Consider the following 251,650-nt stretch of genomic DNA (forward strand, 5'->3'; position numbering starts at 1 on the left):
ATATATTACTTACGTGAAAAGAAAAATTGGCACCAGTGTCGAGATATTTATGAAACAAGCAAACAAATATACAAAGACTTTCTTCTTCTATATATATATATATATATATATATATATATAAAAGGCAATGTTCATATCTATGTCCACTATTCACTAAAAAACTACTGGATAAAATTACGCACAGGAAAAAAAAGGATAAATTGAAAGGTTAAATTTTGTGAATTCCGTAATGCTCAGTTTTTTGTTTTATCAAACTTTTAATTGCGTTCATTTAATCTATATATACAATCAAATCTAGCAATAGTGAAGCATTCCCAGGTCTGCAAGTATACATATAAAAATAAATGTTTGTTTGTCCCATATTTGTTCTTATATTATTCATCTGATTGCGATTAAACTTTGCGATCAAACAGACTTTCTTATTCTATATATATAAAAGGCAATGTTTGTATGTGTAGAGGGTATAATGGAAAAAGGGAAAAGGAAAAAAGGGATAAAGGTAAAATGGGGAAAAATAAAAAAACAGAAACAGGAAAGGGTGAATGGGGATGGGGGAAATGGGAAAAGGATAAATTTTGTGAAGTTCCATAATTTTCGGTTTTTTAATATTTTATCAAATTTTCAATTGTGTTCATTTAATCTACATATATATATATATTACATATATATTACTCAAATCTAGTAATAGCGAAGCATTGCTGGAACTGCTAGTATTAAATAAAAATTAAAGTTCAACAATTAAACAGGAGTAACAAAAAGTGAATATGAGTATTTAAAAATTAAATGAGTAATTTAAATAACCCTAAGTCTTAACAGTGTAAAATTTATTAAAAAAATTTTTTCTCTCAAATTTTTCTTTAAAATGAAAATTTAATTATCAAAGGAAATAGGAGAAAAAATGGATATTTCTGCGATTTTTTTACATTTTGTGCAAAAAAATCAATGTGCAAATAAATCCTTTCAGTAAATATTTTTGTAAGGTAATGTGACAGGAGCCAACCTGTAAATAAAACCACCAGTAAATTCAAATGAAAAGAACAGGATGTGAATACACCAAGTATGAGAGCGTACCAGTTATGGTAACATAATGAATTACTGTAACAAAAAATTATTAATGTTCTCGAAAACCATCACAAACAAACTTGACAGTTATCTGAAAATTATCATAACCAAATTATGCAATTAACTCATTCACTATTGATTAAGTTCTAGAATACTATCTTGAATTCATTCTATGCATTTCCACAAGATATAGTATAATAAATTTTCTGGAAATGCACGTACAAGAAGTGCTATAACATTTGTACAACGGTTTATGCCCGTACAAACACAATTATATGTTCAGGAATTATATTCTGTGTGCCGAGTGTAATTTCTACTGCAAAGGTTGTTTGTCGATACTGTGTTGTGTGCAGCACACAACTTCGGTTCTGCAAATCAGTCAGGCTCATGACCTTGAGTTACAGTGCAAATACGCATATGCCTCAGCATTCTATGAAGTTACTGCAAGAAATTTTGGTTTTGGAGATTAAATCCCTTCTAAGAACTTGCGGTCACCTCATTCTCTGGACTTAAGCCCACCAGATTTTTACTTCTGGGTTTATACAAAAAGTAATGTTTATCAAGGAAACCCTCAGACTCCCAGGAATTTTAAACTGTTATTCATGACTTCACCAAGAACATACCGCATGAACTTTTGACAACAAGAAAACACACATACCAATATTTCTGGATGATCGTGGGAACAATTTTCAACAACTACTGTAAGGTATTGTTGTACTACAGCAGAGCAGATGTACAGTTACTTTTTAAATGCACTGATAAAGAATATACATATAAAAGGATGTTCTATGAAGAAACGGAGAAACTTTCTGGACATGTTCTACTTGTGAAAATTATGAAAAATGTTCATATAAAGTGGCAGACTGGTATTGAAATGCTTTGTTATTGAGTTATGGCTAGCAAAAGATTTTATCTGAATTTCAACTCTTCTAATAAAAAGAAGCCCTACTGTAATTTTTGGGAACAAAATGAAGGAGTAAAGTTGGTGATTTCTAATATAATTTGAGCAGGGAAATAAGATAAAACAGGTTTTAGAACTGTAATTCCAGTAGTTAAAGATATTCAATGTAAAGCACAAAATTGGTGTCAAAAAACAAGTTTTTTTTCTTTTAGGATTGTAGTACAATAGCTTTGTTTAAATGACTAACAAATGTTAAAGATAAATGAATTTGAAACATAGAAATAAATAATAAAAACAAATTGTTATTCATAATGGATATAGTGACTTATTAATTGATAATATACATAAAAAACAAATTTCAAAAATTAATAGTACAACAGTTCTAAAACCAATAAATAATACGCAGAAAATTTATAACGTGTTTAAAATATTCATATACTGATAGCATTTAGAAAGTATAACTAAAGCTTATGATAATGATAAATATAAATCTGCATATAAAACAAATAACCATATAATAAAATATTTAAAAAAACAATCATAAGATTCATATAATTTATACAATTTATGTGAAATTTATAAAATAAAATGTAATGATTGTGATCACATATATATAGGTAAAATTAATAGATCTTTTAAAGCCAGATTTCTTGAGAATTTTAGACACTATAAAAATAAAAAGTTGGGTTTCTCTAATGCTGCTGACCACTAACTTATGAAAGTTAGTGGTCTAACTTAGTTAAACTAAGTTATGATGGTTTAGGGATGTTAAGGAAATGAAAAAAGAAAGATTACCTTAAAAAAATAGTTACAATTTGAGGATTACAGAAAACTACGTTTGACCAAGAGTCAAACGGATAGAAACAGAAATGTAAAAACTAGACAGATGTGATATTGGGAGCATGATTGATGAAAGATTCATCAAACAGTGAAGTTTATGGACAGAGGACATCGGGGATAGTCACTGAAAGAGAAAAACAGAAAATAATACAAAAATTTCACAGAAACATTAAAAAAAAATTAAAAACAAATTTATATTGATAAAAGTGAATACTTTCATTGAGTTTATCACAAGACAATGAATGTTTTATCAATATGGAAAATTAATGTCGCTAACATTTTTAGAGATTAAAATATTTTTCCCACTTTATAAAAATATCTCTGCAGGATTGAAGGGATCACACTATAAAGTTCAAATAAAATCAAATAGCTAGATAAATGAAAATACCTACTCAAAAAACAAAGGTCGAGCAACATTATCTCCTTTAATATGAGCTTGCCAAAATAATGAATATAAATATGGAAGAAGTTGATAACGAATTGTTAATGCTTTACGAGCTGAATCAATTACTACATCTTTTCCTAATGGTGCTGGATCCTGTGCCTGATAAAGTACAGAAAAAACAATACACACATAAAAATGGAAACAAACAAATTTATACATTAAAATATTAATATGCAGGATGTTCAACTTAAAAGAGCCCCTTCAACTCGACAGTTTATATTATGTATATTTTTCTTAAAATGAATATGTTGGCGAGATAGGTAAAATAATGTGGAAGATGTTGGTATGAGTGGAATTGGAGTGGGAAGGGCTGTTTATTGCCTGTACAGCTGAGTACTCCAAGTCTGTATCAAGCATTGGCTTTTGAAAAAAGTTGTTTCAAACAACAACATGTGTTGTTGTTTGTTAAAATGTGGTTAATTGTTGAAGAACATGTATTCATGATGGAAACTTACTTAGAAATGAAATCTCATGTTGTGCCTCAGTGAAAGTTTAGGGAGAAATTTGAAGGAAGCGCCTGTGAAAAGTATTGTTAAAAAATTTTGTGAAACAGTTTCAGTGTTAGACCGGAAACACGCCTGACATAGGTTAGTTTGAATGACGCAGGTCGTTCAGTACATTAAAGTGACAGTACATTAAGCGGTTACAATATCTCTTCGTAAATCTTTGTAGATATTAATCCAGGAAAAGAACATTTCATTAGATTCAGCCCACACTGAAGTGAGGAGAATGCTGAAATGTTATCCGCATTGAATGAAGGTTTTCCATGAGCTAACTAATGCTGATTATGTTAAAAGGGTTCACTACTGTCAACGATTCAAGAATTCATTAGATGTAAAATTGGTATTTTAGATCGAGTGTTTTTCACAGATAAAGTGTGATTTCACCTTGGTAGATATGTTAATTATCAGAACTACTAGATCTAGGGTACTGAAAAACCCTACATTTCTTTGAATCTCCCCATATAAAATAGAATACAGTGTGCAGTTTCAAGACAACAAATAATATTATTATTTTTTTTTAAAAAGCTGCGGATGCTGCTGTCTACCTAGAAATTATCCAACAGTTCATAGCCTTATGCAAGAGGATAAGTGTAACTGCTGGTTGCAACAGGATAGCACACTTGCTGTCATACAACTCACTCTACTATGATACTACAGAATTTTTTTGGTGGAAGAATCATTTCTAAAGGATTGTAGCAACATAGATCCCCTGATCTAACAAGTCCAGACCTTTTTCTGTGGAGTTTCTTAATAGAAATTGTTTATAGGAGCAATCCACACACCCTGCAGGAATTGAAGACAAACATTACCGATGCCATCCAGAAAATAGACAGGGTACTGCTAAAACGAATAGCTGGGAACATGTCAAGCATGTTGACGAGTGCATAAAAGTGGATGGTCATCATTTTTAACACCTTCTGTAAATTATTAAGTGTTTGTCAATAAAATATTATTTATAAACTAACTACGTGATGGGGTCTCTTTTGAACACTCTGTATATTGAAATATATAAATTTATATATTCATGTTTGTGCATGTATGCGATACAGATATATAAGCATTAACACAACAAAGAAGACAAAATACAAAGTCTCAGATAATATACAAAGAAAGTAGAACGACTATTGAAATGGATATATGTTATACATAAAATAAAAAAATAAGTAAAAATAGTACAAAGATGTGTAGTAATAGGATCATAAAAGCACGAACAATATAAAGATATTAACTCTACTGAAATCAACAAATTATGAGCAGATAAAAGTAATTAACTTGAAATAATTTTACCAGGTTAGGTAAAAGAACTAAATATAAATAGTTTTTTAGAACTAAATATAAAGTTATTTTTAATTCTATAATACCAATTACAAAGTATTTAATTAATTAAACACTCAATATATCAACTAAGGTACACTTACAACACAATCATCAGAATTATGAGTACATGAGAAGGGATAAAATGCACCAAGTTGATACCATCTCTGACAAAGTGCAACTGTAGCATTTTTTGAAAACCACAAATATCTGCTCCAATTAATGGTATACCAAACATATTCATGTTCAGAACATCTGAAAATAAAAATAAAACTCCTTTTAATCAAATCAATTTTATTTAAATAATTTGTAAATAGTGTTTTACAAAATGAAAACAATAAACTTTTAAATATGTATATTATAACATAATTTCATTTTCACACAGTTCTAAACTGTATCGTTTCATTTTTAACGACAAAGTTTAGAACAAGTTATTATGTGTGAGCTTCACAATTAAATTAAATGTGCATACAATACAAATTTTAATCATAATTAACAGGTAAAAAATAAGACTGTATACACTATGACTTTTTTGAGGTGAAAAATGTGCTTTTGCATTTTAATTGCTCAGAACAAAGATATCATAAAATGACATTAAAATCAAAAACACTTGAAAATAGTATCACAACTAACATCTCAAAAACTTACTTAAAACTAATATCACAGAAGGAATCTAACATATATATATGCATACATGAGGTCTGTAAATAAAGTAATGAGACTAGTTTTTTTAGCAGCGAAAGTGGCAGCACTGTAAAGTTACTAGTAAGCATATGGTTATATGAACAACTATATGGTTATATTAGTATGGTTATATTAGGTAGTAATATTTTTAATACTTTTAAAAATTGAAAAGGATATGTGGAGATGACGTTCTGTCATAAGCCCAAGTTTTTAGGTTGTTAAAAGCATTTTCAGATGGTTGGGAATCAGTTGCAGACAATCCACGCTCTGAAAGACTGTTAACGTCAAAAAGTGATAACAATGTTGAGCAAATCAGAGACTTGATACGGTGCACCAGTGATTAACTGTCAGAATGATTGCAGAACAATTGAATTTGAACCATACTACAGTCCATTAAATTTTGACAAACAAATTGGGCATGAAAAGAGTGTGCAAAATTGCTCTAAAATACCTCACTGTTGAACAGAAAAACAGGGTGGAAGTGTGCCGCAAACTTTTAGGGCGAATTGAAACTGATCCTAATTTTCTAAATGTTATTACCGGTGATGAATCTTGGATATTTGAGTATGACCCAGAAACAAAATGCCAAAGCAAGAAGTGGCACACTTCAAACTCACAAAGTCCAAAAAAAACAAAAATGAACAAATCAAAACCACGCTAATTTGTTTCTTCTACAGTAATGGCATTGTCCATGAGGAGATTTTGCCTACAGGACAGAGTGTAAATCAATATGTTTACCGAGAAATTCTTTAAAGACTGTGAAAGAGTTAACCATGTGAGACCAGCCATCAAAGACTGATGCTGCAGCATCATGACAATGCACCTTGTCACACTGCACTCTTAATTAATGAGTTTTTCGCAAAGAAAAACTGTCCTGTAGTTTCTCAACTACCTTATTCACCTGACTTGAGTCCCTGCGACTTTTTCCTGTTCCCGACTTTAAAAAGATACCTCAAAGGAGACCATTTTGGAACAGTAGAAAACATAGAAAAAATTTAACCGACCATCTGAAGGATATTCTGGTTTCTGAGTTCTTCATAGCATTTGACTGCTATGAAGAGTGGGAAAAACTATTTGAAGCATTTCGCGGCTTTCCAAGGGAACTATTTCAAAGGTGATTTCAAGGGAACTATTTCAAAGAGTTCATGTATAATTGGATTGTAAATAAAAAGTTTTTCTGAACCAGTCTCATTACTTTACAGACCTCTTATATATATATATATATATATATATATAAATGTTGAGGATTTAGAATTTAAAACTTCAACCAAGACTGAGAAGAGTGTAAAGGGCCCCTTCACGGATAACTACAAAACAGGTATATAGACTAATAAAACAGTACACAAATAAAAGGAAAAAAATAGAAATAGTTAAAGGATAAAAATAGAAATAACAAAATGAAATAAAAATAAAAGCATCACAACTGATGATATTCAAATGCAATGAATGAAATCACTTTCACTTTATCAATTGTGCTAGCACCGTCACCCAGAAAACACTGTATTATGGTAAGGACTACAATACAAGCAACTATAATACAAAGATGGAAAGTAACTGTATAAACAGTATAAAAAATATCAACATTTTATCTTGTTAAACTAATCAAAGATGAAATCAAAAGAATGGCATATAAAATAAGTCTATATTAGTCAAAATCTTCTTCATCTGGGGTGGCCTTAATTAATAAGTAATAACATGTTTAAAAATAAGTATATTAGACTTGATTTCAAAAATTTAAATAAGAAAAAAATTGTTTATGTTAAATAAGGTAGAGAATTACTTAAAAATAATTTGTCAATTTTAAAATTGATAATTACAATCCTGGATCAATAATTGCAAGAAACATAATGGTTCTTTCAGTAGAGGAACACATTTTTGTCACTGAACATGTCTTTCATAATTGGCAAATACTGATCTAGTGAAGCACAAGTTTTCTGAAAACTTTCCAAATATTCCTGTTCCTCACTGCAATGCAATTCGACCTCTTATCAAAAAATTTAGGGCAACAGGCTCTGTTGAAGATGCTGATTTAAGTGGAAGACCACTTAAACTAAAAAAACAAAAGCTGCTTGATATTTTGGATGTTATGGTAGAAAGTCCATCAAAGTCAATGTGTAAGTTAGCACAGCAGCAAAACATTGGACTTGGTACTGCATGTAAAGCTGTAAGAAAAGAACTGAAATTTTTCCCCTACAAAGTAATGTGTGATCAAGAACTGAAACCTACAGATCATGCCAAAAGACTAAATTATTGTCAACGGTTTAAACATTTTATTGATTAAAATTCTGTTCTCAACATTACGTTTTTTACAAATGAAGCGTGATTTCATCTGGGGAGGGTATATTAATTCACAAAATACATAACTGTGGTCGACAATTAACCCCCATGAATTGCACAACAATCTTTACATGAAGCAAAACCTGGAGTCTGGGTCAATGTAAGTAGAGCATGCATTGTGAGTCCAATCTTTTTTGAAAATTCCGTTAATAGTGATCGTTAATGTACTGTTTTAACAAACTTCAAACTTCATTGTCAATTAAAGTGGAAATCAATCATGGCCGATTCCTAGAAGATGGCCCCACAGTACACACAGCTAATATTGGTGAACGAATCATTTTGAGGGGGTTTGTGGCCTGCATGATCTGACTCCCCCAGATTACTTTCTATGACAGACAGTAAAACAAGCAGTGTATCACAACAGACCATGTACGATTGAGGAACTAAAAACCACAGTAATGGCATACATACAAGCCATTTCAGTACATCAGCTGGTTAAAGTGTTTGAAATAAAGTGAAATATGTGCAGTATTGAATGCAGTATTGAAGGAGGTCATTTTCAAAACTTTTTATAAACTATTTCAGTTATTGTAAAAATTAAACAAAAATAGTAATAATAAAAAAGTAATAATTAAGAAAGATTCATCATTCCACTTCCATAATTCCAGTACACTTTCCCAATGCACTGTATTTTCAAAAAGAGTCTGTTATTTCAGAGTTTCTATTATTGTTTCTACAATACTGAAAATTTTCTTTTTAACACCTGAATAAGCAAACAGAATTTTTTAGGATAAGGCTAAAAAAAATCAAAAATATAAACTAATAATTTTAAAAAAATTATGTGTAACCAATCTTCTTATACAATTAAATAGAATAAAATATTAAATTAAAAAGAGATTGTTTAATCTCAATAAAAAAAAAATTATTCAATTTTATTTTACCAAAATACTCTTAACTATCCTAACTTTTAATAATTTTCAAACTAAATCAAAATGTATATGAAAATAATACCCCATATATTTTTCATTATAAATCAGTTGGTAATATAAAATATATTAAATTTTACACTGTAAAACAAAATATAATAGTTGTTAATATAAAATACAAAACATGCAAAAATCTATAACTTAATCATGCATTTCATGCAATAAATAATGTTAATATACATAAAATAGCTAATTTTACAGCAACTTAGATGTGATTTTTTTCTAATAAATAAGAATGCTGAATAAATAATACATAGTAACATGAAGATTACAACTGATGATCTAAGATATTTTCAAAATGGCCGTACTTAAAATAAACTTCATTTTAAAATAATATTATACACATAAGTAAATTGTACATAAATTACATTTGTAACCTCTTGATAATACTAAATTTATTAACTTAAATAAAAACTCTGCTGCTATCAATTAATTTACTTTTGCCAAAACAAATACAGGTTATTGCACTTATAAAAAAATATTTGTATGTTAGTCTATTGACTCTTGAAGAAGATTGCCATATATTACAATAAATAAAATTAATAAAACTCATTTTAAATAAATCTTAATTCATCATCATCAATGTTCTACTAATTAGCAGGTCCTTACATAGCACTGGATTTCCATTCTTTTCTACTTTCTGTTAAATTTTTTATATGAACTTAATTTCTTTCTACCTTAATATCATCAAGCAGCTTCTGTCTTTCTCTAACTCTTTCTTTCTTATTAGTCATTGTACCCTCTAAGACAACAAACAGTTCTTCTTCCTTAACACATGTCCCAAACCAATTCCTTTTTTATCTCTCAATGTCTGCATTAGTGATCTACCCTCTCTAACACCTCATCATTACTAATTCTGTCTTTTCACTTTATCTTTTCCATCCTCCTCCAAACTCACATTCCAAAAGCTTCTAATCTTTTCTCATCTTCCTTGCAAGTTCATGTCTAGCCCCACGTAGTGTTACACTCCATATAAAACATTTAACAAGTCTTTTTCTCAGATGTTTATCAAACGACACAACAACTTTCTCTTTCTATTGAAAGCTTCTTTTGACATAGAAGTACTACTTTCTCATGATTATACTGTTTATATAATCTACCTTAATTACTTAATTTTATTCTTCAAAGTTTTCCTAACTACAAATGCAACTCCCAGATTTTCACTCTTCTCCTCTCCAGAATAACACTGATATTCTCCACTTTCAAACTCCTTCACTACCCCATCTTACATAAATATACTAAGAAAGTTCTAACTATTTTTCTTTATCTCTTGCTTTACACTTTCCAATTTCCCTGCCAGTATAAGAGTGTGAACATTCCAAGTTCCAATTCGCATTTAGCTTTCCTTCTCAATGGTTCCATTATCTTTCCCTCTGTTCATTACAACCATGCTTGAATGAATTCCTCTCCCACAGGTCTGATTGAGATATTTTACCTCTGGAATATTTATTCATCAAGCGCCACTGACATGCCTCTTCTAGAAAATCCCAAGGGATCTTTAATGTGGTGCTATCCCACTGCCTTCCATATTCTCAAGCCATGAACCATCTTCGATGGTTCATCTGCCTTTAGGAATGATTTCTCATCCCAAGGACAAGAAACTGCCCTCACTTTCTATCCACTCTTACGCCCTATTGGAGGCCATTGGCAATTGAGAGAGGAAGTCTCCTTAACCCAGGAGTCACTCAGCAGACTGTTTACACTGGGTGATAAGGTTACCTCATCCCTACACCTGAGAATCTTAATAAGTAAAACAATACACATATAAAAGGGAAATTAGAGTCATATTCAGTGATTAATTACCAAAAGTAAAACCATATGCTCAATAAACAAGTTAAATTTATATTGTATTAATAATTTCCATTAACAATTAGATCTAGTCCATTAGTTGCTCTGAATCAAAGGAGTGAAAAAAATGTATATAAAATTACATCAAAGTTAATCAGGTATTTAAAATATAAACCTTTTAATGGATAACTGAACCAAATTTTATAATAGAACATTTTTAATTCAAAACATTATCGGTCTCCAGAGTCAAATGTCTTTAGTCTCTAAAGATGATTACAAAGAAGACTACAACTGTTTTGATAGAAATTATTAAAAACTAATATAAAATTTGATTTGATTTGGTTTGTTTTTAGAAAAGTTTAAATTCTTAAATAACTCTTTTATCATTAACTACCTATGACAAAAAATGCAAGAAAAATTAATTTTTAACAATTTCAATAATGTTGTACTAATAATTTTAATAAATGTTTTTAGCCTAGCAATTTAAAAAAATATATATATTTTTTATTCAACTGTATAATTAATATTTAATATTGTACAACATTTAATATTTGAACAAATATAATAATTTATTTATATGTAAGTTTACAACAAATATAATCTTTTTCTATAATTCAAACAAAGTTTGTGGTTTGTTTAATTCATTATTAGCACTAATAACTGTAAGTAATAAAACAGAACTCTGTGACTAAGAGATATCTTCTAGTTCTTAGGCCATCTTTTTGAATTTTTAATTTTAATTTATGTTTAAAAATTATAAAAAAAAAATTAAAATCATTCTTTCTAAAATAATCCTTATGAAAAAACAAATTATTCTGTCAAATCTTGAGAAGGAATTCATTTTACTTTTGTAAAATTTTATTTTTACCATTTTTATTTCTTATGATGCATAACTAAAAACAATTATAAAAACAAAAACTGAACTCTATACAATTTATCAAAAAATTTTATTTATCAAAATTTTTATCCAAAATATTTCCTGGAATTTTGATTATTGGCTTTATCCCTTTTCTTAGCAAAAGATGATTTTTTTTTTATATATCAATAAGTATTCTAATTTAATTAACAAGAAATTGTAAGAGAAAGTGAATTATAAAAAATAAATCACTAACAAAAATTAAACCTAACATTTTATACATATCAAAATTAATCCTTTAACTTATTTTATTTAGAGTACAATAAAAAAACAGTTTTTCTATTAAAAAAAGTAATCATATGTTGAACACTTACATACTGACGTGAAAATAAGAGAACAACTATAAGTTCATCTCTACTACTATTTATACAGTAGTTATCTGTCCCTTTCCAGGAGTATACTCTAAATTTACTTGTGTAATTTACATTCCTCTCATAATTTATGTGTTATAGTTTTTGACAGATTTTAGAAAAAAATATGTAATTGATTTTATATAATTTGTAAATGTATGGTCCTATAACTTGCTCTATTTTCCATTAAAAAAACAAAATAATAAAATAAATATTTTCTTTATAGACTTCAAAACAATTGAAAGTGAGTTACAGGAGAAATAAAATAACTTTTTGTTACAAAGAAGAATAACTCTCTACCAAAGGCTGCTGAGTGATACATAGATAAGTTGATCTTGTTTTTGACAATACAAAACCAAAATTTCACAAAATAAATCTTGACGCTCTCTCTAAACTCACAAATATCTTGAAGCTTACAAATTAGTAATGCTGCTGGAACACATGTTTTTTCATATGTTATAAAATGTAATAGGGGTACAAAAAAAATTCAAGAGAGAAAAAAATATATTGAAAATGTTCTGTTCTATTAGGTGAAAACAATCTTGACACTGCTGGCTCAGATTGGGAATCAATGATAACAATCTTATTTGTTAAGGATACATCATTACAACTTCTCACTTGCACTGTTCTTGATTACATACATATTATTATTTGAAAAATAATAGTTCTTAATAAAAATCAGAAATAATTTTTTTTTCATTTATTTTAGCCATATCAGAACATAAGTTGAAATTTTTTTTTATATCCAGAAAAAATGTTTGGAACTGAAACTTTTGATTCTCATAATATAAATTATTTAACATAAATCTGTATAATTTAAACATAATCTGTATAAAGCCAGTAGATAAAAATTCTTGCAAAAATTTTCATTATTTCTTAATAGATTGATCATCCAGAATTGTATAAAATTATTACACATAACCTTGTGCACAGGAAATATGAACATTTTGTAGCATGAGAAAAAATACCATGCCTGACCAGGAATTAAATCAAAAACCTTCAGAATGAAAGCCCAAGTTGTAACCTTTCTGATGCAAAGGTCAAGAGAAATTTTTCAATTTGGAAGACAGTTTTTTAAACAGTTTTAATTCAATGTAATTATAAAAGGAACTGAAACAATATTCAATGTAATTATGAAAGGGAAAGGGACTGAAACTGTTGCTACTATTAAACAACAAAGAAAACATAAAAGTCATAACCCAATAAACATACATGTGCGTGCGCTTTCCCCCCCCCCCCCTACACACACACCAATATTAATCATATGTTCAATTTTAAAGAACATCTAAATATTTTGCTAATAAACATTTTACTGTAAAATTTATTATCACATTTAAGATATGGTATTTACACTAAATTTTACATAAAAAATAAATAGGAATTTTAAATGCAATATAATACTATTTAATCAAATAAATTAAAAGCAAGTGTCACAATAAAGCAAGCTTAATTTAGTCAAGGCTATCAATCAGTATCATCATTAAAAAAAAAACACACTCACACTATATTACATGTATATGTACATTAGACATGAAATATATTTATAATATAACAAATGATTAGGAGTATACCTCATCAAGAGATGTATATCTTATTTCTATTAAAACATTATATCATTAAAACATATATACACATGTAATCATATAATCTTTATTCCCAAAATTAGATTTTTTTTCTTTTTAGAATACTAGCATACTATTTTTTTAGAATAATGGCATCCATACCTACTGGTAAACTGGTAACTGTTTCAAATTTTTACAACAAAAATGTATTAAAAATTTTTTTAAGAACATCCAGTAGTTAGTTAATACTCATAAATATATATAAAATCCGCTATAAATGACTACAACAAAATTCAATAAAAATCAGATGGTTTACATTGTTTGTTTTATTTTCACATTTAAAAACCATTTAACTAAACTTATAGTGGTAAATAAAAATCTAAAATTTGGATTTTTTTCAGTAAAGTATTAACAACCTCTTATATGGTAGTAAGACATGGCTATATGGTGGGTGATCAAACACTTCCCAACAAAAACGCTGCAGGAGCTTCTTTTTTACAGCTGCAGTGTGTGGCCAAGTATTGTCATGAAGAAAGACAATGCCTGATGACAACATTCCTCTTCGCTTATTCTGAATTGCCCTTCGTTGATGTTGAAGAGTCACGTAGTATGGGGCTGCAGTGATGGTCATGCCATGTTCCGCGAATTCCACCAAGAGAACTCCATTCCGGTCCCAGAACACAGTAGCCATACACTTTCTGTTGGAGAAGGTTCGCTTGAACTTCTTTGGTTTATTGGGAGAATGAGAATGCATCCACTGTTTGGATTGTTCTTTTGTTTCTTCAGTTTCAAAATGGACCATGTCTCGTCTCCTGTGACAATTTTATCAAAAAATCTTCTCCTTCATTGTGGTAGCGCTGGAGAAACGTTAGGGAGGCGTCCATTCTCATTGTTTTGTGATGGTCGGACAGCATCTTGGGAACCCATCTCGCACACAGTTTGCAGTACTGAAGTCTCTCACTCACAATGGTGTAGAGAGCTGACCTTGAAATTTCAGGAAACGAATCGCTCAGTACAGAAATTGTGAATGTAATATAAAACAGAATTTATTTTCCTATTTATTACATATTTATGTAAGTAAATGAAATATATTTTTTCTCAGGAATAATGGCTTGTTTATAATGCCACAAGTTTTGTCAAAAATATTTACTCAAAAATAAATAACCCACAAATAATTTTTATCTCTAATTTTGATAATTTCCTTTATAATTACCGATAAAGGTTAAACAGGTTTCAGGTTCCCCTAATCAACATCTGCATCTTTTTAATATTTTTAGTTACGAACTTTAAATTTAAAATAGAATGGGAATCCAATTTTCCAATTTTTTCATATTTTAACCACTCCAAAAAAGGGATAACGTATATTTTGCAGTCCTGTATATTATGGAAAGTACTATTTGGCTCTGAAAGTATTAATATCAGGAAAAAAGCTTAAGTCACCTCTATTTGCTCCTAATTTTGTGTACCAAAGGACTTAGATTTACTTATTCCCATGGATATTTCTAATATTAGAAACTTGCACATATTAACTGTGAAGCTTTATGAAAAATTTATATGTTTCTTTTTAAATCAAACTTAGGATAAGGGTTAATTGTAAAAAAAGGTTTTTTTTTAAAGTTTGTGTTAAGTAAACATTTCATTTTGCACTTTTGCAAGGGTTCTAATACATATCTGTTTATAGGATAAGTAAAATGTGTATGAATAATGGCTAGTACATATAATGTCATGTTTTTGTGCCTTAATTTTGCTTTCTATTCCTTACATGCAAAGTTCCCTTTAATTTTTTTAATAGCTGCACACACAAAAATCAATTGCCAAAAAAAATTATTCAAAAATCAATTTGTCCAAATTTTTTTATTATTATTTATATAATACAATGTATTCATATTGAAATATAAGCAATTAAGTAACTTGTTTTATTTTAGATTAACATTTTTTAAACTTTTTCTCGTCTGTCTTTCATAGAAATCCATTGTTTGTAAACTTCATTTGTATTTACTTCTTGACCATTGGCTAAATGTAATATAATTTTCATAAGGTCACCCAAGTGTTCATTTTCAAGTATGTTTTGGTATTTTGTTTTTATGGAGAAAATCCACATTTGCAGTCTGCGCTAGATATTTGAAAAGTTCCTGTGTTAAATAGAAAGTTAAGGTTAGATAATTCAGGGTTAGTTTGGACAAAGGTTAATGTATCACTAAAAGTCTTGAACAATCATAGTTAAGTTTTCTCAAGATTTGTAAATCTTAATTCTGAATATTAATACTTTATCAACATTTTTATTTCATTCCACGCTCCGACTCGTAGAATGTTATTTTTTAATTTTCTGGTGACCCCTTCCTTAGTAGTCCCCACCCGGAGATCCGAACGGGGGACTATTTTACCTCAGGAATATTTTACCAAGGAAGGCGCCTCCATTATTGCTATGTGAAAATGCAGAGAGCCACATTTTCTTGGAAAAAAAGCAGCTGTAGTTTTCCATTGCTTTCAGCTGCGCAGTACTCAGAGGACTGAGTGATGTTGATACGGCCGTTTAAGTCGTCCTGACTCACGCCCCTAACAACTACTGAAAGAGCTGCTGCCCTCTTTCAGGAATCATTCCTTAGTCTGGCTCTCAACAGATACCTCTCCGATATGGTTGCACCTTCGGTCCAGCTACTCTGTATCTCTGAAGACTCAAGCCCCCTCACCAACGGCAAGGTCTCATGATTCATAGAGGAGGGCAGAATTTATTTCTCATAAATTCTGAATATTTTTTTTGAAAGCTGTATTATATTTTGCTTCATGAAATCAAAATTGTTTACTGAATTTATAATAATTTCATTATCAAATTCTTGCCAATCTTTGAACCATTGGACCACCATTAGGGAGAATGACAATTTTGTAGCACGTGAAAATAGCATGTCTGACCAGGATTCGAACCGGGTACCTCCGGATGAAAGGTTGAGATCCTATGAAAGGCTGATTACTATCATAACTACATTTAATAGTTTAAATGATATAACATCATGTTATAACGCTAGAGTTAATTATTCAAAAATTTCTCTTTTTGATGCCAGATCGGTGAAACATTGTGTACACACTTCTAATAAAATTATACATATATCCTGTATACAGATACATTTTTCCACGTGTCACCTAATACTAAATCATCTCTATGAAACTATACATTGTTGTTAAGTTAAACGTGATATTTCTCTTTTAAGAACTGCTGCTAGACCGCTTTTCTTCCCGAGTATAACACTGGCTTCATCACTGAGAAGCATTACAACTTTTGTGTGATGAATTGCCGATAACTGAATACTGTTTTTATTGCGAATAGTTATCAACGCCCGTAAGAAAGTTGCGGTGTATACTACGACGTATTCTCAACGAAACGTGTTATTGAGTATACCTTAAATATTTACTATAGCTGATTGTAGATGCGCGGAAAATAAATTTCTCTGTGAATATTAATAGCAGTGTCTAAAAATATTGCGCGGTCGCGCACCCGCGCAACCTAGAGGAAACTATGCTTATACCTAAGTACATGAAGTACGTAGAGTATGTCAACGGTTATCCGATATGTTTCTTTTCTAATCAACATAAGCAATGTCGACTATCTATAAAAACGAATGATATAAATTAAGTTTGGCTGTGCTACATTTTTAGTTTTATTTATGGAGCAATTTATTTTTAGAAAATTAAAAATATATTAAAAAATACGTTCATTGAAACGAACAAAATTCATATGGTCATAGATATTTTATATCATTTCTTCAGACGTAATTATAGATTAACAATGTTATTTTTGGCATTATAATAAATTAGTTTACTAATAACTTCCCAAAGTAAATATTCTTTTTTTACAATGATTTGTAAGAATAAAATACCTTAACTACTTTTGTTATATATTTTTAAGAAGTAGTAATTTATAACTTTATCTTTTTTTCCATAGCGGCGGCATAGTATTTGTCATTGCTTTATGTGGGTGGATAACCTGCTTTCCGTTCACCAGAGTTGAGTTTCTCGAGCTGTGAGGTTATATTGAAATCGTTACATCGTTTATTGTATAAATAATTTCAGAATGGTAAGCTTAAGTTGAATCATTTTATATTCATCCTTTTTAAATAAAATTATACGCATCTTTTAATCATTATAATTACTTATTTAATGCACTTACGACGAACATTATAAACCGGATGGTTCACATGCTTGTAACTGTAAACTAAACTTAGAAATTTGTAATAGTACACGTGTTTTGTTTTAAAACATTAGTTTGTTTTTCCTTTGTGAATGTATAGTCGGTTCAGTTGTAAAAATCAAAGGTAGTTAATTATTGAGTGAGTAGTTGGTTTTTTATAAATATTTTTCATGATTTCGTACTAAATGGTTCATTTCTTCATTCGGTTTTATTTTGAAGTTAATGTACCTGGACGTTTTTTTTATGATTCGGGGTGGTTCAAAAATTTGAGATTTTGTTAAAGTAAAGAGAATATTAATTGGCTAATCCGTTGTCATTGTTGTGACACTCATTTATAATCAGTTTTAAGAAATGATATAAATACGTGTGAAATATAATGACGCTATTTTCATTTTATATATTTTTTTTTTTTTTTGTCTTCAGTCATTTTACTGGCTTGATGCAGCTCTCCAAGATTCCCTATCTAGTGCTAGTCGTTTCATTTCAGTATACCCTCTACATCCCCAACAATTTGTTTTACATACTCCAAACGTGGCCTGCCTACACAATTTTTCCCTTCTACCTGTCCTCCCAATATTAAAGCGACTATTCCAGGATGCCTTAGTATGTGGCCTATAAGTCTGTCTCTTCTTTTAACTATATTTATCCAAATGTTACTTTCTTCATCTATTTGCCGCAATACCTCTCCATTTGTCACTTTATCCATCCATCTGATTTTTAACATTCTCCTATAGCACCGCATTTCAAAAGCTTCTAATCTTTTCTTCTCAGATACTCCGATTGTCCAAGTTTCACTTCCATATAAAGCGACACTCCAAACATACACTTTCAAAAATCTTTTCCTGACATTTAAATTAATTTTTGATGTAAACAAATTATATTTCTTACTGAAGGCTAGTTTAGCTTGTGCTATTCGGCATTTTATATCGCTCCTGCTTCGTCCATCTTTAGTAATTTTACTTCCCAAATAACAAATTTCTTCTACCTCCATAATCTTTTCTCCTCCTATTTTCACATTCAGTGGTCCATCTTTGTTATTTCTACTACATTTCATTACTTTTGTTTTGTTCTTGTTTATTTTCATGCGATAGTTTTTGCGTAGGACTTCATCTATGCCGTTCATTGTTTCTTCTAAATCCTTTTTACTCTCGGCTAGAATTACTATATCATCAGCAAATCGTAGCATCTTTATCTTTTCACCTTGTACTGTTACTCTGAATCTAAATTGTTCTTTAACATCATTAACTGCTAGTTCCATGTAAAGATTAAAAAGTAACGGCGATAGGGAACATCCTTGTCGGACTCCCTTTCTTATTAGGGCTTCTTTCTTATGTTCTTCAATTGTTATTGTTGCTGTTTGGTTCCTGTACATGTTAGCAATTGTTCTTCTATCTCTGTATTTGAACCCTAATTTTTTTAAAATTCTGAACATTTTATTCCAGTCTACGTTATCGAAAGACTTTTCTAGGTCTATAAACGCCAAGTATGTTGGTTTGTTTTTCTTTAATCTTCCTTCTACTATTAATCTGAGGCCTAAAATTGCTTCCCTTGTCCCTATACTTTTCCTGAAACCAAATTGGTCTTCTCCTAACACTTCTTCCACTCTCCTCTCAATTCTTCTGTATAAAATTCTAGTTAAGATTTTTGATGCATGACTAGTTAAACTAATTGTTCTGTATTCTTCACATTTATCTGCCCCTGCTTTCTTTGGTATCATAACTATAACACTTTTTTTGAAGTCTGATGGAAATTCCCCATTTTCATAAATATTACACACCAGTTTGTATAATCTATCAATCGCTTCCTCACCTGCACTGCGCAGTAATTCTACAGGTATTCCGTCTATTCCAGGAGCCTTTCTGCCATGTAAATCTTTTAATGCTCTCTTAAATTCAGATCTCAGTATTGTTTCTCCCCGCCTTGCCGGTGTACTCGCAACAGTTGGGTATCAGATAAATCGCTGCGTTGCATTTGTCTTATATCTTATTCAATTCATTTTCATAGAATAACTCTTCCAACAAGCTAACCCAGTAAGGAAATGAATAAAAAAATTTTTTTATTACTTATGGTAAAATTTTTATAATTTTTTTTCTTAATTTAATAACGAATCATTATATTATCATTTTACTATTTTTTATAAAAAAATAAATATAAAAAAAATAAATAACGTATAAATTATTGCTTGTTTTAAGTACTCGAGTTACCAGAGATTTTCTTATAACAAAAAACAGAAATTAATTCTGAATCAAATTAAAAAATATAATCTGAGATTAATGTTCATTAAAACGTCGATTATTCGGACCTCCATATCTAAAACATTTTTCGACTTAAAAGCGGTGACAAATCTAAGAGATAAATAAAAATAAATATTAAAATATTGTTTGTTGAACCAAGACTCGGATTTAAGCAACAGTGTATTTGTAACGAAGTTATTAGTTACGTAATTTCACATCCGATGGTAAATAATGACGTAATGCGCTAGCATTTCACTTAATCAATTTTACCTTCTCAATTCATAGATTTAAAGCGTATGAAAAATACCAAATCTTGCCGGGATTAAACCCAGAACTCTCCACTGATTCTACGGCTCTTTCCGTCGTGTGTGTTTCCTCAGTTCATTCAGTAAATGTTATTCTGTTTTATATTTGCGCTAGATATAGGCCGACATTTTTTCATTATATTTTATTCATTTACTAATTATTAACTCGTAACAAAAAATAAAGCTAATTAGCCAACCCGTTAATTTAAATAGTTATCGATTCTTCGACTGTTTTGTTCACAAAAACGTTTTTCTGCAATTACACTCTCAAACTGTTCCTTCATAAAAATAAAGATTATATGAAAGTAATTTGGAAATCGTAAAAGTTTTATAGTCATTTTACTAAAAATTAATTAAACTTACAAAATTAATGATCTTCTCCACCAATAGTATTTTATGGGGACTGGTGCATATAATTTTTTAGCGTCTTAAAAAAATATTATTTATTATTTTCATTTCATTAAAATTAAAAAATAATAAACTGTACTTAAATTGTAATATTTTTTTATTGTTATAATTATCCGAGATATGATTATGCATAAATGTGCCGCAGGGTTGAACATAGAGCAACGCCCGTGCGAAGTTACGTTGGGTAACTAATTGTAGTACTAGACTGCATCTTAAGCGAAAAATAATATTACTGTCTTTTTACCTCATACCGGGCGTGGGAACACATGCACAGGTAAGGAGTATTTCAGACCTTTTTTACTTCCTTGTACGAAGTAAAGGAAGTATTGTGATCGCGAAAAATTTCGCTTTTCAGATTTCAACCAAAATATTCATTTTGACCATCCCTGAATCCATTTAACAGTTTCGGCGTGACCTCTGTACTTATGTATGTATCTCGCATTACTTAAAAACTATTAACCGTAGTATGTTGAAATTTTGGATTTAGGACTGTTGTAACATCTAGTTGTGCACTCCTCCTTTTTATTGCAATCGACTGAACCAAAAGTGTCCAAAAAAAGCCCACTATTTCTTAACTGCAGTAATAAGCCCTGATTGAGAGCTTTTCAACGATATATCATACTTATTTTCATCGGTTCCAGAGTTATAGCCAAGTAAAAGTTTAATGAAATATTTGGATTTTACAAGGAGAAGGCACATCGGTTTGAATCAGACTTCATCTCCTTTTTTTAACTTCTTTTATTTAAATATGTTGATTTATTAATTTATTAAACTCTCATTGTAAAAAAAACTTTTACTATGAATAATAATTCAGTAATAACCAAAAAGAAAAAAATATCATTAATTTTTATGAAATAAAATTACATACTTTTTCATTTTAAAAAAAACGTGTAAATATAATTTAATTTATTAACCTGTGATTGTAAAAAAATTACAATAAATAATAATTCAATAATATGAAGAAAAAAAATCAAAAAATTCTTTATTAAAGAATTAGAGGATCGTATTTCACTTTCAAATGAAATAAGTTTATACCAAATGAAGCAAAAAATGTGTATATGTAATTTAATAGGCATACAAGGAAGTCATGTGGTGTCCCACATCAATTTTTTTTTTTTTAATTATGACAGTGAGGTAGATAAATATTTTCGTACGTAAAAAATTAACGGGATTCGGATCCAGAACCTTTTGGATATAAATCAATTTTGTGATACATTTAATCTGATAAAGTAAAATGAAGTGTACATTGTTTTGTCAACCAGAACGGTAGTAATAAAAAAAACAAAAAAAAACAAGAAAATTGTATCCTGTTACCATTTTAATACGTATTATGTGTTGACTGTTAATTGATTTAATTTCTAATGCAGTAATTTTTTTGTAAAAAAATACTCTTCCCGTACATTTTTTGGGTCAATGAAATCAAAAGAATGAATTTGTGATGTACAAAAAATTTCAAGTTTTAAGTCTGTTGCGTAATTAAAGAATAATGGAGGGCGCGCGCGCTCACACACACACACACACAATGTTTTATTAACTTACTCGTATGTATTGTTAAACCAGTCAGAGTGACGTTGCATCTGAATTAACGTTCTTTTTGTATAGTAAAGAATTCTGGGTTCGATTTCCGGTTACGTTATCTTACATTATTATCAAAATTCATAACATGAAAAATTAAAAATCATAACCTAAATAAAATTGGGTGAATAGTGACTGACGTTTGTCGGCCTCCGTGGCGCGAGTGATAGTGTCTTAGCCTTTTGTCCGGAGGTCCCGGGTTCGAATCCCGGTTAGGCATGGCATTTTTACACGCTACAAAATTATCATTTCATCTCATCTTGTGAAGCAAATACATAACGGATGGCCCGAGGAAAGGAACAAATATATATATATATTTTGTATGTTGTCAATACGATTAAAATAAATTAAAAAAAAAAAAGAAATGGTTATAAATATTCGTTTTTTTTATCGAGAGATAATTTTACAAATTATACTGCGCTATCGTAGACAAAACTGCTCGCCGACGCGCTACTACTCCAGTTGCTATGAGACGTACAACTGTTTCAAGGTTAAACTACACAACTGCCGTCTCGAACGCGCGGCTGCATAAAGCACGTTTAACAATAATAATAATAATAATAACAATTTACAAATGTTTAATACTGTCTAAAGTAAAGCCATTCGGTTTATTTCTTTTTCACACCCTCCGAGATTTTTATTCTACTTTTTATTTTTTTATCATTTTTATTTATTTATTTTATATAGCATATCTCTCGATTTTTTTTTAAATATTGTTTTTTAACATTAATGCATAGTATTTTTAATAAAACTGTTCTGAAGGAAGATCAAGTCTATTCTTTAACGTTACTTAATATTTATTTTTACATTTAGTATGTGATTTTGTGCTGAAACCTAGAATCGAAATCGCGACTTTCAACTTGTCAGTCTTTTTTTAATAGGTAATATCAAAATAAGTATTTTTAAAACCAAGAATCGAACCCGCTTACTTCCAATTACACCAATCTTTTTTCTTTCCTTTTTTAGGTTTTTTAATTAACTTAATTATAGACAAAACCTACATTAGAAAAATTGAACTCTGTGAGAATCAAATTGAGTCTAAATTTACGTACTTATTTTTTTTTATAAGGATTATGCGTGCAATTTATAATAGAATCTTCAATTTATGGTTATTTTTTTAATGCGTAAAACTGATACAGATATTACACATATGGAGTGTTGTCCAAGCTGTAACCGAAGCCTAAAGATTAAATATAAAATTAATACAAAAAATTTAATCTTCTTTAAAAATAATTCCTAAATTCTTTTTTGAACAGAGGAAGGTTAAGAAGTGTAACGATAATAACTGAAAAATATATAACACTTCAACTCGACGAGTACAAAACTTGGCTTACTCGCAGAAATGAATTTACTATTTTAATTCAATAATTTATTATATTAGGTTGGAGGTTGTGTGTGGAAGTATGGTATTGACATTTTGAAGTGAATTAAAATTTCAAGCCTGACCGGTATACGAAACCGGGATCTTTCGGATGAAAGGGAAGATATTACTACTCCACCTCGGCGATTGGCGAGGTGATTAGTTGATACGTGCTGAAGTATTAATTAATTAATTAACTTATAAACTTAAAAGAATTGTAATAAAAAGAACAAAGATAGAAGATAAAAAGTATAAACTTCTATAGGATGTGATTTTTAGTGAAGATCTAACAAAATAATTAAATAATTTTTTTTTTTTTAAGTAACAGTAACAGTACAAGTAAGTAAGTAACGGAGTAACAGTAAAAGGTGAAAAGATAAAGATGCTACGATTTGCTGACGATATAGTAATTCTAGCCGAGAGTAAAAAGGATTTAGAAGAAACAATGAACGGCATAGATGAAGAACTATCGCAAGAAAATAAACAAGAACAAAACGAAAGTAATGAAATGTAGTAGAAATAACAAAGATGGACCGCTGAATGTGAAAATAGGAGGAGAAAAGATTATGGAGGTATAAGAATTTTGTTATTTGGGAAGTAGAATTACTAAAGATGGACGAAGCAGGCGCGATATAAAATGCCGAATAGCACAAGCTAAACGAGCCTTCAGTAAGAAATATAATTTGTTTACATCAAAAATTAATTTAAATGTCAGGAAAAGATTTTTGAAAGTATATGCTTGGAGCGTCGCTTTATATGGAAGTGAAACTTGGACGATCAGAGTATTTGAGAGGAAAAGATTAGAAGCTTTTGAAATGCGGTGCTATAGGAGAATGCTAAAAATCAGACGGGTGGATAAAGTGACATATGAAGAGGTATTGCGGCAAATAGATGAAGAAAGAAGCGTTTGGAAAAATATAGTTCAAAGAAGAGACAAATTTATAGGCCACATACTAAGGCATCTTGGAATAGTCGCTTTAATATTGGAAGGACAGGTAGAAGGAAAAAATTGTGTAGGCAGGCCACGTTTGGAATATGTAAAACAAATTGTTAGGGATGTAGGATGTAGAGGGTATACCGAAATGAAACGACTAGCACTAGATAGGGAATCTTGGGAGAACTGCATCAAAGCAGTCAAATGATGAAGACAAAAAAAAATTCAAAAGAAAATATAGATTTCTCTTTTAATACAGTTTCTAAAATACATTTCCTGTTTCAGTAATAATAATTATTAAAGTATTCAATACATAAAACAGTAAAATTAAGATAGTTCCTGTGAGATGTTCATTGTACTAAGAAATTTGTACTTATTTTCAGTAGGCCACTAATGGTAGCGAAGCGCAACAAAGAACAAATACATATAAATTATATTTACTATTTATACAAATAATGTATCTAGATTTAATATAAAAATTAGGCATTCCTATAAAATTATTTAAAACATTAAAGTCATTTTATAAATTTTACCTTTATAAAATTATTTTAGTTCATTTATAAAACTGATGAATTAATTTTATAAAAATTTCGCGATATTGATGTATCAACATCAAAGAAAAAAAAATTAAAACACCCTTCTTATTTTGAATAAAAAAAATTTGTAAACTGGAAGATTATATAACTAGAATAGATTTTAAATTTAAAAATATCAATAAAACACGAGATTTCATCTAAAAAAAAGTGCATCATATAAATTGTAGCAAGGTACTTTTAAAAATCATGTTGAAATTTTAATTTAGTTTTCATTAAACTATAAATGAAAAAAAAAGAAATGTTTAATTTTAAACCGATATATTAAAAAAAAAAGTTGTATACAATAAATTAAATCAAATGTTCATAAATTTAAAATAATGTCCTAAACCGTGTGGATTTCCTTTCTAGAAAATTCTTCAGTTACCATACAAACGATATGCATAATAGTAACCGATTTTGATGAGACTGAGAAATGTCTCTTAATTGGCACGACATTAGAAGTTTTACAAACAACTTTATTACTTTTCTTTGTTTTTGACTGGTCGACGATATTAAGAGTTTACTCGCTATATTTTATGTTCTCTAAGACGGAAAAGATATTATTATTTCATCAATTAATATAATGAAAATTGGTAAATATAAAATTAATTTGGTTATAAATTATTTTCTTTTTTTTTAATTTAAATTAAATACCTTAGAATAAATAATTCATAAAATCATTTTATTAAAACATTTGCAGTGAAGAAATTCGAAAAATTCAAATTAGCTTAGTATGGTTTTAGCAGTCAACTACTGATTTCTGTTGAAAGAGGAAGTTAAATCCGTGCGTAAATATTTACTTGATTTACTGATAATCTATTTTTATTGTAATCGTACAGTTTTTAGGTGAGATAATATTTAAGTTTATTATTTTATTTATTAATATTATTTAACTACATATGTTTCGTAAAAATCATGTTTGTAACTTTCACGTAGGTTAACAATAAATTTTAATCTATTGTAAGTTTAATATTGGACAAATTTATATTCTCTGAGAAAATAAAAATATAAATTACAACTGTAAGTAAAAGAAATACTAAAGTTTATAAATATTTTTTAAGGTGGATTATCTACGTATTACAGTTTAATTATCATATAATTAAAACACTCAGGCAATTTAATAACCTAATAAAACGATTACGAAAGTTCTTGTTATAACAGTCACCTTTTTCTTTTAAGATAATTAAATCATTACGTTAGTTAGAAGTTTGTGTGTGGGTATATGGGAAGGAAATTTGTAGTTTGTAAAATAAATACTATGCCTAAATGATTTTCGATCCTGGATCTTCTAGGTGAAAGGCTGAGTTTTTACTACTCTACCATAAATATCAGCGAAGCGATAATCCTACTTAAAAAAAAAATTAGAAGTGTAGATTATGTTTGTTTAAAATAATTATCAGTTAAAAATACGTAAAAGTAAACAATTTAATTAAACGCTTACCGTATTGTAAATGCGATGAGTTTTACCAAACGTTAGTATGATTATTTAAAAATAATATTATTTCTGAATTGCTCTTGATTAAACTGAACTAAAATAGAAACACAATTATGTTATTTTTAAATACAACTATTTAGTAGAAAATAATATTTTCCCTTACAATAAAACCACAATTGTTATTTGTGCTTGAAATATAAAAAATAATTTATATGTATACGTGTACTAGGGGTAAACTAACTTTTAAAATAATATAAAACAAGTGTTGATTTATTTCTTCATCGCAAAGCTGAACAATTGCTACTGTAAAACAGTTAAAAAGATTAAACGTGTGTCCAGTTTAGTCACGTCTTTCTATATCCCGCTTATTCTTTTCTCATTTTACTCCCTCGCTCCTTTCAGTATGTTTTTTTTTTATTATAAGCTATAGTGTGTGTATCTTATTTCATGTAGCACGTACTCATTTTTGTCCTTGAAAATTGACTAAACAGCATTTTTTATTTTAAATATTACCATCAAAACAACACAGAGTTTAACTTTATTCTTGACCATATCATTAGACATGTTTTTTATGTACTTATAAAAATAGAATTAACAACTATACTACATCAGCCTTTCTTTTTTTGTTTTTATCCCTCTCACACACACATATATATATATATATATACAGAGAGAGAGAGAGAGAGAGAGAGAGAGCGCGCGCGCGCGATAGCGCAACAGATCAAAAGACTTTGCTTTAAAGGAGACACAGAAGCGACTAATGGTTATAAATAACTGGTAATCTATTCGATAGTTTACAATAGAAAATGAATATAATTTTATGCTACCGTTTTTTTTTTTTGTCTTCAGTCATTTGACTGGTTTGATGCAGCTCTCCAAGATTCCCTATCTTGTGCTAGTCGTTTCATTTCGGTATACCTCCTACATCCTACATCCCTAACAATTTGTTTTACATATTCCAAACGTGGCCTTCAATCGACAAAACCATTTCTCGATCAACGCTCTCGCCTTTTAATTATGAGCAATGAAATTTTGAAAAACGGAAAAATCGCGATAGAAATAAAACGAGTTAAAATTCCCCCGTAGTAACTTTTTTACCTTCAGAATTACACCCAATGACAAACATTATTCGCTAACTAATTAATTAGATTCGCCTAATTAAGGTCATATTTTATTTAGGCACATTTGTTAACGATTAAAAAATAACATTTGAATAACATTAAAATCTGCAGTTAAGCTTCCCTCATCACCCCTAACATATGGAAAAACCATCAATCGGTAGGTAAGGATTTTCAAATAAAAATACAAATTGACTGTAGTAATTCGTTTAACTATCAGAAGAATAAACATGCGCGGAAGAATAAACAAACATGCGCGGGCGCACGCAAACTCACACAAAAATACAAACAAAAATCAACAATAATTTGATGTTTATAAAGGATTAGGACACACACAGAGAGAAAGAAAGAAAGAATGAAAAAGAGAGAGTGTGAGAGAGAGTGACCGAGCGAGAGAGGGGTTTTAAACAAATTATTCAATACTACTTTTTAAAATATAATACAAAAACGTAATACTTTACATTCTATATTAACTATATAATTAAAAAACGAAACATAGGTGACCACTTAAAAATTAAATATATACGTATTTTAATTAAAATCCTTGTTTTAATAATTATGTATTAGATAGAACAAATAAAATATGTAAAAAAAAATACATACCAAGATGTTAAAATAAAGACGTTAATTTTGTCTATACAAAGCAACACACATTGATGATACGTAAATTTAAACCTCAGACTGGATCGGGTGAGTTAGACTGTATACTGTATGTTCGTTCATCTCCGCGTACATTCGGTGATCTTCGGTTATACACGTCTTAACTTGAACAATACAGATTAATGTTACTGTTCTTGTACAGTTTTATATGAATTACGTAACACACGTGCGCGCACCCTCACATATACACTCGAGATCTATTTAAAACAAAATAAATGATTAAAATAAATCTTACAATAAACTGTTAAACATAATTTAAAATTCATTTTATGCGTAAATATTTTTATTTATTAATAACAGTTAAATAGCTAAATAAAGGTTTATTAAAAACAAAAAAAATAGATTAATATAAAAAATTAAATTAAAAAACCATTTAGAAATCGAACCCAGGTTTTAGAAAATATACTGATATAAATTAAGCATACCACTCTTCTGATCACCGTAGCGGAGTGGTAGCCTCTCGGCATTTCATCTGGAGGTCCAAGATTCGAATTGTAATCAAAATATATTTGATTACATATAAAAAATTATTTAAAAAAAAAAACTTAACTAATATTTATATTAACATTAATAAAAAAAAGGAGACATATTATAAAAACCCTGCAAAAAGTAAAAAGTAAGAATTAAAACAAATTGAAAATTTTAAACAAAAAAATATAAAATATTAACAAATATAAAAAATAAAAGAATACCTTGTGATCTGGGGGTGTCCAAGTTAAAAATCGATCCCGAGACCAGTACATTAGTACATTAGTCATTTGCTGTACTATTTCTACTAAGTGTGTTACGATAACAGTATATTATCAAAATGAAAATGAGACACAGTTAAATATTTTGTTCAATGTTAACAGCTAATTACTATATAAGAACGAAGTAAGACAAAATCTGAACAAACATAGATTAAATTTCAAACATTACTTTTTGTTAGATTAATAAAAAATAAATCTCTCTTTGTGTGTGTGTGTGTGTGTGCGCGCGCGCGTAAAGTAGTAATCGGCTACGATAGATAAATTTAGAAATAATGAAATCATATCATTACATCCTTATGTACCACTCGTTAATCTATAATAATTTGTAGTTCAGTTGTTTTTCTTTAAAATAATCAGCTATTGAAGAAGTTACAATCTAATTGTGGAAAATTCTTCACATACTAATCTGGAACCGAACCCAGGACCTTTGGTATGTTATGTAGCAAGGAAGTACGCTTTCTGTGACACGGTCGCGGCGACATTACATTTTTATTGTTAATTATAATATTCTATTTTTTAAATTTCTGCTTTAAATTAAAATAAAACAATGTTTAGTAAAAAAGAAAAATTATAAAAGCACGCACGCGAATGTACTTTTATATATGTGTGCAATAATCACGTTTACGTGCGTGGTTATAATTAATAGAATATTAGGTAAAATTAAATAATTGAAAGCCTCCCACATCATTACTCGTTTATGTACCGTTAGCCATGTTCTTTAGCTAACAGATACAAGTGAATTTAAAAAATTGCTTTCATTTATTCATTAGTCTAGTCTTTTTTTAATAAAAAAAATGAAAAAAAAATGAAAAAGAAATTAGAACAAACATTTTGGCTAAATTTTTGTCGAAAAAAAATTAATAATAAATCTGACCATGTAACATAAAAACCGACCGTTTTGATCTACAGAACATATCAATGTAAATTTCAAGAAAAGTGAGAAAATATTTGTAAAGTATTTCATATGAATAACAAAGGCAATTTATCTTTCTAAAATAGATAACTAATTTATTAATTACCAAATGTAGACACAGGCAAACGGTTTTGTTGTTAAACAGAAATCTAAATTTTTAAAACAAAAAACAGAACTTCAATAGAATATTGAAACCCGAAATAATTAATAAGTAAAGCACATTTAAATAGAAATAATACGTAAATAAAACGTTTAGTCTACAAAAGATTCAGCAAAACCCCTCTTATAGTGTATCGGTACTTACTTGAAAGCAAATTATTTTAGTTACATATTTTTATAAAGTAATCTGTACTTAATTTTAATTAAAATAACAAGAATAAAAATATATTTGGCTAACCTAAAAATAATCATTTTTGCCAAAATAAAATGTTTAGTTCATTAAACTCCCAAATTCCTCCAATATGTTAACCAATATAATCACATTATTTAATTGTGTACTAATTTCTTATTACAAAATATTATAATTTGAAAGAACTTACCTCATTTACACGTAGAATTATTTTCTATACGGTTGTCAGATTCACGTAAAATATATTTAAATATACTGAATTCTCTAAATACAAATAATCAAATAAACAAAATTTGATAACGCTTTTAAAAACAACTACAAATCGTGAAGAAACAAACTTTATTTACTGTATGACAACGTTAATCTTTAATAACACTTTTAATATATTAATCACTTTTAATAGATTAATATCAGAAAGAAAATGTTAGATAATATTATTATGTAAGATTTTTTGATTTTTTTACATCGCTGAATATAATGGAAACAGCTAATAATATTATAATCAATTATAATTTTTCATCAACGTAACACACATTTTGATCTACGTAGTTGTTTTGATGAATTTCGACGCGAACCAAGGAGAGAACGTGAGAGTCAAATGCATTCACATTCTCTCTCCCCCCTCTCTCAGTCAACATACGTACAAACTAACCGCAGTAGTAATATTTTTCCTTCCTTCTATTGTTCAGAAGCCATCTTTTTTTTTATATTGTTAGGTTATTTTTACTTTGAATAAATTGAATCTCGTGTATTAAAAGTGATTAAATACGATGACTGAAGTTTCGAATTTTTTTTTTAAATATTTTTTGCCCAGATAAATTTTTTTTGTGTGTTGTGACAGAGCTTGGGTTATTAATCCTAGGATATCATATTCGAATCCTAATCAGACTCATTAAAATTGTACGAACCACTGTTTTACAATGTTAAATTTATTATGATGTTTGGTCATCATTACTTTCAACGACAGTGTAATATATGTCTATAATGTCAGTTTAAACTTCAAAATCATGAGTTAAAAGTTCTGATCACTTTTAAATTGATAACGATGTTTTGAAAAAAAAATCGGGCAACATTACTTTCAGCGAAATCGGTATGATAGGTGATAAAGGTTGTAAATTGATTTTTTGTTATGATAGCTAATGACGTTATCTTATATATATTATACATAAGAAAGGGTATATCTTATATTAAATAATGATTTCTAAAAAAAGGGCGTATCTCAAAAATGGTCCACACAGACGATTTTTAACGAAATTTTGAAAGGCTTACTCGAAAGTGTGTTTTCCAACTTCCTGGAACGATAGCCGGCAGTTTCATGTGTCTAGGTCCAACCGTTCTCGACATACTAGCGCGAGCGAAATTCGCATATGTCAGTTCACCTATGTAAATGAATGAAAGGTGGTTTTCATGCGATTTTTTAAATTTATAATTTTTTTACGACCATAACGACGCCCGACGTTATGGATCGGGCGTCGTTATTGATTATAATTTTTCATTAATATATATATATTTTTTTAATTGTGGAGAATTATAATTTTTCAGTAGGAAAGAAGCGGAGCTACAATAGAATTTAAGGAAGTTTATAAAAAAAATAAAAAATAAAAAAAAATAGTAAATTTTATCAATTTTTATTTTTGTAATTACAAAGGTTTAGCTAAAACAGATTTTAAGAGAGAAAAAAAAATATATTTATATAGAATAGTATATTTTAGTATTTATATATAATTAAAATTGTGCGCGCGCGTGTGAGTATACAAATAAATAAATAATTTAATATATTATTTAAAGGAGTAAGGAGTATTTCAGACTTTTTTATTGAAGAGAAATGAATTTGTGTAAGTCTCGACATTTTTTTATCTTACACGGTTTTGGAAGCAGGTCGTGTTAAATGTAATTAAAATGTTTAATATTTCCTTTTTTACATATGAATGTAGACAACGGGATGGAGATTCAGGCAATTCCGATTCTCATTTAGTATTTTTGTTTTATTTCACCAATACGTAGCGTTAAATTTTTTTTTTTTGTTAATCGATGCGTTCCCGTAAGCTGCGAGGTATCATTTTTGAAAAAAAGAATGCAACATAGTAAAATTTCTTATGCGAATTTGTTTACTTCCAATAACAAAGGAAGGTTTAATATTAAACTGTCTGTGTTGGTCGGTCGATCGTTATTATGAGAAATGAAACTACAGTGTAGGACATTTTAGATGGTGTGGTTACTTTCATAATTATTTATGAAATTAGTTGTGGAGCGACGGTATTTGCAGTGGTGGGGAGCGACAAAGATATTACATACGTGCAGTATGGAATCCAGCGGCCATCACGGGTTGATTACGCAGTTCATTGACTGCGGTAAGTAATTTTATATTATTTTAATATAGCATAAAATAAGTATCATTATTTTTGTAACTATAGTTTACCTATTGTACCCATACTTATCACGTAATAAATTTTATAATACAATTTGCACTCTTATTTATACAAAATAAATTAACTAATTCGTATAGCCAAACATTTCTAACATTGTTTTCTAATTCTAATACCGGCAAAATAATACCCCAAAAATAAACAAACAGAAATGAAATGACTTATAAATTTTTGGCCTAAGGTTTGATGCCAATTACAATAAGAGTACATTACCCTCCAACAAGTTTTCATTTTTAACCTGTTTTGAACTTTTAACCTTTTTGTATGTGAAACTATACAAAGGTTAGGACTATTGTATGTGGAAATAAAATATAAATCACTTCAGTGATCTATAGTGATCTATAAATATAGATCACTTCATATAGAGTGACTCAGTTATGTATAATGTAATAGTATGTGTGGTTTTATTTGAAAATTTCCGACTATACTTGCATCGATTGCATTTTGTGATGAAGAATATTGAATGTCATGCAGAATATTGAAGGTTATTATTCCCAAGCCTGTTCGGTCAGTCGGCCAAATGTTATGTTGAATACCATGTCCAGTCAGTACCAAATGATTTTTAACCTTGTGTTAGTATTGGTTCCAGTCATGAGGGGATTATAAATTTGAATGACATACTGCATAAAATTTTTTGTGAGTAGTGAATTTGATTACCAACACTTAAAAAGGCTTCTTCAGAATTTTAGAAACTATTCTTTGGGTTGAATGAAGTATTTTGAGTGGCATTATTGTTTGAAGACTGGCAGGTTATCAGTTAAAGACAGTGATCACTCAGGGTAGCAAACTACCAGTAAAATAGTGGAAAATATGGACAAGATTTTGGAACTCATCTATGAATACCTATTAATTTTGTAATCTGGTTTGGGGTTTACCAGAAAAAGATCTTAACCATAGACTTGAGCATCCATCATTCACATGACTGTGAAGTTAATCCCTCAGATACTGCCACCCAAAAGTAGCAATGCGTTGCTGTGCCTATTTAGGAAAAAATTTGCCTGTTTATTTAGTATCATTGGCCCGTTAAACAATTTTTTTTTCCATTTTTAGGAAGTATTTATGAATTAGTCTTTGAGTTATTTTCTGAAACTAGGTATGTTAGATTAAGTCAAACTAAAGTTAAAAATGTTACTAAAACCTAAATTAGATTATAAACCATTTAAAATAAAATATTGTAATTAGAACTTAGCAGTTTTGTATATTTAGTTACTTCATTTTAGTGTTACTGGTTATTTGGTGCTCTGAGTTACCAGTTAAATTAAGTGTTCATGAATACATAGGTTTATAAATGCCCGGTTTATGAACTGAGCATATATAACTTTGTCAGATTTTAAACAACATATGAAGTATTATTTGATTTTAAAGCATTTCTAAGCTATTGCACCTGGAGTATACCTGAAAATATTTGTATAGTGTGGCAATATTTGAATTTTTTTGTTACCTTGTCTGACCAACGTATTTTTAGAAGAAACCTGTAAGACGAACATCTCAAAGGTTTCAAGCTTTTTAATAGATGCCTCATTGAGTGTCCAAGATTCTACCCGATACAAGAGAACAGAGAACATATAACATCTGAGCATTCTTGTACGCAAGCCAATGAAAGGTCTGGTGACGCAAGCACGTTCTTAAGTCAGAAGAAGGCTGATTTAGTCCTTCACAAGTCTGCACTTAATTTCCAGCTTGTGATCCCACCTTCATCAATACTACTTCTAAAATACACATTTTTCATCCTTTATATTAATACGATCAACCCAAGTACAGAATTAATAAAATAAAAAAATAGGATAACACACCTACCGTATTCCATAATCCAAGCAAGAGCACTTTCACGAGTACCTTGCATCATCAGTTGCTGTATAATTGTTCAAATCTTTCGTTGCAAATTGCACATTAAAATTAAAAGTGAGATTTAAAATTGTTCCCTAAGATCCTTTTCCAATTAAATCAAAACAGAAATAAAACTAAAATTTTTTTATATTCAAAATTTTAAATCGTATATACAAAATATGAAATCATTAATAAAAAAATCAAATTAAAAGTAAAAATTAATAACAAAAATAAAATAAAATAAATAGAAATCCATGTAGACTAGTTAGCCAAAGTTATATAACTGTACACAGCTGAAATATTATGAATTACCAATATCTATAGAAGTGCTGCTATCTACAACAGCTTTTCTATGATTGTGTAATCCTCATATTCTATATGTAAGTTGATCAAATTAAATTAATTTTTTTATTTATAAATGTAAAATCTTTTTTAAAATGTCAAAAACCTTATTTATATTAATATTGTATTTTTTAATTTCCAGTGTTTCTAAAATTTGTATGTATATCCGACATTGAATGTGTATTATTAATGATGATCAGAAATGTTAGAAAACCCAATTTTCTACTTTTATAATATCTAAAGTGTTCATCAAATCTAGTTTTAAAGGATCTAGTGTTTACCTATATAAATATGGTCATAATCATTGCATTTTATTTTATAAATACCACACAAATTATGTAAATCGTATGAAGCAATATGTGTATTATTTTTTAGATGTTTTATTAAATGGTTATTTGTCTGGTATGCAGGTTTAACCAGATTTTTATCGTAAACCCTTGTTATGTTTTCAACAATAATATCAGTTTTTTTTTTGTCTTCAGTCATTTGACTGGTTTGATGCAGCTCTCCAAGATTCCCTTTCTAGTGCTAGTCATTTCATTTCAGTATACCCTCTACATCCTACATCCCTAACAATTTGTTTTACATATTCCAAACGTGGCCTGCCTACACAATTTTTTCCTTCTACCTGTCCTTCCAATATTAAAGCGACTATTCCAGGATGCCTTAGTATGTGACCTATAAGTCTGTCTCTTCTTTTAACTATATTTTTCCAAATGCTTCTTTCTTCATCTATTTGCCGCAACACCTCTTCATTTGTCACTTTACCAACCCGTCTGATTTTTAACATTCTCCTATAGCACCGCATTTCAAAAGCTTCTAATCTTTTCTTCTCAGATACTCCGATCGTCCAAGTTTCACTTCCATATAAAGCGACGCTCCAAACATATACTTTCAAAAATCTTTTCCTGACATTTAAATTAATTTTTGATGTAAACAAATTATATTTCTTACTGAAGGCTCGTTTCGCTTGTGCTATTCGGCATTTTATATCGCTCCTGCTTTGTCCATCTTTAGTAATTCTACTTCCCAAATAACAAAATTCTTCTACCTCCGTAATCTTTTCTCCTCCTATTTTCACATTCAGTGGTCCATCTTTGTTATTTCTACTACATTTCATTACTTCTGTTTTGTTCATGTTTATTTTCGTGCGATAGTTCTTGCGTAGGACTTCATGTAAGCCGTTGATTGTTTCTTCTAAATCCTTTTTACTCTCTGCTAGAATTACTATATCATCAGCAAATCGTAGCATCTTTATCTTTTCACCTTGTACTGTTACTCCGAATCTAAATTGTTCTTTAACATCATTAACTGCTAGTTCCATGTAAAGATTAAAAAGTAACGGAGATAGGGAACATCCTTGTCGGACTCCCTATCAGTATATATATATATATATATATATATATATATTTTAAATATACATTGTCATTTTCTGTGTGTTATTTATCGGTATTAAATATGTATAATAGTTCATTTTTGACATTTGTTTTTTGTATATATTATGTACTAAACATTCATTATAACCATTATATTTGGTAATTTGTTTTATAATACCTATTTATTTATTTTATTTATTATATCCATTATACTTTGTGTAATTGATTGTATAATTGATGTTTGTATAAGTATTAATTTTGTGTGACCACAGATGATTTGAATATTTATGTTTGGTGGTTTGGTACTTACGTATTAACGCCACCGCAGCTATAGCTTTATTTAAAAACAAAGTAGTCAATCAGATTTCAGTGGAAAATTGGCCGAAACAGATTCAAAACAGAATATAAATGGTTATTTATTTTATAAATATAATAACCAAACTTAACCTACGCTCGCTTCGCCCGCTAACCTTGACTAATTAACACCGTAATTTTTTGAGTATTTATTTAATAAATTCAGTAATTATTGCAATTTGATTATTTAAATAAATAATCAATTATAAATAATAATAATAATCAATTTATTTAAATAAATTGTAATTACTGAATGTATTAAATAAATACTCAAAAAATTACGGTGTTAATTAGGTCAATTTTGGTTATATTTTATTTATAAAATAAATATTTATTAATTTATGTTAAACTTTATATCGGCCCATTTTCCACCGAAATCCGATAGACTACTTTGTTTTTAAATAAAGCTGTAGCTGCGGTGGTGTTAATACGTAAGTACCAGTGGTTTTGTTGGTTGTGAGTTTCCTATGTACTGAAGTTATGAATTGATTATTTTTATTCCTATTATCTATTTCGATACAGTCATCTACGTGATTTATTCTCTATCAATTTCAAAAGTAAATTTCAATTCATTATGGTAAGAATTTAACTTGTTCAAAATTATTAAATGTTCATTTTATATAATGGTCTTTAGACCACAAAAATATCATCAACTTACCTAGTTCAAAGTGAAATATCATGAACATGATGCTATAAACTAAATGCTATAAACAATTTTACTTTTTGTAAAACAAATCTCAGATATGATGGCTGACAATGGAGAGCCCATTAGTAAGGTATTTTGTTGAGTATAAAATTTATCATCAAACTTAAAATAATTCTGTTGGCAAATATTTCTAATAACGATAATATTATCAATAAATAAAGGGTCTTCATAAAATTCATTTTTTTTTTAAATTTTAAAATAAGTAAAGAATATCTTTAATCAGTAAGATTTTGAAAGTTGTCTGTTGTCTTAAAAATATACATAAAAATGTAATATTCCATTTAACCAACTATAAATGGCCAACCAACTAATATTTTATAAAAAATATTATTGAATGTTTTTAAAAAATAAAATTTTTAAATGTAATATTTTTGAGATAATTTTCAATATCCTTTTTGTAATCTGTGAAAATTATTTACAGGTGCTAAGCAGATGTCCTGAAACTTTTATATCTCATAATACTGACGGCACATATTTTCCAAAAATACTTTCTTATTCGGTTTAGTCTCATTTCATTATTCTAGATAAAATCCCTCCTGTACTGTGAAAAGACAGGATTCTGTATATTTCATTCTAAAAATTAAATGTGAATGCTAGTTTACATGTACTGTAGAGAACCATTTCTCCACTGATTTTAAATGGTGTACAAAATTGATTGTTTTACAACAAAACATACTGTATTAATCTGTTATATCATTTTTGTTTTGTTTTATCAGGCTATCTGTTTCAGCTCTCTATTCTGGCTCTGTTGAACTGTTAAGCACCAGATTTATCAGAGGTAACATACAGAGTTGCTTTCTTTGAAAATAGTGGAGTTCACTACTTCACTACACTGTCAGTTCCTGTAATTATGGATTTGGAAGAAAAGGTTTAACCGATAATGAGGGAAAACTATGAAAGTTCTATTAGAAAAAAAATAATAAGCATAAGGTAAGAAGCATTATCAAATTCGGTACTCTTGTTGGTAAACGGTTTTTATACTTTTCATATTAAGATTCATATTATTTTTCTGTAGTGTTAAATTTTATTTTAAATTCTAATAACATAAAACGCATCTAGTACAGAATATTGAGGTAAGACATACCTTAATCTTATCATGAAAGTAACTTTTTAGGATTCTCTATCCTCAGTCAGTTGAATTCATTTAATTAAACTGCATATTAAATAAAGATATTAAAAATTAGAAGTACTAAAATAAACCATATAATAACAAAGAAATGTTAAGTAACAAAATAAACATAAAACATATAGCGATTGAAAATGAATATGTTACTACTTTAATTAATAACATTATATTATTATAACTACCTTATAAACAATACATAACAAGACACAAAAAAGTGAAATCATATACATAAAGTGTTTATATATTAATTATATCATTGAAAACATTACTAAAACTTACAGTAAAGAAGTATTTAAACCAGCACGCAAACCTAATAACCATATAATTAGATATTTAAAAAACCCAAAATAATAATAATAAAATCAACAACTTGTGTGGAATTAATAAAATTAAATGTAAATGATTGTGATATTCATAAAGGAAAAACAAAAGATCCTTTAAAACTAATAAATTAGTTTTTTCTAATATGGCAAACCATGTGATAACAATAAACATAATATTTCCGATGTAAATACAAATTTTGAAATATTAGAAATTAATAAAAATGACATAAAATTAATTATATACCAACCCTCTGTTCATAGCCATGATGGGCTTTACTGGAGATTGTCTTTTAGACCCTCTTAGCTTGATAACACAACACAGTCATCAATTCAGTCTCTGCCAGTATGCCATCGCTGGAAATACCTCAGCAGATATTTTCAACAGCTACAAGATTAGGAGAATAATTAATAGATTCGCAGAAGCACATTCCCCGCACCTTCTTCTAACACTGAAGGTTTTTGTCTACAGTTTGCCGGAGTTGAAAAAATGATAGCTGGGGGTCAGCTTGGAGTTTAACATCAAAGGGGGCATTAAAAAGCTGTTTTGGTTTGCTAGCAGATGATAAAAATCCCTCTAGTGATTGGTCACAAACATATTGAAACATTATGACTTCATTGAAACTATTTTGGAGGATGAAGAGCATCCTGGCAATCATATTTTACAGTGGTCTCCATTATCTATATTTTTGTCTCTCTCTCTCTCTCTCTCTCGTACACACACACACACACACACACACACACACACACATACATATATATATATATTACACACACACATATATTATAAAATCTTTTTAATGATATTTGGTGTGATATCAGGTTCTGATTTTTACCTGTTTGTAACAGAACGCAAGCTTAGTGAGAGTTTATTATTTCACTACTAATTGCAGAACCTGGACAAGTATCCCTTGCTGGTGTGTCATTCTTTTATCGGGTGGTCATTATTTATTTAGTGTGCGGTTATAGATTTTATGTATTTTATTTATGGACGGATTTTGTATTTGCGTTCTGGTTCTTTAAACCGATGAGAAATAATTGACTGGGGCTGATTGTGGGAGACTAGGTGTATATGAGCTTCGTACTCCCTGCATAATTACCTTTAATTCTGTCCTCTGGAGTCCTTTCGGTGCTAGCGCCTTTCAGCCTAACAGGAATTTGCCTTCTGGAGACCCTAGTGTTTGGAGGAAGCAATGTGTGCTCCCCTTTATTACCAGTTTGTATATAAAGTCCTAAAACTAAATACAAGTAAGATCTCATTTACAGAAATACTTTGGTCTGATTCTGCAGTTTATTAATGGTTAAACAGTTTTAGAAAATATAAAATACACAATCTTTTCGGTGTATCCCTTTGTCGGATCGAAACAAAATTTAACCCTGTGTACAAGTAAAACATATTGGGGGAATAGTATATGTTAAAACTTATTTTTTTTAAATATAAGACTAACAGTTACAACTTGTCATGAGTTTACAACATATGAGTAATGTTTAGCATAATATTTTAACCCCGATAGTTATTTACAACCCCTGACGTAGGAGTGAAATGGTAAAAATGTGATTTGCTTGAGAATTCATAACGTCATTGGTATTGAACCTATAACAGCAAAACTAGTGTCATTAAAAGGCCTAACTTAGTTTTATGAATTCTAAGAATAGATTAAAATTATACAGTTTACAGGGAACTATTTAATGTTTTTTTTTGTTTATAATGAAGAGTCAAGTTCATTGTTATAATTAATTTTTTAAAAAATACCTTATACCAAAAACATTATTTGGTTCTATCATATCGTAAATGAATAAATTTTCAACATTTGGAAAAAATTATTATGTTTGTACATAGTGTAGAACAACAGATATAATTGATCTAGTTCATGAAAGCATGGAAAAAATAAATATGTGGAAAACAACAAAATAAAATTAACTGAACAGCATTTAAACAATAAAGTTCTCTCTGGATCAGAACTGCCCTACTCCATTTGTTACATCTTCCTGCTCTCGTTATGATGTTTCACATCAAAACTTTTTTTTTTTAATGTGTTCCACTTTATGTTTCAGAGGTATATATACTTACACCAGAAAACATAAAATGTGTTTACATAAAACCATAATTATGTATAACAGCCGTACATAACAAATGCGTACGAATAAATAAAAAAATAAGATGCTAACAGTATTACTATTTTCCAGTGATTCCTGTAATTCTGTGCTGTGAGTCTAACTTCTGCTCAGCACCATTACTGGTAATGGCTGTCCAGGGACAGCAGCAGGTCGGTTGAGGGTCAGCCATTGTAGGGATCCTAAGTAATATCCTGATTGCAGTAGCTTAGCTTTCTATCTTGTCAACAGGACATCTGGGGATTTTGATCCAGGTTAGGAGGTTGGATGGCTGTGTGAATTGCCAGCCCACACTGCTTTAATGGTATTGGCTCCTAGAATTATGGAATTAAAAATTAATTAATTATATTTAATTATTTAATTAAAAATCGTAGGCAGTTCTGATTTTTTAATATAATACACATATTACTATTTTTATTCACTTAATTTATTGTATAATATTTAGAAAATTGTTTTTAATTCTCATTTTGCAAGGTTTACATTAATACAAAACATGAGAATTTTTATTAACGAATTTCAATAAATATTAGTTGCACATACAAGTTGGAAATTGAAGATGATAGGCCTACTGTATCATTAGTTCAAAGTTACATTTTTAGGAATGTTCTTTATATTTCTTATTTACTGGTGCTACAGCGAAAAAGATAATGTAGTTAAATTTTCATAATCGGTTATCTGGTGAGTGTCTAGATAACTTACTGTTTCCTTCCAGCCTATCAAAGCAAATACATTGAAAGTGATACAATATAGTACATTTGTTTAAAATTCTTTTTTTATATATTAGGTATTACAATAGCCCGATGCAATACCCAAACATCTGGGCTGCAGCCAACATTTAAGTCTATGGCCAAAAATACAACAGAAATCACCTATTACTTTACAAAAAAAATCCAAAAAAAAACATATTTTTAGTATTTTATTTGTGTTTTACATAATTTATCTGTATTGAAAATAATTTACCCTCCCACCACTCATAGGCGATTATATAAAAGCCAAATGGCACAGCGACTGATTATGCAGGGCTCTGGGGACCATCACCACAGATTCCCTGACTACCTCCCGCCAGGCAGAGCCGACTTCATCGAAGACCTGCTTACAGACCTGACAGCCCTTTTAAGGGCTACCCCACCAAACATACACTAACGGTCCTTTTTAGGGCCACCACTCCAAAAATCTGAAGAGCTCTTTTCAGGGCGACCATGACATTCTAAGGTGCCATGTGCCTTCAAAATCATTCGGCGATAATATGAAAGGTATTTTGGATGAATATAGCAAGATTCTTAAATTTAAACCACAACCAGTCCTACTTAAGTGTTAATTGACATAACTAGCTTTACAGTAACTCTATACTAAATGTAGGAAATTTATTAGAAACCATAATATCAGTGGAATTTAAGTAAAAGCTCTGAAAACATTTATAAATGATATATACTGGCTTCAAAAAGATTGGTTTGTCATTGTCATCAGGGTTTACCATAGTAATGTTAACCATTAACATAATGTTAACCATAAGGTAAGGTAACCTTACCTTATGTGAAGTGGTAAAAGAATGTTGAAGTAAATAAAGGTGGGTGATGACCTATTATAAACAATGCATTTTGTTAAGTATGAGGACAAAGTAAATTATAATCTTAAGAAAGTTATGATCAGCACAAAAAAGATTGGAATATTTCGTCATCAACGGAACAGGGATTTGTTGATTAAGGAGGATGGATCTTAGGTTAAATTTATTAAAATGAAGAAGAGGAATATTTTAGTACAGTAATTTCAAACAATACATTTTGAGTAAAAGGATATCAGGACTGGCAATATAACATAAGCAAGTTTAAAGAGTCAGTACAGATTAGAAAATGTATAAGAGCCTACTTACTTACACTGAAATTTTAGGATGCTGGCTGTAATACAGAGTGGAAAAAAGATTAACAGGGTTTTAAAGCTACTTAATATATCTAATCTTAACTTACAATAATAAATCACAGGTAAAATGAAAGGTAACTCTTTAAGTTTTTTGTAAGTATTCAATGCGAGCACGTTTTATCATGCAGCCCACATATTACTACTGATAGGAGAGTTTGTTCCATACTTTAATCAGCGTGTCTGAAGTGATAAGGATCTTGTATATGTGCCTCTGCTACCTAATAAACCCATCCGACTTGGAATTCAGGTTGAAGCAGATGTCGTTTCTATTACTCCAGACATGCTGATTAAAGTATGGAACAAACTCTTCTATCGGTATTATGTGGGCCATGTGATAAAAAGTGCTCGCATTGAATATTTCAAAAAAACTAAATTGGATGGGTTTATTAGGTAGCAGAGGCACATATACAACATCCTTATTAAAACCCCAAAGAAAAAAATTAAATGGGTGGAGGTCTGCACGTCTTGGAGACCACTGAAAACAAGCTCTTTTATTGGGTCCATGCTGACCAATCCAGCAGTTGGGGAAAATATCATTCGACTGATCCCAGACAGGGATACATCTGATCCCAGATAACTAAAGAATATATGGAACTTGCAAGTGTGCTTCAAGTTATATAAGCAACATAACTGAAAAAAATTTTTAATAATATTGCTACATATTTTTATTGATATTGTCTTAGAAAAATTTTGTGAGATTTTTATAAACCTTAAAATATTTTTAAAGCAAAAGCTCTAGAAATGATAAAGTACCAGTGGCTATAGTTGTATTTATTTAGTAACTTTGTGTAGTGAAACACTGGATGTAGTTTTCATGTCACAATAAAACTGTTAGTTTTATGGAAAAGTAAAATAATTACTAAACACAGCTGAGTAATGATTTAATTGGTGTAATCATTTTTATTTATTAACTTCATTCACTAATTTTTTTTGTTTATGTTTTTATCAAAGTTATCAGAGATAACTTGCTGTTCAAAGAGTGTAGTTCTACTATTTCTTTTAAAGTAGTAATAGTATTAATTTTATCATTATATTTTTTTTTACCATTAACTGATATGTTATGTAATAGTCTTTGATTTCATTTTATGAAATTTTTGATTTGAGAATGGCAGTAACTCTTACCAAAATGTAGGACTTTTTTTTCCACCGCATACTCGACAAAGTTCTCAAGTATGTGTCGGAAAAAACTCTTATTCTGAAAACAGAAATGAAAATGGATTTGTAAATTCACGTGGATGTGTAAGTCTCTCGTAACATTTGTATTAAAAAGATTAATAATACCCTAATTCACATATGTAAAAACTGTTATTTCACGTTAAGCAGCATTTTGAAAGATATATAGATACATAATTTTTCGGACAGGATTTTAATTGTAATCTTTTATGTAATATTTTATAATTAAATTAGATTTTCTGTCGTACCTTTAAGCGAATGAATATAGTTTTTCTAAATTTTTATTACGATCGATATAAATATTTGACGGTGGGTTTTTATAATTTCATTTAATTTTTTTTCTTTTAATTTCATTCTGGCTTTTCAGAAATTATTTTTAGAAAATGGATAGGAAAAGATGCGGTGTGTTTAAAAAAAGAGATAATAGTAATTACTGTAATTTTATTAATTTCCCTTCATAACAATTTTGATTAAATTAACAACAAAATAAATAGTTATTTTTTGTGATATTTTTTTTTTTTTAATTCTTCATTTCAAGATCGGCTTCAAAAAATTTAAAAAAATCAACATTTCCCTTAACGTTCAAAACCTTTTTTACATGTCTTACGGTACTACTGGATGGTAGTACTGTCCAGTATTCTGGAAGTACTACTGTCAAAATCGGTTGATCTAGAAATTTCTCTATTTTGACGATATATTGTGGCATAAATATACATTGTGCCAGTCATACTTGTCGACAGAAAACTATCATAATATGCTGTAAATTATAACAAAAGTTGATAAGTAAATTTTAATGTAAAATATAAATACATATAAGCATAATGATTTTTAAAAAATTGATATCATCATATTATATATATATATACATATTACCTGGAAATAACATAGGACTAGAATGTTTCAATGGTTGCGGTAACAACCAGATTTTTACTTTCTGATGTGTTTTATAATGATTTGTATGTGATATGTATTTTATATACTGGTCATTTTAAACATTCTCCATATTAACATATTAAAAATATAAGCATAATAAATATAATCAACCAAACTTAACCTACGCTCGCTTGACTCGCTAAACTCGACTAATTAACAATAATGTTTTGTTTATTTGAATAATAAATAATTGCAATAATTACTAAATTTATTATTTAAATATTTCAATAATATATATTATTGAATAAGATGTAAGTATATTCAATAAACTTGCGTAAAAGTTTATTTTTTTTGATTATATTGTCGTAGGAGAATCCTTTTTTCAGTAGATCGATCTGAAAAAAAATATTTATAACCAGTAAAAATAATATGAAACGTGAAAATGTATGTATTTTAATCGACAAAGAGTTACAGTAACGATAATTGCGACCGCTATAATTTTTCGATTACATAAACAAGGAACTAAAATACAAAAAAACGGTGTCTATATCTTGATCATCAAATTACAAAACGTGAACCACAAAGACTGTAGGTTATTACACCATTTTCCAGCTAGCGTCTTTCTCCACAAAATTGGCGTTTACGTATGCGATAACTCCTCATCAGATGAAAATCTCGTTCTTCCAAGCGAAACTGTAAGGTTAGGAACAGATCTAGTGAATACGGGTAGTAGTCGACCGATTCAAAATGCAATTTGTGAATCTTAGCCACGGCGAATGTCGAAGTGTGAGCTGATGAAAAATCACTTATTTCTTCAAATGCGGTCTTTTTTTAGCAATTTCTGCCTTCAGCTTGTCAATATGCGTAATACTGTCCCGTTATTGGTTTACCTTTCTGAAGATAATCGATAAACAAAATTCCGTTACTATCCCAAAAAAACAGTCGCCATCACCTTCCCGGCCGATGGAACGGTCTTCGCCTTTTTCGGAGCAAATTCACCCTTTGGAGTCCACCGTTTTTACTGTCGTTTCGTCTCAGGAGTGTAGCGGTGGAACCACGTTTCATCTACAGTTCTGAGTTGAAGGAAAAAATCCGACAAAGTTTTGCCGAAACCGTTCCGGCAGAGCCTTAGAAATGTTCATTCGTTTGCGTTTTTGGCCCAAAGCGAGCAAACGCGCACGTAGTTTCGCATATTCAATTCTTCAGTTAATATATGACAAAATTCGTCCTTTAGATATGCCCATACCCTCTGCTACCTCTCTAACCCCGGTCGTCCAGTACGATTTGGTGAACGTTTTAGATTGTATCGATGGTGGCTGCAGTTTTTGGGCAGAGGAAGTCATCTCCATACGCCCTTTTCAATTTTGGAAACGTTTCAGTAGCGACACCAAACTTGATTGCACAACGTTGTTCGTAACTAGTATCGCTCATTTTTTGTAACGCACAATAAAAACTCGTTTCACGAAAAGTTTGTTTTCCTCTCGCGTGGCAACAATAGACTAAAATTATTAATATATAATATAAATCGAGCGATAAAACTTTAAACATTTCATAGAAATGTACTGGATTCTATATTTACTTATTTAATCTAGTTTTACGCGTAATTTAATAATTCGAATATAAATCTAAATTAACGCTGTGATTGTAGAAAGATTTTATTATAAAAGTACAGAATGACATTACATACTTGCGTTTAAATTCACTAAAGAACAAACTTTATAACATATTCTATTTAGGGCCTTGATCCGTAAATTTAACATGAATAGATTAGTTTTTCGTTTCTGAAAGCGGAAGCGAACAAAAGATTTTATGAAACGATTCCATTTCAGTAAAAATCATATCGTAAATTATACAGTTTAGATTCAAAATTGAATGTCAATACATCAGAGGCTCGTTTGAAATATAACAAAATAAAAAAATGCGATTGAGAGCACCACATCTTCCTTGTACGCCTATTAAATTACATAATACATATTTTTTTTTAAAATGAAAAGTATATAAAATTTTATTTAATTAATAATTAATTATATTTTTTCATATTTTTTTAATTATTATTTATCGTACAGGTTTTTTACAATCACAGGTTAATAATTATTAATATATCAATATATTTAATAATTTAAAACAAAGTCGGATTCGAACCGATTACCTCCCTTGTAAGAGTAAATATTTCATTAATTAAAATTTTATTTGCCTATAACTCTGGAACCGATGAAAGTAAGTACCACTTATGATATATCGTTGAAAAACTCTCAATGAGGGCTTATTACTGAAATTAAGAAATCCAAAATTCACATAATTTTTTTTATTTTGGGAATTTTTTGTTACGTTTGAGATGTTACACCAGTCCTAAATTCAAAATTTCAAGATCCTACGGCTAATCGTTTTTGAGTTATGCTAGATACGTAGTTCGTACGTAGAGACGTCACGCCAAAATTAGTCAAAATAGATTCAGGGTCGTCATAATGGATATTTCCGTTGAAATCTGAAAACCTAAATTTTTCGCGATCACAATATATCTTTTAATTTATACAAGGAAGTAAAAATCCTTTAAAAAGTATCAGAATGGAAATTCTTGAGGCCAAATATCAGTAGAAAATTTGCTTATATATTTTTTGACAAGATTTTTAAAAAAATATAGAAAAAATCTTATGATTTAGCCCGTCCAGTTATATATTTATTTCAAATTAATTCCTGCAACGCACTTGAAAAATTATGCTAATGCTCAGTTTCTCGGCAACGCCTGGCAGTCATACAACCGCGTACACAGTTTTTATTACGTTATATTATTATGTATTATCTAAATATACATTAATCTATATATAAAACTATTCAAGATTGTTTATTGTTCTGCATGTTATACGTATATATTGTAATAGATTTGAGCGTTGTATTCTGCGCGTCCTAGCATTATCATTCTAACACTGGTAGTCGACACGATTCCGAGTATCTCCATTCTCAAAACTACTATGATAATCGGAGAAGAAATATAAAAAATCTGATGTGGGCACAACATGACTTCTTTGTACGCCTATTAAATTACATATACACATTTTTTGCTGCACTTCATTTAAACTTATTTAATTTGAAAGTGAGATACGATCCTCCAATTCTGAAATAAAAGTGGACAGTTAAACGATTGCTGAAATTATTAATTTAACAATTTTAAATGAAAGTTTAGTTAGAGTAAAAATCCCTTGGTTTCTCTTTAAATAAATTTTTTTTTTTCCAAATAATCCGTTAATAAAAATTGGTTATTCTACACCATAAGGTCAAAAATTAATATTTGTAACCGTATAGAGTATAAGAGTTCACTAAACAGAATAGTTCAATTATTATTTTTTTTTTGTCTTCAGTCATTTGACTGGTTTGATGCAGCTCTCCAAGATTCCCTATCTAGTGCTAGTCGTTTCTTTTCAGTATACCCTCTACATCCTACATCCCTAACAATTTGTTTTACATATTCCAAAGGTGGCCTGCCTACACAAATTTTTCCTTCTACCTGTCTTTCCAATATTAAAGCGACTATTCCAGAATGCCTTAGTATGTGGCCTATAAGGCTGTCTCTTCTTTGAACTATATTTTTCCAAACGCTTCTTTCTTCATCTATTTGCCGCAATACCTCTTCATTTGTCGCTTTATCCACCCGTCTGATTTTTAACATTCTCCTATAGCACCGCATCTCAAAAGCTTCTAATCTTTTCTTCTCTGATACTTCGATCGTCCAAGTTTCACTTCCATATAAAGCGACGCTCCAAACATACGCTTTCAAAAATCTTCTCCTGACGTTTAAATTAATTTATGATGTAAACAAATTATATTTCTTACTGAAGGCTCGTTTCGCTTGTGCTATTCGGCATTTTATATCGCGCCTGCTTCGTCCATCTTTAGTAATTCTACTTCCCAAATAACAAAATTCTTCTACCTCCGTAATCTTTTCTCCTCCTATTTTCACATTCAGCGGTCCATCTTTGTTATTTCTACTACATTTCATTACTTTTGTTTTCTTCTTGTTTATTTTCACGCTATAGTTCTTGCGTAGGACTTCATCTATGCCGTTCATTGTTTCTTCTGAATCCTTTTAGTATCAGCTAGAATTATTATATCGTCAGCAAATCGTAGCATCCTTATCTTTTCACCTTGTACTGTTACTCCGAATCTAAATTGTTCTTTAACATCATTAACCGCTAATTCCATTTAAAGATTAAAAAGTAACGGAGATAGGGAACATCCTTGTCGGACTCCCTTTCTTATTACGGCTTAGTCAATTATTATTAACTTTTATTTATACGGAAATCTTGGAAAAAGACCGGAAATCTCGTGCATATTAAAAATGTTCAACAATAACTTTAAATTGAATAAAATTCAAAAATTTTATAAGAATTTGCTAAGAAAAAAAATACAAAAACAATACAATTCTTAATTATAATTTTCATTTAATATAAAATAATCAGATGTTTCACCAAATTGATTACATATACACGCATGCAATGCCTATTAAATATTTTTTTAGTAAATCAATATTTAAAAAATAAAAACAACAAACCCTTTAAGATCCAAATATTTCATTGATTAAATTTTAATTTTAATTTCGATTGCAATCTAAAAGGGAGGTGCGCAACTAGATGTTACAAAAGTGTTATAAATCCATAATTTTAACATCCTACTGCTAACCGTTTTTGAGTTCAAAATGGATATCTCCGTTGAAATCTGAAGACCAAAATTTTTCGCGATTACATTACTTACCTGTACGAAGTAAAAATCGTGACAATATGTCTCGCTTATATATATATATATTGTATGTAAGAAATTGGCTTTAATAAAGTTTTTTTAAAATGCATCAAAGATGATCGAAATTCGTTTTTTGCAAAATCCCCCATCCACTTCCAAATTTAAAAAAAAAAAAATTATAGGATGAATGACCCATATATAGAAATATTTGAGCCAAATTTGAAGAAAATCTGTTTTATCAATGCTGAGATATAAGGTCAAAAGCAGTGCGACACACATAGGTACGTACATATTTTGTTGAACTAGATGAACTATGAGAGGTTATCTGACCGATTCATTGTAAAAAAATTAATTCTGAAAACTTTATAAATATTTTTTATTTATCTTAGCGATTTACAGCATATAAATAGCTGAATATTTTTTTAAAAATATATATTTATTTAAAATATTTTAACTGAAATATATTAATAGATTTTTCTTTTAATTATCTTCTAAACGTATTTATTTTTTAATTTAATAAAAATAATTTCGATAAATTTTGTTAAAAAAAAAATATATATATATATATATATATCTACCTTATAAGCAGCGTCTATATCGGGACTAATGAATTCAATATAAGTGAGGGGTTTTTCTGGTGCATAAGCAGGCATTATTTGACCTTCACCGTATTTAAAGTCCTCGTAAATTTTGTTAAAACCACTGATACTGAATGTTAAAGTTATTTCATTTACTCTTGCACAATTTAACAGATATTTAATGAATTTATTTTCACAAAAGTAAAACAAATGACAATAATTTTTTGTAGTTTTAAAATAATCTCTTTTCTTGCCTCACGAGTTTACGTAAACAATATAGAATATCGAAAAATAATTAAATGTATAATTACGCGAAAATTTTCTTAAATATAATATTATTATTTTTTTCAAAAATCCGCTATCGCAATTTGTAGGAGTATATATGTATCGTAAGCTTATTTTTGCTAGAAACAGCAAAATTCGTTACTGTAGTAACGAATCGGCACTTTTCAGAAGTTTTGACGTCATAGTCGATTTAATATGCAAAATTTGTTTTCTTGGTAACTTAAGTTGCATTTTTTTAAATTAACCTGCTACTCTCGCATAGCAGATTAATTAATTCAATGACGCAACATCCAGTACATACATCGAGTGGTTACAATTTTATTTTCTCGGCGAATAAAGATATATTAAAGAGGAAGCACGGTGGATCATGTAATGAGTATCAGATATTTTTTTAAATCTTTACGTTTTAGGTCAAACTAGTTCATTTAGACAAAAAAAAAAATACTTTTACGCAATTTTTTTCGGTCTTATTTTTCGATATTCACCGAACTGATTTTCTTCAAATTTGACTAACATATTTCTATCTTTGGGACATTCATCCGATTACTGTTTTTTACTTACTTGTACGAAGTAAAGGAAATAATGTGATCGTCAAAAACTTCGGTTTTCAGATTTCAACGGAAATATCCATTTTTGATAATCTCTGAATCCATTTTGACTAGCTTCGGCGTGAGGTCTGTACGTACGAATATATCTCGCGTAAATCAAAAACTATTAGCAGTAGGATGTTGAAATTCTGGATTTAGGGCTGTTGTAAAATCTAGTTGTGCACCTCCCCTTTTGATTGCGATCGACTTGGCCAAAAATGTTCAAAAAAGCCCAAATCCAAAAAATTGGATTTTTGACTTTTTCTTAACTGCAGTAATAAGCCCTCATCGAGAGCTTTTCAACAATATATCATAAGTGGTGCTTATTTTCATCGGTTCCAGTTACGACCGAATAAAATTTTAATTAATCAAATATTTTAATCTTACAAGGGGAAGGCACATCGGTTCAAATCCGACTTCATCTTCTTTTTTTTAAACTTTTTTTTTAATTTAAATATATCGATTTATTTACAATTGTCAACTTGTAAATTGTCAATTGGTAAAAAAAGGTTTACGAGAAATAATAATTCAATAAAATGATACAAAAATATATTTGATTACATATAAAAAATTAGTTTTTAAAAAAAGCTTTTATCGAACTAAAAAAAGGAAACAAATTAGAAAAACCCTCTAAAAAGTAAAAAATTAGAATAAAATCAAACTGGGAATTTTAAACAAAAAAAAAATATAAGCAATCCGCATCTAAATCTAAACCACACAATTCTAAAGATTGACCTTGAGCTTTATCGATTGCGATTGCAAATGCTAATTTCTTTTAAATTAAAATGGTGTATCGGTCGGGATTATTATATATATATTATATAATATATACTCCGATCGTCCCAAGTTTCACTTCCATATAGAGCGACGGTCCAAACATACACTTTCAAAAATCTTTTCCTGACATTTAAATTAATTTTTGATGTAAACAAATTATATTTCTTACTGAAGGCTCGTTTAGCTTGTGCTATTCGGCATTTTATATCGCTCCTGCTTCGTCCATCTTTAGTAATTTTACTTCCCAAATAACAAAATTCTTCTACCTCCATAATCTTTTCTCCTCCTATTTTCACATTCAGCGGTCCATCTTTGTTATTTCTACTACATTTCATTACTTTTGTTTTGTTCTTGTTTATTTTCACGCGATAGTTCTTGCGTAGGACTTCATCTATGCCGTTCGTTGTTTCTTCTAAATCCTTTTTACTCTCGGCTAAAATTACTATTTCTTCAGCAAATCGTAGCATCTTTATCTTTTCACCTTGTACTGTTACTCCGAATCTAAATTGTTCTTTAACATCATTAACCGCTAATTCCATTTAAAGATTAAAAAGTAACGGAGATAGGGAACATCCTTGTCGGATTCCCTTTCTTATTACGGCTTTTTTCTTATGTTCTTCAATTGTTACTGTTGCCGTTTGGTTCCTGTACATGTTAGCAATTGTTCTTCTATCTCTGTATTTGAACCCTAATTTTTCTAAAATGCTGAACATTTTATTCCAGTCTACGTTATCGAATGCCTTTTCTAGGTCTATAAACGCCAAGTATGTCGGTTTGTTTTTCTTTAATCTTCCTTCTACTATTAATCTGAGGCCTAAAATTGCTTCCCTTGTCCCTATACTTTTCCTGAAACCAAATCGGTCTTCTCCTAACACTTCCTCCACTCTCCTCTCAATTCTTCACACAGTATATACAAACTATAATTCAGCGGGTTAGTGTAGTGGTGAACACGTCTTCCTAAATCAGCTGATTTGGAAGTCGAGAGTTCCAGCGTTCAAGTCCTAGTAGTCGGTTATTTTTACACGGATTTGAATATTAGATCGTGGATACCGGTGTTCTTTGGTGGTTGGGCTTCAATTAACCACACACCTCAGGAGTAGTCGAACTGTACAAGGCTACACTTCATTTACACTCGTACATATCATCCTCTGAAGCATTATCTGAAAGATAATTACCAGAGGCTAAACAGGAAAAAGAAATAAGTATACAAACTGTAATTAAACAATTCCCGGTGATAAAAGGTATAGGATAAGGCCAAGTACACTTTTGAATATAATATTCACACACCATTATCATAGTTACCATAATACTGAAAAATAAACATACAATAAAGACTAACAATATAAGATAAAGAATTATTTTACACGTTTGTTAATTAAAATCTTCATAATTGAAATTATTTGTACATGTTAAACGATTTCAGAATATTCTTAATTTATATAATTCAGAAATTTAACACTATAAAAAGAATGTTGTTTAATTCTATTTTAATAGTCAGTAACAGTAAAAGTGGCATGGAAGCATCATAATTAGGGTGTTTCGCTGGTACAAACTCATATGGAATGCTAATAAATCCGTCCATAAAATATAATAAAACATTAAAACTTGACCCGTCATTAAAAATAAACTCTTAAACACGCCCGATTACAGAATCATACAGCAGCAAGGGACACTATCCAGGCTCTGCGATTCGAAGGGAGAATTTGTGAAACTCCCGCTACCTTTACGTTCCATTCCATAGGGTCTTAAGTATTTATTATAACTTACGTAAAACTTAATTCTGCTTTCTGGTATGATAGAAGATTTGTCGTAGATTATTACAAAGAAATTGTCTGATATGATCTCTTTTCACTGTAATGACCATTGTTAAACATTAATTTCCTACTGTTAAAATACGATCTAAACTTGTTATTAGCTGTAATATCTATTTTCACAATTTTTTTTTTGGAGAATGTCACGGAAATTTATTGTTTCGAAGCAGCGATCAAAATTAAATAATAAAATTGGATCGTTAAAAGATTTCTTTTCTAGTCATTTATGTATTAATGTTGTATACAGCAGGCTTCTAGTGACGTAAAATATCTCCATACATAGATACATAAACATCTTTTTAATACATTAATTTTAATTATTATAACTTATAAAATAATTCTTCCATTTGGGTTTCGTTTTAATGCAATCATTATCCTCATTCAATTTTTTTAATATTATGGATTAAAACACATTAAGAGCTTTTAAAGGTTTAACTACTATATGAACCTGTTTACTCCTTCCTATGTAGTAAACAATAATTATTGATAATAGCAATAATTTATTGATTGTTTTTGGCAGAATATTAAAAGTGCTCCTTAAATAGAAGATTCTTATCGAGGATAACACCTAGATAGAGATCGGCTGTTCGTTAGTAGGTATTTAATTTTAGTTTCAAATATCAGGAAAACATAATTTTTACCTATTTTTAATCAGCCATCGCCTTCCTAGACCGCTTGAACGCCCCCCAATTTCGAATTGCATAAACTGTATCGACACAGTATACAAACTGTAACCCACCGGGTTGGTCTAGTGGTGAATACGTCTTCCCAAATAAGCTGATTTGGAAGTCGAGAGTTCCAGCGTTCAAGTCCTAGTAAAAACAGTTACTTTTATACGGATTTGAATACTAGATCGTGGATGCCTGTATTCTTTGGAGGTTGGGTTTCAATTAACCGCACATCTCAGGAACGGTCGAAATGAGATTGTACAAGACTTCACTTCATTTACATGCATACATATCATCTTTATCCTCTGAAGTAAAACCTGAACGGTAATTTCCGGAGGCTAAACAGAAAAAAGAAAGAAAGAAAGAAAAGTAATAAAAGCGCGTACGCATTTTATTTCGTAACTGGGTTTGCGCTATCAACGTCAGCACAAGAAGTCAGACGCAAATTACCGTGTAATTATGTTTATATTGTGTATTTTATAACATGTATTATCTTTATATAAAATTGAAAATACGCCCCCTAAAATTCGTGCAACCGGAGAAGCACTTTTAAATAATTATGACCACGACTGTATCGTCTCTGCAGCTGACTGAATTTTGTCCTTGGTGAATACGCATGCGTACTCCTAGTTTTGGAGGGGGTAATTTTACGATTTACACAGCAACTTGTACTTTGATTTACAATTCTATTTCTGTAGCAGGACATATCAATATGCAGAACTTGAAAGATTTCTTGGAACGTTAAACGTTTTTATTTACCAGACTTTTATCCCCGTATTTGTATTGTTCATGCGATTTTATTTCAATTATGCGATTTTTATTGTTTGTTATTTATACTAGAAAAAAGGGAGCCTGTAGCCTGCCGTGAAAATATTACACGGTTTGTTTCATTACGCAAGATTTTGTTAAGTGTTTTTGCCAACTGTAACTACGAGTAAGTAACGTTCATGAATTCAGCCTACTAACAACAAACAGCTTGAAAATCCTAAATATTTTTAGCTGTTTCTTGAATTCACTTTTTAATACGGCTCTTACCCCAATGTTTTCCTTTTTCATCCTCGAACACAAATATAATTTTAGATAAACTGTTCGAACGAATAAATCGTTCGTGAAGTATGAATCGTTCGTTTTATCCAGTAACATCTAAATTTCTAACGAACTTTGAACTATAGTTATATCCACGTATGAAATTTAGATAAAATTTTCATATTTTAAAATTGTTTTCATTCGGCAAAATCAAATCGTTTATTCTTCAGTACAGAGTAGTTCTTAATAGTGTAAAAAACAAATATACAATTCCCAGTCTAATAGAGCATAGGGAAAAATTTCAGGTTCTCCCAGTCGTTAAAATATTCAAATTGCAATTGAAAATTCATTTACTTTGTGATATCGTACAGCGAGATGCTCTGTTTTAATTTTTTTATAATAAAAGCTGAGAAAATTTAACTGGAAGATCATATTTCATTTTATTTCAGATAGAGTATGTAGTAAATTCCTGATGTAAACTTACTGGGAGAGTACAGTAAATTCCTGATGTAAACTTGCTGGGAGAGTACAGTAAATTCCTGATGTAAACTTACTGGGAGAGTATAGTAAATTCCTGATGTAAACTTGCTGGGAGAGTACAGTAAATTCCTGATGTAAACTTGCTGGGAGAGTACAGTAAATTCCTGATGTAAACTTGCTGGGAAAGAAATAGGTTTTTTATTCAGTTAAATTTGAGGTAATAAAGAAACTAAAAATAATTATGGTAACAAAAAAGTTGTTTCTGTTTCATTTTAAGATGTATTTACAAAATTTCTTATACAACAGATCATATCTATTTCTTTTTAAGCTACACTAAAAATTGTATTTTTTTTCAAGTTAATATGTTCTCAGTATGTGTTTTTAATTGCGGTTAGTGAATGATACTAACTAACATTGGCGTAGCCAGAATGTTCTCCAAGCGCCGAGGGGGGGGGGGGAGGATAAAAGTAAGAAACGAAACAATTAATTGCAATACTGTTCAAACCTGTCTAAATCTTATTTCAGCAATAGCCTTTCAGGTTTCTGGCTATATCTTGACAAAATTTCTTTCTCAAATTTATTTTTTGGTTTTTTTACGGACATATCATTCAAATATGGAAAAGCCGATATTCCGTTATCGATTGTAACCAAGTTTTTACCCCGCGTAAGGTGCTGACGGATCTTTCGATATTGCACGTTATGTAGGACTATGCAAGAGAGATAAGTAGAGAACGTTATATGATCGGGTAGAACAATCGGGTTTATTTAACTAGCGAGCTAGTTCTATCTCCTTCAGTTCGGTATTTGGTACATATTTTCCTTTCTATTGGTTGTACTAAACATATCAAGCGTTACCGATGAGAATGCGGGCAAGTTCATCTCAGAAAAACGCTGTTCGAGAGATTTTATTAATGTATGTATGCATGTACGGAATAGTTAGAAATTTTCTGCAAAACTCGCTAGCAGTCTGGGTTGGGAGATTCGCACGATGTTTCTGCTGATTTTTTACCCGCCGCATATTGAAATCTGTTCAAAGATGCTTGGCGATCGTTGCAGTCTTTGCTTTAACACATCCACTTTCAACATCTAAGGTGTTTTCTCATGATGTCTGTGATTTTTTTATGTGATTTGCACATCGAAATAAGTTCACACTTTTTAACCGAAGAGTGTTTGCCACCGGTTTAAGAGCGTCGAATATTCTGCTATGAGACAAACACTTGCAATGAATTCTGATTTCTTAGCAGCATAATACATTCGAAAAGCAGCTTTTCTCGTAGCATTGTTACCGTCTGTTGATAGTTTTTCAAGCGCTATAACGATTAGCACATAATTTTTATCGAATATGGCGAAATTTTTATTTTTTTGATACTAACGGGTTTCACAGAGCATATTCGATGTTGTGTGTTTTCGAAGAAGAGCCGATTCTCGGAAGAATCTTTTTATTTCTTTTATTGTGGAAACCGTATTTCGTATCGCTGCTATCTATTTCATTTAAGCCGTTTACAACTAAGTCCAGTTGTTACTAGCACAGTTAAAGTATAACGCTCTCGTATACTTTTCTCGAATAATTATCTGGACACCACCATCCTTTCCTGCCATACTGGAACACCCATCGTATCCTTGTCCGACGCACGTTTTGTCCTACCTTTTTCTACAAAGTTGATAATTACAGATGCTGCCGATTTTGCATCTATGTCGGTCGACTCTACAAAACCTAGAAATTCCTCACGATCGTCTTTTCTTCGTCAAAAAATCTAATCCCGATGGAAAGTTGTTCTTTCCCTGATATTTCACTGTTCTCGTCCGTCAGGATACTGTAAGCACATGCTTTCTTTACGTCAGTAGTGATTTCCTCTCTAACGAGGTCGCCACACAGGCAGATTATTTCATTTTGAATCCGTGTTGACAAGGGGGCTTTTTCTATGTGCTATTTATATATTGCGGCCACCAGCGTCAATTTTGAATTTGATTAAGTCTTCAAAAACACCTTCATGATTTTCTTTGCCCCATAAAGGTAGGTCACGTGTACAAAAAAACGTCACAGTCGAAATTATTGATGCGACAATTTTCTTGTTTGCTTCTATTTCATGTCGGTGGACAGAAATCAGGTGTACATCAACGGCTATATTTTCAATAAAACAATTTTGTGCTGTGGCCGCCGATTTCTATCACTGAGATGTATGAAATTCCACGAATTCGTGCATGTCTTTATAGCGAATAATGGGCCTCGCTATGAAATGACTCGAAACATCAATCGCATTAGTCGGTGGAAACAACACACAGTAAATGCAAAAGATGCCCTTTAATTTTTTGGAGTTCGCCAGCTGAGGAGCATAATCCTCCGACCAGCTGTATTTGAATTTTATTTTTAATCGCCCAGCATCCGTAGCAAAGTTATAACTTTGATAACATGGATATCAAAATACGTTTGATTCTGTACAACATAACCAGATGGTAGCGAAGTTCCACATGATTTTTCACCAAAATTCTGTTTCGATTTTTCTTCTCCGCCGCTATCGTTGTTTCCTCTTCTGTCTCCGTAAAAGGAAATTACTACTACTACTATACTTCCCCAAAAAATTAAAGCGATTAAGAATTTAAGATTCTGAACGGAATCTCTACTAGAAACTTCAACCTTAAAAATGTTGTTTTTTATCGTCTCCATATAATAACTTTTCACAAAATTACAGCGTTTTGAAAATCAGTAAAAATTCGTTTTTTGTTCGTGAAAAATATTCTTAACCTAAATACGGGTTTATTGGGTTTCAAAACCATCTAACATGCCATTTTTTTTTTCAATTTGTACAAAAGTGTACAAGTAAATATGTAGAAAAAACACAAACAAAATGGTAGAATGGTCAAATCTAGCAGAATGTTAGCCGTGCACAGAATGAAATTAATCTGAACCGATTTGGTTTTGATTTAAAGTTAAAAATTTCTATATCAAGATTGCGTTTTGAAAACCTTAGTTTTTGTAGTAATTGAAGTTGATAACAACAAAAATGTGGATTATTATGAATTTTGAACCGTTCATTATTAGTTATCGAACTTTAATGTTTTTTATTATTTTGGATTTTTTTTCTTCAATAACAGTTATAATTAAAATCAGCTCTCCTCCGGAGACATAAGTAAGTCTCCTGACAAAAGCATGTGAAAGAGGGTCATTAAAGGAACCCCCAAAATAAGAAATACACAATAAATTGTTGCAAGTAAACTTAGTCCGATATGAAATTTCAAACTCGGTCGTAAATCACAAAACAATAATTTCAGCATCACATCGTCCACAAAAACAAACATTAATAACAAAGAGTAAAAAGAAAAAAAAGAACAAAAGAAACTGCAAAAACAAAGAAATTAAATACCGTACTACTAAACCTGTCAGACTCCAGACTGTTACGCAGATCCTAATTCGAGTGCATGGACACATCCCAACCGTTGGACGTCCTTGCTGTTATCGAGTAGATTAATTGCAAAGTGGTTTGCATGATTTTTAAGTCTCTGCAGGTATTTGGCACTGCGTTGCCGCAGGGCTGTTACTGAACGACGGTATTTTTTTAATAAAACTAAACGGTACGGTAACTGTAAAATGGTATTTCATTATTTGCATTTAGCAGATGTAGCTATTTGTAAAATCAAACGTTTCAAAATTCGAAATCATCTAATTAGGAGAACTGAAAAAATAGCTGATTACAATTTTCAATCGTTACTAAAAATTATTAGAGCGGGTATATTGTTATTATTTCCTTATTTAGTATCGTATGATTTTTCTTAAAATTTCAATAATAAAGACGACATATGTAAATCACTATTATTACAAACCAAAAAACAGACTTGGCGTTTCCTGAACATTTTAGGTTGCTACAAATTTCCCGCTAAATCCATCCTCGAACATTCTCTATATCTTCAAGACCTTGAACCGCCAATTCCCCACTCGTTCACTAGAGACCGCTCCCGCCACGATTTAAACGTGCTTTCTTACCGCGTTAATACTATTATAACTTATCGATATTAATGTATAATTTTTTGTCAGGGGGTAGAAGAGCACCCTACCTTGCCCCACCGTGGTTATTCCTGTGGTAACCACCACGGTTGTTTCTCCAAAATTAAATAATAAAATACTTATGTAATCCGATATGGTTTTTTTGCTAGTAAAGTTTTACAGACTACTCTGAGTAATAGTAATTTAAATAGCACAACGTGAACTCTTTAAAATTTACTTTTGGTTTAATCCGGTCAAGTTACGTAATTTAAATTTAATCAAAGTAAATAAAGTAATCGATTTTTTAATTTATCGAATTTAATTTTAATCGAGTATAATTTAAAATTTTAAAACAAAGTTTGAACCTAATTGTTAATTTTTCTCTGAAGATCAACATATATTTGTTTTTCAAATATCATGACTTCATAATTATTTTCCCTTTATACATTTATATATACTCGTTCATATTTCACTGCCATGTATTATCCCTCTAATCTCTGTATCAATAGATGTGCTCTTCCTTTCTCTCTTTCTCACTCTAACGAAAAATTTAGTCCAAGACATGATAATAAACTACCTTGAGGGGTAGATTACCCGTTTTTATTAAATATTCCTTTTCTTTAACGTTAAACACTTCTACCTCGTAATCAGTTCTATTAATACAGATCTGATCTTACTCGATTATCCATCATGAATATGCTAACGCCTGAAGACCCAGTATATTATTTGTATTGTTGCAAACCACCTGAAATTATATTTTTGACTGTTTCTTGCTGATAATTGAACAACTAGCTTAATATTTATGGTGTACGTTGAGCGAGTCTGAACATAATAAACCCTTTATTTTTGACTATTAATAAAAGTATATGAAACATTCATACCGCTCTTCAATGACATACATATACTATAAATCAGTGATTATCAAACTTATTTCCTTTACCGCCCCCTTTGAAAATCAATTATTTGTCAGCGCCCCCCCCCCATTTTTTAAACACCCCTAAAACTTAAAAACCACAATTTCATTACTTTAATTAATTTAGTTATATTAGTCGGTTCTGATGTTTAAACTTACATTCTAAACTAAAAATTTTTACCAGTGAGAGCAAATAAAACCCAATATTTTAATCAGATTAAAAGAAACAATATAAATATGTAATCGGTTTTCGTTTTTATACTTATCTAATGAGACGGATGAATTTGATGATATTTAATAAGTTTGTTGATATCAGGTTCGATTTTACTCAAAAACAGTCGTAAGTCGCCGCGTTTGGTAACCTGCAAATGATTTCTCTTTTTAGTAAGCGGCGTTGTCACAGCGCTAAATCCACGTTTACACAAATATGACGATGGGAATGCTATCAAAAATCCTTCAACGATAGACCACAATCCGGGGTACAACTGCGGAATTGACTTTTGTAGCCAAAATTGTCGGTAGCCATTTTTGTATTTGATTTTTATTTCCTCGTTCGCTGTCGGTTCTATAAGTTCTTCTTCCAACCGGGATGATATTGCTATGTTGACATTTGAAAAAGGATCTAACACCCGGTCTGATATTTCCGATTTCAAAATGTCCTGGAATCTTTCGATGAAATCGCTGTGAAAATTTCCAAATGTTGGCAGTAGACGAGGAAGTCGTCGTTGTTGCAGGATACTGATAAATTGGGAAAATTATGGAACTCACGTCTGCCGATATTCTTCTTGTGTAAGAGCAGCTCGGCTACGAAAGCAGCGACGACATTTTTTGTTTTTATTAAGTTCAAGTCATCGCCTTGAAGTCGGAGATTCATATCATTAAGCGATGTATAAAGGTCTGTCAGGATGCGATATCATTCTTTGATGCGATGAGGTTTTCGCGCGATTCTGTGTCTTTGTTTTCCAAGAACTCTATGACAGAGTCAAACAGATTGTAAAAACGAGTCGGACAATTTCCTTTCGATAGCCGACGCACTTCTGTGTGAAAGATCAATCTGTTGAAATCTTCATTATTATCGACACAAAGCTGATTAAATAATCTGTCATTTAAAGAGTTGTTTCGGCTTTTATTGACCGCTCTGATGACATGTTGCAATGATTGAAATAGTCGTTCGCTTAAATTTCTAGCGACTAAATGCTGTCGATGTATAACGCAATGTACAGCAATCGCATCAGGAATTTTGTTTTTTAAGTACGATATAAAGCCTTTTTGACACCCCGTCATAGCTACGAAATCTATGTATCTAAGTATTTTAAGTTTTTATAACATCATACAGGGTAGAAATATAAACTAATTATTCGTTATTGTGTAGCAGGTGGGTTTTAATTTTAGTGAAATTTAAAATACTACAAATTATACATCGCCCCCCTAACCCACATCAACGCCCCCCATTTTTTCTGGGCCCCTTAACGCCCCCCTCTAGGTTTCAAACGCCCCCAATGGGGCGTTATCGCCCACTTTGAGAAAGACTGTTATAAATAAATAAAGTAAATGCAGTGTATTCAGTGTTTACGTGAAGCAAATGTATTCAAAAACTGTAAGCATAATTTCGTACATTTTTTATGGAAATTATTAATTTTTTTTATTATTATGTTAATTAAACAGGATAACCGGGTTAGGATAAATTGTTAATATAACAATGAAGTATCGAGGAGCTGCACATTAAAGTATAAGTAGGTTGTCTATCTGGAAAAATTTAACCTCTTTCACGGGAAAACTAGGATTTTTATCGGTCAACACTTTTTTGTTTTAAAAACAAAACTAAATAGTTTAAAAAGTAATTTATTAAAAGCGGTCTTCTAAAGAAGAATACTGAAAAATATTTTGTATTTATAAATAGGTATACATTTTATGCTGATTGTCACAAAATGATGTATAAATATGCTAAGTTTTATAATAGTGTAAAAATTTAATATCTCACCCAAAACATTCGTCTTTCTAAACAATTTTACATTCGATTTTATTATTGAATTTTCTTTTCGTAAAACACTTAACGGTATAGGATGCCTTCTTACTACTCGATGGATGAATCTTAACGCTTGATAAAAAAAACAATTTGTTACGATTCATTTATAATAAATTCTAAAATTATTATCCCAAATTTATTGGTACTGCTTTATCTAGAATTTAGATTACATCGAGAACTACAATCATAACTCTTTTAATATTGTTTGATTTCTAATTTAATGCGTGTGAAATATAAAAAAAATATTTTTATATTTTTTTTATATTTCAAATGGAAAGATTCTGTTTTGAAATCAACGCCGAGAACACGTTGAAGATCAACCTCGCTTAGGGAGATCTTCGACTTCAAAATCTGACGAAAACGTCGAGCGTGTGAGGGTTCTTGTGAGATCAGACCGTCGTTTAACAATAAGATGATGAGTGAACGGTTAAATTTAAACGCTTTCACCGTAAATTAAATTTTGACAGACGATTTGGACCTGCGAAAGGTTTGTACGAAATCGGTGCCGATAAACCTCACAACGGAACAGAAGGACGATAGAAGAAACGTGTGCGTTGAGGAGTGACAACGACCAAGAATTCTTCAATCGTGTGATCACAGGTGATGAATCCTGGATATTTGAGTACGATCCTGAAACAGAACGGCAAAGCGCCATCTCCTCGACCGAAAAAATGTCGAATGAGCAAATCAAAGATGAAAAACCATGCCGATTTGCTTTTTTGACAGTAGGGGTATCGTGCATAAAGAATTTATTCCTCCATGACAAACTGTTGTCGACCAAGTGTTTTACAAAGGTGTGATTGAAAGGCTCAGGAAAGGAGTGATTGGCGTGAGACCAGACGTTGCAGACAAGCGGATGCTTTATCATGACAATGCCCCGTGTCACACGTCCATTTCCATCAGGGAGTTTTTGACTTCAAAACGCATTTCTTCGGTTCCTCAATCCCTTATTCACCTGATTTGAGTCCTTGTGACTTTATAAAAAAAAAACATCCGAATAGGTTCATTGTAATAGCAAAACTTTCGGAAATACAATAAAGAAAGAAACGAAAAACATTCGAATCAGTCTGACAGAGAACTTTTTATTTTTCTAAGAAATATATATATATATATATATATATATATATATATATATATATATATATATTCTTATATGTTTTAGGTCTATCTTTTTTTTTAGACTACACTCTTGTATTTTCTTAAAGTGAAACCTTTTGAAAATGATGAAATCAATTTTTCTTAAATTCGTTTGTTCAAAAAATTCTTAATTTTTCTACAAAACATCGAAAAAAAAAAATATATATAAGGGTGGGTATTAAATAGATTTTTTTAAGGATATGTGAAATAAACACTTATCCTATTATCAGCATGTATTAAAATGAATATTTCATTCATTTTCTCGTTTAATGGAAGATAACAGTGTTTTGTCATATTTCTGTAAAATTTTTTAAACCTTAACATTTTGAAAATGGAGTAGTGTTTGAATTACCCGTTACAAAATTTATATTAATAAAATGAGTATCCAATTTTGATTTTTAGTTTGTAGAGAAATGATTAGTAATTAAAAAATAAATCGATGAAATACATATCAAATCTAACCGGGATTCAAAACAGAATCTTTCCATTTGAAAAGGAAAAATTTACCACTGTGCCATAAAAGTAGCATTTTTTTCTTCTGTAATTTCGTGTAAAAAAATATAATGAATTAACTAACCTCTTGTTGAACACTCTCATCTAGATGTGATAGCAATACGTTGATGAAGGCTGTAGTCTGAAACACAAGAATAAAATAAAAATTTTCTTTTAAAAAAATAAATGACATAAAAAAAAAGTCAATCTGGATTAAAGATGTACGGTGGCTTTTTCTTTTCAGTTTCTATTATGGCAACAATAAAAATTTAATAAAAAGATTTTCATCTTTAAGTTATAAAAAATTTCAAATTTACTCGATACGACAACGGTTACATGTAAAAAAAAGTTTCAAATTCCTCAGCCTAGAAATTGTAAGAAGCCTCAGCTTCTTACAATTCCAGAAACATTTTGGTTATCCCTTGCCGTAAAGGTTGGTCATATCAAAAATTGTTTCAAACAGAAGTTTTAGGTAATGACCACTTTAAACCGATTCTATACTGTACCTATTAGGGGTGGTATGATTTTTTTGTCTTCAGAACCCCTGGGCCGATGATTGGTGATATCAAAAAAAATTATTTATATAAACTTTCGGCCCTTATCCAAAGAATAGTAGGAATTTTAAACGAATTCGATATTTTACTTTAGGAAAGTTATAGCTTTTTTTTTTCGAAAAAGCCCTCCTATTTCCGTCCCCATCGTCCATTTTTGCCCATTAACGAACTCGACCTAGATTTTGGGTTGTTATGTTTTATGTATAAATTTGAAACCGATTGGCAGAATATAACAACAGTTAGCGCGTCCACAGGAAGGTGAAATATATATACATATACAGAGTGTCCCATATAAAACGCAACCCGTCCGTGAAATTTCAAAAGTCAAGCTTACTCCCCTTACTCGTTACTGAAATGGACTCGTCCAACATCTGAACATCGCGGCGTCGCAGAAGAACACTACCGATAGTAACAATAATGCAATCATAACGTTCAGCGTATCGCTAGAGACAAGATGGTGTTTTCGTTAGATGAACGTGTTTTCATTGTCGAGTCGTACTTCAGTACGAAATCGGCGGTTGCAGTGCAAGATTTGTTTCGCCATAAGTACCCGGATAAACCGGCTCCTAACAAAACATCGGTATTAAGGTCGGTCGCAAAATTTAGAGAGACCGGTTCTGTTAATAACAAGGAACACAAAAGATTTGCGCCGGTGTTGAATACAGATAGTCGCTGAAATCAAAGACCGATTACTCGCCTCGCCAAATAAATCGATCAGACGTTTGTCTGCTGAAATTAATTTGTCTAAATCGACTGTTCATCGGGCGACCGAACGATTACAATTACGACCTTATCGCGTTCAAACGGTTCATCGACTTCTTGAGCCCGACAAAGAAAAACGGCTACAATATTGTCAACGGTTCCGTCGATTTCTGCGCGAGGGAATTAACGTTACGGATCCGTTACTTTTCACAGATGAAGCACGGTTTCATTCGGATGGCTACGTAAACGGTCAAAACAGTAGAATTTGGAGCGCTGAAAATCCCCCGCGTTTATCACGAAAAACAATTACACCCGCAGAAGTCGGGCGTGTGGTGCGCGATATCGCGGAAGAAAATAATCGGTCCTATTTTTTTCGAGTACATCATTAATGCAGAACGATATCAGGATATTTTATTTCAGTTCTTTGCACTCTCGGAAGAGGAAGACAGACACTGCCGGCTACAACATGACGGTGCGACATCGCGCTACGCAGGTTCACCTTCTGATTTCGTCGAGGAATTCTTCGGTAATCGTGTTATCGGTCGAGGCTTGTGGCCACCAAGATATCCAGATTTGACTGCGGCGGATTTTTTTCTACGGGGTTACCTCAAAGAAAAAGCCTACAGCGACAAACCACGAACACTTGAACGATTGAAAGTCGATATTGAACAAGCTGTATTAAATATCCAGCCGCAAACTTTGAAAAAAGTTGCAAGAAACGCTGTAAAAAGAATCGAAGCTTGTATTCAAGAAGATGGCGGCCACTTCCAACAATTACTCTAAATGTAAGGTAATGGATGGTAATAATAAAAATTACATTTACATTTACTCATGCCTTTTTATTATTTCAATACCTACCGATATAAGGTTGGGTTGCGTTTTATAAAGGACACTCTGTATATAAACTTTTGAACTGACTTTGGTTCTGGGGGATGTGAACCGCGAAGATGTCGAAATTTTGCGGAATTCGAATCACGGTACCCACTACAATCGGTAGCTTTCTTATGAAATCTGCCTAAAAATTACGTACCCTTAAATGAGACAGTAGTTTGTTATTTAGGTGGCCAGAAAACGAGTATGTAGACGAATTTTGATCGTACTAACTTTTTTCCATCTGACTAGTACGAATTGAAATAAATACAGTTAACACCATATTTTATATTCGAACCGTATTTTCTTTTATTATGTTATTTGGCATCGTTTTACATCGATTCTAAAGTTAGTTTCTGAAGCAATTTTAAGAAATTGTCTTATATCTGGTTATCATCTGTACGAATTGCCTATTAGGAATTTCCGAGAGACCTTTTTATCCTTTATGTTTGCCTGTGACCTTTGTGATTATGTCCGCCCACCCACCGGGTTGTTCTAGTGGTGGACGCATCTTCCCAAATCAGCTGATTTGGAAGTCGAGAGTTCCAGTTCAAGTTCTAATAACGGAAGTTTCTTTTATACGGATTTGAATACCAGATTGTGGATACCGATGTTCTTTGGTGGTCGGGTTTCAATTAATCCCACAGCTCAGGAACGGTCGAACTGAGACTGTACGAGACTGAACTTCATTTACATTCATACATATCATCCCCTGAAGTAATACCGGAACGGTAATTCCCGGAGGATATACAGGAAAAAAGAGAGGACTGTTTGTCCATTGCGATCAGGAATGGTATCCAGAAACAGCTAATTTGTTGGGCGGTGGAAAAAAGCACAAATCTCACTGTTCATAATAATTGGCCAGTACTACGTTTTTGGGGAGAAAAAAAAACATTTCTGTTTTTACTGTGGAATGATCGCCACATGTTTTCATAGGGTTTTTAGTCACCGATCGGCACAAAGGTACTACAAGAAATTGTTCCGATCGGTGATTGTTTTTATCTTGAATTGGAATTCTGTTTTACAGCAGTCTAAACATCGGTAGATGAATAAAATAACTTTGTTTAATCAAACGTGGCATTCTCAGACCGCGTTACGTTTTTTCATCCGTTTCCTTTATACATGCTTTTTTATTCCAGCGTCCCTTTTTAGGTTATGAAGTAACGACTGATACCAAAGAAAAAAAGATCACTAATTTCTGTAATTTTTTATATTTCGGAATATATTTTACAAATTTTTTGAATAATCGAATTTTAAATAATCCGCAAATTTTCAAATCCCAGAAATTATTGAATGTAAAATTATCTCGATCCACAGCTTTTCGATTAGTAATCTCCTTTACTGTGTCTTTGGATTTCGAAAGTTTCTCGCCTATAGAATTTTTACAAATTTTTTTCTCAAGGACAGACATTTCTTGTAGATACACCTTTATAACACAAGTAACGATAAAATATAATTTTCTTTCAATACAGACGTTGAATTATGTCTTCGTTACAAACGTTTAGAAGTCGTTGGTTTTTCGTCCGATTTATATTCCTTTCTAAATAGACTATGTATTTTTTACTTAATATTTTTAAGTATTCCTATAAATATTGGTCCCTTATCTTTTTTACCTTAAAAAATACAATAATTTAAATACCTTTTATTAGCTTTTTTCGAATCGTTTATTTCTGAACCGCGTGAAAAATTAAATTTTATTTTCGAGGCTTTAATATTTTTCACTCGTTCAGTCATCATTTCCCTTAGTATTTTCTGTGTTGTTTTGCGATTCTCCTATTTTATTTTCTCTTCCGTTTTGAGCCATTTTTTTAAATCCGCGTACATATTCTTGATAATTTCCCCGTTTAATATGTCTTCTTCTCTTATCCCGATCTCTAAAAGTCTTTACTTTTAAAATTATCGAAGAAGTTGAAAATATTTCTTATCGATCTTTCTTCGTTCCTATTTTCTTTTTAATTGTGTCGATTATGTTTTCAAATTTTCTACAAATTTCCTCGTTAATTCATAAACTATTTTTAATATTTTTTTCATCGTAATCTTTCATTATTTTATAAAAATATTCTCTAGACTTCTGCGGTTATATTATATTTTTGCCGCGGAAAGAATTCGCCGTTTTATATCCGTGTTGCGTTGTCTAAATTCTAAGAAATTGATTGTTCCTATGACTTCTGTTAGTTTTAAAATTATTTCCATTTTATTTGCCCGATTTTTTAAAGACATTAAATTTAGTTCTTTTTTCTGTCTTCGCTTAGATATTTAAATTATTCCACCGCTTTAATTTTTACAAATTTGTTTCTGTTTCTCTGGGGTATTCATTTATATTTTCCGTTTTTTTTCAAACGAAATCTTACGTTAAGTTATTCCAGCGATTTTCTTCAAAACTTAGTTTTGTTTTCGGGCTGTGTTTACATTACCGGCGAAGATCGCTAAATCATCTGCCAAAGAAATACGTCCGTCGACATTGATTTGTATTTTTTTACGATTCCTGCGATTAGAAGTTTTAGGTTTTCGATTCCTTTTCGCCATTTACAAATTACTTTATCTAAAAATACAACTAGATAGAAACATCGAGAGCTTGTCCCGTTTCGATTTTGATAGATTTTGAAATACCTCCCGTGAATTTTTCTTTTCAAATTTTTTTTGTTACGGCCTTTTAATTTGATTTAAAATCTTAGAATTTAGTGTTATATCTTTTAAAGTTACGGAGTTTCTGTCTATCGAGACTTAAAAGTTAAGACATCGTACTATCGACATTAAAATAAAGATTTGTTCCGAGCGACAAAAATCTGCTCTTTTCAAACCCCCTTCATATTCACAGAGTTGTTAGTCCGCAAAAGTTTTAATTCTCCTTTGAATAATTTTTCAATGATTCTTGTAATTTACTGGAAGTTGTGAAATGCTATTGTAATTATTTACGATATTTGTCACATAACTATAAAATTTTTATTTTTTTGTAATACGTGACATTTTTTTCACTTAATTTTATTTTCTTTCTCCTCGCAGTTTGGATTTTATATTATATGGATTGTTATTGAACGACAATATTTTATTGTTACAGGTTAAAAAAAAAATGAAAAAAAATTTAAAGGAACATTTTCCCCGATCAACTTAGAAGTGGCATTATCATTAATGAATATTCACAGTACTATCTGATATTCCAAATTCAACAATTTTATTGAATTATAGTTTCTGTATTTCCTTTTTTCTTAATATATATGACGGACTAAATTACAGTTTTACATTTATTTATAATAATTTTTTTTGAGAAAATTTATGAATCGCGAAAAAAACAGCAAAAATGAAAAACAAAAGAAATAATATATCTTATGTATTGTCGCCGAATGGCTTCGATGGCACCTCGCACTTACTAACCTTACGGTAGCCTTTAAAGGGTCGTTTTTTGCGTTAGCTCTGAGAAGAGCTGTCGGGTCCGGAAGCTGGTCTCCGGCAAAGTCGGAGAGTAGCGGCTCGCCCGTTGAAGTCAGACCGGGCTTTCTCTCGGCGGCAGTCGGGTCCCCGATACAGCGTGACAGTGATGGCTGCCAGAGCCCCGCAATGTCGGGTCGGCGTCGGTTGTCCTTCGCCGGCGCGCTACTCCCCGTGCGATCCCACGCTAGACCGGTTACTGTCGCCGAGTCAGCCGGCCAGGGCGATTGAAACCCGGCGAGCTAGAGCCGGAAGGTAGCGTCCGCGCCCAGCGGCTACCTCGGCGGGCCGGCCAGGCATGCTGCTCCGGCGGGGATTTTGGCATCCCCGGGAGGTGCCACGTTGTGCGGCCAGGGAACTTCTTCTGTCTTCCTTCACCTTCTTCTACTTCTTCTTCTTGGTCTTCGACGATGAATTGAAAATTCACCGTCGCGCACGCTCTTTTATCGGAGCCTGAGAGTGGTGGGGCCGCAGCGTCGCTGTTGTGGGAGAACTACGCGGTCATCTGCGCGGCGGTAGTGATGCTTGTACCAGCGCGTACATATACCGTGCTCAAGTTAACATCACAGTTGCTACCGTTGTCGTCTGCAGATATTAAATTAGGCATATATGTGGTAACAAATAAATAAAATAATATATATAATAACCGTTATAAAAGTGAACATTTAACAATAAAAGTACACACACGCGCGCGCGCGCACCAGCATATCAGCGCATCAGTGCGTCCGTATACTGTGCGCCAGTTCACATCTGTGTTGCTATACCGTTTCGTCCGCCGATATTAAATTAGGCATAAATGTGGTAACGGTATATAAAACCCGTTATATCTTATTTTTATTTATAATGACATCAACAATTAAAGTCGTTAACGACTTATCAATGTAAGATAACCGTACCGGTAAATGTGTAATTTTGAAGAAACCCAGACCGACCGTTCCTGAGACGTGTGGTTAATTAAAACCCGACTACCAAAGAACACCGACATCCTAATAAAGGTACCTTTATTAGAATTTGAACTCGAGAACTCTCGTCTTCGAAATCACCTGATTTTTTTTTTACCTCCGGGATCACCGTTAGGTATATCGCTTCAGAGGATGAGATGAATGACTTGTAGCGCGTGTGAAAACGCTATACCTGACCGGGATTCGAACCGGGACCTCCGGATGAAAGGCCGAGACGCTACCACTCGCGCAACGGAGGCAGACATTCCACGATCTAGTTTTTAAATCTGTATAAAAATAACTATCTTTATTAAGATTTGAACCTGAGAACTCACGTCTTCGAAATCAGCTGATATACGAGTTTACCTTTAGACCGGTCCGGTGAGTTAAAGAGATTTAATACGTACTAGAAAATAAAAAAAACAACAAATACCGCTACACAAACATCGATTGTAATTAAACATTTTATAAGTTACTTACATTTTTGCTGACTTTTGTAGCGTAATTATGCGATGAAATTAAATAACATGTCGGGATAAAACAGCGAAAACAGAAACCCAACGTAGAAACTAGGTCGGATAATTCCATCCAGAAATAGAATATCCAAGAAAATAAAACGAAGTAAATTGTACTCAAATAAAAGCATTCGGTTCTAAACGTATCGTTAAGATCGTTAGTAATAACTGCTAGTTTATCTTGTATATATCGATATTTATCGAAATTCAATGCGATCAATACAACATTACATTTAGCGGTTATCAGTTCTTGGAATCTTTTAGATAAGGAGTTTTTTAATAAATCCATTCGAATATTTATTTCGTTGTACAGCAGCAAATGGAATACGCCTTGAAAGTATATTAAACCGACTGATATATCATAACCAAATATAATAGTAAGCATCTCTAAAACCGTTAAATCCGAATTGAATGTATCACCTACGGTCATTATAATAAGATTAATAATGGAGAATAAACCAAAGATGATCCATAAGTGTCGGTAATATTTGAATTTGTTCAACGTACACTTAGGTTTTAATGTTTTACAGTGGTTATCGAAATCGTTCATACGATTTATGAAATCAAGTATTTTAGAACTTCCATTAATACTTTGGACAATTTTATCGGTTATGAACAATAATACCAAGACTTTTTCGAGCAAAGAAAACATTTTCGGTAAGGAGTTGTTATATAGACTGCATATTATATGTATGATACTTTTCAACATCAGAGAGAAGAATGTACGAAAAATCAAAACGTATTTTTTTACCGTTTGAACATCTCTTTTCTTAATGTCAGATATCGGATAAATTCCAAATAATTTACATAAAGCTATACTTGGATGAATGTCTTCTATAAAAAAAACCGAGCCGATCTTCGTTATAATTGCGCTGGAAATTTTCTATAATTTTCCTTATAATCATTTTGTAATTCTAAATCTTTTCAATCGCTCGTAATTTTAGAGTATTTACTTATCTAAAATTTAAAAAAACAAAATTTTCGTTTAACTTATTCTACGAGTCTTAATCTGACAGACGTTATTCATACGAATATTACATACGTATCCTGTTGTATTACAAGTTCCTATAAAATATATATATATATTGATTTTAATGTTGGAATGGAATAGTTAATAATTCATTTGTATTATTATAGTATATGAATTAATTTTTACGTCAATTTACTCGACGTTTCTTTCACGACATAAGAAACATTTTATTATTATTATTTCCAGTCGATTATTTTTTTAATTAACGTAAGCCTTTTCGTAGTACCATGCTGGTAAAAAATTGTACAAATAAAAATACTAAATAAATCAACAATTCTGGGAAAACTACTAAAAAAATTATTATGAAATTTTAATTATAATTAATAATAATAGTTTCTTATGATCCCTGAAATTTTTACCGCGGTTCAAACCTCACCGGTCTCGTAAATAAGTAAATAATTAATTTCAAACTTATTTTACTAACTTTATTTTTTTTTTTCTATATCGAGATTCATGACTGCATCTATCAAAAATATCTGAAAAAAGTCCACCCAAACTCTGTATTTTTTATATAAATAAATAAACATACATTGTCATCGATCGGCTTCGACGGCTCGTAATTTATAACCTTGTGGTAGCCCTGAAAAGGGTTGTTTTTTGGATTAGCTCTGAGAAGAGCTGTCGGGTCTGGAAGCCGGTCTCCGGCCAAGTCCGGGAGTTGCGGTTCGGCCATTGAATTCCGACCGGGCTTTCCCTCGGCGGCAGTCGGGTCCCCGCTACAGCGTAGCAGTGGTGGCCCCAGGAGCCCCGCAGTGTCGGTCGTCTTTTGCCGGCGCGGTTCTACTCGAGCGATTGAAGCTCGGCGAGTCGAGCGGGATGGTAGCGTTCGCGTCCAGCGGCTCCCTCGGCGGGCCGGCCAGGCCTGCTGCTCCGGCAGGGATGTTGTCATCCGCCGGGAGGTCCTACGTTGAGACGGCCAGGGAACTTCTTCTTTCTTCTTGGTCTTCTCCAGGAGGTGGTCGACGTGAATTAAAAATTCACTCTCGTGCACGCTCTTTCATTGGAACCTGAGAGTGGTGGGATCGCTGCGTCGTTTTGGTGGGAGAACTGCGCGGCGGTAGTGATGCTTGTACGAGCGCGTACATATACCGTGCTCAAGTTAACATCAGAGTTGCTACCGTTGTCGTCTACAGATATTAAATTAGGCATATATGTGGTAACAAATAAATAAAATAATGTATATAATAACCGTTATAAATGTGAAAATTTAACAATAAAAGTACACACACACACACACACGCATGTATATACATGGGTTTTTATCAACAATTTTAATGTTTTTATAAACATTATTCAATTAAAGAACAGGTAAATTAATCAATAAAAATTTTATGTACTTAATACGAATTTGTAGACATTATTGAAATTAATAGATATACAAATTTAGTAGTGCTAATAAAAAAAAGGAATGTTTAATAAATAATATTTCTAATAAATTAATAAGTAAAAAAAACTTTTCTTTTCCATTTACCGAGATGTTATGCAAGATGACCATAAAAAAGAAATTTATATTAAAATGAATATGTGTGCACGTGCGTGCGTATTTGCGCGTGAGTGTGCGCGCGTAATGCCAATACGAAGTACAAACTACCGTTTTTTTTTTTAATTAATAGAAAATAATATTTAATGAACTATTTAAAACTTAATATCCAAAATATTTATAAAATACGTTTAAAATATTTATACTATTTAAGTTTTAATAAAATCTACGGAATTAACTAATTATCAAAAATATTATTAAGATTTCAAAAAGATCGCGATGTTACGTTTATAAATTTTATAAAATAATAGACTCCATTATTTTAGTCTTTAAAATTATCGAAAAGAAAAAATTCTGCTTTTTAATCAGAAACAGCACGTTATTAATTTTTTCTTAAATTATCGGGCGTCGATTATCAAGGTCATTAGGCGTTGTCGATTCTTAAAATAAAACTATAACTAAAAGATAATAAATTTACTGATAAAGGTGTAAAGAGCCCCTATCGGCTTGAAAGGACAACACAAGAAGAAAATATAAAATCGCAAAGATCGCACGCATAGAAACCGATACTTAGTCCTTGATAAAAGCTCCTCGACCGCACGGGGTGTTAAAAGTCCCGTTCGGTTCAAAACAGACGTAAAAACAAAATAACTAAATAAATTTTCTCTCCGGATACAGAAACTTATATCCGGAAGAAATGCCGTCTAAAATTAAATTTAAGTACTGTAAAACAGATCCGTTTCATAAAGAAAACACAGCAGGGCTTAATAGCGCATTCTTCGTTTCTCAAAATTTTCTTTATTTCTCCTTACATTTTTTTTAAATTGACGGCGCAGATCTTCATACACCATCTTCCAGACCGTCAACGGTTCTTGACACTCCTCACAAACCGGTCGATTGTCTTCAGTTAATATATAACTCGAAGTTAGGTTCGTGTGTCTTATCGGTAGCCTTGTTATAACAAATTGTTCTCTCCTCTTGATCGTAAAGGGACTCGTTTACTATCGAGGAGAGTCCTTCACGGCGTTGAATTTCGTTGTTAACTCTCTCCAAACTTTGTGCCATTCACGTCTGACACAAGCAGACACGTGTTATCACAGCCGATATCACATGCAGATGAAGGAGTTAAAAGACAGGAAAATATGTTATTGTATTTTTTAAGACGTAAAAATAATTTGCTACCGCCATTGTGGAATAATGTTTTTCATTATTGCTGTAAGGCTCCGAGTTTGAATTTCGGTCAATTTTAACGGTTGTCATAAGCTATCAACATATTAAATATGCATCTATGCAAGTTAATCGATAGTTTTTTTTTTTTTTAATAAAATCGTAATCGTTGATCGTGATTTCGTTTTGTTTTTTGTTACCGATCATTTAATCGCTCTTCGGTTTGATATAATTCTTCTGATCTTAATTTGTGTACTCGTTCTCTAGTTTTCAAATTTTCTCTCTTTATATTCATCATCCTCTCTTAATCTTTTTATTTTTTCTTTGGTTTTAACATTTTCTTCCCGTTCATACTCGTCTTCTTGTCGTTTTTTGAGATATATATCTTTATGTTATCTTTCTTTTTCCTGTATGATTGTTTCTTTTTAATTTTTGATTATTCACCAAATAATCCGATAATAAAAGCTGAATATTTTACCCCGTTAGGTCGAAATTAACATTTTTAACCGGCGTACAAGAGTTCACTAAACGGAATAGTTTAATTATTATTAACTTTTATTTATACGACACACTAGAAATCTAAAATTCTCTAGATGCTTTGCTGTTTTGCTTCAGAATTAAAATAAAAATTTTAAAAAAAGAAACGGTTAAAGGATAGCTAATAAAGCACTTTCTGTTACTTTTGTTTTTATTGTAACAATCAAATTTTAATTCGCTATATATACACTATATACACTTTTAATTAATTTTTTAAAATATTTTTTATAGGATGCTGGATTTAATTTTGTAACAGCTGTAGCATGCTTCTACTATAAACAGAATTACTCATCAGCAGCATTTTCAATGCTTCCCCCGTTAGTCACTTCTGTTTTTAAAAAAAACTGATGTATAAAGTATTCTTCTAAATTTCTTTCCTAAAACACATTTAAAATGAAGTAATATACAATTTAATGAATTATATTGTTCACAATTAAGAGTTATATTTCTAGGAGAATTTTATGGGAAAATAGGTAAAATAGTCATTTGTGAAGGAACAATTCAGTAATTAACTTTTTTGATACTGACAGAACCGATACTTATAAGAAGCATCAAATACAAGTAGCAGAAAATTGAGTATTTTGCAAAATTTTCATAATTGATAATGGTAAGGTAACAATTAGTGCACCTTATGTGAAGTAGTATCATTTGCATTGCCTTTAATGTTATAGCTTTTTAGGAATTTTCAATCGGGTGGTTTTTTTCTGATCGCTTGGAGTTGAAAATTTCCTTGGAGAATATTTATTTCTGTTTAGCCTCTGGAACCACTATAAAGTATTATTTCAGAGAATTGATGGAGATAATATGATTGAATGTAAATGAAGTATATTCTTGTATAGTCTCAGGTCGACCAGTAATAATAATAATAATAATAATTTTTTTTTTTTTGAGGAGTGAAGTGGAAATGCATTTACGCACTGAGTGTCGGGCTCCCGCTGATGGTATTATCCAATCACTATCAGCAGACTACCGACTAAAACCACCCCCTTTCTACCAGGACTCGACCCGGAACCGTTTAACACATTACTTCTGGTCGAGTCCTCCTACACTAGCCTGATTAGGTGCTACCTAATTTTCAGGACTATCCAGGTCGACCTTTTTGGCCCTGAGAATGTTGCCGACGAATCGGGCTACACTTTCCCAGCTACTCAGGTCACGGAGCATCATCGCAACCGCGTTGTGGGGACTCAGTGCTCCGGTATCCGCCTCTAGTGTCCCTCGATCTGCCGCCCACCGAGCGCATTTGAAAAAGGTGTGCTCAGCGTCGTCCCGTACACCGGGGCAATACAGGCAGTCGGGGACGGCGCTTTCCCTATGACATGGAGGTAAGCGCGGAAATACCCGTGACCCGTTAAAAATCGGGTCGTATAGTACTCCACTTCTCCATGCCGTCGCTCCGTCCACGGTCTGACCAGAGGGATAAGCTTTGCGGTCCATCGTCCTCCGGTTTCGTGGTCCCAGGTCTCTTGCCGTGCGAGGAACGTGCGAGTCCGTTCCTCGTTGGCAACGGTCACCCGGTCTTCGCCTGCCCGTCGCCTCCTGTAGATCACCTGGCGCTCCCTTGCTAAAGTAGCAATGGTATGACGCCGGCGACCACAAGTACTGCAGGCTCGGAGACCGTCAGATAGGCGGAAGCGACTCGCAAGGCTGCGGTGCGTTGCACCTGCGCGAGCCGCTTCCGGTTTCTCGCAACTCTTAATGCCTTGGCTCACACTTCCCACCCGTATAACAGGATGGAATGCACCGTGGATATCAGCAATCGCCGTCTGCTGGCCTTCGGTCCGCCGACATTCGCCATAAGCCGGCTGAGAGCAGTTACGACTCTCGCAGCTTTGTCGGCGGCTGTACGAAGCTGCTCAGCAAAGCTGAGTTTCTAGTCGAACATCATATCGAGGTACTTTGTGGCCGGCTTAGTTTTGACAACCTCTACCCCGACCCGCAGAGAGAGAAGGCTGTCGATACGCTTCTTTGTGAGAACCACGATCTCCGTTTTGCTGAGGGCTAGAGACAATCCATGATCGTCCAACCAGGCACCCACTCTTGTGCATGGCTCGACTGAGCCTCAGTTGAGCGCGCTCCACGTCCCGGTCTGCGACAAGTAGCGCAACGTCGTCAGCGTACCCGACCAAGGCAGATTCTTTAGGCATCTCTAGCCTCAGCAAGCCATCGGAGACGGCGTTCCAAAGGTCGGGGCCGAGAATCGACCCCTGCGCCGCCCCTGACGTGATCGTAGTCCTACGCCAGCCTGCTGCGGTCTCGTAAATGAGACCGCGGTTCCTCAGGTATGCGTCTACCATTCTGAGAAGGTATTGAGGCACATGAATTGAATGCTCCAGGGCCCGAATCATTACGCTCCACCGTGCGGAGTTGAATGCGTTTTTTACGTCCAACGTAACGTTACGTCCAACACGTCGCAAAAAATGATTGTGGTCCTCTGCTCGCCGCACTGCCTCAACAACCATCTGAATTGCGTCTAGGGTCGACCGACCCTGCCGGAAACCGTACTGGTTAGGTGACAGGCCACCTGCCTGATTCATCGCCGAAACCGGTCTTTTAACAGCTTCTCCAATACCTTCCCAACTGTGTCAAGCATACACAATGGGCGGTAGGAGGAGGTAGGAGGACGGCGACTCTGGGTTTTGCTTTCCCTTGGGAATTAGCACAAGACGCGCGGTCTTCTACCTGGCGCTAAAAGACTCAGCCTTCAGACATGCATTATAGATATCTAGTAGAAGACGGTGGCTGCAGCGCCCCACTAGTTTGAGTACCTCGGCCGGTATACCGTCGGGACCAGAGGCTTTTTTGCTTTTCAGCGATCGTAGGACTCCTTCCAGTTCCTCCATCGAGAAGAGCGGGAAGTCGCCCATGTCGCTGAAGTCCCGCTCGGCACGGACCGAGTGGGCCGGGAACAACATCTTAAAACGACGTGTTCCGCTTTAGCCTCGTCTAGTGGAGCTGGTGACCGCGAAATCCCCAATTGCCGAGTTACTATCTTGTAACCTAGCCCCCAAGGGTCTGCATCCACGGTCTCCGTCAGTTCGCTCCAGCATCGTGCCTTGCTCACGTTGATGGCTCGACGGAGCCGAACCTTTGGCGTCTTATACTCGGCTGACCTGGGGTTCGCGTCTATGCGATTCCTCGCACGTTGCGCAACTCGTCTTAGTCGAAGACACTCTCGGCGGAACCCCGTAATCTCCGGTGTCCACCAGTACACGGGTCGCTTCTGGTGCTTCGGCCCCCCCGTCACCCCCGTTGGTGAAGTTTTCAGGGGCTACCACCCCTGAGGAGATCTTTCTGTTGAATTTATTCTCGTCGATTTTGTTGACGTTATTATTTTTCACCAGCCGTGGGGGCCCCGGGCGCTCTCGTGTACCATCTAGGGCTCTAAATGAGATATATTGGTGGTTGCTACCGCTATAATCCTCGAGAACTCTCCAGTCCTGAACGAGCGTAACCAGCTCTTCGGAGGCGAGGGAAATATCAGGAATGGTTTCCAAATATCCTGGGCAGCGAAACGTCGTCGTGTTCCCTGTACTGAGAATCACGAGTCCAGTACGTGCCACCATGTCCAGAATGTATTTCCCTCTGGAGTTGGTATGCGCCATACCCCAGTCTACCGCCCTGGAGTTGAATTTCTCAGCTACCACCAACTCACCAGCGGCAGCGAGGATAACATCCCTTTTTTTGGCAGAGTAATAATAATAATAATAATAATAACTCCTGAGTTAGGTAATCCCCACGTCCGGAACACAACATCTACGTTCCACGTCCAGGGCGGCAACAGCTGTACTTATGTACAATACGCATAGCTGGCTAACTGGGTTCCGAGTAAATTCCTCGGTTTTGCTTTTTTACTTTTGACCTGTTTCTAACTTCAGGTCACCAGACGGACTGGATTTTTCGGCCACCTGTAGGACATGGACAAATAAACGATTTGGAAATGGACTCACACCATATTTAGAGCTGGTGATGTGGCGGCCAGGGTCAATGTTATTGCAGGTTTAACGGAGACCCTTCTGTTGTCCACATGCCCCCTGCGATGGCAAGCATGTAGCAATGGTGGCCATGTATGTCGGTGCATGGGAGCTCTGAAAGCTTCGTTGAATAGGAGCCTGGAGTCAGTGCAGAGATTGCGTATTCGCTTTCTGCCAGGACATATGCCGGTTCCACCGGAGTACCGGATCGGACCTCCAAGGTTAGTAGCCCTGGAGTGGGTGTGTACCCCAGCGGCTAGCCTTGCTACAGAAGGGATAATTTCAAATGAATACACTTGAACACAAATCGTGGCAGAGGGTGCACGTAAATACCCTCGTTTAGAAATCTTCGATTCGCCACAAGCAAAGAGGAAAAAGAGTAAGGAGTCAGATAAAATCAAGAAAGATGCTGACAGAATCAGTAGAGAATTGAGAAACTTGTTGTTTGGAAACAATGTTCCCAAACCAAGATTTTTAATTAAAGGAGAATGGAAACTTCCAAAAGGTCAGTCCATTCTTAATCGCTAGAGAGATTGCTAATTGTGCTGATGGTCCCGTTAAAGAAATCCGGAAGACTTTTAATGGATTGCACGTCGAAACTATTAACGACAGTCAACGCCAGAAAGTCCAGGCATTGAAGAAGATCGGTGAATTTGCTGTATCTATGTAACCGCATAGCACCCTTAACACATGCAGAGGAGTTGTTGTTTGCCGCGATCTTCTAAACTGTACAGAAGAAGAAATAGTACAGGAAATGTCGAGTCAAGGAGTGATTCAGTGTCACTAATGACCAAAGTAGTCGATGCCCCTAAAAACCTTAAAAAAAAAAAATAATAATGTAATTAATAACTCTTAAATCGATTACACCTTGAGGAGTTAAATGTAATCGTATTGTATTTCTGTTTATCGCTGCCACTCTCTATGAATGCTGAATCAGTTTCCATGAAATATTTATTAAATTATTCTTACTGTGTTTATGTCACCAATGGGGATCATAATTTGAAACAAAACAAAGTAGCAGTCATTTGGTTGCAAGTTTTCCCTGTTACACGCATCAAAAACTTTATTTTGACATTTGTAGCTTACTTCTATCTTTACTACTTATTTGAACCTATGTTCCTAATTTTTATGTCAAGATCAGTGACTAGTATGATTTACAGGCAGTTAGAAATCTAAAGGCACGTATCTGTGCTTCAACAACTCTTATAAAGAATGTTTGAAATGGCTCATCTTTTGTATTCTTGCCCCTTAAACCTTCTATTTTCTGTAATGACTGTATCCAAATATATGCATTCCTTTTACATTGCACCAATTTGTATACACTATTAGCTTGAATATCTTTGTACTAATTTCTATATTCCAGATGTCCAGTACCCCTTGATTTTCACAGTGTCCATATTATGAAGCCAGTAGCAAGTAATGTTCAAGATGGTATTTCTTCCTTATCTTTTTGCTTCAATCTTTTTCTTATATCATCCATAGCTGTTAAAATAGCAACAAAGTTTACTATTTATAAGGTGTGGAATATTACTCTCCTGGACTAAAGTTTGTGAAATCCAAAACTATTCAGTTTGAAATAAATATTTTCCTGTCTTTATTTTTATATCCATTTAATTATAATTTTTTCCTAATTTTCTTTTTTTGGTCTTTTAAGAATAACATTTACTTGGGCTACAATTATAAACAGCTCCCTCACAAAAGTTAAATTATATTTTTCACAAAACTACAGATGAAATAAAAATTTTTAAATGTTGTAAATTTTGAAAATTTCATCATTTAAGTAACTGAAAATTTTGTCTGATATTGGCAGTCAGAAATTTAAATCTGCAAGTACAATGTCAGTATACAAAAGGAAAAAGGTTAGCTAAAGAACTGTTATACAGGTGTTATTTAAAGGGGCTACTACAGGACAAATTCCTTGCCCTAAGTGGATGTTATAGAACTTATTTACTTTCATTCATTTTAATGTAGCATTTTAAAACCGTAATTGTAATATATCTAAAAATACTTTGTGCAAAATAAAAGCCATTAAATTATTTGTCTGTTGTTAAAACTGTTGCTTAATCTAAAAGTGCCCAATTGTTTATTTTTTAATAAATTCCGTTAGAAATACGATTTATTTGTACTGATTCATCATTGTAAACACAACTGTTATATTTACGTTTGTATGCATAGAAGTGCACAGTGAATTTGATAAACGTTGCATTGGCACTATTTCTTTTTCAGCTTTTCAAATGAAAGGAACGTTACAACATAAAAGAGCATAGCGTTCATTATTCTATTGCTGAATAATTATATGTAAAGTTATATTATAATAATAAAAGACATACATTATTTTCTTTTATTTTAATTAATTCAATGAATCAATGAAGAAAGTATTGTAATGTTCCTTAGACAGATCAGATATACATGTGAGTTAATATGATGAAGAGTAGTTAATTGAATGTAGCCCACCAGGCTGGTCTAGTAACCCACCGGGTTGGTCTATTGGTGAACGCGTCTTCCCAAATCAGCTGATTTGGAAGCCGAGAGTTCCAGCATTCAAGTCCTAGTAAAGCCAGTTATTTTTACACGGATTTGAATACTAGATCGTGGATACCGGTGTTCTTTGGTGGTTGGGTTTCAATTAACCGCACATCTCAGGAATGGTCGAACTGAGAAGGTACAAGACTACACTTCATTTACACTCATACATATCATCCTCATTCATCCTCTGAAGTATTATCTAAACGGTAGTTACCGGAGGCTAAACGGGAAAAGAGAGAGAGGCTGGTCTAGTGGTTAACTTGTCACAAATCAGCTGATTTCAAAGTTAAGAGTGTTAAATTTAAATCCTAGTAAACTCGATTACTTTTGTATAGATTTGAATACTAGATTGTGGATACAAGTGTTCTTTGGTGGTTGGGTTTTAATTAACCACATCTCAGGAAGGGTCGACCTAAGACTGCAAACTACACTTCATTTACATTCATATATATCATCCTGATATAAATGAATCAGGATGATATATCCTGACTCAGGATATATATAGGTGGTTCCACTGTAATAAGGTGGAACCACCTTGCAATGGTTCCAGAGGCTAAACAGAAGAGAAAGAGAGAGTTAATTGAATCTGTGATATAGGTTGTAATCATCTACCTGTAAGGTATAAATCTAGTATGTAAAAAACACAAATGATTCTTTGATTTGAAAAATGACTTGAACTTTTCACCAAGTTAAATGATTATGTCAAGGATGTTGGAAGTTTGTCAATTATGACAAATGAACAAAATATAGCAGAATAAAGTGAATTCTTAAACATAAAAGGGATTAATTTAGTGGTTGTTTTAACCTGTTCTTCAACAGGATGCTAAGTCTGAAAGCTAAACAGATTATTATTTTCACAACTCATCATGATTTTCATACTTGTCTGATATATGGCCCTTGCACCATGCATGATTCTTATTGCTTTATATTTTCAACAAAAAATTTTGGTTCTTTGTAGATCCAACTTCTTTTAATTTTTATCATTCTTGATCTTTTAGGCCTCTCTTCTTTTCACCTTCTGCTGATCCTTCTAGCAATGTTTTAGTCAATCCTTCTCCCCACGATATCTCTTGGACAATTAGGTTTAATAAACAGCTCCCTCACAAAAGTTAAATTATATTTTTCACAAAACTACAGATGAAATAAAAATTTTTAAATGTTGTAAATTTTGAAAATTTCATCATTTAAGTAACTGAAAATTTTGTCTGATATTAGAAGTCAGAAATTTAAATCTGCAAGTACAATGTCAGTATACAAAAGGAAAAAGGTTAGCTAAAGAACTGTTATACAGGTGTTATTTAAAGGGGCTACTGCAGGACAAATTCCTTGCCCTAAGTGGATGTTATAGAACTTATTTACTTTCATTCATTTTATATATGAAGTGGTCAATAATGACCACTATCAACTGTATCTTCAAAAACAATTGAACTCGCAATGCGCATTCTGTTCACATCACACCAGTCTGCAATCTTTGCGTCATATAAAGATTGTTCATGCAATTCATAAGAGGTTAGTAGTCAACCACAGTTGTATATTTTGTAATTTAATATATCCTCCCAGTTGAAACCACTCTTTCTGTAAAAAACCTAACCTTCAGTATACCTATGCAATTTTGGTCAATAAAACGTTTAAACTATTTACAATAATTTAGTCTTTTGGCTACATCTGTTGGTTTCAGTTCTTGAATACACATTACTTTGTAGGAAAAGAGTTTCACATCTTTTCTTACACCTTTATGTGTGTTAGCATGTCTGATATCTTGCTGCTTCGCTAACTTACGCATTAGCTTTGATGGACTTTCTGCCATAGCATCTGAAATATCTGTTTGTTAATTTAGGTGGTCTTCCACTTTGATCAGCATCTTCAGCAGAGCCTGTTGTTCGAAATTTTTCGATAAGAGTTTGAAATGCATTGCATTTAGGAACAGCAAGTATCTGAAAACTTTTCAGAAAAATTGCGCTTCACTAATTCAGTATACTTGTCACCTTCTTGAAAGGCATGTTCAGTGTCTTTCGTGAAAAGCGTATTCCTCTATTAAAAGAATCATTTCTTTTCTCACAACTGTTGATTCTGATAAACGAAACAACACAAAATGAAAAAAAGAATATTCAATAAATCACATCTAATGTCTTAGTTTATCACTGAGCAATACCCAATGAACCACGGGCAACCAACCTAACATAATAAGACCAGAATGCACCACATGATTCTAAAATATAGAGTGACTTTTTGAACGCACTGTTATGATCACTATCAATAAAAGCACCTGGCAATCTACATATCTGATTCATTGCATTTCTCAATTTCTCTTCTGAAAATAAATAGTCAGTTTTTTATCTGTTTTCATCTCCAGCAGATTTCTAAAAAACTACCAAAGAAGTTGGAGATTTTGAAATCTCCAGCCTTCTTTTGTAGGTTTTTTACTAGCCTTATATTATTACCATTATTATTAGTATATTTTGTAGTATTTATTATCCTTCCTCCACTTTCATTACATGTTCTCAGTTGTTTCCTTTCGCTTGTTCATCCCTCCAAAGTACGTTTGGGTGCCTTACAGCACCAGTTTCCATATTATTATTCTATAACAATATTTATATTACTCTTCCATAATTTTCTCTTTCTCTTAATACAGTACTTCAATTGTAACATCTTCATATTGATTAGTTGCCTTATAAACTTTTATTGAAAGCAGGTTCCTGGGTTTATTCTCATTCTGACGGCACTTTTCCTATCATTAGTAAAAACTATCCTAGTAAACTAAATTTCTTTTTTTTAGAATTATTCCTACATCACTTCTACTTTTTTACTTCCTGAATTGTAACATCATCTTCTAATAACTTCATCCTTTCTCATTTCACTTTATTTACTCCAGTTCCATTACTTCTATGTTTACGTTCAACGCTCTTTTAAAATTTTCTAACTTCTTTGTTTGCAAAAATGTTTCTACATTTAATGTACCTGTACGTATTTCCTTTCCATCTTTTTCTGACTTCCAATTGCTGATTACGTAAACCAGGTTGATAAAACATAATATTTATAGTTATTAATTTTAGTTCATTAAAATTCATTATCGCATTTAAAAGTTACACAAAAAAACATCAGGAATAAACATATCATTATTTATAATTTGTTAAAAATTCCTTTTTGCGCTCTATAGTATATGTGATTTCTAATATTCTGGCTCTCACAAAGTGTTATTTTCTTGAAAACGCTGCATAAACCACTCTAAATTATGTTTCACATGTATTAGTGAGTATAAAAATCTTCAATAATTTAAAAAGGGAATTTAATCTTTAACTTTCAGGCAAGTAACACAAAAAGTACATCGTAATATTAAATGCTATCATTGAATATTTATACTTTATACTTCCTTCCTCTTCATCCACCAGTTGACCTTCATTAAATAGTTAATTCCTTTTTGCACGACCACTTTCAGTTCTCTTCAGTATCCTCTTTAAAACCTCCCTTATTTTATACCCTAGCATCCGTTATGACTTATCAGCACTGTCCTTGCCACTTAACTGCAGTTTTAATTTATTGATCAGGCAAACACTTTTCTATTCACTGATAAACAATCACTGACAAAAAACATACTAAACGATCCGTTATCAATACTTTCTTTTGGAGCTATAATTTCTTAATCTCTTCCTACATGTTCTACAAGAAAGACCTTCTTGCAATCTATCTGGATAAAAGTCATTATGGGTTATTTAATTGTTATTTGAATAATTCAAACCACCATCTGAATTGCATATGAGAGATATACTAAATCTGTTACTTTAGCAGCTCCCAAACCATGGACATGGATATCAAGAGCCTCTTAAATTTTTTGACAGGAATTGTGCACAATAGATGTATAAGTAGCATCGTTCATGTTATAGTAAACCTTTTAAATATTAAGTTGCTTACGTGTACTTTTATTTTCGAATTCATTAATGCGATCTTCTTTGAATTGAATTCATTAATGCACTACGCTATTCTGTTATTATCCTGTTCCAGCATATTTACTAATACAACTGGTTTTGTTATTTTTTGTTTCCCATAACAGTTCTGAAGGACTGCGGGAGTTGTTTCTTTTCCCAGAATTTATTTATAATTCATACCGCATAGATAAATCGGTACCTATGTTGTGAGTAAATTGCAATTTACTCACAACATATATTTTATTACAATTCTTAATAGTCACAAATAAAATCAATAATTTTATTGTAATACCACATAAATGGAGGAATGAAAAAGTACTAAACTTTACCGACCAAATTCTAATTGATACGCTACTATATCTACATCAATGTTTATCGAGTGACGATTAAAGAAAATTTGAAAATGTATCGACTGGTTTTTTGAAACAATAGGACACTGTGGTTCAATGTAACTACAAAACGTGATTTAAAGATCACCACAATTACGGCCTGTGAATAGCATTGTAAACTGTCGAACATATGAAAGGTTTGAAGGGAAAAAAGTTGAATTAGCATAAGAAGTACTTATTATTTCATTATTATTTAAGGACTTATACAGTCGGCACAAGTCAACACAACAAGCAGCACCTGAATTAAACATTCCTCGTTCAATTACTCATAATGTGTTAAGGAACCTTTTAAAATTTGTTCTTGTTAAATAGTGCCACCAATCGTTCAACAAGATAGGATTAATTGTAAGAATTCTATTTGATTGTTTGATGATGACAATTATCTTAATTGAAATAACTCGATCTTATGAGGCTACTTTTCATTTACTTTTAAAGGTAAATAAAACATCAGATTCTGGGGTTCAGAAAACCCCCATTGCAATGCTGAGTACATCAGGACAGTTTGAAAATTAATGTGTGACAAGTGACATTGGTGAGATTACTTCATTTTTCTTTTATGAACATTTACCTCGATATATCGGAAAGTTTTTCTTTTCCTCATCTACAACATTTACAACTTATATTCCAGCAATTTGGACCCTGCTACTGCCACGAGTATAACCGTTCAGTAATTAATAAGTGGTCTGGTCAATTTGAAATATTATTTATTTGAATATAGCTTCAAATTTAATAATCTTAAAAATTAATAATGGTTTTTTCCAAAGTAAATAATTTTTATAAAATAAAATAAAAAATTAAAACAGCTGCAGGCTTTAGCTAAAATATTACAGCAGCTTTTTAACTTTATTCAACAAATAAATTTTTGAACTGAACAAATATACATCAGGATAGACAAATGTTAAAGTTATGGAGAAAATAAAAAGGTTTTGTGTTTTTTTTTTTGAATTTTGACCATTTTCATATATAGGTGACTATATAAATAAAATAGTTTAATAAACGGTAAACTCTTTACACACAATATATTTAAATACTTTTACACAAAATATACACTGTAAATCATTACAAGCAAAACTTTTTTTGTAATGCTATTAACCATAAAGAGAAGGCTAATTAGATATTTCAGAACTTACATATGTGTGAATATTTTGATGTTGCAAACAGTACCTAAGACCAATACATTCAGGGTTTGAAGATGTAGGTTCTTTAAACTGATAACCACTGACGGTGAAGTTTAATATTTTGTATTGTAAAATATTTTTGTTTAAAAATACCTACAACCGAATAGTTTTATATATTAGAAATAAATAATTAAAGGATATTTACATAAACATAAATTAAGTTATTAAATAAGGCACCTAAAAAAAATAATGGTCATGGGAATTAATAAAATAAATAAATACATATATTTAAACAATCGGTGCATTTGATGTAATAATTTATGACTGCATACAACAAAGTTGTATATATATATATATATATATATATGTAAGTAATGTGTGTTTAATTAAGGACCCTACAGTCCTAGTTTGAGATACTACAACTACAAAGTATGTTAAAGAGTCACGGGTAGATCCATAGTCAAAGATGTACTGATCAAATCCCAAAAACCAGGATACATCAACTCAAGCTGATCCTCATAGTCTCCTTGGTTTGGATCTAACAGGCATCTGGCTGAACACTAGATTGAGAAGTTCTCACGTTGACCACAATACAAACTCATTCAAAAGTCTTATGCATTATTTATTTAATATTTTGACCGCCTCAAATATATGCTTTTTTTCTAGATACTAAGGAATCGGCTGAGGACTGGTTTGGGCTTCATGAAGAATTTTAGAACTACATAAACTGAATATAAACTACTTAACCAAACGCTAAATGTAGCAGTATGTTTATTAAATACAATTGCGAGATAAAGTTATCAAAGAAAATAGAGAGAGAAAATGAAATCAAACTAGAATTAGTACTATTAAACATTAGTCGGTACTTTGATATTTGAAATTAAAACAGAATAAAATTTGTTCTTAATAAATAAGGGTTTAAAATATTACTTTAATATTACCATAAAATTAGATTTATGTAGTAACTTGTTATATTATTTTCTATCTCATTTAATACACGAATCTTTTCAAGACATCCTCATTCACTGTTTACAAAACATCTGATACTATTACTTTATTTATAAAAAATAAACCTCTGGGAACAGGATGGCAAGTGCAGTTGAATAATAACATAAGCGGTGGCCAGGATTTTCTCCAGGGGGGAAAATATGAAAATGTTTTTTGCTTAAAAATGGTTTTATTTGAACATTTTAAAACACCAAAAGTAATAATTGGAATGCTATTCGAAACTATCTAAATCATAACTCAGCACTACCCTATGAGAGTTCTGTGTTAATCCTGACAAAATTTCTTTCTCAAATTTATTTTTAGCTTCCAGAACACTCTTTTTATGCACACTTATCATGCAAAGACCGACAAGCCGATTTTCTGTCATTGCTGACTGTAACCAAGTTTTTGTCCTGCATAAGGTGCTGAAGGATCATTCGATAGTAAACGTTGTGCAAGTGAGATAAGTAGGGTCCATTGTACGGATGGGTAGAACAATCGGGTTTCTTTAACTACTGCAACTAATACTACCTCCTTCAGTTCGGCATTTGGCACATTTTTTCCTTTCTATTGGTTGTACTAAAGTACAACTTCACCGAGGAAATCATTAGTAACAAAATAAGATCGGTCAGAATACTGACTTTTCCGTGTCAAGTAAATTAACGAATTTCATTCCAAAACTGTCTTCCTTACTAAACTACGTATCATAGATAAAAAAAAAATATATTTCATATGTTGTTCCCGAGTGACCCACTGTCATAATAAAATCACGGTAAACAAATTGAACAGTCGCCGAGCATTACTGATACATTCAACAAAGTGTTATTTTCTATTCAAATATAATGTGATGTTAACATCACATTAATATAGTTATATAAAATGCGTGATTATACTGAAATGATGTGGAGTTTGTTTTTAATAAAATGATATCACTTTTCTTTTCCTGTTTAGCCTCCGGTAACTACCGTTTAGATAATTCTTCAGAGGATGATATGTGTGAGTGTAAATGAAGTGTAGTCTTGTACATTCTCAGTTCGACAATTCCTGAGATGTGTGGTTAATTGAAACCCGACCACCAAAGAACACCGGTATCCACGATCTAGTATTCAAATCCGTTTAAAAATAACTGGCTTTACTAGGACTTGAATGCTGGAACTCTCGGCTTCCAAATCAGCTGATTTGGGAAGACGCGTTAACCACTAGACCAACCCGGTGGGTAAAAAAAAAAAAGCATTGGAGAAGGCAAGGAAGGAAATATAGTGGGTGAATACGGGCTAGGCAAAAGGAATGAAAGAGGGGACCGACTTATAGAGTTTTGCACGAAGTATAATTTAGTAATTGCCAACACCCAATTTAAAAATCATAATAGAAGAATATACACTTGGAAAAAGCCAGGCGATACTGCAAGGTATCAGATAGATTATATCATGGTTAAGCAAAGATTTAGAAATCAACTCGTTGACTGCAAAACTTACCCTGGAGCAGACATTGATAGCGACCATAATTTGGTGATAATGAAATGTAGATTGGGGTTTAAAAACCTGAAGAAAAGGTGTCAGATGAATCGGTGGAATTTAGAGAAGCTTGAGGAAGAGGAGGTAAAGAAGATTTTTGAGGAGGACATCGCAAGAGGTCTGAGTAAAAAAGATAAGGTAGAAAATGTAGAAGAAGAATGGGAGAATGTTAAAAAGGAAATTCTTAAATCAGCAGAAGCAAACTTAGGCGGAATAAAGAGAACCGGTAGAAAACCTTGGGTTTCAGACGATATATTGCAGCTGATGGATGAACGTAGAAAATATAAGAATGCTAGTGATGAAGAAAGTAAAAGGAACTATCGGCAATTAAGAAATGCTATAAACAGGAAGTGCAAACTGGTGAAAGAAGAGTGGATTAAAGAAAAGTGTTCAGAAGTGGAAAGAGAAATGAACATTGGTAAAATAGACGGAGCATACAGGAAAGTTAAGGAAAATTTTGGGGTACATAAATTAAAATGTAATAATGTGTTAAACAAAGATGGTACACCAATATATAATACGAAAGGTAAAGTCGATAGATGGGTGGAATATATTGAAGAGTTATACGGAGGAAATGAATTAGAAAATGGTTTTATAGAGGAAGAAGAGGAAGTTGAGGAGGATGAAATGGGAGAAACAATACTGAGATCTGAATTTAAGAGAGCATTAAAAGTTTTAAATGGCAGAAAGGCTCCTGGAATAGACGGAATACCTGTAGAATTACTGCGCAGTGCAGGTGAGGAAGCGATTGATAGATTATACAACCTGGTGTGTAATATTTATGAAAATGGGGAATTTCCATCAGACTTCAAAAAAAGTGTTATAGTTATGATACCAAAGAAAGCAGGGGCAGATAAATGTGAAGAATACAGAACAATTAGTTTAACTAGTCATGCATCAAAAATCTTAACTAGAATTTTATACAGAAGAATTGAGAGGAGAGTGGAAGAAGTGTTAGGAGAAGACCAATTTGGTTTCAGGAAAAGTATAGGGACAAAGGAAGCAATTTTAGGCCTCAGATTAATAGTAGAAGGAAGATTAAAGAAAAACAAACCAACATACTTGGCGTTTATAGACCTAGAAAAGGCTTTCGATAACGTAGACTGGAATAAAATGTTCAGCATTTTAAAAAAATTAGGGTTCAAATACAGAGATAGAAGAACAATTGCTAACATGTACAGGAACCAAACAGCAACAATAACAATTGAAGAACATAAGAAAGAAGCCCTAATAAGAAAGGGAGTCCAACAAGGATGTTCCCTATCGCCGTTACTTTTTAATCTTTACATGGAACTAGCAGTTAATGATGTTAAAGAACAATTTAGATTCAGAGTAACAGTACAAGGTGAAAAGATAAAGATGCTATGATTTGCTGATGATATAGTAATTCTAGCCGAGAGTAAAAAGGATTTAGAAGAAACAATGAACGACATAGATGAAGTCCTACGCAAAAACTATCGCATGAAAATAAACAAGAACAAAACAAAAGTAATGAAATGTAGTAGAAATAACAAAGATGGACCACTGAATGTGAAAATAGGAGGAGAAAAGATTATGGAGGTAGAAGAATTTTGTTATTTGGGAAGTAAAATTACTAAAGATGGACGAAGCAGGAGCGATATAAAATGCCAAATAGCACAAGCTAAACGAGCCTTCAGTAAGAAATATAATTTGTTTACATCAAAAATGAATTTAAATGTCAGGAAAAGATTTTTGAAAGTGTATGTTTGGAGTGTCGCTTTATATGGAAGTGAAACTTGGACGATCGGAGTATCTGAGAAGAAAAGATTAAAAGCTTTTGAAATGTGGTGCTATAGGAGAATGTTAAAAATCAGATGGATGGATAAAGTGACAAATGAAGATCTATTGCGGCAAATAGATGAAGAAAGTAACATTTGGAAAAATATAGTTAAAAGAAGAGACAGACTTATAGGCCACATACTAAGGCATCCTGGAATAGTCGCTTTAATATTGGAAGGACAGGTAGAAGGGAAAAATTGTGTAGGCAGGCCACGTTTGGAGTATGTAAAACAAATTGTTGGGGATGTAGGATGTAGAGGGTATACTGAAATGAAATGACTAGCACTAGATAGGGAATCTTGGAGAGCTGCATCAAACCAGTCAAATGACTGAAGACAAAAAAAAAAAAATTAATACAAGGGTAAATTATTAATATGAGGGTATATTAAGGAATTTTTGTTCCAAAGTGTCTATGGCTGGTAGGATTGGGCCCGCACTTCTAGTATGCATGGGTGGGATCATTAGGAGTGGGGAGAGCCAGTCATTCCTCACTCCCAACCAATTGGTCAGTAAACCAATTGGTCGGACCAACAGGTGCACCCCTTCACTGTGTAATGCATAATTATAAGATTTCTTGCTCGTGAAGGAGTTAAAGCGATGGAAATTTTCCTGAGATTGACTGCACAGTTTGGGGACCAAACATTGTCCAGGACTAATGTGTTTGACTGGTATAAAGAGTTCAAGGAAAGACGAGAACGAGTGGAAAATCAGGTACGCAATCACCATTCTCAGACCAGCGTTACAGATGAAAAAATTTGTGCAATTCAAAATATTCTTGAAGACAGTCGATGTGTGAGAGTATTCAAAATTGCAGAACAGATTGGAATAAGTTATGAGTGCTGTCAAGCGATCATCACAAACGACCTACAGTTCCGTAAAGTGTGTGCCGGATGGATCCCTTTTTTGACCGCAGATCAGAAGTTGAGATGTTTGGAGTTATGTCAGAGGCTTACACCAAGGTTTGTGAAAGAAGGTTATGCATTTTTTAGTCAGATCATCACCTGCAACGAAACGTGGGTCCACCACTACACTCTCCAGTTGAAACAAGCCAGTGCGGTGTGGTGTTGGAAAGGGCAGGTAGTCCCAGTGAAAGCCAAGACTCGACTGTTAGCTGACAAGGTTCTTTGAACCATTTTTTTCGACCGGCGAAGCATTTTGCTCATTGATTTTTTACATAAGCAATGCACAGTCAATGCTGTTTACTACTGCAATCTGTTGAACGAGATGAGGGCTGCAATAGGCTGATTCGAGAGGCCATCCTCCTCTACGACAATGCCAGGCCCCATACTGCAGCTCTAAAAGAAATTCACTGAACTCAACTTGATCACTCTCCCTACAACCCAGACCTGTCACCCATCACTCTACAATGCTGTGATAAAAAATCTACCTTCTTGCTGGGAAAAATGTATTTCTAAAGCAGGACACAAAGTAGAAAAATAAATTACATTTGCCTTTTATTTTTCTGTAAATAAATTTTTTTAAATATCCTGTTTATATTTGACTTACTCTCATAATTTTCATTACTATTATTATTTTCATTATTTAATTTTTCATTGTTATTGCCTAATTTGTAAATTTTGGATTACATTAACTCATATATATGTATAAAATTAATAATACAATCTAAAATTTAGAAAACAAACCCTAATAACAACAAAACTAACAACAAATGGAATGATTATCATTCCAGTTGGCATTGAGTTATATTGTTCAAGATTTGTCATTATTAGGGTTTATGTTTTCTAAATTTCAGTTTTTATTTATTTAATTTTCTTTTTTTTTGTTTTTGTTTGATGTAATTTTGGAATTTTCTACTGACTGATGATGCGGATCTGACAAAATCTGACGGATCTGACGGATCTGACTTTTGTTATTAGTTTTTTTTTAGATTTCTGCTACTGTGTTTGGTGGTTATTTTTTTATTATTTGTGATATATATATATATATTTTCCACATTGAAGGTCTTTGGTTCAAATCCTAGTAAACGTTAGTTGCTTTTGTATGGATTTAAAATAAAGAGTAGATACTGTGTGCTTTGGTTGTTGGGGTTCAGTCAGCCCCACGTATCGGGAGTGGTCGGCCTGAATCTGTACAAGACAGACTAACCTTTGTTTACATTAATTGAGCCATCGTGAACTGATATGGTGATGACTAAAGGATGTAAATATACATCTGTGTATATTTTTCTCATAATAGAAAAACATATCAAACAACATAAAAAAATTTCTTCAGATTACATTTCATGTGTTTCTGCTAAATTAATAAATCTTATTACTGCAAAATTTATATATAGCAAACTGAAAAAAAAACTTCTTAAAAAAATATGAGTGGATAATGACAAATAATGTATATGAATTACTATTCTAAACGTGTTTTTGTCATCCTGTGCAAATGATAAGCAATTAGTTAATTTTCTATTCCAATCTTAATAATGTTTTGTTTTTTATATAAAATCCTGCAATGGAGCTAATCAAAACTAAGGAAGGCAAACTTATTAAGGTTAAATTTATAATTATAATTATAGTCATAATATTAATACTGAAATTATTTAGCATTTTATTATATTATTTAAGTTGTTACAAAATGTGTAAAATTTACTAATTTACACAATTTACAATTACAATAAATTTGTACAATTACTAATTTGTACTATATACTAAGCATAAAAGTGTGTATAATGTAAAAATTATTACATCTTCATATTTTTTAATCTTCTTCACATTACTAAATCTACAATTTTGAATTTTAATGCAAGAGTATGGGTTTAAAAAATTTTTTAAATGTTCTAGCTAATTAAATGCAAATTGCTATTTTGTATTTTGTAAGGTATAATTACACCGTATTTTGTTTATTAATGTTTTAAAATGTTTGTTTTCATTAATTTTTTTTTTAGAGCCATTTATAAGAAAGCTGATATTTATCTTTTGGATGATCCACTGTCTGCAGTTGATTCTCATGTTGGTAAACATCTGTTTGAAGATTGTATTGTAGGTAAGCATCAAGAAAATTAAAGTTTCTTTGTACCATATCTCAAGTATAAGATAAATACTGAGTGATCAATCTAAAAATTTTTTATATTTAAAATTAAAGAATTCCAATTTCTTTAATATTTGATATTTTTAAATTATGTTGGCTTAAATTGCATTGCTGATGAGATGTGTAGGCCTGTTCAGTATATGACAACATTCAGTAAAGTATGTGTATAAAAAAATGATGCAGTTTACATTGTTAATCTAATGTTTATTTCCTTTTCAATTAAAATAAATTTCACCGACAGTTTTAACTATTATACAGATTTAATGAGTATGTGAAATAAATTAATTAATTGTTATGTGAATTAATGTTAATGAGTTGTTTATGTGATTGAGTAAAAATCTATCATAAATATTTAAAAAGTAATGAATAGATTACCTATTACAAAAAAAAAAAAAAAAAAAAAAATAGGTATCTGCTTACCTATTTGATTTGAGTGCTATTTTTTGCCCTTCCTAGCATTGTCACTAACTTGGCAGTTGACATATTTCAGGTACCTCAATTCTCAAAACTACTGATAGTGCACTATGCTAAAAGTAGTTTTAGCATAGATTGGAGAATGGAGTTTACTCTGAAATGCCTGAACTACGAATTTAGAGTGATAATGCTATGGAGGGCAGAAAATAACACTCAAGTCAGTTATGAGAATCCTAGTGGAAATATGATATTCTGAAAAAATTCTGCTTACTTATATTTTTTGAAATCTCTTTTTTACTTTACGAAAATAGTGCGGTATTGTTTTATAAATTACATTTTACCCCAATGACTATTCAGATGTTCATTGGAATAAAGTAATGAAAGAAATGGTTTAGGTTGAGTTCCTTCATTTTATTTTTGTTATTACGCACACATCTTAAAAATACCAAAAAATCAGAATAAGATGAAACAATTTTATTAATATTTATTTTTGTTGTGTATGTTCGTGTGTCATTAAAGTTATAAAATTATAAAAACATTATGATTTTGCCCTCTGATTGTTCATGCAATTAACCATTAACCTGAATTAGATTTAAACTTAAGAGAAAATTGGAGGTCTGACATTACTTTACCTTTACTTCTGTCTTTATATTTCTAGAAGTTTTAATAATCAAATATGCTATAATAAAGGTGTTGAATAATTTCTGCCTTGCTGAATTACCTCGGTTAGGTTTAATTATTCAGAATATGTTTAATTATTCCCTGGTTCAATTGCATAAAGGAAAAGCCTTGAGTCAATTATCAATATAATTATATTTATTGTAATTCACATTAATGATGAATTATAACAAACACAGTATCAGTCTTTGAATGATGGACAGAGACTTCCTGATTCTAATGCGGTGCCGGCTTATATAACTTATAGGTGATTTAACTTATAACTTCTTGGTCGTGAATTTATTAGTGTTGTTTGTGCATTTTTCTCTGTGTTCATGGACCTATTACCGACAGGTATGACAATTTTTATTCACGTGCATTGCTGGTATCTTTTATCTGGAATAAAACTGTATTTTACACTAAATTTTATGATTATTTATCACTTAACTATTTGTTGTAATTTAACGTCTGCAGGAATGAAATTAATTTTAGAATAGATTGTGATTAAGTAAAAGATTATATATTATTATTTTTTTTTAATATTATTTCTATACTAGTTTTACTTCCCATTACCTACCAAGGAACTTCACTTTCTACTGCTAAAGTAATATAATCGGTCATTAAGAATGAATGTTTAAGAGTTATTTGTATCGGTTAAATTTTAATCTAGTTTCCTGTTAGATAGCATTACAGTTATTTTAATTGTTTTATATTTTACTGAATCCAAAATCTACATCAGAATGTAAAAATGATAAATCACAATGTACGGGATAGAGGTGCTTAAAACATTATTAAGTAAAAGAAAATAACTTTTGACAGGAATGTTAAGAAATTTCTTTTTATACAATTCTTAAGAGGTAGGAAATAAAGAGTCAGTACTGTTGTATCGGTAGAGTTGCCAATTCTCAATACTGAGTCCCAGTTAAGAAGAGGCTGCTAATATGACAATACTGGAGGTTAGGGGGATAGCTGATACAATTCCCATGGAAGATAGAGGAGGAGATGATTGTTAAAACACAGGAACTGCTTCTGTTTTGGTATTTTACGTTTTCCCCTTTAATTAATACGCCTGGGTACTTTATTTTAAGCCTTACATCAGAAGCTTAAAAAAAATTTAAAATAATTTAATTAGAAGTAAGCATATTATATTTTTAAGAATACAATATTGCAGAATGAATTCAAAAGGTATAGTGTTTTTAAAAAAGTAGAATTGCATAATCATCCAGTAAATTTAATTTATTTTGTTTAATTGTGTTAACAAATTTACTTTAATTGTTCGTTGTAGGTTAAGAGAAATAAAATAAGTATAAATGATGTATTTTATTGTTATTATTTTGATATCTTTAAAATTATATTAACTTAATATAAATGATACATTGTAAATATCTGAAAATAAAGGTACTTTCCCATTAATGACTTACCAATTTTAAGTTGTTTTTATACCCACAAATTTTTTTGTTGTAAAATACATACTTAATACTTGGAAAATTTAAGTATTGCATTGTGCTTTTCACCAAAATTATTTAGTAATTTCTTAATTTTTTTGTTGTTTTAAAATGTTCTCTTGTTTTTTTTGTTCACATTCATCAGTTGGCTCAAACTAAATTTTTTACAAATTTTATTGAATATTTATTTATAAGTTTATCAACAATTTGTTCAAGTTTATTTATCAAGATATCAAAAAAGATTGTTTTTTGACAGTTGATGAGATTTATAAATAAAAAATTTATAGTTAATAATACTATATATTATAGATAAAAATAAGGATAATTAGAAATTAAGAGTATTTTTGGTACCAGAAATAAAATCAGAAAAATGAAAAACTCGATCATGTAAACTGCTGTCTTCTTAATATAATTTCATTATTCAAATTTCTGTCCTTACAAAATCAATTGAGTTTTCAATCAACAATTTGAGGTGATTGAGATGATTTGGATTTGAAGATACTTTGTTTTTGACAATTTCCCAAATAAAGAAATGCCTTGTTTGGGAATAACTTTGCAAGTCACTTCATGTGACTTGCAAAGCATCAAGTCATATGAAGTTTGGTGGCCATTGGATGGCTACTTAGCTTCCTATCACACAGGAAAAATTTGATTTATAAAGTCTCTAAATTGAAGAGTACAGTGACGAGGTGCACATTTTTTTTCCAAAAATAGACATCCAATGTAAAACACATTATTATTTAATAGTTCAAAAATAACCAACTTGTTTAATATATTAAAATGCGAGTACTTTCGTTGAAAACATCTAACATCCTTTTTCTGATATATAGAATGTGAACTCCAGGTTCATTAAATCACTTCTCACAATTACACAAGGATTTTTATAGTTCAACCCTTGTGATTATGTTGGAAATGGTTACTACCTTTATTTATTTGTTTATTTTGCTATTGAAAATACTCATATACAGTATATAAAAAGATTATACGAAATATAACATTGTTAACCAGTTAAAAAAATGTTCATTATAATTAACACTCGTAATAGTATATTAAGAATAAACAAAAATCAAATCAATATACTTTAAAAAAAAAAAACAATTTCAAGAAAGAAACTCCACCTAAAAAATAACATCAAGTGATGTCCAATGAAAAAGCGATACTCCTATCACTTAAAATAATTGTTGCAAAAATGACTCAATAAACATGATGTTTACATGTGGTGTAATTTGTCATTAAAAATTATTTGTACTACAAATTTATTATTCTTTGAATGTATTCTGGTAGTGCTGCAGTGCTTTTAAAACTGATGTTTGTATTATGAGTTAGGTGTTGTGAAAAGATTATTTCAGGTAGGGTGCTGATAGACCCAAAATTTATTCTAGTGGTACTATCATATGAGGGTTATTTTTTTCAAGGTCCGATCGGTCACGAAATTAAAACCACAGCGAAAATAAAAAACTTTTTATTTGTAACAAGTACTTACATAGTTATGCTATTTCTCTACATAGTTGCCACTCCGATTTAGACATTTGTCGTAGCGTGGTACCAAATTTCCAATACCCTCATCATAGAACAGAGCCGCCTGTGTTTTCAGCTATGTTTCTACACCGGTCTGCAGCTTGATGTCTGTGCTAAAATGTTGCCCTCCTAGTCAGCGTTTCATGTGTCCCCTGTGACAATTTTGTTCAAAAAATCTTCTCCTTCATTGTGGTAGGGCTGGAGAAACGTTAGGGAGGCATCCATTCTCATTGTTTTGTGATGGTGGGACACAGTTCTGTGATGGGTTCTTGGGAACCCATCTCACACACAGTTTGCGGTTCTGAACCACAATGGTGTAAAGAGCTGTCCTTGAAATTTCAGGAAACGAATCACTCAATACAGAAATTGTGAACCGACGATTTTCTCGAATTGCCTCCATCCACTCGCTCAATGAGATCATCGGTTGACAATCGCTTCCTTCCCTGACCGCCTGCATCATGAACATCTGTACGTCCTGCTTTAAAGTTCCTGCACCATTGTCGCACTTTGGTGTCACTCATTGAAGTTTCACCTTATATTACTTATTTGTCGATGAATGCATTACACCCCTCACCCTGAAGAAATCGAATTACCGCACGCACTTCACACTTGGCAGGAGATGCTATTATTGTAGACATGTTTATGTGCTAGCTGCGTGTTCAGAACTAAACGAAGTGATGCGGCATGATTGAAGGCCATACTAGAGACACTGCACAACACATATGCGCAAAGGTTCATCCGATTTTTGCGCGGGTATCTATTTTGCAACCGATCAGACCTTGAAAAAAAATAACCCTTGTACATAAAAAAGATTGTAAGCCCATATTATTTTTCGACTATGAATTTTGTTAAAAATAATAGTGAATAGTGAATCTCTGTAGCATCAAAATAAATCATTGTAAAATTGAAAGATTGATGTAAATTAAGCAGTACTAATGTGGCAAGAAAATAAGATACCAACAACATGCACTGTTCTCAGGCTACCACACAATACCACATACTAACTGTGTCTGATGTCATGGTCGAGAGATGGTGAATGGAACATGATATGGCCTTGGTAACACCTAGAATGTTTTTATTTGTTGTATAATGTACTTCCTTTTTTAATTTTAATTAAGATTTAACTGCAAGATTAAATCTTTGGCATGATCTACCTGATAAACAATTCCTCTGATCTAAATTCAAATTACAAAAACCCTGGTCAGCTCAGAGCCATGATTTTTCTACTAAATCTATTATGTAAAAAGTGACTTACACTTAAATTTCTCTCTCTCTCTCCCTCTTTCTATGTATATTATATAAGAGAAAAATTTTATTCTGCTTGATGTATTTTCACATCCAATAATCTTCAGTTATTTTTTTTTTATCTACACTTGTGTAGGACAATAAAAGTTGAGGACATTAATTACTATGCTGTACATTGGTATACATAAATAAAGACATGCGAGATCAACTTCCTTCCATAATTATCTATTATTATTTTCCTAAATTAATTACACAAAGCAACAGCAGCTAAAAATATATGTATTTTACTGTGTTAATTCTCAGTAGCTTTTACTGCAACCATATGAGTTCACTTAAGAAAACATATATGCCATCTTATCTTTGTTGTCACTGGTAAATCTAGTAGGCATCTGCTAGATTTACCAGATCCAAATCTGCTAGTTTTGCAGTAACAGGCAACTGTTACTGCACTGTGGAAAGATAAGTGTCCTTATTAATGAAAAATACACCTTCAGGTCACTTTCGTTGATGAATATTTATTCCAATTTTATTCCTCTTAATGACAGGTTGCATACTAGGCCCCTTTTAAAAAATTTGGAGTCATTTTAACACCAAATTTTGGAGATTTCTTCACCCTACCTAAATTAATAATTTGTAAGTTACTCAAGATGAAAACTCCAACTCAAACAATAAGAAGTTTTTATAAGAATAATAAGTATTTTTAACTAATAAAAATTTCATTTTGTCACTTTGAAGAAGATTGGTTAACCTCATTTTGAATGATTTGGATTCTATATCCCCAGGTAAGTTTTTACTTGTGTATTATTTTCATTTTGATATTACTCATATTTTTTAAACATTCACATCTAATCTATTTTAATGGATAAAATGTAATATATTTCTGACTTGAGTTTTTTCGAGTTTTCACCTTGAGTTAGCTTAATACAAATATAACAATACTAGACAACTTACTGTTTAAAAAAGGAAAATTGTTAGTTATTATGTTAAAACTGTCAAATTTGTTTTTTTTTTTGTTTTTTTTTTAATATAAAAATATAAATGTGATAAAAACATGTGATTATTTATTTAAAAAACACAATAAAAATTTATTACAAAAATTAATTTATATTCATCAACATAATCTCTTTGAATATAAAATACTATACTAAAAATTAAAAACAGTAAAAAGCTTTTCAGTCATCTTTGTCAGAGTAATCATCATTTACACATCTTCATTCAGTTTATAAAAACTTTGATGTTCTTTAATCTTACCTGACTGGCATAAACCATCAAATCATTTATTTTATCATTTTGAATCTTCAGTGGTTTATGATATTTACTCGTAGATTGCAGCTGAAACACTGACGAGAAGAGTGACATTTTCTTAGGATTCAAATTTTCTTAAATTTTTCTTTTTTACACTTGAAGTATATGAGATTTTCTTTCAAATTGTGAAGTGTACTATCTGAAACCAATGAATCTGATTACCATCAGTGTCAGTTTTTTTTGTTCTTTAGTCTTTCTTTCTTCATCGACTTAATGTTGATGGATAATAAATATCTACATTCTTTGAACACTTTTCTACACTAGCATGAATCGAGTCATATTCCATTTGTGAATGACCCTATTCAAAAAAACACAGATTAATAGAAGTAATGTTTAAGACAGCATTTTAGGACAGCATGAAGAAGCAGAATGCAGATAATGATATTGTTATTCTGTCCCCAGCAATTATCAGTGAATAGAAATTGGACGTCCATCAGTTTTTTTATATCTTTCCCAAATTTTGTACACAGACAGGTTAGGATAAATCTTATAGATATATACAATATGTTATATATATATAATTTTTTAAAAGAATAAAATGTAGTTAAAAATTTGCACGAAAATGGATCCTTAATAAGTTACTCATACATATCTTGTATGGAGACTTCTCAGACATACTGTAAGCAAGAATAGGCAAAATATAAATTAATCAGGATAATGAATATATATGGCAGTTCAGAAAAATAAGTGAATGTATTAAGGTGTTTCTGATGAATTTCTCCTTGTCAGTTACATCTTAGGTTGGTTACATGGCTGCAAGTATAAAAATTTATTTATATTGCAGTGCATATTTATTTATTTATTTTGTAAAAATAGTGTATCAAGGTTTGAGGTTATAGTTATGTATTATTTTTTATGAGTAACATTATATGATACAGAAAATAGTATCAGATAAATTCTTGATTTTGCATAAATAAATTTAAATTCACCAAAAACAAATTTTTTTATAAAATGGACTATCATAAGATAAAATTGTTTGAATCATATATATAACCTTTCACAAGCCGCCGGTAACTCTCCTGCCTATTAAATCGTCATCCGAAGAATTAATGGAACTAAACTACTCAAAATATATTCTATGAACTTGTTTTATATGACGAATATTTCAATCATTTTTAACAGTATAAAATAAATATTATTCAAATTAAGTGTTATTCAATTAAACTTTTATTCGTGTATTTAATGTCGTCAGTTGATAGTTTGGCTCAAATATGTTTGAACGTGTAAAAACAAGCAAGTTTTTCTTTTAACTTTTTTTGTACACAAATATTACTCCTCGTCGCAACGTTTTATGTCTCTATTTAATTAAAGACACGCGTATTCTAATTATAGAAAAAGATCTATTAATTAAAACATAAATAACAAAGAGAAAAGTGAAAATTGAATAGAATACTAAAAACAGATTTTATTGACTGGCTCCAAAAGTTACATCGATAATCTACGTACATCGATAAATCGAATTATGGGATACAACAAAAACTAAAAAAACGTAGTAATTATTATAACCTATTGAATATATTAGAAAAACAGAAGGTAAGAAAAGTTTAGTTATTTTTTGTGAAATAATGGGTCCGAGTGATAACCGACCTGTTGGAAAATAGGAAATTAGTCATGAACAACAGACAGATATTCAGAATGATATTGAAGTCGAGAGGAACTCATTGGTTTCTCACACGTTTGTTCAGTAGAAGCTTTGAGAATCCATGGTGGTTACTGACTCTGCAACTTATTTCATTATTTTTACATATATTGTGGACTGTGATGTATGATTACAAACACCCCAATAGCACAGTAGTATAAATGATATGCATTCCTTCCATGTGCTGTCACTGTTGATACCCTCGGTTATATATTACGGTTATATATTATATCTATTCTGTGATTGTTTTGGTAGTCATTAAAATTATTTTTACAGAGTGAAAGATGTGTGTATTATTTACGTGTTGTAAGTATATTAATATAACTAAATATAATGATATAGTAATCTGTATAATAACAGATTTAACAGTTAATCATATTTGCATAGCTAGAAGGTAAGAAATCGTTTTTTTACTTTTTGTGAAATTACGGAAGCTCACCTTGGACGGAGTCAGACTCGCAAACAGGAAATTAGTCGTGAACACCAAGAGACAGATATTCAGAATTATTCTGTAGGCGAAATACTTTGAAGTATTCTCAAACAAGTATAATACAAATGTAATCAAAAATATAATTTATATGTAGGATATGATTTCAACTGAAAAAACACAAGCACATCGAAATCCATAAATATGTTATTAAACATATTTATGGAAATAGGCAGATTTTGATGTGCTTGTGTTTTCTCAGTTGAACATATCCTACATATAAATTAAATTTTTGATTAAATTTAATGTACTGATTGTGATTGTTCAATTCTCTATAAGATAGTTGTAGAAGGTTTTCTTAAACATTCTATAAGAAGAGATAATCTTATATTTTTCTGTTAAATTTTTAACTTTTCCACGATGTCTTCTGTGTACCACAGAAAATTAATACAGTCTGGCCTTACCAGAAACACTGTAAGCATTGTTTTTGTAAACATCTGTTTAGCATTGACCATGTCTTACGTGGCAAGTCAAAAGCTTTTGATTAATACATGGGATTTTGTTATTCTGCTTTGTGGCCCATCTTCAATGCCAGGCATCAGTTAGGTTAAATCCTTACTCTGTGGCAGCAATTGCTGTTTGGATAGCCTGGCTTTCTAGATCGAAGGTGACCATGATTGTCATCCTCAATATCCTCATGTATTTGTAGGTTTCGATTGTCCATAATCTTCTTGTTCTCTTTTACAAGAGAGTTCATACGGCGCAGGTTCGGGGGTGGTGGTATGTGCCTCAATACCGGGAGCCATTCCACAGGAGTAGACCTGATAACCCCGCCAATCATTATTATATTGTTATTAAGTTGAGCATCAATTCTACGAACATAAGGGCTGTTATGCCACACTGGCGCACAATATTCAGCAGCCGAGAAGACGATGTTCAAAGCCGATGTGCGCAAAGTGGAAGCCGATGCTCCCCACGTTGTTCCACAGAGCTTATGTATAATGTTGTTTTTGCTTTTAATTTCTGTGTAGTTTTCATTAGGTTCTCCTTAAATGAAAGCGTTCTATGAAGTGTCACGCCTAAGTATTTTGGTATCTTACTGTGAAAAAGCCATGTATTCTCGAATAGAATTTTAAGCTCCCTATTAGCAAACTTGTTACTCAGATGGAAGCAACTTTTAGTAGCATTTGGTTGGAGGCGCCATCTCCGAAAGTACTTTCTCAGTTTCTCCAGGTCAGCCGTCAGGACCTTCTCTGACTCGTCAAATGATCTACATTTTGTTGTTACCACCAGTCATCGGTGTAGCCATGCTTTTTAGATTTTGTCTCTGGCATGTCTGCAACACAGAGCCGTTCTTGAGTTTCCTAGGTGAGCTTATATCGGATCCAATGATAACTTGGACATTCTGTAGTTCACCATGTTACTGAGGAGGCGATCTGTTAGTTTGCATGGGTTTACATGGAGGATCCTACAAATCATGCCTTCTCACCCACATTTAAATGTGTTATTATACACACCGATTTCTGAAGATGGCTATTTCAAACAGTGAATATTGTTGTTCATATTCATAAAACTTTATTTATATTGCAGCGTATATTTATTTATTTATTTTGTGTATCAAGGTTTGAGGTTATATTTATGTATTATTTTTTATGAGTAAAATTATATAACACAGAAAATAGTATCAAATAAATTCTTGATTTTGCATAAATAATTTTAAATTCACCGAAAACAAAATTTTTGATAAAAAAGCTTTTGATAGCTTTGATGAACAGGTTGCATATAAAACCGACACAGTTTAGTGCATTAAAACGCGCTTTTATACAAACATGTCTTAAATTATCTTTAACAATATAGGTAGTTCCAAGCTCTTGACTTCATCAGATGTTACGTTTCAGTAATATTTCATTTAACACGCTTATTTTTAGTCACACTTTTGTAGTAGGATATTAATATATCTTTATATTTTTTTTGCAGAGAATGAATGCATAAACTAACGATTCAGTTTTGGAAGAAAATCCATTATATTTGCCCATTAAAAAAGAAGACATGCATGAAACAGGGCAACAAGAATATGTTTGTACATCTTGCCAAGACTGATGGACTGATGATGAACTGACAATTTTTAAACAAGTAAGCTATTTTCTTCTTTAGTTTTTGTTTAAAAACATAAAAGCTAGTTATGTAAGAATTTTCAATTTTTCTGTTCGTGAAGATATTTTTATTTACTGTTTATAGCCCACATATCATTGAAACATGTCTGACATAAGATATTTTGATTTATAGTGTAAAAAACATTTATTAGTGGTGAATAGGGGGGTTAATACGAGGGTTATTTATTTTTCAAGGTCTGATTCATCATGAAATTAAAGCCATAGTGAAAATAACAAAGTTTTTATTTGTAACACGTACTTACATAGTTACGCTATTTCTCTAAATAATCGCCACTCGGATTTAGACATTTATCGTAGTGTGGTACCAACTTTCCAATACCCTCGTCATAGAATGGAGCCGCTTCTGTTTTCAGCCATGTTTCTATGCTGGTCTGCAGTTTGGTGTCTGTGCCAAAATGTTGTCCTCCTAGCCAGAGTTTCATGTGAGCAAAGAGATGAAAATCGGATGGAGCCAAGTCCGGGCTGTATGGTGGGTGATCAAACACTTCCCAATGAGAACGCTGCAGGAGCTTCCTTGTTACAGCTACAGTGTGCGGCCGAGCATTGTCATGGAGAAAGACAATGCCTGATGACAACATTCCTCTCCGCTTATTCTGTATTGCCCTTTATAGATGTTGAAGAGTCACGCAGTATGAGGCTGCAATGATAGTCGTGCCACGTTCCATGAATTCCACCAAAAGAACTCCATTCCGGTCCCAGAACACAGTAGCCATATACTTTGTGTTGGAGAAGGTTCGCTTGAACTTATTTGGTTTACTGGGAGAATGAGAATGCATACACTGTTTGGATTGTTCTTTGGTTTCAGTTTCGAAGTGGACCCATGTCTCGTCCCCTGTGACAATTTTGTTCAAAAAATCTTTCCTTCACTGTGGTAGCGCTGGAGAAACGTTAGGGAGGCGTCCATTCTCATTGTTTTGTGATGGTCGGATAGCATCTTGGGAACTCATCTCACACACAGTTTGTGGTACTGAAGTTTCTCATTCACAATGGTGTACAGAGCTGACCTTGAAATTTCAGGAAACTAATTATTCAATACAGAAATTGTGAACCGATGATTTTCTCGAATATCCTCATCCACTCGCTCAACAAGATCATCGGTTGACACTCGCTTCCTTCCCTGACCACCTGCGTCATGAACATCTGCACGTCTTGCTTTAAAGTTCCTGCACCATTGTTGCGCTTTGCTGTCACTCATTGAAGTTTCACCATACACATTACTTATTCGTCGATAAATTTCAGCTGCATTACACCCCTCAACCTGAAGAAATCGAATTACCACATGCACTCACTTGGTGGGAGATGCTATTGTTTTAGACATGTTTATGGTCTAGCTGCGTGTTCAGAACTAAACGAAGTGACGCGGCGTGATTGAAGGCCATGCTAGAGATGGTGCGCAACACATATGCGCAAAGGTTCAGCTGATTTTTGTGCGGGTTTTTATTTCGCGACTGATCAGACCTTGAAAAGATAACCCTCGTAGTTTTGTTTAACAGATTGCATCTAACATTTTATGGTAGATAAAAATTTTGTACAATATGTAACAAATAAAATACAGTGAGCAGATGCCTCATGCCTTAAACAGAGATGACTAACATATTCATTTTATGCTCACATTTAACATGGTTTATATAAATGTTTGACTGGGATTCGAAACTAGAACCTTCCCAATGAATATCAGACACGTTACCACTCCGCAACGGAAATCGACTTTGTTGTAATAATAATAACAGTACTAGTAATAATGATAATATAAATATAATTATGAACATTTCATTTAGCTCGCAAATTCCCTCCCGATCCACGGCCCAATCTTACATATTAATCATCTTGTCCATTCACCTTTACGCGAAACCGTCCACCTTATGTGGTACTTCTCTAATAGCTCACAATAAACTTCTTCTTTACTCATATCTTCATTTATCTTCACCCGTAAATCAGCCAACTGCTGCAGCGGAAACACCCTGGCGACCACAAATAAAGCCTCTGTGAACACTGAGGTTTAGGCACACGCAATTCTCAGAGCTATCCTCCTTTGTACTCCCTCCACCTGTCTGGTATGATCATACCTCAGAGCTCTGTACCGTACCGATACACCATACAGCAAAATGGAATTTACTACGTGTGAATACAAGCTCCTTTTAGAGTTCTGCGGTCTAGTCGTAGTTCTGTTCGGGCTTTGAACAACTTGTTCGGCTTTTACCCGAATTTCCAGGACATGAAACGCGATGGACCTTCTATGGTCCAACCACAACCCGAAGTATTTTGCAGTCTTAACTGCCTGGATCGGTCACAATCGGTGTAGGTACTATAATATTTTACCTGTGATAGAGATAGCCACTATTTTCTCATGTGATAATCGAAGGCCTCTGGCTTTCATCTATTTACTTACCGTGTCTAAAGCTTCGTTTGCTGCCCTCACAACATTTCCTTTTTTTTGCTGCAACCAAAGCGAGGTCGTTGGCAAACGCTACTGCGTTCATCCCTTCTGGGTACTCTAGGCGTAAGATCCCATCAAAAGTACTATTCCGTAGTATAGGGTCCAAGACTGAACTCTGGGGTACCCCGCTAGAAACTTTAAACTCGAGCTCATTGTTGCCGATATGATACACCAAGATTCTTTCCTGCAGATATCTTTGAATCAGCTTTCTCAGGTATGCAAGCACATTGACTTCTTTCAACACCTTGAATACAGCTTCCCGACCGGGAGAATTGAATACATTGTGGACATCTACCGATATGACCACTGGGATTTGACGCGTACGCCAAGTACCTTTCGCCGCATTATCGACAATTGTCATTACCTCTTTTACCGCATCAGTGGCTGATCTCGACCGGAAACTAAATTGCCATTGACTAAGGCCACCTCTCTCTTCAATGTAATTCCTCACCCGGGCCACTAAAATTCGCTCTAATAACTTCAAGAGATGATCTGTCTATATGGTACTGTGCTCTCCGGCGCCCCAGGTTTCTGTGTTAAGACCAGTCGTGATGTCTTCCAAGAAGTAGGGATAAAATCATCCTTTGTCATTTTATTCATTAAGTCTAGAATAGTAACTGGAGCTTCCTCTACCAGGATTCGGACAACTTCAACCGGAATTCCATCCGGACCAAGACTCTTATGCAGCTTCATTTTTTTACCTGCAGTCTTAAGCTCCAGTATATGTATTCACATACCTTATCCTTCGTGATCACCAGTAACCGTCATCCTAATCTTTCTGATACCGACTGGTAGCCTCTTCCCCGCAGATCCCTGTCACTGGCCTCGCATAGTTCCTTCCAACATTTAGTCTTGGCTTTTGTAATAGAAGACGCATACACGGATCTGGTTTCAGCATATTCCTTTTTGGCATTGTCCTTACGAGACTGACAGTCACGTCTATTTGCTCGTTGTAACACTCTTTTGGATTCCCAGGCTCTTTTACGTAGTAGCTGTAGTTCAGGTCCCCGCCTGGCTTGGACCGGTTAAATTTAAACCGCACGTATAATTTCTTTCCCCGATCAAATGTAACAAGTAACCTAATATAATACACAGCTAAGGGTAGCAAAGGAGGTCGTGTATGGTGTTAATCGCGTCTCCATCGTGTAACTTTTCAAACGAGGTCCTTTACCTTACTCGTTTTCGTACTTCCGCAGAAGACGGAGACTTTATAATTCAAGAAATAATTTAAACCGTCTTTTTACAGTATATATAAACTTAGCAACTCGCCAACTTTATGTGCATTTAGGTGCACACTTATAAAAGTTTAACCAAGGTAATATGTACACATGCGCGCGCGCACACACACAAATTCTTACACGAAACTGAAGTAACATATTAAGAAAGCGTAATAGTAGCGAGTTGTTATTACGATCAACAAATTTTAAGGAGTATCGAACTGACAGAATAATAGCGACCACAGTGACTCAGTAAACTGTTAAATCGCTAACTCTACTTAATTAAAACTCTACTCTAAAAATAGCTGAAATATTATTTTGACGGTTATAAAAATAGTACCATATCTACTGTTCTTAACAAAAACTCGATATTGATTATTCGTTAAAAACAAAATTTTTAAACAAGATTATTTTAATTTTGATTATCTCTCGTATTATTTATATAATAAGAGATTTCTTTTTATTAATAAGCCGGAAAATGTTTAAGGTAGTGAGGAATTACATTTTTTTTACAAACGTGACTCGTTATCTAAAAGGTGACATTGAAGCGAGATTTGTTTTGAAATTTAATAAAAAGTAATAATATAATGAAATAATTAGACTATACCTTTCACGTATTATCGTGTAACATTATCTTACGGAAAAAATAACGCTTAATTTCTGTGTCCAATTATACACTCGGATTACCAGCCGATGTGCAATTTAGTCCAGTTTTTTAAATTAATTTATTACGGACCGTATTCGATATTAAACCGCACATTTTAATCGGTAATAAAATTTAGAAATAATCGTCCGATTTCTGATAATAAGATTCGCTAATATATATTTTAAAAGTTAAATTCTCAATCCCGTATGTATTTTTTAATAAACTTTCAAGCCTTCTCTTCATTAAAGAGACCGGTTTCGATTATTTTTTATTTTATAAAGGAAATTTCCCATTATAGTTTTACCCTTTCAGCGGAAAAATGTCTTATCGGTAAATTACAGTTTTTAGATAGACGATGTGGAGATATTATTTTTTTTTTTTTTATTACCGTATTTTCTTACGATTATCATCGTATTGTTTCACGGTAACGATAAAAACCCCGGTAGTCATTCTGATATAAATGGCGCGAAAACTCGAGAAACTTTATCGGAGACGTTAGGGTAAACGCGTTCCACAAAATTGCAGCTGACGCTTGTTAGAATTTTATTATTGATTTCTTTGTATTTGTTATTTCTATTAAGACGCCGGTTTAGGTAAGAGTAGGTGTTGCGATATATACGCGAGAGGTAGAGTAGAACGTGAAAAAATTTACTTTGGTAAAATGTTTGTATTATTAATGTACAAAATACCGTAAAAATTAAAAACTGTAATTAATTAAAAGCGGAGTTTGAATTTGTTCTTTGCCGCGATGCGGAAAATTTAACGCGAAAAAGATCTACTTATGCCGCATAACACGGAGTTTGTCATAATACAAGATATTACATTTAATAACCACCGGTACTCTCCTGCAGTCTTTTTTTTCACGGACGTAGTACATATTTTTTTGCGTTATTATAATCATTATTTTCATCGCGTTAATGTAATCGTAAAAAATCGCACAACGATACGTTATTTAGAAATTCACGAACATTAAACCAGTCGATGCAAGCGAATAGTAAACTTTTGTTGCGATCGATGAAAATATAATATTAGTGAAGTTTACAGCGTACACAACTCGACTAGGACTTGGAAAACAGGAAGGCTGCAAAATGTTCTGTTTTATATGTATAAATTAAAAAAAAAAAAATTTATATTTATTTCAAGTATATAAAATAATTATATATCATAATTAGTAAATGCTATTAGGAATAAAAAAAATATATTTAGGAAATAGTACAAAAACCCAAAAACGTAACGCGAAGGAAAAACGATTAAAATAATAATTACAATGTAAATCTAAAATCGCAGCTTCTAAGGGTAATTTGGTTTTCGGACGATTCGAGTCGAAAGCGAAATAGCTAAAAACAGTCTAAAGCGGTCAAACTTCCGAATGAGATTGCCCGACCGATGGACTTAGTGACTCGGGCGATGAATGATTCTACTGGAAAGCGGGTCGAATCCCCGCGTAGGCTCACGATGAGGGCAACTCGCCCCACCGATGCTCGTTCGTTGGTCTACATCCGTTCAGACGGATGTTTGATCGGTGTAGACGGTTTTTAAGCTAATTTTCCATTCGATTGGATCGATCGAAACAATGCTTAACGCATTTTAGTCGCAAATTATTGCGGATAATGATTTAATCCGTCGCGCCGTTACTGTAATGACCTCCTGCGATCGTTTTAACTATTCGGATTTCGAATAGAGAATAGTACTTATGAATACGATAAAAAGTTCTCTAGAAAACTCTTTTATAAAAATTCAATATCTGATACCTAAGAATAACTTTATTAAATGAATTTGAATTATGAGAATTATCTTTCTCCCGAATAGTCTTCTTTAAGTTTCGCGATTAAAATACGCGCGATCTTTTTTTTAAAATAATATCGACTTTGACGATAAAAAAAATTAGTTTTTCCGTTATTACATAAAATGCGATCCTTTTCCGCAATTTTAACATCGATATTTCTTGAATAGACTTCAAATTTTACGTGTTACCTACAACCCCTGCGTAACTTTGTTTTGAAAATATTTCGAACCCCTTTAAACTGCAGAATATATAATACGAAAATATAATTGAAATTTTTTAAATAAAATTAAAAAAAACAAAACGCCTTTTTATTTCCTGATTTACTCTAAAATCTTTAAATATAGAAATTACTATGACCGAAGGATTATGCGTTTAAGATATTTATTAAGATTGTATTTATGAAATCGTCATTAAGTGTGTACTAGGCAAGCAGAATTTTTTCAAAATATTTTCTTGAATTGAAAAAAAAGTTCTTAATATTTCAGTCTGAAAAAAAGTAAATATATATGACTTGAAGTGTAGATTTTTTTCGGTAATATAAAATCGTTGTGTAAGTAAACAGAACGTTTTTTACTGACCCGACCGATTCCAAAACATCTCGAATTTGATACCCGCTTATATACCGCTCGAAGTAAGATGTTTTCTGTTTGCGGTTAATCGCCGAGAATATTAATAAACGTCGACTGTTTTCTACGTTTGAATAATTTTGTTACAGATTTTTGTTGTTTTTTACTGTTTATTTGAAAATTAACAGTAGAAAAGCAACAACTAAAAGAATAAAAAAGTATTAAAAAAACCATTTACTAACTGTAAAATATACATTACTAAATTCTAAATTTAAAGCGCTTAAATAATAGTTTTGCTTTTTACTTACACTTAATACGTTTAATAGTTTTACGATAATCTAGTATATATTTAGTTTTGTTTTACGGGTTAACGGAATTCTTTTTAAAGAATACTTTTAAATAAACTATATTTTAAATACGGCTTTCATCGTAACGGCACATTCGAATATAATGTTAATTACGGTTAAAAGCGGTGCCGTTTCTGACGGTTTAGTGAGGCCGCAATAAATAATTCAACGATCCTTAAATGTTATCGATGATACGATGCAGTTTATAGATAGCACAGCATCGAGGCCAATTTTATTGTTATCGTTCTAGGTCTACGCTTTGTAATATAAAATTGCAGTAGATAATGTTATAATTTTAAGAACGAGTAACAAGAAGTAAACTCGAAACCGTTGTATACTTAGTCGTGTATTTTACTTTCTTCTCTTGTAATTAAGATTGAACTCGATTCAGATCCAAAAATTCAAATTTTTATTTTCTTTTTCTTTATCGAGTCTTGAACCGTCTTGCTGCTTGTTAAAAACATATTTGGAGACGTAAGTCCGTACTGACTTTCTTACGACTGCACGTCTTGTGACATGCATATAACTTCATCGACTTGTTTTTATAGTCTTGGCAGAAAAGAGAGTTTAATTGTCACGTTACACGCGTCATGTTACGCGGTGTGTAAGAGGAACTTACAGCGGGATCCTTTTCGCCATCCTTGAAGAGCAATTTCAACACATCACGTTTCCAGCATGCTGGGAAGCGCCCGGCGAACAACAACCTATTGAAAACCCTAGTCGACGGACCGAGAATCAAGGTGCGAACAAGGAGCTCTACCGTGATACCATCGTATCCGGGGGGCTTTATTCCTAGCAAGGCTACAAATTACTCTACGGACTTCCGCCTCAGTAATTTCTGAAGACAATATCTCAGAGCGATCCCGCTGTGCCAAAGAAGCGATTTGGCGTTCGCATCAACTCCTATAAGAATAGGACGACCCGCTACCGGGTCGTCGATTTTATCCCGTCTTTCCAAGTGTTGTTCAGCGGGATCTCTGTACGGAAAGTACGAACTAACTGCGACCAGGTCCAAACCGTTCACGGCGATCTTAACGACGACGTGATGCGTATCAGAGGCCTGCCGTATGAAGACGCTATCTATCGACTTCCTGCACAGTACGGCGGATCTTTCTTCGGCCAGAAGGTCCGACGGCGGCATACCGGCCATCACCGGCGAGGCATCCGATGATACCGTCCGGTAGAGCCGCGCAACTCTTATCGCCAGCCCTCCTATACATGCCGTTCAACCTCCGGGCATTTCTCACCGCTCCGAAGCCCTCCCGCCATACCGGTTCCGCGTACATAATCATCGATACCGCGGTAGACGCCAGCGTTCTGCGCTTGATTGTCTTAGGACCCCCGGAATCGGTCATAAGCCTCAGCAATGCCGAGGACATTTTTTCCGCCTTCACGGGCGCTTGCCGCACGTGAAGCTATATATGTATGTATAGAGGGTTTTTCTTAGCGTATTTAAACTTAGTTGAGAGTACTCTGATTAGTGCGAGTGGTGTTTGAGCGGTGATGAATGTGTACTTATCGATGTTTACTTCCATTTAATCTCGGTTGTCGCTTTGTATTCGTTTCGATTTCCGATTCAACGCGTACGTTATACAAAACGTTAATTTTTGCAGAACAGGTGGCGTTAGTGAACGGAAGGAACGCTAAAGAAAAATACAGAATTCTGTCGAATAAATAACGCGTATCTAAATAATCTATTTGCAACGAGTTACTTTTATAGCTTAGAATTTTGTACTGGTACCAGTACATCACCGATTCGAATCTTACTTTTCGTACGGCGTTCGATAGAGTCGTTTATCTTGGCTCCCGTCCGATTTTCCAATTTTTTAAATTATCTTTACTCGTACCTATTATCGTAATTCCTTCTTATAAAAAAAGGGAAAGAAGTTATATTTCTCTTACTTCCTACAGGCTTTACGGGTTTCTCTTTTACGGTAAAATATATTTTTGTGGAATTCTATTTCGTAATAAAAACAAATTTTTACGTCTAGCAACATCGGGTTCGATCGTAAATAAATGTTCATTTACCCCTTTTACGTATTAACGGGAGTCGATTAAAAAGGGCATCTGACCGTAAAAATGCCTTTTCTTTTCGTAGAGAAACTTGAGAAAGAAGCTTAAAATAACACGAGCGCGCGCGCTCGTACAGATATAAACTATTTAAATATAATCAATATCGTTTCTTGTGAAACTAGCCTGACAAACATCGGAGGTAAGACATAAAAACTGTGGTGACGCTCGGGGACTAGTAAACGCTCGCTGCCTGAAGTATATGTACACTTAAGCGTTACACCGTATACAGATTCTTTCTAATTCGAAAAATCTATTTACGCTGTTCGATACATTTTAGACCGTTAAAGAGAATTAAGAAAAATCAAATTTAGAATGTCCGAGAAACTGTCGCCCCTATCCCAAAATTTGTCCGTAATTGTAGAAGAAAATTTGTAAAAGACGCTATCGTTTTGAGAAAACGGTCGGTAAACCGTAATAAGTACCTTTTGCGGCTTCAGCCACCGTACAAACCTTTTCCGATATTTATGCGAATAGGAAGGAGTGTGCGTAAACGTAAACGATAGTAAAAACGTATAAAGGTTTTTAAACGCTTCGGTTTAAATATTCTATCTTTATTTTTTCTCAGTTTCGGGGTGAAGCGCTTCAAAATTTGATGCCCGATCTGTTGTCGATTCACTTCTTTTCCAAAAAAAACTGTCTAAGGTGTCGCCTGATCTTAATTGTTTTTTCACTAATAAAATAGAGTCGTTCATTTACGTATTAATATAAATATTTTTGGAATTTTTAGAAATTTCTTGTTTAGTTTCATTATAACTATCGTGTAGATTAGGGTATTATATTATAACTATCTTGATTTGGTATTAGTTCGGCTAACGAAGTAGCGTGGTTTTAAGCCGTTGTAATTTTGTTACAAATAGTCATAAAATGCGGTTTTTTAATATTTAGAGCAGTGGTTCTCAACCTTTTTTCTGCTGCGGCACATTTTAAACGATTTCGAAATTTGGCGGCACATAAAGAAAAAAATAAAAACTTTTGTCTTATTACAACACACTGAATAAATATAGTTTATGACAAATTGTTAAATATGCAAATTAAACTAAAAATAATTAAACTTTATTACGTGATTAAATTAAAATATTTTTAATGCGAAATTTGACCTTGATGTTTTTTGATAATTTCATTTATATTTGGTCGTAAAAATGACAATGCTACTCTCATATCGTCTTCTACATTTAACAATCTTGATCTTTTTTTAGTTTTAATGTCGGCTAATGCTGAAAATCCGAATTCACACAAATAAGATGTGGAAAATTGTAATAAAATGTATAAAGCTTTTTTCCTGTAATTTCCTGTAATTTTTCCTGAGAATTTCCTGTAATATCGGTTGTTTCGTCTATTTGTATAGCAAAATTCGAATTTGCAAGAGTTTTTGCAGTATTCTGCTCAATATTTTCAGACAAGTCTTTTATCCTGCGATGTATTGTATCATTTGAAAGGGGTATTTTGGAAATTTCAATATCAGCAGATCCACCGATCATTGTTTTAACAATTTTACGACACGCAGGTAATATAATTTCTTCTGCCAAATTATGAGGCTTTAATTTTACCGCAATCGATTCAGCGATTTCATAAGAAGCGACTTGAGCCTTTTCAGACACGCATAATTGTTTTTTAAAATTTTTTCCTCGCTTAAGTTTTGATGATAAATAACTTTCAAAGTAGCTTTTCTCTTTTGTTGAAAGCGAAGGATGGTTAGTCACCGAGTGACGTTGAAGTTTGCTAGGAACCGTAGCACTGTTTGATAATTTAAAACCGCATATTACACACTCGGGAACAACTATGTCGTTTTCCATTGACGAGGTAAATCCAAATTTTAAAAAATCATCATTATATTTCCGAGGGACAACGTACTTTTTTGAGAAAGGTGTATATTTACTTGTTTCGGGGGTTGGTTCGTTAACTTGGTCGTGAACGTCATCGTTATCTCTATTTTCATCGTTACGCTTTTTTCTTTTTATCCATTTGTCCATTTTTAGAAGGGTCTGAAAAAATTAAAAAAAATATTGTCGAAAAATTAAAAAAAAACGGTTCAAATATAACGTTTGAATTTATAATTATCAAAATTATGCTATAACTTGTAATTTATGAATACGGAAAATTTAACCTTTCTGAAATCGTATAACTTTCACTCGAATACAATTTTCCGTAAATAAAAATTAAATTTTACGTGAATAAATGCGGACACTGTATGCGTGCAGCAATTCAGCACATAAGCTCGGGATTTTTTGAGAGATGTGTACACAGAGAACGTATTCGATCGCAGTAGTATTTCGTAGAGTGCGATAAAAAGAAAAAGGAAACGTTGTAAATCAATGGATATGTGTACTGCAAAGTTAATAAGTTTACAAATTTATAATTTGAAACTGTATGCAAATTAATTAATAATAAACCGAATAATAACGTTTGCTAATTTTAACGAAATAAAAGGTGCAGTAACTACTATGCAACACCTTGTAAATTCCAACTATCACTAAAACAACACGTGTTTATACGCAGAAATGACAAGCGTGCGCCAACTGAAGACAATTCCTATTGCTATGCGTGCCACTTCATCACAATTCGGCACTAAGAAAAAACGCCTTGCAAAGTAAATAATAAAATAATTTTTTTTTGTGGATTTAAATATATATTCGTGTTAAATATATTTTTATTTTTTTTAAATAATTTTATAATATTAACATTATTATATATTTACAAAATTTGGCGGCACACTTTTAAAATTTGGCGGCAAACAAAAGTGCCGCGGCACAGGGGTTGAGAATCACTGATTTAGAGGAATTAAAGTTACTTCTATTTTATTTCGGTTAAAAGAAAAAGCAGCGACTTTTTAGTTTTAAAAAGCGATGAGAAAAAGGGGACAAGTAGTTATGTTACACATTAATTCGTAAAAATAATAAATATGCGAATTTATATCGATACGGCTGTGTGAATGTTACATTAATCGGTATCGGTACAGAATAAACGAAAACTTTGAAGGCGTTTATCGATAAATATTTGGATTCGTATTTAACGTCGATTTGTTAAACGAACAGTTGAGCGGCAGAAAATTCAGGTTTCTCTATTGTAAACTCAAAAGACTCCTACTGTTTCTGTAAAAGTAAATGTTTCGATTTAATTTTTTAAAATATAAGATCTTCTTAGATCGTTTTTTTGTAGTTTACTAAGACGAAAGTGAAGTATAACAAGATCCTTCCTTGTCGGTCGAAATATTTGACAGATTAAGAAATTAATACTACCGCTGCGGTTAATCTGTGTTTTACTTAAGGTTATTGAATGAATATAAATTATTTCTGTATAAATTAATACAATTTGTAAGTAGAAGTTGCTTTTTAAGCAAATCAAACTTTAAATTCGGCTTATTATCGTTATCGCTTACTGTGAAAAACAATTGAAATTTTGTTTTTTTAATTTGTAGTTTGAAAATAGTATCTAACACTCTATCGTCATTATTTAAAAGTAAAAATGCGATTTCATTTTGCTTCAGATTGACGATTTTCCCGATAGATATTGAAAAATTTACGTTAGTATATACAGGTCCTTCATAACCTTCGGTTATTCGATAATTGCCTCTTTTTAATTCTCGTATTTGACTTACGTCGTCGAATACCTTCGCGGGGTGAAGGTTAAGGAAAGAAAAATCTTACGTAAGAAAATAAAATCCCTAGGGATGAAATTGAAATTATTGTCGCTAAAAATAATTGCCGGTTGTCGTCGGTAACAACGCTTTTTTTGTTCGTTATTCGGTTTTCGACCGATCGATTAAATCAGTATCGATAGTTATGAAAGTACTACGTAAGGTCACCGCGTTCTCGTAATTTTAATTTTCGTAAACGAATACAGAATTAATCGCGTGAAAAATAATGAAGTTATTAAACTTAATAAAATAAATAATAGAATTATTAAAATTAAAATAAACTTCAAATAAGTTTCGTTTTCTTCCCGCACCCGTTCTCCAGTCAGGAAGTAGACTTCGTTTGATAGCCGACCTTTAAAATTTAATTGTAAGTGTACAAAATTTTATTCTGACAGAGTTACAAAAGTATTGATTTGAAGTCCTTTGTTCTAACCGACGGCTCCCAGAAAGGATGTTTTTCGGTTCTTAAACGTTGTTATCGGCAACATTGCGGAGATAAATATGCGTGTATGTTTTTCAGCGCAAGATTTCTAAGGTAAATGTCTTAAAATTGTACTTGATATGCGATTGTTATTACGTGGATTATAAATCTGTGTATATATATATATCGTGCCGGTGGACATTTTCCGTCTTATTGTCTATGAACACACTTTTTGAGAGAGTTTACCCTAGATCTCCGGTTACAATTCGGTTTTAATGTTTACATGATTTACGGAGTTAAAAGCGATTAACCGCTTGTAAATTTACCTGGATTTATTGAATAGGACAAAAGCTTTCCAAGATTTAGGCGAAATATCCGCGCCAAACGCTTAAACGCTTAAAGTGCGCGATCTAAAAACACTTCTCTTTCTGGCAAATGTTTACCGTACGGCGACTCCGAGATAACGAGGTTACAGATCGTTTCCTGAGGTTTTAAATACTAATAACCCGGTTTCTATAAGATTAATATTTCTGTACGTCGATCAGAATTGAGTTTATTTATATAAAAATGTGATACTACTGGTATTAATCTATTTAATATAAATAGGACGTATTTTTAGGATTTGTTTGACAAGAACGGTCGCACTATCTAACCGAGTATGGTCACTCTTACACGAACTTTTGCACTGCGCTTCGTTTAGATTTTATAACAAGAATTCCGCACCGTTTACCCGAGTTACATCATCAGAATTGTTGTAGGCCTTGAACGATAGAATTTTTCATGTAAGTAATAATAAAGTAATAACAGTTTATTTACAAAATGTAGGCAGGGATGTAGACGTAAAATTATTTCATAATTAGATAATATTGTTGAAATATACATTTTTTTAATGCTATTACGAATGTAATAATATAAATGGGACGTTAAAAATATAAAATTTAAGTAGTATAAAACGGCCGGCCTCCGTGGCGCGAGTGGTATCGTCTCGGCCTTTCACTCGGAGGTCCCGGATTCGAATCCCGGTCGGAGATAGTTAAAGTAGTACAGAGTGAAAGTATGTAACTTAAGAGAACAAATACGACTTTAAGAAAACAGACATTCTCATTTTCACAGGACGTTGCATTTGAATGTCGGATAATCGTATCGTAAAAAAAACCTGTTAATCGGTTTTGGTTTAAAGAGACGTGTCATAATGTAATGGAATATAGAGATACGTATAATGGAATTACAAACATGTAGAGAAATGTAAGCGTTCAGATGAGCGTTCGTTTATCAACCGGGGTCACAGGCAAAAAGAAAAGAAAAAAAGTTTATGAAATAGGTTTATCGGAAGTTTTTCTTTCGCTTTGGCGTTGAGGAACTAGATTACGGCTGCAATATCCGACGATCAAATGGAAGTCATCCGATGTTTTTTAAAACAAATTGAATTTAACGCCGGTAAAAATAATCTAATAGAATCTTTAATTAAAAAAGGAAAGATTTATTAATATTACAATCGATAAACGACGCGCTTAACAATCGCGAATGAGCAATCGAAATGAAGAGTAAATTATCTGTGACGCCCGACGATAACCCGTAAACACTTCCATAGCGAATATCAGGCGGTGTCAAAAATAATGTTGGAAAGGGCGCTGGAAATATCGACTGGGATCGATACGAGTCTGCTGTACAGGTTGAATGTTCCAAATGCGATTAACATCTTACCGAAATCCGAAGAGATGTTTAAACACGAAAACATAAAGTACACGTCGTGGGGCGATAACAAATTAAAAACGGAACTGTCGTATTTGAAGTAGACTGCACAAAGATTACTGTGCGGCGACCGTGTATTTTCCAGAGCGGTTAGGTCGATCGTAGATTTAGCGTAACATACACATTTTATTGTAGATAATTAATTATCACAAACGGTAATTAAATAAGTCGAGTTCATAAAATCTCCTTAAAATTATTAAACAGACAAACGGGTAATTTTGTCTGTTTAATCATTTTGAGTTATTTTCGTAATTTTGTTGTAATTAACTCCCGGATACAATCTTTACCGGTCCCGTGTCCGCATTTTAGCTTAAAAAGTTTTAATATCGCAACGTGTAAACGATTTATTATTTTTTATCGCTTTCGTAATAGTAATTTGCCTGCCGTCCAGAATCGCTATTTTCTTGTTTAATTCAAAAACTGTTAATACTAATTAAAAAACCGGTACCGCGGTTCTAATTCGTCAGTGACTACCGACAAATTGAACTCGCGCACAAGGAAAGGACGGGACTTCCATATTTACTCCAATGATCTGTGGGAAAGCTTCTTGCAACCTTCGTATAAAATTACAAAACAATTTTTTTACGACTGTCAGTGGATTTAACCTTTTTATAAGGAATTTTTTTTTTTTTGTATATAATAAAAAACGATCTTTCCTGTTTGATTTACAAACGTATAGTCTTACGTAGTTAAACTAATTGAAAAAGTCGAGTTTTTAGACGGTTTTAGTGTTAGTGTTATTATTAATATTCGGGTCGCTATTTTATTCATTCATCGAGAAGTTACAATCGTTTGAGTGAACTTTTCGCCGTTATTTACGTGTAATGTTAATGGAGGATTTACGATTAAGTTGAAGTAGAAAATGAAGAACGGTGACCTATATAATAGTCCCTAGGGAATACAGTTGCATGCAGCCGTGTTACGACTGTCATCGCATCGATTGTCGCAGCGTTTCAAAAAACGTACGATACTATTAGCCCGTTGTCAGATAGGTTCACTGTAGCGAGTGTCTGGAATATTAGTTTCGTTCTTGCGTCTTGCAAAATCGATGCGATTACTTAACGTCGATCGACGTACTAGTTTACGTACTAAGTATCGACGTACTTATGTTTACATATACTATGTAAATTGACGTGAACATTATCTGGAACAAAATAATGAAGAATTTGTTTTTATTGGAATCTGATTTTTCGTTGTAAGCTGGACTTTAGTTATGTATTTTGTTTTCTTTTTCGGGTATAAAAAATGTTTTTATTACATTCTTATTTATGTTGCGGTTGTCACGAAAAACAGTCAGCAGTGCAAGAAATAAAAAGTTATTTTAAATTTGGCTATAAATAATTTAATCGTTTTTTCCCGCTAAATTATTTTTATATCCTCTACAAAAAAAAAAATATTTCGAAGCCGGAGCTTTATGTAAGCTTTTACCGACTTACTCTTACCGGACTTTTATAATGTTGTCGGTATGGAACGCCCATCGTCACATCGATGTTCATTAATTCTGGTATCAAACTTTATCCGTTCAGAAAAATTACCGCTTTTCGATCGTTTTTATTTCTTACGGGTTAGTCAATCTCATTAAAGAAATTTTAGTCCAAGCCTCATGATATCGCATGTTTTGCTCAAAAGGCACTACCTAAAGTAGTGTTTTAGTCGCATAAGATGTCGTAAATAAGACGATTAACTATAAGAATAAATAATAAAGCCCGTTTGGTTGACGGTACCGTTAAAGGAAACTGTTGCTTTAAACATTTTTAATTTGAGATTAATCTTTAAAGTGTTTATAATAATTAGCAGAAAAATTAAAGGTTGCACTTCTCGAAGCAAGTTACGTTTCATTATATTTTATATATATTAATGAACAATGTTTTAAATTTATATATAATAATTTACCGGTAAAGTAGTTAATAGTCGATATAAGAAAATTAAATTGACTGTATATCGGACAATTTCGTGACTAATCGTGTAGGTTTTACCCCGAAGAAAAATATTTCTCTCGCATTTGCGTGATACGGCGATCGATTAGCGTCATTTGTAACACTTTTATATCTCGAATTCGGATGGTACTTAGCAGATTATTTTGTTTTTCTATATCGTTAATCGGTTTAGCGTTTCTTATGTACAGAAATTTACTTTTTCCGTAAGTTTCTTGACTCGATCGCATAAAATTCTTTCTGATTTTATGCACACAAACATTTTTTCTGAACACGATAGCACGAATCTGTTCTGTTACGTTTAGTGATTTTCCTGATAGCATTTCAGTATTCTTGTATCGCTTATCGGCAGATATTGCGTTAACTGTTTTTTTCGGTTTGCTGTGTATTTGCCTGAGGGGTAATAACAAAATAGTTACAGAACTCTCGTCAGCCATAGTTATATCTGTATCGGACGGGTTTATATGGAATCTATATACACACCCACACACAATATTGTAGTTGTGTGGTTAGATGCTTACCGAGTATATGTATAGACTCCGTAAGCATCTAACGTAGTCATAAACCATATCGACGGTGTCACTTACAGTTACTAGTTATAGCGTCCGAAGCCATATTGACGATACATCAATCACTATTTTATTAGGTTGTACCTCGCTTGACAAATTTGCGCAACAAGCAGTGTGCCGTGGTGTTTCCGGATAGAGCGCCGAAGGTTTCAAAACTGATTTTCAAATCCATAGTCCCGATTTCAGCGACTTGTTTTGGCGGCAGCAGTCGTCCACATACAGAGGATCTTTTCTCAAAACTCTGCGTACGTATAAGCCGGTTACCTGTCTTCGTAATACGACTTCTGGAAGTCCATGAAATTCCTGTACAGTTACTGGTGTCGCCTCTTCAAGTCATCATACGGTTAGTAAACCAAAATCAGATACACCGTCAGATTCTTCAGACGAGGTCATCGGTTTTTTAAGACGGTTTTTTTGCAAACGTGGGTTTTTGTTTGCGATATGGTCTTCACGGTCCATATGTTACTGTGGCTCTGCATCGTCGATGTCCACTCGTGCGTGCCCCGTTTGTGGAAACCGATCGGTAGTTTTTTCGATTCGAGCATCTTATCAAACACCCTCTGAGCGATCGGCTGAAGGTAGGAATTTCCGAAGTAAATCTGGTTACCGTTAATTGAGACCGGTGTTCGAACGGTAGCCGTGATAGCTTTGGTGTCGTTATCGGCTCTGATCGGAACCGATTTCCGTTTCGCCTTGAATATGACCTTGAAATATTCCGCGAAATCCACGAACATATCTTGCGATACATATTAATCGAACCTACCGTCTTCATTCAGATATATGTCGCATCGTTTCTGAATATCTAACTGGCATTTGCTGCGGCATCACTGCGGTCGTCTCGCAACGGTAATGTATTTTTTACTGAGCTCTTAATAAATTATTATACGTTCAGTTCGTTACTGATATCACCGAATAGAAAAGCTGCCACTTTGTTTTGTTAATATGGCGTTAGTTGCTTTCTTGTCGGTGTTGTTTACCGACGAGCCGTTGATGTTCAGAAATTTCACGCGTTCAGTTGACTCTTAGAGGTCCTAATTTAGTTTCTGTTATGTTAAGCGACCGAAGAAAGCGGCGATTTGCTGTGGTTTTGCTTTTAGATTATGGAATCGTTTCTGGTCTCAGCGTAACGTTTTTACATCCCGTCTGTCGAGTAAGGAATTCCGTCAACGGAATTCCGTATTTTATGTATTGTGTATTTTACGTTTGCGGTTGTTTTCATAGTTTATTCTATAAAAATTCTCTTCGCGTTTCCAATACTTCTATATCCGTATCGGGTTTCCTGATCTTCACGGTTCTGGCCCGTTTTATAAATCGTAAAAATATTTGTTATTTTTCTCCTGTAATTTCTATTTGTAGACAAATTACTTCTTATCTCCCTCAATTTAAATTTTAATTCTTACCACCTTATACCGTTAAGATCGCTTCTTGTACTTATAACTCAAACCGGCAGCTTCAAAAGTTTTTCTACCGCGACTTTTGAATCGTTTAACTTTCCGCAAGGTCGAGTCGCATGTTGTAGCGTTTTTATTTTAGATGTCGGATGGTCAGAATAAAAAATTTTATCGTTTGACAAATTGACATTGTGTGTATGTAATTATACGGTCGTTTATATAAATACAAGTCGATTACTTTAAACGTCGGTTAGGATTCATTTGTAATGGAAATAGAATTTGTCGTTCTGTTTTAATGCGTATTTTTGCATTTTTTAAGCGATTTTCATTCTTTCTCCTCGATAGGATTTTTCTCTTACAAAAGCCTTTCTCGTCTGAAAAATATTTCTTGTACCGAGACCTTATCGTCCCGATATGCCTTAATATATGTTCACATGTGAACATTATTTAAAGCGAATTTTATAAATACATTTATTTTATGAAACCTTTCGGTGCATTATCAAGAATGTGTGCTACGTAAATACCGGTATGTAATGTGTATTCTACATCATTACACGCGTAGGTTTATCTAAATGTTTTAACTTTGTTACATTTAAAGTTATTCACTAACTACCGCAGTGTATATTACCAGCAACGGCAAATATTATTTAAAAAAAAATATATATATAAAAACAAATCTATTCAAAATACAATTTTAAATAACTTACAGAATTAATCGCATGTAAAAAGGGTTTCGTCCCCCGACTAAATTAAAAAAGTAGTCTCCTAAAGATTACGTTTCACATTTTCTCCTTTAATATTTCTTAATCTGAACTAGTAAAATTAGTTCTGAGCAAGAAATGAAATATTCTTTCTTCGCTAAAAACGGAAGGAGATGAGGGTCAGAGCCTATCTCAAATGTTGCAACTATCTCGTTGTGTATTTAATAAAAAAGATTTCACGTATTTTATTTATTTTCTTATATAATCCCGAGTAAACAAAAAATTGGGAACGCCCTCGATAAATACTTTGCGTCTAAGGATTAAAAATTTTATCTCGTAAGATAGAATCGAAGTTGGGATTACTTCACCCTTTAAGTTTCATTAAAATCATTTCCTCTGTTCGAGCGATAGGAAACGTTATGTCCATTTTCATTAACGGTACAATTTTTTATTAATCGATACGTAATACAGGCGCTTGTTTAAAAATGTTTCCGTTTAATTGCCGACTAATGAGAAAACCGTGTATTTTGGCCGCTACTTAATAGAAAAGTATAATTTGTTTAAATAGATTTCGATAAATAATAACATTATTAGTTATTAATTTTGTCGTTGTTTTATATTAGTAATTAATTATCGTTTATTATAATTTTACATTTTGTAACAGTCGAGTGTCGCCGTACATATTTTCCAATGTTTTTAAAGCTTAAAAACTCGCTCCATAATGATGATAAAATAACAAGGTTGTTATGTTTTATTTTCTGGTTGTTTTTCTGCTTACCTATGCGGTTTCATTACATTATTGAATCGCGTAAAAATTAAAGGAAAACTAAACAAAGAAAAATAATTACGCTTTTAGCGTTCTTTTTAACCCGATTCGACTTTACGCCTTCGTAAAACTTGGACAGATTTTAAAATGTTAATAGTATAATTAAAATTTTCTCATCACCCGATTTTCATGTTTTGGGTCGTTGACCTTTTACCTACCGACGATTATTAGAGCGATAGCTGTTTCTGTCGGTTATGTTTACTTTTAATACGAAAAAAAAACATCTTTATAAGTCGAATAAGAAAATCTTTTTCTAATTACGATCGCAACAGCAACCGGAACTCTTAAGTCATTAGTTGGTAACTGAGATTCTACCTTTCCTAAACAGTAAGTATAGCTATTATTTTAAAAGAATTTAAAAAATAGTTTCATTCTTTCCGTAATAACAGATATTACGAAAAGAATGGAACTATATATATAAAAAAAATACAGTAGGTAACTAATATTTATTTACCGAAGTGATTTTCTCATTCTGTTTATCTAAAAGAACGTATTTTTTAAATTTAAAAATAATTCTGATCGAAAGTTATCGCTCGATAAATGGCCGGATTTTGATCGCCGTTCCTCTGAACAAACAAAAATAAAATTAGTTGTTAGACGGTTAATAAAACATATTTTAGAACTCTTTTGCGCGTTTCAGACGTACGTAAAGTTCAACACCGATCGATAAACATTCTAAGAGTTATATTGTTTCGTTTTCACTGCGCGAGTTAATTTTTTCTGGAGGTTACTACGGAGTAATACGTCGTCGGAGAACAGCAGACTCTGTCTCTACATAACATTATGTCATTGTTAAAAAAACCGCCAAAATTACTACGAGTAATTACGTAGTTTTGTTCCGAGGTGAGGTGAGCGTTTTATAATTACGATAATAACGCTTTGGAAATCAGTCGGAGGTTGAATGTCACGCCGCTTCCTCATCTATTCGTCCGATTCTGCTTATTCCCCTTTTTAGTTTATTGTAATCATTGATATATACCGTTTATATATGGATTGCTGGCCGAGAATTTTAAATCTAGTCCTGTACATAGTTTCCCCCGTTCTCTTACGTCGAATCAGACAGCGACCGATCAGGTTTTATTAGAATCCCATTATTTACGAGTATTAATTTTCGTATGGTTTCTAAACTTCCGTTTGTGTAATATATTAATTAAGAGTGATATTTACTATGAAAGTAATGATGTTTATTAATTAGATAACCGTTTGGCGATCATTATAAACATTTTGAAACGGTATATCAGTATATAAAATATATATTCGTGTTTTGGTGAAGACAGGAAACTATTTAATTTCTCATTCTATATTCCCTATTAAGCCTGAAAAAAAGTTTTATTTATTGAAATATTTTTTGTTATTGTTCGTATAAGAGTTATGTATATCTATAAAGGAATTGATGAACAACCATAAAACTTTAACATATATTAATGTATATGTTAAAACTCTTTTTATAATTACACTGCCGCTTGTGCTAAAAAAAAAGAATTCAGTTAGAAGTAGTTAAAACAAAAAGACAGACGCTATTATATGTAATGCTTTCAAGGACAAGTAATACTATAGAAAAAAACTATACCGCTGTTCATGTCGATTAGAGGGTGAGGCCTGTAAAATATTAGTCATCGTAAAAGTTTTTTTTTCATCAGCCCGTAATGCTCTAAAGAGAGAGAACGAATTAAGTTGTATATAGTTAGGAATCGCTAAAGATAAATCATTAATTTTAAAATTACTTTTTCTTTTTTTTTTGTAACAGCCTTTAATCGATTAAATTAAAGTTTATGTATTTAAAATAAAGTAAAAAAAGAATTTGAATTATGCTGCTTTTGGATTGCAAGTTTTTTTTGAATATTTTTAATTTTCATTAGCGTATTTCCTTCATTAATGCGATATACTGCGGTGAAACAAAGTTTTGTGATGAAATGCTTTAATAAGTAACAAATAAAATTTTATAAATGGATATCAGGCAAAACACGACTTTAATAATGTAAGTAGAATATACGAAATATTTTGATTTTATTTATTTAGAAAATATTTATTACGTAAATGTATGTATTAATTTATTGATTCGTACGATTTCCTCGTACCGACGACACTCAGTCGTGTCACACAGCATCGAGATATCCTTTTGATTTATTAAATCGGAAAACAAATGCGAACCACTATTTTGGAAATTGTGAACACTGTTTCCAGTTTATTCCATAATAATTTTTGATGGATTTGTATTTTACTTAAGTAATAGTAACGTTAAATTTCAAATTATTATATCGACCGAACTTGGATCGGTGATGACATCGAGTTTAATTTCAGATTAGGTTATAACGTATTGATTCGGAATAACAAATTCAGCAACAGTGACGGTATGTTTTTTTTTGACTGGTTTGATGCAGCTCTCCAAGATTCCCTATCTGGTGCTAGTCGTTTCATTTCAGTATACCCACTACAGCCTACGTCCGTAACAATTTGTTTTACATATTCCAAACGTTGTCTGCCTGCACAGTTTTTTCCTTCTACCTGTTCCTCCAATATTAAAGCGATTATTCCAGGATGCCTTAATATGTGGCCTAGAAGTCCGTCTCTTCTTTTAACTATATTTTTCTTTAAATATATTTTTTTTAAAGCTACGTTCCAAACGTATACTTTCAAAAATCTTTTTCTGACGTTTAAATTCATTTTTGATGTAAGCAAATTATATTTCTGACTGAAAGCTCGTTTCGCCTGCGCTATTCGGCATTTTATATCGCTCCTGCTTCGTCCATCTTTAGTAATTCTACTTCCCAAATAACAAAATTCTTCTACCTCGATAATCTTTTCTCTTCGTATTTTCACATTCAGCGGTCTATCTTCATTATTTCTACTACATTTCATTACTTTCGTTTTGTTTTGTTTATTTTCATGCCGTAGTACTTGCGTAGCACTTTATCTGTGCCGTGATATTATTTGTAGATAAGAATGTTTATTATTATATTATAATTAATTTTTATAAATTTTATTTATATTATTATAATTTTTTATTTTATATTTGTAGATAAAAATATTAACACGAGATAACGAAAGAGTTACACAAAGTGCGAATTCAGTTGATATTAATTTTAGAATCGATAACAAGAACAACCTTAAACCGATTGCCGTTAATCGATCGCCTTCCCAGAACATACATTTTTTCCCTGATCGGCTTACATTCTTATTTATAAAATATAAAGACGGATGATTACGTAGTTTTAATACGAATTTGAATATTCACGATGGTAATAATAACTTGATAAACGAATTTCTTGCTATTATGCGACTATATGAATTTTAAATTATACGTAAACATATCTACACGTTTACAAAACAGTCCCGATGACGTAATTCCGTCTACCGTCTGCACCGACCATACTTTCAAGAAGAATTTAAAGTACCTACTTTGAGAGAAATAAATATATGTCAAGAAAGTAATACTACACGTAAACAAAAATCTTTTCCTGACATTTAAATTAATTTTTGATGTAAACAAATTATATTTCTTACTGAAGGCTCGTTTAGCTTGTGCTATTCGGCATTTTATATCGCTCCTGCTTCGTCCGTCTTTAGTAATTCTACTTCCGAAATAACAAAATTCTTCTACCTCCATAATCTTTTCTCCTCCTATTTTCACATTCAGTGGTCCATCTTTGTTATTTCTACTACATTTCATTACTTTTGTTTTCTTCTTGTTTATTTTCATGCGATAGTTCTTGCGTAGGACTTCATCTATGCCGTTCATTGTTTCTTCTAAATCCTTTTTACTCTCGGCTAGAATTACTATATCATCGGCAAATCGTAGCACCTTTATCTTTCACCTTGCATTGTTACTCCGGATCTAAATTTTAATTTTAACTGCTAGTTCTATGTAAAGATTAAAAAGTAACGGAGATAGGGAACATCCTTGTCGGACTCCCTTTCTTATTACGGCTTCTTTCTTATGTTGTTCAATTGTTATTGTTGCTGTTTGGTTCCTGTACATGTTAGCAATTGTTCTTCTATCTCTGTATTTGAACCCTAATTTTTTTTAAATTATATTTTATATTTAACAAACTGTAATTATACGCGCTATACTTTTTAAATTTCAGTTTTATCACGTTCTCGATTGTTACACGACTGCACAAAAAAGAATGTAATGTATTTAGGGTGTATGTTTGTGCGTATGTGTGTTCCATCTTTGCAGCTCAACGGCCGAACCGATTTAGATGTACGGCTCCACGTTGGAATCCTTTCTTTACCGGGAGCGTCGTAGGCCAATGATTCCCATACTGTGCGCCGCGGCCTCTTCACAGCGGCGCCGCGAAATATTTTTAAAGTTTCATAATTAATTGAACGAAGACATTTATTAGTTAATGAAAAAACAAAAAAATTAAATAATGAAGATACACGAGTTTTTTTTATTTTTCTCTTACATACGAGTAGTCATACTTAGGGTAAAGCGCCATGGAAAAACGTTTAATTCATAAAGGACGCCGCGGCTCGGAAAATTTTGGGAACCACTGTCATAGTCTCTCTCTCTCTCTCTCTCTCTATCTATATATATATATATATATATATATATATATATATATATAAGTAATCTGTGGGTTAAAGTACTCAGTATTTCGTATAGTTTATTATTTAATCACTATTTGGAATTATTTTGTATTAAGTTTGTTACTTCTTATTTTTATCTAAGCGTGATACGTAATGTTTTATAAAATTTTCTGATTATGTGCATTAAAATTTTGGCGGGATATGATGTATTTACCAACAATATGGAGCAGTGTTGGCTGCGTGTGTATGTGTAAGTGTATATATATATATATTTTTTTTTATATATAATGAAGGATTTTTCTCTAATATTCTCCGTTTAGTAGGTGACACGTTAGATTAGCATCAGAAAGTTTTTTGTGTAAAACTTTTCTGCCGCAGGTAATTTTTACACTTGTACGTCGAATGAAATTTAATAAAAAAGGATCGGTATTTCAAACGCTAAATTCCAAATCCTCATTGTTACGGATTTTCTTACAGTTATTTGATTTACTTGATTTAACCCGTACTTACCGTTATTTCGCTTCCCAAGCGATGGCGAATTAAAAAATATATATATTCTGGCCTACTTTGACCGGGCAATGGAGTTTATTATTAAATAACTTTAGATCCGACTAATTTTTAAACTCGGTCGACCGATTTCAGTTATTACTTTTATGTGGAAAAAATTACGTCGCCTTTTTCGTGTAATTCGTAGATTATTCTGTTAACCGAGAAACTTGACTGTACAATAAAGGTATTTATACTATCTTTTAACGAATTCGCCGATCGTTGATTACGGCTATCTGAATTTTCACACGGCGCTCTGTTTCTTTCGCGTCTGTAATGTACGCATCTACTTCGTCGAATCAAAATCGTAATGCATTTTAAATCAGAGATGTTTCCAAATAGGCTGCCGCTAGGTGTAGAGAAATAAGTCAAGTTACGTACTGTACTGGAATTTCTTTTCTATTTTATTATTTTCTTATAATGAAGCGTACCAAATTTATCAAACGTTATTTTTACTGAATTACTAATAGATTTTATTTTAATAATTCAAAGGTAATTAGCCAATCCTGTTTTATTACAACGAAATTCAGTTGAATCATATACCTCGCATATTTTACTTCTTCTTTAGTAATTCTGTATGCGATTGTTTTACGGTTTATTTTATTTCAAAAACGTACCGAAAATTATCTATTAGAGAGCGAAATTACTTTCATATGAACAGGATGACAGATTTAAAACAGAAGCGACCCGGTTCGAACTACAATTATTAGCCTGTCACTTTTAATACCTACCAACTCCAATATTAATTGTTTATTTTATTACCCTCGTCTCTAGGGATGGGCTAAATCGATTGATTTTTATAATAGAGATATTAGTTATGGAACGATATAAATAATCGAATGATTCGTTTGAAATATGAACGTTACTTATTTTGTCCACGAGTACAAACATCGAATAAGATATAATACATCGGTTGAGTAATTTTCATTTAACAAGTTTTGACTGTCTACGGGTTACTGGCGCCGAGATTAATCGCTCCCTAAAAAGTAATTTCTACAGATGCTGTGGTTTTATTTGAATTATTATCGCATTGTCAATCGGTCGCTAATATTTTGGTAACTTAGTTTTTTTTTTTTTGTTTATATATATCGCGTCAATTCTTACGGTGTTATTTGTCACAGTTTCAGTTAGCGTTAAATAGTAGCGTTTTTCAATTTTGTTACTTTAGTTTTTATTAATTCGGTTTACAGAATTTTTCATTTATTTTACTATCGTTGGAATTATTACTTATTAGAATCTACTCGTTTAGAGATTATTCCGTTAAACTTTGGTTTCATAGTTTGATTACTTTTCGTTTATAATTTAGCCGTTAAGAAAGTTTATTTTTTAACTTTTATTTACGAAGGGAAATCATCGATCGTTTAAACACAGTTTGCTATAAATGAAGACAACAAAAGTGTTTGTAGTAAAATTTTATACGTCAAGTAGTAGGAAAGTTTTGTCGTGTACAATGCTACCGTAAATTTATTCTCGAACGTCGGAAAAAGTTAAAAATATCTAAATTCAATAAAACGTGTTTCAGTAACAACCGATATTATATACCGGCGACTCGCGAAATGTCAGTCGCTCAAACGGGAGTGGCGATCGGCTATATCTTAAAAACGATTTTCGAAGAACGGAATATCACCGATAAAATAGTGACGGTAGTTGCAGACAACGGATGTAAAATAAAGAATGCGATTAATGAACGTCGCCAGTATCCCGGCAGAATAGCGTACACGGTTCGGTTAAAAAAAATAACGTATAAGGGAATCGGTTACAAATGCAAAACGAAACGATCGAGCGATTACATCTTCCGTTTAACTGATTTATAGATATATTTAACGTACGTGAGAAGTCTGTTGAAAATAAAAACAAGCGAATGACGGGTTTATTTTTTATATAAGCAAAATAAGAACCTTTTACATAGACGGCTGTAAATTGTTTAGAATTTCTCTTCGAAAACCTTTGAGTTAGCGTCTAATATGTCAAAATATTATTTTGGTTAGTACGGATTGATTTTTATATCGTGTAATTTATAAACATTACAGATCGATTTATGTCGGTTTTGTTTTCCTTTTATTATCAAACAGTCTTGCTGACAAGTAAACAATTATCTTCCCACACATTTTCTTACCGAAATTTTTAGCGTATGAAAAATGCCATACCTGACCGGGATTCAAACCCGGGACCTTCTGAAGATTGATCTGTGCATTTTTAAAATTACAATCGGCCTTGAAATTGGAAAGTAATAAAAGTACGGTATATCTATATTGCGATTCTTTGTTTAGCGTAAGTACTCAAAAAATAATTATGTAAATTAATTTTTAGAAATTTTTCCTTTAACTTACTTAACCTTAAAAATTTTAATTCGATAAATTTTTGTAACTAAAGTTTTAATTTATCGACCGAATATTTATACGAACAGAAATGAATTTGTTGTTTAAATAGTCCAAATTAATGATGCTATCAAAACTACGTTTTATAGAATTTTACGATGCCGTTCATCGGAATAAAATGGAGTTATAATATTTTATCGTAAAACCAAAAATATAATTTAAAAAAAATTGTTTGTTACATAACATTCTAGTTAATAATATAATTAAATCGATTCAATTATTTAATAAAATTAAGGTTCTGCTCGCGATTTAAATTTAGCTTTTTATTTCGATCGGTTAAAAAATAATATTAAAATATGTGTTTGTGTCGATATATTATTTCTACGTATGAGTAGCTGTGACTAGAGTTATCGACAAAAATTATGAATATTTATGCATATATATATATATATATATATATGGTAATCTATTACCGGAAAGGTGAAATGACATCTCCGCGACGAACATCAGAACGTCTCCGCATCTTGAATTGAAGAACAAAAAGAGACGAAGAGAATCTCGGTCGGACAAAAGCCGGTGCCAACGAACGTGGAGCGATTAGGAAGAGGGAATCCGTATCTTAAACCGTCGTCAGGATGTCTATTAAGAACACAGAATTAATGTTAACGTCCCGTTCTGAATTCATCGATAGAAAATCTTATCTGGTCGGTTGTCGTATTTCAGTTAACGGAATTCGCGATCTTAGGAAAAAAACTTGGTTGCGATACGATAGAAAGACACTTTCGGGAAACTAAATTTAAATAGTTTTTTCGATGAAGCCGCCTTTACATTTAACATATTACTTGATTTGCGCGCTAAAAATAAACATATTTTATAACTTTACAATTATACTACCTTAATCGCTCGGCTTTCCTTATCGTTAGTGTGAAAAGACCACCACTCCGATCCATATTTAAAAAATAAGTCGTTTCAAGTTTTCATATCTTATTTAATTTTTTTTTATTCGATTAAAGAGAGAAGGAAATCTCGTTTGAAATAAAAAATGAAACTAGTTTCTTTAAGTTTTTAAACGACATTCTGAGCGGGTAAACCGTAAAATAAAATCCCTTTTGAATGGAGTCAAAATTTCGACGTTTGTCGAAATTGTTGATCAGAAATATCGTAAACCGTTCGTTACCGTATCTGTAATTATATTCTGTGTACGTTTTGATGCTAGATATCTTTTAGTAAAATCCACCGTGCGCTTGTAATCCCCGGCCCGACGGGGATAAAATCGCCCGTAAAAATTATTAAAATGTTAACTACAAAAATTTTATCGAGTTTAAATTTGCCGTATTAACTTTACTGAAAATAAGTCGTGAACAAGAACATACTGAAAACATAGGAGCGCGCAAATTATGTGTAACTAACCTTTGCGTACGACTTACATATCGATCACGATTTTGCAGAAAACCATCCTATCCATTATTTTTTTTCGGCCCGTTACTTTTTATTTCTAATCGAACCAGATGTACAGATAAACTCGTAAATTCGTTTACGGTACGGATGTAACCTGTACGGATTTGCATACCGGTATTAAATAAATAAAAAATCAAATTTTTATCTCACAAAGTGTGATACAGCTCTAAGATTTCGTTTAGCGACGTAATTGTAACACCGATAATATAGGTTATTATGTTTGGAGCGTCGCTTTATATGGAAGTGAAACTTGGACGATCGGAGTATCTGAGAAGAAAAGATTAGAAGCTTTTGAAATGCGGTGCTATAGGAGAATGTTAAAAATCAGACGGGTGGATAAAGTGACAAACGAAGAGGTATTGCGGCAAATAGATGAAGAAAGAAGCATTTGGAAAAATATAGTTAAAAGAAGAGACAGACTTATAGGCCACATACTAAGGCATCCTGGAATAGTCGCTTTAATATTGGAAGGACAGGTAGAAGGGAAAAATTGTGTAGGCAGGCCACGTTTGGAGTATGTAAAACAAATTGTTGGGGATGTAGGATGTAGAGGGTATACTGAAATGAAACTACTAGCACTAGATAGGAAATCTTGGAGAGCTGCATCAAACCAGTCAAATGACTGAAGACAAAAAAAAAACATATCATTTCTATTTCTTCTAATTATTGTGATTTATGTAAAATATCTTCCATACTAATATTAATAATTAAGAGTAATATTTTCTATGAAAATAATGAATTATGTTTATTAATAAGATAAATCATTTGGCGGACAAAATAAACATTTTGAATCGGTATATCAATATATAAAATATATATTAGTGTTTTGTGAAGATTTTTTTTTTGTTATATTTGTTCGTGCAAGAGTTATGAATATGTATAAAAATATTGACGAAAATACTTATAAAACTGTAAAATTCTTTTTATAATTACACTGCCACTTGTGTTAAAAAAAAAAAAAAAAAAAAACCGTTGTATTAAAAAGACAGTTGTCAAAACAAACGCTATTATATGTATAGATTCAAGGACAAGTGAAAGTATATAATAAAACTGTATAACAAAACGTCTTGTACGTGTTGAATGTTGATGTAGGTAGCGTGGCGAGGGAAGTAGAGGGGTGAGGGATGTAACATTAGTCATCGTGTGTCTTTTTATTTCTCTCTCTAGAGACAAATTAATACTAGAATTAACTTGGTATATAGTTTGCAGTCGTTAAAGGTAAATCATTTATTTTTAAATTAATATTTATTTTGTTTTTTTTAAAAATATATTTAATTGATTAAATCAAAATTTATATATTTAAAATAAAATAACAAAAGTATTTGAATTATTTCTTTTAGTTTGTGTGTGCGTGTTTTTTTTTTTAATACGGTATAGTTTTCATCATTGTATTTCCTTCATTGGTGTGATACCTATTGCAGTGAAACAAATTTTTGTGATGAGAAACTTTCGCGAGCGTGCGCACAACTCACTAAAGTTTCATCGCTATCGGATGAACGGTTTAGGAAGGCATAAGAGACATACAGACAGACAAACATTCATTTTTATTTATATAGATAATGTTAAAGGATTAACATTACTGATTGTTCAAATTAATTTATAAATTATAAATTAATTTTGTTTTGCTTTTATTATCCCACTGTTACTGTCAAGTGATAAAATGTTTTTCACACAGATTTTGTTATTTCTTCATATTTAGAAGTGACTTGAAAAAAGTTATAAAGTTTCTATTTAAAGATGTACTCGTGTGTGTGTGTGTGTGTATATATATATAAAACAGTTAAACTTATGATTTTTTTTTTTGTGAGATTACGGGCATCAACCACTATCGTCAATTAACCCTCATGGAAATTTGTAGCGTATGATAAATGCTATATCTGACCGGGATTCAAATCCGGGACCTCTTGAAGATTGATCTATACTTTTTTTAAGATTAAAATCGGGTTTGAAATTGGGAAGATATTAAAAGTAAGTTATATCTATATTACATTTCTTTGTTTAGCGTAATACTATTGAAAATATAATTAGTTTAATTAATTTAAAAAAAATTTTCTTTAACTTATTGTTAAAGATATTGTTGTTCGTTGGTATAAAATGGAGTTCGTGTAATTTTTTTTATTTTTTTACGGATTTAAAATTTGTAAAACGTTATTTACTTATATAAATTGTTCAATAGCTTTCTTTAATTAGTAAAATAATTACGGTTGTAAAGATAGATAAAAATAACTTTCATATTCGTTCATAATGAAGAGATTAAAAAATTGTTAACCTAACATTAAATATTATTTTGTAATACTAAGGTACTCTAATTATTTTTTTATTTTTTTATTTTAATCGCCTACAGAATTATTTTCAACATATAATGAAATAAATATATCGTCTGTAGTTATTTTTTTGTGTAAATAACACTTACGTGTAAGTGATTTACGAAAATGCAAACATTAACCTACCGGGTTGGTCTATTAGTTAAACTCGTTATCCTTGTTGACACGATGGTTATTATTAATGCTGAACTGACCGTACTGCAAATAAATTGCAAGATCATCAACAAAATTATAAGTTGTTTTCATTTTATTTATTTTTTGTCTTCATTCAATTGACTGGTTTGATGCAGCTCTCCAAGATTCCCAATCTAGTACCGGTCATTTCATTTCGGTATACCCCCGTATATTCTACATCCCTAACAATTTTTTTTTTTTATGTATTCTAAACTTTGCCTGCTTACACAATTTTTCCCTTCAATCTGTCCCTCCAATATTAAAGCGACTATTCCAGGATGCCTTAATATGTAGCCTATAAGTCTGTTTATAGTTAAAATTAAACTATATTTTTCCAAATGCTTCTTTTTTCATCAATTTGCGTCAACATCTCTTCATTTGTCTTTTTATTCACCCATCTGATTTTTAACATTCTTCTATAGCATTTCAAAAGCTTCTAATAATCTTTTCTTCTCGGGTACTCTGATCGTCCAAGTTTCACTTCCATATAAAGCGACACTCCAAACATACACTTTCAAAAATCTTTTCCTGACATTTAAATTAATTTTTGATGTAAACAAATTATATTTCTTACTTAAGGCTCGTTTAGCTTGTGCTATTCGGCATTTTATATCGCTCCTGCTTCGTCCATCTTTAGTAATTCTACTTTCCAAATAACAAAATTCTTCTACGTAATAATCTTTTCTCTTCCTATTTTTATATTCAGCGGTCCATCTACATTATTTCTATTACATTTCATTACTTGTGTTTTGTTCTTGTTTATTTTCACGTGTTAGTTCTTGTGAAGGACTTCATCCGTGCCATTCATTGTTTCTTCTAAATCCTTTTTACTCTCGGCTAGAATTACTATATCATCAGTAAATCGTAGCATCTTCATCTTTTCACCTTGTACTGTTACTCCAGATCTAAACTGTTCTTTAACATCATTAATTAGTAGTTTTATGTAAAGATTTTTTTTTTTTAACTAACAAAAAAATATACAGAATGCAAAAGCTGTGTAATTAGTATTGTATGACATGACCGCGTACTCGGGAAAGCCATGCAATATATTTTATTTTGTCGGCTTTTTTTATAATATAAATGTACAAAAAAATTAATTCTAATTAATAGAATTTCATTTATTTGTTTATTTAATAAATAGGCTGTATTTTATTAATTTTAACGTATGTATATTAAAAAAAAATAAATTCATAATCTGTCAACTATTAACTTTTGAGTTGATCTAATTTTTTTTTTTTGTTTTATTAAAAAAGAAAAATTTCTAAATTTAGTAGTAATAGTCCATGAATTTATTAAGAAATTTACGAATTAATTAAAAACAAATAAAACATTAAATATAATGTTTGTAGTTCTCGATACATTTTTATTTCTCCATTGACGTTGTCTATTAATAATTCACATATTAGTTTTACTAACATTATTATTATTATTATTAATTATTTTATTGATAACTGAAAATGGTAATCAAAACATGAAATTCTAATAACTTGGAAAATACGTTTTACAAAAGTATTGTTTATCATACGATCCAAGATGTCGATAATTTATAAAATAAAATTCGAGAATCGACACAAAATATCCGTAGGGAATCATTGAATAATGCAGTATCATCCCACACATCCTGTCAAACAACAGAAGGAGGTCGTTCCCAATATTTATTAAAATGAAATGTAAGTAAATAAGAAAACTTTATATTTAATACGTAAATCCTTTTAAATAAATTTTTTTCGATATTGTCAACTTTATTAAATTTTTATAATATTATTTATTTGCGACAGTTTTTCCTTAAATTATGAATATAATATTTTTAAAAAACCAAATTTTATCCTGCCGCTATTTTGGCTACATCGTACCAAATTTTTATTAATATTATTTCCCTTATCTTAAAGAAACCTTTAAAATCTTACAAAGAGTGATACAATTTAAAAAAATTGAGTTACAACCTCTGAGACACCCTCCTGAAGCCTTCCGGTCATACGAATTCGGATAGTAGAGTGCCTGGGTGATCGTGCAGGGACTAAACATACAATACGGCTTAGATCCGGCCCCTGCATGATAAGAGGGGAGGTTTTTTTACAGGGTGAGAGCCCCGCACTGCCGTCAGTGCGGGCCTGACGTCGGCTGCCGGAGCTTTTTCTTCCCCCTACGGAAAGAAAAACAAAAAACAACCTAAAACGCGTTTTCGACAAATTTTTTTAATTTCTATCCCAGGTTAATCAAAACTAAAAATTCATGGACTTATTTCTTTTATGCGCGCGCGCGTTCACTCGAATTATAATTACAAAGGAGCGTTTAAAAACTGAATAAAATATTTATAAAATTAAACAATGTATTACATACATCATTTTTAATCTCATAGCAACATACGTTATATCTTATTAAAATCATTCTGCTTAAGACAACTGTAACAGTAAGATTAAAGAAGAAAGGTGATATAAGAAAAGTAATAATAAAATACGATAAAACATATTAATCGACTAAATTATGTTGAACTATCTTATATATTTACTTCTCATTTTATTATACAAGTTCGCTTCCTTCGCTGTTGCTGTCTCAGTTTACATAGTATTCAGCGCCCCACTACTAAAATACGTAGTGGGTGCGTTGATCTTGAAGAATTTAATTATAATTTTATCAAAAATTAAAAATTAAATTATTATAAACATCAAAATTCATCGTTATCAAAATTACTAAATTTGAAGAGTAAATTTTACAAGAAGCGACATCAAAATTCAACGTATATCGAATACATAAAACAAAATTTCTGTATGACAAAATTTTAATGCGACAAAATTTCTATATGTGAGTGAATATAAATTGTGTACAAAATTATTATTTTATTAATGTATAATTATTTTATTTTAATAAAAATTATTTGTAAAAAAAATTGTTTTGAAATTTTATTTATAAAAAAAAATACAAATATTATGCGCGCGCGCGTGTGTATGTGAGTATATAATTTTTTTTCAGACTGAGAGATATTTAATTTAAAAATATTAAAAAAATCTGATATAAAATAGGCGTACATAACTTCCTTGTACGCCTATTAAATTACATATACACATTTTTTTTGAAAAGAAAAGTGAAAAGTTACATAAAATTTTATTTCATTAATAATTTCTGATATTTTTTAATTTTTTTTTTAATTACTAAATTAATATTTATCGTAATTTTTTTTTTACAATCTGAGGTTAATAATAATTATAAATAAATCAATATATTTAAATAAAAGACAAATTCTCGCCGATGTTTCTTCCCCTTATAAGAGCAAAATAATTCGTTAATTAAAATTTTATTTTGTTCTAACTCTGGAACCGATGAAAAAAGTACCACTTATCGTTGAAAAGCATTCAATGAGGGCTTATTACTGTAGTAATAAATTTAAAAGTTTTGGATTTTGAGTTTTTTTTGGACATTTTTGGTTCAGTCGAATGCAATAAAAACGGGAGGTGTTTAACTAGATGTTACAACTGTCCTAAATCCAAAATTTCAACATCCTACTGCTAATCGTTTTTGAGTTATGCGAGTTACGTACGAACAGATGTCACGCTGAAAGTAGTCAAACTGGATTCAGGGATGGTCAAAATAGATATTTCCATTGAAATCTGAAAACCGCGATTAAAATATATGTAAAAATCATCTACGATATTTAATCGATTAATAAATTTTAATTGTTTTTTGTTTACAATATTGAACATTTTGTTTCGTTTAATATCTTTTTCTTTTTGCGTAATTACCTTTATGATAATACTTCAGAGGATGATGTACGAGTGTAAATGAAGTGTAGTCTTGTACCGTCTCAGTTTGACCGTTCCTGAGATGTGTGGTTAATTGAAATCCAACAATCAAAAACACCGATATCCATGATCTAGTATTCAAATAAGTGTTAAAAATAACTGACTTTACTAGGACTTGAACGCTGGAACTCTTCCTAATCAGCTGATTTGGGAAGACGCGTTCACCACTAGACCAAACCGGTGGGTTTCCTTTATTATCTAGTTAAAATACATTTGAATATGATTTGTTTTCTGTAAACTTAATTCGTACCGTTTTACTTTATGTATTTTTATGTATTTATTAGCAAAGAGTTATTTTACCAAAAATTAAATCGTATTTCTAACACCAATCTTTTGTCTTTTACTCTTAGCTTTAACTACTAAAAATAATATTTTTTTTTTCAATCTTTATTCAGGTCAGATTTCACATAACTAAATTTACCCTTTACATTGTGTCCTCAGAATTACGATCTGCTTTAATTTAACCGAAGGTGCAGAAATTGGGACGAAATCTTTCGACAACCAACAGGCGCTAACGATGCATTTCCAAACCTATGTGCATCGAATTTTTATTTTTACCATTAAAACATGATTTTTTTTCTTTTTTCTGTTTAGTCTACTGGAATAAACATTCAGATATTACTTCAAAGGATGACATGTACGATTGTAAATGAAGTGTACTCTTGTACAGTCTCAGGTCGACCGTTCCTATAATGTATGGTTAATTGAAAACCCGACCACCAAAGAACACCCGTATCCACGATTTAGTATCCACGATTGTCTTTACTAATACTTGAATACTGGAACTTTCAACTTCCAAATCAGATGATTTGGGAAGACGCGTTCACCACTAGACCAACCCGGTGGGTTATTAAAACATGACCTGAAAATTTCTTACGTTCTTTGTAAATCATTCTGTTATTAAATAGCTATTATTTGAGCGAGTAACGTCTCATATGTGGAAAAAAAATTTGGTTGTTAATATCACTTGAATTTTGTAAAAAAAAATTGTTACAAGCATATAATACTTGTATACTTGTAATATTTTTTTCGCGTCTTTTCTACGGGCAAACGTTTAAGTAAGATTGAGCAATAGATAAAAGTTAAAATTAACAAAACGACCGCAAAAAAAAATTGTTTTAACGTAGGATAATTAGTAAATTAGAATAATTAATGAGCCTGCGGCTGACAATTTTGTATACAGTACAACTTTTTTCGAACTTTTTGTATCTATTTAAACATACATATATATATATATATATACATAAACTATGGCATTCCCGATAACGTAAGGATTCCAACGCGGCGTCATATATCTAAATCGGTTCAGTCGTTGAGCGGCTACGGTGAAAAAACTTACTTACATGTAAACATCCTAAATACATACACTTCTTTTTAGGCATTCTTTATAAAAAAAAATAAACAAAGGAAGTTATATATTTTGTTTAGAGCTTTTTTTTATTACTTTTATGAACAATAATTTTAATAACAAAATAAAAATGTCATAGATTAAAAGAGATGTGTCCGTGGTATAAAATAAGGCCCTTTATAATTTTATAAAAGGAATTTTAAAGTTTCAAACTAATCGGAAAATAAATAAATCGATTAGTATAGATAATATGAAGGAAACTATAACGGTTTCATATAATAATAATAATTTGTTTTTTTTTTTTTTTTTTTGTTAACGTAATTAACTGAAACATCAAAAGTATAAGATTCAGTTAAACTTTTACATTTAAAAAAATTTTATAGTTGATGAAAAGCGATACAACTCAAAAAAGATAATAAATAAATGGAAAAAAAGAGTTATCAATTAAAGGTCTACTGAAAAGTTCCCGAACATTCTTATTCTTATTTTTTATTATTATTATTGCTGTTTATAATACAGAATATTTCTTAATTAGTTATACAAAAGTAGCGTTTAATACTTTCAAACTTGTTAGATACATCGCTCAAAACTTCCACAAGTTTCATCCCCGCGTAACACCATTAGTTCCCGAAGTTCCCACTAGGTGGCACACGCGATATATACAAGAATGGGGGGAGAGGCGGAGCTATCCGATGATGGCACGCGGGGAGAACAAGGGATGTGCGCAACGAACATCTGGAGCTAGTTAGCGTAGGAACGGGGGGCGCAGCTCCCCAGCAGAGGGGAACTTGGCTGTCCAGAAGGGAGGTCAACGTCCCTGAGTGAAACTAGGAGGACCTCGATGGTACGCCCGTAGGACTAGGAAAGACAGGGGGCAGTCGACTGACACGAACCCACCGGGTTGGTCTATCGGTGAACGCGTCTTCCTAAATCAGCTGATTTGGAAGTCGAGAGTTCCAGCGTTCAAGTCCTAGTAAAGTCAGTTATTTTTAACACTTATTTGAATACTAGATCGTGGATACCGGTGTTCTTTGGTGGTGGATTTCAATTAACCGCACATCTCAGGAACGGTCGAACTGAGATTGTACAAGATTACACTTCATTTACACTCACGAATATCACCCTCTGAAGTTTTATCTGAAAAGTAATTACCGGAGGCTAAACAGGAAAAAGAAAAAAGAAAAAGTCGACTGACACGACACTCTGACAGCGCTGTGCGTATCTTAATGGTGGAGTAAAAAGGAAAAAAAAGGTGGCATGCGCGAATGGGTAAATCAAGTCTCATGCAGTTGTATAACGGCGCAGAGCGTGCTCAGTATTGTTGTAATAGAATAACTATAGATAACTGATTAGAATATTTTTATTTTGAATAGTATTTATAAATTCCCGTAAGAAAGTCACGGTGTTCTATTCCGTATTCTGAACAAAATGTGTCGCTGAGTATACCTTACAGATTTAGAATAGTTGATTGTGTACATGAGCGGGAAATAAATTTCTTTGTGCAATTTATTTCAATACCTCTAAAATCACTTCGGGGCCTCACAGCTTATATGGAACTATGCCCCTAACCCGCTTGTTGTTCTTTTTCTTTTTCTACCACAGGTAAAACGCGTGCTTAAATCCTATTTCCAGTCCCTTCAGATGTTCTATTGATCGGATCGGGCTGATTTTTTGGTTTTATTGTGCTGGAAATCCCCCAGCAGATATCTTCATAAAATATCCATACGCTTTCAAAATGATTTTTCTATGAGTAATAACCTTGATAATTTCTTCAATTAAGGAATAAATTACGACTTTTCAGAAAGGACTCAATTTTGGGGTGTGCTGATGCTTGATGACATATCTGTCGATTATTTCGAGCAGAATAAAAAAATTCAGCCCGATATATAGTTAGTCCGAGTATTCACCGGACTATATATAAGATTGGTTTAATATTATTTATTTTTTGTAGTTACGATTCATATATATTATACATTAATTTTTTACAACCGTTTATCGTTTTCAACAATATTTTCCATTGTGACGTCCTCATTACATCTACGTTATTACTTCATTGTACGAAATAAAGGAATTAATTACGTAGAAGATGTAATGAGAACGTCAGCATGGAAAAAAATTGTAGAAAACGATAAACGGATGTAAAAAATCGATATATAATATAATTATAATTATTATAATATATAATATAATTTTTCGCGATCACATTACTTCGTTCACTTCGTAGAAGGAAGTATTGCGATCGGGAAAAACTTCGATATCAGATTTCAACGGAAATATCCATTTTGAGCATCCCTGAATCCATTTTGACTAGTTTCGCCATTACGTCTGTACGTATGAATCTCGCATAACTAAAAAACGTAGGATAATGAAATTTTTGATTTAGAACTGTTATAACACCAAGTTGTGTCCACCTTCAAATTTGATTGCAATCGACTGAACCAAAAGTATTCAAACACGTTTTTCTTAACTGCAGTAATAAGCCCACGTTGAGAGCTTTTCAACGATATCTGTAAGCGGTAGTAATTTTCATCGGTTCCAGAGTTATGGCCAAATTGAATTGTAATTAATGAAATATTTGACCTTACAAGGGAAGCCACATCGGTTCGAATGAGACTTTATCTCTTTTTTTATAACTTTTTTTTAATGTAAATGTATTGATTTATTAATAATTATTAATCTCAGCTTGTAAAAAAAAATTAATAATTCAATAATAATAAAAAAAAAATGTATGAAAAAATATCAAAAGTTGTTAATAAAAATTAGATTTTATAATTTTCATTTAAAAAAAATGTGTCTATGTAATTTAACAGGCGTACAAGGAGGTCATGTGGTGTCCACATCGGATTTTTTTACGTACAATGTAACGCATGCGTACATTACAATAAATGAAGGTATTTTATATTCTTTTATTTATTGTTTATCTATATAAATAAAAATGTAAAGATTCAAAATGTTAAATCTCCGAAAGTTCTTCACCGATCGCTTTGAAATTTTGACAGAACGTTGGATTCGATAGGCGCGCGTTTTTATATATCTAAGATGTCACAGCTGTGACATGTAAAATCATGCTTTTTTTAGAAAAACAGCGCTATCTGTTGGACGTAAACGCAACACACGCTATACTAAATATTTTTCGATTCCATTTCAGTGTTTCCAATATGTGTATCCGCTGTAGACTAAAAAACCTCTGGACCGATTAACGCACGGGGAAAAAGGGAAAATCGATAAAACTAAAAGGGAAAAATGTAAAAAGGGAAAATTGAAATGGAAATGGAAAGGTGAAAGGAGAAAAAATAAAACTGAAAAGAGGGTAAAGGAAATGGAAACGGGGGAAGGAAATGAGGAAAAAGGGGGAAATGGGTGAAAGGAAAAGGGAGGGAATAAGGTAAATGTGAAAATGATAAAAGGGTAAATGGGGGGAAAGGAACAGGGGAAAAGGGAGAAAGAGTAAAAGAGAAAGTTTAAATTTTGTGAAGTTCCGTATGTTAATTTTGTTACCTTTTATCAAACTTTTAATTGCGCGTGCACATTAATGTCATGTAATTATGTCAGTAATGATGCACGTGTCAATTTTTTTTTTTTGGCTTCAGTCATTTGACTGGTTTGATGCAGCTCTCCAAGATTCCCTATCTAGTGCTAGTCGTTTCATTTCAGTATACCCTCTACATCCTACATCCCCAACAATTTGTTTTACATACTCCAAACGTGGCCTGCCTACACAATTTTTCCCTTCTACATGTCCTTCCAATATTAAAGCGACTATTCCAGGATGCCTTAGTATGTGGCCTATAAGTCTGTCTCTTCTTTTAACTATATTTTTCCAAATGCTTCTATCTTCATCTATTTGCCGCAATACCTCTTCATTTGTCACTTTATCCACCCATCTGATTTTTAACATTCTCCTATAGCACCACATTTCAAAAGCTTCTAATCTTTTCTTCTCAGATACTCCGATCGTCCAAGTTTCACTTCCATATAAAGCGACACTCCAAACATATACTTTCAAAAATCTTTTCCTGTCATTTAAATTAATTTTTGATGTAAACAAATTATATTTCTTACTGAAGGCTCGTTTAGCTTGTGCTATTCAGCATTTTATATCGCTCCTGCTTCGTCCATCTTTAGTAATTCTACTTCCCAAATAACAAAATTCTTCTACGTCCATAATCTTTTCTCCTCCTATTTTCACATTCAGTGGTCCATCTTTGTTATTTCCACTACATTTCATTACTTTAGTTTTGTTCTTGGTTATTTTCATGCGATGCATGAACATCGGCATGAACGGCATAGACTTCATCTATGCCGTTCATTGTTTCTTCTAAATCCTTTTTACTCTCGGCTAGAATTACTATATCATCAGCAAATCGTAGCATCTTTATCTTTTCACCTTGTACTGTTACTCCGAATCTAAATTGTTCTTTAACATTATTAACTGCTAGTTCCATGTAAAGATTAAAAAGTAACGAAGACAGGGAACACCCTTGTCGGACTCCCTTTCTTATTACGGCTTGTTTCTTATGTTCTTCAATTGTTACTGTTGCTGTTTGGTTCCTGTACATGTTAGCAATTGTTCTTCTATCTCTGTATTTGAACCCTAATTTTTTTAAAATGCTGAACATTTTATTTCCAGTCTACGTTATCGAATGCCTTTTCTAGGTCTATAAACGCCAAGTATGTTGGTTTGTTTTTCTTTAATCTTCCTTCTACTATTAATCTGAGGTCTAAAATTGCTTCCCTTGTCCCTATACTTTTCCTGAAACCAAATTGGTCTTCTCCTAACACTTCCTCCACTCTCCTCTCAATTCTTCTGTATAGAATTCTAGTTAAGATTTTTGATGCATGACTAGTTAAACTAATTGTTCTGTATTCTTCACATTTATCTGCCCCTGCTTTCTTTGGTATCATTACTATAACACTTTTTTTGAAGTCTGACGGAAATTCCCCTTTTTCATAAATATTACACACCAGTTTGTATAATCATGCTGAAACTTGAGAAGAACATAGAAAGCTTTGCACCAATAAGAGAAGTGTGGGATTGTTTTGTTGCAGCCTGTCGAAGTTCTTATAAACCTTAGTCATTTGTAACAATCGATGAACAGTTACTTGCATTTTGAGGTCATTGTAGCTTCAGAATGTATATCCCTAATAAGTGTCTGAAAAATACGGGATTAAGATTGTCATGATGTGTGAGAGTTCAACTAAATTCATGGTAGGTGCAATTCCTTATACTGTGAAAACAATGCAAACTGGAAATTTGCCACATGCTGAAATTTTTTGTCAAAAAATTGTCAGAAACTATTCATGGTTCCAATCAGAATATCACAATTGATAATTGGTTTAATTCAGTGCCTCTAGCCACCTTGTTACTTGATCATCCTTACAAACTAACTATTGTTGGGACTTTGTGTAAGGACAAACACGAGATACCCCCTAAAATGGTCAATCTAAAGGGCAGAAAAATTGGATTGAGTATGTTTTGCTTTGATGAATTCAAAACTGTGGTATCCTATAAGGTAAAAAATAATAAAGTAGTCTTGCTACTACCAACATGTGATGAAAAGTCAACAATCGACCCGAACTCCAAGTAGCTACACATCATTGAAATATACAAGGTTACTAAAAGTGGAGTAGATTCAATGGATCAACTGTGTAATCAAATGTCTTCTAGTTGTAAGTCAAAAAGGTGGCCCCATTGTGTGTTTTATGGCATGATAAACATAGCTTTGGTAATTTCATATGTCATATACATATCCAACATAAAATTGGGCCTAAACCAGTAGCAAGTATAAAGACGAGAATTTGCTCACAAAATTCAATGTGATCAGGTTAAACCGTGGCTTAGCTTGGAAGCCATGGCTTCCAAGCGTCACAAGAGTGTTGTAACGGTTACAACACTATCCGACTGGTGCGCACAGCAGTTGAGAGATCGGTTTGTCTGCCCTCTGTTCTTTTACATGATTGTGTGGTTTGTTCGACAAATTAATGTACAAAGTAATAAACGCAAGTTAATTAAAACTAAGACACGACAGCGTTTGAAGTTCATATATTTTTATTAACGCGTTACGAAAATAAGGAATTTATTTATTTATTATATTTTATATTTTTGTGTAATATTTATCGAACAATTAGTATTGAATCGAATCAAATTATTTTGATCGGGTAAGAAGTTTTAAATAAATACATTTTTCCTTACTTTATTTACTATCTGTTATTATTTATTCCTTGCGTGACGACCAATCATGTCCGATCGGTTGTACCTAACGTGTATTTCCCTGTCGATTTGTCTTTTATACACTACATCTTTCTTGCTCACACAAATTCCCCCGTACGCTGTTATATACAAGGCTTTTTGTTTCCATCCCTCCTTTTTTAATAGTAATTTCTGTCATTGCCATTGATTTCTGTTTATTTATATATCGATTGTAGCAGTTTACATTCCATTCGTGTCGCTTTTATAAAATCGAAGTACTTTACTCAGCATATCGATCGTCGTCATGTTAATCTATTCGACGGATATAAATTTAAAGAAATAAGACGATTATCTCGACTTATGTATTTAGTGAACCGTGCAAAAACCGCTGATTTTTTAAAGGAATAGTTTATTGAAATTCTGATTTCTATTTAAATTATATTTACCTATTCTAGATCGCATGCGATTCAACCGTTGATGGTCCCGGTGGGCGTGGTTTCTTTTATTACTTCTCGATTGTTTTCAAATAACTAACTGTTATACGAAACAAGTATTTTGTTCCGATCGTACCGTTGTTTTATTTATACAAAAAAAAACCCTGAAAGGATCAAGGGAAAACGTAATGAAATCTAGATCAGAGCGGCATTATCGATTACTAGCCGGTCAGGGCTCGCTTCGATCGCCCGACCGTCTAGCCAGGGGGCGAAGCCTTCTGGACCCTTGACGCGTTCATATTCTCGTGTTTGTGAGAATATTAAATATTTTGCAGTTATTCGTTAAATAAAAAAAGATTAGTGATTTCACTTAATTATATTTCTGTTACAACGGTGACAAAATAAAAATGTGAGCGCATACAGCAAACAAACTATTCTTTTTTATTGGAGATATATAAAGTTATAAATAAAAGGAAAGATGACTACACTCCGCTTTAATAACATCATAAATGACAATAAATTCAAGTAGAGGGCATTGTGATATGTTGACGAACGATCCTCCTCGCTTATCTTATCGAACTAAATTTTAAATGTTATTCTAACTTCTTGATTTGTTAAGCGTCGATGAATTTCTGAATATTACTAGTATTTTATTTAGTAACTCTTAAATATTCTTCTAGCGGAAGTTAAATTGAAAACTATACTTTCTCATTTTTTCACCTTAAAAAACATTTTTTTCCGGTCGTTGTAATTTCGAAAATATAATTTAAATTTGGTACTGCAGGTATGAAGCTGAAAATGACGGCTTAGATATTTAACAACTTCAATCGAGATTTTAATATTTACTTAAGAAGTTAGCTTGTTTAGCTTAATAATAATAACTGGTTTCTTTAAATTTAACTACGGTAATTTAAAATTATTATTTTATTTCAAAGAAGGAATTAGTTAATTGCATCTTAAAATAAAAGTTTTGTCTTAAAAAATTAAACAAAGCATTTTAAATAAAATGAAAGTTTAAAAATCCTACTTTCGACTTGAAATACCGAGTCTACGGTTCAAGATTACATAAAAACTTAAATTAACATCTGTCGAGTCGACTATATAACCTTGATATGTAACCAGTCCACGACCCGTCTTGAGAATACATCGGTGCAAGTCATATTTTCTTTCTCTTGTTCTTTTTTGCCGACCGGACCGACAAGAATTTTTGGTAATTTTATTCCAGGTGAAGAACGGCAGAGAAATGTAAAAAAAACTTCGTTTTGGAAAAAAAGTAATGTAAAGCGAAATAAAATGTATGGCGTTAATTTTCTTCTTTTAGGTGTTATTACACGAAGTGAATTTTATACGGAGCGGTAATTGCTTCGCTAACCGGCTCTTTTTTATGGGTACTAACATCTCAGGAATGGTCGACCTGAGACTGCGCAAGACTACACTTCATTTACATTCATAGATCATATTCATTCATTCTCTGAAGTAATACCTTACGGTGGTTCCGGAGGCGAAACAGAAAAATAGGGGTATTAAAAGTGCGTGTGCGCGCGCATGTGTTTTTAGTGCGCTCCAACGGGAGCGTAGATACGCGAGTTATAGAATTTTAAAATATAGTTTCATTGAATTCGTGTAGTATATTCGTACAGTTGTAAATTACATTACATTTTTCACTTTGTTTTTAATATTTTTGTTGTTTGCTTGCAACACTTAATTGAAGTATCGTGTGTCTATATCTATATTTTTTCCACCATTTTTTTCGAATTTCCTGTATTTTTACTTATTATTATTAGTATTATTTTTTTTATAATTAAATACATAAATGTGTGTTTAATGAATTTTAAAATTATTTTATAAAAATCTCACATCTGCTGAAAAATGTTTTCTCAGCAGATATGAGGTATTAAAATATTAATATTTATAACATTATATTATATAATAAAATATTAAAATAATAGAAAATTGTACAACTCTTTTTCATTATTATAATTTTTTTCAAGTAAATCTAAACCGCTAATCAGAGACAGCCAAAACCTTTCAGATTGGGTTCTCCCCCCACCTTTTATATATCTATATATATTCATTACTTGCTTATTTAGTTTGGACAGTATTTTTATTATAACTTTTTTTGCACATGTGGATTGGTATATTACAATGACTAATCGTATTTATTACATACCGACCCCTATGGTGTAATGGTATCGTCTATGCCTTTCATCTGAAAGGAAGGTTCAGGGTTTGAAAACCAGTCGGGCTAGTCGGTTATTCATATCGTACAAAACTCATAAACTAGTTGTAATCGAGTGTAGGACTGTTTGTCATCAGAAACAGATTTATTAATTAATTTGTATATTTTTAAGTTTTTTGATTATTTAATAACTATTTAAAATATCTATTTTATCGAATGAGAATGATTATTTTTTCAACTATAGAGTTTTTTGATAATTTCCCTGAAGAAAAAATAACATGCCACAGAAATGTGATGAAAATGAAATGCTCTTTCAGCAACACCGAAACTGTATACATTTTTGTTTTACTCAATCGTGTTACAAAAATTTATATTCTTAAAGGATAATTTTACTCCTTCAAAATAAATTTAATTTTTGTAAAAACAAACAGATTATTAGATACACAAATTTATTGCCCTTTACTTTATCAAACGTGTTAACTACTGTCTCATAATCCAAGTAAATTATGCTGAATAAACAAAAAAGCATTTTTATTTCTAATTCTGTTACAGTTTTGATGAAATTGCCTTAGTTACAAACTTTTCTTTCTTTTAATTAGACATTTCCTCTCTATACATTCACCAATATGTTTAAAATTACCATTAATGTTCCTGACACCGATCACTAATTATTCAGTACATCCCATTTTGTTTTCAAAAGAGCTTCATGTTCATAGATGCATAGCTATTTTATGAGAGAAATTGTCTGGTTTGGTTATTCTAATTTCTCTTTGTCTAGAGTAATTCTACATCATTTTTTTAGAGAATTAACTGTTATATCAAAGTGAAGGGGTTTAAGTTTTATTAAAACTTAACATTTGTTTCTAACAATTGAAAAGTCATCGTAATATATACAACTCAAGGTAATCTGATTTTTTTTTTATCTTATTGTAAGGAAAAATTGCATTCATGGTCTATACACCTTACTCATTTAAAGAATGGTAAAACATGTAAAAAGATTTTATTTTTGTTACTTATTAAAACAGTAGAAGAATAATGTATTCAGATAATTGACTGCAACCCACCGGGTTGATCTAGTGGTTAACGCGTCTTCCCAAATCAGCTGATTTTGAAGTCGAGAGTTACAGCGTTCAAGTCCTAGTAAAGCCAGTTATTTTTACACAGATTTGAATACTAGATCATGGATACCGGTGTTCTTTGGTGGTTAGGTTTCAATTAACCACACAACTCAGGAATGGTCGAACTGAGAATGTACAAGACTACACTTCATTTACACTCATGCATATCATCCTCATTCATCTTCTGAAGAATTATCTAAACGGTAGTTACTGGAGGCTAAACAGGAAAAAGAAAGAAAGATAATTGACTGCAAAAAGTTACCTGGATGAACTAGTTTTTGATAAATAACCCTATTTTAGAGTAGGGTCTGTAAGAACTTCTTCTGAAATCGATCTTGAAATTTTCAAGGTCATTAAATTTCATTGTATTTAAAAACAAACAGTTTTGTAGATATTTTCATACCTATTGATATCGAAATGATTTGAAATCACACATGGTAATTCCAAAATTCACAAAAAAATACCTTGTCTCCTATAAAAAAACTTGTGAGTGAAATAGTTGAAGTATGGATTTCAAAATTTCCTTAAATAATTTAAAACCTGTTAAATAGAAGCTAGCAATTTGGCGTGGATGCTATTTCATAATTATCCCTCTTGTAAAACAAATTTAAGGGATGAATTATTTATAGGAGTTACAGAAACTTAACTCTCATATATTGGAAAACACTTAAAACTGGATGGCTTGTTTTCATTAAACATGTTATAAAGACAGAATTTTTTTTCCTACCTTGAGGATGAAAGATGATTTCTAAAGAACTATTTACATATATTTTTTTACACTCATCGAGACACACTGCTCAAATTTTATGGTAATACAAAGTTTACTCCAACGTATTGAATTTTTTTTAAATATAGAAAACAAAAAATATTGTTGATATATTGAAAAAAATAATTGATTTCTTTTTCCTGTTACAGCAAGACTGTCCGAACGGGCGGTTGACACCGGCCAAGTTTGTAGACATGTACAAGATGTTTTTTCCAAGTGGCAATGCAGAAGAGTTTTGTGACCATGTATTTCGAACATTTGATATGGACAAGAATGGCTATATCGATTTCAAAGTAAGTGTTGTAAATCTTATGTAATGTCTGATTTATAACTTATAACGCTATTATTGAATTTTATATTTAAATATTTTTGATTATCTTCTAAACTAATCGCCTAGTCTAAAGAAACAAAATTTACATTTTAATTAAAACATTTTACATATTTGAAAACGATTTTCATCTACTATACAGGTAGCTTTTCATCACTGATTATTGCTGTTGTAATTGTTTTAGTCGATTCCAACTGAAATTACTCTAAATGAGCTGAGGGTTTGTCTCTGTCTTTGTCAACCAAACTATAGCTAGCTTAAAAGGCAAGAAAAGAAGGGTAGGCAGAAAGAAGGATTTGTTGTACTATCAAACCAGATGACATCATCTGATCGCACTAGATACACTAGCACACAGACATAGCAGTTGGTGAGGGGCAGACTTTCAGCTTGCGTATTGTATTGCTGGAGGTTTTTTTTTTTTGAGAATTTATATGTACAGATATGGTCGCAAACTGTGTTATCCATTTGGTAAGTCCATTTTTAAAAATATGAATTTTTAACTGATCTGTTATTTGACTGGTTTCTTTAGATACCACTAACTAAGACACAGTTAGTGGTACCATCTCAAAATAGTTCTGAGACTGGTTTGGTCTCAGTAATCGGTCTAAACCATTCATTGAGCTTTAAAGGCTTTTGTAAAGCAGTTAAAAATTTATATTCAACAAATTAATTACCTAATAATTCATTTTCTTATATGTATAATTCAATTAGTTTTTAACTGAACTGGAACTTGTTTCTATATGTTTTCTTTCTTTTAAATTTGTTTTATTTAGAAATAGATCTACTTATAATTTTCAGGATTCATCAAGAGATCCCTAAAATAATATCAATTTCTTTTAGGAGATTTTAAAGTTACACATATGTATATTGTACTCTTGGGTTGATTATATTGTTCTATTTGTTATATTTTTCTTTACGAGTTTTTCTCTTAATTTCTGTTATAATCGATTCGGACATATATTTTTAAGGGTAGTGTGCTGTATATGGATACATTTACATGTGTTAATATTAAATATAAAACAACGGTTGTAGTCTACGTTATAAATGTAGTCTACAGCAATCACTTAATCTTAAAAAAAATATACAATATCCAGCCCTTTTCTAATCAGACAGCTGAATTATTTTTTTGTAACTCAGCGTAATACCGGGTCGGCCGTATAAAACCGGTTTCAGCCATCTGACACATCCTGCGTCAGAAGATGGTGTTTGTTGCGTATGCGTATTAGTTGTTACAAAGAAATGGCTCTGTTGCTAATGTGAAGAGAGTGAAACAACCAACTGTTCAAACTCCGAAAGTTGTTGCTGATATACTATATATCACATTGGAAGGAGCCGTCACAAGTCAGCGTGGTGATTAGCCCAATAAACTGGAGTTTCTTGAACATCTTGTTTGCATATACTTCATGTTTTACAAATGAAAGCCTATCATGTGAGTATAGTGCATAAATTAAAACAACATAATAAAGACAAACGAGTGAATTACTACCGGTGGCTCTTATAGAATATAAGCGAATGATTCCTTAATCCTTTTCTCTTCATTTCAACATGTGAAGCGTGGTAATTAGCCTACGTTAATTCTCAGAATATGCAGCAGTGGGCTTCACAAAATCCAAATGAGACCAATCAGAAACCAGTATATGATTTAAAAATTGGTGTTTTGTCTGCAATTTCTAGAAGCCGGATAATTGGACTTGTATTCTTTGAGGAGACTGTTTGTTAATATCAGTGTCTATTTATATGACTTTACATAGAATTTACGCATAACTAGACTCCAGATGAACTTTTTTACGGGTACATCCAACAGATGGAACAGCTTAGTACATCTCTGACTGGTCCTCTCACTCGAATCCACCAAGATTTCACTAAGGATAGAACAATCTGTAAGGATTTGTGGCCACCTGATCTCCAGACTTATCGTCTTGTGATTTTTACCTCTTGGCCTATCCGAAAGGAATAGTCTACAAGAACGACTCGCAGATGCTGGACAAGTTAAAAGAAAATGTATGACAAGAGATTGCCAGGATTCCAGTTTGAGAATTGCAGGAAATTTTTCTGAACATGATTCACTACGCCGAACTTATATAGTGGCTGGTGATGAGTTTTTGAAACAGAGACTTTAAAATTATGTTGCAACACTTTTAAACATTAAAATCAATAAATTTAGGTAATTTAATATTACTTATTGCTTTTCATTTTTAAATTTTTATTTCCTGGGGTCAGTTTTATTTGGTCCATTCTGTACTTTGGCCAACAAGAAAGGATCTTATTATACTTGCATTTTTTAATAAATTACCGATCCCATTTAAATTCATTTATTTAAAATACAATTAAAAGATTTTCTTTTACAAAAACATTATTACTTTTTCAGTGAATTTTTAAACAACTAATAAAAAAAAAATCTGAATAGTTTGCATCCTCATTCAACCTGTAATAAATATAGAATAGTTATCCAATTTTTAAAAATTAAGACAATACTAATATATTATACTCATATGTAATCTAGACTCCATTAATTCTAAGTTCTTGGTGGTCTGATCTAGCACATCCATGAAAATTGTAAATTTTAATGATTTGTATCAACATTTATACAGAATTTTTTTTTTTAATTCCATTTGATGAAACATATTTTAATCCAAAAAATTACACCGATTGAACAAAAGAAAACATATTTAAAAAATGATTGTAGAGTATTACTTTAATGTAATCTATGTTGTAAAATAGTATGTTTTAGCAACTTCATTAGACGACATTAAACTAATTTGCTTTACTGTACACATATTTGAAAAGATATATAATGGATACTATAGAAAAATGTTATAAAAAAATAATAATAATAGTAAACTTGGATTTCTAAGATTCTGCTGTACTTATAAACAATTATTAAGTTATAAATCTTGAATAATAAAAACTATTTTCCCTTTAACATTATAATAATGGATTTCTCATCTAAATATATCTTAAAAATATTTACTCCTATATCGGATTCATATAAACTTAAGAATCAATTAATTGAATTGCAGTTAATCAGTCGTACGTTACAATATCATTTTTTTTTTAAATCTTGATTAAAAACATTTTTATTGTATTTAATTACAAAACAATAACCATTAGTCATTTTAAAATAAATTTCAAATGAAAAACTATGCGAACTTCAACAAATAATTAAACGATATCAAAAGTAGATTCTGTAAGATAAAAGCTGCCAAGAATATGTACTAAACAGATTCTTCTAACTTTTGATGGTTTATTTTAAACCATCAATAAAAGAGTTTATAAACATATTATTTAAATATAATATGTAACAAATTTTTTAAGCTATTTTGAGATTAATTATTTCTGAAGCTGTGTAAGTATTAAGGATTTTTGTATTAAAAATGTCAAATCTCTGCGTAAGTTTCAAATCTTATTATTGTAGAAAAATTGTCGCTTAGAATACCCACAGTTCTGCTAAGGTACCACTCTTCAAGTTTTTCTTTATTTTTTCAACATTATTTATTTTTATTATTCTGCTTAATGTTCTTTCATTTACTAATTGAAAGACTTAAATTATTACTTTTATTATTTTATACTTTTATACTGTTCCTTTTTACACAAACTGCACAAAAAAGATTGTAATGTATTTAGAGTACATGTATATATGTTTTTTCCACCTCAACAGCTGAACCAATTTAGATGTATCACCGCGCGTTGGAATCCTTACGTTACTGGGAGTGTCATAGGCTGTATAAATGTATAAACAGTGGTACCTTGAGATACGAATGTCTTAACATACGAATGTTTTGAGATACAACATGAAATATTCTAAAATTTAAACCTCGACATACAACGAAAAATTTGAGATACGAATTTGCGATGTGCGATAATTGCATAGGTGATCCCTAGATAGCAGAGCGTTCGCTCAGCTTTCCTCCCGCCACTTCTGCCCGCTATGTCGCTCTGTTTGGTTGTTGAGACCAGAGTCCTCTGTATGGCCGCCACGACGTGTTATTCGCTTTGTTTGTGCCTGTTTTTCGTGTCATTTTGGATAGTATATATACTGTACTCTGCATATTTTGTTATTTTAACCGTGGATCCCAAAGTTAAAGACAAAACTGGTGAAAAGAAAAAGCCTAAGAAAATGATCTCAATGAAAGCGAAACATGAAATTATTGCAAAGCATGAGCGTGGCGCTCGTATCATCATATCAGGAAGAGTCTGATTTTGTGGAAAAAAGAGCGAGTGCCTTATCTACAGGGAGAGCGAGTGCCTTATTTGATGATAGGTGTCTCACATTCTTCCGTAAAATTTTAAAAAGAAGGCAGAAACAGACCTCGATCGTTGCCTTGTGAAGGTCTCACGCAGTGAAAGTCAGGAAAGTGAGGCCAAAAAGGCCCGACGTTAAAGTGATGATAAATAACCATTGTGTGTTATTAATATATTAATAAATAAATTAATAAACATTACGTGTGTTATTACTTGTTTATTTGTATACAAATTGTGTATATTATATGTAATTTAACTGTGTTTTGGGTTAGTTTCATATCGATAGAACGTATTAATATATATTACATTATTTTAAATGGGAAAAATTTGAGATACAATTTTTTTGCCATACGATGATGATCACAGAACGAATTAAATTCGTATCTCAAGGTACCACTGTATTTACTTATATATGTTTAAAAAAATGTTTAAATTGAAAGAATCTTATCAAATGACTTGAGTCGTTTTTAAATAGTTCCCATCTTGCATATGAGATATGAGGTTTCCAAGTCATTCAGAATGAAGTGTTGAGATGTGAGTTATACAAAAACGACTCATTCATCTGATTAATTTTTCAAATCTACATTTGATAGATCAAATGATCACTTTTATTCATGTAACTAGTGTTTTTATACGACTCCCCAAAAAGGATTGTAATTGGTATTAATGTAGTAAGCGATCTACCTCTGTAGTTAGTTCTTAGATGGTGCTGCTGAAACGATATATTGAACTAAGAAAATAGATACAAAAAGAATGAATAAATGGACTAATTTAATAATAAATGGAATTATTTTTATTTAATTAATACTGAAATTATAAATATCTAACCAAACTTAACCTATGCTCGTTTCGCTCACTAACCTTCGCGCGCTAGTCAAGGTTATTGAGTAAAGCGGGCATAGATTAAGTTTGCTTTGATTATATTTATTTCTTTGCAAATTTAGTTATGATTGATAAAATTACTAACTGAAATTAAAAAAAGAGAATATTGTATTGTATATTAATCTATACTACTGTGAGAATTATACATTACTTAATATCCTACGTAATGTAATTTACAAATTTAATGTATAATAACATTGATTCAATCAGTATTTAAGTAAGTATAGTGTTATAAATTTAAGTTTGTATCTGTGTATGTAGTTATTTCTAAAATAATTTATATGTTACACCATAACAAAAAAATAAAAAATAATATCATCTGTGGTTTACCACGGTCTAATAATATTTAACAAAAAAGATTCTACAAGGTAAACTATTTATTAGTTTCAATGGTCGGTTAAATCCTGATTATTTACAAACAATAATTTTTATTTATGATAAAAGAAAATATCATATATTCTGTAACAAGAATTGAATATGCAAGTTGTTATTATTAATTAAACTCAAGGAAATTAAATATATAGCCATTAATTAGATAGCCAAGAAAGCAAATATGAATAAACATTTTAGAGGAAAACTAACCGGTGCTTCGGTAATGCTAAGAGGGATAAGTATACTGAATGGGATGTTTAGTTGAAACTACAGAGTAGCACACACTACAGTAGCTGATAACTACTATTCACAATAAAACCATTCTATTCAGTATCGGCAGTTCATCACACCAGTGCCTAAGTTATCGATATAATTTCAACAACATATTTGTAACATTATAACTACAATATAATAACAAAGTATAAAAATACAGATTAAGATTTATATGTAAATGAAAAGATTTCTGTATGAATCTGAACATTATAAGTCGTTAATCACAATTGACTGTCAAAGTCTATCGACTGATTTATAAATACATATGTATTAAAAAGAATGATGCAATACTTGTTAATGTTAAAAATAAATTCACATGGAAATGTTAAACAATATGCGATGAAATGTAAACAAATCATTTTCTCTTCCCACAGCCGACCATAGATCGCAATCTTTTTTAAAAAGAATAATACTTCAAGTCATCTTGATTTCAACAACAGTCTCAACTAAACATGTCATTTAGTATAAAAGATGTCACAATCAAAGAAGCAATTAAATGAAACTCAGCAAGGGTGTTAATTTGTTACATATTTGGCTATGTGTAAAACCATATTAATTACCACCATTAAATGCTTTTGTTAAATGTTGAAATGAATTATCATTTATGAAATATTGTTAATCGCATAATTTATAGTAAATCATATGAAAAATTTATTAACTTTTTTATAAAGCTATTTGAATCTTTTAAAAAAGATTATTCTTGTTAAAAATTATTATTTTATTTACTTACACGCTATTCTTTCTTTTAGAAAATACATTTTTAATCATTCTCTTTATATAATTTTTAAGTTTTAAACAAAAAGTATTTGAATGCCTTTTATTATATAAACCTGCATTTAAAAAACAAAATCCTTAAAAACTAAGTTTTGTAGATAATTTGTGCAAACTCATATAGTTTATTATTCTATATTTCAATGAAGAAATAGAATTACCACCATAATTATTTAAAGTAAATTTATTAAACATAATGTATGCTATTAGTATTAAGAAACTAGTATTTTATTTTTAATGATTTCAAACATGTTATAACTTTTAATCGTCCATTTAACTAAATAAAAATAATATGTTATTATGTCATGCTAACATATTTTAAAGACAAAACATCTCATTTATTAAAATAATTTTGGTAATCTGTAACATATAACACAATTCAAGACATTACTATATTTTATACACATGCAGCAAAGTATTATTTTTTTATTTTTTTTTTTTGTATGATTATACTGCTTTAGCATCATACAAACAGAACCACTGTTGCTTTCTCATCTACATATATATATATATATATATATATATATACATATGTTTAGCTTTGTCACAAAATATGTATGTTTATAAACAAACAACAATTTACATATATGGCTATTTATATATCCCTGTTCATGTATCATAGGGCCTAGATAGGTCTTCTTCGATGGATGTGAGAGACAACCATAAATTGACAACCAAATTGAATTCTAAAAGTTTTGCAAAACTAAAACTGTCAATTTCATGGATGGTTATAATTATTTAAGAGTAAGAGGCTAATACTTTCAATTAGTGTTAAAAAAAATCTTTTTAAGTGCTGCTGTTGATAACTATTAATTGTACAATTATGCTGTGCTGTATATACTTAAAGAAAAAACATTATTTTGCGTGATTTTCAAATAAAAACTTATTTTTAAATGATTTTTTTTATACAAAAAATTTTAGTCTTTATATATATCCATTACATCAGTAATAACTTTAAGAGTCTTAATAGTTTGCTGATTGAGTTCTACTATTTCCTCTCTATAATAATTTTTGTTTTATGAGCTCACCTTTTCAAAAGCTTGTCTACCATATAAACAGATTTTTGAGTAATCAAACCACTTGATTTATAAATTGTCACGGTTGCATTTAATAGCGAAAGTTAACCCACTGTTGCTTTTTTGTTTTTTTTTCAGTATGTAAACCAGTTATGTTTTAACATATAAATTTTATTTTAAACAGCCGAAGAAAAAATTGTTACTTTTTTGTACTAATCCTGTTGGACTGGTTCAGTTCTATTAATTTTAATTAAAAATAAGTTAAAATTATATCTGATCACAGTGTTGTTCCAGCTTTAAAATAACAGAATAGTGTTTTTGATAATATAATATTTGAAATATACATATTTTGAGCAGTCAATTTATGAAACATGTTTATTGACTTAATTGTGTATTAATAATGTCAATACTGATACATTTATTAAATATCCATTATTGAACACAAACAATCTTTCTGAAATGTATGTATATTTATTTATTTTATTTTTTATGTATTGTATTAAATGCTTCATAATGTTTAAATGCTCTGAAAAATAAAATTAATCAAATATCCTGGGCCAGCATGTCTACTAGTTTTATAAAACACCTTGATTCATTAATTTAAAAAAATGTTTATTGGCATCCTGTGTAATTTGAAGTTAATTAAATGAAAGCTAATTCTTAACAGTGAAGCTAGATTGTATTGTAGAACTTATAGTAAATTAAAAATTAAAGTTTGTGTATTGAAAATTTTAAGATTGAACCTTCTCTTTTCTAAAAAAATAGCTATCATAGTGTAATTTAGTTTTAGCGCATTGAAAAGAGTTCTTGATCAATTCATATCAAATTTTAGAAGTAAAGTTTCTACAAACAAGTGGAATGCAAGAAATATGTATTTAATTGTTTCACAGTACTACTTGAGCAATATATAATTATAACTAGTAGTAATTTTTTTAAAAATATTGACGCCAGGTAGTTGAATAAATGCATGTCACCTGATGTAACAGATACTAACCAGCTTAAGGGTTAAAAGAGGTATATAATTTTTTAGCTGTGATAATTTATTATACAATTTTTTTAAATAAAATTATAAAATTTGTTAAATGCATTTGAATTTATGGTTAGTTTAACAGTTCATGTTTGATTCATAGATATTTTTAACTTTGTGCCATTTGTAAAATATAAATCACTGAGGGTCTTTCATTAATATGTATTTACTATTTTTTGTTTTTACATTCATTTAGAGTTATGCAAAATGGTTTATTAATTAATTTTTTTTTATAATTCGATATAATGTAAAATAAAGTATGTAAATAACCTTTTTATATGATGATTTTTCATCTACAGAAAATATTTTTGGGAAAATGTTTATGAGCCGTAAATTTTTATTTTAAAATTTAATTCTTAACATCAGAAATAATATAATAATATATATACTAATATATCTTATTAGAATTCAAGAACAGTTTATATTTAATAAATTCCATTTCTTTTTTTTTTTTTTAGTTAAGAATGTGTGGGATCAGTTACAGATATCACCAGTCATATTAATTTATTTTAATGGCTCTATCCATATGATGACCTTGTCAAACTTTATTTGCAAACAATTATCCTATAAAAAAAAGAAATATATAATAATATTACTACTCAAAAAAAGTCATTTGTGAGTGTATATTAAGAAATATATATATAGTAATCCCTTTTTTATGTAAGATTAATGAGTTTTTCAAACACCACATTATTTTGTATATAAGTGTCATATTAATATACATTTAATAAGTTTGGTGTATTGTGTTTGTTATATTATATGTATATAATTACAATTATTGATTGAATTAAGTCTTGTGAATTTCTTTTTTGCTAGATTCTTTTTCACGCTTGATTACTTAAACACCATGCTAAAAATTAGTTTGTTGTCATTAACAGGGATTGATTGAAAAAATATATATATGATATGTAATAAAATGTTAATGTAAATAATGACTGATTAAAACATTATAAGACTAAATCATTTTATTTAAATGATTTTAATTATTAATTTGCAGTAAAATTACTTTAAAATTATTCTTTCTCTTTTGTAAAATTGTCATAATAAATTTTAAATAGGAATTTGGGAACGAGAAATCCCTCTGTTTATTAATTAATACTCAAAATGTTTCTTGAAGTAGTATAATATTTTTATTTTGTTATGTGCTGTGTACATAGTGTGTGTTATTGTATGTTTAGTAGTATGTGATCAGTCAGGTAGGCGTTTCAACTATTTATACCGCTACATAGCTTGTCTTTTAGGCTGTTTGAATTAAAGTAATTAATTATATTTGCCATGTTAAGGATTTGATTATATGAGATTATTGAAAAAATAATCTTATTCTTCAGTTTATCCATCAAGTAACAGTACTTGTTAGATTTTTTTTACAATCTCCAGCGTGGAAACAAAAACCTGAAATGTTTATTTCCTTTGTGAGAAGTCATATATCATTAACTAAATAGTCTTCACTGGTCTTCCCAGCTTAACAATCCACCTACTATCTATCTCGCTTACAAAAGAATATTTTTAAGGTTTAAGGTGATAGACCTCTGTAGGTTCATCTCATTACTATACATTGTTCAAATTATCACTTTGGTTTACAGAACTGGATTCATGATGGTTTTGGGTTTTATTATTTTTATATGCATATGTGTTAGTAATAGTAAAATGAGCTGTTGCTACTGCTGTCATAGTCCTGAATTAAGCAATTAGTATATATATATATTTATAAAAATACTGTTATCGGTTTAATTTAAATTTGATTTATATGGTTGATATCTCTTTAATTGCAAAAAACCTCCTTTAAAATGAAGTTTTATCATTCTGGATTAATCTTAGTTATTTATCCAGTTTTAAATAATTTATCCAATAGAATAATTATTTTGGAAATATTATTTTGAGGTTGTTGCCTGACTGATAACTTTAAATATCCATCGTAAATATGTTCTGTAATGTAAAGTTAGGTTGTATTGAATCTTAAAATTTATGTATTATTACCATACTTCTGCACAAATTTTTGAATTGTAGTTATGATAGCTTTAAAATATTATTATTTTAAAGGAAATTTAAATAAGTACCAAATTTTTATAAGACTAAAATTTTTTGTATAAAAAAAATCATTTAAAAATAAGTTTTTATTTGAAAATCACGCAAAATAATGTTTTTTCTTTAAGTATATACAGCACAGCATAATTGTACAATTAATAGTTATCAACAGCAGCACTTAAAAAGATTTTTTTTAACACTAATTGAAAGTATTAGCCTCTTACTCTTAAATAATTATAACCATCCATGAAATTGACAGTTTTAGTTTTGCAAAACTTTTAGAATTCAATTTGGTTGTCAATTTATGGTTGTCTCTCACATCCATCGAAGAAGACCTATCTAGGCCCTATGATACATGAACAGGGATATATAAATAGCCATATATGTAAATTGTTGTTTGTTTATAAACATACATATTTTGTGACAAAGCTAAACATATGTATATATATATATATATATATATATGTAGATGAGAAAGCAACAGTGGTTCTGTTTGTATGATGCTAAAGCAGTATAATCATACAAAAAAAAAAAAATAAAAAAATAATACTTTGCTGCATGTGTATAAAATATAGTAATGTCTTGAATTGTGTTATATGTTACAGATTACCAAAATTATTTTAATAAATGAGATGTTTTGTCTTTAAAATATGTTAGCATGACATAATAACATATTATTTTTATTTAGTTAAATGGACGATTAAAAGTTATAACATGTTTGAAATCATTAAAAATAAAATACTAGTTTCTTAATACTAATAGCATACATTATGTTTAATAAATTTACTTTAAATAATTATGGTGGTAATTCTATTTCTTCATTGAAATATAGAATAATAAACTATATGAGTTTGCACAAATTATCTACAAAACTTAGTTTTTAAGGATTTTGTTTTTTAAATGCAGGTTTATATAATAAAAGGCATTCAAATACTTTTTGTTTAAAACTTAAAAATTATATAAAGAGAATGATTAAAAATGTATTTTCTAAAAGAAAGAATAGCGTGTAAGTAAATAAAATAATAATTTTTAACAAGAATAATCTTTTTTAAAAGATTCAAATAGCTTTATAAAAAAGTTAATAAATTTTTCATATGATTTACTATAAATTATGCGATTAACAATATTTCATAAATGATAATTCATTTCAACATTTAACAAAAGCATTTAATGGTGGTAATTAATATGGTTTTACACATAGCCAAATATGTAACAAATTAACACCCTTGCTGAGTTTCATTTAATTGCTTCTTTGATTGTGACATCTTTTATACTAAATGACATGTTTAGTTGAGACTGTTGTTGAAATCAAGATGACTTGAAGTATTATTCTTTTTAAAAAAGATTGCGATCTATGGTCGGCTGTGGGAAGAGAAAATGATTTGTTTACATTTCATCGCATATTGTTTAACATTTCCATGTGAATTTATTTTTAACATTAACAAGTATTGCATCATTCTTTTTAATACATATGTATTTATAAATCAGTCGATAGACTTTGACAGTCAATTGTGATTAACGACTTATAATGTTCAGATTCATACAGAAATCTTTTCATTTACATATAAATCTTAATCTGTATTTTTATACTTTGTTATTATATTGTAGTTATAATGTTACAAATATGTTGTTGAAATTATATCGATAACTTAGGCACTGGTGTGATGAACTGCCGATACTGAATAGAATGGTTTTATTGTGAATAGTAGTTATCAGCTACTGTAGTGTGTGCTACTCTGTAGTTTCAACTAAACATCCCATTCAGTATACTTATCCCTCTTAGCATTACCGAAGCACCGGTTAGTTTTCCTCTAAAATGTTTATTCATATTTGCTTTCTTGGCTATCTAATTAATGGCTATATATTTAATTTCCTTGAGTTTAATTAATAATAACAACTTGCATATTCAATTCTTGTTACAGAATATATGATATTTTCTTTTATCATAAATAAAAATTATTGTTTGTAAATAATCAGGATTTAACCGACCATTGAAACTAATAAATAGTTTACCTTGTAGAATCTTTTTTGTTAAATATTATTAGACCGTGGTAAACCACAGATGATATTATTTTGTATTTTTTTGTTATGGTGTAACATATAAATTATTTTAGAAATAACTACATACACAGATACAAACTTAAATTTATAACACTATACTTACTTAAATACTGATTGAATCAATGTTATTATACATTAAATTTGTAAATTACATTACGTAGGATATTAAGTAATGTATAATTCTCACAGTAGTATAGATTAATATACAATACAATATTCTCTTTTTTTAATTTCAGTTAGTAATTTTATCAATCATAACTAAATTTGCAAAGAAGTAAATGTAATGTATTTCTGTATGTATCTTTTCTCCTCAAAAAGTATATTTTTTTTATTTTTAATTTGCATATATCTATAGTGTTTCGTTTAGTAGACACATTTAACACTTGAATTTTTAGAAACTGATTATTTACCATAAGTGAGGAATCTCTGTACCGTAATGCAGAATTTTGAATCTATATTTAAATTATTATATGTGTAATCTATATCCAGTACTTAGAAAATAAGCATACTAGGTTTTGTAGTTTTTAAATCATAAAAATAAATAATCTTACCAAAAACAATGATGTTATATTTTTTAAAGCACAGATTTATATACTTTAGTGAAGTTCAATTTTTTTTTTATTACTTAATTTTAAATTAATTCTTTAATATAAAATTTTTGAAACTTGTCCATTACAGAATTTCTGATCAGAGGATCTTTTTTGTGCAAAACTAGGGATTACCGTTAACAAAAGTTTTTTATGCAAATTACAAACCTTGGAAAGTTTGGTGGTACATAATCATTATTTCATATGGTTTTCATATAAAACAAAAATACAATTTTTTCCACATTGGGACACACTTGCAAAAAATCGTTTACTGAATTACAAACCGGTTATTTATGTATTATCATCTTATGTGTTTGCATAATTATTATGCTTATAATTTAATAATATTAACGTAAAAAGTTTTTAATTATAATTAGAGAAATAAAACTTAATGCCAAATACTGGAGTTATTAATATTCTAAACTTGAGGTATTTTTAGGTTATGTATTCTGATTTCATGTGTATGTTTTTTAATCTTTATATCTTAATTTGATAATTATTTTTTAAACGTAATTCATATTTAAAATACATAGAAAATGTAATTACCAGTTTCATCATGTATCTGTTACTTGATGGATTTAAGGATAGGATTTACTTCATCAAAGTAAGGCTGTATAGAAAATTACTCTTATTAAATTGAGGACTTTTGCATTGTTCTTCTCTATTCTGTTTTGCACAAGTTTTAATATATTTATAACAATTTATCAGTAAGATTTTGTAAATTAAATGTATAGTTAAATGTAAGTATGCAAATTTTTATTTTATTCAGAAGTAATTGTGTGTTTTTTTTTTTTACATGTTATTAGAACTTCTAAAAGTTATGTGTACTTAATATTTTTGCATTACAGTATTATTGTTTAATACATTTGTACTCATATTTTTAAAGCACAATTGAATTTTTACTAAAGAAATTTTTTTTAAACTGTTGTAAATATGTAATTAATTCAGTTATTTTCAATTATGAACACATTAATTTAAAAAAAAACATAACACCTTAGCATGCTAAAGTAGTGACAGTGTCAGCTATGTTTATTTTTGTATGGTTTCAGTAGTATTTATAAAACATTGTAAAAGTGTTAACAGAATTAAAACAAAAACAGGATATTAGCATCATTGTAAAAAGTTGATTGCAATTTTACTGTTCATCTTGTTTTATGTTTTATTACAAAATTAAAAGAATTTGAATATCTTTTTTTAAGATTAATTTTCATCTTTCATGCATTTATTACAAAGCGTTTTTAATATTTTATATCTTGAACCAAATCTTTTTTTATTTTATGAGGGTTCCCTTCAATTCTCTTCAAAGGATCGATTGTCACATAAAACATTGGGATACCATGAAGGAAGGGTCTCTTTTCAATTAATTTTTTTCTTAATTTATGTTAAATGTCCTTAGTTGGGTTACTGCTGCAGATCATTGATATCGTCAGTGTGTTTGAGTTGTTCACATATAGGGAAGCTTTACATGCCATGAAACTTTATTATTTTCAGGAACTAGTTTACAGCAGTTTGTATTTTATCATTTATGCTCTCAATAGCCTTGAAATATTGTAGGAAATTTCTTCCTGAAATATTCTGTACTTAACAGAGTCATCTGTTTGTAAAAGATGTAGCTTACTGGTTTGCTTTACGATTTTCTTAACTTGGTTTCAAATGTTTTTTTTTAAATGGGATGCTCAGATTCTTAAAATGCATATTAATAATATTGGACTATCACTCTTTTGAAAAATCAGGGTATTTTTAAGGCTTTTAATGCTTTCAACTCAAAATTCTTGCAGAAGTAGACTAATTACCTGACCAAAATATACTTCATAGCAGTTTAAATACATCAGTACGTATGCAGATATTTTCATGATCTAGAATTTGTATGGTGTCTGTCTGCCTTTTACAGGTTTTTAATATGGTAGCTGTCTTTACATTAGAAATACATTTTTAAAATGTCTTTTTGAGCAAGTAATATTATATAAATTCATTTTGATTGCAAACACAGTTATATTTTTTTATTATTACTCCTCATTTTTAAAAATGTTCTTTATTTTTTTTTTTGTATCTGATTCTAAGAATGGTTGTATATCCACTTATGGGTCATATAAGTACACCTAAGTATCGTTCACACTAAGAAGACAGTAGGTCTACTTTCTATTGTGCTGTACTGTATAGCCTAATAGATATAGATAACCCCATTTGTAGAAGGTTTATTTTTATCTTTTGTTTGAACTTATTAGATTTTAATTTACCACTAAAGAATTCCTTGATGAACTCTCTCTCTCTCTCTCTCTCTCTCTCTCTCTCTCTCTCTCTCTCTCTCTCTCTCTCTCTCTCTCTCTCTCTCTCTCTCTCTCTCTCCCTCTCCCCCCCCCCTCTCTCTCTCCCTCTCCCCCCCTCTCTCTCTCCCTCTCCCCCCTCTCTCTCTCCCTCTCCCCCCCTCTCTCTCCCTCTCCCCCTCTCTCTCTCTCTTTCTCTCTCTCTCTTTCTCTCTCTTTCTCTCTCTCTCTCTCTCTCTTTCTCTCTTTCTCTCTCTCTCTCTCTCTTTCTCTCTCTCTCTCTCTCTCTCTTTCTCTCTTTCTTTCTTTCTCTCTTTCTTTCTTTCTTTCTTTCTTTCTTTCTTTCTTTCTTTCTCTTAATTTACCCAAAAATAATAATGATAATTGACAGTTAAACAAACACTAGAAATTATTTGTTTTACTAATTGAAAAATTAAATTCTCTTCATTACTTTATTTTTTAATAAAAAATTAAGTTAACTTTTTAATGCTTCTTGTATAAAAAATATTTATAAAACCAGATTATGCATATAGTTCAGAACTTGCTCAATCGCATTAATAAATATTAAAATGTGTTTATTAAATGTAATTCCTATTTGTAATTTTAATGGAAACATTTAATAAAATAATTATTTTATTAGAATAATTATAGATTCTTATAAAAAAAATGTCTAAAAAGTAGTTTGCTTAATAATCATTAAACATTAACATTAATCATTTTTAAAATAAAAATTATGGTTATATAAAAATATTTTATAATGCCTGAAACTTGGTCTTAGTCTCCTCTAGTAATTGTAATGATGAAATATTAATTGCATATAAACGTGATGCAATTAATATCTGATTAAGAATAGGAGTAGTGGCTGAGACTTCACAATGCGTCCTATGCAGTGAAGAAGAAATGATAGTGGATCATATATTTTTATGTCCAGCAACTTTACATATGGTAACTGGCAAGAGCCGTGTTAATATGGCGTCTGTATATTGGGCTGTAGGAATAAAGTGGCAGAAATGCCTACTTTGGTGTAGAAAAAAATAAATAAATGTAATGTTTTCCTGAGTTGTATGATTGATCTTATAATTGATGTATTTCAGGAATTATTTATAACCCAGATCTGTTGAATTTTGTTGATGTGAATAGAATGAAAGGAACAATTATGATTTTGATGGGTTATTTGGTTGTAAAAAGAAAAAGAGAGATGGTGGTGAATATCAGAAGATAGTTCTGCTGCTCAAATTTTCATTATCCTAGTATGATTCGTCGAAATTATTCTCAAAATCTGATCTTAATTAAATATTTTTCCAGGATTTCCTACAGAAACTCAAAAAGATAAATAAATTGCAATATTTCAGAGAAGGCTTGTTAACTTTATTTAAAGTTTATACAGTTTTCAAAACAGCTTCCTAACTTTCTCTTTTGTAATTTTAGTTACAAATTTCAGTATTTTGTTTTATTTCAGTTCTTATATAATTTTTATCCACGCAAAATCTGAAATTCATTGTTTCACTTGCATCTACTTAGCAGAGGTTCATCAATTTTTTATTAAAAAAACTTAATGCCTATTGTATGATGAATACTTTATCACAGAAATTATTAACTGATTTTCATTCTTTCCAGGAAAATTATTAAATACTGTCAAAAATTTGATTGTGTATTTACTTAAGTGGGTAATTTTCTTCTTCCAGAATTGTTATTATAGTTATTATAAGATGAATTTTCAGGCAATACAAATATTCACTATTTGTTTCTAAATAAATTCTCTGTTGGGTTTCCACTAGAAAGTGTATTTTGATGCATTACTTATGTATAGGAATTTATTTTTTTCTTAAGAGTTTATCACAGATACCAGGAGATTAGTTTTGTAGCTTTTTAATGAGAGTTCCCTGACAAATTAAGGATTTTAATTTTTATTGACGTCTTGTATTTTACATTCTAATTTGTTATAACTGTTATGTACTTGCTCTTATAATTATGAGTATAAGTCAGAAATTACTTTTTATATATAATCTTTTTCAGAGCTTTTGCTTATTTCATTTTAATAGATTTTTATATAATTGCTAACAGAGTATTTAATTTTTGCTATGAAAATACCCTCTGATTATTAACCCTGTGCTTGTTGTTCAGAGCATGGTGAACATATGGACTATTAGTTAGTATATTATGCTTCTGAGGGAGAAAAAACTGGCCACATCCTATTAATCCTGACCAAGGACACCTTTCTAGTTCGCTTAGGCTTGTTAGCAGCTTATAGTAGCACTAAATAGGTTAAACCTCCCGTTGGGCTAATTGCATGTACCCACATACTAGAAATAAAAATATTTAAATAGTTAAATATAAGTATTTTAACCAGAAATCATGATTTATTATTTAAGTAAATATTCTGAATAGCTGCTGCAGAGATTTTAGTCATTCCTTTGTTTGTAATTTTATATTTTTTAATTCATCAGATGTTTTAAATTAAGGTTTTAAACTTTTGCCGGCAGTTTTTTGTAAGAAAAATAACTTGAAATTATAAATATATTTTCAGTAAATAATAATTATTATTATTACATAATTTATTTTATGTCATGTTTGCAGATTTTGGTAATATCATAGGAACATTATGAGACAAATTATTTTAAGTAAAATATGTCATTTATTTCATTTTCTGAGATTGACTTCGATACCTTAGTATAGCTAAAAACATAACTATTTTAATGCAATGTTGCAGTCTTGAACCGAGTCCTTATCAGTTAGGATCATTTTTTTGAAAATGTTAATATTCTAAACATATCAAGATGTAATTAATACATACATAACTTCATTGATGTTGAACTAAAATGCGATTGATCCGATTCTAACATCAGTTCCTCTTGCACTATGATTGGATTATGAGTCATCTCCCTTCCTACTCATACCCTACTATCTGATTAATTTCTATAATTAGATAAAATTTTGATTAATTCCTCATGTAAACTAATCATATGAGCTTAAATAATTTTGGATTGTGTTACCAATATTCTTGTTCCAAAATATCGTAGAGAATTTCACATTTCTAGAGAGAATTTGGTAACCTCTATTTTTGTTTTTTTTTTTTTTTTTTAACAAAAATTAGTCCACCTATGTATAATATGATGGCTTGATAAACTTTTTTATCTGGAGTTGACAAAACATAGATAATATCTAGTTTAATTATATTTTTTCATTATAGTTGTTCGATAAAAGGAAAGATGCACAGTGCAAAGTTGTAAATTCACTAAAGAATTATATAGCTCTGATCACTGTGATTATTGGTCAGTAACAAGTATGGCATGCAGCCATCTATCAAAGTATGATTGCATATGTGGTATTATTTAACATAAGCGAGATCACATGTATTAAGTAATCTATAAGAACCAGTTTGCTTTTTGCATTTTAATCCTTCTTCACAAATTCTCTTTTATTTTTTAGGAAACTATCATTGTGATATCCAAAATATTGCGGAAAAGATTTCTTTATAGTAATGTTTTTTTCGAGTTTTGAGTTAAAAATTGATCCACAGACTACAAACGTTTAAAATGTTTCAGTTCTGTTATAATTCTGCTAATCTTAAAAAAAAATTCAATAGACATACAGTCTGTTAGATTGTGATACACTTAATCTAGAGATATCCATTTAACTATGAGCAAAACATTCTATACAAACTATTCTTGTTTTATAAATAGTTCCAGATCATCTACAAGAAGTATTTTTGGAATAATGATGAGTTTTCATGTATAACATAATGATTGGAAAAATAAAATATTTTAAACAGTATACATATTAATTGTTGTTGACTAATTAAACTAAGGATAAAACATAGCTTGGTAAGAAATAAGCTGTGAATTTTATTATAAAGTTAAAACTGTTCCAGTTTATATTGCTAAATCTATTCACTTGATGAATATTACCATATTGACATTAGATGTATAGCAGCTGATTAAGGGTTATACCATTATAAAAATAATTAGCGATTTCTGTGGTCAAGTTCTGAATTTATTATATTGTATTAAAAGTACTTTTAACTGAAATTTAGTATTATGATTGTTTATTTTAATTTATTAATTTTTATTGTTTAATATTTAAAACTGCACTGAGAGTTTTGTGGATTATTATTATTATAGAAGTATTTATGAATTCTGCAGCACTCATTACTTATACTTTTTGTATTTTTATACTTTCCTGAAAAAATATATATATTAATACATACATATTGTACAGTAATAATAAAATTGATCGTTTTAATTAATTGTTGTAATTTACTTCTCTTTAAAATGAAATGTATTATTTTATTATTATTGTTGTTGTCATCTTTATTATAACAAATTTAATTATTACTATTTGTGTTGGATGTTGTATTTTTAAGTAATTTTTTGTAATATATTTTTATTTATTTATTATTTTTATTAATTGTAAACAAGTAATAAAAATCAATATGTATCGTATATTTCAAATGTAAAATAAGATTTCAATGTTTAAAATTCAATTCAGTTCTTCTGATTCTTTTACTACAGTGTCCATTCATCTCTTTAAATTATTCCATTTAAAATGAAATTAAAATAATAAATAATGGCCTAATAAAATGTAATAAAAACTTATCTTAAAAAATAAAATAAATCATATTTACTAAAACAATTACAGTAATAGTTGTAAAAGCTGTCCTTAACAGAATTTATTTTTCTGCACTAGATCTCATATTTGACGTGAGGGGGTTTATAAGTAATAAGTGTAATTTTAGAAAACTGTTTTTTAATGTAGTTAGTATTGTTTGAGTTCAATGAATATGTAAACAGTTACTATTTGCAGACACCATTTCTGTTTTAGTCTTAATAAATTATTTACTATTATGTTAGATTAAAAAATCTACTTGTTTCAATGTTTGATCATTATTTTTCATAAATTGTTATGTAAATAATAATATTAATTTCTTTTTGTTCACTGATAACACATTCTAATTAATAGTTATTTAAGAATATGGATCTAATTGTCAGGTAAAAGAAGTATTGACTACATGTGGTGCACAGCATAAATCTCCATATTTTCAGTGTGATGGAACGTATATGCTACATGATAATTCTTTGTTTTGTCTTACTCATCATTAAAAGTCATATTATTAAATTTTTAATTGAATAGATTTATTATGATTGACTTTCAGAGTCATGTTTGCCAGTGGGAAGTTCTTTTTAGAACTATATTCCAATCTTTATCAGCCATTAAATATTTCCAAATGATATTTGTTTTGATGTTACTAGTTTTATGGGATGTTTGGAAAACTTTGTAAAATGCAATCGATAAGTAAGTTTTGAAATTTATGTATTAAATTTCTTTTCTATGCTATATGTTATAAACTTCAAAATATTATATAATGGACAAAATTAACAAATCGGATACAACTTTTTGATACTTTATAATGTCATAAACTTAGTACAGTAGAGAAGTAACAGTGCCTGATACAGAAGTACATTCTAAAAGAATGTTTCTTACAAAGTAACAAATTCTGTTTAATGTAAATTTTCTATTCTTGCAAAAGTTTCTGTTGAGGGCAGATATTACTGTGAATTATATCTTTATAAAAAGTAATTATGATAAATATTCTTTATTATAATTTTTTTTTTACACTCAGATTATTTTTGGAAATAAATCAACATTTAATTATTTGGTTAATGATGTTTAAAGTAATTGTAGTTAAATTTAGTGTTTTAATAATTTAATGATAAACAAAGTCACATGTAAACACAGTTTTTATTCAATAATACTTTTGTCATAAAAAAAACTTAACAGGATTTTCATTATATATATATATATATATAAAATTAATGATAACTTTTATTGGTGTGTGGATGTTTGATACTTGAAAAAAAATTGAATTAATGTTACCATAATTATGATTTAGTATAATTTATATTTTTTTAAAAATTATTAAATTTTTATTAAATTAAATAAAGTGATGTGTAAATAAAGTTTTAATTTAAAAAAAAGAAACTGTTTATACATGTATTCATATTTTCTTGTTAAGTATTTATATTAATTACCACTTTTTCTTTACAATATTAGATTTGGGAGTTTTTATTTTTAATTTTCGTTCCACTTTTTGTATTGCACACATCATAACATACATATTTGCAGATGTATTTTTCTTAGAATGCACTAATGTCCAATTAACTAATACTGGTTTATTATTACTAGTAAATACATAAAATACATTTTTACTACAGAAACAGGTACATTTGTTGCTGCTTTAAACAATATATCACAGTTCATCTTTTTTTTGACTGACATAGTGAAACATTTATATTATAAGAGGTACTAATCTCTATAAGAGTTCCTTTCTCTATGAGAATAAAATTGAACAGAGAGTAGATTTGACTTTTAGGGTTAAAGGTAATCTGCATTTTGCGGGTTTGACCTATTGATTTGAAGTAGTGTGTGAGACTCAGTAAAGAAGCCAGTCGGAACAGAAACCACTTTGTTCCTCATATTACTTTGTAATCTTGTTATTTTTGATAATAGCTATCTCATTTATGAGATTAACTTTATCTCATCTCACCTAACGTACAAAAACCTTAGATTGTATAAAACAATATTTATTATTAATTTTAACTTAGTTTTTCCTGAGTAATCAATCATCTGTACCATACAAATATGGATTCAGTAATCAACACAGTATAATTTTTGTTACTTTTTAATAGCTAACAATTTTTTAAATTGTGCGTAAGATTTGAACATGGTTATTTCAAAGATTAACACTGTAATATTCTGATTATTAAAAATTAATAAACATTTTTGATTTTCCTCCTTTTAACTCTATACCAATTCTATGTAAGTTGCTACGTAACAAAAGTAAATAATATGAATTTCCTTCAAATTTACGCTGATATTGCAATTTGTTGTTCATCATTATTATCCTATTTTGGATTTATTTATTTAAAACTTTAGGAATATATCAGTCTCTAGATATGTCAAACTTAATGGGTACAGTCAATAGTATTTTGTAGAATTATTTTATTATTATGAAACTGAAGCTTCAGTTATTTTCTTGTTTTTACTTTTAAATAAAATACTGATTCTTTTAACCTGTTTAATTGTTGAAGGTGTCGGCTCATTCCAAGCACTTTTTAACATTCATTAGATTAAGATGAATTTTTTCTATACATTTTCTTCATTTTCCATATCTCGATCACTCAAGTGATTTTTTTCTTTACAGTCTTTAATCATTTTTTGATAATTCATTCTAAAAAGTATTTTAAACTCATCGCAATACATGTCGTTGCCAGTTTTATTATCAGTTACCAAAAACATATGATTCAGTAATATAAAAAAAATTGACAAATATGAAAATTTCTTGTGCTATATTGTGTAAATGAATTGATATTTTCCAATTTGATTTAGTAGTGTTTCTGATACATTTATTCAATGATTGAAGTGATGGAATTTGCTGTTTTATAATTATTTAATCATTGCCATATACAAAGATTCCTTTTTTCATAATTGACATATGTACTGAACTAATTTTAATTGTTAGTTTCATGTAAAATATTAGTAGTTTTATTTTAATCTGTAAATAATGATTGAAAATAAGTGATGGTTCAAAATTTTTAGGTGCAGGTGATATTTACTGATCAGTAATGATTTAGACACATTTTTTTAAAAAAGATATACCTGTCATGATACGAGGGTTATTTTTTTTCAACGTCTGATCGATCACAAAATAAAAACCCGCACAAAAATCGGATGAACCTTTGCGCTTATGTGTTGCACAGCGTCTCTAGTATGGTCTTCAATCACGCCACTTCACTTCGTTTAGTTCTGAACACGCAGCTAGCCCGTAAACATGTCTACAACAATAGCATCTTCCGTCAAGTGTGAAGTGCCTGTGGTAATTTGATTTCTTCAGGCTGAGGGGTGTAATGCGGCTGAAATTCATAGACGAATAAGTAATGTGTACGGTGAAACTTCAATGAGTGACAGCAAAGTACAACAATGGTGCAGGAACTTTAAAGCAGGACGTATAGATGTTCAAGATGCAGACGGTCAGGGAAGGAAGGGAGTGTCAACCAATAATCTCGTTGAGCGAGTGGATGAAGCAATTCGAGAAAATCGTCTGTTCACAATTTCTGTATTGAGTGATTCATTTCCTGAAATTTCAAGGTCAGCTTTCTACACCATTGTGAGTGAGAGACTTCAGTACTGCAAACTGTATGCGAGATGGGTTGCCAAGATGCTGTCCAACCATCACAAAACAATGAGAAGGGACGCCTTCCTAACGTTTCTCCAGCGCTACCACAATGAAGGAGAAGATTTTCTGAACAAAATTGCCACAGGGGACGAAACATGGGTCCATTTAAAAATGAAGAAACAAAAGAACAATGTAAACAGTGGATGCATTCTCATTCTTCCAGTAAACCAAAGAAGTCTTCTCCAATAGAAAGTGTGTGGCTACTGTGTTCTGGGACCGGAATGGAGTTCTCTTGGTGGAATTCATGGAATGTGGCACGACCATCACAGCACTCTCATACTGCGTGACTCTTCAACGTCTACGAAGGGCAATTCAGAATAAGTGGAGAGGAATGTTGTCATCATGCATTGTCTTTCTCCATGACAATGCTCGGCCGCACACTGCAGCTGTAATAAAGAAGCTCCTGCAGCATTTTCATTGGGAAGTGTTTGTTCACCCACCATACAGCTCAGACTTGGCTCCATCTGATTTCCACCTCTTTGCTCACGTAAAATGCTGGCTAGGAGGACAACATTTTTGGCACAGACATCGAGCTGCAGACCAGCGTAGAAAAATGGCTGAAAACACAGGCGGCTCCGTTCTATAACGAGGATATTGGAAAGTTGGTACCACGCTACGACAAATTTCTAAATCGGAGTGGCGACTATGTAGAGAAATAGCATAACTATCAAAGTGCTTGTTACAAATAAAAAAATTTTTATTTTCACTGTGGTTTTAATTTCGTGACCGTTCGGACCTTGAAAAAAAAATAACCCTCGTATTTACCTCTAATACATTTATTAATCTATTTATTTACTTTCTCTGTCTACCTACTCTGTATCCATTCTAAGAAAAATTCATCTGTACGTTTACAATTGGATGTATGTTTGTGGTTAATGTCTTTACAATAGATAGAGAAGCCTGTAAATCACCAAGAGTTCATTTTCTGTAGGATTAACTCAGAACTGTGTGGCCCAATAGCAGACAAATTCCAGTGCTGAAGTTTAACATCTTGGTCAGGCATTATAATCTCAGTGGATTGTAATTTTATATATCTCCTTGTGATACTATATCTGAATACAGCAGAATCTTTTAGGGTTAAACCTATTGAGTATTGAGGAGGGAAACAAATTCTTTTAGTAATAAAAATATTTTTCAATTAAAAACTATTTTTTTTTTTAAATTATGTTACTGGTGGTATTAATTTCATATGTTAATTCCTCCATTAATTTTGGACCTACATAACAATGACTTGAATTCAAATAATAGTTTTTCATTTTTTATAGTTTTTGTATAATCTGTCAGCATATTATTCATGAATAAAAAATTAAGAAATTACATTTAAGTCCAACTTATATCTAATTGCTTTTTACTGCTGTCTAAAATTTAATTTTTTTTTTAAATGATATCAAAACAAACATAGTTTTGTGTCATCTGTGTAGGAATTAGCCTTTTCTTTTAGTCATTTCAGGTAGGAATTCTTCAGTTTTGGATATATTAACTCTGGTGCTCATAATTAATACTCTTGGTAAATTGGGACTAGTAATTCTTTTTTGCTTCTTTTATTTTTTGCTTTATAGATATATATATTATTATTCACTTTCAAAATATAATCTAACTCGGTTATTGGTTATATCTGGAAAGTTATTTCCTTCAAATTTTTTAACAGTTAAACCTACTAAGTCTTCCTTATTTCTGTCTAGTTTTTTCAAACGATTTATTTTGTTCGACTCCATTGTTTGAGGTCTGGAACTATGAATGTACAGATCTATTCTCTCCCTTTTCTCTATGAATGACTTGGAGAAGTTTCTTATGACCATGAAAGACACCCTTCCTTAAATTGATTTTAAATTCATTGTAGAGTGCCCAGATGAAATTGTCCAAAAATGTAAACTGGGTTTCTTCTGTATATATGGTGTTGAATAAGACTAAGAAATAAAGACTTAATGGGCAGCACTCATTTATTTTTATTAGCTTATTAACTTTTAGATTTTATTTTTTCCAAAACTGTTATTTATTATCACAAACTTAATCTGCATGTTACAAGATCAGAATTTTTATTGAGTGCAAAACACCTCTTGTGGAAATTTTTGTGTACTTGTGAAGCTGTCTGCTAATAAGGAGTCCCTATGAAATTATAAAAATGACAATTATATTTACAGATCATTTATATATTCTTTATTTTTATTCCTTTATTAATTATATTGCAGATTATTTGAAAACATTAATTATTTTTAAAGGTAATTTTTTTAAAAAGGAATATATTATATATATATTTCACAATTTAATCAAACATTATTATGACTGTAGTGGTAACAGATTAGTGTTATGGATGTAAAATGAAAAGTGGAGACAAAGAAAGTGGAAATAATTCTGTTAATAAACTAAAGCAAGTATTAACATATAATGGTGAGTAATCAAACATTGTTAAATTAATGTATTAGTACTTAAAAATAAATAAAATATGCTCCATACATGAAATTATACTAGCTGTATCATCTCTTCATTACTTGCTTTGTTTTTCATTTCAGTTATAGATAAAGAATTGTATATAGCAGACAATGGGAAAACAGAACAGCAAACTTAAGCCAGAAGTATTAGAGGATCTTAGGCAGAATACAGAGTTTTCTGGTTAGTATTTTAATATGGTAATGGTTGGTACTGTAATGATTTTTTTTTATTTTGTGTTATAAATTCTATTTGATTGCTGATGTCATTTCTCTGTATATTGTCTTTGTTACATGGCAAAAATCCCCAAACCAAATTACATGACTTTTTTTATTTGGAAAATGTTTAATTAGTCCCTTCATAATCACATGAAACAAACATTACCTTATAGGTAAAGAAATTTTTTTTTATTTGTTGATATAATTGTTAGTGTCGTAGATCAGGATTTGGTTAACTATATATTTTTTTTTGCTGTTTTAAGAATCAATTGATAAAAATAAACTCTTTTGTGAACAAGACCTCAATCACTTGATTAATACTTAAACAAAAGCTTAAGTACAAGGAAGTATTGTAATCATGAAAAATTTCAGATTTCAACAGAAATATTCATTTTGACCATCCCTTAATCCATTTTGACTAGTTTCAGCGTGACGTCTGAACATATGTATCTTGCGTAACTCAAAATGGATTAGTCATAGAATGTTGAAATTTTGGATTTAGGACTCTTGTAACATCTAGTTCTGCACCTCCCCTCTTCATTGCAATACTGGTCCAAAAAGCCCAAAATCCAAAAACATTTTGTTTTTTTTTACTTTTACTTAACTGCAGTAGTAACCTCATTGAGAGCTTTTCAACGATGTATCATAAGTGGTACTTATTTTCATTGGTTCGAGAGCTCTAGCCTAATGAAATATTTGAATCTTATATGGAGAAGGCACATCAGTTCGAATCGGACTTCATCTCCTTTTTTTTAATTTAAATATATTGATTTATTAATAATTATTAACCTCTGATTGCACAAAAAATTACAATAAATAATAATTCAATAATAACAATAAAAAAAAAATATGAAAAAATATCAGAAGCTGTTAATGAAATACAATTTTATGTACTGTTTTATTTTTTGGCGTACAAGTAAGTCATGTGGTATCCACATCAGATTTTTTAAAATCTGAAGTCAAGTTACATGAGGGTTATCATTTATGTGCAAGTAATTATGGAATTAAACTACATACACTGAAATTATATGCACTTATCAGGGTTTTCTTTTAGATGAAGTCTCATTGTGAATACCACAAAAAAACCAAGTACCTATTGCCAAGATGCTCTGTACATTTGACTAGCAAATTTTTTTTATTATAGTTGCAGTTTTTATATCAGTTTAAACTTAATAAATCACTGTAGATTTACTCCCATGAAAATTGTTATGTCCACAGGCGTATTGTCATGTGAAATTTTGTGTCCTGAAATTTAAGAGACCTCTTGATTAAAGCTGAGTTTTTGGTTTTCTTTTAATGTTTACTTCCTGCATTTACTTATTTTTTAGCAATAATTTTTAGAACTTCATTAAACTCTAGAATTACTAAAACACTGTTCAGCAATTGAAGTGAATATTTCAATTTCTTCATCCTTATCTCTTCTTGTAGGTGGGAATTAACATTCGCTAACATAAATTTGGGGGCTATCTCTTCGAGTATTGTGATATAGTCCTTCTATGTTTACAAGTGGCACTGGTATTGTTATAAGAAGCTGCCTTTTATATTGATCGAAAATAGGTACTAGAATAGCTATTTTGTTTTGTAGTTTTTATGTTAGATATTTGCTCACTTGTATAATTAACAAATAATGTGTAAATACAATTTTTTTTTTATATGTGTTTATGTTAATTATAATCAACTTAATTAATTATATATTATATTTAAAATTTGGCCGAGGACAAATCAGATAAGTCATAGAAGCGAAGCTAAAATAAGCAACAAGTAGTCAGAAGAAATTAGGAATTTGAGTAGTACGAGCGTGAAAAACCTACTGTTATTGAATGTAAATTAGAACTGTTACAAACCAGACAATGAGACCCGGAACTGTAGAAGCCATTTTCGTTACAATTCCCTACACTTTTTATTTATTTATATTGAAAAAAAAAAATAATGGCGAATTGTGGTGTTAAGAGTCCAATTAAATACTATTTTAAAACTCCTTTAACATCTGTTGTCAAACAAATCTAGAATAATTTATAGATTGTGTTTCTGAGGTAGTTTTACCATTGTTAATCATACTTATGATAAAAGTAGCAGCAAAGTAAAATTTTTGGATATTTTTTTATTTTGAAGTGGCCTACTGGGGACCATGCCAGTATAATTTTTTTTTCTTTGCATTTTCTTCGAAGCACCCATTCTCTTCTTTGTCCATTTTCTGTGGTGCTTTTACTTCAAACAAGAACCGCTGTATTGTATGTTAATTTTTTAAAATTCAAGTAGCCCTCTCTCTTTTAATCTTTTCTTTCATCTGCTTTTCTGCTTTATGTATCCTACTTAGCATCTTATTTTCAAAAATTTTTCAAAATGTTGTTTATTTAGCCTTTTTGGATTCATTTGTCTGACGAATTATACAAGGCATATTCATAAAGTAAGAAGTGTTTGGTCATTAAAAAAATTTACTCGTTAGAAAACGTTTTTACTTACAGTTTTAGTTTACTACACATCTACTTCACTTTTCCACATAATCACCATTCAGTTCTAAGCACTTTTCATAACGCTGCACCAGTTTCTTTAACCCCTCTGCATAGAAGTTTGCCACCTGGAAATTCAACAAATTGACAACGGAAGTCTTGAGTTCCTTGTCGTTTTCAAACTGTTGGTCACCAAGCCGCTTTTTCAAATGCAAGAAGAAGAAGAAGTAGTTGCTAGGTGCAAGGTTGGAACTATATGCAGGATGGTCAGAAAGTTCCCAATGAAAATCTCAAATCTTCTTGGTTAAGGCAGTGGTATGAGGATGCGTGTTGTCGTGAAGGAGGATTATGCTGGATGATAGTTTCTGCGTCGTTGATTTTGGGTCGTACATCTCAGTTTGATGAGTGTTTTGCAGCACACATTCAGAATCCAGGGTGTCAAAAATGATGCCCTTTTCGTCCCAGAAAACAGTAACAACATTTTTTGACACCAACTTTTTTGGTTTTGGGGAACTTGAATGGCGCCACTACATTGACTGTTGTTTCGATTCTGTGTTGGTATAGGATATCCATGTCTGGTTGCCTGTAACAGTGTGGGAAAATGAATTATCGCCATCTTTTCTATAGCGGTCCAAAAACACTCGTCCACTGCACATTCTTTGCTCTTGTGTTGGTCAGTGAGCATTTTCAGTTCCTATCTGCCACACAATTTGTGATATCTGAGCTTTTCTGTGACTGTTGTGTAGGTAGAGATGTGTCCAACATGCCGAGATTCATCAGTCGCCGATCACATTGCAGTTTTTAATTCACTTGTTCAATGATTTCATCGATCTGAATAACGGGCCTGCCACTCCGCTCTTCATCATGCACATTTGTGCAGCCATTTTTAAAGTCTCAACACTATTGTTTAACCTATTCTTCACTCATTAATGTAGATCCTTACACTAGGCACAACTCCCAATGAATTTTCGCAGCTGAAGATCCTTTTGTATACAAAAATTGAATCGCAGCACTCACTTCACAACTGGCGGGAGAAACAATTGTCGCGAACATTGCGATCTGCATTCACCGGCAGGCAAATGATTACTGGAACCAAAATAACAACTACAGTGGCTTTGTAAATAGCCGATAGATGGCCCTGCATACTTGTAAGTGTGTTCAGACCCGCTAATATTTAAATATAAGCTGATGGCCATTACTTTATGAATATGACTTGTAATTGCATTTTTCAAATCTTGGGTTTTATAAATGTTATTATTTGATTTTTAATGTGTACCCTTCTTCTGCTTTTCTGGAATTATAGACTCTTCTTTGTATTTTTGTTTTGATTTTGAGAAAACGTTCTTACGGGCAGCCAGATTTGCTGTTTCAATTCCAAGCAAGATCACTGGTCTGACTATAGTATTGTAACACCTGAATTTTACATTTATAGAAAGGTTGTTTTTTGTTTATTTTTTAGGTATCTTCGATTGTTAGTAAATACAATTTTTCTATTTTGGATTTCAGGATCCAGACAGCTTTGTGCGACTCTTTTTTACTGCTTACTTACTTTCCTGAATATTAAATTGAGTTGTTACATTAATTTTTCCGTACTTTCTTTATTGATTTTTTGGCATACATTTTTTAGGTTTGACATGATTTTTGTTTTTGAGAAGGAAATTTGCAAGCTTACTTGTTCTGTTGAATTAGCAGGTTGTTAATTTTGGAAACTCCCATCTTCTGATTTTGGGAGAAGTGCTAGTTCATCTGCAAAAGCAAGGCTGCTGATTTTTAGATTTTGATTTTTGGTCCAATTTTAATGCTTTTTTCATTTTTTTTCCAGAAGGTTTTCATGTCTTTATTTAAAACTAGATTGAATAGGATGGGAGACAATCCATCTCCATGTGCCAGACCTGTTTTAATTTGAAAATGACATATTGGTGATTTGAAGATATTCTTTGCTGATTTCTTCCCAGAATTTTACCTTAGAAATTATGACTGTCAACATAAAATTTATTTGTACAACTTAATCCATCTATTTATAATGTTACCAAATGTTATTATACCAGTCTTTGCATTTTAAGAAAAATTACACATTTTTAGTGACCCCTAAAATGCCTAATTGTTCATGATTAACACCAACTGCTAAAAGGAATATTGAAGGCATGCTGAAGTATACAGTATGCTGTTCAGTATACAGTAGTATACTCAACCGTACAAAAAGCTGGAATCACTTCAGATGCTTGTTGTTGGATTCTAGCATACTGTAGAGGAAATGAATTTCTTTAAAAACATATATTGCAGCCTCATTCTTTTGATTGATAATCCATTAGGTAAAATACATTTCATATATTTCTACATATATTTGTAGGTCATAAAAGAGTGGATCAATTAGCTATCAAAACAAATGTTGTTATTAATTTATTTTTATTTTAGATGCTGAAATACAGGATGGTACAAAGGTTTCTTGAAGGATTGTCCAAGTGGACATCTTAGTGTTGAAGAATTTAAAAAAATTTATGGAAATTTCTTTCCATATGGTGATGCTTCAAAGGTAATCTTGTTGTGACACTTATTATTGATGCTTCTTCCTGTTGTGTATATTTTTTCTATTTCTTATTCATTTATTTTATACATGTGTAATAGATAATTACTGATGCAAGGACATTTACTGATATAAGTCAATAGTTTTGAATCATGTAAAGTCATTTGAATCAAAATTTTTAGAAAATATGTGAGCTCAAAAAAAAAAAATATTTAACTTAACTATGCACCTTACCAAAACTTAAACTGTCCTAGGTAGTACAAAGAACAATTTGTAATTTTTTTAAAAAAAGTAATGCACAAAGTAAAATAATTTAAAAAAAATTGTTTTACAGTTTTAACAATACTCACAGATTAATAAATTTATAGGCTATAAGAGGTGTGTTTTATGTAAATTAACAGAAAAAGATAATAAATTTCATTATACTGGATTACTTGCCGCTTATTTATACAAATAGTAATACTCTGGTTGTTTAATTTTATTAAGCAATCAATTTCATGATGCACACTTAATATGTGAAATACTGTATCTGATGATTGAATTTACTCTGAAAATTCATTCTACTTAAGTAATAATGATATTAAAACGACAATTTTTTTCAGTATTAATGTAGAAGGTGATCTACTGCTGTAGTTAGTTACTTAGTTCTTAGATGGCGCCACTGAAATGCTATATTGAAATAAGAAAATAAATAAATAAAATTTTTAACATAATCTAACCAAACTTAAACTTCACTCGCTAACCTTGAATAAGCGAGCATAGGTGAAGTTTGATTACATTATATTTATTTATTTTCATATTTCAGAATAGCGTTTCAGTGGCACCATCTAAGAACTAAGTAACTAACTACAGAGGTAGATAGACTCCGTACATTAATACCTTTTTTCTCTTATTTTTATTTAGTGTTTAACTTTTTTATTATAAATATAATAAATTTATAATATATAAATGCATTAAATCATTTTTTTTTATTTATGTGGGCCATTTGGAAAACTCTTGGCTTTACAAAGAAAGCACAAGAGTTTTCAATTCAATGCATTTAGACCAATGACTTTTTAACTTTTTATTACCCAAGTATAATGTGATTTGTACAGCTACAAGTATAAGTGGTTGTTTCAGTTTTGAACTCATCATTTGAAGTAAATCTTTGTCCAGCAAACCATTTCTTCAGGTTTGGAAAGAGGAAGTAATCAGTGGGAGCCAAATCTAGTGAATTTGGCACTTGCGAAAGGACTATGAAGCATAGGTCATGGAATTATGTAGCAGTAACTCAAGACTTGTGTGCAGGTGCATTATCATGATGAAAGAGCTTTTTCTTTTCAACCAGATGTGGATGTTTAGCTTAAACAACACCCTTCAATAAGTCCAGTAGTGAACCGTAATACTCCTGTAATGGTGCTCTCTTTTTCCAGGTAATCTGGTAGTCAACACACCTTTTTCCAGGGAGTCAACACACCTCAAGAATTCCAAAAAACTGTAGCCATGACTTTTCCTGCTGATGAAACTGTTATTGCTTTTTTTGGTTTATTTTAACCTGCTCTCATCCACTGTTTGATCTCTGCATATAATAGTGAATCTGTGTTTCATCTACTGATATAAAATGTTAAAAAAACTCTGTGAAACCACATTTAAATCAGTTCAGTCTAATGCATTTTTGTCAGCTGTTAACAAATATAGCACCCATTGAGTGGAAAGCTTTTTTATACCCAAAACATCATGTAAAATATAGTGGGCATAATCTATTGAGATGTTTGTAATGTTAGTAAGCCCAGGTACCTTCAGTTGCCGATCATCTAATACAGATTGTAGATTTTTGTGATGATTTCATCAGTCAAAGCAGTTTTTGTGCATTCTGAGCATTTATCATCTTGATTGAATGTAGACTATGTCTAAATCCAGCAGTCCATTTTTCTATCGTCAGATATTAAAGAGGAAGAATTCTTTAAAGTGTTATGTAACTCATTTTGTTTGACCGTCAGGATTAAACCTTTCAAGACAATACTTTATAATCGCTCATACTTCAATTTTATTGAAGTTATTTCAACATTTCTCAGAAAATGTCAAAATCTGTTTCCTTTACCAATCTCCACAAGCAACTAAACAACATGTCTGAAACTTTGCAGCATGTCGTTTAAGAATACCTAGTCATGTTTCCAGAGATGTCCCATCTCTGTGTCAGGCCAAGAACTTTCCGAATAATCCTAATTTAATCAATTTAAAATATTTTTTATTAAAATATAAATATATATTTATTTATTAATGTATAAAATTTATTAATAATTTTTTAATTAAAATTTTTGAGACTGATGTTTTTAATTAATTTATTATGCTTACAAAAGAAAATCGGTTCTGAAGAAGTACAGATCTCTGTTTTGTACTCATTAGAGATACATACTAGAAAAGCAATAATTAGGAAAATGTTTAAATGTAGTTTAATAAATTAATATATTCTATCACCGGTTTAACTTCATCAAGACGATGCAGCTTTTTTAAACCATTGAATTTTTGAAACAATTTATTTGTGCAAAAGATTCATTATTTACTATTATTAAATTACAAATAAATTAATAGAGCAGTGATATTTATTAAAATATTATATTTTATGAAATACAATAGATATTTAGAAAATACAGTTTCTGTTAGCTGTTACAAGACTTCTTTCACATTATGAAAATAAATATATATTTCAGTTACATGAATTTATAATGTGTTGATCAAAGAGATGTATGTTGATATAGCAGGTATATCATTGAGTTATTATATGCTCAATACTCAATATGCTATATGCTCAATATTTTTCTTACTTATAGATCCAAACTTAGTTATAGGAATAACTATTTTTAAAGTATTGGATTTTCTCACAACTTATTGCACGTAAGTGCAATGAAACGTAATCTGTTTCATACAATAATAGTTAATTTACTTAAAGTTACAATTAACTTTTATTTAAAAAATATAATTTCTATTCTAACTTTAATTATGTTTTAAAAATGTAAGAATATATAAAGTATATACAGAATATATAAGAATATATAAGATACAGAATATATATATATATACAGAATATTATATACTAATATTATATTAGTATAATATAATAATAATTAGTATATACTAATATTATATAATATTATATTACAGAATATTATATATACAGAATATATAAGAATACATTATTTTTAATAATTGATTCCCTTAATGAATTTTGTTTTCTTTGCTTATTCAAGTAAATTATTCTTTTTTTCTCAATTTTTTTCATTTTTTCTTTTTACTTTAAGCTAATATTAAACCAGTTATTTTTTTCTTATTTCAATTTAAAGTTAAACAAAAATAAAAGAAAGGAAAACAAAAAATACATTAAAATAAATTATACACACACATAACTACACACAATACATGCTTCTATGCAATTGCTAGATCAATCAAATATAAACCGGAGATTTATTTTTAACATTACTAATGTAGAATATAAATATAAAACATATTTATGTTTTATTCTTTTCTATGTACTCTTTCTAAAGTTTTACACATTTTGAGATTGTGGATTCTTTCTTCATAAAAAGTTTAAGGACATGTCATGAGCCAATTGCGCAATTTGTTGTAAATTGATATCCTTCCAGTGCTTTCTTTAATGTTCCAAATAAAAAGAAATTGCAGAGGGATACATCTGGACTATATGGAGTATGTTCTGAGATTTCCCAGTAAATTTTGTTCAGTTTATATCAAATGCTAATAGCTGTGTGAGGCTATGTGTTAGTCATAAACAGGACCATACCAAGGCATTGTCAACGGAACATTTACCAAGGGCGCTCAGAACATGAAACAAACCTTTTTTACAACGAAAAATACAATATAAACAGTAAACAGTACATTTATTAAAAGTTTTGTTCAAAGCTTAGACTTAAAAGGACCATAATGGGTATCTATTCATGCAGGTCAATTTTTTTAACCAAGGAAATGCAGTCAAGGCAGTTTTTGATTGATTTGAGGTTATTGTTTCAGTCTTGAGAAATATGAAAGATGGCAATTCTTTTACTGACTTGCATTCGCTTGCCAAATCACTGTACAAGCAAATTTAAAGTTATAAATTTCTTATATTTTGAAGCTCTGGAATCTGGTACTAAATACATTAAATAATGTCAATATTCGTATATTACTTAAGAAAAGAGATCAGAATTTTCATTAAGGTTGTTCATCTAGCCGATTCCAAACTTTCAACATAATTAATATTATTTTGCCTCAAACAGTTCATAGTAATAGGATTGTACTGTACTTTTTTTTAACATTAGTTAATAACTCAATGTTAATTAACATTTAATTATTGTTAATTATTTAACATTTAACATTAGTTATTTTCTTGGGTGTTTATTATAAAATCAGTTTTGGTGCTTTCATTATCATAAAAAAAAAATTTTAACATACATTCAGGGTTTATAATACTTTTTATTGATCTGTTTAATGCAATTTTTAAGGTTTAGTTCTATCATTAAAACAAATTAATAACGTTGTACTTAAGTTTAAATTAAAAATTATTAAGTATAAATTAAAATGGTTAAAATTAATAACTTTTATTTAAAAATAAGTAATAATAAACTTGAAAATTTACTAAGAGAAAATTACAAAGGATTAAAGCAAAAAGAACAAACTTATTAAGCATATCAACCTTGTATGTAAAAATAAAAAAGAGAAAAAGTACAGACTTATCTGCCACAGTTTTTAACTAAATAACTACTTTAATTATTGCTTTAGTCATATTGGGTAGTGTTATTTTTAAGTAAGATACTTGTATTCTGTATGTCTAGTCTTTTAATTTTTGGTTATATATATTTATAATTATAATATATAATAATAAATAAATTTATAAACTTTCTTTTTTGTATGGATGTGTACATTTGTACGATTGTATATGTGATGCATGTATGTACATCTGCTTGAATGTATAATGTATGAATGTCATACGTGTGCATTGCACTAAGTGTGATTGATAATAATCTTGCTTAATTTGAGCGTGTATGTAAAAATTTTACAGATGTGCTCATAAAAAATGCACATATTGTTACACTAAATAATAGTGTAAAATTTTTATGCTATAACCTAATGATCATTTGAAACTAAGATTTTTGTTTGGTTTTCCTTATTTTTTTTTTGTAAACCTTTTGTTTTAAAATAAAATAAACATGTATGGCTTTCTTTATATTATGATGTTAACAGTAATAATTATTATTTTTTATTTTATTTGTGTCTTTTTATTAATATATAGATTGATTGTAGCAGATTAATATAATTCAGCATTAAAATAAAGGTCACTGTGATTTCTGGTGCTTAAGTGCATAAATAGTAATATTTTGTAATGTTATTTTGTTAATTTTTATTTTTTGAGTTCTATGTCGGCAGTAAAAGAATTTCTTTTCATAAATTACATCTACAGAATGCTTTAATTATCATCGTTATTAATTATCACTTGTAATAAAAAAAAGTATTACACAGAAATTTTGTACTGATTGGAATGTAAACATCTGACTGTTTTAGACATCTTAAACAATATATATGTGATAAAAAATAATTTTAATAACAGATAAAGAGAAAGTTGTTTAAGTTTAGTTTTACTTTGGTGTTTTGAAGAAAATAATTGCCCGAGGGTTAACATCCATTCTTATACTAAAAAAACATTATCTTTTGTACCTGGAAGGAAATGCACTCAAGGAAGATAATTTTTTCAGAATTTACTAGTTTAATAACAAATATATATGTATAATTTGATGTAGAATGCCATTTATATTCATACAAACAGTTTAAATTTGCTGCCTCAGTTTTGTATATTAACCAAACATATCTTGAATGTTATTGAATGTGAAATTCATAGAATTTCTTTCTTATAACAAAGAATCTGTTGGTGATAAAGTCAAATTAACATCAGGATGGGTGGCTACTGTTTCCAAACTGTGAGGTAAGGTAGTCATTACTGAAATATCTGTTGCTTTTAACACTGCATTCTGAACAGTAGCCATGAATCGGCATGACTCATGTCTTCTTGAAACCATACAATACAATATTATTTATAAATTTGTATATAATTAGAACTTTTATGAATTTTTATCATCGATAAGAGTATAGTTACTGTACTACATTGAGCTGTTCACCAAGTGAACTGGTACATATGGGAAAATAGGTGATCTCTCACGAAGGCCATCTTCTAAGTAGGAAATGAGTGAATATTATATAACATAACAAAATTAAATAAAATTTTAATTTTACTTTTTATTGATAAATGGTTACGTCGTTAACCATTTACGATGTTTTTTGTTGCATTAACTGGTTAATGGTTACATCATTAACAAATTTAAATTTTAAGGTATATGTCCTTTACTTGTTATTGATGACATCACTTATGTAGAGGCATAGATGCAAGTGATATATGCAATTAATGCGGATGACTTGTTCTGTTGCTTTTTACTTAAGAAAAAATTTGTACTTTTATAAATTAAGTTTTATAATTTAAATATTTTGTCTTAAGTAATTTAAATTATATTAAAATTTATTTAAAATGAAAATTTGTTGTTAATTCATTATTCTAGTTGCATATAATTTTGTCGGCTCTTTGTTTTTTAAAGGAGAAAAATAACTACATGGTTTTTGTTCTTATTATTTTTAACATTTATTTCAGGTTATACATTTTTTGTTAATTCTTGAATTAAGAAGATTAGTTATATTTGATATGTTTTAAGATGCTTTCAAAACACCTCTTCAAAAATTACAGGTTTTTCTTTTAATAAAAATGTTATGGATGTATTGATTTTTGTTTGAATATAATCAGTTTTTCCTTTAAATGAAGTAATTATTTATTTAAACAAACTTTTGTTTAAATATGAATATGTTATGTTAAAAAATATTACAGTACTCATGTTACAAAAAAATGATGATCGTGTCCTCTTTCTTCATTAGGTTGTATTCAGTAAAATTTAGCCTGAGTTAGTAGTGCCTTTCATCAGAACCACACTATTATTATTTTTAATAATCTCTTGAATTCAGGGTGAGTTATTACACCTTTGTGTAGTAAAATATTTTACCTCCTGTAAAGAAGTCATTTTTATATTTTGTTAAATTTGATACTAAATGATAGCATTTTACTGTATGACATACATTGTTGCCCTAATCATATGTACTGGATACTGGACACTTACCTTATAAATTTATTAGAAGCAAATCACAATTGGATACTATTCTGTTTATTTTGAATTAAGTTAATTGATATTCAAATTAACTAAGTAATTAATTTAAATAAAACATTAATTGCAATTAGGGAATTATATATATTGATTATATAAATATATATTTATTATGTTAAATGTTTTTATTTACAATAATTTCATTTGTTTGAGGAAATTCATGGAAATCTAAAGAATATAATTAACAGGGACCTAAATTTTTAAATACTTGTAACTGTACCAGTTTTTTTTTTTTACATCAGAGAAAAATCTCATTGGTGGCAATTTCCACCAATTAGAAAAATAGAATGTAGTCCTAAGCCTCTGTTCAGTCTAAAGGTTGAAGAAATTGGATATGATAAAGAGTAAAGCTACCAGACAATAAATACTTCACTCACAAGAATTTCAATCATTATCGTAATCGATCGCGGTTAGTGACAGATGATCTGTTTATATTGAGGTAACTGAAGTTGAATTATTGAATTCAAAATCCTAGAAAAGAGGATTGGATTGTATTGGAACTTTCTTAAGAAAAAAATCAAAGAATTAAAAAATATGTATTTAAAACAAAAAATGGACAAGTTTATCGGTTCTGAAGTTCTAAAATGTTAGTGAACTGAATTTAAAAGTCGTTTCATTATTGTAATACTGAAAGAAAGTTAATTTATTATGTTAATTATTATAGTATATGTAAAATCTAAAGGCGGGTTCTCCCTCTAAGCTGCCTCTACCCTACTCCTCTAACCTGGCATGTGTAACGTGTGCTACTGGTTGCAACAAAAGTAATGTATACATGCTATTAAAAAAATAATTCTCATAACTATGACGCCACGTCAAAGAAAATTATAAAATTATTGCCTACAATAAATAAACAACTCATTTCATATACTTTTTATTACATCATTGTTACTATTGATTTATAGCAAAACCAAAGTTTAATATACTTGAAAAAAAATAAATTGTTTCATATATCTTGGACAATATATTAGGCATAAATAATTTTATTTGTAATAATAAATTACCAGAACATATTTCATTACTACAATAGTGGCATCATAATTAGTACGGTGCAAGTCATTACAAATTAATTTATGTGACTTTTGGGATACACTACTATGGCTGCTGGTGTGAGGAGAAGTCGATAAGTGATGTAAAGAACAGTGAAGGGGATGCCGTAGTTTACTATGGGCCCGCCTTCAGATATTATATAGACTGTAAATTAAATATCAGATAAAAATAACAAAAATTTCAGAAAGTGTAGAATGTTATGTTGATGTTATAAATTTAGGTATATTTGAAGTTAATATTTGAAAATGTTACTTTTCTGTTATTTTCTTCTTTAAATATTATGGTAATCTTGGTAGCTCAGCCAGTAGAACAACTGGCTAATTTAATAAATAGTTCATTAGGTCTAATATTTAATTTCTTGCTTAAAGTTTTCAGTTTTAATTAGTTGAAAATTTTCTCTATTTTTTTTTTGTGCACTACCACTTATATAAGTTAACATTATTTTTGGTTTTTATTCGTTATATTTTTGTATTTCATCTCAATACCTAAGCAAGCTTATCTAGAAATCATCTACAAAAATAAAATTACACTTATGTAAATAGAAGAAACCGGGGTAGAATTCAGACAATTTTCAGGAGGAGTGATTTTTTTTTCAGTTGAATAATTAAATTAAAAATTCAGCTAATTTCCAATTTGGACATGATTAATTGTAAAGTCAATTTTTGTATATTTTTTGAAAGAAATTGTAAAGAAAACAAAATATATGGTTAACCCATTTTCATCCTGACATAGTCGATGAATAAAAATCTGAATAATCTGGAAATATCAAAAATTTATGATGTGGTTGAGACCGTAATAAGCATAGAATTTAAAATTCAGAAGTATATGTAGTAATTATAAATTCAAACTTAAAGTAAGATCAGTTTTGAAGAAAATAGGTCTACAATTCAGTTAAAATAAAACAAGGGATGGATAAGTTTAATGTGCTGTTGTGGCTGCAACAGCTTATGCTTCTGTATAAACAGACATATCTCAATTCAGAAAAGTCTGAATTCTCCAATATGAAAAAATTAATAAATCGTTTTAAGTTACTTTAACAAATAGAAATTATATGTCTAACCAAAATTATAAAAATAAATTTATGTTAAGTTTTATAAAAAATAAATAATATATTTATTTAAAATAATCCAACATTGAATGAATTGTGTTCCGCATGAACATTATACAGATAAATAGGGTTAAACTATATATCTAAATAAACTAGGTTCTATTAACAAAGTTACATCATAGATTCTGAGACATACAACGAGTGGTTTGATTGGAATGAAACAAGATGACGATGTAGCATGCTAGAATACAAAAGCTCTTGAATATGTGGAGTAACATAACAATGGATTTTTTAGAATGTAAGGAACATTATAGCTTTATCTAAATAAAAAAAATTTATTAAATTTTGTTTTGTAATGTTTCCATATTTAAGTGTTCATAAATTTTTAGTTAACTTTTAACTTGAAAATCTGATCGCACTTAGTAAAGGAAAATCTTAATTAACTGGGCTTATTATTAACCAAGCTGTCCTAATAATAATAATAATAGAAATTCTGTAGGGTTACACTGTGTACAATCTACAATGTACACAGAACCTGATTATAATTTAACTTTTATACTGGGAAATTACTACCGGTTTGCTCCCTGCATATGAAGGATTGATTCTTTATTTCCAACTTTATTTCTACTAAACAAGAATAGCTTCTTTTGTAATAAAACAAGAAACTGTCATGCTAACTTTTATGTCGATCACATAGTGGGTCATGAATATTATAGATTATGATAATGAGAAGAGTACAGCTTGTAAACTATACTAAATTTGATTAGTAAACAATAGTAGGTAGAAGACGATTATTGATCATTAAACAATCATGTTAAATACTGTTAGTTTCAAATTAAATGCAACAATCATCTCTGAATGATTATTGAATTGAATTGAATTTACTGTCGCATAAGAAAAACCAGTCTCTTAAAAATTGAGGTAATATCATCAGCTATATTAATTTTATTGCTGTGTTAAATGGAATAAAATGTTTATTATGAAGGAGGTTAGCCATAACAATTTTACACTGCTGTTTCCCTTTTTTTCTTAAATTAGTATTCATAGTACATTTATGAATATTGATGACATGTTAACTATTTGCATAAATGTAGAATTGAAGAAATTAATTACAGATGAAAAAATGTTAATAATTGGTAAATGAATAAAACTATAAAAGTGTTGTAAAATTTTGTAACATTTATTTATTTTACTTTTTATAATCTGTTTGCGTGCCATTGTTAGGAAGCATTAAAAGGAGAGAAACCATTATTTCATTTCTTGTTGAAGAGTCAGTGAATTATACTGGTAGAACCAAATTTTGGACCTCAACAATCAGACGAGCAGTGTTTTTATTTTTATTATCTTTTTATACACTCATTTTTTTGTTTTTTGGCCCTGAGAAATTTTATTAAAAAAATTTCGGCAGTCCTTTATTTCTTCAAATTAATTTTATTATTATTTTTTTAATTACGTACATAAATTGATGGTATTAGTATTATGACATATCTCAGTTATGTGTGATGCCGACTTAGTTCTCTTCTTTAGCACAAATTGGAATGCACATGTGATTCTTTTTCAATCGTCGTTATGTGTTTGTATGTAATAATTTATTGTTGTGTCAGTCCAATTTGACACTTGATATAATGTAATAATTGCCAGTATTTTATCATTACTTACTTACTATTATTATTAATGTGTATAAATTAAAATTAACTATAGTTAAAATTTATAATTTTAAGAAATAATTGCAAATTGCAACAGGTATAAATATAATAATAATAATAATAAATAATTATTATTATGTATTATTATTAATTAATTAATTACTAATTATACTTAATAATTATTACCATTCAGTGCATTAAAGTGTTGACATTAATATCAGTGTTTTCATTACTTTTTTGTTTTATTATTTTCAGTCCAGTCCAATAAAATGTTAATAAATATTTTGTAATATTCGCTAATTTGCTATTTTATTTTATACTTTTTGTTCTGAGCACCCATATAATTCCCAAATTCTTCATCAAAAACTGTTCTATGCAGTTTTGTAATTTAAAAAATTTAAAATTTTTAATTAAATATGGCTGAAACTGTTAGTTGATGAATTTAGTAATGCAGAGTAAAGGTGCTTGCAACAAGAAAAAAAATAATAAGGCAGCAAAATAGCGATCATTTTGAAATATTTATTAATTTATTCTGATTTTAGTTTTCATTTTGATAAAATATTTGTCTATATAATATTATCCATATGACAAAGACCGATTTGGAAAGGTAATAAACATATGCCAAATAACTTACTACATTTTATACAATAAGAATCAGGCAGTCCTACCAACAGCTTCAAAAATTGTGTATGGACTCCAGATTATTTTTAAGGGAAAAAAGATCCAGATTTTATTTTAAGGGAAAACTTACCCATTTTCCCTTCAAGTTATGCAAACAATTTTCTTGATTCCTCTACATCCCAAACGTGATCCTGCATGACTACCCTGTTTTTATTTAGCTGGAAGAACTGAACGAATGGATGACCTGCTAGTGGAGTGCCTCAAATTTGGATGGCAACTGTGTCAAGTAATAATAGAGATACATAAAATCAGATTTTCTTTTCTTTTTTACCACCTTTTGAGAGTCAGTTCTAGAATAGCTCTCATAGTTAAGATAGACCTCATAATATGAGGGTAAGTCAATTATTATCTGCTATGTAGTTATAAATTTTATTGCAAATAGGAATCTTACATGTATATCATTTTTCAACATAGTCCCCCTTGCATTTCAACACACTTGGTCCATTGTTGCACAAGCTTCCTGATGCCCTCATAAAAAAAGATTTTCGGTTGAGCTGCGAGCTAGGAATGCACCGCTTCTTTCGCTGTTTCATCTGAGGTAAATTGATGGCCCCTTAATGCCTCTTTGAGTCAACCAAACAAGTGGTAGTCAGAAGGGGCAAGATCAGGATCATACGGAGGAGCCATTACTTCAAAGTTGAGTTTCAGCAGTATGTGAACGGGCATTGTCGTACAACAACACAACACCTTTCAAAAGCAGTCCTTGGCATTTGCTTTGAATTGCAGGTTTCAGCTTGGCAGTAAACATGTCACTGTAATGCGCACTGTTTATTGTCGTGCCCCTTTCATCATAATGTTTCATTACTGGGCCCAAAAAACCATAAGCATCAGTTTTCCTGTCGATGTTTGGGTCTAGAACTTCTTTTGCAGGGCTAATTTGGATGTTTCCATTCCATACTGTGCCGTTTACTCTCTGGCTCGTAATGATGGATCCGTGTTTCGTCACCGGTGATGATTCTGTCTAAGAAGAATCTGTCCCGTTCATTACCATAGCGATCCAAATGTTTTTGGCAGATGTCCAAGCACGTTTGTTTATGCAACTGTGTGAGTTGCTTTGGGACCCATCTTGCACAGACTTTATGAAACCCAAGTCTGTTGTGGATGATTTTGTAGGCAGGACTGTGACTAATTTGCGGATAATGTGCCACTTCATCAATAGTTACTCGTCTGTCTAAGAAAATCATGTTATGTGCACGCTCAATGTTTTCCTCATTTGTGGTGGTAATTGGTCGTCCGGCTCCTTTATCGTGCGTAACACTTGTGCGACCATTTTTGAATTTTTCAATCCATTTATAGACACTCCCTTGCTGCAACACACTGTTACCGTACTGTACCAAAAGTCTTCGATGAATTTTGGCCCCTGATACACCTTCTGACCACAAACAACGGATCGCTGAATGTTGCTCTTCTTTGGTGCAAACAGAAAGCGGAGCAGCCATGGTTAATAGCAGGGCAGCAATAATGGAACTAACCTAGCAGCTGAAACCTGCACAGACATAACAACAATTAAACCACGCATGCGTCATCTACGCAACACGACAGTACTACCAACATAAACAAAAATATAACTAAATTGCAGATAATAATTGACTTACCCTCATATTTAGATTATTTTCAGTTTTCTTTTAAAAACTGTTAGACATTGCTATGCTTACTTATATACTATTTTTTTATAATATTATTAATTCCAAGATGAGTTGTGTAATTAAACATACAAAAGTAATTCTTTGTAATAATTTTTTTTTAAATCAGATTTTAAGAATATATTCATTTGACTGAATTCTAAATTATTTCTTCTTGTTTATTTCTTTATTAATTGGTCAGTATTCAACTCACTTTATCGTGGGATGTATTTGACATTTATAAAAAAAAGGTCTTCAATCATGAAAAGAATTAATAAATTTTAATTTACAGTACTATAGCCTTGTTCATGAACAGTATGTTTAATTCAAACTGGCAGATGGCACTCAATAGCTGCACACTCGCATTCAGTACTCAATATATAACCTAAGCACATGCATTCAAATCTCTTCACCACTTGACGCTATGCTTACAAATAAAATTTTCTGCTACTAGTAGTTAGTTTATACTCCTGGTTAAAGAATAAAAATAATTTAATAATAATGTTTTGTAAAATCAAAAAGTAATGTAACTTTGCTAAAAAATCTGGAAAAGTGACATATATTACTACCTGTTAGCCTTGTATATGCTCCTTTCAAAGTAAAAAGTTTTTTTTTGTATATGCTCTTGTTTCATTTTTATTTATACGGAACATGTTTTATAAAAAATATAAATTAATAAATGAAACCAACTGCAATTAAATATACACATGAATTAAACAGTACTTTTTACCTTCACTAGTACGAGGGATATTTTTTTTTCAAGGTCCGATCGGTCGCGAAATAAAAACCCGGGCAAAAATCGAATGAACCTTTGCTCATATATGTTGCGCAGCATCTCTAGTGTGGCCTTCAATCACACCGCTTCACTTCGTTTAGTTCTGAACATGCAGCTAGCACGTAAACATGTCTACAACAATAACATCTCCCGCCAAGTGTGAAGTGCGTGCGGTAATTCAATTTCTTCAGGCTGAGGGGTGTAATGCAGCTGAAATTCATCAAAGAATAAGTAATGTGAACAGTGAAACTTCAATGAGTGACAGCAAAGTGCGACAATAGTGCAGGAACTTTAAAGCAGGACGTACAGATGTTCATGATGCAGGCGATCAGGGAAGGAAGCAAGTATAAACCGATGATCTCATTGAGCGAGTGGATGAGGCAATTCGAGAAAATCGTCAGTTCACAATTTCTGTATTGAGTGATTTGTTTCCTGAAATTTCAAGGTCAGCTCTCTACACCATTGTGAGTGAGAGACTTCAGTACCGCAAACTGTGTGCGAGATGGGTTCCCAAGATGCTGTCTGACCATCACAAAACAATGAGAATGGACACCCCCTTAACGTTTCTACAGCGCTACCACAACGAAGGAGAAGATTTTTTGAACAAAATTGTCACAGGGACGAGACATGGGTCCATTTCGAAACAAAAGAACAATGTAAACAGTGGATGCATTCTCATTCTCCCAGTAGACCAAAGAAGTTCAAGCGAACCTTCTCCAACAGAAGGTGTATGGCTACTGTGTTCTGGGACCAGAATGGAGTTCTCTTGGTGGACTTCATGGAACGTGGCATGACTATCACTGCAGCCTCATACTGCGTGACTCTTCAACGTCTACGAAGAGCAATTCAGAATAAGTGGAGAGGAATGTTGTCATCAGGCATTATCTTTCTCCATGACAATGCTCAGTCGCACACTGCAGCTGTAACAAGGAAGCTCCTGCAGCGTTTTCATTGGAAAGTGTTTGATCACCCACCATACAGTCTGGACTTGGCTCCATCCGATTTTCATCTCTTTGCTCATGTGAAACGCTGTCTAGGAGGACAACATTTTGGCACAGACATCAAGCTGCCTACCAGCATAGAAACATGGCTGAACACACAGGCGGCTCCGTTCCATGACGAGGGTTTTGGAAAGTTGGTACCACGCTGCAACAATTGTCTAAATTGGAGTAGCGACTATGTAGAGAAATAGTGTAACTATGTAAGTACTTGTTACAAATAAAAAAATTTTTATTTTCACTGTGGTTTTAATTTCGTGACCGATCGGACCTTAAAAAAAATAACCTTTGTATATTACTATTAGTTCTACTATTGTTTCATATAAATTTAAAATATAATTTTTGTTTTGAGTTTCAATAGATCCTTACATTTGTTGATACTGTCCTTCAATTTTTCAACATGTTGATAGCGTTTTCTCCAAATATCTACAGTAAAGTATTCAAATTTTGGCGTACCTGCATCAACTGTTTGACATAGAACATTATGACATGCAACCTTATTTTTGACTTGAGCTTACATGTTAATACTATGGGATTTAAGTCAATGTGATAATTTGGTAAGTGTAACCGTAGCATTGGTAAATGTAAGCATATAGTTCTGTGTTCTATGCTATTCATCTAATTTGAATTTTTTTGTCTTTTCCTTATCGTTTCATTATCTTGCAAGATTCCACTTTTAACATAAAATCTTCCCCTAAACTAATTTTCTTTTTCTTTAGTCAGTCAACTGTATAATTTTTGTTGGAAAATTTGCTACCTTATCTTCTTGGGTGTAATGGTACTGTTGGTCTTGTGTTTATTAATTGAACAATCTTCAGATGAATAAAAATTTATTACTGTGCACTAATGAAATTGCTTGTGCCAGTTGCTTTCTTTTCAGTGCTTTTCTGTTTCTGAGATGACAATGGTTTTAAAGTTAATGGCTCTTTTTTAATTCTTACAACAATTCTTTTAGACATCCCGGTACCATTTATAGTCTGTTGTAATTTTTTTTTAATTAATAATAAAAGTACTGACTTGCTTCTTTAGTCATAATTTTCACAACATTTATAGTAACGTTTTTTGTTTGTTTAGCTATGAATGTCTTTACCGCCTAATCTAGACATTATCTAGACTTGTAAAGGAAACATTAAAAAGTTAAACAACAAAGTATAAATAAAATCAAGATACTGTTGAACAAAATTAATAAAAACATAAACACTAGTTTAAAAAACACTAATAGAAGCAGCCATAAACATAAAAAAATAATAATACTTAATATATATTTACATAATTACCACAGATGCAATGAGAACACTGAATATTTTTTCTAGATGTAAATAAAAAATAATACAAGAGAAAATTTCTTTATAGTAGTATAAGACAGGAAACTAATAATAGTGATGATGTATTGTGCTGATGAAGCCTAGATGCATAATGGCAATGAATTGATTTATTATTAATACAGTACAGTTTTGTTTTGAGGTTATACCTTTGTTTTTCCTGTTTAGCCTCTGGGAATTACCATTCAGGTATTACTTTAGAAGATGAATGAGGATGATATGTATGAGTGTCAATGAAGTGTAGTCTTTACAATCTCAGTTCGACCATTCCTGAGATGTGTGGTTAATTGAAACCCAACTACCAAAGAATACGGGTATCCACGATCTAGTATTCAAATATGTAAAAGTAACTGATTAACTAGGACTTGAATGCTGGAACTCTTGACATCCAAATCAGCTGATTTGTGAAGACATGTTCACCACTAGACCAACTCGACGGGTTTTGTTTTGAGGTTGTATTGTTTTAAGTAAACAAAAATATCAGAGGTTGTCATTTGTTAATTCTTCAGCTTAAAATGAACAAACTGTTCCTGATTCATAAATTGCACAATATTTATAATACATCTCAAAAGTACACCTTTTATTTTAGATACTATGTTTCCATACGGTTTTATTTTTAAATCATGGACTCAGAGGACTGGCCGTTAGTATATAGATACTCAGCCAGATGGAAATAAGAACTAGTTATTAACTGTAATGATCTAGGAAGCTGTGACTATTTGTATTAATCTTTACTTACTTAGTTCATGTATTTTTATTTTTAATAAACTACTCCTGGTCGCAAAGTTTCTAGAGCAAGAGGTCAACCTTAAAATTAGCTCCTAAATTTAGGCAGTCTAACCAGCACACCCAAATTTATCCACACGCACTTAAAAACTCATGTGACACCTCCCCTGGACCTGACAACATTTGTCTGTGTGTGCTCACACACCATCCCAATGCAGCACTACAACACCTGTTATTTATAGTGATTTATTCTCTGCATAAGTCTTCCTACTCATCTGGTCAGAAGTCATTGTCGTACCATTACTTAAACCTGGTAAAGTTAAGGCATGCCCCTCAAGCTACCGCCCAATATCCTTGACAAGCATTTTATGCAAAGTGATGGAAAGAATGGTGAACCACAAGCTTACATGGTACTTAGAAAAACATTGGGTTTATCTCCAGAACAATGTGGTTTCCACCAAGGATGATCTTCCATTGACCATTTAGTGTCACTGCATACAGCTATTCAAAATGCTTACTACTACGCCCAGAGCCATTTCACTATTTTCTTTGATATAAGGAAGGTGTATGATATGGCCTGGTGACATGATATTCTAAAACACGTAAAGAATAGGGAGTCAAGGGCAATATGCTTGCTTTTATTAGGGGTTTCTTAAATGACTGAACTTTCCGAGTTCATGTTGGAGAATTTTTACCTTTGAGAATGGAGTGCCTCAAGGAAATGTATTAAGTCCACCTTGTTTGTTATAGCCATCAACAGTATTACTAAATGTGTGCAACCACCTGTTTAGTATTCTTTATTTGTTAATGATTTTTTTGTATGTATTACGTCCCGTTCAAAGTCACCACAGAGAGATTACTACAGAACACTATATCTTGGCTTGAAGCTTGGTCCAAGTTTTCATCTTTTCACTTGAGAAAACAAAATTTTCTCGCCCGTGGGACCCTTTTATTCCACAAGTCTTTCTTAACGGAGAGCTAATTGCAATCTCTCCTGATGCCAAGTTTTTAGGTTTACTTTTTGATAGCCGCCTTATGTCGGTCAAACACATCAAACAAATAAAAACAAATTGTTCCAAACTTTTAGATAGCTGTGAGTCCTTAGCAACACCAATTGGAGAACCGATCAGTCATATACAAGTATGTTATATTCTTATAAAAAGCATACAGTTGCTTTTATTGTACTGTTATTCATGCCATTAGATAATGAATTAATAATTTTTTACCACACAAAATATAAAAATTACTGGAACAAAAAAAAATTGTTTGTTTAATTAGAATTTTGGGGTTTGAAATTTAAAGGTTTATAATGACACTGAATCAAACTGTCTGTTTACTGTGAAGGTCGCTTAGTCATAATATTCATTATTATTTTGCTTAATGTCAAACTTTATGCAGCCAGTGGATTACAGTTTATATAATTCAGTGGACTGTACTGTATATGTTAGAAAGTGCTCCATAACTGATAGATGGTTTTTTCTGAATCTTTTCAGAATTTAAAAAAAATTTTCTGAATCTTTTTAATGCATATTGGTGTGGCTGTGATTTGTTTATATTCATTATTTATTTTAAAATTTTTACTTATTTTTTTAAAAAGAGTGAATCAATCAGTGAATGTGTTGTTACAAATATTTGTGTAAAGTCTGTATTATACGATAATAAATTCGTTTTGATCTTCAGGTAAAATGTATTCTACGTAATCTTCAAGCAGAGTGGGTATCCTAAATAGTTAATTATTTATTGGGTGTTGATACTTTTTTTAGTTTATCACATTAAAAACAGTTAAAATTGAAACAAAATGTAATTTTTTTAATAGTGTCTTGCAGACTTTATGACAAAAACTTTTTGATTAATGTTTGTAGAGGTGAGCAGTTCTACTGTTTCTGCTAAACGAAAACAAATTGTTCCTTGAAAAAAAAAAACAACTGTTCACACAAACTTTTGGGAAAAAAACAGCTTGAATTATTAATCTGTTAATGTTCATCACTCTTTCTTCCATTACATTGTTAAACTGCATGTTTTTTGCGTTTAAAAACAACAGTTTCATTTTAATAATTTTCTTAAGGAATTGGTTGCCGGCTGCTTTGGTTGTCTCTGGGAAATACCATTTATTATTTTATCACAAGATTAACAGTTTTAAGACCTTTTTATTTTGCACTTTAATATTACATTATTTTCATATACAAAATTTGTATGGTTTTTGAAACTGTTCAATCTTAGACTTACAGGGTATTTAATATTGATAAAACGACAATTTGCTGAGCAAATAACCTGTTCTCAGCAAACAGCAAAGAGTTTATTCAATTTTATTTTCGTTAACTTAATGTTCATTAGCGTGAGATAATAGCTCTGCTTGTTGAGTTAACATGTTTGCTATGCATTATTACTATTGGGTAGGAAAAAATAGTTTGTACCAAAATGAAACAACAGTTCGTTTTTGTTTCTTGAGAAACAACAGTTTAGTCAAACCGTTAGATATTTTCCAATACATCACAAAATGTTTGTATAAAATATAGTATTGTGGTAATTCAATATGTAAATTCAGTTATTTGGTCAACGATCCACTGATATGATCGATTAAATTTTTCAATCAATTATAATACAAAGCTAGACAATGCAAAAAAAAAGTCTCGAACCAGGACTAATACAAATATGATAGATGCTAGTTTCCTTCCTCCCTCAGAAGTATGTATTTACATTTAATGTATACTTCATTCATTATTTATATATCAGACAGATAAAAATGAACATATTGCACCGTGCTCTGATAACAATTTAAACATTATTCGTGGCTAGAGGTAAATATAATTTCAACTATTAATTAATTACATAACACATATTTATTAAAAAAATATTTACTTATGTTTAAGAACACCCATATGCTCTGATGAATGCTGACAAATTTTTTATAACCTGAGATTTCCGGTGCGATAGTCATAAGTACTGGAAATTGGCTAAAAAGGGCACCAACCATGGTAATACTTTTAAATAAGTCATCTAAAAGACATTGTAAGTTTTTCATTTTTTTATCTTCCGGATCGTATCGAAGACCGGCAAGCATTTTCCATAACGTATTGATTACAAATATTCCAAATGCTTCATCCATTTCCATAACTATTTTACCATTTCCTTTTTCAACTTTTTTTTTAAATAATGTGACCATCTCTATCACTTCTTCTTCAACAATACCGGGCATGGTTCTACGTCCATAACCAAATTCTCTTAAATGTCTAAGAACAAATCGTCTTTGTTCGACCCATAAATCTTCATCGGTTAATAAAAGTCCTGTAAAAATTTGATTTATTATTGTACGTACAAATTACTTCTTCTGACAGTTAAAATCTCATTGTATTTTGTACAATAATATTGAGCTCTATAAAAAACTATATTGAGGAGATTATTGTATTTTATTTTTAATGTAAAAATAATAGTTTTTTAACGTCTTTTTGTAATAAAAATAAATAAAATCAAGATAACTTAAAGTTACTTCAAAAAAGAACCCTTCCCAAAATTAGGGGGTAAATTAATCAATCAAATATTATAAAAATCATTATAATCATTTATAATTATAAAAATGATGAAAAACCACAGATGTGTTAACTAAATTTTCACTTAACAATGAATTATTTTCCTTCCAGAACATGAAAATGATGGGTAAATTTGACTTAAAAAATTAAATAAAACAGTTAGAAATACTTTCTGCATGTTTTACACTTGCTTAGGCAGCTTTTGCTGTTAATTAACAAAAAACAATTCATTCAACAGTCAACACGTACTTCAGGTAATGTTTTTGTCCTGTATTTTACGTAGAAACATGTACATAAAAAATAATTTTTATCTTGTTTTATTGTCTATTTATCAGTTCAGTTCTTGAAAAGATTTTATCAAAGGCTGAATTGCTTTACAAACTCAACAAATTAAAATTAAGAGATATTCCAAAAAATATGTTAATATAAATATGTTGATAATATGTTTTAATATAGCAAACAAAAAATATTAACATGCCATAAAGTTAAATTGTAATTATTTTATTATTAGATTATTCTCATAAAATTATAAACATTAATACTCGTAAATACTTTAACATTTCGTTGCATTATTTTAAAAAGAGAAGCTAAAATTTAATTAAAATCGTGGTGTAAAAACGGCATAAAATGGTAAAGGACAAAGTGTTGCTCCATCAATTTGTTCGAGTGAGGGAAGAGGTTCAGCAGGTGGTGATGAAATAATAAAATTGTGTAAAATAGTGCTAAAAAATAAAAACAAACTTCCTCTTGCTAAAGTCTCTCCCAAACATCGCCTTTTACCTGAAACAGTTCAATTGATTATTAATTTAAAAAAATAATATGACAAACGTATACTCATTTCCAGGAAGAAAAAGTATCCCACTAAGGCTTTCCAGTAAGCCTGGCTTACTCTGGAACCAGGCTTACGCTGGTAACAGCATACTGGCCATAAAATGGAAATGATTGTGATTGTTCATTTTGTTCTACTCAGAGACTGACTGCATAATGAAAATCATTGTTTAAAAAAAATCCAAATATTACTGCATATACCTCATATAATTTACAAGTGTCTCGATGAAAAAAGTAGGTTATGTAAACTAACACATCAAATTAACGTTTCACTTTCTGTTGGGAATCTATGTACTACGTATATGTTTCTGCTCAGGAGGGAACATTTTTAAATATATTTTCTAGCTTCAAAAAAGAAGTCATCAATTCTTCATCAAAGAAAAAGAGGTCCTCAATTTAACCCATGTTTTTTTTTCTTTTTATGAGTTCAAGCCAAATGTAATAATTTTGATGATTTTTTTAGTTTGTGGTTCCATAAAAAATTTTTTTGTCACACTGCTACCTTAATATTGTATTGCTGCAGCATTGTATTTAAAGTCTGATAGTATTTAAGCCTTATTGATTTAAAGCCTGATATTACTGATATTTTCAAGTATTTTTATGAAACTTAAAGAAAATTTCATCAATTTCCCTGAATTGATGAAAATATATTTAAAGAGATTTAAACCTTCAGTCAAAAAAAATAAAAATAAAAAGAAAATCATATCCCACCAGAGTTGCTTAGTAATTAACTTTAAAGCAACTAAGCAAACTAAGCAATTACTAAGCAAACTTTACTAATCTTCACAAAGATTAGTCTTTGTGAAGACCGATTAGTGTTCACAAATCAGTTCTTAACAGATTTTTGAAGTTATAATTTTCTATATCAAATCCTAGTAAAAGTTAGTTGCTTTTATATGGATTTGAATACTAGATAGTGGATACCAGTGTACTTAAGTGGATTTTATTTTAACCTCCAGGACTACAGTTAGGTATTACTTCAGAGGATGTGATGAATGACAATTTTTGTAGCATGTGAAAATGCCATGCCTGACCAGGATTTGAACCTGGGACCTCTGGATGAAAGGCCGAGGTTGGGGTTCAGTTAACCATATGTATCGGAAATGGTCAATCTGAATATGAAAATATACACCTCAATTACATATCACACAGATCATCCTCATCTCATTGGGCCATGATGAGGTTGCTTACTGTTCACTAGTTAAACAGAATACAACATAATATTAGAAATAATAAGAAAAATATTTGTCACTTTGTATTTTATATGAATGTATGTGTATAAACTTAAGGTAAAAACTTAAGGTTTTTTTTTGTTTTCAAAAAACTCTATACATTCTAGAGTGTCAGCTCACATTCAGTTACTGCTGAGTGAAAAAGACAACTTCTGGCCACTTCTAGGTATTCCTTCTTTTATCAAGATGTAAATTCTTATCTTTTATGTTTATTCCAGACATTACTTTTTCATCAGGCCTCTTATTCCTCTTTAATCTTCTATCCCCTTTTTTTGTAGGCTTATATAAATTTTAGTACAAATTGAAAAATATTAAATAAATCAAAATTCCTAAAATCAACTTAAAAACACTAAAACTAAAAAATAATAAGTACTTTTTTAACTGTTTAAATTTTGACATTTTGTAGTTGACACCAAATTGAAAACAAATATGCCCTACAACTTACAGACCTCTAATTTGGGCTGGCTTCAGTTTGGTTTTTTAAGTTGATTTTACTTATTTTTTTCCCTCAAAAGATTGTTTAGTCTAACTTAAAATATAATATTCTTAAAAAATACCAGTATCTAATGTTTAAATTGTAAAATATGTCATGTCATGTCCATAAGTTAATTTAATGATTAGAATATTATCTTTTTGTTGTTGTTTTGTTGTTTAGGTAATACATTACCTAAAGAGAACGGTATAAACCACTCATCTTGAATAATTTTTCCTTCATTGTTAATAAATCTTTCTGGACGAAAATTTTCTGGATCACCCCAGTGTTCATTATCCATATGAACACTATAGATGCTAGCTAAAACTGTTGTATCCTAAAATAAAGGAAAGAAAATACAGAAGTAAACTTGGTTAATTTTGCTTTTAAGCATAACATATAGTGCCAAATCATTGCTAAGTAAAATACACCCTGAAGCACAAATCACATAAAACATAGTGTGAATAAATAAGATGAAGCAGCAAAAAAATTCATTATTCAAAAGTAGGACTAAATAAAACTGTACAGATTAGTTTGTATATATTTGTAAATGTAATTTATGTGACAGGAAAAGTGTTCTCACAATGTAAGAAGCACAGATTACTGTGTAATAACACATACAAAAATACATAGTTAGATTACAGATGATGATAAAATGTTAAAAGTAGCAGATGAAGAGCGGTTGGTTTTCAGAAAGGGCAAGGGTACAAGGGAGGCCATTTCGCTCTTGGATTAATCTTGAAAGGCAAGCATAAGAAGACTAAGGTTTATATGGCATTTGTAGGTCTGGAGAAGCCATGATTGTAAAACGAAATAAACTAAAATGAAACATTATTTACAATTTATTAACTTACACTTTGAAATTGGAGGGCAAAAAATGCAAGCCTAATTTAAAAGGTAAGACAATCCTTTTGTTTTTTCAATTTGTATATTCAAAAGACAGTGCAGGATCTTGATTTTTGGTTTGCACAATTTTATCTTCAAGGAGGTAAAATAAACTTGTTGTATTTCATTATATTGTTTTCTTTTTTGTGCAACCAAAAACGAATTAAAAAAAATTTTGAATGCGACTGATTATTTCTGAGAAAGAAATTTAATTTGAAAATAAATAAACAATATTAAACAAAAATTATATACATGTATGGAAAGAAGTATAATGATGAATTAAATAATATATTAGAAGTTACAGAATTTTATTTTTTTTTTGTAGTAAAATTTTAAAGGTTAAAGTAAGGAAGGCATTAAAAGCAGATTGGCAGAACCTTAGGTAAGCTTCCAAGGAGAACAGACATTTTTATTAGCAAACAAAAATTAAAGCATTACAAAGAAATTTTATAAAACATCTGTGGAGTATTATGGTATTGAAATATTGACAAGAGGAAAACTATTAATGACCAAGAATAGAAAGAAGTCTTTGAAGTATGATATATAGGAAGATGCTGGAAATCATCTGAGTTGATAAAGTTCAAATGAACTTTTGTCGATAAATTCAAAATGAATAAGAGAAGAGAAAAATTTGTCTGAGAATCTTATGAGGAAGATGAATTAGGTTGATGAGTCATACATCAAGACATTGTATTTTATAAAACAGTACTGTGTACAATGTAGTAAATATGTTCAGGTGAGAAGATTAGCATAGAACAGAAATATCAATCATTTGATATAAAATATATATAGTAATTTGTATTAATTTCCTAAGAAACCATATATTTCCAAAAATGCCCATAGAGTTCTATAAAAATGAATTTATTTTTTTTTAAAACACAAATAATAATAATTATTATAGAGAGATACTCATATATAAATGTAACAAGAAATATTGCATGTATAGAGTGCATAACATTCAGATTCACACTCAGCAGTTAATAAAAAAGAATACTCCAATATTTAAAGCATTTCAAAAATTGGAGTTATTTAATACCGCAGTTACTTTTAATGAAAAAATATTCAAAATTAAACATAGAATCATAATTTTAATATGATTTAAAAATAATAGTAATAACTGTAAATGAACAATAGTTTACATAACAGTATAATGTATGAGTAAAAACAAAATAAAAAACACATGAGTTTCTAAATAAGAAATTTGGTCCTGAGTATTATTAAAGACTGTACCCCACGTAGAAACTGATAAGTCTTCTGCAATATCTACAATGTATTAGGAAATAGAATTCTGGAAACTGAAGAGTAGGAATTAAGGTATATTATTATATTAGTGTCTAATGACTATATCAATCAATGCCATATAAAGTTTATTTTAATTTATTAAACTGTATGGCAGAATGAATAATTGCTGTTTTAATTGATTTCAATAAAGGAGAAAGTTCTCAATTCAACTGTAATTTTTTTAAAAATAAATATTTATTGTTAACTTAGTCCTATTATAAGTTGTTCCAACTATTTAAAATGGAAACAAAAAGTCATATTGTCTGTCTGTTAGATCTGAAGACATTCAAAGTACTTTTACATGAAAATTTAGTTAACTTATGAGTAAAATATTAAACGGGTTCCAAGGATCTTACTTCACACTTTGTAACAGTCACACTGTTTTGTTTCTAAACATTTAAAAAAAAAATATTCTTTCTATTCTGCTCCTTTTCTTATTGTTATCAAGACACAAAAGTGTCTGACCTTTCTATTTTTTCTAATGGTTTGTTTTCATAGAGGAAGCATTTTTTGTAGGCCTACCATATTTTAAGGAAAGATAAAATAGTTTTTTTTTTATTTATAGTACATTTTATTTATTATAGTATATTTTATTTATAGTACATTTTCTCATTTCTTTAAAGTTTGAATTTTTGAAATAATAGAATATTATACTTAAAACCATGAAAGTCCTCCCAAAACAATGAACTATTTTAGAATTAAATTCTCTAGTAGTTTTGTTTAAAAGTTTTATATGTTTATCATCCATTTAATAAAGTTATTGTACATCAAACATAAAAATCAAGGTTTTTTACCCTAATTTTTGGTCTTGACTCCAGATACGGTTCTGGGACCTATTTTATTTGATTTTTCAGGTCAAAAACCATGAAAAATCATTAATTCACCCATTAATTAATGTCCTAAAAATTTCAGTACAACCTAATTTCACCAGGGTAGCTGAAACCTGAGCTAAATTTTTCACTAGCAAAGCATTTTAGGACATATATTTATATGAACTTTTCCATTATTTTCAAGAATAGAATAGTTCTAGGAGAAAGTCCTAGGAGAATTTTGTGATACATTCTGTATAAATGCATACAAATAAATAGTGTGTTTTACATTAATGTGCAAAATATATTAAAAAATTTCACTGTTAAAATACCTAAGCTACAAAATTTATTGCTGAGAAATTTTTTTTTTAATTTTATCTAAAATACTCCTTATAATGTGATTTTAAAAGGAAGTCTGAGACAAAAATTGTTCAAAAATTTAAGTGTAATAATTCTTATTCAACATGTTTTTGTCAGGTCCTTCTTATAGAAGCATGAAAAATCTGGAGACAATGAATATAAAAGAAAAAAATAACATCTTTTCATTACCTTTGGAATAATATATCCAGATACTTTAGTGTCAGATTTTGCTCGATGTGCAGCAGTTATAGGTGCAATGTTACAAATTCTTTGAACTTCCATTATTATAGCTTCAATGTAACTTAATCTTTAACAGAATAATACAAATTTAATATAATACTATTATAAATTACAGATTATTTACGTACATATTATTAAAAAAAGTCTTAAAACACTGTAGAAAATTATGTGTTCTTGTTAACAAGAAAATTGTCTAAAATAGTTTATTTTTATTTTTTAGCTACAATTTAATATGTTTTATAAAACTAATGAAACAATAGCAAAAATGTTATAAATGTGATAATGTTGTGAGGCAGTTTAATCTTATCCTGGGATCACTTTGGTTTTTAATATATTGCTTTGATGTAAATAAGGTGACTTAAATTTTTTTATTTTAAAATTATTCTGCTTTATAACAGACTGAAAACCCAATTTGAATTTTCTTTTGTCCAACCTCAAAATGGAAAGAAATAGTGATCTTTAGGGTGAACAACATTTCTGAGAGTTGAACCCCGAAACTATCAAATTACACGATAATAAGTGAATCAAAATCCTGCTAAAAATAAAATATTTTATTGAATTTGAAACAGGGTTCTAGAGAAATGCAAAAAAAATATAGAGAATAAAAAAATAAAAATAAATTACAAATATGTATATGTAATAAAAACATACTAAACTAACTGATAATTCTATATTAATATAGAAAGAGATAATATTCACCAAAAGTAAAACTTTCAAGAAATATACATATCAGTGTAAAATCATTATTAAAAAATATACAAATTAAAAGTGTTAGTCTGTATGTTAAATTTTAACTAATAATGCTTACTTTTTTAAAGAAAATGAACTTGTGTTTGAGATTTACAAAAGGATGCTGGATAATCTTGGACATGTCATTGCAGATATTTCAGTTGAAAAACTCAATGAAACTTGAATTACATATGTAATGAAATTTAAAGGCTACACTTATGGTTTTCAATAATGCTGAATAATTTCATTAGTTTATTGATTAACATAGACAAGAACATACTTCCTATCATATATAATTTTTTATTGAACTTTGCATTATTGTAAGCAGCCAGAAATAAACAAGATGAGAAAATCTACATTTCAAATTTAAAAAGTTGTTTAGAAGGAAATTCTATAAATAAATTTTCTAAAAGTTACTGATAATAAACATTTTATTAATCTATTACTGTTGTTAGTGGATTGGGAGTTGGCTACCACAAATGGCTAGCTAACTGAGAGTCCTGTGAACATATTGTCAATAATTAATTATTATAATTACATTATGAAGTGAGTAATACAGACTCATTAAAACATGTTTGCATAAACCGTAGATTCCCAAACCGGTTCCTATGGATCCCTTGGGGTCCTTTGACTGCTGAGGGGGTCTGTGGCAAATTAAAATTAATGTGGGGGTGTGTGGACAACATCAGGGGGTTCGTGAAAGGTTTAATATAAAGTAAAATAATTGTAACCCATTTTCATTATTATAAAAGTTAAAATAAATTGGTAGCAATTTTTATGTCCTGAGTAAAATATTATAGATAGGTACATAAAATAACAGTAATGACAAATATTGCGTGGTGGGAGTCGAGCCGACCACAGCCATCTATCTATATATCTTTGCAGGTTTGAACACAAATAGAATCTCATTTTCAAAATAAAACAAAAAATTAATAAATAGTGATTTTTTGCAAAGAAATAATTTCTTTTATTTTCTTGTATCTTAAATTTGTGTCCTTCTTTTACAGATAAGAGTATAAGTGAGCCGAAGAAAAAATGCAGACAATATAGTATTGAATATTTAAAATATAGCTGTATTCCATTATCAGAAAATAGTACTTTACCTATGTGCCTTCTATGCGATAAAACATTATCAAACAAATCAATGAAACCTTTTAAGCATAAGGAACATTAGACAAAAGTCTATAGCGACAAAAAAAAATTTTATTTTCTTTGAAACAGTAAAAGAAAAATATTTGAAAACACAATCATTGCGACAACATCTGAGTGAGATGACGATGGACTGCGTGCTTTTTGTAACATTTCTTTACTGATTGCAAAGTCCAGAAAGCCGCACACCATCGGTGAAGAACTTATTCTACCAGCTGTAAATGAGGTAATATGCACTGTGCTGTATAAACCAGCTTTTGATGTTTTAAAAAGAATTCCACTGAGTAATAATATAGTACAAAGAAGGATTGATGAAATGGCTCAGTGTGTAAAAATTTCTTTATATAAGTCTAATAACTGAATTCCCTATACAGCTTTACAAGTCAACTTTGCCAGGAAATGAAACTTTACTTTTAGCTTATGTGAGATTTGTGAAAGAAGAAAAAATTTCCAAAGAATTGTTATCCGCCAAATATTTGGAAACTTGATATGAAAGGTGAAACAATATTTAATGAATTCAACAACTTATTCTATGTAAAAGCTATACCCTTGAGTAATATCCTCTCCTTTGCTAGTGACAGTGCTCTGACAATGGTAGGACAAGATCAAGGCTTTCTGGCATACTTAAAACAATTTATACCAAATGTATTATCTGTACATTATGCCATTTATCAACAACATTTAGTCAAAAAAAAATGTTTAGCCAAAAATCTTAGTGAACGCTTGCATGGCTCACCAGATTATGTCATTAGAGCAGTTAATAAAATCAAAAGGAATGCCTTAAATGAGAGATTATTTACTCAACTTTGTTTGGAAAATAATGAAGATTACAGTCTTCTTTTACTTACTACTTACCACGAAAGTTTGCTGGTTATCTAAAAGTGCATGTTTGGATAGATTTTATACACTTTTTGATTCATTGTTGGAATTCCTGAAAATTACATATATAGCTCAATTTAATTAATTTGAAAAATTACATAGCTTATATGACTGCCTTATTTGCCAGATTTAACAAAACCAATTTGAAGCTATAAAGTCATCAATTAAATTTAATTAAAACTAAAGGTATAATATATGCGTTTGTTGTAAAACATTTTCTATACAAACAAAAGTAGGGGAGAGGAGAATGCTTTCAGTTTCCAAATTTTTCAAAATTGCAAAAAACAAGATGAAGATTTGCTTACTTATTATCAAAACTTAACGGTCTTCATTCTGACTTCAGCCAGAAATTTTAAGACATTCTTCACTTGGTTATCTCCAATTGGATGCTAAATCCTTTTGCAAGTAGATCCACAAACTCAGATGAATCCATATTAATACTAGAGGGACTTATTGAATTATTCACAAATGAGAAGCTGAAATCAATGTTTGAACAAGGATACCACAAATTCTGGTTACAAAAACAGATAACTTTACATCCTACATTATGGGTCGCAATACAGAAGCTGTCAATTGTTTTCCTACCTTACTATTTAGAAGAACGTGGATTTAGTGCAATTATGATCCTCATCACAAAAAAAAGAAATCGACTGGAAATTAGAGCTCGTGGAGACTTATGACTGTTATCACAAACATAGAGCTAAACATAATCTCATATCATCCCATCAGGTTCACCCATCTCACTCAAAAAAAATAAATGTGATTTTATATTTTAAAACAAATAATTTATATTAATTTAATTTAATAGTATTATAATTTGCATATATAATACTTATTAATAAGTTATAATATATAACTTATATATAATAAGTTATAATACTTATTTAATAAGTTATTTTTGCATAAATACATCACCATTTACCATTCAAGACATCAAAGTTAAATTTGTAATTTTTCTATTACACAGTTATGTAGTTATTTCACTTCGGGATTCATGGTCAGGTTTTTGCTATAAAAAGGCGTCCATGGGCATAGTTTGGGAACCACTGCCTGCCTTTAACTAACCACTTATCTAACAATTAAACATATTTTATTTAGATTTCATAATGAATAATACTAAAAACCTTGAAAGATGTTGCATTACGGGTTGATTTCCTTTGCCAACCGTTATATGTAGTTCAGATTGCGCATGTTTTTGTACATCAGGATAATGTAACATATAAAGGACTGCGAATGATAGTGTACTGCTGGTGGTCTCTGCACCAGCCATAAACATATCAAGAAGTAACACAACCAGTTGGTTTTCTGAAAAAATAAGAAAGAAAAATTAGCATTTGTTAATATAAGTAAAACAAAAAGAATTTGAATACATTAAGGAATTATTTTTTTGTAAATACTAATGTTATTACATAGGTGAGGATGGCAGGGAACCATTTCAATTCTAACTATTCTTTATATGTCTGGAAACCATTTTCTTGAGAACTGCTACAATCTATTTTCAGATGTGATTCATGACTCCTGACAAGTCACCTACAGTCATTTAGTTACTACATTTTAAAAGGTCAAATTATGTTTATGCATGTGCAAGCATGTTTTATATATATATATATATAAAACGCACAATAATTCTGTTAAAGCATTATTTTGGTATATTCATAGGACATGTTTTATTAAATATTATATAAACATATCCAAATCATGACAAATTTTGAAATTAAAAATACTTACATTACTTTCCCAGCTATAAAGTTATTGCTGCTATAGCTTTAATGGGAAATATGTAGATCAGTAAAAAAAGGTCTTGTTTTAAGTTTTGACCTTAAGGATACATTAAAAAAAAATTAACAAAAAGGTACATTTAAGTAAATTGTAAATAATTTATGAAAAATTTTTTATTCCAATGCTCCCAGGTCCAAAAAATCTATTTTTGTCAGATGGACATTTGTACATATTTATGTTGGCTTATATTGTAACTCTGAATCCTGTTTGGGGGAAAATGTATTAAATTTTTGCAAAAACTGGAAAAGGAGTGAGGGTGTTTTAATAAAATAAAATTTCAAATTTTTATTTGGGTGGTATAGCAAAAAAAAAATTTCTTACAAAAGTTTTCTTTTTATATCAAGATCACAAATTGCCAAAAATTTTTATTTAATATTCACCCCCTCCCTGAAAAATGACTATATATTTTTACTTATTTACCTTTGAAATGCTTGAGAAAAGGTGTAAAGGGAGTTTTTTAAATCTATATTTTCTACAACAATAGGTCTTCAAACCAACAGGTTCTTCATAAAATCTTTTTGGCCATCCAACTCCAATGGTCTGGAGTAGCAAAAGATATCTTCTTAATTTTTCAAAAATTTTTTTAAAATTTAAGTATTGATTTAGAGGAAGAATAATAACAGGGGTTAATATTGTTATGTGTCCATTATTAGTTCCTTTTTCTGTAACAAAGTACATAGAATAAAACAGGTTTCTGGAAGTATGGTACATTGTAGTTTTTAGTTTTATTCGTTTTTAGTTTTAACTTCTTCATGCTTTTCCTTTACCTTTCAGTATTCAGTTGATTTCAAAAGTGAAAAAAAAATCCTTTACTTAGTGATTAGTTTATAATTGTTAACTTATTTTGTTTTTAAAATTGGTCCTTTTATTTATTTATTTTTTTTTTATCTATTAATTGTAAATGTGTCACATTCCTCTCTCTCTTTTTTTTAATATTTTTTGATTAAAAGTTATGTTTTCAAACAAAAAAAACTTTGTTCATTTACCATTGCTGAAAAATTAAATGTTGTGTCAGTAGCTGAAATATTCAATAAGTTGTGCATTCAAGATTTGCAAAAGAAAAAGGATTTATTGCTTGATGATTATTCAAAAAGACAATCGTTTTGTGAATTGAAATTCAGAAAATCCCTTGAATTAAAGCAACAACTAACTGTGTTTGATTATTAAAAAAAAAAATGGAAAATTATTTTGCAGTTATGGATGGATGGATATTCATTTAATGGATGAATTGTTGAAACTGGTGTGGTTTCATAGACCCAAAAGCTTGTGAAACATAAAATCTATGCTCATCCATGACAGCTTTTGGGGACATTTAACTGAAAATGTGAAAAATTCACTATCAAAAAATAATTTTGAATTAGTAATTGTAACAGGATGATTAACTACTCTCCTTCAACCTTTAGATGTTTGTATTATTAAGCCTTTAAAAAACAGACTGAAAGAATTTTATTCTTATTGGATGCCAAACTATGATCATTCACTTACTCTTACTGGATGTATTAAAAGATCATCTCTCTCCTTGGTCTATGAATGGATAAAATATACTACATGGAAAAATATATCTACAGAGCTATGTAGATATATATATGTTCAATTTCAAATAATATGGATGGGACGGAAGAGGATACAAATAGGGCTTAAAATGATTGAAGTGAAAAAATGAATACATACAATTCATTGCCAGCTTTTCTTTTAATTTTAAAATGCCATATTAATTTGTCAACTTTGTCCATTAATTGTATTCTTTTGCAATAGCATTATTTATAACAATAATAATGATGACTACTGATGAAGTATCTCTGAAAATGTATTATTCAATAAAAGAAAAAATGAATCAATGAACTAGCACTATCTTCCTTCTGTCAAAATACATTAAACAATTGAACAAAAATCATGAAATATTTGGTGAAAAATAAAAATTTAATATTTCAATTACATTATTAACTAATAAATTTATGTAAAAAATTCATTGAACAATAAAAAAAATCCTTTTTTAATTTAGAAAAAATCTCCTTTCTATTAAGGCAGTTTTATATTTTCTTTAATTTTTATGAGATTTGTTTAATTTGGTAATAGAAGCTCTATTTTTTTCTCTCCACAAGAAATATTCTTGTCTGATATTTAATATGTTTTTATATTTCAATTAGTTAATTTTTTTTTATCTGATAGTTTGTAAGCTAATAACCATAATACTAGTTGTTATAAAATTTAAATAGGACCAACTCAAATTTAAAATCGTAAACCGTGATTGCAGTGTATCCTTTTTTGACAAAATATTTCTGGGAGGACATTCTCCAATAAAAAAAAAATTAAAATGACCCCTTCACTGTATATAACATAAATTATGAAAACTCTATTTTGAAATTAGTTTGTACTTACAAATTTTTTCCAAGAACAATATTCACAGATTATATGAGTGATGATGGTAGCACATTGTCACAGAGACAAAAGTAAGTGCTCCTGCTAATATATATATAAACAGTCTTTAACTTGTCTTTGTAAAGTACTGACATTTAATACATGTTCTTTAATGTGAAAAAATGGTACACATTACAAAATAGTTGAAAATTTAACTTTTAATCATTAGCTTGTTAAATATAATTATAATTAAATATCAATTTTGTGTATATCAGGTACTGTACTCTAATAGGTGCAGGTGCAGACAACTCAAATCAAGTCATTCATGCAAATAACATAGGCACTTCCAAAATAACAAGAATTTAACAGTAAGCTAATTAGAGGAAGTAAGAAGTGAAGTGGTTTCCACTGGCTTCTTCACAAAACCTAATGCATAGAACATATCAGCATGCAAAAGCCATCAGCAATGAGGTGGATACTCTGATATCTCTACAATAAATCCCATTAATACCAAATTATCTGCTGTATAAGTGACAGTAGTCACTTATACAGCAGATAATTTCCTTGCATAAGAAAAACTGGGGTAGATAATGTAAAGAAAAAGATTAGTACACCCATTTCTGTGTGCCCATTTGTAAGGGAATATTTAAAATTAGAGACATATGAAAGAACAGAATTGATACCATGGTATATTGTAAACTTTTCATGTTTGTGCCTTTCGATTTCATGAAGAAAAGCATCTATCACATCTCTTGTTTCTTCAGGTTTATATGTTCTTTTATGTTATTCAATTGTTTCCTTGAAATTAACAAATATTATGAATTGTAATTATAAAATTTTATAGTATCAAATACTACAAATAATAAAATTATGTAAATTATAGAAATTGTATGATAGCATGTTACATTTTTACGTTCTCTTAAAGAAATTATTTCATATTTAGTATAGTTGCTTTACACTGTTTGCTCAATGTATAAAATGACATGATAATTAATTTTTTTATTCTTTTTAAATCATTACTTATAAATTAATTAAATTTTCAACAAAAAAAAATTTTTAAAGATACCCCTACCAACCATCAGGTTAAAATTATTACAATTTCTGTAATTGTAATGCTCTTACACATTCATGAATGTTTTCATCAAGTCTATTGACATTAAAGAAGAAAAAACAATTGAACAACTTTATTAACTTGTATTGACATTGTATCTTGTTTAACCTTATCTGCAAAAAATTAAAAACTTTGGTAATAATTTATTCTTTGTCATTTCTTTTGCTTGCCAACCCCTATCACTAATATTATGCTTTCATACTTATGTATTTGCTATAATTTAAAAGAAATAACTATATTTACTTTTTCAATGTGTATTTCCTTATTCCACTACTTTTTTAAAATTTATTATAATGATTAATTAATGTTAAAAATTCCTGTAATTTTCAAATAAGTGATATTTTTGAAACATTCTTCTCAATGAAAGTGAATCATGTCTTATAAAATCAATGCTTCCTATGTACACCATTATGTTTAGCATTGTTGGAAATAGCACGTATTTGTTGATAATTTTGGTTTTTTTTTCACTGAAATCAAAAATCTTTTTTTAATCATTCTTAATTACCAGAAGAAATTGGCAAACTATACTTTCTCCTTTAACCATGATGTGAAATTTCTACTAAGTACACAATAAATTCCTGTCAACATTTCTTTTGGCGTATTTTATTTTATTAATCTGTATTATAAACATGACACAAGAATTACTGGCTTAAAGAATTCAAACAGTGTACTAGAATTATTAGATTTATCAGTTAAAAGATGTTAGCAAAAATTGCATGATGTAAAATATTATTAATTGTACATCATACAATTTCTGAAAATCTGGATCATCTCCATGAAAAGATGTCAATTGTCGGTAATTCATGCACTGGTTACCTGGGAATTATCTGTTACATCAAATTTTTTATTTTCAGAGATGTTCACCATTCAAATTTTGAAAATTAGGTGACTGCAGAGATATTATAAGAGCACCTACCAAAATAGCGCCTCAGAGGCAACTCATTTGTTACCAGTTGATGATGATCAGTCAGCCTCTCAAGAGGTGCTCAGATCACCTTACCACTGTAGCCTCACACGCAGTCCTCACGGGAGCCGATTATTATTAAACAGAAATTCTTTTAATTTATTTAATATTGTCTTATTTTACTTATCAATTTAATTCTATTATTTTTATAATATTATTCATTCTATTGATTTGAGTTATTCAGTTCAAACCCACCAAACACAGTGATAGAGACTCAGAGTTCATTAAGTCAATTCATTAAAGTTTGTGCTTCAACCGGAAAATCGTCACTACTACATATATATAAATATATATACATATTTACATAGCCTGTGACACTTTTTATAATGTAAGGATTCCAATGCGGAGTCATACATTTAATTCTGTTCGGCCATTGGGCTTGTACAGTGGTACAACATTTGTTGTACCATTTGTTGTGGTAGACATTTGTTGTAGCATGGAACAACAAATGTACCCTCATAGAAGGTACCCTCATGAGGGTATCGGTACAACTTTCCAATACCCTCATCGTAGAACAGAGCCGCCTGTGTTTTCAGCCGTGTTTCTACATTGGTCTGCAGCTCGATGTCTGTGCCAAAATGTTGTCCTCCTAGCCGGCATTTCATGTGAGCAAAGAGGTGAAAATCAGATGGAGCCAAGTCTGGGCTGTATGATGGGTGATTAAACACTTCCCAACAAAAACGCTGCAGAAGCTTCTTTGTTACAGCTGCAGTGTGCGGCCAAGCATTGTCTTGGAGAAAGACAATGCCTGAAGACAACATTCCTCTCCACTTATTCTGAATTGTGGCTTTTTCACAAAGTTCTCTCCTAGCCAGCGTTTCAACATTTTGGCACAGATATCGAGCTGCAGACCAGCATATAAACATGGCTGAAAACACAGGCGGCTCCGTTCTATGACGAGGGTATTGGAAAGTTGGTACTATGCTACAACAAATTTCTAAATCGGAGTGGTGACTATGTAGAGAAATAGCGTAATTATGTAAGTACTTGTTACAAATAAAAATTTTTTTTATTTTCACTGTGGTTTTAATTTTGTGACCGAACGGATCTTGAATAAAAAATAACCCTCGTACATATACCCTAAATACATCACACTCCTTTTTGGGCAGTTTTGTAATAATAAGATATCAAAATTACATACTGCCTGTTATACAAACCTAAAACATTATTTACATTTTGAAAAGAGAAATTTCACATGAATTTAATATTTAAAACTCTCTGATTTATTAATATTAACACAGTAGCTTTTAAATAAAAGTAATTTTTCTAATGATAAGTGTGCATTAATTAAATAGAATAAAATAAAAATTCAAACAGGTGGATTATATTACCATGGTACAATTGCCATGAATTGTTACGGCACAAATCTGGGTGTTTTCTTTGGATTGCTTCATGCAAACTGCGTAGAACTACCAGTTATTACTCCTGACTGACCGTATGACGTGCTGGCAAGAATTCATGATACACTAAACTTTTAAATTGAAGAACACTGCAGATTGAACGTGACAAGCGTTTTTTGGTCTTGGCTCTTCAGGAACCTTCCGTTTGAATCCTTGGGCCTTAGTTTCAACAGCATACCTATACACTCATGATGCATTACCAGTTACGACATGTTTGAGCAGTGCTGGGTTGTCGTTGACTTCATTCAGCAACTCTCCTGTGCAATGTTCAGTCACCACTGCTTTTGGTAATTTGCCAATTTTGGAACAAATTTTGCTGCCACATGTTTCATGTCCAAAACACCTGAGAAAGTTGCTTGGCATGAGTCAAATGATATGCCAGCATCATCAGCATCTGTTAATGATTGGTGATTGTCCATAATCGTTTTCTTTACTTTGTTGACGTTATCATTGATTGCTGATGTGCTGAGACATACAGGGTGTGCTCGTCATCTTCAACGTCTTCAAGGCCCTCTTGGAAATGTTTTTACCACTTGTTTTATTCATAGAATAATTGGTGAAAGTAGCATTCAGCATTTCCAATCTGATGCTAGGTATTGTTATACCTAACAAGTTAACTTGTATATATTTCTATATACTGCAAAAATCTATATAGCTAGATGGCCATACACATAAAGATGTGTAGCCTTTTCAAAAGCCAAAAATAAACTAAGCATCCAGTATGGCTACCAATGTAAATATTAGTTAGGGACAAGTATACCAACAAAAAAAAAAACCTGACAATTGGACTTAAACAGCATGGAAAATTTAAAAATGTTCCATATTTTTTTTTATTAAACCTTGCAAGTACTTAGAAGAATTACCATACTCATTTATTTACAAAAATCATTGAACAATAAAATTTTATGTTAAATAGCTAATTCCTAATAACAGTGAAAGTTTTGATGAATGAGATATTAAAATAAATAATCTTTATAATTTTACTCATTCGTCCTATACAGCTTAACTATTTCTTATAGAGCATTATTTTATTAGTAACTCAAAATATTGAAACATGAAAAATAGCTGTAAATGTAACATTCTGTTTAAGTTTTACTGACATCCAATGAAGTTATCTTGATAAATTTACATTTTAAAAGACCACTAAGTTCAATGATATAAGTACCATTCAGATTATCCCAGTGGTTCTTGATTTTTAAGTGTACAGACTCTGTAACGATTTGCAGAAGTTGACAGGTTGCTAACTGTTTGAGCATCTTTCATCAATAAATGTTAATAGCATCGTGCAACAAAACTAAAACCAATGTTGTTTAGCTTCAGTGATTTATTGGAATTGTTTTTTTAAATGTGGTTTCAGCAATTGTCACTTTATTTTCCATTTTGCTACTTGAAATATTTGAGGTATAGAGCAAAATCATCATGCTGTTTACCTACCCCTTTTTTTCTTAGTTACTTCTTGGGGCTGGACCTGCTTTAATATAAACGCAGCCTCAAGGAGATTCCAGGGGAATTATTCACCCCTGTACTTTCTCTGCCATTGTTGTACAGATGATCTTGACCTATATTATGGATACCATATGTGCTATCCCGTACAATCTATAACATAGTTCCCATGATGTTTTATGGGGTAACTACCCTGAATTCTCTCCAGAATGCTTTTTTATCCTCCAGGAACTGGTAGTACATGAACACGTGTGTTCTGCAGTGTCCTTTCCCTACAATAATCTCATACTGCAGAGGGTCTCTACATCCATGCTCACACATATGCTTTAAAACAACTGTGACTGGTAAGGAACTTTATCAATTCATACCCCAATTTCCTGCGTTTATTGTCCAGCCATCTCTGGAGGTTCATCTACCCTTTGTCGGCTGAAACCATTGTTTACCATTATCCTGCCCAAAGTAAAACTACTGCATTGACCCTACTATTATTACATTGACTTTTATTACTTAAATACATTAATCATTTTGTTGAAAATACTTTTTGGTTCAAGTTTATTTGTATTATATATTTGTAAATTGTGAATTATTTTTTGTAGGTTGTTATCCGTACTATGATGATGATCCTTTTATATTGGATTCCCAACCTGATATTTATTTTGCTGGAAATCAACCTAAGTTTGAGACTAAAATCATTGATGTTAATTGTAGTAAGTATATTTTAGAACCCAACTGTTGTTTTAATGTTAATTCTAACAATTTTAATTTTGTGATACAATGTAAAATGGTACAAGTTATATCCAGAAAGTAAGTTCCATTTCTAAATATAGATGCTTCAGTGCTGTGATCATGATTCTACAATCACATGCGTGCTGAGTCACCTGATATGTTATGAAGGGATTGATGCCATTTTTATTCAGTTGTCTAATCTGTACATTTCTTACTATGTTTTTATAATGTTTCAGGAAATCTAGTTAACTATGTGCATTTTAGGTGTCTAAGATGGTCACGGAAAATCACAAAATGAAATAGTTGGGCAACATGTTGGAATTTTTAACTTTATACAGAACAATTTATTCAAGTGTTAACTAGGGAAGAAACATGGTTGTCACACATTACACCTGAAATGAAACTACATTCTACGGAATGTGGCAACACACTTTATTACCCAGAAAGACAAACTCATTGTTTTCCACTTGGAAGATCATATGTATATTGTTTTGGGGCAATAAAGAGGTTTAGCTTGTTGAATTCTTGCCTCAAGGCTGCACAATCAATAGTGATGTCCATTGTTTAACACTGAAAAAATTTCAATGCTATTCTGGCCAAGTAATGTAGCTTACTTCATGACAACACAACTTCACCTTGCTCTATTTTTCTGTTTAGCCTCCAAAACTACCGTAAGGTATTACTTCAAAGGATGATATGTATGAATGAATGTAAATAGTTTAGTCTTGTACAGTCTCAGGTCGACCATTCCTGAGATGTGTGGTTAATTGAAACCCAACCACCAATGAACCCACCGGGTTGGTCTAGTGGTTAATGCGTCTTCCCAAATCAGCTGATTTGGAAGTCGAGAGTTACAGCGTTCAAGTCCTAGTAAAGCCCAGTTATTTTTACATGGATTTGAATACTAGATCGTGGATACCAGTGTTCTTTGGTGGTTGGGTTTCAGTTAACCACACATCTCAGGAATGGTCGACCTGAGAATGTACAAGACTACACTTCACTTACACTCATTACATATCATCCTCATTCATCCTCTAAAGAATTATCTAAACGGTAGGTACCAGAGGCTAAACAGGAAAAATAAAGAAAGAACCACCAATGAACACTGGTATCCACTATATAATATTCAAATCTGTATTAAAGTAACTGCTTATATTAGAGTAAATTATCTTTACCTTGCTGCTACAACATAAGTTTCTCATGGCCTTCGACTAGGAATAGTTCAATAATTTTATTCCCCTTACAATCTGAACCTTACACGAAGTGGCTATCACCCATTCTTGTATCTTAAAACCTTCCTTTCCTTCCTAGCCAACAGTTCCATCACTATGATGTCAAACAAGTTGTCAGTACGTGACTTGCATCACAGGTGGCATCATTTTATGATAAAGGGATGTAACTTCTGGTGTCCTGCTGTAGTAAGTGCCTCAATAATGAAGGGAACTATGTGAAAAAGTAAAATAAGATTTGTACTTCAGAGCAATAAAAATTTTACATTATAGAATGTTCTTGATCTTTTAATTAGCCCTTTGGAACTTGCTTTCTGGATGATCTTTGGTAAATTTTAAGAAGTGATTTTTAAGTGGAGTTCTGGAGGGAATGTGAACCCTGTTGGAAAAGTATTTTTCTTTTACTAAAATTTAAATCTGTACTTAATTCATGCAGGTGTGGTTGTATTAACCAAACTAATGTAAATTTTCATCTTACAAAGAATAAATTTCACTTGTAAAGTTGGCAGGCTGGTATAGCTGCGAGACTAAACACACCAGGTTAGAGTAGATCCAGCCAGGCTGAATGAATCCCCTTAAGGTTGTAAATATTATTCATTTATTTAATTCTACTGCTCATCTGTGACGTCAAAGCATAGCAGATGACTTCAACAGCATTTTTTGGTGTGGTGTGATCTTGCAAAATATTTTTTTGCAGTGTTATTTTTTAATTGTTAACAAATGTGCCTAAGAAAAATATGTTGTTAAATAGGTGAAATCTCAATATACTTAGGGTGACCTTGCTCTACAGTCTCACCCCCTTGACATTTTAAAATGAAAATTTAATGGCATCAACGCCCCATATACAGAAGTAATCCTCATTATTAATTTCCATATTGGTTTGTCTTCTTTTTGGTTCTTCCTGGGCTTTGCCTCATCATGTTTCATCTTTATTTTTCCATAATTCCTTTTTAACATGGTTACATTATATTAATTACTTTTTCAGTTATTTCCAACAAAGTAATCAATCTGATTCATTACAAGATTAGTTCTATATTTTTCTTTTTCAATTGACCTATTTTATTTTGATCTATTCTTTATCATTATCTATTATGTGTTTTTCATATATTTTACAGTATCTCTATTAGGAAAAATATTATAAAATTAAGAGATCCATTTATTGGTCACATTATGTAATCTAAGGAATTTGAGAACAAAAGTGGATAGCCAAGATGTTGAAGAGAACCATTACAGAGAAATACTAAAACTCTAAACACACATAGAAAGTATTTGGTGATTATGGATTGTAAACCAAAAAAATTGTAATATTTTAGTTTTTGTAACTGTATTAATTCTATTTTTATAGATGATGGTAGTGTTCATAAAACTAGACTGGTATGTGTGCCTCGATTTGCAGACTCAAAGACATTAGCTGTGATTAATTTATCCTCATTAGATTGTTACCCTGTTTCATTTGGTGTCTTTGATGGAAGTGGTTCAGAACCTGATAAGTAGAAATAATTATTTTACAGGCTATACAATTTATGTTACTATTTTATGTTAAGTGTAACTATCAGTCAATAATTTTACTTTTAAATATACTTTATTCCACAGTAAAGTTGAAGTGTTGAATTCATTTAATCCTTTGGTTACCTGCCATGAAAAAATCTATATACTGCACAATGTGATTTATTTATGATTAAATTTTATGTAGGCACAAATGTTCACTTAGTTTTTGTTGGAGAAACAAATTTTTATTTACATAGTTTTTAGTAAATAACTGGCATGCCAAACACACATACGATCAAACAGAACAATATATTAATGGCCACATACCGTACCTTATAGGTGATACTTCTCTGATTGTCTCACCATTTATATATAGAGACAATTTATTGATGAACTGTAAGTAGTTACTTTTCTATGTATTGTTATACAAACAAAATTGTTATGCAAGTATTTTGGAGAATCATCAGTCTATTTTCATCGGTTAAATTCAAGAAATCAGATGAAGAATATTGATGCTTACATTATTATACTTAAAAGAAACTGTTAAGTCATTTTTACACAATTTTTGGGCCAAATATTATATAATTACATTCGTAATCTGCTTCCTACTGACCCTTGTTAGTGAACCTTTTCGTGATGCACATTGTAAGCAATTTGTATGCATGCATGGAACAACTCAATTTTAATAAATTATCCAATTTATGCAGCGAATTGTAAAGATTAGTTCTTGATTTAAGTAAACAGATTCTGTTATTAGATAATTACAAAAATAGTTATAAATTAAATAATTATACTTAACAGCTTTTGATGGGATAAGTAAAAAAATTATCCTTACTAGCAGAAAACTTAATTTTAAAAATGAGTTTTCCATATTTTTATCAGAATAAAGCTCAGGATATTCTTCATTACCTCATGCATTAAAAAAAAGTAAATAGAATCCTGACTTTTTGAAAAAAATTGGTAATCGTATATATTCTCTTGTTTTTTTACTTGTCAACAAGAATTTTCTTTTCACCGTCTTTTATCTATTTTTTTATTCTTGTAGGGTGCAAACCCTATTCTAGTTAGTGTTAACTTAATTCTGTTTAATTACTTTTACTCATAAATTCTGTACCAAAGTGTTAACTTTGAAACATATTGACAATAAAATCAAAGAAAAATTAACACACTTGAATTAAATGAAGGAAAAACATTCATTTTAGGCTTTACATACGATGAAGGCACCAACTCCTGGGTACTAAAATTTTTTGCCAGTAGAGAGAAAATGCTTTTCTATTATGCCAGTGAAATGAATTACTGATCCCTAGAGTCCTCTAATACCATCAGAAATTGAAAAGAACAAAGATTAGTCGAGGGAAGGTAACAGGCAGAGTTAGAAGAATCTATAGATCTTAGGAAAAGTTCCCTTTTCCTAAGGGATGTGATCCCCAGTGCCTAATCCAGGTTAGTGGATAAAGGAAGTACTGAAGATAGAACTTTAAAGGAGTATGGAAAAAGTTATAAAAATGTATTCACTTGTGCATGTATGACAGGTCATAAGAGCAAAGTGAAGAAAAAACAATGCACAATTGAGATCAAAATATTTAGGCACCAATAAAAACAAAAATCTTCCTGAGCTGGATATCTTGGCTTTATGTGTAATTAGAAAAAAATTAATAAATTGAACATACCAAATATGAGATAACACACTTAATATAATATAAAATAGTTTTGATGAATACTTTAAAATACAGGGTGTCCATAAAGTCTTTCCATGAATATAAAAATTTATTACAAAAAAACTATTACAGTAACAGTTTTGCGGTTTGTGGCAGAAGAAAGACAAAAATTATCAATTTTTTTTTTTTACATTAGTTTGTTACAGGTAAAGGCATAGTAGAGGGTACTGTGATCAATTTTTTTATAAAGTGGTGTCAATCCAGGAGAAAGTGCAATATGTGTTGTGGTATCACGAGTTGAAATCACCGATTTTAGAAGGGAATATGGAAGACCAGCACCTGATAGTAAGAGTATCATTTGCATGGTATGCAAAATTTAAGCAGAATGGAAGTCTAGTCGACGTTCTGTGAACAGGGCAGCCATCCATTAGTGAAGAGAAGGTTGAGGTTGTGCAGCAAGCATTTCTACATAACTTTTCTGAATCTAATCATTGTGCATCTCGTGAACCAGGGATTCCCTGGGCAACGTGCAAAAAGTTTTACACAAGAAACTAAGGTTGCATGTGTATAAAGTTCAGATATTACAATATCTACAGACAGATGATGGCCCTCGTCGTGCTGCCTTTGCAACTGAGATTTTGCAATGGATCGATAATGACAATAAGTACTTGCAGTGTGTGTGTTTATTAGATGTTCACTATACCTCTGGCTCTGTCTACATTACAAAAGATTGGAGTCGCATCTACTACTTTAAACTTTATTTCAGTTTCAAGGAAGAAACTATCAATTTGGACAAAAAGTGGTTAAATGGGAAGAGTTTCAGCTACACAAATTTATTGCCAGAGTTAGTAGCAAGCAATTTTAGAATAATTCTAAAAATGGACAATGAGTGTTTCAGGAAATTACTTAGCTTGACCGTTTATTAAAACAAAATTAAGAGTAGCTATGTCATCACAGCTAATATCTTGGATCATAAGGGAAATATATAGCTAAAGTTTCTTTTGAATATTTTGAGTTGGCATTTTTATTAATCTAAAAAAAAAATTAAGTAAATTTTGTTAAGCATCTTTCATTAGATCTCTGTTGTCAGTACATCTCAGTAAGTGAAGATATATTTCACAGATGTATATAAGTTTTATTACAGTTCAAAAGTTGCAAAAATTTGTTGCTGTCATACTCATTTTATCACTTTCCGATTAATGATTTGAAAAGTAAAATTGAAAATTAAATTCAAATTTTCTGAATGACATGAACACATTGATGTTTCAATATTGAGTGAAGTTGGCCGGTTCGTCAGACAACTCTTACTAACATCACTTTAACAATAGGGAGAATTGGTGGGTGATTCTATTTACTTACTGCCTTGATGTAGAAGGACAACTACTCCAGTTGTATTAAAGACCTACATACAATACAATTTGGTTTGATGGTTGACCTGACTAAGTTGGATAATTTATATAAGCCTTTATTTTGTGAAGTTATCAAGCCTAAATATATGGAAAATTTTTAAAGGCGTAAAATTTTGTTTTACAGAAAATCAGTAATGTCTTCTGTGCTTCTACGGAAATTAACTCTTGATCTGCTTCTACGTAAATTAACATTTGCTTGCATTAGAGGACGGGGATTTCTTGATTTACTTTTCACAATTCTTGGTGAATGTTGATTCTGATTTGCAATCAATGGCTTCCACAATGTAAATGTTTCCTTACATAACCCCCAGAAATTATATAATTCATTTTCTTGTAATGTATAAGTTAAATTACAGTTCAATTGAATAGGATCTTGTACACATAATCCATTGGTGATTAGGAATTTTTCCTTTATAATATTTCGTAATAAGTTGAACTTATATGTTCTATATGGAGGTGGTAAATGAAGTTCAACTATATCTTTCTTTCTAATTAATTCTCCAGTTAATGGACAATGAACCAACTGGCAATTGTCTCTGTAAGAGTAATATTTAAAAAAAACCATACACTAATTGTGCTACTGTTCTTCTATTGTCTGACTTAGGTAGAGATGATACATCTTGTGTAAATCGCCAGTCCCATCCTGTAGACAAATTTTATTAAAAGATATACCACAACAAAAGAAAATTTAACATTTTTAACAGAACAAATGGTGTATCTCGTGTAGAAATTTAATCACTTAAAGGAAACATTAATTTCACATGGACCGAGTTATAACAGATAAATCTAAATAAAATCTCTTGTATATTGCCTTTCTATTATATAGAAGTATTATAGAAATATTATATTGAAGTATGAAGTTACTAATCATAGCACAGTGTAACACATGGGTGTTAAGATGGTTGTTTTAAACTTCAATGTGTATATAATTGAATTCTAATCATTGCAGGGAGTTCTAACAATTGAAATTTACTGATGAAAGCAAATTACTTATGGCAACTTGCATTTTGATGTGAGTATAGTAACACTGTTCAAAGATGAAGTAGGGCAAACTCATCTTAGACTGAAATCATGAAGACTGATTGGCATTGAGAACTAACTAGATTCCACTTACGGAATTACTGAATCTGTTAGAAAGAATTACTATTGCAACAATGTATTTCTAAAGAAATACTTCTTGGGTTATGTAAAGTTTATCAGATGAGTACTGTGCTTTCTTTCTAATAGAAAGAAACCTGAAAGTCTGCATTTCTCAGGAACTCTAGTAAAGTTTGAAAGAAGATGACTTCTTTTACAGATAAGATCATTACAAAGTACTTGTAATGATCTTGTATGTACCATTGCTGACATATTGAACCATTTCTGATGTCGCTCATAATTTCCAGTCTGTCTTTCAGCACATACATTAAATATAAGCGTTACTTAATCTTTAAACATAAAATCTGTCTCAGTGATTGTTCTGCTATTAGTGTACAGCATTGTGAATTGCTCAATATAAATACTTATTCTTATCTTGGTTTTTGATAAATTTGTTTTTTTACTGTTTCCTTTAAAACATTTATTTAAAAAAAAATATATATATATATTTATGCAGAGTGTTCCAGGATATTCCCTGAACTTCAGATATTGATTCAGGACACCAAAATGAGCAAAAAAAAAGTTCATGTCGACCTAAGATCTATTTTGCTTTGTTTTCCTTCTGAATGCCATTTTGTGATTTTCAAAAAAAAAAATTATTTCTCAGGAACGGGTATGGTTCTCTACTTTAATTACATTTGGGAAATCTAAGACTAGTGTCTTATTGTACAAAATAAAAAATTTTAAAAACAGCATCTTCAAAAATTTCAAAATGGCGGCTACCTTAATTTTTTAATCTTCAATATCTTTGTAATTATTTGTTTTATCAAATTTTTAATTATTATAAAATTTATTAAGCTTTTATTTTTTTAAATGTCACCTCATTTATAAAATTCTGCTGACAACCAATCAAGTAATTGCAAACAATTAACTCGGTGGTACACTTCCGCATCGTAATTCATAGTAAACTATCTACTATAGTTTAATAAACTATACATAGTAACATATTTACGTAGTAAACTATCTAACACAGTAAACTAATCCATAGTATGTTATACTGTTCATGTAAACAAGAAATGAGTAAAAAAAAGAAACTGAATTGCATAACTTTCTGATGGCCTTTCTGTAATTGACAATTTTCTATTTGATAGGGCAATTGTCCATCATAATAACTTTTTAACCTACCTAATTTTCAAAATTTTTGTTTAAACATAAAAGGAGCTAACCTTTCACTACCAATTTTTTTAGCTGGCATTGTTAAGTTAAATCAATTGTAAGTTAGGAGGAAAGGGAAATAATTTGGGAACTGATTCTAGAGCTTAAAATGAGGAAAATATTTCATACAAACATATGTCTGAAAATGCTTCATTATCAAGTTATGGTTAACTAAACATTTCACCTGGATTTTAGTTCCCCTGGTGAAATGAGGTCATAGTGAGGTTTTTTTAGCATTATATAAGGGTTAAACTTGAAGTTTCATATGCTTATTGACCTGAAAAATTGAACAAAACAGGTCCCAGAACAGTAGCTCACATAATTTTCAAGATATCCAACATAAAATAGAAAAATTCTATGACAAAACACGTTTGAATTACAATAACTTTGTTGTTAAATGATTAATAAATTGTAAATTTTATTATCAGAACTTGTAGAAAATTAATTCTGAGAAAACTGATTTAAGAGTCTATTAAAAAAAAAACAAAATTGTTATGAATTTGTAAAAATTAAAAACAGCTGTTTTCAGTACAACAAATTTAGATGTTTGAAAACTTAAAATACTTTTTTAAGAAAAACTCACTCACTGGTTTATACTATATTAATTTGCAATAAATATTAGAAAATTCCACCACTGATATCGATGTACTTTTCAACTTTTTCTTTACATTTTCTGTCGACAACAAGGAATGTGATATCTTCAGCAGCAATGAAAATGCAAGCAATCAGTTCATCACTTGTGTCTACTCTTTTTTTGTATACATCGTATTTCATCTATCCCCTTAAACAGTAATCTAAGGGAGTACGGTCCAGAGATCTAGGTGGCCAATCTTCTGGTCCTCAAAATCCAATCCATTTACCAGTAAATTTTTTTATCTAAGAATTGTTTTCTTCATTCATGAAATATGTTTGCTATAGTAAACTTGCTATAATATCAATTGATAATACATTTCAATTTGTTTCACCAATGACAAATTTTCAAGCACTGCAAGAAATTCATTGTTAAAAATTTCAGATAATTTCTCCCCATGACACATTTTTCTAGTATGGAAGAACCTATTATTTGGTGGTTGATCATATCACACCAAATGTTCACCGAAAATTGTTGCTGAAAATTTGATTCGACTACAGTATGTGGGTTTTCTTCAGACCACTGATGTGAATTCTCTATGTTTTTATGCCATTATGGGTAGATTACTCCGAAAATAGTATGAACAGAATTAAGAGGTAATTATTGTTAACCCATTGACAAAGCTGCAGTTGTTTGGCATGGTCACCAAGCTGGAGGTGTAGAACGTTCTGAACATGATAAAGACACAGTTTGTGACCATGTAAAGTCCTTCATACTCTACTTTGTGGTATGTTGAGTCATGTAGAATTCTGTGCAAGCTTGTTATAGGACTATGCTGTACCACCAGAAGAATATTTTCTCTTTCATCACCAAGTAACAGCTGATGTTCAAATGAAACAAGAGCACTGGGAAGCGTAATACTTTATAGTTTGGAACTTCTCATCCAGGATAACTTCATCGGTATTGCTCCACCACAGCTGGAGCACTTCTGTCACAAAAGCTGTACACAAAAATTATTCAATTAAAACTTATTCTGTATGACTGAAAAGATACAGTATTTTTCAAATCAAAGAATTCAAAGCTGAATTCCCATTTTTTAAATTCAGATTCAATTGTGAAAATGTGAATTCAATTTAGAGAACAACAAACACAAAAACTCCACAACGTTTTTCTGAAAAGTAATTAAACATATTCAAAATTATATCAAAAACAACTAAACCGCCTAGTGTTGATTAATAAGTAACCACAATTTTATGACAACGAGTTGAATTCAAATTAATTTTGAAGCGTACAGTTAGTGTTGCCAACTTAATTTTTCAAAGATCTAAATTTATTGAACTAAAAACAGCTGTTTATAATTCTTACAAATTCATAACATTTTTCTTTATAACATAACATTTTGTTCTCTGTTGTTTTTAATAATAAAAGTTAATTACTTTTTTTTGTTTTTTTTAGACTATAGTACAACAATTTTCTCAGAATGAAATTGTCTACAAGTTTTGATAAATAGAATTTACAAATTTATTAGTCATTTAACAAAGTTATTATACTTGAAACCTAAAAAAATGTGTTTTTCAAGTTTATCCCTTGAAATGACTTACAAATTTCAGTACAATCTTATTTCACCAGAGAACTGATTCACTGGCAAAGTCTTGCTAGCCATAACTTGATAATAAAGTGTTTTCGGACAAATGTATGTATGAACATTTTTTCTTATTTCAAGCTCTAGAATCAGTTTCCAAATTATTTCTCTTTGTTCCTGAATCAGCCTGTATATTTTTTTAATTACCTGTTATAAATGTTTTGTTATTAGCATCAATATTTGTTCGTAAAACAATAACTGGAGGTATGATGGGGTTTTCATCTTGCATTAAATAAAATAATACCATCCATGTTACAGCATATCCAGATAGTTTATCTGAACTAATGAAATTTGTAAGAGTCATCCATTTTTTTACAACTACTATTACATCTTGTACTCTGCTATCAAGTTTTAAAAATGTACTGTAAAAAAAAATTATTAATTTAAATATTCTGAGTAATCATTACTTATTTATTTATTCACTTTTTAAATTTCATAAAAGTACATCATTAAAAATGCATTACTTATTTCTAAATTTAAATATCTCATCCTTACTCGCACCTTTACTCAATTTCTCAAGAATCAACATATTTTCATTTACGAAAATACAGTTACCAAGTTCTAGTAATAGTTATTCTAACATATTTAGTTCATTCACTTCTAATAAAAAATAAAGCAGACTTCACTCCACATCCACTGAAGAAAGAAAAAAATCTTAATTTTTAAACATTTAGTTTTTATATCAGTATTCTTAAATTATTAACTTAATAAAAGCATATATTTTCTAAAGCAATTATCAACCTCTTATATATATTTAATTATTTTATATATACTATGGCATAGAGTGCGTACTGCAGTATGCGAACGAGTATTGTCATGAAGTAAAACAGTGCCTGAACTCAGCATGCTGTTATTTGTTTTGTATTTCTCTTCACAATTTCTTCAACGTCTTGCAGTAAGTTTCAGTGTTAATTGTCACACCTCTTTCAATAAAATCAACCAAGATCACATCTTTACAGTCACCATAACAGTGTTACTAAATTCACAGGCAGTATAGTTTTATGATGAGGGTATTCAAAAACTTGTTAACAAGTGCCATAATTTGAACAGCAATTATGTAGATGTAAATAATAGATTGTTTTTTTATCAATTGACTTTTTTTTTAATGAATCTGAAGTTACTTTCTGAATAATAGCCTTTGTTTTATATATGTATATATATACTTCAGAAAAATGTTTATTTCATTCATCCTACATAAAAGGCATGTATTAAGGCTGTAGTGGATGATTAGAATTGGAGGTTACAGTGGTTTAATTGGAACCATCTAAAATAATAGTTATTTGTATTTTCAAAAACATATCTTAATTCAAAAACATCGTTTAACAAACTTATTTAAGTGTTTGACAAGTATTTTTTATTTGACAATTATTATTTATTATTGTTTCTTTACTAATGTATTATATATATACATATATTACTTTCTTAGTATATAAAAGTAATTTTTTTTTAGCATTTTCTTGTTTTTCAATTTTTATATTTTATCAATCAATAAATGTATAGAAACATTAGCTAAACAATCGGGAATCAAGCTAAACAATGAAAGGAATCATTCCCCTCTCAACCACATTAATGATACTCCTACTGCAATGATTTACATCAAAAGTTGTGAATAGTCTAAAACAGTTGCATACAGAATTTTCATATTTAACAAAAAAAAATCTTTCAGCCAGGTTAAAACATTTAAGAAAAATAAAAAGTATGAGAATTTTCCATTTTATTGTACGAGTGGTGACAGAACAAAATACAGTAACATATTTAAGTCTAATGAAGTGCAGTTTATTGAAAATTCAAAATTACAAACTGCTGATGCTTAAAAAAAAAATGAAATTGTCTTATTACCTCAATATTAAAACTTTCTTGGAGAAAGCACATGTACATACTGTAAAGTAATAATAACTCCTGATATTTTGTTGAATCATTTAATGGTTTTGACTTCAGCCATTTAAGAGCATATTTTATAAGTATCTAAAAAAATCAAAACAAGAAATCATCATGAAAAATTATTTTTTGATAAACACACATGCAACAAATATGTATGTATGCACACATGAACACATGCGTATACATGTATAAACGAAACAATATAATATTAAATAAAAACAATTAACTATGATTTATTTATAAATTGGAATATAACAAACTACTAATTTCCTAGTAGTAGAAATATAATTTGTTAATCAAATAATAACAAGTAAACTCAGGAAATCAATAAATAGCATTACAAAATATAAAAATATACACTGCCTATGTCACAATTGTATCACACAGTTAAGAGAGCACATACATTTGAATTTGAACTGCAAAATGCAACACACAAAACAAATGGTTACAATAAATGTATAATAATTATGTACAAAAAATAAACAAATAAAAATAAAACAGAAAAATCGGTAATATGAATAGTCACTAAATAACTTTAACAATTACATTATTAATTTCATTTTAATAAAATAAACATTATTTTTAACACATTATTCACATATTATCTTAAATAATACAGTACTCATTCATTTAAGGCCTATTAATAAAAAGCATAGTATACTAATTTGTGCATTTAAAATATAATCTAAGGAGTGAAAAAGGGTACAGATTTACAAAGGAAAAACCTAACATTGGCAAAATCTTAGATCAGGTTACCTTTCCTCATGTATATCATTATAAAATATATTATTACATCAAATCTAATTTGGAAATATTCTAAAGGTTATCTACATCATTCACATTACCATTAACATTTGAAATTTGATAAAAAAAATTTTAAATCAACAACTTTGAAATACCCCAAATAACTTTAAATGTTAAATAAACAATCAATTTATTTGAAAAATAATCAATTATTTCAAAAAAGTTTATAAAACTCTGGAACCTATATAACAGAAATATAAGAATTAAATTGTCCATCTGAAGAGTTAAAAAAATGTTTGCAAAATTTCAAAATATTTGGTGAAATAGTTTCAGAAGAGTTTGTGAGTAAAGTTTTGTACACAGTTGGCCGAAGAAGTTTGGTTATGCTTAATTTCATCAGGCTCTGCCCAAATATGCTATTTGTATAATCATTAACACTTATATTCTCAAGCATTTGAATACTTATCTCAATGTTTGAATATTAAAATTATAAATTCAAAATGAAAGAAAATGTATCTAAATAAGTTTGATGTGAATTACACATGTTTTAATACATTTACATCTCAAAGTAGTCAACACTTGACACTACAAGGAGTTGCTTTTAGTATAGTTAAAAAATCTGGCTCAATATGGACATCTGCAGACCACGCATCTTAATATTTCCTAGAGTCTTTTTTTCTATTAAGTGAGGAAAAATGCTATGCTGAAAACAATTTTTCTATTTGTATCCCTGCAACAAAAGAACTACATGAAAGATATCCTATATTCTTCTACCCTAATGGCACTTTCACTGCTATCTGAAACAATTTGTACATTGTTGCATTGATGTTTAAGTGATTTCAATACAATGATACTTCTTTGTATGCTTTGTAATGACATAGATACAACTTTGCATTATAGTATAAAAAGTTTCTTTTGCAGAATTAGAAATTTCCATACAAAAGATACTGCAAAAAGATATCTTAACACTTCTTTTAAATTTAATATTTGCATTAGCCAAATTTATAACAAAATGTTCTGTAAATTAAAAAAAATTCTCAATTATTGATAAAATAATTTTATTCTAGTCTTATTTTTAACTAATTTCGAAAAAGGAGGTTAAATATTTGACCCATGTATTTCTTTTTATGTTTGTTTATGCATAACCTTTTTCCTATTAATCAAATTGAAATAAATCTTGTTGCAATTGACACAGCTGTTTTTTGCAGTGGTACCATGATGTTGAAAAAACTTTTGAGACGCAAACTGACTTCAAAAAAAGAGGTTATGTATTCAATCCGTATACTTTTTTTATGCTTGCATGTAACTTTTTTCCTATTAATTCTTATTCAAAAAAATCTTTTACTCACTGGTGTAATAGTTACACAACCATCTTAATCTTTCATTTTTATACCCATTGCTTCATCATCAAATTTTATTAATACAGCTTTTGGTAACTCACCCCTTTCCACTTGGTGCCTTCATAGGGCAGGCCATTTGAATTTCTTTAAAATTTCCATAATGCTGTTAACTAAACCATCAGAAATCGATATATTACACCTTAACATACCTCTTGAACCCTCTACCAACTGTACATTATGTAAAAGGCCCACACAGTTATTTATTGATGTCTACTGTAATAACATTCCTGGGGGAAGTTTTCCCACATGTTGATGTTGCTAATAATATAAACCCTGTTTATTTTTTACATCATATCACTCATAATATTATTATATTCATCAATTATTATATTCATATTAATTTAATAGTTGGGATTATTCTTACAGTATTTCCATCTACAATTTGCCTGTTAAAGGTATAGGTCTGTTAAAGGGTTTGCAAAGCATATCCATTTGGCCAGTTGTAATCTTGCAAAAACGCAAGTTATTTAATAAATCAATGAACTGCATGTCATTTCTTTGTCTCATGCTTATTTTAGTTCAAAAATGAAAACTGAAGCCACAAATTTACTCCTGCTTCACACCAAGGACTCAATTTAATTTCATTTTAAATTTAGGTCAGAATTTATAATGGTTACACAATAGGTTATTTTATATGGTTATATAGTTTATAGGTTATATAGTTTATATGGTGCCAGTCCCAAGAGTGGGCTGACCTTCACTTAAGTAATCACCAGCTGTTACACACAATTTAGGCAGTACTAATAAAGTACAACAAAGTCAACTAAACCTTTGTAATTATTTAAAAACTTTTAACCACTGAAAACACTTATTTCATAATACTATTGTTACAAACTAAATTAACACTTAAAAACTAAATTTAAAAATAAAGAAAAACAAACCGGAAAAAAAATCACAAAACCATGATGAAGTGTATTTATATATGCCAATGATACAACTTGTTCTAGCAGAGTTGAAACATGTTCACTGCTCCACTCAACTGAGTTTGTAGGTAAAAGAGATTCATAACCTTTAGGAATACTTGCAGCCAGCTATTCACAGAAACATGCTAGCAGATTTGTTGACTGCAAAACACAACAATAAGATAAAATTAATGATGATATTTAATGCTAAAAAATGAAAAACATTGTCACTGTTTATATGAAGTTTAGCCTCATGTAAAATAGTGAATTACAGACGTACAAATCAAGACACGTAAGCACAATCAGTACAAGATACTAGTCCTGATAAAATAAAAATGGAATAGGTGGTAATGAATTTCACAGAAGTTTATAAATGAAAAGTTAAAAATCTGTCTGGTTCTCCACTATGATATTATTTCTTTTACTAAAAAAGTTTTATTTCAGAGCTTTAGAAAGATAAAATTACAGTAACAAACAGTTTAGTATTTTTATGTTAACATATCCCTAAATATTTATCTGTTATATTTCTTAATTATCTAAATACAATATATCAAACTGGTGAATAACCAAAAGCAGAGAAAAATCAGGAAGTTTTCTGCTTGGACTAGACAGGTAGTTGTGATTTAATAGATCTCTCTTTTTAATTATTTACACAGCATTCACTTTAAAAAGGTATATGCTGAAAAATAGTTTACTTTTCTATATATAACTTATAAAGTTAAAACTGTTGAAATATTCATTAAAAGAATCAGATAAAATAATCTTTTATTTTTAAACTGGTATTTATAATACCACAAACAGTAACATAACTGATAAAGTTACACAAATAATAATAATCTTTATCTTAATATGTAAATGCTAGTGCTGCACACACAAATATATATATACACACATTCAAATATATATATATATATATATATATATATATATATATATATATATATATATATATATACACACACACACACATACTCTCTCTCTCTCTAGAGAGAGAGACAAGGAAGGCTAGGCCACTATGTAGAAAAATTATGTAAATGTGAACCCCTACCTTTGTGTACATAAATTGGAGAACAAAAATTACAGATAATCTTAGATGTGCTATCATACTTAAATTCAATAAATTATATATAAATTATAACATATAAATATAAAAAAGTTATCTTCTTTATTATCCTCTTCACTTCTGCTACGTGGCTCTTGAACATGGCATTCTTGTCCATCAACAATCCGAGGTATTTCACTGAAGGATAGAATGAACCACCATGGTACTGACCATAAACAAAATTTTGGGTCTGCTTATGCCTACCTGAGAATACGATAGGGTCTTCTATGGCGAAAGCAGAACCCCGATCTGCAGGTGCAAAACAATAATGTTTATTGCCTCATTTCCAGTGTCCATCCTGTCTGTTCAGGATTTAAAAACCTGAAGAAAAGGTGCCAGATGGATCGGTGGAATTTAGAGAAGCTTGAGAAAGAGGAAGTAATAAGATTTTTGAGGAGAACATCGCAAGAGGACTGACTAAAAAAGATAAGGTAGAAAATATAGAAGAAGGATGGGAGAAAAAAGGAAATTCTTAAATCAACAAAAGTGAACTTAGGTGGAACAAACAGAACTGGTAGAAGACCTTGGATATCAAAGGATATATTGCAGCTGATAGATGAGTGTAGAAAATATAAGAATGCTAGTGATGAAAAAGGTAAAAGGAACTATTGACAATTAAGAAATACTTAATTCACTAATTTGCACTTCGACAGGAAGTGCAAATTAGTGAAAGAAGAGTGGATTAAAGAAAAGTGTTCAGAAGTCGAAAGAGATGATCACTGGTAAAGTAGACGGAGCATACAGGAAAGTTAAGGAGAATTTTGTGGTACATTTAAGTTAAAATCTAATAATGTGTTAATAAAGATGGTATACCGATTTATAACATGAAAGAAAAGGTAACATGAAATAGTTAGTAACCTATCAAACTATCAAAAGGATATGAATTAGAATCTGAGAGATAGGATGTAATCAAAGACGTTCTTGAAAAAATAAATTATAAAAAACATAGCTGGAACATATGTGGTGATTTGAAAGTTATAGCTACTTTGTTAAGCATGCAGTTAGACTATACTAAGTACATGTGTTTTCTTTGCGAATGGGACAGCTGAGGTAGTGATTAACACTATATTATCAAAGAGTAGAAGAAACGAGATAACTTAACTCCAAATGAAAAAAATATTATTCATGAGCCCTGAGTTGAACCCAAAAAAATATTTTTACTTTCCTCTCCATATCAAGCTGGAACTAATGAACAATTCTGTAAAAGCAATGAAGAAGGATAGTCCTGGATTTTTGTACATCAGGCAGAAATTTCTGAATGTAAATGAAGGAAAAATTAAAGAAGGAATACTTGTTGGTCCTCAAATAAGAGAGTTAGTCAAAGATGATGTATTTAACTCAATATGTACAAAGTACAGCTTTGGCTTCATTTAAAGACATTTGCAAAATATTTCTCTGCAAACAAAAATCCGAAAATTACCATGATATTGTTAATCAACCTTACTTCATACAGAGCTATGGGATGTAATATGTCTTTGAAAATACATTTCCTCCACTCACATCTGGATTTTTTCCGGACAACCTCAGAGATGTAAATGACAAACACATTGAACGTTTCCATCAAGACATTTCAGTGATGGAACACGGTTATAAAGGGAAATGGAATACTAACAAGCTAGCCGATCACTGGTGGACATTAATTCAGGATGTGTTTGAGGCTATTTATAAAAGAGAAGCTTCAGCGAAATCATTCTAACACAGGAATGGCCATGCAAAACAATAAATTTTACAGATTTATTATATTTTCCCTTAATTTTTTTAAGCATAATTTATTTACAACTAAGGGTGATAGAAAAATTGTATTTTTCTATCACCCTTATTTTTGCAAAAAAGTAATTCAAGAAATGGTATCACACTTAGAGAAACAATGAAGATTTTTTTTTCTATCAGTGTTATTTTATGAAAAAACAATAAATACATACTAGACTACTTTTATACAGCTATAAAAATTGTATTTAATTTATTATCTAATTAATTAAGAGTTCTAGATTACATTAAATTAGAAAATACAATCTCTATTCTTCATAACACAGTTTGCATACTGCAATTCAGTTTGAAGTTTGTTTTTTTACTTTTTTTTATAACTTTCTAATATGTCTAGGATATGGTTAAAAAACCTAAAAATGTATCATGAATTTTCTCTGTAAAATTAAAGAATGTTATTTATCATGTTTTAATTCTGCAGGACTCCTATTGCTTTCCAACAGAGAAAAGTTCAAATTTAGGTTCATTCCTGATTCCCCTAAACTCAGTATTATCTCCACAGAAAGTAATCCTATTCTTCTCAATCATTTCTATATTACCATTTCTACCTACTTGAACAAACTTATTATCAATATTCAGCAAAAAAATTCAACGTAATTTATCTCTATAAATATAAAATACTTGCATTCTAGTAGGAATATTTCCTTGTGCATTAGAGAATTCATGAAAAAATTGCACAAATGCAAAACAAGGTCTTCCTTGCTTTAAATGATCAATAAAACCTAAACACTGTTTATGGCCATATTGAACTGACAGCTTCTCACAACTGAAATGCGGAAACAAAGCTTTAGATTCCACTGGTGTATTTCTGCAACAGAAAAAATCAAATGACTTTCTCAATACATTTATGAAGTAACCATGCACACAGAAAAAATTATCCGTTATTGTTTTAGATAAATTTCATCATTAGCCACATTCTTATAAAAAAGAATAAAATCATATTTAAAGCTTAATCTAACAGTCAAAATTACAAGTATCAATCACTAATCTCTCATTTTTGTTTTTATATGATATGTAAATGCAATAAAAAAATTAATGCATAAAGTTCAGAGAAAATTTCAAATTCAGTTAAATTTTTGACCTCAGTAGTTTATTAATTTCTTTATCTTTAAGCCTTCACTAAGTATTACAAAATAATAAAGAACTTACAGTATCATTTTTGTCTTTTTCAACAAACTGCAAATATATGTATTCTTTGTTATATCTCACTAGATGAGTACATACATTCTTCTACACATAGTAATAACAATACAGTAATGTTTTGTTGTGAAAAAAAGTTGTATAACCTCAGCTCATTGCAAATTAGATCTACGAAACAGTAATGGAATATTCCATAAACTAAGAAACATTTTTAATTAATTTATGTAAATTATAATATTTATTATTTCATAATATTTTTTAACTTATAAAAAAAAAACATTTTTACCTTAACTTCAAGTTTTAAAATTTGATTGCAGTTGGACATTCAACCATCTGTTCTACTAAAACTATCTTATTAAAAAAGTCGGGTACAAAATACTTCAACAATTGAAAGCAATATTTACTGCTTAATCTATATAAAAATAAACCTAGAAATGACTAAAAAATAATTTTTAAACTTAGACTTAATTCACTATTTTTATTCACATTGAAAAGCTTTTCTTACAGTACATTTTTAAAAAAGAAAACCTATTATTATTAACTAAAAGAAATTACTTTCTGTTATCCTTCTGCCACTGAAATAGAGTATCTGTATGGAAAGCAGTAGTTCCTGATAACAATGAATAGAATGTAGTTTCTCGTCTGTCATCAGCTTTATTACCAGGTGTGTCAATATCAAGAAGAGGTGAAACAGTTGGTGGATCATTAGTAATAGCTGATAGAGACTGCAATGAGAAAAAATTACATTATTTATTTATCTGAAAAGATGCAGAATCTTCCAAAAGATACCATATATATTAATTTAATTAATGCATTATTAATAAACATGACTACAAAAAAAATGTGGATATTAAAATCTGAGCAACAGCCAAATAAGAATAAGGCTGTCTTGATAAAATCAATCTTTTTTATTCAAACAGCTTCTGAAGTTTTGAAATACATTTACATTCTTATGGAATGAAAATGTAATTGGTGTGAGGGTCATTCTCAGTTCCACAACACAAATTTTATTTTGACCCACTGACCCCTAATAATAAGATCAGTGTTTGTAATTAATAAGGCGCTAATATTAGAAACATCGTCTTAAGAAGATTTGTCGTAAAATTTCAATCGAAATTTAAAATAATTTCAAAATAAATTTAACTGATATTTAAACTATTTATTTCCTGTTAGTTACGTACAATTACACATTTGGTGAATTATACTTTTTATTTTTTAGAAATAAAACTTTACTGTCACATTAATCACAAATTACATATTATATCCATGGTTTCTTTAAATGATGTCTGAAACATAAAATTTGAGTACTGAGAAAATCTGTTAGAAAATTTGTATTTATTAATGATTCTTCACTTTCTGTTACCATCAATCCAGTTATTACAATTTTCTTCCACTAGATATGAAATGAAACTGAAATTTACAATATTACTTTAAAAGGGGACAAAGATTAGCTTGAAATGTAGTTCACTGAAAAAGTTATAGCAAGTATATATTGAGGGATCTTTAGCACTCTTACAACTAAAAACCTGACACTGCAAACAAAATTATTTTATGGACAACTTTGTTATAATTTTAACAAAATGTATTCTAATGAAATGCTGCATCCTGATTTTTTTTCTTTTGGTGCCTCTTCCTTATTATAGAAATTTGTTTACATGCTTAAATGATTTTATTCATTTACTTTTTTATAACATTTCATTTCCAAAAATAAGTTTATGCCCAATTAATTTAAAGCAAAATAATTAATTACAATAATATATATGGAATTTAATCATTTAGCAGATGATCAAATACAACAATGCAAAGTTATAAGTTTCATATATAAATAATAATAAAGGAAGTGGTAGTTAGTTGTCACCTTCTGATAAACAATATGTGACAGGGATGTCTACCAGATGTCCAATGCTGATATCATAGGCAATTTCTTCAACAGAAAGGTAAACCTGGCAGTTTTGTTCTGTAATCATGGCAGTAGAGGAAAGCTTAAATATAACCTTCTAGGTTTCTTGCAGAATCTCAAAGCATCTCTGCAAGTGTTTGAAAATTATTTACCAAAACTCACAGTTTAAGGCGATATACTCTACTTTGGGCAAAAGGTTTTAAGACATTGACCTCATGACTAAAAGAGGTTAAAATTGTTAATGAGTCTTCTTTTGTTGAACAGGAACAAAAGAACAAAAGAACTCCACTTGGAGTGCAAGCGCTATGCCAAAGTTTTGCATGGCACAAGTGAAGCCAGCTTGAGCCATAAAAAGTCCAAAGTGATTTATGTTAACAAAAAGGAAAGCTCCACAAAATCTCCCAAACAAATGAAACAAGAATTCAGGTTGCTCTTCAAGGCAACTGAACAAACCTGAATTTTCTGAACATTAAAAAGAACAGTAAGGGGTTAATTGTTGTAGTGGACAACAAGGAGATTGTTCGAGTCATTTCAGTCTCCTGCCATCAAAAAACTGGAAGTGAAATTGATGCAAGGAAAGAAACAAGGCCTGCATCATAAATCATTATATACGTTGACATAAATCATATGATAAAGAATTGATGTACAGTGATGTTTTAAGTATTGCAGATTCAACCACAAGGCAAAATTTTGCCAACATGCTTCTACCTGTACAGTATGAGGCAAAGAAAGTGACCTGTAAAATGATTGTCTGAAGAAGGTAAAGGCTCATAACTGAGCTAATAGTAAAAGATTGTGCAAGATCATGAGCACTTTATAGATAATAAGGACTGTGATTTCTTTGTATGAGTTGTTGAGGTCTATTTTAATTTTCTTGCTGGTTGATTTGGTCAACTGAATTCCTAAGATCCCTATATAGTCCAAGTTGAGGTAGGTAAAGTTGTTGATTGAGCAGCCTCAACGCTGTTCTTCTGCAACACCCATATATGGCCAAGGTTGATCTGTCAGGTTTTAGTGTTCAGGGAAAAGTTTTATATCAGTCAAAACAGTTTGTAGGCAGTTCTGTGCAGGAAGCCTCCAGATTGTGTCTTCATACAGCAAGTCTCTGACAGACACCATGTCATTTTGAAACTTATTATTAATGATTCTGTTTTATTTTGTTAGTTCATACTTTCAGCACAGAGTCCACACTGAGGAACATTTGGGATAGAATTCTCCAGCTAGTTAATTGTCTTATTTTGATAGGTGCTGATGCAAATGCTAGATTACTTCTTTGGCACATCGAGGTCAAGGTCAAGGATAGCAGCGATGAATTAGTTAATGGTTTCATCATGCAACATAACCTGGAAAATTTTACTGCTGCCAGTGAATTGGCAACATTTGCCAGCACAGTCAGTGGACAGAGGTTACTCTGTGATACAAACATAAATGTTACCATTGGAAGAGGTGTAACATGGTAGGATTCTTAACTGGTCTGTAGTTGATGATGTAATAGTAATCATCAGTTAATCGTTTTTGAATTAGCAGATGGGTTGCACAATGTCTACAGGGATAATGTCCTTGCTCAACAGAGGGGAGCTTCCTGCACAGAAAGGCTGGGCAGCCCTAAGTTTAAAAATATACTCTTTCGGCCAGGTTCTGTATCTTGTATCAAATTCTGGATGAGCTCCAGGTTTATAGCCTGATAGAGAAATTCTTTTTGATAGTAACTAAAGCCGCAGAAAAATGAATTTCCGCACTACCTGTCAAGGGAGAATAGAGAATAGCTGCTTGGTGGCTGTACACAGAAGAGAGAATAATCTGCTTCATCACAATGAATTCCTGTGATGAAGCAGAATTGTGAACCAGCTCATGCAGAGTACTCAATGAGAGCAAATTCCTGACTGGAGAGTGGTACTAAACTGCTGACTATCAAAGGAGTAGGACCAATTATTTTAACAATATTAGGACTTCTAAAAGAGATTGCTGGGCCTCTTTGTACAAGATTAGCTAAATAAAGACCTACTTTTTATAAGCAGAATGATGTCAAGGCAAATCAAACCTCATATCATCTACAAGTCTGAAGGGAAGTAGCAAGTTTTCATTCTGATAAACTGTCTTCAGAGATTATCAAGGCAGAACTCTGCCACGTAATTTGTATTCCTGCAAGGAATAAAGCCTCTGGATTTGATGATATCACAGTGAAGTCTCTTGCCTGTTCTCTTGGATTCTGTGTCTGTACATTAGCTAAGATTTTTAATAGAATGCTTTTTTTATTTTCCTGTTTGTTGGAAACAGAGTAGTCTAAAACTTCTCTTCAAAAGTGGTGACAAGGACGTCACCATGAACTTACAAGCTGAAGCCACTCTTTCCAGTAGTTGGTAAGCTTTTCAAAAAGATTCTATACTTTCTCATTATGAGATACTGTCTTCCAAAAAGCTGCAAATGGATGATCAGTTTGGCTTCTGCTCAGACAAGTACACAGAAGATGATATTCTTAAAGTCAAGGAGGCAAGGTATTCTTGCCTCTTCAAGCAAGTTTAGGTATGCATTAAAAATCTAGGTGTGTTTTTGGACATATCTGGGGCTTTCACAATTTGTGGTGGCCCTCAACCTTGTTGCAAATGACAGACTTGGTTGCATTCTAGATGAGATTAATATCTTCTCAAGTTATTTGAGTCATAGTCATTCTTTACGACAGCAAAAATAAGAAAGACCTTGCCTAATAGTTGTCTGTATGCAATTTATTAGATCCCTTTGAGGATTGTCAAATTCAGTTGTCTGATGCAGTTGAAATTACCCAGTGGTTGTCACATTGTTGCTTACACAGATCAGAGCTACTACTGCTTCTTGAAAAAAAAAAACGAAGAATGAGATTGAGTGCAGGACAACTCAAACTTATAAGATTATAAAGTAATGGAGTCTTCATTAAAAGATGGTCTTTAATCCACTAAAAAAGAACCACTACAATTCTTCTCAGATTACCGAATACACAACAGGGCTCGGATATCAATAGCAGGCGACTCATCACGTACGTTTTTCTACAGAAGTTTCTGGGTGTAATCCTTGTTAACAACCTTCAATTCAAGGAGTACCATCTATAAATTGCAAAGATGGCATGTGATACTTTCTTCAGCATTCATAGGGTTATCCATCCTGATTAGGGGCTGAATTTTACAACCATGAGTATTCTTTACAAAGATGCAACTTCTTTTGCTGTCAGTCATTGGTGAAGCTGAACCAACAGAGGCAATCTCTGTTATTACCAGTGTGAAATCAACCAACATCCTTGCCTCTGAGTCCAATTTGCACTATTCTGACAAAAAATCAGGTCCACTTACCCCTCCTCGAGGCAGAGATGAAAAATTGGAAACCAAAGTTTTGAATCTTGGTACTGTAAGTTAAATAGAACGATCTTTTAATAGTTATTACCCAAATGGTATTAACCCAGATGTTACAGGTTTCCAAGTTGTTAGGTGGGTTCCCTAAATCGTTATAGCAACCAATTTTTTTTGGACATGTTGCATTTAGGAATAAATTAGCTAGATTTAATTTGACTGATTCTGGCTTGAATCTGGACTGTACAGTCTATGATACTATATACCATATGCTGTATGTTTGTCCCAGGTAAAAAACTGTGTCTTTGACTGGGCGAGGGGCTGTGCGAGTGGCTCCAGGCGGATGAGGAGGTTACTTTGGTTGTTCTCCTTGATGTCAGGGGCACATTCAATAGCATTCCATGGTCTGTGATAATAAACACAATGAGGGACTGGGGAATCAGTGATTACTTAATTGCCACTATTAATGAGTACCTTCACGACACGCACTTTACACTTGCTACCAAAGAACAGGAAGAACTAGAGGTGTTTGGAGGGGTTTCACAGGGCCACTCCAGTGGTACCTCTCATACAAGAACCTCTTGAGACAGGAGCTTCTGGGAGATGCCCATATTATCGTCTATGCGGATGACCTGGCCGTGCTGGTCGCAGCCAGCACAGAAGTGGTCGAAGAGATCGCAAATAATGCAGTTGAGATGATAAGGAGTTGGCTGGACAATAAGGGAATGGCTTGGCCCCACATAAGACCACTACTCTAGCCTTGGTAGGCAGAAGAAGAAACTAAGATATTGTCATCACAGTTAACAGGATAAGGGCCGCCACATTGGGGTGTGACTGACACCTTGGTGATTTTGCTAACCACATACCAAGATGTGTTAGTAAAATCTGGTTTGTTTAATGTTCACCTGCAGGAGGTGACCCAGAGAACAGAGTCGGTAATGAACAACTTGGGCAGGCTTATGGGTAGGCAGACTAGTCCCAAGCAAAGTAAAAGAAGAATAATACTGTCCATTGTACTGTTTGTTGTATTGTATGCTGTACCTGCCTGGGCTGATGCTCTTTCCAAAAAAAAAAAAGAAATGTGAGAATGCTGGCATCTCTACAGTGGCGAGTGGCCATTCGAATCGTTTCAGCATACAGAACAATTTCAACCATTGCGATAGAAGTTATTGCGCAAATTATACCTGTTCACCTGAGAGCAATGCAGTTAGAAAGGAAGCATGAATGCATGCCTAAGGGTGAGGCATACAGATTGGCATTGGAAGAATGGCAGGTGGAGTGGGATGAAGTTCCCCCCACAGGTTGGTGTGGATCTGGAGACTGATCCCCAAGATAAGGCAACGGGTCTGGAGGAATCATAGCAAGGTGGACTAATACCTGAGCCCAGTTCATTTTGGGCCATGGTGAGTTTGTCTTTTATCTGCATCATTTTCGCAGGACAGGGTCCCCAGGATGTATTTACTATGGCATCAAAGACATCCCACAGCATACCTTTTTTGGCTGCACCAGATTGGCTAAATCAGATGGGGAAACAACTAATAGTGGCTCACCCCGGGTAACATCACTGAATTTATGCTCAAAAGAAAGCAAGAATGGGACGCTGTAAGAAACATAGTCATGCACATCTTATGAACCAAGTCAGCAGTATATACGTAGCTGATTAGACCAGCTGAAGGCAAAGACCTCTAAACAAAGGAGAGGTGAAGGTAAGGCCTGAAGAGCAAGGGGATGACAGACAGCCCCTACGGAGCTGTGTCGTTCGTCCGTGCTTGCATGGATGGGCAATGGTAATAAAGCATGGAGACTCTGAATCCCCCGACTTCGAAGGCACCTCTCGAGTCTGTGTAATACTTAACTGTGGGTCCAGCCCCGGGAGGGGAGTTAGGTGAGATGGTGGTTTAGTTGGTGTGGTGCAGGCACACATACGCATATTAATAAGATCTTGTGGAACCTGTTAGCGAGCCCAACATGTCTGTAAATGGGATTCCTCCACCTCACCTTAAAAAAAAGGGTACAAAATGAATCTACAATGATTGTTAGAGAACTTTGAAAAACTTAATTCCTTTCTTGATCTGGAAGACATGCAGAGAATGGCTAATAGTTTCTGGCTCCTCAAATTTCTGATTTTGTGAAGAACTACTGAGGGGATTTGATACTGTGTTAGTAAGAATAGCTGCCCATATTGCTATGGACCACTTAAGCATTTACCAAAGGTAGACATTTTGGCAGCGACCCCGGGTGACGCTAGGTGAAATTACTCTTTTTATTTTTTTACTCTGCAATGGAGCTGCGAGTAGAAGAGTGAAGGCACTGACCTCACCTCTAAGAGCAGACCAGAGGTATGATTATTTAAATTCAGTATTAATGAACTCTCTGAAGAAGCTGTGAGGTAGAAAGATGAAGACGTTGACTTCATTCCCGAAACCAGACCAGACTAAAGGTTAGGTTTATTTGAATATTTTATTAAAATCAGTGGGGAATTTCCTTGAAATATTTAGACATCAGTGGAACGGAATTCCCGTCTTAGTTTAATTCAGTTTAGTGTGATTTCTGATAATTACAGTACATCTCAGGGTAGCTGTAGGTCAAAATTAATTGCTGTTCATTAACAGTATTTTGTGAAAAAAGATTGAGGCTTTTGGTTTATCTAAATTAGATTCAAGAATAAAATCAAGATGTTGTTGAAGCAGTCTTCTTTGGTTAACTAGAGCAAGGTATGTGATTTACGAATTCATGGATACAGTTGGCAGTTGTGAGGGCCATGACATAAAGTCCAAAGATGCCTAAGCAAAGGCAAAAACATAAATCAGCAGTGGTAATATCTACCAAAGCATTTGCATTGGTGGCATTCTGACAGAGGACTAACTGATGACTGGAAAATTTAATTAGTATGTGAGGCATTATCTTTAATAAAACTTACCAGGGCCAAGAACAGGGGGGTAGTGTAGTGACTGGAATTACTACAAAGTGAGTGTCATT

At 30.9% G+C, this 251,650-nt stretch overlaps 2 protein-coding genes across 7 annotated transcripts; one reads left to right on the forward strand and one right to left on the reverse strand.

The window, feature by feature from the left end:
* The first annotated feature begins 17,576 nt into the window (after positions 1-17,576).
* LOC142317416 (uncharacterized) lies at positions 17,577-213,464 on the forward strand. Of its 6 annotated transcripts, none has more exons than XM_075353970.1 (8): positions 31,966-32,777; positions 38,174-38,387; positions 94,818-94,915; positions 105,588-105,743; positions 153,419-153,562; positions 179,861-179,960; positions 184,861-184,978; positions 186,089-187,556. In XM_075353970.1, exons 2-4 carry the CDS (start codon positions 38,338-38,340, stop codon positions 105,605-105,607), a joined length of 168 nt encoding a protein of 55 aa, XP_075210085.1. In that variant the 5' UTR covers positions 31,966-32,777; positions 38,174-38,337; the 3' UTR covers positions 105,608-105,743; positions 153,419-153,562; positions 179,861-179,960; positions 184,861-184,978; positions 186,089-187,556. The 6 variants fall into 6 exon arrangements, 1 of the variants encoding a protein (XP_075210085.1); XR_012754734.1 differs by having other exon boundaries at positions 31,984-32,777; positions 38,188-38,387; XR_012754735.1 differs by lacking the exon at positions 186,089-187,556 and adding an exon at positions 213,431-213,464 and having other exon boundaries at positions 31,985-32,777.
* On the reverse strand, positions 206,045-239,596 carry LOC142317412 (methyl farnesoate epoxidase-like). The gene is made up of 7 exons (XM_075353964.1): positions 239,428-239,596; positions 236,361-236,486; positions 234,669-234,883; positions 215,576-215,756; positions 211,644-211,761; positions 208,315-208,456; positions 206,045-206,367 (listed from the first exon to the last, which is right to left on the reverse strand). The coding sequence occupies exons 2-7, from the start codon at positions 236,438-236,440 to the stop codon at positions 206,186-206,188; spliced, it is 918 nt and encodes a 305-aa protein (XP_075210079.1). The 5' UTR covers positions 236,441-236,486; positions 239,428-239,596; the 3' UTR covers positions 206,045-206,185.
* Between the last annotated feature and the right edge of the window lie 12,054 nt (positions 239,597-251,650).

This window comes from Lycorma delicatula, chromosome 1 (assembly GCF_047948215.1).
Source record: "Lycorma delicatula isolate Av1 chromosome 1, ASM4794821v1, whole genome shotgun sequence".
NCBI classification, from domain to species: Eukaryota; Metazoa; Arthropoda; class Insecta; order Hemiptera; family Fulgoridae; genus Lycorma; species Lycorma delicatula.

What these genes read in the sequence shown, in the direction of transcription:
- LOC142317416 (XM_075353970.1), top strand. Translation starts at nt 38,338, where the DNA reads ATGAGGGAAAACTATGAAAGTTCTATTAGAAAAAAAATAATAAGCATA. An exon ending in AAAAAAATAATAAGCATAAG is followed by an intron (nt 38,388 to 94,817) that starts GTAAGAAGCATT and finishes TTTTTTTTTTAG; the next exon opens with AGCCATTTATAAGAAAGCTG. An exon ending in GTTTGAAGATTGTATTGTAG is followed by an intron (nt 94,916 to 105,587) that starts GTAAGCATCAAG and finishes TTTTTTTTGCAG; the next exon opens with AGAATGAATGCATAAACTAA.
- LOC142317412 (XM_075353964.1), bottom strand. Translation starts at nt 236,440, where the DNA reads ATGATTCAACAAAATATCAGGAGTTATTATTACTTTACAGTATGTACA. An exon ending in TAACAAAACATTTATAACAG is followed by an intron (nt 215,757 to 234,668) that starts GTAATTAAAAAA and finishes TTATTTTTTCAG; the next exon opens with AAAACCAACTGGTTGTGTTA. An exon ending in CTGGATATATTATTCCAAAG is followed by an intron (nt 208,457 to 211,643) that starts GTAATGAAAAGA and finishes CCTTTATTTTAG; the next exon opens with GATACAACAGTTTTAGCTAG.